This window comes from Urocitellus parryii, chromosome 5 (assembly GCF_045843805.1).
Source record: "Urocitellus parryii isolate mUroPar1 chromosome 5, mUroPar1.hap1, whole genome shotgun sequence".
Lineage (NCBI taxonomy): Eukaryota > Metazoa > Chordata > Mammalia > Rodentia > Sciuridae > Urocitellus > Urocitellus parryii.
The window spans coordinates 196,106,411-196,350,203 of NC_135535.1; the positions used below are offsets into that span (position 1 = coordinate 196,106,411).

The 243,793-nt window shown below is 43.6% G+C and overlaps 4 protein-coding genes across 10 annotated transcripts; 2 read left to right on the forward strand and 2 right to left on the reverse strand.

Annotated features, from left to right (window-relative positions):
• Positions 1-11,893: 11,893 nt before the first annotated feature.
• On the reverse strand, positions 11,894-56,842 carry Ccdc186 (coiled-coil domain containing 186). Of its 2 annotated transcripts, XM_026389162.2 has the most exons (17): positions 56,678-56,842; positions 50,160-50,278; positions 46,220-46,915; positions 40,938-41,064; positions 36,222-36,350; positions 34,729-34,941; positions 33,773-33,892; positions 28,273-28,377; positions 27,640-27,738; positions 27,394-27,480; positions 26,095-26,237; positions 21,856-22,111; positions 20,733-20,922; positions 19,382-19,462; positions 17,967-18,177; positions 16,602-16,821; positions 11,894-15,780 (listed from the first exon to the last, which is right to left on the reverse strand). In XM_026389162.2, exons 2-17 carry the CDS (start codon positions 50,192-50,194, stop codon positions 15,697-15,699), a joined length of 2,796 nt encoding a protein of 931 aa, XP_026244947.2. In that variant the 5' UTR covers positions 50,195-50,278; positions 56,678-56,842; the 3' UTR covers positions 11,894-15,696. The 2 variants fall into 2 exon arrangements, with proteins under 2 accessions (XP_026244947.2, XP_026244948.2); XM_026389163.2 differs by lacking the exon at positions 50,160-50,278.
• Positions 56,843-65,534: 8,692 nt separating this feature from the next.
• On the forward strand, positions 65,535-103,857 carry Tdrd1 (tudor domain containing 1). Of its 6 annotated transcripts, none has more exons than XM_077798977.1 (24): positions 65,535-65,856; positions 67,931-67,989; positions 73,962-74,106; positions 75,482-75,587; positions 76,263-76,326; positions 79,136-79,240; positions 79,455-79,637; positions 80,099-80,242; positions 80,755-80,926; positions 81,884-81,970; positions 85,898-86,065; positions 86,183-86,290; positions 87,181-87,351; positions 88,709-88,951; positions 89,393-89,527; positions 92,431-92,541; positions 93,380-93,550; positions 95,606-95,881; positions 96,791-96,910; positions 98,336-98,452; positions 101,615-101,782; positions 102,804-103,031; positions 103,639-103,685; positions 103,765-103,857. In XM_077798977.1, exons 1-24 carry the CDS (start codon positions 65,535-65,537, stop codon positions 103,855-103,857), a joined length of 3,543 nt encoding a protein of 1,180 aa, XP_077655103.1. The 6 variants fall into 6 exon arrangements, with proteins under 6 accessions (XP_077655103.1, XP_077655104.1, XP_077655106.1 ...); XM_077798978.1 differs by having other exon boundaries at positions 96,803-96,910; XM_077798980.1 differs by lacking the exon at positions 102,804-103,031.
• An 18,059-nt stretch (positions 103,858-121,916) lies between these two features.
• Positions 121,917-149,438, forward strand: Vwa2 (von Willebrand factor A domain containing 2). The gene is made up of 13 exons (XM_026389199.2): positions 121,917-121,968; positions 125,176-125,250; positions 126,365-126,498; positions 131,447-131,556; positions 137,740-137,934; positions 139,297-139,430; positions 139,997-140,129; positions 141,625-141,680; positions 143,881-143,988; positions 144,910-145,482; positions 146,941-147,492; positions 148,278-148,403; positions 149,197-149,438. Exons 1-13 carry the CDS (start codon positions 121,917-121,919, stop codon positions 149,307-149,309), a joined length of 2,361 nt encoding a protein of 786 aa, XP_026244984.2. The 3' UTR covers positions 149,310-149,438.
• A 2,700-nt stretch (positions 149,439-152,138) lies between these two features.
• On the reverse strand, positions 152,139-242,198 carry Afap1l2 (actin filament associated protein 1 like 2). Its single transcript, XM_026389169.2, has 19 exons — positions 242,119-242,198; positions 187,741-187,869; positions 181,528-181,599; positions 180,157-180,251; positions 174,536-174,626; positions 168,862-169,064; positions 167,208-167,387; positions 164,185-164,274; positions 163,155-163,239; positions 162,569-162,673; positions 160,267-160,478; positions 158,373-158,518; positions 157,554-157,665; positions 156,759-156,998; positions 156,508-156,679; positions 156,070-156,225; positions 154,075-154,268; positions 153,836-153,964; positions 152,139-153,176 (listed from the first exon to the last, which is right to left on the reverse strand). Exons 1-19 carry the CDS (start codon positions 242,132-242,134, stop codon positions 153,150-153,152), a joined length of 2,454 nt encoding a protein of 817 aa, XP_026244954.2. The 5' UTR covers positions 242,135-242,198; the 3' UTR covers positions 152,139-153,149.
• Positions 242,199-243,793: the final 1,595 nt, after the last annotated feature.

Here is a 243,793-nt window from a genome sequence, read left to right on the forward strand (position 1 = left end):
CCTTCTGCTTCCAGAATATCACTCGTAACCATTTTGCCCCAGCTTCCTTCAGGTTGCTATGGTACCCTTACCAGTGGAATTTTTGATGATCTGAAACATCTCCTCTCTAATTTTTCAGGTGATCAAATTGCTTGATTAACAGTTTAAGCTGTTCACCACACATAAAAATACGTCAGGTCTCCCAGCATAGAACTCATAAGTGAACAAAGCCCCCCTGGCCTTCCAGGAAGCGGGGTGGCTGTCTTTTGCAGGCTGCATTGTTATACAGTGTCAAGGACTTCTCAGCAAAAAAGCAGAGGCCTGGAAGTGAGTGCCACCTGGGACCTGAAGCACATTTCAACTAGCAAAATCCTGGTTAAGATTTCCCAGAACTGTGCCAGAAAAAGAACTTGACAGCGGTAGATGGTATAAAAAGTGGAAATGAGCCCAGGTCCGGAGTCGGCGCTGAGCCCCTTGTAGGCAATCAAACCCATTAGGAAACAATTGAAAAATATTTTTTGACAACCCCTCCCAAATAGAAATAGACATGAAAACTTCAGATTTTTATCTTAAGCAAAGTGTGACAGCACAGAGAGAATGCTCCTATTTACACATTTCCAAGGGAGCAAAGAATGGTCTTTAAATGACTTGACACGAACGCAGTTTTGTGGCTTCTGTTTTTTTTTTTTTTTTTTGAAGACATTTGAGGTTTTTATGGTAAGTGTTGCTAACATATTCTGTCATCTGTCAATCCAGGGTGCTCCTTAAATCATTTGACATGAGTTTGCATTTAGAAAAAAAATACACTCTGCTAAGAAATGGACCACAAAAAGGTTCAAAATCAATAGTGTTAAGGGGATGATACTCCTGTAAACCTTATGTCACTTGAGGTTGTTTAAAGTTTTTTTTTTTTTTTCAATTTTTTTTTAAAAAATATTTTTTGGTTGTCAATGGACCTTTATTTTTATTTATTTATCTGTGGTGCTGAGAACCGAATCCAGGGCCTCATAAGTTCTAGTTCCTCCACTAACCTACAACTCCAGCCGTTCAATTTGTCTCTGTTTTTTAGTGGTTGCTGGACCTTATTTTATTCATTTATTTATATGTGGTGCTGAGAATTGAACCAGTGCCTCACCCTGTGAGACAAGTGCCACTGAGCCACAACCCCAGCCCTCAATTTGTTTTTAATGGTTACGTAAAAGGCAGTTATTGGTTAAACTCATAATGATTAATTCTACAGATCCCTACTTGAATATTTCTTTTTATCTTATGTAAATATGCCTCTTTCATAGGCATTTGATCCATGTCAGTAAGTCAATTGTACTTGGCCTTGAAATCTTGGGTCTATATGAGCAATATCTTTATTTTATAATGTGTAACGGGATTTTAAAATGTTAAACTATAATCCTTTCCCCCCAATAGACACTGAGGCTGGGGGAGCTATTCCACTGGCTCTCGGCTCATCAGTTGTCAACTACAAAAATCTCTTCCATGTCATTGGATTTTAAACAAAATTTCTGCCAAGGGAACTTGTTAGTTCAGGCCACAAAATTTCTAAAAATATAAAAATATGTTTGTAAATACATTTAAATATATAATTCGAAGCAGTCAGTGCAATGTTTAAGCTCTACTTCCTTTCAGTTCAAATGTGGCCCAGTATCAAAGGGCAGCCCACTGCCAGGAGAGTCTTTGTTTTGCTGAAGCTGAGGCCAATGTCTACTCCCTTATCCTGCTTGTTAAAAAGCTGGCAAAGAACAGAAAGCTTTTCCAGAGAAAAGCAAGAAACACACGACATTTTTGTACATTACAATAATCCAAACATGGAATTTTTTTTTCAGTGACCTGTAGAGTAAATTGTATCTTGGGCTGCAGAATTAATCTGAACTACCCAGGGAAAATGTGCTCAGTACAATCTATTGTGACACTGCCTATATGCATGTATTAAAATTTTTTTTGGCACTGTGAAATTTGGTCTCACAACTGCTTAGACACTTAGACAACTGCTTAGAGAACACTGAATAGTTTATAACTTAATAAATGATGACTGTCCATTCTCTTAATTATGCCTGGCACCGGGTTGGGATTGAAGTTCCTGGCGACTAAGAATTTGGTGATGTGGCTTAGAGTTTAAACCCTAGAGTCAGGTGGCCTGGGTTCAAATTCTAAAACTTCAACTAGTAAACTAGCTGTTTATTAGCTGGGTGACTGCTGGGGGACTTGCTTAGAGTGCTCATCTCTAAAATGAATCTTTGTTTGCAAGAATCAAGTGAGTTAACATGAGTCATCTAAAATAGTGCCCGACTTACAGTAGGCACCCGCCATTTTTATTGCTGTGGGTTAACACAGCTGAGCAAGGAGCATGACCTCTGCCCTTGTCAGTCATGAAAGGAGAAAGGTAAGTATGGAATCGCTCCTCATAGTCCTCTGTCAGTGGTGGGCTGTGGGGGTGATTGTTTGCTAGGGTTTTCATACTTTCTGATTTTTAGAAAATTTCCTTTTTCAGGGCCATGATCAATACCACTGAAATCCTGATCCACATGAGCCTCTGAGTGCAGCCCACGGCCCTGTTGTAGGGTACTCCTTGTATTGGCCATCTTTTGATTGCTGATAAATGTTTACTAAAATTGGCCAAAGGTGCCCTTGTTCTGACACCCCCTTCTGCCACCCTTTGAGACACTGCAGTTGCCGACCCCTACCATTTATCTCACCGGGTCTCCATTTAGCTCACTTGCTGTCTGTAATTAGGGACCTTTCATCATTCTCCTCATGGTCCTGGAGGACACTGTGAGACTAAAGGACGCTTCACGGCAGATGGTCAGAGGAGTCAAGATGTCCTAACCAGCTCTCCTGAGTCTCTCACACTAGGTAGGTCCTGGGAGCTGAGGCCTGGGTTACTTTGTGGTTACCTTGTCTGCTACCTTACTTACATTTTGTGCTCATTTTTTTCTCATTCCCACTCCCAGCTATGTGCCACTTACTTTATGTAATACACGGGGCATTTAGAGCTCAGCATTTCTCTGTATATTTGGTAGCAACTGAAGGTAACTCCCAGGAGCACTCATCTTGACCTGGATGACAATTAGTTTGTCAACTCAATCCAGAAACACATTCCTCTCTTTGGGGAAAGTCATTTCAAAATGACTTCTCAAGCCATTTTGAAGTTTTGCTTAACTTCAAGTTAATCATTGATATAATGACTGGATTGTCAATTCACTGGTGTAGACGAGACCCTCATCTATGGCTTCTATTGAAACAGCTTTTCTGGAAAATCCAGCTCAGTTTATTGTATGCAACATTCAAGGCTATTCAAAGCCAGTTGGTTGATTTTTTTTTTTTTAATTATGGGTACTGGGGATTGAACCCAGGGCCTCATACATGCTGGGCAAGCACTCTACCATTGAGCTACACCTCTGGCCCTAATTAGTTAACTTCTGAAGTTCCCTCCATTCATACATGTCTTACTGCTTCTTCCTGAAGATGATCAAGGTTGGCAATGGAAGAAGAGACATGTCTTTTTGTGGCAAGTACGTGACCCAGGTGAAGTTCTAGCCAAACAGAGTCACTACTATAGTTTCATGTTACCAGCTCGGTAACTATCTTAGCATGTAGTTCTCGTCCCACCTTCTTCCAAGTTATGGATTACCTCCCATGGTGCCTTGCTCATAATGATGCTGGATGAACTTGTTAAATAATAGAATGTGGGGCTGGGGTTGTGGCTCAGTGGTAACCTAGCACATGTGAGGACCTGGGTTCTATCCTCAGCACCACATAAAAATAAATAAATAAAGGTACTGTGTCCAACTACAACTAGAAAATAAATATTAAAAAAAAGAACGTGAAGAAATGATCTCTACAATTTTTAAACACTAAGCTTTTGAGTGTCTAACAGTAACCTCTTTTCAGAAGGCTGCAAAATGCTCTTTACACGGAACTCCAGCAGCAAGCAGTTTGGGTCCAGTGGGGAGAAAAAAACCACCCAGGAGGTTGAAGAGAAGTTTAATATGAAGGATTGTGAACTGTGATAAGGGAGTGTCTATCAGATGCCAGGATGTTCTATACAGTTCCCAAGGAGGCACTACTTGGAAAGAGTCCAGCGCACTGGACAAGTAGAGGTGCTGAGTTGGATTGAGTTGCTAAATAAGCACAGGCCATCGTCCAGAGCAGGGCAGCCATCATCAGTGTGGACATGGGAGGGAGTCTGGACACTATTGGGCAGAGGCTTTCGGAGCATGTGGGCTACTGGGGAACTTGCAGAGAGTAGTGACCCTCTGGAGCAGGTAGCTGTGTGTTGGGGGCTTTGGTTTGCATGATTATTGCCAAGTAGAGGCTGAGAGGTCTGCGAGGTTGCGTAGGGTGAGTGTTCTGGGTCATGGCTGGGCCGGCTCCACTGGATGTCCTCACACGTACAAGGCTGACATTTAGTCCCTACAGAAATTTTGGAAGCCTCTTCAACCTGTCATGTGCCTCCATTGCCTTCTGCTGAGAAAGCTGAACATCAAGCTCAATTTAATGGAGAAATGCTCATAGGAGCCCTCTTATCCCAGGGCAGATCCTGAAGAGTGCATTTGGAGCTGGGAGGCAATAAATCCATAACCAACACGTCTTCCATCTTCAGAGTCTGTAATCCACTTAGTTCCAAGGAAGAGTATTATATTACAGATACTATCAGGGTCATCGGTGTCTACAGAGCCAGGAAAAGACTGGCTAGGTGTGACCTCAGGCAGATAGCTTCTTCCTATAGGTTTTTTGCCTCCTCTTCTAAGGGCTGGACAAGGTCAATGGTTTTCAATTATCAGGTCACAGTGAAGTGAGAAAAATAGAGTATTTCCTAGAGCTAAACTCAATTTAAAAATTAATCTCTCAACCTTTTTCCTCCATAGTGTTAAAACATCCTGTCTTTTATGAGGTTATGGTGATAAGTGGGAATTCATTTCTTAAAGCTTGAAAAATAAAAGCAAGATCAGAATTTTGTTTTCTGAATTTTCTTAGTCTGTGGAACCTGAAAGTCTGGTCACTGCAACTGTGTACTCCCTCTAGAGGGCTCATCCAGTTTTTGCTTCTTGTAATCCAGCAAGAAAATCTAGAATGAAGTAAATTTGGGTCTGTCACAGACTAGCATGGCCCTTTCCTGTGTTGGCTCATAATGCATGAAGCAGTTCATATTTTGAAGACATTTTGTAAACTCTAGGACAATCACTAAAGCATATTCAAAAGAGGCACAGCTCATGAGCCATAGTGGAAATAAAATCCAATTATATGAAATAATCCAAACACACAAAAATCTAGAAAAAAAAAGTTGGAAAAATTATCTTACCTATGCATCTTGCTTAGCATTATGATTGAGTTTTAGTGGCAGCAATGACTCTAAATTCTATCAAAACAAAAATTGAGGTAGAAGCAGAGCTTGTCTGTCTATATTGCTTTGAAAGCAATGTAGCCTATGCAAAAAAAAATATTGATGTTGAAGCTTTATTAAATGTAGCAGAAGCCAGTATACACAGCAGAGACACCAGCTCGTGTATGCCCTTTTATATTTATTTATTAGTTTGTTTGACATAGGTGGTCCCAATATTTTATTTTTATGTGGTGCTAAGGATTGAACCCAGTGTCTCACGCATGCTAGGCAAGTGCTCTACCTCTGAGCCACAGGCTCAGCACCATCATTTATGCCTTTCTCTCACCAGCACAGTGTGCTGAAAGTGGGGGCTGGAGAGTCAACACCCAGACCTCCTTGCCAAGGGCACTGGTAGGATGCAACTCATGCCAATGCTGCACTTTTACTAGAATTGGTAAGAATCCTAATTCCTACAGTGCCTTTTCTCCGCTTTCTGCTCCATTCCTACAACGGGGTAAACCACCCCCAGTCTATCTTCAAGTGACCCAGGCCCTGAAGACACAGCTGTGTGAGAACATAGAACATTATTAATGAAAGAGCTCCAGCCATCTGAACATGTGTCTTCCTGACACTCACGGCTGTGCAGAGGATGGGGTGGGGTTGGGAATGAGTGGTTAGTGCATGCAGGGTGCTTTCATTCTTCTAGAACATTCTCAGGAACCAACTGATGTCCCCACCAATCCACTGCAGAAATGGGATTAGGCTGCAGATGTCTTTAGATTGGAAAATGAAATAGCTAGAATTGGACTCTAATCTTTTCCGGGGATGCTGTTTAAAGGAGTGCTGCTCCCTTTCAGCAAGGTGCAGCAGCATCTTCTACTTTCCAGACTCCATCTATTCCAAGGGAATCAGATAATTGAATGGGATCTTTTCAGAGGACAAATGTAATCACAATACATCCTCTCCTCTCCCCCTTCCTTTTATTATGCACTCCTATAGTGCCGGGCACAGGACATGATTCTTAGAATAAAACTTCCAAAGTTAACTACAACAAAAATACCTACTCACTGAAGAACATAAAGTGTGAAAGTCCAGTACTCTCCGGGGGAAAGCACTGTTGTATCTGGCATGTAACCATTCAGAACTTTATATATTTACAAAGAGCTGGGCAAGGCGGCACACACCTGTCTGTAATCCTTCTGTTGAGGCAGGAGGATTGCAAGTTAGAGGCCAGCCTCAGCAATTTATTGAGACCCTGTTTCAAAATATGAAATAAGAAGGACTGGGGATGTATGTAGCTCAGTGGTAATGTGTCTCTGGGTTAAATCCTTAATATCCCACCCCTCAAAATGTAGACACACACACACACACACAAACACACACACACACACAAATGGTATTTTTCACTTTGTCATAAAGTCCATGCTATTAAAGCAACAATTTTTACAGTGCACATACATGTGCACCCTACATTTTGAATAATCTTTTGTTTTTATTTGCAATACTGGGGATTGAATCCAGGACCTTGCACATGCTAGATACTCCACCAGTAAGCTACGTAAATACCTAGTTGTATTTACAGAAATAAATTATCCCTTTATTTCTGGAGATTTAGCTTAATAATCCAGAGTTTTGCAGTTTCAAAGTTCTTGCCCATGCGTTATCCCATGTGGTACACAGAAGTGCTCTGCAAGGTAGGTTCTATCATGCATCTATAGAGCAGAAAACTAAAGCTCAAAGAAGTGACTGTGTCAGGTGTCACAATAGTGGCAAGGCAGTTCCAAGTCCAGAACACTTCAGAGTCCTCTGTGTTCTCTGGCTGCCTTGGATGGAGCGGGCAGGACCAGGAGTCTCTAGGAGTCATCAACAGAGTGGAGCATGGCAAGTGTAGCCACATGTACTCCAGAAGCTAAAGCAACACCAATTCATTACCCAGACTCTCAAGAAAATTATAATGTGGACTGTTAACTGATTCCCCTCCAAACATTTACTGGTTGGTTTTATTTCTCTTCTCTGAAGTCAGTTAGAGGAAGAAGGAAGTCAGGCAGTCAGGAGGAAGAGAGGTACCAAGCCTCCTGTCAAGAGATCATTCATATCACACACTCATGGGTGCACATCTTCTTTAAATGGATGTATTATTTGGGCTTTTTCTTAAAACTATATTACTGCAAAGAAATCTAACTATGTTTTTAACCCACTTACTGAGATATTAGAACTTTTGATTTTGGGACATTGGAAACTAAAACCAAGTTCAAATTCCAGCTCAACAAATCCCTAGCTATAAGATCTGGGAGAACAACTGAGCTTTATCAGTTTTAGACATGGGATGGTCTGAGCCTCAAAGCAGTTAATTAGGAGTTCCCCCTCCCTCTTAATAGGTTTATCTTTTTAATTTACTTGTGCTCTTTAGCATCTCAAAAGGAAATGAACATTTTTAAAATACCAAGCAATAGCCTGCTATTTTTAATTTTTGACCAGAATAGCTCCTAAACCCTACTTTGCTTTCTAAATAAATATAGCATTGAGCAAATTTATAAAACACATAACAGCATCTCCAAGCACATAGATGACCACAGATGTAGCTATTTTATTTATGCTGAGAGCAAGTACTCAGAATTACTCAAGCGCTTTTGAACTTCATTGGGGGATAGAATCAGGTAGACAGCTTTATTAGAAGTGAGGATCATGGCTCTCCAGACCTCCCCTGCATTTGAACTTTGCCCTTAGCCTACCTACCCCCAGAACAAAACCAAAACAGGTAAGGTCTCTGCTTCCCATTTCCAGAAACTATGATACTCTGATATGTATTATCTGTTAACGAGTATCTGACAACTGAGGTTTATCTGAAAAAAAAAATCTCAGTATACTCTTCAGTAATGGGTTCCTAAAATGGATTGGCTTTTTTTTTTAAACTTTCAAAAGTCAACTTTAAATTACATAATATGTGAATATACTAAAAAAATTACAGCAGCCATTCCATAAAAAGCCCTGTCCCCCTACCCCTTCTACCCAACAGTCCTCCACCACACACCAAGTTGACCACTGTAAGGACTTCAGCACAGCAACCCTCTCTTTTTAAAAAGCTTTTATATATGTAAGTATCAAACTGCCATTTCTCTAGTTTAACTATATGAAGGTACAGAAGGAAACTGGAGTCACCATGGATCCTCTATGGAGCACTCCCGGCTCTGTCAGCTGCCAGCCCTGCCTCAGGTGGCAAGCAGCATGAGTTAGTTAGTCAGCATGAGTTAGTTAGTCAGGCAGTCAGGAGGAAGAGAGGTACCATTACATGTCACCATCTAACCTGGAATTTGACAAATGTGAACTTGATCAATGAGGATTTTGGTCAAGTTTTGTCCCTTTTCTATTTCATCTCTTCCTCAATTGTCTGACCTGGTAAAAGCCCATCCAAATGGGATGAGGAAGGAAGGGACCATTACAGCCACACCTGCTCTGGACAGTTGAAATGTTCCTTTGGGCATTAAGTCTATTGCAGGGGCGCGGTTAGGTGGGTCAAAAGGAAATCATTTCTTCCTATTCCATACCTCGCGCATTGAGAACCACCAGCACACTTGTGCTTTGCAGCCATACAAGTTCCTGGTACTCACCACTTAAATCTGAGGAACAGCTTTGACAGTGGATCATTCAGTTTTGTGAAAGGCACCTGGAACTTCTGTTTCAACTTTTAAAAAATATTTTAGTTGTAGATGGTCATAATACCTTTTATTTTTATGTGGTGCTGAGGATCAAACCCAGTACCTCACATGTGCTAGGCAAGCACTTTACTACTGAGCTACAGCCCCAGCCCTTCAACTTTTGTGTTTGAAAGTTGGTGCCCTGCGTGGAGCTTAGAAGTCATGTAATTATATAAAAAGAAAAAAAGGTAATACATGTTTTCAAGCAAGCACACAAAGCTTCGTGTGTGTGTGTGTGTGTGTGTGTGTGGGTGGGTGGGTGTGTGGGTGTGCATTCTGCGGTGCTAGAAATCAAACTCAGGGCCTCATGCATGCCAAAAAAGCCCTCCACCATTAAGCAGTATCTCCAATCCCTGGCAAAGCTGCTTTCATCCACAAACTGCAACTAATTCTCAAGAAAGCAGCCACTATATATAATGCTATTTCTGTGAGCTCTGAATTTCAACTAGAGACACTAGGAACGGACCTTTCCAACAGCTTGTTCCACCCACAAGCTCTCCCTACAATTCTCTGCACCCTCACCGGAATTAACACAAAGCACAAAATCCAGGAACAAAGTAATTGAGACCCAGAGACGCACCCTCCTTGGGCATGGACCCTGGAGACTTGGCTTCTGGGGAAGAGAAGGGATTTACCTCTAGGGTTCCACTGGGAACCCTATTTGGAACATCCCAAATAGATGCTGACCAGGCTCTCCACTGGAGGTAGCCAACAGTACAGTTCCGGGACAGCATCAAGGGCAGCAGGGGGCATTTGGTGGTGTTCATACCAAGAACAGGAAACAACACTAAGTAGCATGGCAGGTTTAAAGAATATTTATTTCTTGGGATAAGCACACAGCCCACTTTTTGCCCTTGAACTTTTTACTAAAGACAAAAACTACAGTGAAATAAATATGGAAAGCCAGCCTAATATTTAATATACTGAGTTACTCTGCCTAGAAATTAACATCCTAGCAAATGACTATCAACAAGTAAATTTGTTATTTCAGTGGATCCTAGACTGCCAATAGAGCTACTTTTGCACCTTTAGATAGTAGAGATTCTGTCTCTTGAATATAGCATCCCGTAGTTTATTGGAGTATAACTAGGGGGCAGTAGCCTTGCAAAAAACATGGCCCTAAGGCAATGAGGAAAAAGAAAAAGCCCTGAAATTGTTCAGAAATAGAATAAATATGAATCTAGTTTCTCAAATAAGCAATTAATAGAGCACCTCTGTAGGGACAGAAACATCATGTATGGGGGAATTGTTCTCAGAATCACTAAAACTCAACCATGAGCAGTCAGCCAGAGCAGTCCTCCTGAGCTGCCTGCCCTAAAGCAGCAGGTTTCATTCTGTATTAATGTAAGGTGACTCCATTAAGAAAAACCCGACTTGGATATAAGAAGTTCATCCGAGTGAGCTTCCAATTGCCTGACTTTAGCTTCTGCAGTCTAATTAATGGGACTCAAATAGTTAGCAGAAAGGAGAGGCATTGATAAAGCCTGTGGGAGACCAACCTTGCACATGACTGAGTCACATTCCCGGGCTGGGTGCTGAGGTGTCAGGCAGCATTCTGCTAGACTTTCCCCACCCTTCTTGGGTTCCAGGGGCAGTGTTTGTGCATGGATGTGTCTTGCTACAGCCCTATGGGTGGAGCTATGCTCACCTGTTCCTTTGTGATATCACCCCTTGCCCTGTTTGGGATAGAATGTTCCATGGAAACACCTTTTGTGTGTCCCCTTCTCTTACCGTGCCCTTGAGTGTGGCCTACCTAGATGTCAGTCAACCTGCTGACAGTGGACATCATGAAGATAGACTCAGCCTCCTGAAACCTGACCCCTTGCCTCATTTGAATAGCTTTTCCTCAATAAAGGGGGTCAGCACGTGCTCACTCTCTCTTTCTGCGGACCCTTAAGGTCAGAGGAGCCATCACAGCGACCCCAAAGAAAAAGGTATTTTTGTCTCTTGTGTGGTTATTTCCCACAGCCCAATTAGACCAGTTCCCCTGGAGTGACTCCTGAGTGTTTTAGTCTCGAACAGAAACCTGGCAATTGGCGCCCAATGTGGGGGCAAAAGGTCTGAGTCTTTAAGCCTCTGGGACAAAAGCGACAAAAGCCTCCTTCCTTCACTATACCTCCAATTCAAGTTTCCTCCTGCTCTGTGGCTTAAATTAAGAACCACAGGCCAATAGCGCTTTTCTCGACTGATGCTCCTTGCCTGGGTATTCCTTTCTCTTGCAACCACAGGCTCCAGAACCAGAATGTCAGGAAAGCCTTCTCCACTCCATTAACTGCCCATATTCTACAGATTCTGACTTCAGGGGACTCTTTCTAAGAATGACCTCATTAGCATAATTAAAGTGTACCTGAGTTGTTAGAGATAGAATCTAACACCATGTGATGTGAAAAATATATCACACACCATCACACATATTAACTTGATTAAATTAATGCCATTTTAGCACATAATTAGTTCTTTATTATTAAAATCAGACATCGTGGGCAAGTAAGTTCCAGTTTGTGGAAAATCTGAATATATCAAGTAATTAGGTTCAATAAGAAAAGTTCACATGCCTGCAGGCCCAGAATCGTTTAAAATGCTGAATTTTGTTATGAACAAAAATTTAAACTACAATCTGGCATTCAACTTAATCCCTTTACTAGTGTTGTTCACCCACTCTAATCATGACCTAATCCTATTGGAAGGATCAAGTTTTTATAGAAAGTGAAAATTCCCAGTCTAGTTTAAAAAAGAAAATTCAAGCAATCTGAATCAACTTTGCCAAATAGTCTGGAGAATCAGTCTGTTTAGTGAGTGATGCATGAAAACAAAGATGCCATTAAAATACAACTTGGTAACCAGGCATTACCTATTTAATTGGTATAATATATATACAGAGTAATCTTAAAAAGCTTCATTTTATACAGAAACATTTACAAAATGAACAGTGTAATTAAATTAACGATTATCTATACAATGCACACACATATGTCTTCTGGAAGATAAAGGATTTTCATCATCACAGTCAAAATGGACAGCCATATGCATTTAAAAAAAGAATTCCATTTCAGAAGAAAAATACATTTTTTATATTCAATTATATTTTTGTTTTTCTGAAAATTCATGTTTGGATACTTTTTTCAATTGTTTCTCTTGTTCAGCCTTGAAAAATTTCAGGTTTCTAGTGCCACCAACTGGTGTTAGTTTAAAATTAATAATCTCAGTGTTAAAAAATAACATTTTGTTTAAAAAAAATCTTAACTGAAAAATAGGCTCCTAGAGTCAAAATTCATGAAATATGAATGACAACATGATTTATAAAAATATTTTCACCAGGGTAGCATATATAACATTTATAAAATTAATGGTTGCTAATCATCTTGTTTCCCTGCCCTCTTCTTCTTTCACTGGTAGGTAAATCTTGGTCTAAGTTTGTATGTAGAAAGTAAAAAAAATCCTTAGAAAAAAATAGTATACCACAAAACAAAGCTTGGAAAAATGCATGACAGCAATTAGATTCATCTTTGAACATCAAATAGGCATTAATAATTTAGTACAATCGTAAAAACCTAATGTCATTTTATGGTGCTCAGATTTTTTTCCTTTTTCTTAGAGACTAATTAAACATTAAACTGTGACAAAAGTCAGGAAATGTGTAGAACCACCATGAAAACAGCAATTTGCTCTCAGTATACCTTCGCAAGGTTTCAGTTTCCCAAGTTGCATGGCAGAGTGAAATTTCTCAGCCACCTACACGCCCAAGTAGAGTAAGCCTCTTCTCAGCCAAGTAGGGCTGGCATAAGCTAAGAGGCCCAAAGGCCAGTTCCTACTGCCTCCCAGCTATTTTTTTTTTTTAGACCATAAGTTCTCTATGATGATGTTTAATCGCAACATAATACCTATAAGGTAGGTTTACAATGTGTTTATTAAGTGAATCAATAACATGTTTGTATCCTGAATCACTTTAAATGATAATTAAAAACAAAACCAAAAAACACAAAAACCACCAAAGTTCAAATTAATTCTTCTGTCCAAACCCACCATTTTTGATCCTTATAACAGACTAAAGTGTGTATGGGATGAGAGACTGGGAGTCACAGCAAGTATTCACTTTCAAATCAAACCTATGAGGTGTACATACACACACTAAAAATTTCCTGCTCAACCATACCAAAATATTGCTAACAAAGAGCTATTGATGTGTACAATATCAAACATAAAACAAATTCCCTGTAGGTCTCAGGTTCATTATTCTCCAGACACCCCATTCTTCTCTTTCTCTATTCAATATAGTAACTGGTGGAAGGCCCTCCAAATCCTTACATCAGGAGCTGTTCGTAAATCAGGACAGAAATGGGTATCGCTAATACATGCATATTTTTATACAGTACTTTGCTCAGTCCTGATCCATGTATAAAAGGAAGCAGTAGATAATGAAGAACAAAAAGAAAACAAATTATTTCCTTCAAAAATTTTCCATAGTTTCTTAAGTTTATCAGGAAAAATGGCAACAATACTGCCAAAATATGGCTTTTAATAATTTTCCTCTAAAATGGCAGCAAATGGTGGCACAAATATTAATACTGAATGCTTCATTTTTGTCTAATGTATGTATGTGTATATATATATTTGAAATATGTGTAACTATATCAAATATATATGTATATATATTTGAAAGTGTATAGGCATAGAATACGATGAATCTGATCACTATTTGGCCTCCATTATACATTTTGTACCCTAGAGGGAAAAAACTTTAATCTTATAGTTTATGAATCTATAGCATATGAGAAACCAGGAAAAAATTAGATATGTTGCCTATTGTAAGTAGACTTTTGGAGTGTCAACCATATGTCTAGAAACAAATGGGAAAATAATTGATTTTATTGCACTTACCCTCTTATTTTTTTAATTTGATAAATTATTATTGATAAAAAGCAAGACATTAAAACTAATACTTTTTATAACTATTTTAAAAATAAAACATCTTTGTGCATTTTCATTCTGAAATAAAAAGGATATTTGCTTTTGGATGACAATGTATAATTTGACATGCACAAAAATTAAGACACTACAATAAATGACCTGATCTTTACTAAATTACCTTTTAAACAATGTTAAGTTGATTAAAAAAAAAAAGTTAAAACCCATTAAAAGGACATTGCCACAAGTCCAACTTCAAAAGCCCATACAGTTCTTTGAAGGCTTTTAATCTGTCACCCCCAAGGCTCACTTTCTTTTCGGTGCACAGGGATGGGGGTGAGTGGGGTGGGAAGGATGCCAAAATCTAAAACAAAAATGAGGTTTGTGGAACAAACCTGCAGATGAGCTAAGGTGTCTATTATACAAAGAATCCAAACATAATGCAAAGTCAAAGAAATTATAGTAGGTGAGAAATAAAAGGAGGTAAGAAAAAATCTGATGACAAATATTGATATGACTACAACATTTAAATCTACATCTAAAATAAATATTGTAAAAATCCAACAAAATATCGAAAAATATCAAAATCCAACAAAATACAATAATTTGGCTTAAAAATTCCTTTGGTTTTAGATATATAATTATTTTGTGTTTTAAATAAATATACTAAAACATCACATTTGGGGGAACTTCATGATCACTCCAATTTGATATATATTTAATTGTATCAGTAGTGAAGAATGGTGCTCAAATGGTTAACAAAGACATATGCTGCTTTCTCTTGGGAAACTGGCTCTTAGTAAGTACCTTAAAATACTAGTACATTTTATCTTTATATAATGTTAGTAAAATTAAAGTATTTCCATGTCTAAGAATTATTCATTTCGCTGTTCTAATGATTGGATCCACTTCACATTTTAAAATATAACTGAAGTCCACAGAAAATTTTTCAATAAACATGTTATTTTAAACCGTATTTAAAGTAACTAAAGATTTTAAGAATTCAACTATTAATCCAAATATGAAAAAAAATGGACCTACGATAGACAACGAAACCTGACAGAGACATTCAATGTCCAACTATTGCCATTCACCAACAGCTGGCTTTTCTATTAAGTTCAGTTTTCATTAAAACAAAAATTTAAGTACTCAAATGCATCCTTAAAAGACAACCAAATATTATACTGGAGTGTCAAAACATTTTTTTTAAATGTATTTTGAGATGGGGTTTTGCTATGTTGTACAGGTTGGCCTCAAACTCCTGGTTTCAAGTGGTCCTCCCCCTGGCCTCCTAAGTAGCTGGGACTATAGGTACACACCACTGTGTCTAGCTTGAAACAGGTATTTTTATGATGTCTTTACTTTTCTTGGTGTTGTGGAAATTGTAAATCAATGAATAAGTAACACTTCTTTGTCTTTTCATGAATCATTTTTAAAGTTGAATAATTTTTGACATATTTTAAAGGGAAAAAATATGAAGAAGGGTTTTTTTTTAAAGCCCTTTTAGTAATGTTCACCACTTAAGACTATGAGCAAATTAAGCTGTTCAGACTCAATGATAGGCTGTTGTATTGCACCATATAAAACAAATTTCTCAAAGCCTACACTCTTACAGTATGCACAGCAATGCATCCATTTTTAAAAGGACACTTTTTTATACAGATGAAGCAAAACAAATTTTGACTGGCTTATACACAAAGTAGGGAAAAGTTTCCAACAACACTGGTCAGTGGCACCTGCTCCTGGGTGGCTTTTATCTGTTTACTGGGCAAGAACTTTGTATTAGGTTTTCTTTGTCCTCTGCTCTAGTTCATGCTGGTGTTTAATAAGACGTTCTATTTCTGTTCCAAGTGTTTGTAGATTTTCCTTTAATAGTTAGGGGAAAAGAGAGAAAACAAAACTACTAAGTATAATAAATAAAAAGATTCAATTTGAACTATTTTTGCCTAAATTTTGAAACTGAAGGAGTGGTGGTTAGTCCAAAAATGCTAAGTGAATTAGTGAATTGAATTAGATACACAGATTTTTTAGTAAAGTAGACCTGTCCTTTTCAAAGTTATGATATTGGGGATTAAACCCAGGGCCTTGCACATGCTAGGCAAGTGCTCTATCCCTGAGCTACATCCCCTAGCCCACTTTTCTAAAATTTTATTTTGAGACAGAGTATCATTAAGTTGCCCAGGCTGGCCTTGAACTTATGACACCCTCCTCTCTCAACTTCCCAAGGAGCTGGAATTATAGGTGGTTTCATTATGCCCAGCTCATATTTAACCTTTTTATCATAGCTATAGCAATTCAATACATAAAATGATTAATTATTAGATTTAAAAATTATTTTTAAAACCCATTACTAATTATCAAGGCCCATGTTCAACAAATAGATAAAGCTGCAGAAAATAAAAGAAAGCTGGAAAATATATTAGAAACTCCATAGTCTAAAGTGTTTCGACAATGACCTGTAATAGCAATGTATGTCAAAGGTCATCCATTGCAAAATATATAATTCATCCTACTACCCATAACTAAACTGACTTAGTTTGAAAATTATACTTTCAAAATAGAAAAACATTAAATTTTTATCTCTTGAGTAACAGAAACCTATCAGAATTAGCCCATCTAAGTGCCAGATGAGACTAAGAAAGAGGCACCATTTTACTTATTGGTAAGTGAATGAGAAACACAAATACCTTCAAAGTAATATTTTTTAGTAATGTATCCTCCAAAACAGCCTGCAATTTTCGGTTGATTTCCAAAGACAGTTCCAGTGTTAATCCACTATCAGCAGGATGAGATGTATATAAAGATGCCATGATGCCACCTCGTCTACTTAAATGGACTTTGTTAAAATCAGAAGCCTCTGAAGAAAGTGTGCCTGATTCTTCTCGTAAAATGTAACTCTGAATTATTCTGCAAAACAAAATGACACTATCAATTGTGTACCTGAAGAATTAAAAATACTGGAATTTGTAAGAATCAGCTAAGCAGAAGCATAAAGAGGCCTAGCATAAAATAAGTACCTATTAAACTAATAACCTAATACATTAGAAAAGAATTTTCCTTATTCAGATGGTTTCTTCAGCTATTTTACTTTTATTCTATCATGATTAATGATATATACACTGCTTTTTAAGTTCCTTTCCTTATTTACATAAAATATTTAAGCAACTATTTTATTGCTCATATTTCTATTAATATTGTTTTCCTATTTTTAAACTTTTAAAAAAAAGTAATAGGCAAACTTTTAGTTACATATGTAAAATTAAAATGGCTTAGGAAAAGACCTGCAATATCAGAGCAACATCTCTTATTTAAATGAGTACAGTATCAGTGAGAGGAATATGGCATAGGACAGGCTCTGGAGTCAGTCAGAGCTGGGTCTGAATCTCTAGCTCAATGTCTGTCCCTCACAAGAGGATAATCCTGACAGATAAGAGTGACTTTACCTAGGCCCCAGTTAACTTATCTGCAAAATCAGAGAACTCACTCTCACTCAGTGGCTGTAAGTAATCGGTAAGATAAGTGCTAATAGGCATAGTACAAGGAATTACCTAATTATATTTTGCTCAACAGGAAAAAAAATATCCAAAACTTCATATGTCTCTTAGAGTCATAAACATGAAAATAAAAAGCCAAGTAACACACTACTGAACTCTATGTCTTCTTCAAGGGTCTTATGCATGCTAGGCAAGTACTCTACCACTGAGCAATACTCCCAGCCCTAGATCTATGTTTTCTTTCATTTCTGTATTCCCCAAACCTAGAATACAGTAGGTGATCATAAAATATTTGGAACCGAATGATTATAAGAATTATTAAGCTGGATATGGTGGCACACACCTGTAGTACCAACTATTTGAGAGGCTGAGAAGCAGGGATGCTTGAGCCCAGGAGTTTGAGACCAGCCTGAGCAAGATGTGAGACCCTTTCTCAAATTAAATAAATAAATATTTTTTGAAAGACAGAATTCTTGATATGATTGATTTTTGAAAAGAGTGCTTTTACCATGAGAAGTATAGACTTGGAACAGATAGTGCTACCATAATAATACATACTTTGTTTTTTTCCTAATTTCTTCCACCAATTGTTTGATGTGGTCTTCCATAAATTCTATCTTTTCATTTTTCCGGGCATGTGCTTTCTGTAACCTAACTATCCTCTCAATCAGCATGGCCTTGTCCAATTCTGGAAAGTTATCCACAGCTGCTGATGACCCAGTGTTTTCTGGAGATCGATCTTCTGCACTGCTCCGAGCATTAAGGGACCCTAAATGATATGCACACATACAAAAATTATGATATTATTAAGATATTATTTGTAGTCTAGCATGCTAGACTCTCATCTCATGTATCATTTATTTTGGTATCATTTTCAAATATTCACCCTAACATAGCTGGATATAGAACATATCATAGGTCATTGGCTAACCAATTTCTTGTGTCTGAGTATACTGGCAATAAAATAGCAAAGCATCCGTCTATTATGTCTCTCAAGAACAGGATGTGAAAGTAGCAACAGAGAAACAAAAGATCTAAGAGAAAGAATAACAATTACAAATCAGACCAAAATTAAAGTAAAAGAAAACAGAAAACAAAAAACAAAAAACAGAGGGGGGCAGAATGTAGGATATAGGAGAAGAGAAGGAAGACAGAATATAGTGGATTATGTTCCAGAGCCAATCTATCCAGGTTCAAATCCTACTTTTCCAATTATTAGTTGTGTGACTTTGGACAAATTATTTAAAACTCTCAGTGCCTTGGCTACTTCATGTCAAAATGGCATTAGTAATATTATTTACCTTTCATAAGATTATTAATATATTTATCTCATTTAGATGAGTTAATATATGTGAAGCACTCAGAACAGCGCATTATAGTAAGCAATTAGCTCTTAATTTTTACCAATACCAGTGAAATGAATTTTTGGTCCTCTTTACCCTATAAAAATCTGTTTCTCAACCCCACTGTATAGATTTAAGATAAGTAATGTATCTTATCTAAAATTATATAATACATTGCAGAAACTGGGTGTGATGGCACATGCCTATAATATAAACATCTCAGGAAGCTGAGACAGGAGAATTGCAAGTTTGAGGTCAACCTCAGCAACTTAGTGAGAGAATAGAACAGAATATAAATAAAATATAAATAAAAAATGGCAGAGGTGGGATATAAACATGCAACAATAATTTCAAATTCACATTCTTTCTACTACACATTTTTTCCACTATTGTAATAGCTGATAATATTTTGCCCCTCTAATGTGCAATTCCTAGGAGACAGTATAATGTAGAAGTTATAATAGACAGAGAATCCCAAATTTTATTACAAAATAATTATATAAAACTTCAATATTTTATGTTTCAAAAGGAAACAAAGCATATCAATATTTTTAAGACCCCAAATGCTATTTATTTTTATATTCAATTACTAAATAACAACTAAAACCATTGTTTTTTTTTTTTTTTTACCTGATGAACTAGAACGACTCCCCATGCTGCTAACTTCTTTATCGTAGCTTCCATTCTCAACCTGATCTAATTTTCTTCGTGCTATAGGAAAAATAAGTGGATTACTTACAATAATCATCATGACCATCCCCCCCATCCATCCCTGATTTTAGTTGCTAAATTCACTTAGTAAAAAATGGCATAGACTATAATAATAATAAGACAAAGTTCTTGAATACCTACCTTAGAAAGCTGTAGATGTCATTCATATAAAATGACATTTGGAATTGTACAGGTCAAATACAAAATATACAAAAATGACATTATGATAACTGACACTGGCATCATTCAGTTGTACTGAACTTAATTTTTCATAGTCCTGACAAAAGCTAGGATTATAGTTCAGAGCACTTTCCTAGCATGTGTGAGGCACTGGGTTAGAGCCTCAGCACCACATTAAAAATAAATAAATAAAAGAAAGGTATTGTGTCCATCTACAACTTTAAATAGATAGATAGATAGATAGATAGATAGATAGATAGATAGGAGTCCTGACAGATTTAGAGGATCCTACCAGAAATTTCCCTTCAATTATAAGTACAAAAACAACTGAATTCTTATAGTAAATAACTGAACATATTCATGTTAAGTAATACATTTCACCCTATTTGAAAATAAATAAAGTTGTGGAAAATGGTAAGAGAATAGCTAGTTGGAATACTTGTCTTATTCATCTTTGTCCAAGCACATAGTACAGATACCCAATAACCTCTATGCATTTTAAATTAAAGAAATCTGGGTTTTAATTCTAGTTGACCATTGTTGTGTTCAGGTAATTTATAACCTTTCCAGGTCTGTTTCCTGAGACCCAGATGCAGAGCTAGGTCTCAACCATCTCTAAGTTAGAGACAAGATGTAGATCCAGGTACCCTAAATGCAGTACAGATCAATTCATAGGCATATGTAGGTAGAAAATATTACAATTTTTATTTACGCTTAAAGATAAATCTTTTCAAATTTCTATTTTTATCTAACACATCTAAAATGCATAAACAAACACATAAATTGGAGAAAACCAAATATTTTTTACTGATAAAAAAGTATGTAATCAAAAAAGTTTAGACACTCTTGCCCTAAGGTAATACCTACCACAATTCTTACATTCTGTGGCTCTGTGAATAAATATCCTTTAGTATAGCAGGCAGTTCATAGAACTGCAAGGTTAGCAATTTATCTATGAAAATTACTATGTAAAAAGGAATAAATGGCTCCAGTAAATGTGGTAGAACCTGAAATATATTTTTTCTATAAAATCTTTAATGATTAAAAGAAATAAATATATTCAAGGTCTAAATGAGGAAGAATTTTATACCTTGCTGAAGTTGCTTGGTAAGATCCTTGACATTAGAGGCATGTTTACGTCTTTGAGTTACTAACTCATCTTTCAATTCTTCTACCTGGGTACTCAATGCTTTAACTTCCGTTTGTTTACACATAAGGTCAGCTTGAAGAGTCTGGACTTCCTCTTTTTGAAGTTCTTCCTCTTTTAACAGTCTACTTTCCTGAATATTAAGTAAGATAAATGAAAAAAAATTTTAAATCATATATTTATTTCTATTATTGCTCAATTGACAACCTTAAAAATATATGGTCCCTGAGAGACAGTCTTCTATCACTCCTCCTTACAAGGTTTTATTTATTGAGCTCCTCCAAATTCTCATATAGTGAGGCAAAGGGATACACTAAATGAGTGTGTTGTTCTGCACATGCAAAACTACCTGTGACACAGTACTTCGAATTTTTGCAATTTCAAAAACTCAAACTATTTTTTTTATATTTATTTTTTAGTTTTTTTTAGGTGGACACAATATCTTTATTTTTTATTTTTTTTATGTGGTGTTGAGGATCGAACCCAGGGCCTCGTGCATGTTAGGCAAGCGCTTTACTGCTGAGCCACAATCCCAGCACAAACTCAAACTATTTTTATGAATATTTGAAGACATTCTAATAACTTGGAAATATTAAACCACTTTGAAACTATTTTTAAAAACAAATTTAAAGTATTACCTTTAAAAAAATATATAATGATTCTAGTTAAGAATGACAGAAACCATGGCTTTCTTATTTTCAAAAGTGAAACATTCTTCTTTATTATTTTAGGGAGAAAATTTATTACAAATCACATCAGTTGAAAGGAAAAAACCAACATTTTTAAAAATACATATTTTTTTAGTTGTAGATGGACACAATACCTTTATTTTATGTGGTGCTGAAGATCAAAGCCAGTGCCTCACAGATGCTAGGCAAGTGCTCTGTCACTGAGCTATAGCTACAGCCCGCACATTTTTTTTTAAAGCATTCGAAATTACCAGAAAGTCAGTGCCAATAGAAAAGTGCTTAAATTAACTACTACTACATTTTTATGCCATGAGGAAATTTTAATCTGTGTTTCTTGTTAGTTGTTTCAAGAGTTAAATATATATATTTATACTTACCAAATTAGTATTTGTTTGTCTCATTTGTTCACATTGGTTTTGCAACTGACTTTCACTACAGGAAAGTTTATCATATTGTGACTGCAAAGAATTGCACTCAGATTGAAGCTGTGCATTCTTACTAGTGAGCTTTTCTGTGAACAGCAGTAGCTCAGATTCTCTTTTCCTACTTCCTTCGATGTCTTTTTGTAGGTCATTAATCAAAGAATTAAGACTTTCCATTTCTTCCTTCAAATTTTCAATTTCTTGCTTACCTCTAAAAAACAAAGTTTATATTTCAGAAAATATGAGACTATTAAGAGACATTAAATTAATGGTTTTGGGAATTTTAAAATTTCATTAAAATTTTCAATTTAAATGCAATGCTTTATAAAGGTACTTTTATTCATTCATCCAAATATTTATGAACGAATAAAATGACAGGAACTAAGGGCTGAGAGTATAAGTGAGCAGGGCCTACATGCTCCTGCTTTCAAAGAACTTTTAATCAAGAAGGGAAATTACACGAGTGTGATAACTGTTTCTGATGAAAACACGGCAAGTTGCCTAACTTCATATAAGTGATGCTCAAACTAATACTTAAAGTAGCATTTACTGTCTGCAAAGGTCCGGTCAGTAGATAAGCTGGGCATCTTAGCATATGGATTTTGTTGCAATCGTTCCACTTTGCCACTGTAGATGAAAACAGCCAGAGACAATATGTACAAAAATGAGTGTGGCTAGATGCCCAGAAAACTGCACTTACAAAAAGAGGTGGTGGGCTAGATTTGGCTTATGGGCCATAATTTGTTATCCCTCAAAAAGAAAAAAAAAAAAAAGGAAAAAAGAAAAGCAGAAGTTTGTGGGAAAAATTCAAAATGAGTTCCAGGAAGAGGAATGAGTATGTGCTAAAGCTGGAAAGGGAAAAGGAGAAGGGTTTCTGGTTGGTACCAATAGGTGTTCAGAATTGATGATAATCAGGACTTCACTACATCCTTAGCACTTGTCAAGGGCTTGACTGGCCTTAAAAATCCGTTAACAAACTATAGCTGAAATATAAGAGTGAAAAAGAGGAAGGCACGAAGAAGCAAGGAACAGGTCACTAATCTCAGAAGCCATGCTAAGGCATTTGAACTTCCTAGGCAATCTTTGAGGCAATGGGAAATCACTGAAAGGTTTTGATAAAACGTTCTTTTTAAAAAGTTTATGCTAATAATAGTATAGGAAATGTCCTGGAGAAAAAGTAAACAGAAAAATCAGTTTATGAGCTATGGCAGTTTTCCAGATGGGAGCTGACAATGGCTTGGATGATGGTGGTAGGAGAGGGAATATAAAAAAGTAAACAGAGGGCTGGGGATGTGGCTCAAGCCGTAGCGTGCTCGCCTGGCATGCGTGCAGCCCGGGTTCGATCCTCAGCATCACATACAGACAAAGATGTTGTGTCTGCCAAGAACTAAAATAAATAAATATTTAAAAATTCTCTCTCTCTCTCTCTCTCTCTCTCTCTCTCTCTCTCTCTCTCTCTCTCATCTCTCTCTAAAAAACAAAAACAAAAAAAGTAAACAGACTTGAATGATATTAAACACAGGACACATCACTAATACTTTGGGACTGGCTAGGTATGTGAGAGGAGGGAAGGAAGAGCCAAGCATGACCCCTAGGTTTCTGGGTTAGACAGTCATTTCGGTGCTAAACTCATCACTTATCCCAGAACATGAAAGAAGAAGCATATTCGTGGACAGAAGAAAGGACTCAATTTTGGATATATTAAAGTTTAAGGTGTTTTTGGTACTTATGCGCCTAAAGCTAAGCAAAAAGGGCTGACAATAATGATTCAAAGAATCTGATGCACATTAGAGGAACAATTAGGATCACTCAGGGAATGACAAAATTTGAACACAAGAGGGTTTTCTGACAGAAAGAAAAGCCTGATAAAGAGACTAAGAAAGTGTGGCCCAGAAGGCAGGAACACCCAAAAGGCATGATAAAAACAGAGCCAAAGGAACTGAGCATTTCAAGAAAGGTAAGTTTAACACTGTTAAAAGATCCTAAAAATTTAAGCAAAGCTGGGTCTGAGCTATATCCACCATAGTTAAGGGGATATTAAATTTTATGGAATGCTGAGATCAAAGTTAGAATAGAAAGAAACTCAACAAAGGAAGTAAAGAATTGGGGAATGAGTACAGCTAATTTAAAAAAAAATTAATTACTTTATTTTTTATTCTAATTTGTTATATATGATAGCATAATGCATTACAATTCATATTGTACATATAGAACACAATTTTTCAAATCTCTGGTTGTACATAGAGTCACACCATTCGTGTCTTCATACATGTACTTAAGTATTGATGTCCATCTCATTCCACCATCTTTCCTACCCCCATGCCCCCTCCCTTCCCCTCCTACCCCTCTGTCCTATCTATTGTTTATCTAATCCTCCCATGCTCCCTCTCCAACCCAACTATGAATCAGCCTCCTTATATCATCTCGGGAGCAAATTTTTACCACTTGCACATAAGATAGAGCACTAATCTGTAGGGTATATAAAGAACTCAAAAAGCTAAACACCATGAGGGCAGGCTGGGTTGTGGCTCAGCAGTAGAGCGCTCGCCTAGCATGCATCAGGCACTAGGTTTGATCCTCAGCACCACATAACAATAAAATAAAGGTACTGTGTCTAACTACAACTAAAATATTTTTTTTAAGAAAAGCTAAACACCAAAAAAAAAAAAAAATAACCCAATCAATAAATGGGCTAAGGAACTGAACAGACACTTCTCAGAAGATGATATACAATCAATCAACAAATATATGAAAAAATGTTCAATATTTCTAGCAATTAGAGAACTGCAAATCTAAACTACATCAAGATTTCATCTCACTTCTGTCAGAATGGCAGCTATTAATAATACAAACAACAATAAGTGTTAGTGAGGATGTGGGGTAAAAGGCACACTCGTACATTGCTGGTGGGACTGCAAATTAGTCCAGCCAGTATGGAAAGCAGTATGGAGATTCCTTGGAAAACTGGGAATGGAACCACCATTTGACCTAGCTATTCCACTCCTCAGTCTATACCCAAAGGACTTAAAAACAGCATACTACAGGGACACAGCCACATCAATGTTTATAGCAGCACAGTTCACAATAGTTAAACTATTGTTTGGAAGCAACCTAGATGTCCTTCAGCTGATGAAAACAGCAAATTCTATCAAAAGTTTGTGAAAAGGAGAAAAATACATTGGTAGAGGAAGATCCAAAGAGTTTTGATTTTTTAAAAGTATGATCATACAGAAAGAAAAGGAAAGTCAGCAGAGATATATAAGAGATATGGGTGGGATAAAAAAGGAATAATCAAGAAAGGCCTTGTGAAGGCAGAAGAGCATGGATCCACAACAGAAATAGAAAGAAAAATTAGGTCAGAGAGGAGCAGGAATATTTCTTCCATAACAGAAGCAAAGGAAAGAAAGAATGCAGATATGGGCAGTTCAAAGGACTAATAGCAAGATGATGAGAATATTGTCATCTGACAACTTCTATTTTATTTTTTATAAAGAAGCAATCATTTGCCAGGAGTAGAGGGGTAAAGGGGAAACCTGAAAAGTGAGGAAAGTGATCAAGTTTAGAAGAGATGCTAAGAGAATGGGGTAGAAGGCTCAGATCAAAGACATGTAGTAGGAACAGAAATGCATGAATATTCCTGATTGAGGTCAGTGATCATGAACTTCTGCGGTGTCAATGATGGTTGAAATTACTTCAGCACCTTGGGTGTGTGTGAGGTGCAAAAAAGAAGGCACTGTTTGAATTCAACCTCAACCTAGGCTCTGCAAGGTAATGCCAGAAATGGAGCTTAGTTACACAGTTTTATAAGAAGACAAGGAATAATGTCAACTCATCATATTAAAAGCAATATACATTCAAAAATCTAGATCTTGATACTCTTCAAGATTTACCTTTTAGAAGGAAAAAAGTATTCTACATAGTTAATGGAATTTCAAAGTTGAAGAAACTAAATAAAACCAATTTGTCTTATAAATTGTTATTGCAAATTATATTAGGGAATATAAACTTTGATTTTTATAATCCATGGTGGGAGCTCAAATATAGTCCAAAAAAGTTCAAGAGAGAAAAATTTTGAATTGTAGCTAGTAAAACTGTAAAAATTGTTCTTCACGCAATAATTCCATTTAAAAATATAATCTTGAAATAGAAGTAAAAAGCTTGTTTATCAACACAGAGATGTTGTTAATTTTGTACCTTTGAAGCTGATCCTGTATCTGATCTGCAATTTTCACTTTATCCAATAAATTCTGAATTTCAGCTTTTTGGCGATTAATAATTTCCTTGTATTTCGACAATTCATCTTCTGTTCTTAATCGTTCATCTTCTAGACATTTTGCCTATTAAATTATCATAACCAAGTTAAACTACAAACAATATTTTCTTATTCCTTATAAACTATTTCAGATAGTGGTTACATATTAGAAATCAAGGCTTACTTCTAACACAGTATTAGTTCATATGAAGAAAATACAATAGGAAGTTAATGTCCTAGATTTCAATTGCAGATTTCTGGTGATTCAGTCATGAGAGTTTAAGCATGTCATTTTATTTTTTACTAATTTTCATTTATTCATCTGAAAAAAAAGGATCTATCTTCCCCAACTACTTCAAATAACTGACATGGAGAACAAATAGGAAGGTATATGAAAAACTCTTTGAAAATTATTAGGTGATCCCACATTCAAAGTGGTAACTGAAAGGCCTATTATGATACCTGTGATAATATATAATATTCATAATCATATTAAAAGGTACAGGGACATTACCATGACAATTAAAGACTTCAGACAGTGGAAGAGATTTAACAGGCTGTTAGAAATGCAATCTTTACCCATCTAAGACAATTAAATATACCCAAGGAGAAACAGATAGTTTTCTTACTATTTTCTGGCACTCATAGTTCTTAGATTCAACTATCTTTCCAAATGATTTGCTAAAACAACTATCTTTAGATCAAAGGCCCAAGGTAAGTTATAATCACAGCAAATATGGGATGGAATAGAAATGTTTGGCAAATACTTCAAAGAAACTAACATGGGATATACTTTCATTTCAATGAAAGTCAATTATATTACCAGAGAATTGCTATTGTGCGCTTCTGAGTTTTTTTATTTTGTAAAATTTCTTTTATCTCCCTTTCTCTTTCTCTCCTTCCTACTTCTCCTTCCCCACTCCCTTCCTTCATTTCTTCCTTGCAATACTGGGAATTGAAACGAAGAGTGATCTATCTACCACTGAGCTCCATCCCTAGCCCTTTTTATTTTTTATTTTGAGACAGGGTCTCACTAAGTTGCCCAGACTAGCCTTGAACTTGCAATCTTCTTGCCTAGTCTTTCAAGTAGTTAGAATTATAGGTGTGGGCCACTGCACTCAGCTATTTTGAAAAATTTCTATGTAACTACCTTTTCCCCACCCCTTCAAAAATCAGAGTAAATCCAAAGTTAAAGATATTTACCCTTCTTCCTCTGGAGTCATAACTAAAGATTTGATTACCTTTGTCCTCAGTGTTCGCAGTTCATCCATACCCTCTTTAAAGGTCCTCTTCAGATCTTCCAGTTCCTTTATTTTGGCATGATGCATCTTTAAAAGAAACCACAAATCATAATGCACTAAACTACATCTAAAAACTTATCGCCTACTTGTTCCAAAAGGCTTTAAAAGTAGATGACAACACCTACTCTGTCTCTCTTTCTGTATTTACTACATAGTCTAAGATATTCAAAGAGCAAAAGTATTCACCTCTAGCTGGTCAGATTTTTCTTGCATTTGTTTTTCAAGTTCTCCTTTTGTGACTCTAAGTTTTGCATCAAGCTCATTTGATTTAATTTCTTCAGACTCCTAATGGAAGGAAAACAGGAAAAAAATTATGATTTTTAAAGCTTTATATTTTGAAAAGCTAAGAAAGTTTTGCAGCTGAGTTTACTAATTGTGAAACATACAGCTATATACCTAAAATTGAACAATGCATTGAAAGATTTTAAACGTCAATTTTGCATGAATAAGAATAGCATATTATATAACATAATAGAAAGTAGTTTCTTCTTTAAAGTTTTAAATTTCCTTGCATTTTTGTCCTTCTGACATTCTCTACGAATTTCACTTGGTTAAAACTGCTCTAATAAGATCCAAAGCAGCAGGTAGTTTAACAGAGGAATTAACCTGCAACTTATTTAACTGTTTTATCAAATCCATTCTATACTTCAGATATTGCCAATACAGAAATTTAATGAAACCGGAATACTGACATTTCGTATAATTTATTACACACAGTGTGTCTAAGCGCCTCACACCCAGCCAGGGAGGTAACTCAAATCACGTGCGAGAATGACTTCCCACAATTTATTACCAATCTACTTGAAAAGCTAAACATACCTGATATGTTTTTATCATATCCTGACAGTTTTGTCGTATCTGATCTGCTTCTTCCTTTGCTTGTGTTAACTTTGTTGTTGTGTCTTTGAGTTTATCTTTGGTTTCCTGCATTGAAAAAGAAAGACAAAGTTGGCCACAATGACACAAAGAATGGTAAAAAGTAACCATGGAGTAGGGCAAGTTCTTGTCCCTAGAACTGTACCAAGAGGTGGTATACTATTCTTGCAATAATATTTTATGTTTCTAATAGAAAGTTAAATGGCCTATACAGTGAACTGATAGCCATTAAATAGAGTTAGTTTTCAGCAAATTACCAGAAGTTATTAACCTGATAAGAAAAGCAAAGCGTCAAATAGTTCTTTGCATACCCTTATATAAAAGACAGTATTTTGGTTTATGGCCATGATATCTATTCAAAACTGCATTTTTAAAAAAATATTTTATTTTTTAGTTATAGTTGTACACAATATCTTTATTTTGTTTACTTATTTTTATGTGGTGCTGAGGATCAAACCCAGGGCCTTGCAAGTGCTAGGAGAGCGCTCTACCACTGAGCCACAACCTCAGATTTCAAAACTGCATTTTAATTAATAGATGCTGCAATATGGTTTTGTTCCTTGCCGTTCTCCTAAAATGGCGATTATAAAGATTTTTCTGGACTATTCTCATCAAATTCAAGTACTTTTTCTCATTTTTATCCTTTTCTTACCTGCTCCTTGACCACCCCTGACTCTTTAAATATCCTTATTTTGTGGCCATTATAAGACAATATTCTCCTCCTTTTCTTCTTTCTTCACTTTTCCTTTCTACTCTTGGGATTTTCAAATATACAACCCTTGCTCTGCAGCTTTTTGTAATCTCCTGCACAGACCTGATTTAGTGCCATAGTTTGGGCTACAGTGAAAATTTTAAATGAGAGTTTAGGTATCTTCGTCTAGTAGCTTCAGTTCACAAAGTTGTAGATGTGCTACTCTGCCTTCGCACAAATGGAACCCAGGGATGGCTTGGATTCTAATAACTGATATGCTGTATTGAAGCTTATTCGTTTACCCAATTGAGTATAAAACTTCTGGACAGCAACTAACTCAGTACTTATCATGCATTAATTGTTCAATTGATGTTTATAGAACTAATGGAAGGAACTCCTAATGTGGATCTTTTGTTCTACTCAGTTTGGTTTTCCCTACAGCAATACTCACTTTTCTTTTTTCCTTTTTTCCTGCTATTCTAGTTGGAATACCTTTCCCATCATTTCTTGAATCTTTCAACTTGCTTTTCTGCTTCACACACTGCTTTTTATATGTCATTTTAAAGAAACACATCTACCATACGATTAAGTACTCAGTTATATACTTCTGAGTTGCTGGTCTTTAATTCAACAACTAAAGGAGCATTGACACGTGGTAGATACTTGCTTCATCTACTTGAAAAATAGCAATTAAGATATTCCTATGTGCCAAACAAATTAATAAATATTTGAACAAAGGAGAAGAATCACAGTGAATGTGTTTAGGCTAAGGTATCAACTGTGTTTCATTTGTTCACTTATTATTAACTGAGTGAGCACCTATTATGTACTAGTTACTGTTCTATGCACTGAGGAAATAGTTGTGCAAGAAAATGAAAAAAATCCCTACTCTCTTTTTTTATTTTAAGAGTTACAAAAACTTTTTATTTAAGAGTTAAATAAAAAATAAAATACATACGTAAATGATATATTAGGTATAAGTGCTAAGAAATAAAAATAAAGCCAGGACATGAGAAATTTTGGGGGAGGTACTGAAAGTTTAAATAGGGTAGTTAGGGGCTTACTGAGAAGCTGACAGGTAAAGACTTGAAAGACATGGATTGAGGGGATTTGCTGAGGAATTGGATATGGTAACTGTGAGAAATCAAGGATAAATTCAAGGTTTTTGGACTGAGCAACTGCAAGGATGAATTGCAATTTACTGAGATAGGCAAGCAATGGAGGGAAGGGCACATTATCAGTTCAGGTTTAGAAGTGTTAAATTTAAGATGCCTCTAAGTTATTGAAGGTGTCAGATGTCAAGTAGTCAGTTGAATATGTGAATCTGGTAGTCACCAGCATGCAGCTCTCTATTGCTCTTTTCAGATACACTAATCTTGTCTTCTGCAGTGCTAATCTGTTGTGAAGTCTATCCAATGTATTTTTCAATGTATTATGTGAATTTGGTCTTTTTTCTATCTTCCATCTCTCTCCTTATCATAGTCATGCTTTTATTTATCTTCTTGAACATATGGGAGTATATTTATAATAGCTGTTTTAACATCCTTGTGTATTGTCCTACATTTCGTATCATTTCTGGATCTGTTTCTATTGATTGATTCTTGCTTTATTCTCATTATGGGCTATATTTTCTTGCTTTCTTGCATGCTGGTAGTTTTCCTTTGGCTAAACAGTGAATTTTGTGCTCTTAGGTCAAGATTTTTATTAAATATTTTTGGACTTTGTTTTAAGGCATAGCTAATATACCTGAAATGAGATTGCTTTTAAAGCTTTATAAGGTGGGTCCATAACAAACATAGTGTAAGGCCACTGGTCCCCACAACTAAAACAATATCCGTTTGGGGCCTGCCTACTTGCTGCCCTGTGTGTAAAGAGATCTTATCTCTTTGGCTGGAGGAAACAAATAGTTCTTAGCCCTGAGTAACTCTAGGAATTACTGGCCATATTCCTTTCTGATCTCTGGAACTCTGTCCTCCCTGTTCTCCACACTTTCAACTCTATTTCTTCTCTTCAGGGGGACTGCTGGCCTCTATTTAGGTTCCTCTCATTGTAACGCAGTCTGGAAACCTCCTGGCACTGTACGTCATTTGTTTCCCTTCATTCAAGGATCACTGTCTCATGCTGCCTATTGTCTCAAGTCTAAAAACATTCACTCCATATATTGTTTCAATTTTTTTTTTTTAGTTTTAGAAGATGGAAGGATAAATCTAAACGTTCTTATTCCCTATTGTAATAGAATATAGTCAACAAAATAAGGTTATAGTGTAGAAAAATTACAGAACAGAACATAGAATACAGCTTAGTAGGTGACATGAAATGGCAAAGCTAATTTAAAATGAGCTCTAGCTTCCATTAGTGGGCCTTATGAGAAAACAAACCATTTAGGAATGAGACTATCACAGACAACACAACCACCTTGGGAGAAGAGCACATTAAATGGGAAAGTCTTGCTTTAGGTGACCTAGTGGAAGGAACATGTCATAAAATATATCAATCCTGGTAATATATTAGATCTCCTGCATCCTGTTGGTCTGGGTACTGCCTCCATACCAGACTCCATTATTCTAGCTTTCTCTGAAGCATAATTGTCTGGCAAGTACCCAGAACTGCCAAATCATGTTGCCAAAGAACGACTGCCACATTTATTGCCAGCCACACTATACTTTGGTGAAAACATATTATCCTGAGACCAGGCTGGTGAAAAGGTAGCCACCAGGTAGATGATCAAATACATCAGATACATTGGGGGAAGTCTTCCTACTTTATTCATTACACTCAAAATAAAAGGCTTTGTTCTAAGAGGTAGGGCATTAAAAATGATTTTAGCTAAACCCCAAAGAAGTCTTAAGGGAAGGGAACAAAATAGTTTCTATTTGATCTGATGATCTGGGTGTCTAGACTACCTAGGCTACACTTCAGTTCTGGTAGTATGTCCTAGAGATCTGTATGCTTTGACCCAGAGATTCCCTCTCACATCTATTAGGTAACACATAAAATATGTAAGCAGGGGCCTATCCCAGACCCTCTCTGAAAGCAATGACTGTGTTCAGAACTAAATGCTTGCTGGGAAGAAAAGCCTTACTTTAAAAGAACAGGTAAATATTGATTTTCACATACCAGGCTAGTATGGTTGTTATTTTCACTTTCTAGCATCCACACCATGTTACCTTACAGACGTCAGCCTTAACCCACTTTTCTAATGCACTTACAGAGTATTTGGTTCCATCTAATCTCAAGGCTATCATTAAGAATCAGATATCGGGCTGGGGATGTGGCTCAAATGGTAGCAGGCTCGCCTGGCATTCGTGCAGCCTGGGTTCGATCCTCAGCACCACATACAAACAAAGATGTGTGTCCGCCGAAAACTAAAAAATAAATATTAAGGAATTCCCTCTCTCTCTCTTCTCTCTCTTAAAAAAAAAAAAAAAAGAATCAGATAGCACCCATTCTCTGAATATACAGAGCTCATATATTTGTAAAGTTTTTCACTCCTCAATGCTAGTGTTCCAGTAAGTTTAAGGATCCTGTCTCTTTTGACAATAGATGAAAATAAGGAAAGTACCCTAAATATTAGATATTAGTCCAAGTATTATGTTCATATCTTAAAGCAATTCAGGCAGCTAAAAAATATTATTGTCCATGTGGATTTGGAATTCTGATTCCTTATTCTGAAAACCAAAAGGAAGGGAAATAATAAATGGCTTAGCCCTGGAGACCTCTAGGGATTGCTACCCTGTTCCTTTCTGGCATTTCTTTCTTAGCCTTGGTAGCTTCCTCATATACCTGTGCAGACTTAAGGGGAGTCTACTGTTCTGCAACCTATCTTTGACCATTGTAGACTACTCTCCCTACAGTCTTCTCTGATGATACTAACATATGAATACCCAAAGGCTATTAAAAATACTGATTTGGAATTATTTAATATAGTAATCCAGGATTATAGTTTTAAAGGATATCATTAGGCTTATTTTTGAAAGCCTCAAAGTTGATATATTTCTATATTACTCTTCTATTCAAGTCACATTTCAGAGTTGCTCTTTTACTTAATATCAACTACAGACTTTTATTACTTTGAGTATCAGCTCATTTAGTGCTTAAAATTATGGCATCTGGTACCAACTTTTATAATTATTTTTAATTATATTTTTTTTATTAAAATGATATTTGCAGCTTGGCATTGTGGCATATGCCTGTAATCCTAGAGAAATCGGGATGCAGAGGCAGGAGGATCTCAAGTTCAAGGGCAGTCTGAATAATTTAGCAAGACCTTGTCTCAAAATAAAATTTAAAAAGGATGGGGTACGTAGCTCAGTGAAAGAGCACTTGACTAGCATGCACAAAGCCCTAGGTTTAATCCCCAGTAACAGCAAAAAAGAAAACAAAAATAAAAACAAAAAAAGTTAAGAGAACTTATGTTTATTATTTTATTTAAATAGCATCACTGATATTTCTAAAAATTTCCAGAGTTTATTTTTGATTTTGATAACTTATACATACTTGTACCCGGCCCCTGACTTTGCATACAAAATAAAAATGCAATAAGGCAAATTTTGGTGTTGTAAACTACAAATAATAAAATTTAATATTTCAACCCATAAGTAAATCATGCAAGAAAACCTCTTTTTCATAATCACCAAATATTCAGGTCCAAACTATCCTGTAGGAGTCACTAAAGCAAGTTCCATGTCTCCTTAACTGCTATTACATTCACTCCTAATTCTAATTTCTATTTCATGGTGTTACAGTACTCACCTTGTGTGAATCCATTTCAGCTTTCAATTTATTTTGGGCCCACTTTACTTTAATGATTTGAGAGTTGATATCTTCCTTTAATTTTTCTATTTCTCTGATGAGTCTAGTTGTTTCACCTTCCTAAAATAATATCACTAGGTTATATTTTTCACTTAAACAATCAATCATTTGTTTATCATTTATATCCCTTCAAAGTAATCCGTTCAACATCACTATAGTTTAAGGGCTAATACACTATGGTCCTTAGGCCATAAAACTGATTAGAAGGCAGTAAAATTCTAAATTTAATTAATAGACATGAAGATGATTAATACCTATATTTTAACTAATTGGATGTGTTGTGAGCACAAGCACATGTATATGATTCTTCTTAACTGGTTGACATTAAATATTAAATTGGTTTTGTAAGAATTTCTGAGAATTGATAATAATATTTCTGAATTAAAAGACATTAATTTAATTACTTAGTTAACTCAGTAAGTAAATAACCTAGGATAGCATCTAGGAAGCATATGTTTTTCTATAAGAAAAGCATAAGTTCTACTCTATAGTGAATAAGTGCTACATTTAGAGTCTGTCTGAATAGATATGTTTCTGGCTCTAAAACTATTCACATGTAACACAACTATGTACATATTTTACCAAAACAGTTTTCTTTGAGGCACAAGTTAATTTTTCCAATATATGGATTTTAAAAAGAAGATCTATTAAAAAAAAGTTATCTAAAATTTATTTTAAAATTTCAAAAAAAATATCCAATAAACATGTACCAATCAATACCTCATCTTTTCCCAGCAAACCTTTTTGCAGGCAAGTAATGAGATATTATAATTTCTAAACATTCATGTTCTTAGAAGGTTAATAACAATAACTTTGAGTGTTTAAACCATGCTATCATCATTTGACTGGAAAAGCAAAGAATAAATTTCAAGTAAGATACAATGGCACAATCATACCTTTGCTTCATATAGCTGCTGCAACCGGCCTTTCTCCTGAGAAAGCTGCTTAATTTTGTTAGTGTTTTTCTCAAACTCCTTATTGGCATCTCTAAGTTTCCTCTCAAGGATCTCTTTTTCCTTTCGAAGGTCTAAAGATTCCTTCTCACCTCTTACATACTTCATTACCATTGCTTCTTTCTCTTGGCGTGCCTCTTCACATTTCTTGTTGGCCTTTGAAAAAAAATATTATCTAGCATTAATAAAAAGATTTTAAAATAAAAATATATTAAAATAAATAATGTTTTCCTATATCACCAATGTATTTTTTTATTCTTGCATTACATTCTAAGCCCTTGTGTCATAAAATTTTGAGATAAAAAGAAAAATTCAAAATTATAGAAAACAATATGATACTAATATTTGCTATTATTCTTTCCAATTCCTTTTACTTTGGCTGATATTTTTCATGTATGCTCCCAGACCTGCTATCCTACCCTTTTCTGTCCCATCCTGTGGCCCAGGAAAATGACTGTCATAGACCACATCAACAAGTTCCCTTACCCTCAAACTTCCATTTGGGTTCTGCCAGCAGGAGACATTAAACAAACATTCAGCAATGAAGGCAGAGTGAGGTCTGACTTCTCTAGAATCACCAGAGGTAGCCTGAAGACACTAACTCCTGTCAGGTGGCCTCTCTATACAACTATTCTCTCTGGATTGCCCTGATTTTGGAGCTCTAGAAGTGTAAGTTAAATAAGCTTCTTTTCTTTATGGAGTACCCAGATTCGGGTATTTTTTTAATAGCAACACAAAACAGACTATACATAATATGTGTGACTTGTGCATGCACAGGAGGTACGAAAACTAAACAAAATATCAATAATTAGCTATTTGTTTATATAAACAAATTGAAGGCAGGGGAAAAAATTATAGATAAAGGAGGACTTTCATTTTTTATTCTGTATACTTCCTTGACTTATTTTTGAATAATTAGTAGGCATTTATGTATTGCTTTCGTATCTTTGTTTATTTATTTATTTTTTTGAGATGCTAGGGATTGAACATAGGGCCTTATGCATTCTAGACAAGCATTCCACCACTGAGCTACAGCCCAGCTCTGCTTTTTTTTTTTTTTTTTTTTTTTCGGTGCCATGGATTGAACCCCAAGGTGCGTAGCCACATCACCAGCACTTTTTATTTTTTATTTAGAGACAGGGTCTCAGTTACTTAGGGCCTTGCTAAATTGCTGAGGCTGGCTTTGAATTTACAATTCTCCTGCCTCAGCCTCCTGAGCCACTAGGATTATAGTCATGTGCCATTGTGCATGGCTCTGCTTTAGTATTTTTTTTTATAATTCTGCTTTAGTATTTTTGAAAGGCTGATTTTATATAAATAAAATTAATATTCTTAACACACCATTGATGTCAAAAAGCCTAAAAGAGTTAGTTTATTTTAATAAATAATAGAGTCACCAGACTATAAAGTTAATAATTTAGGAACATGAAAAATACCTGGTCCATCCGTTGGGCCATCTCTTTGTGTAATTGCTGAATTGCATTTTTAGCTGCAATGTCTTGAGCTACTACTTTATCTTTGGAAACTTTAACTTCTTTATTAAGTTCTTCTATTCTTGATTCTAACTGTAAAGAAAATTATTCCCAGATCATTTTCATTGCTATAACAAACAGACCACTAATACTTCAATAAATAGTATGTATATAGTACAAAGTGTGTAATGAATATATTTTAATCATTGGAATCAATAGCAATATTTCTATATCTCATTGGAATTGTTAGCATAAATCTGAAGATAGTGATACATTAAAGTATACATATGGTACCCTGGAGCATCCACTCAGGAATAACTCAAAGAAGTATAGTTAAATATTATGAAAGAAATTTAAATATTACATTAGAAAATATTCAATTAGTTGAAAAGAAAGTAGAGGAGAAGAAGAGGGGAGAAATAAGACATAGAAAATGAAAAGCAAAATGGTAGACGTGAATCAATGTAAAATATCATATTAAATGAAAATGGATTATATAATCATATCAAAAGGTAGAAACTGACAGACTGAAATAAAAAAACAGGATTCAACTATATGTTGACTCCAGGAGACAATTTAGGTCCAAAGATAAACTGAAAAGAAAAGAATGCAAACAGTAATCATAAGTAGTAGCGATTATATGAATATCAGACGAAATTAAATAAAATTTAAAAAGTGTTACAAGAGATCCAGAAGGACATTTTATAATGATAAAAGGATCAACCCATTGAGAAAAATCCAAAAAATCTAACACATATCTAATAACATAGCACCAAAAAACTTGAAGTAACAACTGAACAGAAATGAAGGGAGAAACAGACAAATCAATAAGTCAGAACTTCAATATGCTACTTCAAAAGATAGACTCAACTAGGCAGAAGATTAATGAGGAAACAAGAGAGTTCAACTAACTAAAAAACAACTGGATGTAATACAACACTCTACCCAGCAACAGCAGAATATACATCTACTCAAGTACACATGGAATGTTCCCCAAGATAGAATGTGTGCTGGCTTTACAAATAAACCTCAATAAATTTAAAAGATGGAAATCATATAAAATATGTTCTCTAACCCTAACGAACTAAAATTAGAACTCAAAACAGAAAGAAATTTGGGAAATTCACAAGTTTGTGAAAATTAAACAACATAATCATAAATAACCAATGGGAAAAATCACAAAGGAAATTGATACTAGTTAGTGAATAAAAATGAACACATAACATACCAAAACTTATTTGGTGCATTTAAAGAAATGTTTAGAAGAAAATTTGTAACTATAGTGACCTTTATTAAAAAATAAAAAAGATTCCAATTTAATAACCTAAATTTCTAGTATAAGGCAATGGAAGAACTAATTAAACAAAAAACTGAAGGAAGAAATAATATAATATATAGAGTGGAACTTAATAAAACAAAGAATTAAAAAACAGAAACAAAACTAGAAGTTGATTCTTTGAAAAGGTTGACAAAATTGACAAACTTTTAGCTAAATTGAGAGAAGACTCAAATTACTAGAATTTAAAGATGGACATTACTACTGACCTTAGAGAAATTTAAAAAATTGTGAATGAATACTACAAACATTTAACTTAGAAAAAATGGAAAATTCCCAGAAAAAAAAAATCAACTATCTAACTAGCTCAAGAAGAAACATAAAGTTTCAATAGACCTGTACAAGTGATTTCTTATCCAGAACAGCAACCAAAAAAAAAAAAAAAACTATCCATACCAAAAAAATTCAGGTACAGATGGCTAACAGGTAAATTCTACCAAACACTTAAAGAATACCAATTCTTCTAAAATTCTTGCCTTTAAAAAAAAAAGAAAAGAAACTCCTTTCAACTCATTCTATTTACTCCTAGGTATATACCCAAGAAAGATGAAAATATGTCCACATAAAAACTTCTGTACGAATGCACACAGAGCATCAATTGATGAAAGGATGAATAAAATATTTATTCATGCAATGGAATATTATTCAATCATTTAAAACAACAAAGTATTGATGCATACCTCAACTTGAAAGACACTCTGAAAACACTATTACTTAATATATGATTCCATTTATATTAAGTATCCAGAAAAGGCCAATATATAAAGGCATGTTGTTCTCTAAGTCTAGGGATGAGGGTGGTATTGGAGGCAAATGAGTGACAACTAATAGTGGTGGGGTTTCTAAACCCATGGTGAAGGTCACACAAATTAATAACCATTGAATCATACACTTGAAATGAGTGGATTGTGAGGTATATAAATTTTATCCCAAAAAACTATTTTAAAAGACCTAAACATTACATGTGTGCTGATTTTTCTTATAAAAAACTATCTAGAGACACTACCAACAGAAATACAAACCACAGATGGATGTGATGGTACATGCCAATAATCTCAGCTACTTAGGAGGGTGAGGCAGGAGAATCACAAGTTCAAGGTCAGAACACGCAACTTAACAAGACTCTGTTTCAAAATAAAATAAAAGGGCTAAGGATATAGCTCAGTGGTAGAGTGCTTGTCCAACATGCTCAAGGCCCTGGGCTCAATCCTCCATGCAGCAATGCTCAGGGGAAGATAAATGATAACGAGGACTTTGATTTCATTAGTGGATTAATCTACTGATAGTTGAATGGACAAATGCAAGTGGTGGAAACTGCAGGTGGTGTGGCAAGGTTGGAGGAAGTAGGTCACTGGAGGTGTGTTTCTTGTCCCAGGTTCCTTCCTCTTTCTTTGCTTCCTGGCTGCCATGAGATGAGAAGCTTTCCTCCATCTTGCTCTTCCACTATGATGTTCTGCCTCATCTTAGGCACAAAGAAATAGAGACAACTGACCATGAACTGAAACCTCTGAAACTCTGAGTCAAAATAGACTCTTTCTCCTTTAAGTTGTTTATGCCAGGTATTTTGGTACAGAGACAGAAGCTGATTGTCAAAACAATATGGGCAACTTAAATTTTTTAACTTATTTTTTTGGTATAGGGAATTGAATCCAGAGATGCTTTTCCACTGAACTACATCCCTACCTCATTTTTATTTTTTTTTAGACAGGGTCTTCCTAAGTTGTTGAGGATGGCCTTGAACTTGTACTCTCTTGCCTCAGCCTCCCAAGTCACTAGTATTACAGGTGTGTGCCACCATACTTGGCTATAACTTAAATTTTCTAGTAGTCACACTTTAAAGAGCAAAATGAAACAGGTGTAATAGTTTAAACTCAATATACCTAAAATATTTTCTTTTTAATGTACAGAAACATGAAAAAATGAGCTATTTTATAATTTTTTGTACTAAGTCTTTTAAATTAGCTGTGTATATTATGCTTATAGCACCTCTCAATTTGGACTAATCACCTTTCATGTGTTCAATAGCCAAACGTGGCTACCATACTGGACAGTGCAGATCTAGAGATAAAATTAAGAAAGAATACTGTACTAGACTTGTTTTCTATTTAAAAGTATGAAGTTCTTTAAATGCTAGCAAAAGAAAGATGAATCCAACATTCTTTTTTTCTTTTAAAGGTACAACCTTTAATATACTTGGGAAAGGAAGCTCTGGTTTTGTCCCATCTGTTCAGTCTGAAGATTCTGGTCATCAGCAGTTACCTAACTATTGGACCCAGACTATTATTATTAAATCTCCTTTATACTTTAACCTTCTTAAGTTTGGTTTACATATGGTAGTCCTACAGTACATAAAAATCAGTATTAAATATCATACATAAAATCTTACAAATGTATTCACCTTCAACTGTGAAAAGATGCATTAATTGAATACCAAAGCATAAACAAGTGAAACCTGTATAATTTTTAATTATATTGTCACCAAATATTTTCTGCTATTTTCATTATACAGCTTTCTGTAAAAGATGAAACGAAAGGAAATAACAGTCATGTGCTACATAATGTTTCTGTCAATGATGAATAACAAATGATTCAACATGGTTATATCACCTAGTGATGTTGTAGCCATCTTAGTTTAAGTAGATCCTATGGATGGTCACACAGTGACAAAATTGCCTAATTATGTATTTTCTCAGAACCGTCCTCATTGCTAAGTTACTATACTTTAAAGACTAGAATGCTTCTCATCCTGCCCACAGAAGAAAATGCAGCTCAGAAAGATAAAGAGCAGCTCAGTTTTGTTATCAAGTCTAAGTGGTTACTTTGTTGATTAGAGGAGTTCATTAAAAAAGAAGAAAGGAAAGAACAGGCTAAGAGAGCCAGTTAGCTCTGTGATTATACACAATCACAAGTAATAAGAACAAATCTTCACAGCATAGTTTACAAAAATACTGAAAATAGAACCATACTAGATTTTTAAGTATAAAAGTATCCTAATGCCAGATATAAACTTTTAAGTATGTATAGTATAGCTTCTTACCTTGATTGATAAAAATCGTCTAGTGACTGTCAAATCAAATTGTCTTTATTATTTTGAACATAATGTAATATATTCTATTTAGCAGAATAATCACACATATCGTAAAATATTTACATAAAATAATTCAAGCTATGATTCCTACACTTCATAAGAGAATGCTTTAAATATGAGCAATTATCTGCATTTAAAACATGATTTAATTTACAGAATTTCAATTTATATATAAATTTTCAGGAATGTGTTTATTTTATAAATTATCAATTAAAATTTTATAAATATGGTATTTAAAATTTTTTATCTTTTTTACCTGTTTAATTGTGTTCACATGCTGCTTCTCTGTTTCTGTTCTTTTTTTTAACTCTTCTCTTAAATTGTCTTTTTCTGAACAAATGTCTAAGATGAGCTCCTGATGCTTCTTATTTTCTTTAATTAACCTAAATATAAAAGGGTAGTATAGATAAAACATAATTAAAAATGGATACATAATGAAATGTGGGGTGTTTGCAGATTAGGTTGTAGATATCTATGATTATATTGGGTTAACATTCCAAAGTAATCTTTTATCGTAAAGTATCATGTTTATATATTCCTTAATGATACATTTCTCAGAACTGTCTTTTTTTTTTTTTCAATGCTGGGGATTGAACCCAGGGCATCATGCCTGCCAAGCAAGCACTCTACCATTGAGCCACATCCCTAGCCCTTTTAAGGCTCAAATGCTTCTAATCCTGTCCACATAAGAAAAAGCAGCTCAGAAAAATAAAAATCAACTCAGCTTTGTTATCAAATATTCACACTGTTGATCTATGCACCAGATATTCTGCAAAACGTTCTTTTAGCCAATCAGGTGGTTAATTTTTTCCTAGATATTCCAAATCAAGTTACATATAATCAAAAAAAGAAGATCATGTCCTATTATAAACAGGCCTTTGGCCATCTCAACTATGAACAACTTTCCTTCAGCATAGAAACCCCTGGGATAAGTGGTTTATAATCAAGAGCAATTTTATCCCTTCAAGCATCTGGATACATTCTGGATTATCACAATAAGGGCAGGGGTTGCTACTGGTTGTTGAATGGGTGGAAGTCAGAAAGGCTGCTAAGCACTCTAAAATTCTAAGACATCTCTACCTGTAACAAAGAATTATCTGGGCCAAAATGGCAATAGGGCCGAGATTGAGGTATCTTGCTTTACATTTTAGAAATATTTTAATGATATACTAATAGATATATAAGTGTAGTCAATGTAAAACAAATTTAAGCAGAAATTTCATCTTAAGTCCCCCTACAAAGACAGAAATAAAATCTTAAAAACTGCCCACAAAGGAATCTGAACTATAGGATACCTAAGAAAATAAACAACTATGATTATAGGATTGTTAATGTTACTAACTATAAGTTTACTGCACACTATTTGCTAAGTTAAAATTTAAAAAAAAGAAAAAAGATATTATTTCCTGAGGGATAGTGGCATACTCTTGTAATCCCAGCTATTTAGGAGGCTGAGGCAGAAGGATCTCAAGTTTGAGGCCAGCATGGGCAACTTAATGAGTCCCTGTTTCAAAATAAAAATAAAAAGGGCTGGGGATATACCACAGTGATAGAGCACCCCTGAGATCAATCCCTAGAAGAGTGGGATAAAAGAGTTATTATTTCATTTAATATTCAAAATAAAACTGTAAAATTATCATCACTTCTATTTTATGAAGTTAAAATAAGACACAATGGAAACCCAGGACTTATTCCTGGGTTTCCATTGTGTCTTATTATAGCTAGTAAGTGGCTGAACTGAGTTTTAAATACTGGTCTCATTGCAAAGCCCAGGCCTTTCTACCTACTACTCTGAAGATCACTCATTTATTTAACTGATGCTTACTGGGCACCTACTATGTTTCTTACCCTATCATCAAGGGAGAAAATAAAAATAGACATATTTTTTAAAGAGATAAGTATATATAACAAAATTTCAGATAGTGATTTAGTCCTATTAAGAAACATTAACTAAAGCAAGAGGACAGAGAGAACTTGAGCTGTGATAAGGCTGACCGTTCTGAGAAGTAACAGTTGAGCGCAGGAATGCAGTGAGGAAGCAAGCATGCAACTGTTTTGGAAAGAGGCAAATGCAGCACGTAGGTTTATTCAAGCCTTTGATGGCACAGTAGTTTAACTTGGATTACATAATACACACACACACACACACACACACACACACACACACACTCATTTGTAACAGAAAACTACTTAAGAGACAATTCTAAATATACTTCACAAGTAAACAGAGGAGGAGTTGGGGAGTGAAGAACAACAAACATTATAATTCTCCTCCTTCTCCTTTTGTGGTATTGAAGATGGAACCTCAGACCTTGTATGTGCTTGGCAAAGGCTTTACCACTGAGCTATAAAGCAGTTCCAAAATTGTTATTCTTATTTGCCAAGTACTCATACAAATAGATAACTGTTCTTAATTAATTAAGAATTTTGTTGGGACCTTGGACAACAACAATGATACATTAGAAAACAGAAGAATAAAAAATAGTGAAATGGTGGTTGCCAGGGGTCAGGAGGTAGAGGAAATGGGGAGATGTTAGTCAAACGTTACAAACTTTGGGTTATAAGATGAATAAGTTCTGGGGATCTAATGTACACCATAGAAACAATAATTAACAATACCATATAATATACTTGAAATTTGCTGAGAATAGATCTTAAGGGTCCACACCACATACACATACCCCCAAAAGTATATTTGTAAGGTGATGGATATGTTATCTAACTTCATTACAGAAATCATTTAACAATGCATATCAAATCATCATGTGGTACACCTGAAATATATACAATTTTGTCAATCACACTTCAATAAAGCTAGGGAGAAAAAGAAAACAGGATTGGATATATAAACAAAGACATCTGAAAACAAATGCATTTATGAACATTTCAATCAAAGGAACTGAAAAGTAGTTTTCTTCATGAAAAATTAAAATGAAGGCAAAAGAAAAGAAATTTTAGTTGTTTTAGAGCTGACCTGAATGAACAAAGCTTTTACTTGGAATTAAAAATATTATGTGTATGATCAACCTCACTTTAAAGTAACATATGACATTTGTACAATGCCTAATGCCCACAAAAGTCCCATCTGGTAAGTACCCCTCATAGAGATAAAAAATATTTGACTCAAAAGAGGTTTATATAGTTAAGGTAACACTTGCAAACAGCAATGGGAATCTTCCAACACCAGGTTTCTGATCAGAATTGTGCTCACCCCACTGCTCTGACAGGATGAAGCAAAAAAGACTCAACTTTTTACTTTTTATTTTTAGATAAGTTCAACAATTTGTAATTAGTTAATTTCTATAACCACATTTATAAAACCTCTGCAGCCAAACTAACAAGGCTTAGATTTTAACCTTGCGTTGATTGCATGTGACCCTGAACAAGTTACTTACTGTTTCAGGTACCTCATCTGTAAAATTGGGATAGTAACAGTATATACCAGAGTTGTTAGGAAGATCCCATGAGTTTATATATGTGTGTGTGTGTGTGTGTGTGTGTGTGTGTGTATATACATATATATATACACATATATATACATATATATATATACACATATATATACATATATATATACACATATATATACATATAGAGTGCACATTATTAAGAGCATGTTTTTTTGTAATTATCATTAAATGCACATGTCTTACAATTTATAAGAGATGTACAAAAGTAATGAGTCCACATCTAAGAAAAGTGAAAAGAGGCAAAAATGGAAAGGTCTAAAAGGTAGGTGCAGAGAGCAAAGTAATGAGGAAGTTACCCTGAAAAAAATTAAAAGTGGCAGAAGCTCCAATGATTCAAATACATAGAGAATACAGTTTATTCACAAAAATAGCACTATTAAGGATATAAATAGGAGTAATGCAATAGTTGTAAGGTAGCACTAAGAACAGTGTTGGAATCTTAAAGATATTTGTAAGTTCAAAGAAACTATTCACAACAGTCAAAATGGAGAAAAGAACTCAAATGTCCATGAAGGAATAAACAAAATGTGGTATACACATAGAATGGAAAATATCAGCCTTAAAAAGTATGGAAATTCTGACACACGTTATAATATGGATAAACCTTGAGGACCTTATATGAAGTGAAATAAGCTAATCACAAAGAGACAATACTGAATGATTTTACTTACATGAAGTATTAAGAGTAATCATACTTATAAAAAGAGAAAGTAGAATGGTGGCTTCCAACAGGGACTGGAGAGAGGTGGCAATAGGGATTTGTTATTTAATGAATATAGAGTTTCAGATTTGCAAAATAAAAAATTCTACAGGTTGGTTGTACAAAGATGGTAAGTTTTATGTTTTGTGCATTTTATCACAAATAAACTCAAAAATAGAAAAATACAAAAGGGACAAGCCTAGATAATAAGAGACTAAAGCTCATTGGGTAAACCAATGAAGGATTAGTGACTTGGGCAAGACTGATCCACTGAATAGGATATTCTGAAAGACTGAAAACCAGAAGGAGGAGATCATAAAAAGGCAAATTGATATCAAATAACATTTGAATTATGGTATATTTTCTTCTGTTATCCTCCTCTGTCAAGTAGACTACTTCTCTTTCTCTATACACACATTCTCTTGATTAAAAAAAAAAACCAAAAAACTTTGAGTATCCTATTTAAAAGAAATCACTATATATTTTAATGAAGGCTAGCTAATATACTTTATTTAACTTTCTTATATGTTACAAAAGAGTACCTAAAATAATGCATCACTTAGCTATATAAATCAAGAATAAAAATATAAGGTAATATATTAGGAAAAAAGACTAAATGAAATTATTATTAAAATTTTATGTTCTTGGATGGGCACGGTGGCGCATGCCTATAATCCCAGTGGCTGGGGAGGTGGAGGAAGGAGGATCATGAGTTCAAAGCCAGCCTCAACAAAAGCAAGGCACTAAACAACTCAGTGAGACCCTGTCTCTAAATAAATCACAAAATAGGGCTGGGGATGTCACTTAGTGGTTGAGTGCCCCAGAGTTTAATACCTGGTACCCACCCCCATGAAAAAAGTTTATGTTCTTATTTATTGAAGGAAAATCAACTAATTCTATGTCCTTTAGATTTTAATTTTCAAACTAATGTATTTACATTGGGGATTTTATAAAAAATGTTGAATTTTATGACTTTTAATTTCCTTTTAAATTTTTCTTATTTTTAACATATTTCTACATTCTTTCAACAATGAAAAACTTAGGTGGAGAAATATAGCTGAGTTGTAGAGTGCTTGCAAGTATTAGCACCCTACTGAAGGCCCCAAGTTCAATACCTAACCCAGCAGAAAATTTTTTAAAAAAGCTTTGTCTTTATAAAAAATTCAGTTTTTCAATGAACTTACACTATTTACTATAATATTTAGTACTTTAGAGTATTAAATAATTAGAAAAACTTGGCACTCAGTAAATACACCTTTATTTATCATGGCTGTACTATGAAATTATTAGTAAACAAGATGATAACTTAAAGGAATTATATCTGTAGTCCTAGAGAAAAAAATTACTTAAAGGAATTTTAAAACTTACTTTTTTATAGTATGTTCCTGCTGCAAATATTTATCTTGCACACACTTTTCAAACAGAACTAATGCATGTTCTCCTTTATTCATGCCATTTGGTACTTGGTGTTCTTCTGCAAACTCTGTAGACAACAGCTCAGATTCTATTTCTTCCAACAAATCCTCTGATGCTGAAACATTTTTTATTTTTGAAATAAGTTTCTTGGTGCAGTCTGTATCATAGAGACTTTCTGAGTAAGTCTTTTGAGGAGCTGCTTCTGTAAATGTAGATGATCTTAATTCTGCCAGTATTTGTGTTACTGTCTGTTCTGTTTCACTTGTTTTAGACACTTGCTTTGCAAAATCTCCACTAGGTAAGTTAGTTATTTGTTCAGAATCTTCTGGGCATATGTCTTTTTTGGCAGAAGAATCCTCACATCCATCATTATTTGGGACATAATTTTTGTGTGCTTCAGCATGACTATTGTGTTCATTAGGCTGACATAAAAGTTTGTCACAATTTAATGACAATAGTTTGGATTCATTTTCTAATCTGCTACTTTCATCACCAGAAAATGAGCTGCATGAATCTTCCTTTAATTCAGATATTTTCCCAATATTTTTATCAGAGGAAATGAAGGCTTCATTCTCTGTCTCTGACATGTTGACAAGCACCAATTCACTTTGCATTTCTTCAAATTTGCTTCTGATCTTTGTTTTACATCTAAGAAATTAAAACATCAAAATTAAAAAAAAGAATTTAAACCAAGACCTCATATCTCTCCATGATATGCAATAACCAAAGACCACAGATTTTTCCCAAAAATAATTTCTTTAATAAAAATCTCTCTTTGAGAAAAAAGAATAGTATAGCCAATCCAAATTATCTACAATCAGCAGAGCCACTGCAAAGTCTCATTGTCTTTCCTCCTTCCGTTCAGTCACCTAACATCCCTAATTACTTTGTTGCTGTTTAGCATTTTCCAATCAATCTTGGAAGATGTTAGGTAGGGAATAATACTTATAAATGGAGGATTAGTGCCAAAGATGTTTACACTTCTTTCAGCTCTGAGGGGAAGAGACTACAAGATCTATAAGAAAATACTGGAGAGGGAAGACAATAATGAAAACACTGGAAGAGAAATCACAAACCAAGATAATAATATAATGCATATTAATAATGATAAAAAAATTTTCTGAGAGGGGCTCAGGAGGCTGAGGCAGGAGGATCACGAATTCAAAGCCAGACTCAGCAAAAGTGAGGCACTGAGCATCTCAGTGAGATCCTGTCTCTAAATAAAGTACAAAACAGGGCTGGATATGTGGCTCAGTGTCCAGTGCCCCTGAGTTCAATCCTGGTTACTCCTGCTCCCCTTCCAAAAATTTACCTAGAAGGAAACCAAATAATAACAAGTCACTGTGACCTATAGCCTATAGACCTAGCTCTGAAATAAAAGAAGTTAAGGCATAAAGGATTCCCTGATAGAAATTAATTTTTTACTGAGGCAGTGATCCAGGAAGTACCATGATGATTTTTAAACATTTTCATCAAAAATAAAACAATTTTCAAACAAACCAAGTGGAGCCCACATGCAGTACCTAGGTGAATAGAGGCAATATCTAAAAATTAATTTGACATGGTTGGAATACGTTTTGCTATTATTTAAAAAGATTACTATCCTGGCTTCTTTATGAAAATCCCTCAGCTTCAAAGATTGCCTTAGATGGATAAATATAAAATCTCTCCGTGATCTTATTGAAAAAGAATTGTCAACTTCTTTTGTCAGGTATCAAGAAAGCATATATAGAGCAGATGAGCTACCAAATCATTAGATTAAAAAGTAGGCAGGTGATGTTCTCACAGAGATGAGTGCTATACTCATCTGAAAACAGATGAAGACAAAATAAAAGTTAATTTTTTTAATAACAAAATGAGGTATAATGGAGGGGGTGCACAGAGGATGATTAAATAGGATAAGAGAAGACTAGTAAGATAGAATCCTCAGAAAACTAAGCAGGAGTGAATTTTGTTAATAAAGACAAATCTGGAGCCAGGCATGGTGGCACACACCTATAATCCTGGCCCATCAGGAGGCTGAGGCAAAAGGATAGCAATTCAAGGCCAGACTCAGCAACTCAGCAAGACTCTGTCTCAAAGTTAAAAATAAAATAAAATAAGAAAGAACTGGGGATATAGCATAGCACCCCTAGGTTCAATCCCTAGTAGAGAGGGGAGGGGGAGAAGGAGAAATTGTAATAAATCACAAGACTTATTTACAAGACTCCTAGTAGGTTCAAGTATTTGTTGAATTAAAGTCTATAAGCACAAAAATGATGTTCTAAAACTAGTAAGACTAGTATTTGGTGAACCTCATTTTAGGAATACATAAAATTGGAGGAACAATTAAAAGGAAAGAGAAGATCATCAGCTTCTTTTGTTAAATAAATGTTGCCTTTTTGTTTACACTTTGCTCTTTGGGGCAGCAACTAATATAGCCATTGACTTTGGCACTCTAAGCTATCTATCTGTATAATATTTACTTTCAAACAACCAAACAGAAATCATCATTATCTTGCTGTATATATTAGATAACAAGCCAAAGCCCACACTGATGTTAAACACTTGGTTTAGAAAATGCAAATAGTGAAGTATGTAAATGGAAAGCCTCATTAAGTATTTTATATTCCAAAATCTAGAAAAAAGTGAAATTATTTTCCAACAGGGGCACTTGCCACTTATATTACCTCACTCAAGGTAACTCACCTTAAGAATAACTTATGAATGTGTTGCTGTTTAATTTAAAATCTTAACAATTTAGAAGTCAATTTAAAAGTGAACTTTTTAAAGTATCATGAATCTAACAGAAATTGAACCCAAAGCCAACTAAGACATAATATAAGTAGCAGATAAAAAATGCTATGCTCCTCAGCATACAGCAAGTGAGAAGCAATTTATCAACAACTTTATGGCTCTTCTCCATGTGCCCTGATTTGTCAACAGAAAAACACTAAACAAAAATTGGTTTATTATCCTTTTACCAGCTTTTTTTTTTTTTTTTTAAAGAGAGAGGGGAGAGAGAGAGAGAGAGAGAGAGAGAGAATTTTCAATATTTATTTTCTAGTTCTCGGCAGACAAAACATTCTTGTTGGTATGTGGTGCTGAGGATCGAACCCAGGCCGCACGCATGCCAGGTGAGCGTGCTACCGCTTGAGCCACATCCCCAGCCCCCTTTTACCAGCTTTTGTAGTTCTCAAGAATTTAGTCTCCAAGTCTTCTCTGCCAGAATTCATTTACTTAGATAACTTGAAGCCACAACTCATAGCTGATGCCTACATAATTTTTCAATCCTGTACTTGAGTTACAGATATCATATCATCTATCTCCTCTTCCTCACTGCCTCTGTCTCTGTATTAAATACTCTACCTGAATATAGGCATTTCCACTGGAAGTTCCTCTACCACCTCAAACTCAAAATGACCAAATTCAAAATCATAATTATAGTTTCTATAATTGAGTACCCTCTGCTAATCTTTTCTGTCAATGATATTATTTTTACTAGTCATCTGACTTCTTCCTCTCCTTTGCCCTCATATTCTTTTTAACAATTTTAGGTCTCCTATATTTCGATTGTCGTTGTCCGCTACCTGCAACCCAGCTAGGCCTCTGGAACACTTAACTGTTGGTTTCTCAAACTTACTCCATTCTCCCCTCCAGCTCCTCTTCCTAAAACTCCCAAATGAAGGAGCAAGGTTAACAGAAAGGCAAGGTGCTTGGGACAACCCGGGGATGGCACAGGATCAAAGCAAGAGACAGGTCATCCAATCCCAGAGAAACGGCTGAAGTGTAGTACACTGGCTTGGAAAACAGGAATAGGAGCCATTCTCTGAAGTGGGTCTTAGTGGCAAAAGGGGCCAGGGATCTACAACACTGCCCCTATAACATCCACATGCATCACCTCCTCAGATACCTCGGTCCAATGCAGCCAGATGGACCAGAGTGCATCCAGGGCTACCTCTTCTCTCTTCGGAGGTTCAGGTAATGAAAACTGCTTCTACTGGCTGGTTTCTTCACCCAACTCCAAAGGTGCTAAGGTAAAGAAAGAAGAGGAAGTCTGTCTTGGATTCAGATTATACCTCTTCTTCTTCAATCTCAGCACCTGGGAACTAAACAGCTTCAACTTTTCTTCAGGGAGAATAAGTTTGTGATTTCATTTTAATGTTGTAATTGTTTTTTAAATGACTGGGGTCTGTCTTAATTTCTGGAATAACCAAAATTGACAATAATGTCAGACCAAGACCTTACTAAGGGACTGCCCTTCAGAGGAAAGTTGCAGGGCTGAGTGTTTTACACAGTATAAATAGGGACCCGTTTAAAAAAACAAAAAAAAAGGGCTGAGGAGACAGCTCAGTGATAGGGTGTTTGCTAGTATGTGTGATCATGGCCTTGAATCCGAGTCCCAATACTGTAAAATAAACAAACTTTTAAATACTTATTCCCATAGTTGAGATTCCACACTAAACCAGTAACATTACTTTTCCAATCTTCTCTCTCAACATATTCCTAAAATAAATGCTTCACTATACTGTCTCATCAGTCTACTAGGATTCCCACAACACACACATTAACATTTCCATGGTTTTGTTCTCATCCATATTGTTCTTTCCTTCAGTCTATCTAGAGACTAAAAATATGTTTAAAGGACTGATTCTAATATTAAATCTTCCTCCAAATTTTCCCTCATCACAAGTACAAAATAATCTCTATGTAAAGTAAAACACACTGCATTTATGCTCATTAAGCAGTTCAAGCCTTTCTTTCTTATGACATTTTTGAGCAGGCATCCTTCCACCTTTTAAATGAGCTTTGTTTCTGCAAGAAGGAACCTCATTCTGAACTCAAGTCAAAGTTCTTAAGTCTCAAGCAGTATAATAATAAATAGGTAAATCTATTTTCTACGTTAATTGCTCATTTTTGCAAATGCTGTGCAGCAGTTCTCGACAATGGTGGAACCCACGGGGTTTACACAATGATCTGGCATCCACACATCATTTAGTGGGTGGGTAACAAGCTGTAAGACAGCGCAGAACAACAAAAATTTTCCTTACATCCTGCTGCATATTCATCTAGGAGGCAAAATAATCAACTGTTTTTATAATTTCCTAAGCTTAGGATCAGTTTTACATATTGTATAAATTAAGGAAGACTGAATTTAATCTCAAAAAACAGTATTTTCTATACATTCTCCCAGTAATATGCCTATAGCCTCTGAAAAAGTCATCATGTAAGCTGACATCTGGTAATCACTTAGAACTTGGAAACTTAGTGTTCTAATGATCAAATAATTATTGACTGAATAACAAAGAAAAAAGAGAGGATTAAAAGAAAGGAGAGGGTTAATCAAGATCTATGTGATCTACTACCAAAGCCATTACCAAAGATTAAGTAACTGCAAAAGAATGGTAATAGACAAAAACAAACAAAAAATATAATAAGCTTTGATTTTCTCCACAATAAACTATGGGGAAAAAACTAGTCAGCTGAGTCCTCCAACAGGCCTTTCCAGTTGGCAATGCTGATGCAGACCAATTTGGATGCTCTTCAAGTTTTTGTTTTGGGAGGGGAGTTATCACCAAAGCTACTAAGGATAGAATAGCCTAGTACTAGATTAAATGGAAAGGATGCAAAACTAAACATTGACAAGATTATTTTAGAATAATAAGAAGAATTTAAGAAGAATCTGTACAAATCAAATTCACATGCTTAAATAAATGCAGTAATTACAATTATAGATTACAATATAGGTTGCTTTTTCAATGTTAAAAGTAATACAAGATATTTCAACTCTTTATTAACTTTCACTTATTAGGGGAAATACCATATTTAAAACATTATAGTAACAAAACTCCTTTTAATTCAAACATTTATTTTTCCCAGAGTTGTTTGTGTTTCTGACACAGTACTACAGGACCAATTCACACTTCAAAACTGTTTCAGTAGGTGAGAACTGGTTTCGCTCTTGCTGGAGCTCATCAGCTGTAGGCAACTGGTCAAGAAGCAGTTTTTATGTGCCTTAAAGCAAAGCATGATCTACCTTGAATTTTATTTCTTTATGAAGGAATGAGTGTTTAAAAATTATTTACAAAGTTATATAAATAAAAACACTTTTAACAGTTTTGGGTTCTCTTTCCTGTTTTTTCCACTAATTAGTATTATAAACAACAAAAACTTAGGCTTACTCAAGAAACTGCAAATACAAATTCATCCAATCTATAGATGTTTGGTTAACAGGTTATCAAATAAATGTGCCTCATACAAAGGTACCAAGTTGAAAATAACTTCCAGAGTAGATATTAACCCATTTGTTAAAAACATATTGAAAATCTACATGTTCTAGGTGTTGGGAACACTACAGGGAATAAAACAGACATTCCTCATCCCTCAAGGTGCATGCCTGAGGTGAGATGTAGTGGACCAATACATAAAGACTATGCTGTCTTTTATTCTTGTGTTTTGTTGCTAAAAAACCACAAAAGCATTACAGACCATACAGCCTTTATTTTAACATTACAGCATTTTAATGTCTGCCAGTGTTCCATCAGAATATACACATATATATATAAATTCATAGGTATTTTAAATCCAGAAGAACCTTAGTTCAACCTAAATACTTTATAACTACAAACTTTGAAAGTATAAATTGTACCATTCAAGCCCCAAATAATATCATTAAATAATATACATTAAGATAAGCAAACTGAGCCTTGAGATAACTCCTTTCAACATAAGCTTTACTGTTCTTTATAGTAAAAGTTTAAGTATAGCAAGACGGTTTTGGTTTCTTTCTTTCTTTCTTTTAACATATTCCCTCAAATACATTTGAAAGAAGTATAAACAAAACTTACCTTTCTATCAGTTTTAGCAAGATTCTGAAACGGCAATTAAATTCAGAAGCAAAAATCAATGAAAAAAGCATTCACATAGTTCAATATCATCTGCTCACACCATCAAACAATTGATTTTCACATATATTAACTTGAAAAGACATACTTTCCTGGATAAAGTTTTTAAAAGTAACAGTAAAAAATTGAACATAAGAAACATAAATACCTTGTTTTCCAGAATGAAACTGTCTAATGCTTAAGTTTTATTTAAGATGAATTTACACAGATCCAATTCTACTCTTAAAACATAAAAACTGAGGTGCTGTTTCAAAGAACTCTAGATGCATTATGCAAAAAGGAAGACAAAAATTTTTTTTCTGTACTGGGCATTGAGTCCTCTGCCTCATAGTACATGCTGCACACTACCACTGAGCTATGCCCCCAGCCCTTTTATTTTTTATTTTGAGACAGGGTCTCACTAAGTTGCCCAGGCTAGTCTTGAACTTGCAATCCTCTTGCCTCAGCCTCCCAAGTCATAGGGATTACAGGTATGCACTACCACACACAACCAGAAAGATACAGTTTTTAAAGTGCAATAGTTAAGATCTTAATTAAGCTTTTGGGTAAAATTGAATACATTGGGTTTTCTTAAAAATAAACACAGTTGTAGAATTTAAAAGTTTCTTTTAGCTCACCAGTTTAAAAATTTGTATTATGAAGCCAAAGTCATTTATTGCCATGGAGGTCTTTCAGCTTTGTACCCAAGACTTGGGGCAGGGGGAATTTTTATGCTATATGAGTTATTATCACCTGCGTGTTCATGTACAAACACACACACAAAGATGTTTTTAAAAGGGATTAAGATAAGACACCCCAAATAGTACCAAATCCTATGACAAGATAACAAGAGAAAGAAAAATTATGACCCATCATGATTCCAGAAAAAAAAGGGTCAGTGACCACATCATATATCACAGAAGTTATATATGTTAAATTATCAGTTTGGTATATTAGAGTCATGCAATTTTAGATACCTCTAATAATTTTTTTTAAATATTAAAACAGAGAGTTTATTAATACAGAAATTTTAATTTGCAGCTATTTATATTGATATCACTACTTGCACTTCAATTAGTCTAAGAAAATATGAAAAGTTTTTTCAATTAATTTCTATTCCAAATCCAAAAACTAAAAGGACAAAAGAGAAAGCTAATAGTTAAAAAAATAATAACTGCAAGTTGTAAGTCTGCTTTATGTTAAAGAGTTTGGGCTAATATTTAAATTTTGAATCCACCTTTGGTCTAGATTTGGTTAATATGGTATGGTATAGTTTATAAAACTAATTATTTGTTTGCCCTTAGTACATAATCCCACAGAAGACGATGAGCTCATTTGTGTTTTAATGACAGAAAAATGTTAATAAATAGATCCACTCAATACTCTGCTGGACCTAATTACCCCCAATGTTTCTCTTTATTTACTAGCCAAAATAAAAATTTTAAATCTCAGTAACTAGTAAAATTCAAAGGATTATTTGAAACAATTTAAGATTAAAGGATCAATTGTTTATGATCCCACTGCTGCCTCTAAAATGATTAGTAAGTATAACACTCACAACATTGTAAACCCAGTAACATGTTTATAAGAAATTCAAGAACTGGTTCTAGTATTTAAAAGTAGAGATAAGAAACAAATGAGAAACCTAAGTTTTACTAAAAGAAAAAAAAAACTTCAGGTTAAGGATTCTTACTTTAATTGACACTGTTTGAGGGCTTGGGAAACTAGGGAAGATTTATTAATAGTACATGTTTTTAAAATGAATATACTAGACAATTATCATTAGCTATGTTGTTACTATACCAAACTCTTTGGTTTATGGATCAGAGAACTAAAAGGTTAGAGTGGTGACTGTATTGCACATTAGACACTCCTCTCAGCAACAAATAAGATTCTAAAATGTCAATTACTTTCTATGGAATCCCTAAAATTTAAAGAAACTTTTAAGTTTATACACAACTACTCTGAATTAGATAAGGCCCCCAAAATTAAACATAATCCATGCATCTTCTGGGGGACTCCTCAATAATCATTTTCCCTACTACCCTGCAAGATTTATGAACTACCCAATATCTTATCTGAATATGTTTAATTTAAAAAACACAAAAAGACCAAAAAGGAAAAAAAGAACTAGGCTTATTTATCATGTTTTTCATTTCAGAAAGAACTGAAAAGTAATGCACACAGAACAGTGTACTTTATACACAAAGATACTTCAGTTTCACTCTCAATGACTCTAGAACCTTAATCTTTTCTGAAAGATCACTGCCAAATAGGAAGGTGCAATTAATAGTTGAGATGGCCACACCCACAACCTACATACTAAACATTGATTTTTCTTTTAATGACTACTAGTACCCATCTTGAAACATTGTTCCACTAATTTTCTGCACATTTTCCTTAGAAAAAAATACCCTATTTATTGTTTTGGAATAAATAAAAAAGCTGGGCATCAAAGGAACATGATACATATGCAGAGAAAATTGCCGGGTACCAAGCACAGTACAGCATATTTTTCCTATACTCTTCTGATTCCCACAGGTTGCAAGACTATTAAGAGAAGGAAGCTGGATTCTAATACAGATTTTCTGACTATATAACCGGGCCTCTTAAGTCTGGACAAAATCAAAATATAAATATTTGCTGAAGTTGCTAAATTGTTAACGGCTGAGCAATAACTACACCTGCAAGGCACTGCTACCCAGTATTGCTATTTGGGAGACATATGCAAGAGATTTTTTGTTTTGTTTTGCTACTTTACATGTATGATGGAGACATAAATTTGGAATTCCTTCCTAAGCAAGTAAGGTTTAAGAAATGCCTGATGTCCTTGTTTAAAAAGCAACATAATCCCGGTGCCCTGTAAGACGCCTGTCATCCCAGCTACAGGGGAGGGTGAGGCAAGAGGATCGCAAATTGAAAGCCAACCTGGGCAATTTAGCGAGTCGTGAATTAAAATTAGAAAACAAAAAATAAAATAAAATAGCCGGGGACGTAGCTCAGTGGTGCCGCGCCCCTGAGTTCAGTCCCCACATAGGGGGCAACATAAAAACAAAGAACCGCATCTCTCAAAGATACCAAAGAATCATTTCTAAGTAACTTAAAATCATGGTCATGGAAGTGTTTGGAAAGGGGTGAAAAGTCGCCACAACAGTAAAGGCGAAACTTGGAGCCCAACAGTGAGATGGGTGAATGACTGTGAAAGATCTCCGAGCAGGTGGAGCTCAGCCGCAGTTTCCACTTGCAGCCCAGGCAATCCGCCCAAATTCGGCAGCTCTCGAGGCACAGCTCTCGAGGCACAGCCCGAGGCCCCGCTGCCCCGTCCCCGCCGCCCGCTCCCCGGGCCCCCGCTCCCCAAGGGAGGCGGCGAGGAGAAGGGGCTCCGAATCCCGGCGCCCAGCGCTCGCCTCTGTCCTCCCGCAGGAGAGAAGCCGGATCCGGAGGCGGGCAGCCGGCCTACCCCCGCCCCGGGCCCGCCGGACCGTCCGGGAGGTTGGCAGCCCCGCCGCGCCGCCCCAGTCGGTCCCGGACGCCCCTCGGCACTCACCCCACTTCTCCAAGCCTCAGGCCGCACCCTAACGAGGCCGCTGGAGCTCCGGCTCAGGGGCCAACCTCTCCATGGCGGGATCCGCCGGACTAGAAGTGGGCGGGGGAGACAGCTGCGGGGATCGCGGCCCACCCCTCACTTTCTCCACAGCCGCTTCCCCAAACCCCCGCGGAGCTGACACATCAACAAAGATGGCGGCGACACTGAAGCCGGACCGGCTACAGCTGAGGGGGCGGGGCTTCCCGAAGGAGCCAATCAGCACGGCGCAGGCGGCGTGACGCCACTCACCTTGAGGTGCGAGGTAACCTGTCTGCAGTGGGCGGGGCCGGCACCGCGCCGCCTCCTGCCTGGCGACCCCGGGAGGTCACACCCGGCTTTGAGCCTCGCCGGGCTTCCACGCCCCGGCCAACCCCGCAAGCCGGCTCTCTAGTCCTTAGACCTGTCCGACCGCTCACACCCCTCCCCGGCACGACGGGGTGGCTTCTTTCGGTAGGAAGCGCTCGATGGGGTATTATGTCTCCTCCTTTGGCCTGTGCTCGTGTGAGTCAGAGGCATAAAACAATAAAAGAATTCGAAATAGTGGTTTCCCCGGCTCTGACGCTCAAACTTTGCACCTCACATGGGTGGGCGGAGACCACAGTAGCAGCCTACCTGCCCATTTGACAATTTGTCCCTGGGAGAGACCTCCGGGAGGTTTCCATAACACCAGAATTCGGATTTTCAGAGTGGCAACTACTGCCATTGTTTAATAATAAAATGTTGGCGCGTTCGGCTCCTGAAAAGGACTAAACGCCTTTAGGGCTGGAAGTAGCTTTTCCGGCATGCTGCAGGGCCACAAAAAGGGTATGGAACATTGTTGCTAGGCAAGGTCCACACAAGTTAAGTGAATGGTTTTAGTCTGCGGAAGTTTGCAAACCTCCTCTCTCCAGTGAAGCTGTGTTCTTTGGTTTAGGACCTCTTAAGCACAACTCATGAGTGACCGTAATTAATTCAGACGAATTTACTACAGGGATTTGGTGAAGACAAACTTACTACCGTTCTGTTAAACTTTTTTTTTCATACTACCTGAAAAATTATCCCGATGCCTAACTTCTGTCCTTTTCAAAAACAAATGGCACCTCCCTCCTCAAAGGAATCGTATTAAAACACACTTTGCAGATAGCATGTTTGTGATGAAGAAATTATTTGAATTTAAAATAATAAATCAGGCAAACCTTTTAGTGTTGGGGCAGGGGGGAAATCAAAGAACCTAAGTTGTTTCGGTACTCTTCTTGTCAGTAATGACATTGGCATTTGTTATTCCTGAAATTTATTTCTGAACTTATAAGTAGTATAAAGCATATATGATGTGTCTTTCAGAACCACGTTTTTCACTATAAAAGAAATAGAAATACGAAATAAAATGAAACAATGAAATTATGCTTATATTTGAATATTTAGAAAAATGAGAATGAACTCAATGCATTTTATTTTTTCATTAAGAAGTTTGGGGCTGGGGATGTAACTCAGTGGTGAAACACTTGCCTAACATGCCAAGCCCTGGCTTCAAACCCTAGCACTGAAGAAAAAGAAAATTAAAAATCTGCTCACAGAAAAGGCCTAACACAATAACCAACCTAATGCATACCCCTACTCTGCAGACTATGATCTCTAAATATCATTTCCCACTAAAATGTACCTGGACTGAAAAAGTTACAAGGTCTGATTCCAAATTTGAGGCAAAAATGTACAAAATAGACTTAGGGATTGATGGTTATGCTACTTAGATGTGGGCTTCACATAATGGCTTCCTTCATAAGTATTTAGTGTGTGTGTGGTGGGTCCGCAGAGTAGAAAAATCTAATATATCTCAGCAAGATAATCAAGTCCAACGTCAAATGTCCTAATTCATGTTCAGGGCAGACTTGGTGGCACAGGTCTGTAATCCCAGTAATTTGGGAGGCTGAGGCAGGAGGATTGAAACTGTGAGGTCAGCCTCAGCAATTTAGCAAGACCCCGCCTCAAAATAAAAAAGAGCTGGGGATGTAGCTCAGTTATAGAGAGCCTCTGAGTTCAATCCATACTGCCAGGGAAAAAAAGTAATACTAAGATAGAAATAATGTTTGTAGGATATACAATTGATATGATCAATGAAAATAGCACTTTATTTCAATAACCTACAACTCCATTTCTATCATGAGAAGGATATCAATAGTGGGGCCAGCATCCTGCAAAAAGCCTGACTCCTGGTCATCAAAGAAAAATTTGAGAAACAGCCACAGACAAAGAGAGCCTAAGGAGACATAACTAAATTAATGTAGTATCCTGGTTGAGATCCTGATTCCAAAAAGGGATAAGTAGCTTAGGTAGGGGGAGAACATAAGGAAATCTGAACAGACCATTGACTTTAGTTAACAATATATCAAGATTGATTCCTTAAGTGTAAGAAATGTATCATACTAATTCAACACTTTAATAATAAGGGGAACTCTGTACTTTCTTACTTATAATACACGTCTCCACATTTTCTTTAAAAAAAAGTACAATATATTTTTTTAAAAATACAAGTCTGGTTTTTGTATCAAAACGTTGTAGGAAGAGTGACTGGAATGCAGATGTCGCCAAAAGTGACCGTGAATCGATAATGTTGAAATTAGGTGAAAAGTGCATTGGGAGACTACCATTCCTTTGAATATGTCATAAAAGCTTTATACCAAAAAAAAAAAAAAAGAGATAAAAATGTTTGAGCAACACCAACAGATAGAATCACAGGCCCTTAATTAGACTCAAACACCCACAACAGGTGAATTCACTCTCCATGACCAGGCAGAAGTGGCCCTTCAAAAGACTTTCAAGTGGCCGAAGGGATCCGAATGATTTTCACAAACAAACCGGAACAATAACTTTGCCACGTTTGGGCAGAAGACCCTCGGCACCCGCAGCCCCAGACCACCCTTGATGCTCAAGGCCACAGAACGCGCCCAAGGCCCAGAGCGCGGCTTCCAGGCCCAGGGAGGGCGCACGTGGGGCGTGGCGGGCGCACGTGGGCGCGGACTGCGCAGGCGCCGCGCTGGAACCGCGAGGGCCGGCTGGACTTTAGGGGCGAGGGGAGCGCGGGGAGAGCACCTGGGCCGCGGGGCTCCCGGCACTGGCAGCCTCCACCACGGCCAGGCTTCAGAGACAGGTTGGGGTCAGCGGCCCTTTCGCCTCCTTCCAGGTCAGGGTTCCCAGGCGCCAGGGTGAGGGAGAAGGGCTGTGTGAGGGTGACGGGGCTTCCAGTCGTTGGAGGCCGGACGTTGGACGCTGGACGTTGAGGTTGGGCGTTGAAGTTGGGCGTTGAGCGGGTGGGTACCAGGCCTGGAAGTGGAAAGAGGATGGAAGGGTAGAGGAGACCTTGGAACTTTGGCTGAGAAGGGCAGGTCTAGGAGGTTTGGGTGTGGGCGGATTCCGTGCTGGTTGGAAGGACCCAGGACTTGGGGTGCCAGCCGGCAGGGGCCCTGCCACTGTTTTGGAAATAGTACTTGCAGACATGAATCCCCACGATGTCAACATTCCCCTTTGCTACAAAAGAAACTTGTGATTTCATTGCTTGAATTCAAAGCTGGAGTGCAAACATTATTAATTACTTAACTCTTCCCCTAACACCTTCTATAGGAGAGGAAGTTGCACCACCACATTCACCGAGATGTGAGTGAGCCGGCGCTGGTTTGCCTAACAGGTGTTTGTAGTGCCTGCTGTGTGCCAATCGCTTTTCCGAGGCCCCTGCTATAAATAACGTTTTCTGTCGGACCTCCGGAGTTAGAGCAGGTGCTTTTAGTTCCCTAGACGAGACACCACGGTACTGCATGCAAATTTGCACAGCTATGGGTGTCACCTGGGTAAGGTGCTGGACCGGGGACGGTGGGATGAGGATGGGGAGGTGACAAGTTACTCAACTTCCCGTTACTCGTTTTTGAGGAACAAATAGACGTTAATCTTCAGATTTTCATCTTAAAAATGCAAACTCGTTCCTCATGGGAAGATACTGGTTTGTGGGAGTGGGATATCAGAGCAGAGGGCTGGGGTTGTCGCTCAGTTGTAGAACTCTTGCTTAGCCTGTGCAGGCTCTGTGTTCCCACCCCCAGCGTGAGGAGGAAGTTCTTGAGCAGCAGGCCCCCCCCCCCACCGCAGGGGCAAGTTTCGGTACAGTATCCTTTAATCTTCGTGATTTGGATTTATGAGGAAGTTACTACTGCTGTCCTCACTTTACAGTCTCTGAATGAATAGTAGACAAATGAAGTGATTTGTCCAAGACAGCAAAGTTAAATGAGGACGCTAGGACTCGGATCTGACTTCAAAACTCTTTATCTGCTACACCCACTGAGCTTTGTAATTTTAAGACAATGCTTCCTTTGAGTAGAATGGCTCTCCTTGAAAGTTTGGGATTACCAGGAAGATAAAAGCCAACTTTAGAAAGGAAAACCATTACATCTAAGTATCTCTGCATGCACTTTTATTATTAAAAGAAACAATAAGGGTTGACTTGAGCCCTGGGCACTGTCAGGAATCTGCCAGGAGAAGTCGGAAGTCACAGTTTATACAATAGGGTTTCAAGATTAAAACATACCCGGTGGTTGACTCTGGATTAAGCTAAATAGGTATAAATGCAAAGTCTTATGGGTGTTTTTTAAATGTAAACTCAACCTTAAAAGCCTGATGAGTCCCAGTTGTGGTAGTTAAACAAAAATCTATGTGTTAAAATTCATAGAACTGTAAATCAAAAAGAAAAAATCAACTTAATGGTATGATAAATACATGTTTTTTAAAAATCCAAAAGTTTTTAGGTGATGGAGGGTTATATTTGGATTCAAAGCAGTCCTGGCTATTTGTTCCAAATGCTAATGCATGAATGGAAGTAAAAGTGTTCAAAGACAGGGATGTCAGGACTTACCACCAGTTTACCTGCAGTCTTGTGCTCAGCTGTGAGAGTCAGCTGTATGAGGGTATGAGCAAGTGAAGGACCTGGGAGAAAGGAAAATTCATGGCTGACTCAGATGTTTGAAAGTTGGGTCAGAGGCAGCAGAGTAAGTTGAGAAGAGAACCATTTTATTAAAAAAGGAATATAGTACCCTTGGCTGTGCCCAAATATAGTATGAAGCTTCTGATCCTGAAATGCACTGTGTGCTTGTCCTGGAAAGTTCCTGAATGTGGTGAAGTAGTGAGGTACCCTTCAAACCTGCATATTCCACGACAGGTGGATCTACTTTTGAGTTTAAATCCTCTACTTGCTGCCGCAAGTTTACAGTGAGTGTAAGACTGGTACTATTCTTAAAGTCAAATATATTTACAGAACTTAGATTTGGAAGTGTGAGGCATGAAGTTCTGCTATTAAATTTCAGTAAACCTCATAGTATCTAATTCTCTATTTAAATCATTTCATCAGTGAATTTCATTCTTGTCCAGGTTGTCATGAAAATTGTAGTACACATAAAATAGTTTTTATCATAGAAATAGCTTCGGAATGCCTTATTGTACAAAGTACCTTGCTGGGGCGAAATCAAAGATTTTTTTATTTTTAATAAGACATGGTCCCTCTACTCACTCAACTTAAAATAACTTAAAAGACTTACCTGTCTGTGATTCACTGGCAACCTTAATAAATAAGGGCAAGTTATGAAAGGCTGTCTCGGGAGCGCTGTGCAGTGTACTGAAGTGGTTCCACTGGGCAAGATGATGCCTTTATCGCAACTATATGGTTTAAATATTACTGTAGCCATTCTATGCAGAAAATAACAGTTACATCAATTTGAAATATTTAAAAATGTACAGATGAGGTTGAATGTTTCCCCCTTATGTCCATCAACTAATAATCCTTTTTGTATGACATTGGTGCCTTTGGTGCATTATTTTATTGGCATGTATATTGATGAACTGCAAATAACAGAAAACCTGTAGGCTTATTTGTGTGCTAAGTATGGTGACTTGGATGCCACTGGGGACTTGGGCTCTTCACATTTTATGCTCTCCTCTCCTGAGTGTGTGCTTATTGTTTTTTCATTGCAAGACAAGTGGTTTATGTTCAGTCCACAGGTCCATGTTATAGGAAGAAAGGGGTAAAAGACTCTGCTAGCCATATCCATCCCTTTCCAATAAAAAAGGGCAGAGCTTCCTCAGAAACTCCACTTGAGAACTTTGACTACCGATAGTGTCACTAACTGTAGCTGGCAGGTCAGAGACTGACAATGGTATTTGGATCAGACTCTGCATACAGTATCTGGATTTTTTTTTTTTAATACCAGGAATTGAACCCAGAGATGCTTAAACACTGAGCCACATCCCCAGCCCTTTGTTTGTTTGTTTTTTATTTTGAGATAGGGTCTCATGAAGTTGCTGAGACTGGCTTTGAACTTGAGATCCTCCTGCCTCAGCCTTTGATGCAGCTGGGATTACAGGCATGGGCCACCATGCTGGGCAGTATCTGGATTTTTAAAACTTATCAATACTTTTGAAAAAGTATCAAACTTACTGTTTCTGTGGTGTTACTTATTTCCTGGCCTATTTAACTATTTTTTAAGTTTTTAATTATTCACATAGTCATATTTGCTATCATTTTGTTTGTGATATTTTACCACTTTTAAACAGCAGCAAAGGCAAAAGCCTTTCATCCAGGTTTGTGTACACCATGAAGAGTGGAAATGGCTGGTATGATAGTGGGTTTTTGGAGTTCATATGATCTCTGTAGCCCAGAATTTGCACAGTGTTGGAAAGGTGGATATTGTTGGTTGTATTGGTCCCTATTTGATCAAGTTTATTATGTTACTAAAATATTCATTATCATTGTTTGTTTTCTGTTTGAATAATAATTGTATAAGGAAAGTGTATCCTTACCATTATGGATTGATTTTCTCCTTCAGTCTTTTTTTTTTTTTTTCTTTTTAAATTTACTGGGAGTTGAACCCAGGGCTTCTCTACCCCTAAGCTATATCCCCAGCCCTTTTCATTTTTATTTTTTAGGGAATCTTGCCAGGTTGCCCAGGCTGGCCTCAAACTTGCAATCCTTCTGCCTCAGACTCCCTAGTACCTGGGATTACAGTCGCCATGCCCAGCTTCCAGTCAGTTTTTGCCTGATTCATCTCATAGCGAGATTATTGTGACTCAGTGATTCCTGGCTACTCTGTTTCTTCAGTGTGTTTCTTTTACTAAAATATCTTTCATTGTCTAAATGATTTCTATGTTGAATTCTGTTTTATCTGCTATTAATATTAACATTCCACTTTTATTTTGGTTATTTGCATAACACATTTTTAATCCTTTTATTCTCAGCCTTGCTGTAGGATTTCTATTTCTGTGCGCCTTTTGTTAATAATGTCTGGCTGGATGTTTTTCTCCCTGAAACTCTTTTCTCTTCTAATTGAAACTAACCCTTTGATACTTGCATTACTTGAATATGGTTCTGTCTTATTATTTGGTATTTTCTATTTACCATGCTTGAATTATTTTCCTGTTTGATTAAACATGTTTTTCTTTGATTTTTAAACTTAAGCCTTCTATTTCATACTGGTTTTTACTCTATAATGCACATCTTTATATTTCTTGTATAGCTTAAGTTGCCTAAGCTTTCATATCCCCACCACCATCCAGTTTCCTCTGGAGATTATTTTCCTTTTATAATTTGACATATTGCTCTCTTATTGTATCCAATATTTTGTCTTTTCCTTTGGTGTAAGAAGTTTTTTGGTATAGGTGTACTTTTCCTGGCATCTGCAGTATCTCCCACCATAGCTGCCCACCTTGAATCCTTCTTTTGAGAATCTTCTAGGATCTGGGCCACCTTTGAATGCACCTGTTATTTCTTTCATAAATTTCACTATTATGTGTTGTCTTTGGGTTGGGATAGACCTAATTTATAAAACATGAGGTGGAAGTTTTAGAACACCAAGAGGGAGTATTTACCTTCTCATTTATTTTTTGTTCAAAACCATGTCAGACAGCATTTGAGGTATTAGTCATTGGTTTCAGTCATCTGTAACTTTTTTTTTTAATCTGAAAAGTTTTAGGAGAATAGACAAAAATTTGCCTACAGTTAAAGTAAAAACTGATTACTACTTCAAAAAGAAGAGTTGCTTTTCTACTTTAGGTGCTTCCCCTGGACAGGACACTTGGCATCTTTAAGAGTAATAGGAAAATGACACACCAACATCATTTCTTTGAGGCACTTTGTGACAAATGAAATGGAAATTTTGCAATGTTTCTACCCATCTTTAGAGAAGGGTACAGTTTACAATGTATGAAAGTTCAGCTGGAGATTATCAAAGCAGGGTGCTTGGGAAAACTAGAAGGAACAGGGTTCAGCTGAGACAGGTTGTGGTGGATGGCCAGGATGGTAGGAAGGTGAGTGAGCAAGGGCATTCTGGGTAGCAGTCAGCTCATTTGAGGTCTTGGTGCAGTGTAATGTAGGAGAGGGTAGAGGGGTTCTGAGAAGGTAGAAAGGTAGGTAATGACCAGATTTAAATAAGAGTATCTATGGTATTATACCAGTAAGGTGTAGGCTTTATATTGGAAATATTTCTCTAAAAGCATGAAAGACCTTTTCCATTCCCCATATTTCAAAAGCTTTTAAAAGTAAGGAATGGTGTGGAACTCTGAGGTTACTCTTTTTAATGTCTTGAGTTGATCTTTTGTTGGTCTGTTATTGAATTCTGTTGAACTTGGAGTTTGTATTCATCCATAGGGAACTATTCTTATACCATGTAGGTTTCGATGTAAAGGTGAAATCTGCTTTTGAATTATTTATGGGGATTATCTGTTAAATATTTGAAAAAATCATCTGGGCCTACAATTCTACTTTTGCAATTAAAAGTTACCTCTTAAATATATTTATTTCACTCCTTAGACTTCTATGAATGTTAAGTTATCACCTAATATGATGTCAAGAAATAATTTGGAAGCATCGACTTGTAAAATGACCGAATCATTTAGTTTTGAAAAAAATGAAAGCAAGCTTCCACCACACGATTCCTTAAGAAGTCCTGGAGCACATCATAACCATCCTAATTTCAGGTTGAAAAGCCCAGAGAATGGAAATAAAAAGAACAATTTTTTGCTTTGTGAGCAAACCAAACAGTATTTAGTGAGTCAGGAAGACAGTTCAGTATCTTCAAACCCTAATGGCATCAATGGAGAAGTTGGATCCAAAGGAGACCGGAAGACGTTGCCGGCAGGTGAGTAAAAACCATGGGCTGCACGATGATGAGATGGTTTCTCTGAGTTTCCACAGGTATGCTTAGCTCCACCCGAGGGGTAGGAACAGGACCGCCAAATGACTGTAGAGTTTGCATGTAATTGTCAGTTTCAAAGAGACAAGTGCCAAGTGGCTACCTTTGGCTTGATTAATCACAGAAAAAATTACTCAAGAGAAAATGGCTTCAGAGGACCACCCCCACCCTACAATCAGAGAACTGTACTAGGAATGTAGAAAGGAAGCACATTGGATTTTTTTATGGATGTTTTAAAGATTGGCCATACTTTTAAAATAGCATGCAATTTTTATGCAGATAATAGCAGACAAATAATAGTAACCGGTTTCATGTGATTTGTTTTATCATTCCTTTGCTCCTAATTCTGAAAACCTGCTTTTGAAGGAGAGTAGGCCATAGCAAAATGAAACCTCTTTGAATGTGAGATATGAGTTTTTAACATTATGTTGATGTAATTCTCCGAACCAAGGTGACCCTTGGCCCCTAGGGTTCCTCAGGAGGTCAAAATGATCTTCCTGAAGGTGCTTAAACATTTTGCTAAGCTGATTTTACGCTGACAGTGCAAAAGCAAGAATGGATGAATTGCTCTACATAACCTCTAGCCCCACCCTGGGCTAGTGGTCATTGAATTTTTCATTGTCATGTTCTTGCAGTTAAACAAAAATGCCAGCATCACTAAAAAATATCCTTCATGGAGCAGAAAAAATTATTTTATTAAATAATTAAAAATATATATATTAATTTTATTAAATCTCGACCATTGTGTACAGGTATTTTTAGCATTTTGTGTAATGAAATAATAATTACTCGTAGCTTCTAAAGTATGAAAAAGTATGCATGTAACTAAGCTGTGAGCTGAAAAGGAGATTTTTTTTTCCTTTGAACATCCTTTCTACTTGAAGGACAAACTTTGTTTGGACTTAAATATTTGTTAAGCATTTTCTCAAAAATTAACAAAGTGAACTTGTCACTTCAAGGACAACAGCTGGTGATATTCTGTTGTCAAGAGATAAAATTCTAACTTCCAAACAAATTAGGATTTCAGGATTTTTGTGTCTGCTACTCTGATTTAAGAGCTTCTCTGTACTTTAAAGATTTCTGGTGAGATGCATGGTGATATTTACACATTTTGCCGGGATGGGGACAGGGTCACTTTGTTGCTGGGCTCAAACTCCCGGTCCTCCCTGGCAGGTGGAATTTCAGGTGTGTGCCACTATGCCCAATTTACACATAATTTTTTGACATTGTGTAATGGAATGTTTTGACATTTGACAGCTGGGAATAACTCGGCAGCATTTTCCATCGGTAAAGACTGCAAAGTGCAGGCTAAATTAGTGGTGGCATGACAAGTTCACTGATGTGGTTTTAGAATCCATGTTGCAGCTGACATTTAGACCACCACTTGAGCTTTGGTGTGATGTTAAAGGAAAACATTCACAATTATTTGAGAAGGCCATTAAATGCTCTTCCTGCTTGCGACTACCTCTATATGTGAGGCCAAATAACTGGCAAAACAGCATATCGTGATAGACTGAATGCCAAAGCATATACATGAATCCATCAATGTTCTGTAAGCCAAACATTAAAGAGAAATGGAGAATGTTTTTCTGTTCTGAAAAGTTTTTTTAAACAAATTAAGTTACCATGTAATACATTTATTTTTAAATGAATATTTCAAAATTTAGTTTTAATTTTTAATATAGTATGTATTAATAGACATAAGCCATGTAAACAAAAGTTCTTTAGGGTTGTCAGTAATTTTTATGAGGGTAAAAGGGTTCTGAGTTCTAAAAGTTTGAGAATGGCTGCCTTATTGAATAGGGGGAAATCTACAGTGACAAGAGGAATAGGCAAGAAAATTTGAGACAAGTCCTTTTTTCCATTAGGAAAATTGGGATGTTGCTTATTTATGGTGTAACTATAAGGCCATTATGCAGTTGCCCGATTATTTGAATATCACCTAATTATTCTATTTTACATTATCAGAAATAAAAGATAATATTTGGCTTTTATTAGGAATTGTGTTTTTCCTCCTCAGGAAACTCAGTGTCACCATTAAGTGCTGGAAATAATTCACCACCCAAAGAAATAAAAACTGTAAGTTTTTTCCCCTATTTTGCATATTTAGATAAAAGATTCTAGCATTTTTGTATTGCATTAATGAAGAAGTATTCAATTTGTATGTATTGTTTGAGGTCAAATTTACTTTTCTTTAATCTAGTACCTTAAAAATACTCTTTTCTTTATGGGTAATTGTGTAGATTGTACAATTAAAAGTATAGAGAGTTCCTGGTTACCCTCTGCCCCAGTCTCTTGGTGGTGACATGCTACAGGACTATAGCACATGTATCACCCCTGGGGTATTATCCTTTATGGTCAAGACAGAACATTTCATCACTACTTGTGTGCCCTTTTATTGGCTACATCTATCTATCATCCTGCTCCTACCCTTTCCTTAATCCCTAATCCCTGGAACCACTAATATAATTCATATTTCCATAGTTTGATTACTTCAAGGATGTTGTGTGAGTGGAATTAGTATGTAACCTTTAGGGAATGGCTGTTTTCACTCTGAGTAGTTCTCTGGAGACTGAGCTAGGTGGTTGCATGTACCAGTAGTTTTGAGTCTTTTTATTGCGGAATAGTCTTCTGTGGCATGGATAACTTGTTTAACCATTCACACACTGAATACACCTGGCTTCATTCTAGTTTTTGGCTTTTAAAACCAAAACTGCTGTATCCAAGCTTTTCCTGCTCTAAGATAAATGCCTAGCAGTACAATTTTGAGGTCATGTAGTAGTGGCATATTTTGCTTAAGAAACAGCGAAACTGTTTTCTGGAATGACTGTACCACATTGTGTTCTCACCCAGAATGTGTGAGTTGTTCCAGTCTCCTCCATTACCAGCATTTAGTGTGGAGTTCATGTTTTATTTCACCCATTCTCACAGGTGTAGAACATGCATCATTGAAATATGTTTTTATTTCTATATGACATCAGAATGCATTACAATTCTTATTACACATATAGAGCACAATTTTTCATATCTCTGGTTGTATACAAAGTATATTCATATCAATTCATGTCTTCATACATGTACTTCAGATAATAATGACCATCACATTCCACCATTATTTCTAACCCCATTGCCCCCTCCCTTCCCACCCTCTGCCCTATCTAGAGTTCTCTGTTCCTCCCATGCTCCCACCCTCTATCCCACTATGAATCAGCCTTCTTATGTCAGAAAACATTAGGCATTTGGTTTTTTGGGATTGGCTAATTTCACTTAGCATTATTCTTCTCTAACTCCATCCATTTACCTGCAAATGCCATGATTTTATTCTTTTATTGCTGAGTGATATTACATTATGTATGTATGCCACATTTTTTATCCATCTATTGAAGGACATCTAGGTTGGTTCCACAGTTTAGCTATTGTGAATTGTGCTGCTATAAACATTGATGTGACTGTGTCCCTGTAGTATGCTATTTTTAAGTCCTTTGGGTCAAATGGTGGTTGCATTCCCAGTTTTCCAAGAAATCTCCATACTGCTTTCCATATTGGCTGCACCAATTTGCAGTCCCACTTGCAGTATATGAATTTACTTTTTTTCCCACATCCTCGCCAACACTTACTGTTGTTTGTCTTCATAATAGCTGCCATTCTGACTGGAATGATGAGGACATCTTACAATGGTTTTAATTTGCATTTCCCTGATGGCTAATGATGTTAAGTATCTTTTCATCCATTTGTTTGCCATCTGTATCCTCTTTGGTGAAATATTTCTTTGTGTCTTTTGTTCATTTTCTAGCTGGAGGGTTTGGTTTTTTACTGTTGAGTTTTAAAAACTTCTTCATGTGTTTCCGATACCAGTCCTTTGTTAAGTTGTGATGTGCTGGTATTTTCTTCTAGTCTGTAGCTTATCTTTTCAGTCTCCTAATAAGGTCTTTATCAGGAGAAAAGTTGTTCATTTTAATGAAGTCTGGCTTGACAGTTTTGCCTTGAGTGGCTCATACTTTTAGGTGTCAACAAATCTTAAGGACCCTTTGCTATTCTAGATCCAAAAATGTTTTTTTAAAAGTTTCATAGTTTTACTTTTTTTTTGGCAGTGCTGAGGATTGAACTAGGCAGTTGTGCTATTGAGCCACAGAGCTACATCCCCTACCCGTTTTTTTTTTTTTTTTTTAAATCCATTTTGAGTTAAGTTTAAGAAACTTGGGCTGAGGTTTTTTTTGTTGTTGTTTTGTTTTTGCCTGTGGAGGTTCAGTTGCTAAGTGTCATTTGTTGAAAATGCTAGCTTCCTCTTCTGAATTGCTTTTGCACTTTTATATATATATATAAAAAATTGGGTATATTTGTGTAGCTCTGGGTTTTGCCATTCTATTCTGGACTTTCTGTTGTTTCCCATCTGTGCCTACCCCTTCACCAGTACCGCACAGTCTTGATTATTAGAGTATATAATATGTCTTGAAATTAGGTAGAGTGGTTCATCCTCCTGTATATTTCTTTTTCAAAATTGTTTTAGGTATTGTAGTTCCTTTCCTTTCTCATATACTGTTTATGATAATCTCATCCATATCCACAAAATTATCTTGCTGGAATTTTTGTATCAATTACATTAAACCTGTACCTCAATTTGAGAATTAACACAATTGCTATATTGAATCTTTCAAACCATGGACACAAGTCTTTTATGTAGATCTTTGATTTTCTTCATTTTATAATTTTCAGTTTACAACTCCTGTACATGTTTTGTTAGATTTATACTTAATATTTCATTTTTTGTGTTCATAAATATTTTGTGTGTGCTTCCCCATGTTCATTGCTAATATATAGAAATATGATTGAGTTTTGGATATTACATTCTGTGACCTTGCTGAAGTCACTTATTCAAGGACTGGTTTTTAGATCCCCTATAGTTTTCTATCTAGGTAACCATATCCTCTACATAGAGGGATAGTTTTATTTTTTTCCCTTTCAATATGTATGTTTTTATTTCCGTTTCTTCCCTTATTGCACTGTGTGAAAAAAAGTGGGACAGGGCTGGGGTTGTGGCTCAGAGGTAGAGCACTCGCCTACCATGCATGAAGCACTGAGTTTGATCCTCAGCACCACATAAAAATAAAATAAAGATATTATTATAACTAAAAATAAATATTTTTTTTAAAGGTGGGACAGTAGATAGCCTTATTTCCAGATTTAGGGGGAAAACTTCAATTTTGTGCATTAAGTAGAATGTTAGCTATGTGTTTCTATAAATGCAATTTATTATGTTGATGAGGTTTCTCTATTCCTGATTTTTTGATAGTTTTTTTTTTATCATGAATAGGTGTTGAATTTTATCAAATATGTTTCTTGCATGGATCAAAAGTGGTGATGATTTTTACTTTGCCTATAAATTTAGTGGATTACATTGATATTTTGAGTAGTTAACCAGCCTTGTGTCTCTGGAATAAACCTCATTTGGTCATGGTGTACAACTATTTTTATATATTTTTGAATTCTGATAAAACTTTGCTAAAGATTTTTAAATTCATTTTCAAGGGAGGGCTTGTTTTGTAATTGTCTCTCTTTCACTTCTTTGTGTAGTTTGAATATCAATGTAATATTAGCTTTATAAGAAGCATTGGAAAGTTGTTTCTTTTCTATTTTCTGGAAGAGAGATGATGGAATAAATAAATATTTATTTGTTAGTTTTTGTTTAAATATTTGGTAGGATTCTCCAGTGAAAACAGTTTGGACTTGGATATTTCTCCTGGTGGAATTTCAAAACTGATATAATTTAAAATTATTTAAATTAGTTCATATTATGATAGTTTTAGTTTATTTTTTCAAATTAATTGGTATATTTTGTCTATATTACCAAATGATGTGTGCAGAGTTGTTTAGTATATTATTTTGATGTCACCACAGTGCTATCCATGTTTCATTTTGGAAATTGGTAATTTCTGTCTTCTCTGTTTTCTTTATTATCTGTTTTACAAGAGGTTTGTAAATCTTATTGATCTTTTCAAAGAACCAAGTCTTGTTTTCATTAATTTTTTGTTTATTTTTAATGTTATTTATTTCTGCTTTTATTTTTACTGAGTTTTTCCTTCTTTTGGGCATTTTTTGTCATTTTTTGTTTTGTTTTTGAGTTATGTGTTAGCTTTCTTCAGTATAATGATATACCTGAGATAATTATATAGAAAAGAGGTTAAATTTGGCTCACAGTTTGGGAGGTATTCCAGTTAATGATCAAATGGCCCCATTGCTTTGGGGCCTGTGGTGAGGCAGCATATCATGGTGAGACCATGTGATGGAATAAAACTGCTTATATTATGACCAGGAAGAAAAAGAGGAAGAGTTTGGGTTCCCCTTCAAGGGTGTCTCTGATGACCTAAGGACCTCTCATAGATCCTAAAGGTTCCACCACCTCCCAGTAGCACCACTCTGGAGACTAGCCTTTAACATAACGGACCTCTAGGGGACATTCAGGGTTCAAACTATGGCAAGATGAGAGATTATATTGTCGATTTGAAACTTTTCCTCTTTTCCAATATGTTCATTTAAGGCTTTAAATTTTCCTCTAATATTTTTAGATCTATTTAAATTAGTTCATATTGTGATAGTTTTGAATGAAAACAAGACTTGGTTCTTTGAAGAGATCAACACTGCTTTAACTATGTCCCACTTTTTTTTTTTTTTGCTACTGGGGATTGAACTCAGGGACACTTGACCACTGAGCCACATTCCCAGCCCTATTTTGTATTTTATTTAGACACAGGGTCTCAATGAATTGCTGAGCACCTTGCTGTTGCTGAGGCTGGCTTTGAACTTGCGATCCTCCTGCCTCAGCCTCCTGAGCTGCTGGGATCATAGGCGTGTGTCACCGTACCCAGCTTCCCACAAGTTTTGATATTTTATATTATCATCTTTCAGTTCAAGGGTCTTTTATTAACCTGGAGACTTTCTGTTTGGCACATGCATTATTTAGAAGTATGTATTTTAGTTTTCAAGTGTTTGGAGATTATCTGTTCCTGCTACTGATTTCAAGTTTGAATCTGTTGTAGTCAGAGAACAAACTCTGTATGATTTAAATTCTCCCTTCCTCTTCATGCATACTGAGCACATGCTCTACCATGGGGCCACATCCCCAACCTTGTTTTTTTTTATTTTTTGAGGTTCCCCTACACCCCTGCCAGGTAGTAGGGATCAAACCCAGAGACTCATACATGCTAGGCAAGCAGTCTATCACTGAGCCACATCCCTAGCCCTTGAGGATTGTTTTGTGGCTCTGGCTATGGACTTAGTAGATGTTCTGTTGGTGCTTGAAAAGAATGTGCATTCTGCAGTCTAAAATGTTGGCTCAAATCGTCTGTAAATTCCTGATAGGTCTTTTTGATTAATTGTGATGAGTTTTTCTATATTCTTGTCAATTGTCTAGTTATATCTATTATTGAGAAGAAGCATTAACATCTCTAACTATAATTATGGATTACCTATTCTTTTTTGAGTTTAATTTTTATTTACATTTGATAGCTCTATTTGCTACAAACACATTTAGGATTGGCACATTCTTTTTGGAATGACCCTTTTGTCATTGTCCCTCCCTGATTTTCTTTGCTCTGTAGTCTTTGATATTAGTACAACCATATCTGTTTTCTGTTAACATTGTTGAGGTACTTTTCCATCTTTTTAGTTACAACCTGTTTATATAATTATACTTGAAATGAGTTCCTTACAGGTAGCATATAGTTGGGTAACATCTTTTAATCCATTTGGTCAATCTATTATCTTTCAACTGGCATATTTATAATTGAGTTAATTATTGATATTTGAGGGCATTATAGATACAAAACTTACTGGCATCATCATTTTTCAATTTGAGTATAGTGTAGACACTACCTCTCTTTCCTTACAAGAATCCTCTTAATTTGTTTTATATGTAAGTTTGGGGGTTTTAGTTATACTTGGGAGGAATGAGGGAGAAGGCATCTCTTCTATCTTACCAAAGCAGTCAGTCATAAATCTAGTATTTAAAGAAATTATTACCAAGTTCTAATATTGCTCTTCTTTGTTCTTAATAGAAGCCCAGCAATAGTGTGTCTCCTGCACAGTCAAAAAAATCACACAAGTTGGTTGAAAATTCCTTGTCCATAAGTAATCCAGCGCTCTTCAACTCTTTAGGACCTCCCCTTCGGTCAACTACTTGCCATCGCTGTGGTCTGTTTGGTAAGCAGCTTGCTCTTAGATGTCCCTAGATAATTCTACACATTTGAAAAATATTTTTACTATGGCAGATAGTGTCTGTGTATCTTTGTATATATATTGTGTACCTGTCATTCATCTGCAGTAACTATTAACATCCTACCATTGATCTTTATCTAGATCTTTATGCTTTTTTTGATTCCTCAGTTGATTAGTATTTTTATGATTTTTTAATCATTTTTTTTTAGTTGATAGACCTTTATTTTTATTTATTTATATGTGGTGCTGAGACTCGAACCCAGTGCCTCACACATGCCAGGCAAGTGCGCTACCGCTGAGCCCCAGCCCTAGCCTCTTGTGATTTTTTTTTTTTTAAAAGAAAGCATACATGTACTGAAATTCACACACACCGATCAAGATACAGAATATTGTCTCCTCAGAAAGTTTTCTGTGGGGGCTGCAGTTGTAGCTCAGTGTTGGTAGAGTGCTTGCCTGGCAAGTGTGAGACACTGGGTTCGATCCTTAGCACCACATAAAATAAAATAAAGATGTTGTGTCCACCGAAAACTGAAAAATAAATATTAAAAAATTCTCTTCTCTCTCTTAAAAAATAAATAAAATAAAGGTATTATATTCATTTACAACTAAAAATTTAATTTAAAAAGTTATTTAAATCCCTTTCCCATCACTATACCCCCAAGAAAATGACCATTTTTTTCACTGTAAATTAATTTTGCCTGTCATAGAATTTCCCATGTATAAATTGATATAGTACAGGCTCATTTATATAAAGTTATCTAGAATAATATTTTTTAGATTAATCAATGCCATTGCATGTATCATTAATTACTTTTGTTATTGCTAAGTAGTATTCCATCACATGATTATATCACAATTTATTTTTTTAATTTATTTTAAATAGAATTGTATGTATTCACCATGAACATGATGTTTTGACATATTTATCTGTTTATATTGATGAACATTTTGGTTGTGTCAAGCTTTGGGTTATCGTGAGTTGTATCCCTAAATATTTTTGTCTAGTCTTTCTCCGCCCACCCAGTGCAGGGGTTTGAATCCTGGGGGTACTGTACCACTGAGCTACATCCCCAGCCAATTTTCTGTCTTGAAATTTATGTTTTACTTTTAGACAGGGTCTTGCTAAATTGCCTAGACTAACCCTGAACCTTGTGATTCTCCTGCCTCAGCCTCTTGAGTAACTGAGATTGCAGCTAAGTGCAATCTAAATACCTAACCATAAATTACACAGTTCCCTTCAAATGGTCTTCTTGAGGTGATTGATAGTGATGTTTGGTGGGTCTGGTCTCTGGGGACATCTTGATCTCAATAGCACACATCTGGCGTGCACCACCAGTGATGTCCTGGTTGTGTCCCTCAGGGTCGCTGAGGTGTTCTCAGTGCAAGCAGACATACTATTGCTCCACGGCCTGTCAGAGAAGAGACTGGTCTGCCCACAGCATTGTGTGCAAGCCTGTCCAGCAAAGGTAAGTGTTCATGAGCTTTGATTCATTAGGTAATATTGAAGAAGCTCTTCCTGATAGAATAAGTATCTCATCAGTTAAACAGAACTATTTAGAAGTTGTTCCATTCCGATATTTATTGAGATATAATGAAACATACAAACCTGAGGTGAATAGCTCTATGAGCTTAGTTTTATATATTTTAGACAGTACATATTATGATTTAGAACCTTAAATGAGTTTTTAAAAATGGTTATAATTTTAGAATGCCTTACTTTTAATCATGTTTGATTCCCTGAATTTTGGTAAGTTGAAACTTGCATAGTGCCTCTTGAGTAGTGATTTTTAAATGCATAAATCTTTGCATGTCATTTACCAGTTTACAGAAGTTTCACATATAACCACATTTTATCCTCAAGACTTTGTGTAAATGTAACTTAGGGATTATCTTCCTCAAACTAATAAGAAAACAGGCATAGAGACTGTGACTGCCTCCCTTTCATCCGGTGACACTTGGAAAGTAAGCTTTGCACACATGGGGTGGACTCTTGCATGGGCCCCTGCTGTGATCCTTCCTGGAGAAAGCTGCCTGGTTCTTTCTAGCTATTGTTCATTGAGACTTGAATGTAATTGCGATTTATGGTCTCCATTCTTAAATGCTCCATAGTATAAATATTGTAATCAGTTGCTTTATTTCAGTTTCCATAAACTTGAAGATAATAAGTCACCTTTTGAAACAAAGAACATGGAAGTGAAAAATGAGGTATGATATTCTTTGTCTTCATAGGAAATTTTAAATGACTCCCCTTTATTGAATAAGTACTTAAGCCAAATAAAATGTTTTAGGTCTGGGGATGTAGGATGTAGCTCAGTTGTAGAGCACTTGCCTAGTATGCATGAGGCCCTGAGTGTGATTCCCCATACTTCAAAAAACAATTCAGACTCATTTCTACATTTCTATTAATGTTTTTGTGTTGTTGTTGTTTTTTTTTGGGGGGGGGGGTTTACTAGTGATTGAACTCAGGGTCACTCGATCACTGAGCCACATCCCCTGCCCTGTTTTGTATTTCATTCATTCAGAGTTTCATTGAATTCCTTAGCGCCTTGCTTTTACTGAGGCTGGCTTTGAACTCAAAATCATTTTTCCTCAGTCTCCCAAGCTGCTGGGATTACAGGCTTGTACCACTGTGCCCAGTGTCCAATAATGTTTAAAAACAAAAATTTCCTATTAAATCCACTTGCTTTAATGATGGGATTTGATGAATTTGGTAGTGGAGGTATATGATAATTTTTTATTTACAGTCTTTCTCCCCACTGACTGTGTCAGTGCAAAATCACTTGGATTAGTTGAGGAGCCCTAATTAGTTGGCACCTGCGGGTGCTAGCTGTGAACAAACCCTGTAGGAATTCTATGTAAGGAGAATTTTCTTCCTCTTACTAGCTCTCTTCTTTTTAAATAACTATAGGAGCTGAATAATTTATAATTTGAAAACCTTGTATCCAACTATATTTATTTTTAATTTATTTATTCTAATTTGTTATATATGACAGCAGAATGCATTACAATTCTTAATACACATATAGAACACAATTTTTCATATCTCTAGTTGTATACAAAGTATGTTCACACCATTTGTGTCTTTATACATGTTCTTAGAGTAATGATGTCCATTTCATTCCACCATCTTTTCTACCTCCATTCCCCCATCTTTTCTACCTCCATTCCCCCTCCCTTCCCCTCCTTCTCCTCTGCCCTATCTAGAGTTCCTCTGTTTCTCCCATGCCCCCCCCCCAGCCCCACTGTGAATCAGCCTCCTTATGTCAGAGAAAACATTCAGCATTTGGTTTTTTGGGATTGGCTAACTTCGCTTAGCATTATCTCCTCTAACTCCATCCATTTACCTGCAAATGCCATGATTTTATTTTCTTTTATTGCCCAGTAATATTCCATTGTGTACATACACCACATTTTTTTATCCATTCATCTACTGAAGGGCATCTAAGTTGGTTCCACAGTTTAGCTATTGTGAATTGTGCTGCTATAAACATTGATTTGACTGTGTCCCTGTAGTATGCTGTTTTTAAGTCCTTTGGGTATATAGACCAAGGAGTGGGATAGCTGGGTCAAAAGGTGATTCCATTCCCAGTTTTCCAAGAAATGTCCATACTGCTTTCCAGATTGGCTGTACCATTTTGCAGTCTCACCAGCAACGTATGAGTGTACCTCATCCCCCACATCCTCGCCAACACTTATTGTTGTTTTTATGCATAATAGCTGCCATTCTGACTGGAGTAAGATGAAATCTTAGAGCAGTTTTGATTTGGATTTCTCTAATTGCTAGAGATGTTGAACATTTTTTCATATATTTGTTGATTGATTATATATCACCTGAGAAGTGTCTGTTCAGTTCCTTGGCCTATTTATTGATTGGGTTATTTGGGGTTTTTTTGGTGTTTAGCTTTTAGAGTTCTTTATACACCCTAGAGAGTAGTGCTCTATCTGATGTGCAAGTGGTAAAAATTTGCTCCCGAGCTGAAGGCTCTCTTCACCTCACTGATTGTTTCTTTTGCTGAGAAGGAGTAATTCTGGATTTTAATTCTTATGCTATAGGAGTCTTATTAAGGAAGTAGGGGCCTAATCTGATATGATGGAGATTTGGGCCTACTTTTTCTTCTATCTTCTATTAGACACAGGGTCTCTGATTTAATTCCTAGTTCCTTGATCTACTTTGAGTTGAGTTTTGTGCATAGTGAGAGACGGGTTTAATTTCATTTTGCTGCTTATGGATTTCCAGTTTTCCCAGCATCATTGTTGAAGAGGCTATCTTTTCTCCAGTGTATGTTTCCAACTCATATTTAAAGATAAGTTTTAAACTGGGCACGGTGGGACATGCCTGTAATCCCAGCGGCTCGAGAGGCTGAGACAGGAGGATCAAAAGTTCAGAACCACTTAACACCTCGCTGTTGCACCCTCAGCAACAACGAAATGTTAAGCAATTCAGTGAGACCCTGCCTCTAAATAAATACAAAATAGGGCTGGGGATGTGGCTCAGTGGTGCCCTGAGTTCAATCACCAGTACCAAAAAAAAAAAAAAAAAAAAAAAAAAAGGCTACGATTTAGGTTTCTGTAGCTCCTTCTAGCCTCTAGTTTGAAAAAAGAGTGTCTTGAGTTTTAAAGCTTTAAGAAATTCACATTTGCCTTTATTCCTGGTGAATTATTATCTTTTCTGACCTTCTCAAATATTTATTCTTACAAAAACATTAACAAGTACACATTTATAATTTAAAACTATAAATTTCATTTACAATTAAAAGTAGCACTTCTACCTTTTTATTTTATTTTTTAACGAATTCAACATTATCTTCCCTGTGATGCCCTCATTCTTGGGTGACCCCTGTGCTGTGTATGCTGTCTGTACAAAATGAATTTCAGCAGCTCTTAGAGGCCATCCCTATTTCTGTTCTCTGTTACTTAAGCCTAAGAGTTAGGTTTATATGAGTCCAGCTGTTAGTGGCGACAATGTCGTTAACAGCCGTGCTTGTAAGTAACTCCTTTGTGTTTTTCAAACCAGAGTGACTGTCCACTTGGGGTTACTAAAGAAATAGCCACTGATACTGAGAAAATAATGTTTTCTGACTTGAGAAGTCTACAACTCAAGAAAACCATGGAAATAAAGGTATTTTTTATTTAATTGCCATAGATCCAGGACTATAGATTTTTATTTCATTTCCTATTTTTAAATCGAGTGCATATAGTAGCTATAAAATATCCAATTAAATTATTAAAGACTACAAAAACTATGACACTTTTTGTGTCTGAGTTTTAAAGCTTTAAGAAATTCACATTTGTTTTTATTCCTGGTGAATTATTATCTTTTCTGTCTTTGAAAGGGTACAGTTACTGAATTCAGACACCCAAGTGACTTTTATGTCCAGTTATATTCTTCAGAAGTTTTAGAATACATGAACCAGCTCTCGGCAAGTTTAAAAGAAACATATGCAAATATGGTGCAAGATGAAGATTATATTCCGGTTAAGGGGGAAGTTTGTGTTGCCAAGTACACAGTTGATCAGGTAACCTGTGATGAAATGAATTATTCAGTAAAATGTCCTGACATTGGTTGTCCCACCTTGTCTACACCAGAGCTGGTGAAGGCTGGGATGGCTCACAGCTAGACTCTTCCTCTCTGTTCCCTGCTCTGTTCTCTACACTTCCTCCTGCCCTAACCTCTCCTCTGTTTATTGGTTCCTAAGTGGTTGCTGATCTTAGAGTTTGTGGTTATTTGTGTGGCTGAGACATCAGTGTAGAGTCTGCTGGACTGGAATAGCTTAGGAATACTTGTGAATATTAAAGTGTCCTAATTAGATGATTTTAGGAATTTCTTAGCAAGATTTGTAGACATTAAAGTTGAGTTTTTGAGTGCCTCTGAACAGAAGAGGAGCCTTTCATTTATGTGGTCTGTTGTTAATACAGAGGTTCTTTGAGAATGTGGAATGCTATTTGGAAGCAAAATTCCATTATATTTCCTTTCCAGACCTGGAACAGAGTGATAATACAAGATGTTGATGTGCTACAGAAGAAGGTACAAGTCTTGTATATTGATTATGGAAATGAAGAAATAATTCCAGTAAACAGAATTCACCAACTAAACAGAAACATTGACTTGTTTCCTCCTTGTGTGAGTCTTTTACTTTCTAAACTCCCATCAGTGTCCCCAGGGAGCTGTTTCTTAATGTTTAATGCTTGCTTCTGTTCTGCCAAGATTTCATACTTATTGGAATATCTTCTACTATGTGTATGAACACCCCTAGGCTCCACTTCAGTTATCCCTCATTTAGTTAAAAGTTCCTCAGGAAAAAAACTTTTAGGCACATCTTACCTATCTGGTGTTTACAAACTTTTTTTTCTATCTATTACTTGAAAGTAGCCAAAATTTTTTTTTATAATTGAAGTCTAATCATTATTCTTGAATGAATTTCTCAAGCTTCAGGTACCAAAAGTTAGCTTTAAGAACAGAAGTACCAAGAGAGACAAATACAGTTATGCCTAAAATTGTTTATCTGGTTAGTACTTAGACTTTTGCTAAGTTTTTAGCATGAAAACATCATTTTTATTAAAATACTTAAAAATTAATTAGAAATTTTATTTATAAAATTCATTCGTACTAATAACTTGCACAAAATTTTTTAGGCCATAAAGTGCTTTGTGGCTGGTGTTGTACCAGCAGAGGGGAATTGGAGCAATGATTGTATCAAAACTATTAAATCACTGTTCATGGAGCAGTTCTGCTCTATAAAGATTGTCGACATCTTGAATGAGGAAGTGGTTACCTATGCTGTAGATGTCATGCTACAAAATTCAGGTAAGATCTGAGTTTTCTTTTTTAAATTAAGGATTTAATATGTTATTCAGTCCCCACCTGTCACTTGGAGAAGAAATATAACCACAAAGGTGAAGCCAAGTAAACTCCTCTCTGGAGTCATTCAGATTGTGACTAAAAATGGGGGGTTGGATTGGCAGTTTATCAAAGACATGGCACAAATTCATAGAATTAGGTGATTTAAAAGGCCAGATTGGACAACATGGAAATAGGGATGATGTCATTCTCCTGTTAGTATAGCCGTTATGATGTACGCTCTTGGTTTCTCCTTCATTGCTGAAATTCCTGAATTTCTCACTGAATCCACTCATCCTCATCTGCCCCCCAGTCCTGCGTTCACTAGTGTGCAGTGTGTGAACTGTGGCAAGGAGGCACTGGGGATGGAGTTCCGTAGCAGTTTGGGAAGTGGCTTCTGTCAGTCTACATGCAGTTGCCTGTTGGTTTTCCCTCTGCTTTTATGGACTATGACATGGGTGACTTGGCAGAAAACGCAGTTAATCTGTTGAACTTAAGTATAAAGTCTTTTGTTGCTTGTTATGTATATTTCATGTTATGATTTCAGCTCTTGGTTGTTATTTCAGGGAACTGAGCTTCATGTCAGGGCTGACGAGCCCTTGTTTCAGCCAGACTGTCAGTCTGAGGAAAAAGTAGTCTTATGTCTTATTTTTTTCTCATAAATAGTGGTTATTCTAAGCATTCTTGTGGGGTAGTAACTGAGAAATCTTTTCATTCAGTTTACCATTGTGCTACTATGGGAATTTTATCTCGATTTTTAAAACTGGACATTACTAAACTGTCTTGCCCATAGCAAGTGACCTGGTAAAACATACCAGTGTGTTAATAGTTGTAATCTCTGCATCATGTTATTAACTTGTTTGTTTATTTTTAATGCTTTGTACAGTGTCTCAATAGAGATATATGTTCTTAATCACTTTTTAGGAAAACTTTTAGACCATGTACTTGTAGAAATGGGATATGGTTTGAAACCCAAAGGACAAAATTCTAAGAAGCAAAGCACAGATCAAAGTGAGTATTCAGATGAATATAAATATGTAGTGGCTTCAGTTATCGAAGAGCTTCTTCTCTTCTAAATCAAAAAGGCAGGACTGTAGCACTGCCCACACTAGTAATGGTGACAGTCCTTCTGTAAACTATAAGAAGGATGGTGTTTTTCATTTAGTAATATTTTCAATCTCAGTCTTCCCTGCCAGTCTCCTTCTCTGTGTCTAGATTAATCCTTAACATGGTAATTATCATTAGTATAAAGTATTAAGTATGACACTTTAGGCTGAGAACTTTTTAGCTCACATTTCCTTAGTTTAATTTGGTACTTTTCTTTATTTGAGTATTCCTATCAATAATATGTAGGTCTTTAAAATTCTGTGTTTATTTTTTACTTCTTGTTTACGTGTGTGTGGTTTTTCATTTAGTTTAAACAGATCAAGAAATTTTATCCTCAGAATTTTATTTTCTCATTGCCTAGGCATATGTTTCTTTTTTAAAATATTTTTTATAGTTGGACACAATATCTTTATTTTTATGTGGTACTGAGGATCGAACGCAGTGCCTCACAATGCAAGGTGGGCGCTCTACCACTGAGTCACAACCCCAGCCCTATGTGTCTCTTTATAGCCTGTTTTTCCTTTACTTTATTCCTTTACTAGTTACTTTGAGTGTAGACATGATTCATTGCCTCTTGCTGATGCATCCAGAGGTGATGCCAGATTCATGATTGGACACATCCTGCCACATAGACAAACCTGACTCATCGTGAAGTCTGCCTTCCCCCTTAGTCTTCCATCCCTTGCCCTGTCTTTGTTGATTCTTCTGTCCAAATGTCTTTTTTCCCCCTTTCTGTTCTAGCTACCATTTCCTTAGTTCAGGAATCCTCCTCATTCATGGTTAGTTGAAGCAGCCTTCTAATAACGTCTTTTATTCTCCTGTCCATTCTCTTGGTACTTGCCCATGTGGTATCCCTAAGTCACAAATCTCAGGGCAACAGCTCTGCTGAAAAGCTCTCAGTAGTTCTTTGTCATCTAGAGGAGAAAACCAAACATATAGTGGTAGTAATGGTTGAAACTAAGTGTTGGTGGTGCAGAGTGAGGAAAAACAATGAGGAAGGTAAATCTGGAGTCTATAATATAGTGAGAAGGTGTGGTGGAAAAGGTGAGAAGAGAATGGGGGAAAGTTGGCCAGAGGTACTGAAGGGTAAATGCTTCTGGGGGAGGGGCGTCATCTGCTTTATAAGATGCTTGGAAGGAACAAAGAAATCCAGTGACAGGTATTTGCTTCACTATGGTATCATGGAGGTGCCTTCAAGAAGTATGTTGTGTGGTTGGTACAGACAGACTCGGAGGAGCCCCTAGGAAGGGTACCTGACCAAGACTTGGAGAGAAACCTTCAAGTGCTGCCACACTGAGCAGGAAGTATCAGGTTCTAGTGGTGAAGCATGTGCTCCTAGAAGAAAGCACACATATGTAAAGTCCTCAAGACATAAGAGTATGTTGGCCTGAAAAAAAGGAAAAATAGGTATGGCTGGAGTCTACCGTTGAGGAGTTGACCATAGGATAAGGGAGCAGAAGTTGGGAGGTTAGCTAGAGTAGACAGGTCTAGGGAACAGTGATCAGGTGATGGGGAATGGAAGGGTCAGGATCTGGAGTCCTGACCCCTGTTACTCCAGTGGTTTTTGTGGGTATGGGGGAAAGACTAATTAGAAATTAGAGAAGATAAGCAGAGCTGGGTGCCACTGCAGCTTGGGAGACTGAGGCAGGAGGTTCACAAGTTCAAATCAAAGCCAGCCTAAGGAACTTAGCAAGACCTTGGGTTTAATACTCAGAACCAGAAAAAAATAATATTAAAATAGGAAGAGGGGCTGGGGGGCTCAGTTGTAGAGCGCTTGCCTAGCATGCGTGAGGCACTGGGTCTGATCCTCAGCATCACATAAAAATAAAATAAAAGTATTGTGTCCACCTACAACTAAAAAATACTTTTTTTAAAAAAAAAGAGGAAGAGAGGAAATGTTGTCAAACTTTCTTAAGAATTTGAGCTTTCTTAAGAATATAGCTTTGATCCTAGCACAGAATCCAGCCTCTACTTCTGTCTTGCCACTTCGTGCCTGGCCCAGTTGAGAAGCTTTCAACCTCCGCTTTCCCCATCACCGCAGAGTCAAGAGGAGCCAGGTCTGAGGACTCCTCGTACATTGGCCTCTCTTCTGCTGAAGTGCTCTTGTGCCTGGCTCCACTTAGGGTGTCTGTGTTGGTGATTGAGCAGCCCCTGGATAGCCTGCCTTCCCTTGTGGTATTGATCACCTTGTCACTCCTGATGTGAACATCAACTGTATCCTCCAAGACCTGGATCTTCCAAGGAGCATGGACCACAGCCTTTTACTTATTTAATGGCCTCTCTCAATTATTTAGCATGGCATCCTTCATGTTGAATATATAACTTAAAAACCCACCAAATACCCTGAGAAGACCTTCTGATGGACTCGCACAGCTGAACGAGGCCATCAAGAGGATTCCTCCCCTCCCCCTGTCTAAATATGAGGACGCAGGGCTAGAGTTGTGGCTCAGTGGCAGATAGAGCGCTTACCTAGCATGTGTGAGGCCCTGGGCTCAATTCTGAGCACCACATTAAAAAAATCAATAAAATAAAGATATTGTCCAAATAAATAAATGTGAGGACACAGACACAGCAGGTTACCCTAAAGCAGGAGGATATGGCCCAAACGTAGGCCCCTCACCCCAGGGCAGTGCTCTTCCCCTCACACCATTCGTCTTTTACTGTGAATCCACAGGGCAGTGGTTCATTCTTCCTGTTGCTGAGTTTTGCTCTTGCCTCCTCCCTATGTTTTGATTTTTTTTTTTTCTGAAAAATGTTTCTCTCTTACCTGTTGCTGAGTTTTGCTCTTGCCTCCTCCCTATGTTTTGATTGTTTTTCTGAAAAATGTTTGTTTCTCTCTTGAATTTATCTTGGCTAATGTTTGGCGCCAATTATCTATTTCAAAGGGATTTCTGACATAACTTCAGGTATCCTTATAACGCACTAGGAGCTCATTCCTAGGCACTAGGCACCATGTTCCCTCCACTTCTGTGGTCAGTCATTTCCCCTTGGTCTTCAGAGTCGGGCTGCCTAGGTGCCTGGCGACACTTGTTTTCCTTGGCGGATCTGCAGTACTCTAGATGCCTGTTTTCTCATATTTCTGAGTCAAAACAATGAGCCTGACCATAGTTCCGTCTGAATAGTGTCTTCTTAGCTCCTTAAAGCAGTATTTTGTCTTTCAGGAGTCTGGTATGTTGGTGGTATCATGAGATTTCTGAGTCTTGATCCTGAAGACACATTCCTTGAGAACTTGGAATTTTATAGGCCGTGTGCTTTTGTCATTCCTGATAATTTTCTTATATTCTAAGTTATTTTTCTGGTGCTCAACATCTTTTCTCCTTCAAACTCTTCAGTCAGTTCTGATTTATTTCTCTTGACTTGACACATATGTTACTTGTTCATTTTTTTTAACTGTTTAGTGCATTTTAAACATTTTTATTTCAAAATTTATTTTGTTATAATAATAATTGTTTCCTATGGTATTTATCATTTAATTATAGAATGGGTCCTATGCAGGCGTGTTTCTACTTCATCATGTGAGCCTATTTCAGTTATATATTCTTGGACTCTAAGATTATGTAAAGATTCTATTTATAGAACATTTCAACTAAATCTGAATTTTCTTTTTATGCCACTAATTTTCTTGGTCCTAGTCTAACTTTGAGTGATGTAGGAAACTGGCTTCACACATCCATCTTCAAAGGGAGAAATACTGTGGGTTCTCATACTACCATCTTGAGGAACCTTGCCCAGTCATACTCATATTCTCTTTTTAAAAATGATTGAAGTGTGCATATTTTTTCTAAACTTTTAATGAAACCAAAATGACTTATTTTTGTATTTTCTGATAAGGCGATCCTGAAGATATTGGAAAAATGACAGCTGAAAATAAAATTGTTGTAGACAGAAGTGACCTAATCCCCAAGGTGCTAACTGTAAATGTGGGTGATGAGTTCTGTGGTGTGGTTGCCCACATTCAAACACCAGAAGACTTCTTTTGTCAACAATTACAAAGTGGCCGTAAGTAAATTGTCTTGATTGGTTGTATCATAACAACAAACTTCATGAGACTCAACATGCAAAAATAAATTTAAACTATACCTTATCTGTTGTTGAAGATGTGATCTGTATCTGCAGATAAGCTTGCTGAACTTCAGGCGGCACTCAGTGAGTACTGTGGTCAAGCATCTCCACGCTCTGATTTTTATCCGACCATTGGTGATATATGTTGTGCTCGGTTCTCAGGTAAGGAAAGAGCATCATTGAAAGTTTTACTTATAGTTGAGTAAAACTATTGAAACATAAACATTGGTTCACACTGAATAGCTACATTTGAAGCTTAAGTATTAAAGTGTGTCAGTTACATTTTTAAATACGTCCATTTAAACTGGATCAAAAGAGTGTGGATCAATAGGTATGAGGGCAGAGAGCCCGTGAGCATCAAAGGGGTGGATAGAAAGGATGTTCTTATTATTATTTAGTCTTTGGAGATTGGTTTAGATAGTTCCATTTACATAAATATGGGACGTAGGGACCCACCTTCCCCCGACACACACATTCATGTCTTTGCCAGTTTTATTTGGGATAGCACGAGGTCTGGAAGCCTAGAGCTGTTGTGTGCAGCCTCTGCAGCTGCAGCAGTCTTGCCTTGTGATAGTCTATTTCTGTTGCTGTCATTGAGGGGGAGGCCCTGCTGCCTCATGGAAGGAGAGGGGCAAGAACAGGGCAGCCCCCAGAACATGAGTTGTTTGGCTGGTGGAGTCCAGTTGACTCATACTGTCGGTGTTCTAGAAATAGCCCTGCTGAATGCCTTAGCAAATGGTATTGATCAAGACCTGGGAATTCATGTGATCAGGACTTGCACTCCATCCTACTGAGCTGTCCACTGAAGACATAATGCACATAAGTAAATAATGATAACATATGATTAATTAGCAAGCTATTAATAAAGGTTACGTTTTAGGAACTGAAGACTTCAGGTAGCAAAACGGACAATGTTTAGTAAGCAGACATTTTTCAGTAAAGCTTGTTATTCTGTTAAAGTAAAACTTAAAAATGATCATCTCTAATGTGAGGAGTTTTTATTTTTATCTTCATTAGAAAATTATTTGAGACTGAGTCTCTCTTTGTTTCAGAGGATGACCAGTGGTACCGTGCCTCCGTTCTGGCCTATGCTTCTGAAGAATCTGTACTTGTTGGCTATGTTGATTATGGAAACTTTGAAATCCTTAGTTTAACAAGACTTTGTCCCATAATTCCAAAGTTGTTGGAATTGCCAATGCAAGCTATAAAGTGTGTGCTGGCAGGTATGACATTTTTATTCTGTCCCTTAAAACATTAAACCCTAAAGATGAAAATTGAAACAAGAGGCAGGGAAAACATGCTTATCAAAACAATAAGAACGTTATGATCACATGCTTAAGAATTGTTACTATACATGTTATTTTTCTCATTGAGATTAGGAGTCTCTTTCCAGATCAGTAAATTGGCTCCAGCAACTTAAGTATACCATATTTTAACTAGTATACAGTATTAGGTGTTTCCAAGCTTTTGTTGTTAGTAGTGTTCTTTTGGTTACATTTTGCATTATATCTAAGATTATTTCCTTAGGGTATGTTGCACAATGTAATTATATTGCAAATGCTTCTTTTAGGACAAGCTCCCCCAGGTGGATTGGGGGTGTTAGTGAGTGTGCTGCTTTTCACATGTACATCTTCCTCCAGGAAGAGTGGAAGTAGTTTATGCAGCCTCCAGAAAAGCACAAGAGTTAATTTCTTTACTCATTCATGCACCACAGAGATAGAATTGGCTAAGGTGATATAATATAAATCTGATAAGTTAAAAGCTAAACTATTTCAGCCTTCTTCAATACCAGAAGTTGAACTCTTTTTGTAAATGACTTGGCTCTTGTGTTTTATGAATTGACTTAGGCAGAACCTCACCAGTATTGATTTGTAAGCAACCTTTCAGTACTGACTTGTGCTATAGATGTTTCATGTGTTAATATGAGATCAGTGTTTCTTCTTGGAATTTTTTTATAAATTTGTTTATGATTTTCTTAATAACTGTATTTAGTTATGATTTATACACTATCAAATTTAGTTAAATAATTTTAAATTTTAGTAACTTGACCAAGTTGTGCAGCCACCACCATGCTCCATGCTCCACTTTTAGAACATTTCCATAACCCCAGTGAGATCTCTGTGCCTGTTTTACTGCTAAGCCTTGCTTCCCAGACAATAGCTACTGTATTTTGTCTTTGTAGAATCTGCTTTTCTAGACTTTTCTAATTGTGCTGCAGTTTATACAATGAATCAAAATCCATTCTGCTGTCATATATACACAATTAAAATAAATATATATGACTGCAGAATGGATTTGGATTCATTGTATACAATTGCAGCACAACTTTTCATTTCTTTGGTTGTACATTCTGGACATTTTGTATCAATGGGAATCATGATTTTTTAAAATATAGAAGCATAGAAGCTTTTGGGTATTTTTCTTAATTCTATAATTTTCATATTTAGAAAATCCTTTTGCTCAGTACTGTACTATTTAGTCCCAGTGCTTGCCATAGATTTAAATTAAAATTGTGGAAATGAGGAATGTCAAAATATTGGTTTCAGGAATCATTCTAACATTTAAAAAATTCTTTGTTAGGAGTAAAGCCATCATTAGGAATTTGGACTCCAGAAGCTATTTGTCTCATGAAAAAAATTGTACAGAACAAAATGGTCACTGTGAAAGTGGTAGACAGGTTGGAAAATAGCTCCCTGGTGGAACTCGAAGACAAGTCTCTGACACCCAGTGTCAGTGTCACCAGAGCGCTCATAGACGCAGGCTTTGCTGTGGAGGAAAAGGAGATGGCGACAGATAAACCCAGTGGCGTGAAAAAAGCCAGTGGCAGTGGTAAGTGAAGTGCCTGTGAGGTTTGGCGTCTGTGCTGGAGTTCAGGTGGTTCTGCTGGTGGGTTCTTGTGCTTAAGAGTGGGTGTTGAATGCCTGTCTTCCCCCTTATTTATTTATTTGGTACTGGGAATTAAACTCAAGGGCATCTACCACTGAGCTACTTCCCCAGTCCTTTATTTTTTATTTTCAGACAGGGTTTTGCCCAAGTTGATTTTGAACTTGCAGTCCTCCTGCCTCGTCCTCTCAAGTCTCTAGGATCACAAGCATGTGCCATTGGCCCAGCTATGAAACTGGCTTTTTAAGGTTAACTTTCCATTAAAGTCACTCATAATATCAGTGGAAATTTACTTCTTCAACAGATTTCTGAGCAACCCACTTCCTGCCACAGCCTCCCCCAACTCTATTTCTTGTGCAAAATCTTTGATTACTTTTACAGTTCCCTTGGGTATAGAAGAAGTAAATCCATTGAAGTGGACGTGGGTTGAGCTTGCTATTGACCAAACAGTAGATGTTGTGGTCTGCGTGATGTATAATCCTGGAGAATTTTATTGCCATGTCCTTAGAGAGAATGGTAAGTTGACTGCTCTTGTTTGTTTCTTTTTACAAATACATTGACATATATGATAATTTATGAGTTTGTTAATGATAAAAGTATTCTCTGAGAAGGTCCAAATGAGAATTGGTATTTCTAAGAGAGATTTGGTTATACTTAGTGGGCTTTTATTTGTCTTAATCTATTGTTTCTACTTTTACTAACCTTTTTTTATATTTAAACCAATATAGATTGCATAGAATGTCTCCTAAATTCATTTTTTGAATTAAATATAATTATTGATTTTATTGACATATTACACTCATGTGGATAATTACCCACATAGGAGAATAGCATAATGATTATGACAAGGTCAACACACTTTAGTGTGTGCATTTCTATGGATGGGATCCAGGGGCTCACACATGCTAACCAAGTGTTCTACCACTGAGCTACATCTTATTTTGAGGCAGGCTAGTCTCAAACTTGTACTACCCTCCTGCCTCAGCCTCCCAAGTACCTGGGATTACAGGTATGTACCTCTGGGCCAGCTAAGGTCAGCACACCTCTATAGCTGGTCTCTAAGTCAAGATATAGAACATTACCAGTATCCCAGAAGTTTCCTTTATGTCACCTTTTATCATTGCCCCTTCTCTTTTTTCAAAAGGAAACCCTATTCCACCTTCTAATAGCATCAATTAGTTTTTCCTTGTTTTGTACTATATGTAAATAGAATCATACAATACATGCTTTTTTTTTTGTTTGGTTTTAATGCTGTGAGAGTGGTGTTGCCTGTAGCTGTGCCTATGCCACACTCTGTTGTACTGCAGCCTGGTATTCCTTTCTACCATTGGATATCTGTCTGGCTTTCAGTTGGGGCTATAAAATGATATTGCAGTGAACATTCTAGTACAATTTGGTAATCATGCATTTCTGTTGAGTCTATACCCAGGAATGAAATTCCTGGGTCATAAGGAGGATGCATGTTTTCAAAGCAGTGAATGCCAGTTTCCAAGTGATTTTGAAAATTGTTAGAGATTTCTGATTGTTCTGGATTTGTACAGACTACTTTGTATTTTCATTTTTTGTTTAATTCACTCTGATGGGCAGCATTGATTTTTAACTTTTCTAAAATCCTCTGTCAGATTCAGACATTAAACTAGATAACTTACATTCCATTCTGAGGTTTCTGAGTTTTGTAATTCTTTCATTCAAAATCACCTGGTTGATGGGACCACTATTTCCTATAGTGAAAAACTAATTTTTTTCCTTTTAATTTATTTTCACAGGTGATTTTATAAGCATGTTGGTACAAAACTCAAAAGTTAGTAAAGAGTATAGAGTGGAAAGTGAATTTACCACTTCCTTTCCTCAGTTTTCTAAATGTCTTTTCAGAAATATTTTATTCATGGTTACATGATTTCTTTATTCCTAACTGATAAAACAGTGTAAATCACTTTCATACTTTACTTTTCTCCCACTGTATCTGGTAAATAAGTTCACATAGTGATTTCTCCATTGATTTTCTTTTTGATGCATTTTTAATTTGGGAATTATTTACAGAGAATTGGGCAGAGTGGTATGGTCCTGCACACTTCTCATACTTAAGTGTGACTTAAACACTTTAGTAGTTAACACAGGGCATGATTGTGGTGCATTTGTTACAACTGAGAGACCAGCAGTTTGTCACTAGCAACTGAATGCCAGACTTGGCTTGTGTCTTGCAGGGTTTCCTCTCATCCTTGCTGTATTCCAGGTCCAGCCCAGGACACCTCATTGCTGTTTAGTCTGCATTCCACTCTTTGTCAGGGTCACATGTCTTCCATCACATGGATTTATGCTAGTTTAATTAATCTAGATGTGGATGAAGAATTAGTTTCCAGGCTTTTATTACTAAAATGCTCCTTGTACTCTGTGATTTTACTCTAATAGTATGTCCTTGGGACAGATTCTGAAAATTGTCATCCTTGGGTCAAAGGATATGTGGCTGGCCAGGAGCCCTGGAACAGCAACAGTGTGCCCTGTTCTAAACCCTTTCCAATGTAGAGTCCTCACACTTTTTAATTTTAACTAACCTGAAAGGTGAAAACTCTAAACTCGTTATGATTAAATTTCCATTTCTTTGAGCCACTTGGCTGGCCCTTCACTGCTGCTTTACCTTACATCTAATGCGCTGCATGGTCTGTGTCTTCAAGCTGCTGCTGTTCTGCGGTGGCTCCCCTTTCTATTTCTCTGATCTGCCAGGCTTCTCCTCATCGGATGGTTTTTGGTTGCCTAATTCTGTAGCTCTGTACTGTGTCTCAGAGCCGCTTCTGCTTTTGGAGCACCCTTTGCTTTCCAGCAAATGCTCTGTACTTCTCTGTAAAGCCTCTAGCAGGAAGAGCTCATGAGCTCTCTGAATTCCCTCAGCTCTATTAACTTTGCTGTCAATTTAATAACTATGTTTACTCTTTCCAGGACAGCTTTTATATAGCTTTATTTAGGGTTTATGTCATGTTTCCTGTCACCTGCAGAGCTCATGTTGGTATACTGATGATAATGCTGTAGGATTGTGTCTCTGCCCAGTAAGTCCTTGATATTGGATTGAGAGTATTAACAATGACTTTTTGCTTAATAATTTTTTGGTAAGAAAAAAGATTTGGTGCACTTAATGGTTGTTTGAAAAAGGTTTTTGTGATCAAAACATTTTTTGACTTTAAAGGAAAATTTGTGTTGGTATTTATTTTTTAAAGAGAGAGGGGGGGGTGGAGAGAGAGAGAGAGAGAGAATTTTAATATTTATTTTTTAGTTCTCGGCGGACACAACATCTTTGTTTTGCATGTGGTACTGAGGATCGAACCCGGGCCGCACGCATGCCAGGCAATCTCGCTACTGCCTGAGCCACATCCCCAGCCTGGTATTTATTTTTAATATTAAATGCTATACATGTGTTTTATTTTTAGCTTTAAAGAAGCTCAATGATTTGAATAAATCATTAGCAGAATATTGCCAGCAGAAGTTGCCGAATGGTTTCAAGGCAGAAATAGGGCAACCTTGTTGTGCTTTTTTTACAGGTAAGCTGTCATTTTGACTATTAGAATCTTTTGTTTCTTGAATTTCAGCTTTCATTTTTAGTGTGTATTTTATTTCTAGTTTTTAAGCACGTTTCTCATAACCAAAATTAAATGAGTGCTTCAGATATCAAGTGTTTTTCCTTTTAGTAACTCCAAGTGACACGTTCTTGCTAAAACCTTGGTAAACATTATTTCAATGCTTTTCTTTCCAGAATTTCTGATATTAAATTAAGTTAGTAAAAGAGCTGTTTACAGAATAGAATAGACAATATGATTGATGTATGTACATTCCATGTATGTATTATATATCAAAATGCATTCTACTGTCATGTATGACTAAAAAAATAAATAAATAAAATTTTTAAAAAAGAGCTGTTTAATACAAGGTGGTTGTTTGTTCTGGTCCACCAGTTGATGTTAATTTTGAAAAGAATGCATTGGAACACATTTGCCAGAGTTTCAGTGCAAGAATCTCTCTATTCCTTTTATTATTTAGCCAAGTAACAGGTAAAACAATCTAAGCCATTAGTAGTATTATAAGCCTTTACCATTAACAAGAATGTTCAAGTTTTACCTCCACTTTCACAGTTCTGCTTTTTTGGCTAGCTTATGAATGAAATCTTTATATCAGATATAAAATTGTGGTACTGCAAAAGTTTTAAAGATAATTCTAAAAATGGATTTTGAAAAGTCTGAGTCTAGGGATTTTTAGTGAAAATCTGGGGAAAAGAGCAGACTTATTAGCACTTTATGTAAAGGTATTTTCCCCCCAAGATAAAACCTTCAGACATTAACAGAAGGGAAGTGTTCCACATCACCAACTTTGTGTTAAATCCAGGCGATGGTAACTGGTATCGTGCTTTGGTCAAGGACATTTTACCAAGTGGAAACGTCAAAGTGCACTTTGTAGATTATGGAAACGCCGAGGAAGTTACTACAGATGAACTCCAAATGATACCATCAAAATTTTTACAACTTCCATTTCAAGGGATACAGTGCTGGTTAGCAGGTTTGTATAGAATAAAATTTTTTTAAAAAATTGTTTTTGAGAGAGAGAGAGAGAGAGAGAGAGAGAGAGAGAGAATTTTTTATTTTTTAGTTTTCAGCAGATACAACATCTTTGTTATGTGGTGCTGAGGATCGAACCTGGGCCGCACGCATGGCAGGCGAGCACGCTATTGCTTGAGCCATATCCCCAGCCCCTGTATAGGATAAAATTTTTATCAGCTGTTTTCTACTATCAGGATATATAGCATTCTAACTAGTTACAGCTATAATTGTAACATTTTATGTGACGGATGTCTGGAGTTGATGTCAGACAAGGGGGTGGTGGCTGCTGCTTTCTAGTGACAGGAGTGAAAACACAAGAGCCTCCTGAAGGCATTTTGCAGAATTCCTTAAGAGCCTCAAATGTTCCGAATTTTGATTTAGCAACTTTATTTCTAGTAATTTATCCCAAAGCACTTTGGGAGTGGCACAAAGTTCAGCTTTAAGGAAATACATTACACTGCTGCTTTACTGATAGCAAAACAACATCAGTTGGCTAAATGATAATCTGTATAGTGGCTAGTGATCGTACTTGTTTTATAGGGTTGTTGTGAGGATAGATTAGTGTTTAGACATTCAAAGTTCCACTTATGTGTTTGCATTCTGTCATAAAAATGAAACAAAATTGTTAAAAGGAAGATTGTGATGTAAGTGAAGAAAGCAAGTTTAAAAAGAGATGCAGGACAGCAATGTGATGCAGAGAACAGACTCTAGAGTCGTCTCTGCCACTTAATGACTGTGACATTTATGCAAATTATTTAAACTTTCTGTGCTTTCATTTCCTTGTCCAGAAAAGAATATTGCCTTCCTCAGAATTGTTCAGAATAAATGAGATAAAAATATAAAGCTCTTAACTGTACTTGGCATCATACCTATATTCACTGTTACTATTTTTCAGTGCTGGGGATTGATCCCTGACCTTGCAAGAGCTAGTTGACAAGCACTCTACCACCAAACTACATGCCCAGCCCTTTTTGTTTTGAAAAAGAATCTCACTAAATTGGCCAGACTTGCCTAGAATTTTCAGTCCTCCTGATTCAGCCTCCCAAGTAGCTGGGATTACAGATGTGAACCATCATATGTCTGATTTATAAACATTTCCTAGAGATATGTGTGTCTATGTGTGTGTGAATATACACATGTTTTTCCATCTGCACATAAAAACTGGAAGCAGCCAGGCACAGTGTTGCACACCTAAAGTCCCAGTTAACTTTTTGGAAGTTTGGATTTCAAAATGTTAATAGTATATGTTAGAAACCATAGATAATCATCATCTTATCTTTTGTCTGTTTTCCTTCTATACATAAGTATATTTCTTTTTTAAAAAATATTTTTTAGTTGTCAATGAACCTTTATTATATGTTATTATATTTATTTTATTATATATTATATGTGGTGCTAAAAATTGAACCCAGTGCCTCACACATGCTAGGCAAGCACTCTACCATCCCTTCCAATAAGTATGTTTCAGATTATTGTTCTTAATTATCATGTTTTTATGTCAGTGCTTTTTAAAATTTGGCCCCAAAATCTAGCAGCATATTAAATGAGAAATTCTGGGGCAAGACCCAGAAATCTCTCTCTCGCTCTTTTTTTTTTTTTTTTTTTTTTGGTACCAGGGGTGCTTAATCACAGAGTCACATCCCAGACCTCGTTTATGTTTTACTTTGAGTCAGGTCTGGCTAAGTTACTGAGGCCAACTTTGAACTTTCAGTCCTCCTGCTTTACCCTCCCTAGCCACTGGGATTACAGCATGAGCCCTCTTGGCTGGACGGAAATCTGTTTTTAACAAGCCCTCTAAACTGAATCTATAATTCAGCTCCATGGCTGAATTTCAGATAGATAGATAGATAGATAATTGAACAGCAGATAGATGGATAGATAGATAATTGAACAGGGTAAGCAGTTACTCAGAATTGCTGAATGGAATGGCAAGGACCCATCCCTGGCTACTACTATGGAAGCAAAAATGCAGCTTATGCATTGGATTCTTTTTATTGCTCTTCTTATTTTCCAGATATACAGCCTAGAAACAAACACTGGACTAAAGAAACCATAGCAAGATTTCAGATGTGTGTTGCAGGGATAAAACTCCAAGCCAGAGTGGTTGAAATCACTGAAAACGGGGTGGGAGTTGAACTCACCGATCTTTCCACTTCCTATCCCAGAATAATCAGTGATGTTCTTATTAATGAACATCTGGTTTTAAAAGCTGGTTCCCCACACAAGGACGTGCCAAATAATAGACCTGTTAATAAACGGAATCATCAAATTGACACCCAGGGGCTTCAAGGTAATACTTCTTTCTCTTTTTAAAAATTATAATTCTATATAATAGTGGAGATTATTGTGATGTATCCATATGTTCATACAACATGATTTGTTCCATTTCATTTCTTTTTTTAAATTTTTTTTTTAGTTGGACACAATACCTTTATTTGTTTTTATGTGGTGCCGAGGATTAACCCAGGGCCTCACACGTTCTAGGCGAGTGCTCTACCGCTGACCCACAACCCCAGCCCCTGTTCCATTTCATTTCTTACTTCACCTGCCCTCCCTTCCTTTCTTCTCTGATCTATTTATTATTTATTTTAACTGGTACATTATATTTATACATAAAGTGAAATTCATTATGATCTATTCTTACATGCACTTAAATTGGTTGATTATCATTTCTCCGTTTCTCCTTTTAAATCATGTGTTATTTAAATTTGTTAGCCTTTGTTTTTATAGGCTATGAAAATTCTTCTATCTTAAATTACACAATTTTCCTGTAGAGATTTTCTTTGTGAGTATAGATTAATAATTGGTTATTAAGCTCCATATTTATTGAAATATTTTTAATTGATCAAACATTGTACTCATTTTTTTGGTTATCAGGTAAATGTATATCATATGGGTATGTATCTCTTAAAGTTTGAGAAAATTTGAAGAATTATATTAAATATACTACATAAATGTCCTTTGGGAGTGTAATAGTTCAAGGATTCTCATTATAGACTGAACTTTTTTTTTTGAATAGTATCCATATAATCCCTTAAATTGAACAGATTGTTTTGTGAAATACAGATTTTTCTTTTTGGGAATTTGGGAATGCTGATAATCAGCAGTTGATGAACAAATTGATTTGAACTAATAAATCACTGGGAAAGAAGAGTAAATTTTATCCATTTAATGCAAAACCTGTGTTTTATGACTTCAGCCACCTCTTCAGCAGAGAATTGGAAGACTATAGAATTGCCAGTAAATAAAACTGTGCAAGCAAGCATACTAGAAATCATAAACCCAAACCTGTTTTATGCCATCCCAGATGAGATGCCAGGTAAGGAACCAAATGGATCAACACATGTTTATTCTCCTCTTTTAAGCTGTGCAAAGAAAGTGATCATCGTGAACTCCTCAGGAAGTGAAGGGAAGAAGAGGTGGGTGATGATTTTTAAGGAAGAATTGATCATAATGACTTAGGGCAAGTTTAGTTCCCAAAGCACAGATGTGAACAGAAAGGGAGCATCCTGCATCTATCACCCTCTGAGTGGCCTGGCCCTGAAAACCTACAGCTTTTTGTACTAAAACCAGTGCCCTTAATTATCATATAATTTTTTATTTAATATCATGTTATCTATACTGAATTGTATTCACTGAGCCTTACTTCCTACAATCTTTTGAGTTTGAACCAAAACCACTTCAAATTTATTGAAAGACTTAGTAATAAATTCCTAATCATATTTTGTCATATCTTAGAAACTTGAAATATACTGGAGATAATCATGAAGAAAATGCATGTTGAAGTGATTTTTAATTTTCCTTTTCTTCGTTTCATGGAAGTTTACAATTGAGAATCTCTTAAGTGTATGTGAAATTATTCTTAGTATCTGAAGGTGAATTTGGTTCAAATTGGTGGTGTCCATTGAAATAATTTGTAGCTGAAATAATTAAAAGCTGAAAAAAATGAACCTTTCTTTCATATTGGCAGACCTAGAATTGTAGTAATACCAATAAAAGAATTGTAGTAATACCAATAAATTCTTAAATTTATCTCCAGTATTACAAAAACCATCTTTAATCCATATTGTAAAAAGCAGGGATTCAGGGTTATTTGATCCTGACCACATATGGCATGATGAATTGGAAATAACATTCAGGATGATTTTATTAAGTATAGGACACATACACCTAACTGTCATAAAGCACAGTTTAATAAGATTCATGGAGTGAACACATGAATGTAACCACCTGATCAAGAAATGGGCCCTTCATAGGTTTCTTTCACGCCTCCTCCCAGTTTTGCATTCCTTCTGCAAAAGGCAACCAATAGTGGATATATTTATTTTGAAAATATAATGTAACCAGGCATAGTGCCACACACCTGCAATACCAGCTGCTCAGAAGGCAGAGGCAGGGGCATTGTAAGTTCAAGGCCAGCCTGGGCAATTTAGCAAGAACTTGTCTCAAAATAAAAAGGGGTGGAGGATTTAGCCCAATTGTAGAGAACTTCTGGGTTCAATCCCTGGTACAAGCTCTACACACACACACACACACACACACACACACACACACACACTCTCTCTCTCTCTCTCTCTCTCTCATATATATATATATATATATAGTTTGTGTAATATTTGTTATATATTTGTATATAGTGTGTATTTTAAATATGCAAAGGATTTTTATTAGACTTTGTATTTTATATACTATTAGTAATAGCATTGGAAAGTTTTTCACAAGAGATTGCTTCTATTTCTTTTAGAAAATCAAGAAAAACTGTGTATATTGACAGCTGAATTGTTAGAATATTGCAATGCTCAGAAAAGCCGTCTGTCCTACAGACCAAGAATTGGAGATGCATGCTGTGCCAAATACACAAGTAAGTTTCTTAGGTAAAATATTAAAGGAAAAATGTTTAGTGTGCTCCCTTTTTTTGTGAGATTTTGTAGATTTTGATATATTAGATGCATGTTTCATTTGGTTAGAGAAGAAATACAGAGTTGTGAATTTAATTCTTATATTGGTCATTCAGCATTTCTGTGCTTTGTAGATTATTTTTAGGCAAACTACACAAATATGTCAGTACTTACAGGTAACCATACTCTACTATGGTGGATTGCCACAGTCCAGCTGCAGCAAAATAACCGGGGGGTGACAAATAACTTGTGTACGTTGATACAGCAGGAATAGGAGCCCTTTATTGTAGGACAACAGAGCTATTTATACATATTGCACAGCTTATCTTAATTAGCATAAACTAGATACATCAGTCAACCAATAAGGAATCTCCACACTTAATGGCTCACTTTTGTTACTTCTCAAACCATTCCCTCTGGCATTTTGCCAGGCACCATCCAAACTTGTTTACGAACTCCAACATTCCTCTGGCAAAATACCAGGTGTTATTTTTGACTTATTTACAGACCTTAACAGTGGATCAGTAACATTAAGGATGTACAGTCTATATATATGTATATGTGTGTGTGTATGTATATATATATATATATATATATATATATATATATAATGAATGTGAATTTACAATATATGAATTTACTGGAAGAAGAATGAATGGCCTCAGGAAGTCAAGACTGATTATAGTCTACTTTAACCACTCATGTTTAGTATTTCATGTTAACAGATTGCCATTGCTAGCAAATAACACTATTCTGGCTTGTTTCTAGGATTGAGGTGAAGTGGAACTGCAGCCAGTTTACCAGACCTTTTAGGGTCCGTGTAGGGTCTGTTACTAGGGCCTGGGTGGGCATTGCTCCTGCCATTTTTCAGGCAGATGGGGCTGGTGGCAAGAAGGTAGCCCAGCAGTGCTAGAGCTGAGTTCACAGGGGAACAGGGCTGCTCTTGATCAGTAGCAGGACTGGGGCTCAGGTCAGCCTTCCCAGAACAACCCTCCTCAGACTTGGGCTCCTGGGGTCTTAAAACCACCTGCCTGAGTCCCAAGGGAACTTCTGTTCTTAGATAGCACCATATTGTTGCTTTGGTGGGGAAGGGCACGAACCTGCTACACTTTTCACCTTGCTGAAGTCACTCCCTAGTTTTGGTTTTCTTTTGTATGACAACTGGATTTGCACCGCCCCTCTTCCCCTCTTCTTCCCCTTTTGCTTCCCAATAGAAGTTGTGATTTTTAGTTAAATAAGTATTTGTGATGACTTGATAAAGAGCTGAGCCATGCTGTAGTCCATGATTCTGGTTCTCATTTGCAACTTCTGTTGTTAATGTGTTATACTTTCCCTATCTCCAGTTCTCTGTATTAGCATAAATTCCCTCCAAGAACTCTGTGTATTTGATCAACTTTTATTCTACACAAGACATCTTCAGCCCTGCTCCTATCCAGGCTGCTTGTCCTCCAGCCTGTGGCTGTCCTCTTGGGATTTCCTTTCCCCACTGAGCTTTGAAGATTGTTTCAGCACTCCCCCTCTGTTAACTGGATTTCTCCTTCTCTCAGCTCAACTTGATTGCTTTCACCTTATTTCCCTTTTGATTTTACTCCAATATTAAGGTGGATCTTATCTTTCAGAATCTGAGAAGGGGTGTGAGTAAGATAAATTTCTTATCTCCTATGTTTGAAAAAGTCTTTAACAGTTGATCAATAGCTTGTCTGGGTGTATGATTCTAGATTAGAAGTCATTTTCCCCTGGAAATTTTGAAGGCATTGCTTTTATTGTGTTTTAGCTTTGGTGTTTTTTATCAAAAGGTAGACATTATCCCAGACTTTCCCAACTTTGTACATATTTTTAATCCTCTCTGGAACCTTCAGTATCCTCCTCTTATATTTGAAATGTGCAGTACAGCTTGGTGTGGTACTTTCTTTGTACCTTTGCACTGGGCACTCAGTGGAACCTTAAGTCCAGAAATTTATGGGCTTCAGTTTTTCTGAATTTTCCTGAATCAGTGCTTTCATTCCCTTCTTTTGTTTTCTAATGTTGGACTCAAAATCTTCTGCTCAATTTTGGTTTTCTTTCATTCTTTTCTCTTTTTTCAAGAGACCTCCTCAATTTCAACTTCCAGCTTTTCTCATTGAAGTTTTCATTTCAGATACCACATTTCTAGTTCCAGTGTCTCTTGATTTTTTTAGGTGTGTGTGTGCATATGTTTAATACTGTTCTGTTCTTATTTCAAGAAACGAGTGTCATTTCTCCAAGGATATTACTTTTGTTCTTTCAATTTTCATTGTTTCTCCAAAGTCCTGTTTTGTTTCTTTTGCGCTCCTGTGGCACATTAGAGGCTTTCTTCAACTCTATGGTGATCCCTTGTTATTCACATGTCTAAGATGGAACTGTGCAGTTCTTTGGGGATTTCTTTGAGTAGCTGGTCCACTATTGGTCTTGAGCAGGTTGATCTGGCTCTGCCGTTGTACTGGGCACTGCCAGGGTTGGCAGCTGGACGTGCTCTCACCTGGGCTGGTTGTCTGCCGCCCGGAGTGCTCCAGTTCTTAGCAAACTCTTCCTCCTCTGCTCAGTCTCACGTTCCCCACCACATGGTCTCTCTGGAAGAGGAATCTCTAGTCTTTTATAGTTGTAGGAGCAGTTGTCTGGAATCATTTCAGAAAGGTATGTGAAGCTGTATTAAAACATGTGAGCATAAAGCTTTTTAGTAACTTTAAAAATAAATATTATCATGTCCTCATTCCCAGCTCCATCTTTACTCCTGCTTTTGAATGAGTAGCACCAGTTATTAAGCCTTGGGGTCTGAGGATTTGAGGTACAAACTGGGCTACTGCCTGACCCCCAGCTTTGGCTAAGCTACCATGAATCTGATAAAATCATTTCCATTCATACGTCTGTTTTCCAGACTTCTGGTATTATATGAGTTTCTCTTTTGGTCATTGTCCTTATGATTAAAAACAAAAATCCCATTGTCTTTTTAGTAGGATTTGGAAGGAATAGAGGTAAAGCTGGACTGTAACCATAAACCTTGGCGTGAATTTTTAAGTGATATGAATGTAATTTATGAAAAGGCATCTGAGGTAGGAGGAATTGTTGACTGAACTTCTCAGCTAAGCAAGCGTCTGTTCTGTTTTCAGGTGATGATTTCTGGTACCGTGCGGTTGTTCTGGGGATATCAGACTCTGATGTGAAAGTGCTCTATGCAGACTATGGGAACATCGAAACCCTGCCTCTTTCCAGAGTGCAGCCGATTGCTGCCAGCCACCTGGAGGTCCCTTTCCAAATCATTAAATGTTCACTTGAAGGTAGATAAATCAGTTTCCACTTTGTGTGTCTTGTGAGATTGTTTTTCTCTTTGTTTCACATCTCTGAGTCTGAATCAGTTGTGTATTTTAAGTAATTGCTCAAATTTCTAAATGTCAAGAGTTTTCAAAGAAATTTCACATTCTTTTTTTTTTTTAACTCTCACAAAAACTATACTCAGATGATCTGTCTTTGTTATGTGGCTTATTTTCAGAGCGTTGAGTTTCAGAGATTGTTTTGCCCCCTCTGGAAAAGCTCTAGAAGTGTCTGGGGCAATGGTCTGACCCCTCTTCCAGGGTCTTGCTGCCTTGTCACAGCTCTCCTTAGAGACCAGAGACATTGCAAATGACACCATTCCTGACTGTCTTACTATGGTTACTACATTCCAGCTTCAGTTGGAATTTGAATAAAGTGAACTGAAATGTTTAAAGTAGCTTTTTACTCTTATTCCTGGTCTCTTTACTCAGCAACCTCATGGATAATATCACACTGATGACTTAGAGTCTGATTTAATTTTGCTCAAGAATTGGGAAATTCTTTATCACTGGATAAAGATGTTCCCCATTGGAACATTCAGAGCAAACATTGTTCCTGTTTTGTGCCCCCTAAGGCTAGATTAGTGCTCGGGGTCATCCATAAATATTTGTTGAGTAAATTTGAATTTTCTAATGCAATAGCAGTATTACATCAAAAAATACCTAAACCAGCCAAAGTCAGAAAGCCTTTTGTTTATTATCCTTAGCTAATTTATCTAACTATAGTCTTTAAAAAGGGACTTGAAAATTATCTGGTGCAGTGGCACATACCTGTAATCCCAGTGGCTGGGGAGTCTGAGACAGGAGGATCACAAGTTCAAGGCCAGCCTCAGCAACTTAATGAAGCCCTAAGTAACTTAGTGAGTCCCTGTCTCAAATAAAAAGGCTGGGATGTGGCTCAGTGGTTAAGCACTCCTAGGTTTAATCCCTGGTACCTACATATATATATATATATATATATATATAGATATCTTCAATTTTTTTCCAGGACTGATGGAGTTGAATGGAAGCTGTTCTCAATTAATGATAGAGCTACTAAAAAATTTCATGTTGAATCAGAATGTAATGCTTTCCGTGAAAGGAATTATTAAGAATGTTCATACAGTGTCGGTGGAGAAGTGTTCTGAGAATGGTACTGTCAATGTGGCTGATAAGCTGGTGATGTATGGGCTGGCAAAAGACATCACATCTAAAAAGCAAAGTGCTTTAAATAAAGGTATTTCTTCAGGTGTGATTAATACCAGATGAAAGTGTAACAAGGAGCAGAGATGGTCACTTTAGTTGACCTGATCTTCCTCATTCTGTGTGGCCATAGTTGCTACCACCACCTCCTCCATAAATCCCTTGGAAGGGCTCCGTTGCCACCTCAGGGGCCACCTTGGTGGGAGCAGTCCTGTTCCAGGGAGTCCATAGGGCAGCTCAGCAGCATTGTTCTGGGAGTTAAGCTTTGAAGTGTCTCACGTTCTGCCCTGGCCTTCCTTCAGGTTCACTTTTGATCCTACTCAACATGAGTTCTCAAGTTTGGGATTGGCGTATCCTGGTATTTCTACAGTGTTTGGCAGACCTGTCCTTGCCCAACAGAGGTCCCCTGTAGGTGATGATAGGATCTGACCCTTGCAGTGTGGGTGTTAATTTGTATTAAACAAACAAACAGAAAAACACCTGGTCACAAGAAGTAGATAAAACATTGAAGCCCAGATGGGTGGATTGTGTTCTCTGTATTTGGAACCCAGCCATAGGGGCAGATAGATATCTGTTGAGATCTAGGTTTTTCTTGTTGTTCATGTTGGATATTACCTAATGGCTTTCTTTTTTTCTTTTAGAAAAGATGCACAGGATGAATTGCTGCTGTACACAGTTGCAGAAACAAGTAGGTAAAATTTCCTTTAAGTAGATGTATGTTCTTAACAGTTTTAGAAATGAACTACTGTTTTCTTTCTCATCCATAGGTTGAAAAACATGAGCAGATTCTTCTCTTCCTTTTAAACAATCCAACTAATCAAAATAAATTTATTGAAATGAAAAAACTGCTAAAAAGTTAAGTAAGTGAAGTTTGATGTTTTTGCCACTCCTGTTATTGCCAGTCAGCTGCTGTGCTGTTGGGGGTGGGGGTTGGGGTAGGGGGGCAGATGGAGTGACTCTTGGGACAGCTGTGCTTGACTACTTTTTAAAAAATTTTTTTTTAGTTATCAGTGGACCTTTGTTTTATTCATTTATTTTTATGTGGTGCTGAGGATTGAATCCAGTATCTCACACATGTAAGGCAAGGGCTCTACCACAGAGCCACAACCCCAGCCCCATGCCTTACTTTAGATGCGGTGATCTGAGTTTGGCTGGGATGCTCTTGCTGTATCCCGAGGTCTGATCTGATGTTTTCCCTATGATGCTCCTCGTGGGTCTGAGCCCAGAATTGTGGGTTCTCCTGCCCTTTCCCTGTTACTGATATGTGGGAGGATTGTCATGAGGTGAGGTTTAGCCTCAAAATCCTCATGGCCCAAATTGAATCATCTCAGATCCTCACAGTGCACACCACTACCATTAAGATGGGCACCTTTTGTGAAGAGGACCTGAAGGGTGTGGAATGGAATGCTGATGCACAGAAACAGATTCCCTGTTAAAATGAAACGTTGCCTCCTCTTGGGGCTGTGGGTGACTCCAGTGTTTAAAGAAAACATTGCTGACTCTAAACTGGTAGTTCCCCCACTTTTTGACTGTCTGGGACCCTTTGTCCTAAGATTGCTCTCAGAAATTACTCTATGATAAATGGTAATTAAAACTTATGATCAAAATGGAATTGTCCTCCTTATAATTGATGTAATTGGGTTGATGTAACAAAAGCAAAGGAGCTTTGCTCACTTCGTGCCTGGGCTTTGATTAGTTCAAGTGTGATTTTTGTTGGGCCATTTGGAGATCGCCCAAGAGGCTGCTCTTTGTGATTGTCTTGTGGGTGTGGTTGCTCTCAGGTAGGAACCAACAGTGTTCAAACATTTCCCATGTGCTAATGTACTTATTATGTATGTTTTTAAGAAAGTACAGCTGCATTGTAAGCTCAGTGTCATTAATGCAGGAACAATGGTTTTGATTCTCAAAATTTATTTCCTTTGCAAATTTTGGGTTGTTTCTAGTAAGTGATGACTTAACAGTTGCAATTATAACTTTCAATTCTTTCTAATACATTAAGCTTTAGTATCGGCTACTTTTTTTGTGTACACAAAGTCACATGCTTGATCTCCACAGTACCCTTCAAATAAAAGTAGACCTTATTTTAAGGATGAGGAAGCTGGGGTTCCCAGATGCACAAGATCATGTACACAGCCTGAAGACTAGCATTTATGCCTGAAAGCTGAGTTCTCTCTATTGCCCTTGACTGCAGTCTGCATGTTGTGCTACAGCATCTTTATAGATTATATCACTTCTATAGGACATAAAATTAGGGGGTTATACTAGAAAAAATGCATACACGGTTGCTTAAGCAAACGCAGTTGAATATTTACTCTTATATTAGTCTTCCTCGGGGAAGAGAGAATATTTTAAAAAGGTAAGTATTATATCATCTTTGGAGGAATTTATTAATTGATAATTGTAAATTGTCAAAATAGGGGTGCTGTGGTGGGTGATCAGAACACAACATTTTGAAATATATTGCTCAAAAGTGATAAATTCTTTAACATACAAGTTAATATCAAATACTTTTTATGTTTGAAGGAGAGTGCCAGCAGCTGTTTTTATTTGTGAAGGGTAGTATGAACAGCTCTACTCACTGGTGGTGAGCTTTTTTAACTGACAGATTTGATTTAAATGTGCAGTTTCAGTTGAAGGTGAATGTTTGGTTTGCTTGTGCTTAAAATGGAAATTAAGAACCATAGTGATTGAGCTTTTATATAAAGTATAACTGTGGTTGATTTTTCTCTTTCAGGAACAGTGTCTTTTGGAAATAAACATGAGAAAGGAAACAATGAAAACTAGACTTGAGAAAAAGCTTTGCATCTTGTGTGTGTTTTAATGGAACCTTTTCTTTTTCTTTAATGACCTTTTTTGCCTCCATTTTTGCTTGCTTACCATTGTTCTCTTAGGTTGCTAGCCCCCCACCCTTTCTTCCCACCAAATAAGTCTTGGAAAGAAGAGTCATAGCAAATTCATGGGAATGCCTGGAAAGGATATGTAGGGCTTTCCACTGTGTATATATAACTTTTTTTTTTTTCATTTTACGTGCTTGGGATTGAACCCAGGGCCTCACGCATGCTAGGCAAGTGCTCTACCACTGAGCCATATCCCCAACCCTGTAACTTTTTATTACTTAGAAGAACTAAAGGAAAAAATATGGTTCTGTGTTAATTTGGATAAATCTAATGGGTAGATATAGGAGCTTTCTCATTTTCTGTGTTTGAGATGTTTCCTAATATTCCCTGTGCTCCCTGTCATCATCTGCCTCTTCCACATAATAAATGTTCTTTGGTTCCTTGCACCTTTAGCGTCTGCTCTTTTCCTGTCCATCCTGTGAGGGCTCCAGCTTCTTCTAACCATCTTCCATCAGATTGCTTTTCTTTTAGCCTTTAGGCATGGAGTCTGTCCCAGAGCTGTGGACCACTCCACTGGGAAGGGACTTTTTCTTTTCCTCTTTCTGTATTCTTCCAAATCTGTACCCAGTTAGATTTTTACTATAGAAAGAATTTACTGTTTTCTGAAGCACAAATATAGTTATCAATTCAAGTTTAAAAACTGAGAGTGTGTATTTTTCTTGAAACACATGATGTTAAATTCTCCTAAATTTACATTGCATAATTATGGGCAAGCTGACTTGGGAATTTCCCCATGATGTAAGTACCAGACTATGACAACTTTGTGTGTTGTCACCAATACAAAGGTCTGGTTTTTGTTGTTTTTGCATTTACTGATAATGTGTGTCAGTTGTTCTGTTATATTTAAATGGAATTTCCTCACATAAAAAGTTGTTCAGACGTTGATGTGCTTCTATTTTGATAAAAGTTTGTGCTGCTTTGCCCAATAAAGTCCTCCGCTTGTCAACCAGCCTCCTCGTTCCTGTTGCTGGCATCTGCTCACTTCCCTTTCTTTTGCGCACCCCAGAGCACTGAACCCTCGGCTTGCTCACCCTGTGCGCTCACTCCAACCAGGGTGGAAAGGCACCTGGCCCTGTGCAGTCCCCAAATTGGCTGTTTAATTATAGAAAACTAGGGGAGCTACTGGAAGAACATAGTAAAATGTGAGCCAAAGTTCTGTTCTTCGGATCCCAATGTTGTATGATATGGACTAGACATTTGAATAGAAGTTATTTTATTTAAAGGGAATTTTTGACTTTGTTTTGTTTTGGTACTGGAATTAAACCTAGTGGTACTTTATCACTGAGCCACATCCCTAGCCCTTTTTAAAAGATATATATTTATTTTTTAGTTGTAGATGGACATAATACATTTATTTATTTTCATATGGTGCTGAGGATCGAACCCAGGGCCTCGCACATGCTAGGTGAGTGCTCTACCACTGAGCCACAACCCAGCCCCACTTTTTTGTTTTTTGAGATAGGATCTCACTAAAGTTCTGAGGCTTGCCTTGAACTTGCCATTCTCCTGCCTCAGTCTCCTGAATTGCGGGGATTACAGGCATATGCCATCACACCCAGCTTAAAGGGCATTTTATATTATTTGGTGGTTGAGCCATATACCTTTTTCCAGAAAAGACAAATATCACCTGTAGCAGTAGCTTTATAGAGGTGGGGACTGAACGTCTGACTCTGGATTCATTTGAGATACTTAGTAGGTATTTCTTATTTTAATATGCCAGCTATGTGTTTCATTCAACAAATCCTTATTGAGATCCATTTATGTACCTGACATTGTGGGAGGTGCTGGATTCATTGTTTCATAGGCCTCATTTAGGGCCCTGCTAACCATATGCACCAATTCTGGTCTTTGGTTCCCTGAAGACTATCTGGTTTTGTCATGAGTATAATAGAACTGAGACCATATGTCCAAATAAAGTTTATTCCTGGGTAGAGGCCTTATAAATATTGACATAAATCATATCTAGCTTGCTCAGGAAGAGTTTTTGTCATATAGATTAAACTGAACTCCCAGGAAGTAATGGGGAAAGGCCCTATTCCCGTATATCTTATGTTTTGCTAGAATTGTTTTGCTGTAGTAGCTAGAAATATAAAAAAAAACTGTGAATAAGGATAATTAACATTTTGAAATTGAACTCTTCCAATAAAATAAATGTTCTAGAAACCAACACGTGAGATTCCTTACCAGCAGGACCCTATGCTGCCAGATTCCCAGAGAGAGTTTAAATCTTTATTAGAGGGCCAGCTGATATTAGTGGGGTGGCTGAGTGGCACGTGGAGTTCTGGGAGTAGCCAAAGAGGACATCCAGGCTCCTCAGCAGTCTGTGTGGTTCTGTAGCCCATACTACACCAAGCAGTTCTCACCAAACACATAAGGAAGGTTCTTGAAGGTGGTTTTTGTTTTTCTAGATGAAGGAACTGGAAGGCGGTCTGTAGTTGTAAACTTGTAGATGGAGGGAGTGGGGGAATGATTTTGCATGCTGGGATTAAAGTGGTGTTGGATTGGCACTGAGATAGATCACTGCCCACCTTCCAGAATTAGTTCAGTGAGTACTTAAAGCATACATGTGTGGAAACTAAACCGATTTGGAAAAGAAATGGTAACAGCAGGAGAGAATTGACAGTATGATATAGAGCACATAGCATTTTGGAATGTTGGTTGAGTGACTGTTACCCAAGACTTTGCCTTTATAGAAACTTTGTATTTGCTTGATTCAGAAAGAATCCCATTAGGGACTACAAATTGGTGCAGCCACTATGGAAAGCAGTATGGAGTTTCCTCAGAAAACCTGGAATAGAATGCCACTCCTAGATTTATGCCCAAAGGACTTGATGCAGCCACATCAATGTTTATAGCAGCTCAATTCACAATAGCAAAACTATGGAATCAACTTAGGTGTCCTTCAACATATGAATGGATAAAGAAACTGTGGTATATATACACAATGGAATATTACTCGGCCTTAAAGAAGAATGAAATTATGCCATCTTCTAGTAAATGGATGGTACTAGAGAATATCATTCTAAGTAATAAGCCAATCCCAGAGAACCAATGGCTGAATATTTTCTCTGATATATGGATGCTAATTCACAATGGGGGATGGCTAGGGAAGAATAAAGTTGAATGAAGGGAGGGGAGGAGATGTGGAGGATAGGAACAATAATAGAATGAATTTGACATTATTACCCTATACATATACATAATTACATGACCTGTGTAACTCTACATCACATACAACCAGAAGAATGAGAAGTTATACTCCATTTATATATGATGTGTCAAAATGCATTCTTTCATGTATTATTAATCAGAGCAAATTTTAAAAGTTAACAAATAAAATATATTATCTCTTAAAAATTGTTTCTGGAAGGAGTATTTATTAAACCTTATTTGTATAACCAAAGTTCTAATGGTTTTAAAAGTACTAGTGCTGGATGGGAAGGCATTTCTTTAGTTTGGAAAGACGGGTCATGAAGCATCCTAGTGGGGAAAAGAAGCCTATTTTCTTAGTGTAAATTGCTGTATCTGGATGGTGTTTAGGATGGGGATTGTGACTACTGTGTGTATGAGTTACCACTTTGTAATTTACCATTTCTGCTGCGGCATTACATCAGTCCTGTGCTACAGGTTGCCCCTTAGCAGGCTAAAAATGTCTGCACAGACAGCCTTAAAGTTGTTCTGCTTATTTATGTATCTCTTAGAGACAAAGCGTTTAATAGTGTTTTAAAATTATTTCCTTTACAAAAAAATAGTTTTAAATGTTATTATATCTCTGATGTTTGCAAAGCATTTTGTATTATAATTTAAGTTGGATTCAACTACAATAAAGAAAATGAAAAAAAAAAGCATCACATTCCTCAAAAGCAAATCCAGCATCACTTTATGCATAATTCTCCTGTTTTATGGAGGAACTGGGAAGTGCGTTATCACTTTTAGAACAATCTGTGTCTCTTCCAAGCCCAGGGGCCTTAGCTCTGAGATGGCATCATCTCTCCTCCTGTCTCCACCACAATTTAGTTCTTAGCTCCACAGCTGGTGGTGTAGTTAGTCTGCTGCCTGCAGAGTCCTTGGGGATCAGGCCTTTTGTTTCCTCCAGGATGGCCCCTTTTCCATTTATTGGGCATTGTTTCCTGTTCTTTGACTTCTCAACAAGGCTCTGATTAGTGGCTGCTCTGGTTCCGGGGAGTGCAGAACTTTGCAGGTGTGTACAGCATCCTTTGCAACTGTTCTGTTTATGTGTCCTTTCCTCATTTTGGGGACTGGATGCAAGGAATTTGGTTGGGGTTCTACAGGGTTCAGAATCACCATATCCATTGTACTTTATAGGTCAGGAAACTGAGAAATCAAAAGCATTTTTTTTTTTCTGTGTTACAGGGCCAACAGGGGAACTGGTTGGGGAACCCCAGACCACTTCATCTCCAAAGCTGTGGTCATTCTATTACACTGGGCGCCTGCTGATGCCTGTCACCAAGTGCTGAAGTCCTCATTTATCTTTTCATAGATCTTAAAATCATCTCTATGCCTTGAAACATCGTGAACAAGGGAACAAGGCATTGACATAATTCACATTTTAAAAGGACATTTACATATAAATTACCAGGCACTGGGTTTGAGGAGGTGAATAAGGCAAAAGTTCTCAGAAGCAAGGAGCTCATGATTCCACCCTCCAGGATGGTGGCCCTTCATGACTTAATTTTTAAATTTCCATAAGTCTTTACAAAGGAAGGATTGTTGTGGATGACAAAAGTAGCCACACAGCGTCTCTGTATAAAAAGCCCTCACCCCTGCAAGTGGCCCACTCCCTACTCTGCTTTTTCTCTTCCCACATGAAATCTGAAAGGCATGGGGGCAGACTAGGCTCTGCTGATGCTTTGATGAGAAATTCACAGCAACTGTTATCTCTACCCGTATTTATACTTCTAGCTCTTCATCAGGGAATGCAGATGTGAAATACCCCCAATTTAAGGCAGATCAAAAATGTTAGGAATGCCCAGGATTGAAATACAGATTCTCTAAACTCATTAGGCAAAAGTTTAGAGAAATGTTAACCAGCATGGATGGGGGAGAGGGGTTGTCAGTGGTGGACTGTCCACTTTTTATTAGGACCCCATTCTGCCCCTCTCACACCTATCTGGAGTGACACAGGTCACTCACCACAAGTGGCTGTTGAGCACTCAATGTGGCTAGTCCAAACAGACGTGCTATATGTGGAAATATATACAATAGAATTTTATTAAAGATAGTATAAAATATCTCTATTACATGTTTGTATAGTGTTTTTCATCTATGAATTTATCTTACCAAAATGTATTTTACCTGTTTCACTTTTTAATGTGGCCACTAAAGTATTTAAAATTCCACATGTGTCTTGCATTGCATTTCTTGTAAACAACACAGATTTTTAGAGGCAGAGACCATTCTTCCCTGGTGTTTAGACCCATGTTCTCTTACAGAGTGACATACTGGCATATTGTGTATGCTGTCTGAAGTGGCCCTGTTTCTTTATTTTTGTTTTTTGGTATTGTTGCCCCCCACCACCACCACCACCAATGCTCAGTAGATGTTATCGGGAAGAGTGAATTATGTGAAAATGTCATTTTTCCTCCTCTTCGGTAAGGTTTATCAGGAGCCAGTTTCACTGAGGCCTGTCAATGTCTGGGGGGTTGAAAACCAACTGAGAACTGTAGACTGAAATGCAATGCTTTTCTAATTTTTAAAAAGGAAATGTGTAAAAATAAGAAAATTGCGATTCGCCTGATACAGGAATAATGGGGGAGGCCTTGGAAAAGTGGAAGCAAGTCAACTTCCTAGAAGGCAATTTGACAAGATGCATATAATTTCCCAAATTGCATATACCCTGTTTACTTTTTTGCAGTTTATTCCAAGGAAACAAGTGGGCTAAAGCACAAAGATATCTAATTACATGATTAAAATTGAAAGTTGAGAGTTTAACAATAGTAGATGGGCTGAGCAAGGTGGCATACACCAATAATCCCTACCATTCAGGAGGCTGAGGCAGGATCTCAAGTTCAAGGCCAGCCTGAGTAATTTAGCAAGACCCTGTCTCTCTCTGTCTTAAAAAAACCTGATATAGTACATTTAGAACATCATGTAGTGGCTAAAAAGATGTTCAAAAAAGGAAGTGGGCAATATAATGTATAGTATGGTACAGTAAGGAATGAATAAAATAAGCAGATTTTATATAGGTAGAATAACATTAGAAGAGCACTATAATGTTAACATGATCTCAGTCTGCAGTATAATTCTCGGTGGTTTTATAAATTTGCTTACTGATTTTTTTTTTTTGCAACGAGTATGCATTATGCAAGGACACTTTTTTTGATGAAATATTAAAATGATAGATTATACAATAATAGCCAACATTCATTAAAGCTTACTTAATACAAAGCATCTGCCGGGCATTGTGCTGTTTTGTCCAATGGTGGTTAATTTTTTAAAACCAGGCACCCTTTAGACTGAAACAAGGATGCTGGCTGGCCGAAAGATGGACTAATTATCACCCAACTGCAATAATGGGGCAGGCAAGTTAACAAGAGGCAATTGCCTTACAGAAACGATGCCGCTGCGCTCAGAGGCTGGAGGCCCGCACAGAAGTATGCACTTTGCTCATTTGCCCACCTGGGTCAACACCTCGTTAAAAAACGCGAGGGGCGAGGCCAGCGCGGATCCCAGAAGCTCCCGACGCACCACCCTTACTTAGGGGAGCGCCTCCTACTTAGCTGGGTCCCGCTGCGCAGCCCTCCCCGCCTCTCCAGGGAGAGACCAACAGGTGTCCCACGTGGCTGCCACCCCCCTGGGCGTCCCTCCGTGGGTCCGCAGCGCCCCCTGGCCCGAGCCAAGCCCGTGCCTGTCAGCAGAGGGGCCTGGGCGGCATGCGCTCCTTGCCGCGCTCCGCCCGGTGAGTCACCGCCCGAGTTGGCTCCGCGCTGCTGCTGCCCGAGAGCCCCGCTAGCAGCCTGGCAGGGCGGCGGCCGACGGTTGGCGTCCCTGCGAGGGGGTCCCGGTGCGACCCAGCTGCCCCGACCAGGAGCGCGGAGGCTGCGCCGGCCCGCGCGGGCGTTGCGGGCTTTGTTCGGCTTTGTCTGCGCCCACCTGAGCGCGGCCTTGCCGGGAAGTCGGCGTCCCGGGCAGGAGCGCACCTGGCGCGCGCCTGCCTCGTGTTCCTCGCGGTCCCCCAGGGCCAGCCGCGGAGGTCGTGGGCAGGGGCACGCGCGCCGAGCCGAGGGGTGCGGTACGCAGGTAAGTGTAGGGGCTCGGTGTCGTGGGGAGGAGAGTGTCGGGTGAAACCCGAGCTGCCTGGCACGGTCGCGGCGCTCCCTTCACTGGTGGCTGCAGAAGGGGACTCGCCTTTTGCCAGAAGGCCCCGGGAACATGCCCTCCCCCCATTACAGAATATATACAGGTGTTCTGGTGACTTTGAGCGGTTTTCCCTGGCAGCCTAGTGACCTCAGAAAAGTCTGCAAGCAGAACCGGAGAGGAGCCCCCTGCCCGAGAGACTCGCCTTGGGTCTTGGGAAGTTCAGGGAATTTGACTTTACGGGAGGGGAGAAATTTGTCTTCGGTTCCCCCACTTCCATGCCGCCGTGCCTGCGCGTTCACGCCCCTTCCTGTACACACACACACACACACACACACACACACACACACACACACACATCTGGGGAGGAAACTTATCTCCGTCACCAGCTCCCCCACCACCCCGACACACACACCCCAACATCCTACACGCTGACTCCTACTCCCTTCCCTCCTCTGGCTCAGTCTTGCTTTGTGTGCTTCTCTGGGCTGGCTCTTGGCCACACCTGTCTTGTGGGACAGAAAATGGGAGGGCCTCAAAACTGCACCGTGGAAACTTGAAGAACATTGTGGGCACCAGGCAGAAGAGGAAAGGGCAACTCACTGCCTTTGATTGTGGCAAGAGGAGCCTTTGATTGTGGACAGTAAGCAACATGTTGGAATGCTGGATGCCTTGGAGATCTGAATAATTTAAACCTGGATTTTTCAAATAATAAACACCTTTAATTTGTGAACTGGTTTCTCCAGAGAGACCACATTTGTACTTGAGATCTACCAGGTTGTTTGAATTTCACTGATTGTAGACTTTGGAAAGACACAGTGGTGTAGGCTGGAAAGTGGGAGTGGTATTGGGTGGTTTGGGACTGCTTTGATAGTCAAGAGTCATCAGCCTCTGTGTTGACACGCATTTGTGTGACCCTGGATGAATGAATGAAGGCTAAACTGGACCAGCCTCTGGCCTCTATTAAATCTCAACCCTGGGGGTGAGATGGCACCTGAATCCTGAGGAAACTTCCCTGCCTTATTGAAAACAGCATCTTGTGGATGTTTTTCCCCACCCCTTTGCAGCTCCCTACCGATGACCTGGGCTATGTTGATAATTTGAGTTTGTGTTCTATAGATGTTGCTCAGGTTGGCTTGAAATAAAATCCGTTTTTATGTTTTGGAATTATTTTTCTGTTGACAAATTAAACAGACCAACTGTAGGACCTCCAGGTGTTTTATAGATTAAGGCCTAAAAATTCAAGGTCTGTTTTGCTCCCAGTGTGACATTAAGAAAGGTAAATTGAGAAAAGGCAAGAGACACATCAGAAGAAAACTCAGAGGTATCACTGTATTTGGCAAAGACCCCAGGAGTGTCACTTCCTTTCAGCAACCTGAAGCCACTCTCTTCTGTAACTTCCTCTGTCAACATCCAGCTCAGAGCCACCTCCTGGGAGTATAAGAATCTCACAGACTAGCTTCCCAGGCAAACCCCGGGGAAGTATTACTTCCTTCATCATCCTGTGTCTAAAAACTATCAGCGAGGTATTTTTGATTAAAGCTGGTTTTTGGCCCACCATCCCTCCCTTAAGGAGACTGGGGACCCTTGGCATGCATCGCAGTCAGAGGCCCATTTTTATGGATAAGGAAACTCGATCCCAATTTTAGGTTCATATCAAAATTAAGCATAAGAGAGTTCCCATATCTCCTGTCCCCCTTATACACATCCCCCACCAGACTGGTACATATTTTATAATACAGTGACACATTATCACTCTGATATCATACAGAAGTTTTTCACTGCCTCAAACAACATATGCCTACTCATTTCTCCTCCCCCAGCCACAACAATAACTGAGCTTTTTATTATCTCCATAGTTTTTCTTTTCCCAGAATGTCATACAGCTGGAATCATATTTTGTTTTTCAGATTGTTTTCTTTCACCTAGTGATACACATTTATGCTCAAATTTCTACTTCTGGCTTTTTTGGGGGTTTTTTTGTGGGGGGAGGAGGGGAAACTCAGTGCTGGAGATCAAATGCCAGGGGTTTTTATATAGGGATTGAACCCAGGGGTGCTTAAACACTGAGCCACGCCCCCAGCCTTTTCTTTTCTTCTCCTCTCTTCTCTCTTTTCTCTCTTCTCTCTTCTCTCTTCTTTTCTCTTGTCTCTTCTTTTCTTGCCTCTTTTCTTTTCCCGAGTTGCGAGTTGCTTTGGTCCTTGCTATGTTGCTGAGGCTGGCTTTGAACTCATGATCCTCCATCTTCAGGCTCTTGAGCCACTGAGATTACAGGCGTGTGCCACCATGCCTGTCCACAATCATTAGTTGGCAGTGGTGACACTGGGGGATAAGCTCCTGATGAAAGTACCTTTGGTTAATAATGCCCCTGCCTCGTGTGCATCTTGCAGTTACAAAGTATTTTCATTGCACTCCAGTACCTGGAAGTGTGCTGGGCACTGGGTGGATGCTCAATAATTTTCAATGGATAAATGAAGTTTCTTATAACTGTATCAATTCTATCCGCAATACTATGAGGCATTTAGAACAGTGATCATCAAATATTTGCATTTCACACATCAGTGGATTTAAAAATTAAAATCATTAAAATCATTTTAATGGGGGGGCTATAATACAATTGCTAATTTTAATTTTCTCCAATTAAGGCTATTTTTTTTTAAAATCCCTCCCATCATCTACAAGGCTATTGGAGGCTCTGCATGTTCTTTCCCTGCAACCTCCTGTTTCAGCATGGCCCAAAGCAGCCCCTTGGGACAGCTAAAAGTGCTTGAAGTCTCTCCCCTCCCTTTGCCTTCATCCTCTAAGCAGCTCTGGTCTCTGCTTTTTCTCTTCTACCACAGAATTATCTGCCGATTTTCCCTGGGTGTGATTATTATCACTAATCTTCTGCTTCCTGTTCTAAGACCTGCTCTCTCTGACTTTTTATTTTTGTTTTGTTTTTCACATTTTTAAAATTGATGCATTATAGTAGTACACAGTGGTGGGGTTTATTGTTGCATATTTGTACATGCACACAATATAACAATATTATTCCCCAATAGTTCCCCTTTCCCTCTCCAAGATCCCTTTTCTCTGATCTCCCTTTGATTTTCATGAGACCCACCCTTCTTTCCCTATTTCCTCTCTAGCTTCCACATGAGAGATAACACAGGACCCTTGACCTGGTTGAGCTTATTTTGCTTAACATAATGTTGTCAAGTTCCATCCATTTTCCTGCATATGACATAATTTCATTCTTCTTTATAGCTGAATAAGACTTCATTGTGTATACATGCCACATTTGCTTTATCCCTTCATCCAGCAATGGCCACCTTGGCTGGTTCCGTAGTTTGGCTATTGTGAATTGTGCTGCCATAAGCATGCCAAGCCCTGCTCTTGACCTGGATTTCTGAGAGTTCAAATTAGGTAACCTGGTTCTTGTTCCAGGGGCCTTTAGTTTGGGGTGTCATGGAATTCTGGCAATAACCTTTTCAGGTAAAGAAGTGGGTGGTGTCACTGCATTGTACAGAAGGAAATTGAGAGACTGAAGTGATGGAATTAACCAGAAAAGTTCATGTGCAGTTATGATGTCTGAGCACTGCTCCTTCCACTCCACTAGGGTCCTGTGCCCTTCTCATGGCTGAGATCTGGGCTGGACTCCAAGTATGTGGTTTGCTAGCTCTGTGGCCTTGAGCCCCACCTTCTCCAAGATTGTTTTCCTCTTCTATAAAAATGGAGACGATAACATCTACCTTACAGGGTTACGGATTTTGTTCAGTGAAACATGTTAAATGTAATAACCTTTTGACATCATTGATTTAGAAAAGGAGCGTCTACCATTTAGCAAGGACTTTCCCACACTGCCTCACTGGGTCCTTTACAACGAGTCTGTGAAACCCAGATGCTCCCCATCCGACAGATGGAAATGGGGCAGGGGAGGTTGTTGCTTGCCGAGTCACCCAGCTGCTAGAAAGAGCTGGGCTGGAATTCTCTTTCGGTACTTCCAGTCCTGTGTGTGTGTATTCCCCCACAAACTCAGAATTCTCCAGAGTTCCACTACAGGGAATTTGGGTCCTCGGCAACGTAAAGCATTTCAAATATCAGCCAAACAAACATGAAGATCTGTTGTCTAAAACTGTCTCTTAGCAGGCGCAGGGAAAGTGAGAGACCCTGGATCGATTCCCAAGGAATCCAAAATGGCACAACGTTCACCCCTTGGTGCTGGCTTTTGGTTGACAGTATGTTGCGTTCTGGAAACTTGCTGATTCTTTTAGGGAGACCGTGACACTTCCTGGGTAGCTTTTTAAATGCTCTAACTGGGCATGGTGGTGCATGCCTGTAGCCCCAACTATTTGGAAAGCTGAGGCAGGGGGATCACGGGAGCCCAGGAATTCAGGGCCATCCTGGGCAATGTAGTGAGACCCTGTCTCCAAAAACAACAGCAGCAAAAACCACACAAAAAACACGGTCCCTGTCATATCAAACCAGAAATGCGTCCTCCATTTCCCGGGACTTTCAGAGTCGAATATTCTACCAGTGGATAAGGAAGGTGATTGTTATTGCAAAAGACAGAAAGGACCTCTTGGCTGGAGACTCTTGCCTCCAATTTTAGTCTTGCTGTTCAGGTGTGGACTGCTCTTGTACAGGGCTCAGATTTCCATCCTGATTTGGAGAAGGCTGCCAAGGGCTAATCTAATATATAGTTGCATTTTCCAAGGGAGCGGAAATGGCTTTTTTATTTTTTATTTTTTTCATCCTACGCTCACCGGGTTGCCTGTCATTGAGGAGAAAGTGGATATTATCCTGGACGCTGCTGCCTTCAGCTATCACCGATCCAACCCTTCTTTTAAAAGCGGCCTTGTTGGGGCCTTTGCTTCTTGCAGCGGCATGGGGGAGGTGATTCCTGCCCAGTACGAGGTGGAGGAGCGGGTGTGCGTGTGTGGGGGGGCATCCTGCAGCAAACCACTCCTCCGCTGTTCCAGATGCTGCCGGGGGCCTGTGTGGAACCAGGGCCCCACAGCAACTCTCTGATGAGAAGATCAGGAGCCAGGCACTCCTAAGTCCATCTGTGAAAGCCTGGCCACGGGGGATAATAACATGAGGGGTCAGCATGAGTCATGGAACGGAAAGGTGTCTTGTAATGGAAAAGGCTTGACACCGTGCACCTGGGAACCAAGGTCTGTTCCCGTCCCTGGCAGGCAGATCACTCTCCACGACTTTGCACAAGAATGTGGAGGGCCACCCTGGAAAGCGCCCGCTCCTGCCCGTTGTGGAAGTTGCTGGCAGGTATTAGCTGGTGGAAAACTGCCAGAGGGCAGGATTCAGGGTAGCAGATGTCTACTTCTGTTCCCCATTGCTGCCCATAGCCTTTTATCTGGAGCCTTCGCTTCTGCCACAGTGTCCTCTCTTGCCCCCTTTTCTCCAACAATTCTCCTTCTTTGAATATTCAAGAGAGTCTTTCCTCAGATTCTGTAAGGTGGAAGGTGATGGATTGAACAGACCACTGGGAGTCCAGCTTGGAATCTGATCCACTGATTAATTGTCACATGGGACCAAAAAAAAAAAAAAAACAAAAAAAAAAAAACAAAAAACTTCTTCTCTAGGCCTCAATTTTCTCATCTGTAAAATGAGAATAATATACCCTCATTGGCTGGTTAGGAGAAAATATGAAGAATTTGCTGGCAGGCATGCAGTAAGTGCTCACTAGATGGTGGTCATGGTTGATTTTTGCTGTGGAATACATCCTTGTTTAAAACATTTTTTCTAGGATGGGTATGGTGGCACCTGCCTGTGGTCCCAGCTACTTGGGAGGCTGAGGCAGGAGGACCACTTGAGCTTAGGAGTTCAAGGCCAGCCTGGGCAACATAGTGAAATCCTCTCTCAAAAAAACAGACAACAAAAAGAGTTAATTGGATGGGAAGAGTCAGAGAGCTCACATTGAAATAGCATTTGTTTGTTTCTTATTATTAAAAAGCTGGGGCACATGCCTGTTATCCCAGTGACTCTGGAGGCTGAGGTGGGAGGATCACAAAGTTAAGGCCAGCCTCAGCAACTTAGTGAGACTCTGTCTCAAAAAATAAAACAGACTGACTAGGGGTGTAACTCATGGTAAAGTGGCCCTGTGCTCAATCTCCAACATCCCACTCCCACAAAACATAAATGCACTGAGCACGAAGATGCACCTGCAAGTGCCCTCAGGCCCTCTGCGGTGGACCTTGCAGGGCTTCGTGGACCCAGCAAGTCTGTGCCTCACCTTCTGTGCACCAGGCACATACGGGTCACCAGGCTGCAGCACAGACTATGATGCAATCCTTACTCTTCAGCATTTGCCACCTGACAGTCAAAACAAGTGCATCATGAGGCAGCTTTAGTGCATGACCATAGGGGTTGTGTTAGAGGGGACAAAAGAGGGCTGCCAGGCCAGTGCCGTCTGATGTCGATATTTGCAAGGGAGCATTTGATGTGTGGCATTCGTTCGAAGATTGCCAACATCAACAAGTTACTGTTTTAATGAGCAATAACTTGGGAGACTCAAAAATCATCCGTCTGGGTAAGCAGAGGCACATGATAGGGTGAGATGAAGTCACCTGGGCTTGTGTCATGGCACGGAGGGCGTGGGCCTGCTCCCTGGGCCCCTCACCATGCAGCAGGAACCTCCTCTGCTCCCGTCCTCCTCATCCTGGAAGTAAGCTGGGAAGGTGGTGCTGGAACCCTCGTTCTTATAAACTATCCGCAGGTCTGAGCCTCACTCTCCTGCGTGTGCCCAAGTTGGAAGCTGTAAGGGCAGAAAACTGCCCCTAACCTAAGGCCAGGACAGCTCTGAGAAACCCTTTCCCTCTGCCCCTCATCCCGCTGCCTGACTCCTTGGTGGCAGGAGGGAAAACCCGTGCTTGGGAGAAAGTCCCAAGTTACCTTGCTGGTGTGCACCTGGGCTGGAAGCTGACAGGAGGCACATGAGCCCCACGACAGGCCCACAGCCTTTCTGGTCACATGTGTCCCTCCCATTGCGACCAGACAGTGCCCAAGTCCTCAGTCTTGCAACATTGGATACAGGTTTTACTTAGATTAAGACTGGAACCTCTTAGTCATTTGAAGCAGAAAGATCCTGAACACAGACCCAGCTGGTCTGGACAGCTGGTTTAATTTGTTTAGGTAACGTGAAATCCCAGGAGTGGATGGAGTAAGGTCTCGCCATCTGGGCCCACAGTGGAGGGGGAATGGGATTTGTAAAGCCAGAAGACACTTCGCAGCATCTGGTCCAACCCCCTCATTTTGCAAGTGAGGAACCACAACCTGTATCGGGGTCACGGCATCAGGGTGAGAACGAGGGACCCGGGATTCGTGTTGCAGACTCTCTGCCACCCTGGGGCAGGTGTGGCCCCTACCTGAGTGAAGAAGCCACACTATCTGCCCTGTAGTGGGTGGAGCTCTGAGGTACAAGGAGGTTCAAGTTCCCCTGAGCTGACGTGGCTCCATGGTGAGAAGGAAGCCTGTGGTTTGGGAGCTGGAGACCTCACTGTGTGACCTCCTGGGTCCCCTCCCGTTTGGGTTCTCAACCACCTCTTTCATCTGTCTGTATATGCCTTGCTCAGTCTCCTTTTCCATTATACAGTGACCTGGCATCTCCTCCTTTGCCCCGCCTAGGTGGGGGATGTTGCCCAAGGGTGAGCAGTGACCAAGGAAAACACCCCTGCCCCCGCCATGCACTGCATATTCAGATTCCCTGCAATTCCAAGAAAGGCCCAGGACAGCACCTTCATGAACATGACTTGGGTTGTTTTAGGCTTTCCTGAGAATCAGAAGCAGCAACATTTCCTGGGTGATTTTGATTTTTAGGGCAGCTCTTAACCTGCCCTGCCAATCCTCTGAATGTCGAATCTGAGAAGTGTGCTGTTCTTGCAGCTGGGGACTCACATTATGCCCCAGCAGAAGTGGCGGAGCGTGTCAGACAAGGAGAGAAGTCATCTGGGTTTGGTGCAGGTTGAGGGAGCTCTGTGAGCGGCTTGAGATGACCTCACAGCTAAAATTAGAAATAAATCTCAGGTGTGTGCTCTTACGGAATCAGTTGCCGTATTGGTCTATTGTTTCCTACGAAAAGCATTCACTTTATACCACCCTCAAGGCCTCATGGCATTGAATATTACCCAGACGAGGAGAATTCTTCAACCATAAAAACTTAAAAAAAAAAAAAAAACAACTTTTATCCCTTCAGCTAGATTACTGTTTCCATATAATGTAGAAAATGCAGACTTTCTTTAACTGTCTCAGCTAGGGAAAGTTTGGGTGACTTGCTAGGTTTCAGAAAATGAGGACCTTGAGCTCAAATCTTCAACTTGTCAGCTTCTAACTCCTCATGAAGAAATGCAGACCCCCAAAAGGGGAGTCATTTTACCCAGGCACCAGTGGCCGGCTGGGCTGAGCGCCAGGACTCTGAACTCTGCAGAGCCCTCTCAGGGGCTGTAGAGGAGCCGGAGTGGGTGGGGGGCAGGTGTGGTATTCTGGGGAAGATGGCTGCGGAAAGTCCAAGTTGTTGGAGTAAAGTGGCTTTTTGGGAATCGGTGTCTTCTCCAGGTGACTGTCTGATGGCAAAGAGCGGCCTCCAAGGGTCCTATTTGTGGCCTCAAAAAGCTAAGTAGTTGTCATCTCCTTCAATGGCATGACTTGAACTGTTCACAGGACTCATTACTAATGCCGCTTTTCTTTTCCTGGCCTGTAGTTGCGTCAACATGCCCACTTTCCTGTTGCTGGAAGCCATCTGTATTTTCCTGTTTTCCAGAGGTAAGAATTTTTTTTTTTTTTTTTTTTTTTTTTTTGCAGAGGGGGTAAGACATTGGATATCTGATTTGCTTCAGACACTGTTGGTGTTAACTTTTAGATCCATTTATGTCTCCACTTTACATTCACCTCCCTAGTTGAAGCCCCATCATCTTGTGCTTGGACCACTGCAATAGCCTCCTGACTGGACAGCTGGGTTCCCTAGATCCTCCTCCAAACCATTTTCTACACAGCAGCCATTTCAAAAATGCAAATCGGATCATATCTGGACCCTTATCAACCCCACCTAAGACTTTTAAGTGATTTTCCATTGCTCTTGACAGGTCCTGTGTGATCCCGTCTTGTCTCGGGTCCCCCGTGGCACCCCTTCTCCTGCACACTTTGTACTGCAGCACCACCCTCCTTCCTGCCCTGCCTGGCACCCTTGCTTCCTCCCTCCAAATAGTTTACCCCCTCAGCCTGGGTTACCCCCTTACCCAAACATTTGCTGGCCTGGCCAACTCCTACCTCTCCTTCAGTGCCCTGCACAGTTCCTCTTGGACCCTCAGCTCAGGTCAGACTCCCACAGCCTCTGTTCTCCAACACCTAACACAAGACTGGCTCAGGATGCTCTTCTATAAAACCACCGTGGTGGCTACAGCACTGAGAGTCATTTCTTTTGCTGTCCTGTGTTTTGGTGACAGGTATTTTCTGTCGTCTTAGTTGGCTGCTCTCTCTACCGGCCTATCCTCCAGAACCTGGGCAGACCCAAGGGGCTGGGAGTAGGAGGCTCCAGTCTGGCTGCTCAGCCTGCCGGTCCCCCGAGTCACGGGGTGCACATGAGGAGACTTAGACTTGGTTAGCAGAAGCAGTGGCAACTGTGCGTTAAATAGCTCTCCCTTCCAGGGGAGACTCTGCAGTGTTCCTAGATTATTTCACAGAGAGCATGAGATGTCACCCAGGCTCACAATGGGCTCATCCAAAGAATGCCACCTGCCTTAACTCCTGAGCACATGGTGCAGAGGGGCCCATTTAGTTCATGGAGCTTCTCTGACCTTCTGTCCTGATATGGTTGGCTGGTCTCCTGCTGAGACATTTAAAAGAACACTGTGTTTCTTCTGTTATTTGCAGGACCCTGGGGATTCCTCAGCTACTGCACCCTTTGCCAATCATTCCTGGACCCACGTCTGGGAACCTCAGTGCTTGCATGTTGCATGTAGAGAGCTGGGTTAGGCTGTGAGGGTGGAGGAGGGAAAATGTACCTGAAGGGCCTCTGGGAACCACAGGGGGCTGTATTCTGACCGGCCCTACAGGATCTGGGAATGTCCTGAGGCAGCAAACCCCGAGTGTTGAAGGACTGCCCCTGCCTCTCTGGAAGACGTTATCCCTTTAAGTCTGGTCTTCCCCTGTACTTTGTCCTGTGTCTGCCCTGGGAGCAGAGCAGCTGTGCAGACTGTCTTAGATCTCATGTCCCACTGCTTTCGACTGTGAGGTTCATTGCTGGTTCAGCATAGTGACCTAGGTGACCTAGTCTCCGTGAATAGAGACAGGAGGCCACATCAGAGGGCAAGGACTATCTGCTCAAATGTATGGTGGGGACACCACAGACTGGTTTAGTTTGCACTGAGGCCCAGAGAGGGGAAAGGAGCTGGGGAAGGTAGGACCAGCCGGGGTTCGGGGGTGTTGAGGAGACAGGTGGAGCAGGGCACTGGTTGCTGGTATTCCGCCCCCACCCTACCCCCACCCAGCGTGCTCTTCTGGTGCTCCCCTGGATCTCCTTCCTGGCAGTTGCAAACCCTTGAGCCCAGGACCCTGTGTTGTGTGATCCTCCTTCCCTCCACTGCCTCCCCTCTCCTCCTTTCCTCGCCACCCTCGTGCTGCCCCATCTGCCCCCTGCCCTGGCTTGCTCCTGGGCTCGCACCCGGCCTTTGTCCTCTGTGCTTTCCCACAGACATTGGTATCCATCAAGCAGCTACCTGGATACTCCTGCAGCTGGACGTCTCTGTGTGGTGGCACAGCCTTTTCCAAATCCCCACACATCCAAACCCCAGGTGGCCCCTCGGTGTCTTCAGGACATTCATCATTTGGCTTTCCTGGGGATTCCTTGGCATGATTTCCCTGTCTTCAAAGTTTGTTTTTAAAATTTATTGAATTTTTTGGTGCTGGGGACTCAACCCAGGCCTGTGCATGCCAGGCAAGTGCTTTACTGCTGAGCTGCACCCCAGCCCCAGGGTTTATTTTTAAAATTATTACCGATTGCTCATCTGCCACAATTATTATTTGACTGTATATCAAAAAGAATAAAAGAAATCATCCATGAACTTCTTACCCAGAAACTTTCAGCCCTTGTTTATATTAATTGTATTGACCAAGTATTGTCAACGTTTGTCCATTGACTTCTCTGCTTGGGTTTTTGTTTTCTCTGGCACAAATGACACTGAAGGGGACGGTCTTAATGCACCTTTTCTCATGTCTAAATTATTTTCCCCTTGAATCAATTTCTAGTTGCAATATACTATAGAATCAAAGGGTCTGTCTTTTTATGATTCTTAATTCATCTAGCCAAACTTTTTCAGAAGGCTTGTGCCAGCTTACACACATGATCACCATCAGAAAATTTTCTCCCAAATATTTAAATTTAGAATTTTATTTAGGTTTTCACATTTAAAATTGTCAAATTAGAGCATTGTGTCACTTGTTTGCGATTTTTTCATAGTGTTTTTCTGTGAATCTGCTTCTATAAATTCTGTTCACTCCAAGGTTAATTTTTATGGAGGGGAGACGCTTTGTCTGAGGGCCTGGCAGTGGGTTAGGGTCTTCCAAGGATATTCCTAGATACAGCGAAAGGTGCTGTACCCGCGGGGGACAAAGGTAGGACACCTAACCAGCGACAGAAGTCTTCAGAATCACAGGCCTTCCCTATCCCCTCTACAGGTATTTTAAACTTTTCAAATTCCCAATTTAAATATAAACATACCTCACAGGAGTGGGGCATTTTGTTAATGTTCTCTATGTGGTGATGACGTACCTCTGCTGGGGACTGAACCTGGGCCTCACACACACAGCTGCCAGCCCAACCCTCCCCGTGGGACCTTGTGCAATGCAGGTCTCATCAGGCCTCCCGATGGTCTGTTTCCTGCCCTGTTACCTGTTTGTCCTGGTCCTACGTGGAGGTGAAGACTCCTCTCTGTCCTATCTGCGCATGACGGCCCCCGGTGTCTTCTCTCCTAGTGTTGCCCTCGCTCCCTCTCCAAGAAGTCCATGCGAGCAGAGAGACCATCGGGAAGATTGCAGCCGCCAGCAAAAGTAAGTCAGTTATACACCCAAACCCCCGTCCAGATGTCCCCGAGACAGGCCTAGGGAGGCCCTCTTCCTCCTGGGTTGCCACCCGTTCCTGGCTTCCTTTCACTCTGTGACCAGAGTCATTTTCCCCAAACAGGGGCCTGACCACGTCACTCTGCTTGGTTAAAAAACAAACCCAAAACAACAGCCAATACAGCCTCAGTAAATCCATGTTGCTGAACTTCTTGGTCTGTACCTCAAGGCCTCTGTCACCTGACCACCATCTACCCAAACACTCTTCCATCCCTCCATGATCCTCCTCCTCCTCCTCCTACTCCATCAACATCCTTCCATGTGCTCAAGCCACACCAGGATGTACCCAGGGGTACTGCCTGTCCCCTATCCTCCCTTGTGAAACCCCTCTTCTGCTTGCAGCCCCAGCGCTGCCCTCTGGGGGGCGCCATCTTTGTGGTACTCCTCTGACTTGGGTTCCCTTGTACCCTCTGGTGAGGTCAGGGGAGCCAGACAGCCCAGGATTAATCCTGGCTCCACCACTTCCTGGTCCTTTGGCCCTAGGACAGTTACTAATTTATCCTGTACTCTGCTTTCCTCATCTCCATAGAGTGGTGGGCTGGGGATTTGGGGTGGGGGATAGCTAAAAGATATAGGATTTCTTTTTGAGGTGATAGGAAATGTTCTAAAGTTGACTGGTGATGATAGAATACATCTGTGAATATTATAGAAATGTATGTTGAGTTGTACACTTCAGCTGGGTGAATTTTGAACTACAGTAATGATTCCTCAATAAAACTTTCAAAGATATAAAATAGTCATCCGTCTCAGGGTGGTCATGAGAATGAACTGAATTGGGTTTCTAAAGCATCTCAAGAAGAGCCGGCATAGAGAGAGGCGTAACCAGCGCTGTCACTATTGCCACTTGAACTCTTGAGCAACGTGGCCTCACCTATGAGCTATCAGGGTGCCTGACCGTGTTCTGGTCTAGGCTGTGGCACCAGGGCTGGTCCAGGAGCTGTTCCTCACAGAGCTCAAACTAGCGTTCATAAGTAGGGACTTGATGAAAGTCTTTGTGATATGGAAAATCTAGTTCAGTTATTCCTGTCTGTCCCACTCTCCCCAGTGATGTGGTGCTCGGCTGCGATGGACATCCTGTTTTTGTTAGATGGCTCTCACAGCATCGGGAAAGGGAGTTTTGAAAGGTCCAAGCACTTTGCCATCACCGTATGTGACGCTCTGGACGTCAGCCCTGGGAGGGTGAGTATAAGTCTTGTTGATCTTCATATTAGGGTGTCTTTGGTTGCAAGCGACAGAAGTCCAAACTTAACCCATTTTGTCCCGTTGTCCCACACCTGTAAAAACCTAATATGATATATGTAATTGCATAATTTAGAATATAGTAATTTAATATTCTAATTATAATATTACTGTAAAAATGTATATAAGCTCTAGATCATGTTTTCCAACCTATTTTAAGGTCCCTGTGTCAATTTCATGGAAATATTAACAGAATTGAACACTTGGCATCTAACAGGTTAAATAGAAGAGGCAATTTACTGGATTTTGGAACTGGAAAGACCAAAAGGGTCAGTCCCAGTTATGGCTCCAGCACAGTGGAGGCTAGGGCTCAGTCGAGCTGTGAAGCACCCTCTCTCCTTCCCCTCACTCTTACTTCTTTGGTTGACCTCCTTCCAGGAAGGTTTTCCACAGCAGAGTTGCCCTGTGTTATCCTTCAAGCTAGTGGCCCCAGGAAAACAGAAAGTGGACTTTCCTCATAGGTCGGGCAAAATCCCCAGGAGGGCTCCAACTGGACAGGTGTAGGTCACATGGTAATCCCTTGGCCAATCTCGGTGGTCATGGAAGAGAGTCTGTCTGGACCCGAGTCAGTTGTTCTTCCACGTTTTGAGGCAGAGAGGGACCATGTGGATTGTTTCCCACTAGAAAAAGAAGTGGTATTTGCAGAACAATGAGAAGGAGGGCACGCTGAGCAGACCAGAGTCTCGACACTGGGGCAGCTCCTACCCTCTCTATTGGCTTGGAAAGATCTCCTGTGAGTTAGTCCAGATAGTTATTTTCATTTCTTATTCTTCCTGGCTTCAAGTAGTAGGTCTTAAACATCAGCAGAGTGTGGTAGCCATGGCTCTTGTCTCTAAAAGGGGCAATTTTTTTTTAAACAACCCGATAGAAAAATTGGCAATAAACAGAATTTTGAGAAAACAAAACACCAATGGCCCTTAGGCATGTGAAAAGATGCCCAGCTGAACTCAATGCTGTAACGTGTCTCTGACTGATGTGTCACTTTTTGTTTACTGGATTAGGAAAAATTCCAAAGTTTGGTGGCATGCTGCATTAGCACATCTTCAAGCAACTGCTGGGGGGAGTGTCAACTGTGTGACCTACATAGGGCAATCTAACAGCATCCATCACAATGACCAAGGCTTGGAACCTTTGGCCTAGCAATTCCACTGGGGTATTCTGTGGCCACTTGCACCCATGCAGAATAATGCTCTTACGGTTTACTTGTGGATACTTGTAAAAGATTCTAGCAATCCAAATGTCCATTGATGGGGGACAGATAAATCCACTGTGGTGCATTCACATAATAAAACCCCAGGCAGTCGCAGGAAGAGTGAGGGAGCTCTCCCATATGGAAAGACGCAGAATAAATTAAGATAGAAAGTAAGGGTGCAAATGGCGTGTAGGATACCATTTTTATGTAAAATGAAGATGAAAGAATATAATTCATTCTGTCTTTGCTGGTGTGTGCCTAAAGAACCGAGGGCTTTGTAACAGGCTAAGGGCAGTGATTCCTGCTGGGGGAGGGGCTGGGAACTGAGCAGTTGGGTTATAAGCGGAGGGCAGACCCAGCCACAGACTTTTGATTTTATACTTTTTGGATTTTGAGTCATGTGAACCTACTCAAAACTCAAATAGAAATTCAGAAGGACATTTCGGTCTGGGAAGCCATAATTATTTGAATTCCATAGTCACCTACAAGTTGAGGAAGGAAGTGATTTTTTCCAGGCTGACATTCCTGAGCTAATCTTAGTAAAATCTCTAGAATTTAGGATCAAGCATGGCTTTTAATGAGGGCCAGATTTTCCCTTGAATGGCCTGTCATTTGGGAGTGTGAGCAGTCTCACTGGGTCATCGGCAGACACCAGAGCGGGCTTCATTCCACCCAGGAATGAGCAGTCGGGAAGTTCTACCTGGAGTGTCAGCCCAGGCAGAGGACTGCTGAATCTCTATCCTACCCCAGGTAGGGTGCTTCTTTGCAAATGATTCCCTCTGAAGTTTCACTAGTTCTTCCTGGAAGAAGTGACATAAAGATAACATGCTGTTGTTGACTTTGGGATGGATGTGGTGTGTTCTGACATGAGTGGCTTCGAGACCCCAAAAGATGGAAAGCCGGGAGAGTTTGGATTATTGGTGCATGTTTTGCAGATAAAGAAACAAGTTCAGGGAGGCAAAGTTACTTCCTGGGGTCACACAGCAATCTCAAGAGAGCTAAGTGTGGAGGAGCTGGGGCTCTTGACTCTCAGCCCAGAATTAGCTCCATGGGCCATCTGTCTCTCTCGTGGGTAGCCGCTGGGATGGGATGGGTGGTGACACTCAGTTCACACCCTGCTTTCACACGGCAGATGGACAGCCAGATGTGGCAGTTTGGAGAGAAGGGTATGGGGAAAGGGTAAGAAAACCACAACAAAAATACTTTATGATAGGACCAGATCCTGAGTTTGGGGAGCACTCTAGCTCAGTGTTGCTAGACCACGTTGAGAACGTGGCATGAAGTTCTAGGGTTGACTTCAGGTTTCATATTGGCAAAACACACAGAGCCCAAGATGGCCTGGTTAGTGAGAGGAAACATCCGTATTTGGGGGACCCTGATTATCATTTTCACATGGGAGTCCAGAATGGCTGTTTTGTTTTGTTTGTGGTACTGGGGACTGAACCCAGAGTTACTTTACCAATGAGCTACATCCGTAACCCTTTTAATTTTTTATTTCAAAATGGAGTCTAAGTTGCCGAGACTGGCCTCGAACTTCTAATCCTCCTGCCTTGACCTCCTGAGCCACTAGGATTCGGGCATGGACCACTGCATCTGGCTATGACTCTGTTTTTTATTTTTAAGAGAACAGAATCTGAGTGTTTAGATCTGGACTGGACTTGAAAAGCTATTCTTGTAGCAAGACCTGGGAAGTCAAAGAATTGGTGTCTATCTGGGTGAGCATGTGTCTTGACCTTCAAGGTGCATGAACAGACCTTCACGCTGTGGAAGGGGTTTAAGATGGAGTCATGTGTTCTGTGGCTTCAGGTTTTGGTTGTGTTGTTGGCTTTTTGTGTCTCCTCTTGCCTCCGGGTCCAACGCATTTGATTCGCACCTTATTTTGCTTTCTCAGGTTTTTAGGAAGAGCTTCTCAAGTAGCTTTAAATCAGGGCCTTTTACGAAGGCTGTGTTGTTGGGGTGGATTTCAGGTGATTGAAGCCTTCCTCTCAACGCTTAAACGCTAGGAAGCTGACTTCCTGGCTCTAATGGTGTCATGGTGGCAGAACAACTGTTGTGTGGTGAGAAATCTGGGCGGGTTCGCTTCTGAGTTCAGTAAACTGGAGATAAAAGGCAGCTATTTTGCTCCCAAACCACCAATTAAATTAAATACCTTAACTACTAACTCAGGCTGTTTTCCGGCATGTTTTGTTTTGAAGTTGGATCCTTCCTGTTTTAACCCCGAGTCAACAGGCCCAGCTGTTGTTCCCAAGGGAGGTTTTTTTTCCCCCCCTACCTTTTAAAACTAATCCATTCATCTGTTTCAATAAAAAGACGTTCAGAGCGAAGTCTTCTGCCCACACGTTTTCCATTTACCAGGTGCCCTGCCTGTTTTCTTGAGCCTTCCAGAATCGCTTCCTGCAAATCCAAGCAACTATGAATAGTGTCCTTATTTCCCCCCTTTTACACAAAGGGTATCTTAGTCCTCTCCGCATTCTGTCTCTTGTCTTAGTATCGTCACATCATCTTGGAAATCTTTCCACCTCTGTATACAGATTTATATTATTTTTTAATGAATATCCTTTTTTATTGGGCCTTTTCCCAATTACAAATGAAATTTCCTTTTACATCTGTAATTAGAAACAACACTTACTATGGGACTCTACAAATTTAGGTCAAAATAAAAATATGTGAGATTTATATTGTTTTTTTTTTTTTTACAGCCAACTTCCTAGCTTAAGGGTTTCCCACAGTCTAATTAGCCAACCCCCATTAATAATCCTCATTTCATGTATGTGGAAGAGAATCTGTAGGATAAATTCCCCACAGCCCTTTGCATTTTCAATTTTCCATTAATAATAATAAATCGCCCTCATGGTGAAGGACACCGGGTAACTTGACTGTTTCCCTTCTTTGGTTTTTTTCCTCCTGTGGCCTCAATTGGCACACAGAGCCTTCACCAGTGCTGTCACTCTCTCAGTGCAGAGGAAGTTCAGCTCCTCTGTTGCTCATCTCGGTTTGGGGGGCTGATTGTCCCCCTGTCTGACTCTGGCCTAGTTTGGCAGGAGCAGGTCTAGAGGGGCTGCCTGACTGACAAAAGACGTGCACTCTCACGGTAGTAGCCATGTCCACCCTTGATGGGGGCTGGGGTTAGTTTCCCCAGACCCCTGGGTTGGGTCAGCAGGCACTGGCTGCTGAGAAGCACGTGGTGTAATGGAGCCAGAGGGAAGACCAGAGAGCTAAGGTCAGGGGCCTGGCTCCCACCCTTGCTAGCCGTGGGCAAGTGGGCCTTTGCCTTGGGCCACATCTTTATTCCCTGCAGAGTTTACTCTCCCCAACAATCATGTGGGCGTTCACCAGTCGTGCCTCTGTGGCTAGATGGGACGGAGCAGGACTGGACAGCAGTGTCGGCCCCGGAGGCCGTCGGCCAGTGTGAGCAGAGCTCTGTCCTAGGGCTGCTCACAGCTCAGCTAGGAAAGCTGCCAGGGTGTCCCGCTGCGTTGGGGGACGTGGGTCAGGACCCACGCAGACAGATTAATGGGGACTGCAGACAGATTTGACCACACTCTCCAGCTGGTCTTGGAGCCTTCTTTCAGGGACAGTGGTGAGAGCTCTGGCTCTGGGATTCATTGAGTGGCCAGGAGGCAAGGTTGCTGGCCTCTCTCGTCCCTTCTCTCCTCTCTGGAATATTTGTAATTGGGCCCCTGTCTCCCGCTGCAGGTCAGAGTGGGAGCCTTCCAGTTCAGTTCCACTCCTCACCTGGAATTCCCCTTGGATCCATTTTCAACTCAACAGGAAGTGAAGGCAAAAATCAAGAGGATGGTTTTCAAGTATGTATGATCAGATGCTGCCCTGGTTGGGATGAAGCTGGCTGCTCTTAAGTCCTTCCCTTGAAGGGCTCGGCCCTGCTCTTGGCCTCACTGAGAGCCCGGGGGTGGGGTGGGGGTGGGGGTGGGGGGGTGGATTACCCCAGCTGCGCGTAGCGTGTAATGAAAATTCCCTCCTCAAAATTCCCTTTAATTACATAAAAAGTGTCCCAGGTGGTGATTTAAATACCAGTTTAAAAAATATTTGCTGCTATTATGTGTAATTGTCTGCTGCATGGAAAAGGGCTTTTGAAGTTGCAGACTGGGAATTGCCATGTCATACCTACAAGGATGGCTAAAATAGAACAGATAATAACAAGGGTTGACAAGGATGTGGACAGAGAGAACCCTCCTACCTTGGTGATAGGATTTTAAAGCCAGGTTGTCACTTTAAAAACAGTTTGGCAGTCCCTCAGAATGTTAAATATAGAGTTATCATAAGACCTAGCAATGCCACTTCAAGAGGATTGAAAAATATATGCCTCCACAAAAACATGCACACTAATGTTCAGAGCAACAGGGTAATCGCTCATGTGCAGTTAACATCTGGATAAGCAAACTATGGTACATCCGCACAATTAATCTTATTCAGCCATAAAAATGAATAAAATACTGACTCATGCTACATCATGGATAAATCTTAAAAGTGTGTTAGTGAAAGAAGCCAGACACAGAAGGTCACACATTGTATGATTCCTATTTTTTCCCCCAGTGCTGCAGATAGAACTCAGCACCTTGCATGTGCTAGGCAAGCATTTTACCACTGAGCTACACCACCAAGCCCTAGATTCCATTTTTATGAAATGTCTAGAACTGGCAAATAGAGGTAGAAAGTAGATTTGTTTTCTGCCAGAGCTGGAGGATTGAGGAATGACTACTAATGGGTATAGGGCTTCTTTTTAGGCTGAAGAAAATATTTTGGACTTTGTGATGATGCTAGAACAACTCTGTGAACACACTAAAAAGTCACTGATGTGTGTATTGTAAAAGGATGAATTTTATGGTCAGTGCAGTATGTTAATAAGCTTGTCATAAAGACACTTTGTACCTATTATACGCACACTACATGTAATGTGCATTTGCAAGGGGAAAAAAAAAGCCTAAATGTTTAAATTTAGGACTGAAAGTCAAAGACCATTTGGATGACTTTGTTTCAAATGATTCATCTGAAAAACCAAGTGAATTTCAAAGAATTGCTACAAAAGGTGCACTAGAGATCATCTAGAATGTCTTTCAACTCCCTGTTTTACACAGGTGGATGCTGGCCCCACCCAGCTGTCCTCCCCAACTCCAAATTAGTTGAGCCTCATTTCAGTTGTATTGAGAGTCGTAACTTAGGGCTGAGAGTATTATTCATGCCATGAGACCTGGAGTCACACTAAGAATGTGCCAGATGAAGGTGCTTGGGAGGAGGACGAAGCCTCTTCTGTATCTGAGCAAAAGCGGCTCTTTTTCTGGGAATGTGCACATCAGCGCTGAAGTAGCCTAACACAACTGTAAGAGGCCACAAACAGGGAGGGAGGCAGTGACTCATTTTTGGCCATGGTTGTGGGGTCACTGAGGACATGGAAAAGGAAGATGTTCAGGAACGCTGGCTGCTGAGGGCTGGCCTCCCCACAGCTCCGCACCCTTTATCTGCTGGGGAATTTTAAATGTTGGGCTCATCAAATGGCTCTACCTAACCCCAAGACCCACTTGTCTTTCCAGACCAAGGCAAGACCCTAAAAGTGTGTTTTGACAGCTACCTTATTACTGTTAGCAAGAAGTTAGTAGTCAAGCCTCCCAATATGGCGCCCTATGATGACCCCATCAGATAAAACGCTGCGATTGGTTCTTGAGAGTCAGAATTCCTGGCCGCTTGGCCAGTGCAGGCTGCTCTGCTCATTTCACTATTCTCAAGAACACAACCTGGGTTTTCTGTGACCCAGCGGCTTCTACGCCCTCTATAGCTTTGTCAGGACTCTGTGACAACCACCACTTTACCTTAGCATGAAATCTCTTAGAGCTTTCTTGAGGCATTTAACATTTAAACATAGCTTTTAGAATAGTTACAATTACGGCGCATTTGTACTTAATATTACTTGATGTGTACTTCTGCTTGACACTGTATTATTTTTCATGTCGATCCTTTTTAATGATTATCTAATAATCCAAAGAATTCAGCTACCACAGTGTAATTAATCATTTCTTCTTCCTCAAAAGGAAATATTTAGGTTGGTTCTAGGATTTTTGTTTACTTAAAAACCAAAGATGTAACCAACTTCCCTGTACTGACTGAGTTTTCTTCTGGAGTTGTTTCTCTGTCTATTCCACGGCTGGCTCGATTGTGTCAGAATCACTTGGGACTGAGCAGAATTGGTTGAAATATAGATTCTGGGGCCTGGTGATACTCCTACCAATTTGAACTCCCTGGGAAGAGCATGCAAGAATCTGTGGTGTTAAATCTCCTGGGGGATTTTATGCAGGCTAGAATTGGAGACTAAACTCCAAAGATAAGCTGCTTATGGTGGGCTGCTGGTGGTTCATGAAGATATTTGCTACTGACGGAGCACTCGAGAGCCTAGGAGGTGCCGACACAGCATTTGATTCTCAGGCAGCACCATGCCTTTCCCTACCCTAAGATGGAGAGAAACTGAAGACTTTTCCAAGTTGACCTGGCTAAGCTATCACAGTAGTGATCTTTCAACCCCTGGACCCATGAGCCCCTGTTCCTAATCACTTGGTTATGCTGATAAAATTCAGATTCCATTGCCCCCCCTTCAGTAAAACCCCCCAAAAGTCCATGCATGACAAACACATAGCCCCCCCCACCCTCGTGAGTCTCCAGCTTACCACCCATGTTGGTCCCATTTGAGAGAAATTAGGCACATCTTGGTGCACTGGCCTCAGACCTCCCTATCTGGAACCAGCTCTTGAACTCCATTTGGAGATAGAAATGCTTCATGGAGTCGGAAGTGGGATCTTCTGGTTTCCCAGAGGTCAGAGCCATTGGGACTCTCACCTGACCTTGGCTGGAAGCCAGCAGACAGTGCTCCCGAGGGACAGGCCCAGTGGGGTGAGAAGAGGAGAAGGTGCAGAGCATGAAGGGTGGGCACCATCAAGCCATGCAGCAGGTGACCTGGGCTCTTGTCCTCGGAATTTAACTTTTCTCTAATCATGGGCTAGTCTCTGTGAACAGGGAGGCCCAGTCCCACTCAAAAAATTTGGACAGCAATATAGTCCCATGCCTGAGGGATGCAGTGAATTTCATGTGTGCCTTTCCCTCTTAAAAAAAAAAAATCTGGGTTTAATCCAATGCTTCCCCTGCCAGTGGTGAACGAACAGGAAAACAGTCTGACTCTGACTGAAGGGGTCAAGGGCAGGTCTGTATGAAACACAAGAACAGGATCATAGAGAACAAGTGCTTTTTCTTTTTTTTTTTTTGGTTCTAAACTTTTGAACTTAAAAAGAGCAGTGATGATCAGAGGGGGTCCAGGGGACAGGAGATATCCTGGGGTGGAGTCCTGCAGGGTCCCAGGCCACCCACCTCAGCTCCTGGGGAGACGAGAGTTTTGTGAACATATAAACAGAAGAGGATAGAACAGGAATAGGTAAATCTTTTCAGAAAAGGCTCATATAGTAAGCAATTTTAAACATTCGCAGGCCACATCGTTTCTGCACAGATATACATAAATGATTGGAGTGGCTGTTTTCTAATAAAACTATCTACAGAATGGGCAGTCTACTAGATTTGGCTTTTAAACTCTAATTTGCGGACCTCTGGAGAGGAAAGGGCATTGGCTTCAGAATCAGCCCAGCTGGGTTTAAACTTGAATTCTGACCTCCACTGGCTGGGTAAGAGGCAGGCAGCTTGATGAGCCAAGTAACCGGTTGGTTAAGAACTGGGGTCTTGGAAGCAGAGAGGGCCCAGGATCTAAGTCCTGTCTGCAGCAGTCATGAGCTGCATGGTCATCACCATCTGTGTGGTGATGTGGGAGGTGCTCAGTAAATATCAGCAGTTATTACTGGTTTTCTCTGAGCAGGGTTCCTTCTCTGTCACAAGAGCATATTGGCACATTTTGCCATACTTGCAAGGGTTATATTCAGGAACAGGTGTGTGCAGTCCCTGGCACACAGTGGAAGCTCAATGCTAATATCTCTTGAACATGGGAGGCAATCTGCCCTCCCAGGAGTTCCAGAGGAAGATTCTACAGATACAGAGCTTTGGCAAAGGAGAAGTATCATGAGAATCAGAATCCACTTGGCCATTTGGTGTCTAATGTGTGATCTAGCACAGGGTGAGTTGTTGGTGGCGTTTAGGATCCACCAACATTAGTGTTCTAGTTCTAGTCCTCTGTGACAAGCCTGACGCCAAAACCCTGCTGTATTCACTAACTCCCAAACACGGTTGGTGTTGCTCAGCCCTGTCTTTGCTTACGCCCCTTCCCCTGATTGGAAAGGCCACCTCCCCTCCCCTCCTGGTTTACCAAGGCCCCATTTGGACCATCCTTCCCCTCTGAAGCCTATTTCTGCTGCACCCCACAGTGATTCCCTTTGTGACTGTGGTTCAGGGTTGCATGCTCGCGTCGGTATCTCCTCACCTGGATACTGGGAGCTCACTGAGCGGTGGGACCAGGTTATGCACTGCTTGGTTTCCATTTCGCTGTCTTCCCTCTAGCAGTTCACCGTAAATGCGAGTGGCTGAGAAGAGGAGTTTTGTAAATTGATGGGAGTTGCTGCTACATATTGTCAGTTGAAGTGTTAATTCTAGGAGCTGTCCATTCTTCTTGACATTTATTAACTTAGAGCTCCACAAAGAGCATTGCCTTTTAAGAGCTGGCAGAAGATAGAAAGCGATAAAAGTAGAGAATATTCTGGGCGTGCTCCGTAAATCCTTCCCAGACACCACTTTGATTCTCTTTCCACATCTCTCTGCTGAGTAGAGGACTTTGAGGACTGAGAGGAAGGTGGAACCACAACATGAAAGGAGCCTGGATTCCTGTGTAGCTGCTTGGAGGGGAGCCAGCCAGGAGAGATACCTGGGCAGAGAGGCCTGCAGCAGGTTTGCATGGGCAATAGCCACTTTTAGTGTTAAGTTGGAGCAGCTCAGCACACGGACACATAATTCCGGGCCTGCGTCTCATGTCAATTGGACGTCTTCACATTGGGAGAATGACTCTAGGCTCTGAAGAGGGCTGAGTTAAGACAGGCGTTGTCTGTGCCAATGGAGCACAATCCGAGTAGAAAGTGTGTGTGCCCCACCCCCCTCTGAGTCAGCATTTGAGTGATATCCAGCTGGTGTTTTCCTCTTAATCACGGTAGTGACGCTTGTGCTCATGTTTGGACATGCAACCACCCATTAAAAGATTTGGCTACGGTGGGACAAATCAGTGACCTAAAATCTGCTTGAGTGAGTTACTGTTTTCTGACCAGCTGACTCTCAAAACCGGCAGTCATCTTTCCAAAGGGGCACCTTCAAGAGCCTCCTGGCTCAAGATTCAGCAGAAATCCTGCTGAGGTTCCAAGACCAGTCCACAGTCCCCACAATGGGGCTGTGAGAAGGAGACAAATCCTGCAAACCTTGCCAAATGGAGGAGCGCTGGCCCTGTCCCACTGCGGCCTGATCTTCAGGTGTTCAGCCAGCTCTGCCTTCTTGCCACCAACCCCACACCCGGACAGGGCCCACAAAGTCCCGAATCATGGAAAAAAAATCTCACCAGAGTCTTGCGCCAAGCCCCGTCCATCACTCCTACAGATTCTTAATTCAACTTGCCCCAGCTAAGTTATTTTCCTGGTCCCAGAAGATGCTGAGCCATGTCAAGAAGGGGCTGATGTGGAGAGGGAGTTGTGGGGTACATTACAGACTAAAGATGAGAATCGGTAGCCTGGAGTCATTGCTGGGGGTGGGGAGAAAACAAAATCCCTGCACTTACAAGGGAGGGCATCGGAACCTAGCATAATGGGAGTACAGGGTGACTCCTAAGTCCACGGAAAAAGTCAGCCTCCACCATCGTTATGGTTTTGAGGGTGGCACTGTCACTTGGAGCCTCTGCTAGAAGTCGGCGGCCGTTCCCTGATGACAGGAGCCATCCATCGCCTGCTGTCTCTCCCACTCACCTCCTGTCCTGCTGACTTTTCTTCTCTCTCTTTCCTTCTCGGTGCCCTCAGAGGGGGACGCACAGAGACGGGCCTTGCTCTGAAGTACCTTCTGGACAGAGGGTTCCCTGGGGGTAGAAATGGCTCTGTGCCCCAGCTCCTCGTTGTCATCACTGATGGGAAGTCCCAGGGGCACGTGGCACTGCCCGCCAAGCAGCTGAAGGAGAGGGGCATCACTGTGTTTGCCGTGGGGGTCCGGTTTCCCAGGTAAGGGCCTCAGGGGTCCTGGCTCTGTCCTCAGTGGTCAGCCAGGGGACCACAACGAGGCCAAAAGCCTTCCTAGTTGTGGCAGGAGAGCTGGGAAAACCGTGTTCCTCGCTGGGTTTTGTCTTTTCCTCTCTCAGCTGTTTTGGGCTCCAGGGTACAGGGTGTCCCAACCTTTGGAAGCCTGAGAAGGCGCATTATCTCCAGTTTCATCTAAACAAAACTGGTTGCATAGGACAGAAACTCAACTTAAGCTTATTTGGGCAGAAATGGAAATTTGTGGTGTCATCTCGCTTCTCTGGGTAGGTAGGCGGGAGCCAGGGGCTTCAGTGTCATTAAGACTCTCTCTGTCCCTCGAGAGTCTCTGCTCTCCTCTCTGCCTGGTGGGCTCTCCTCTCTGCCTGGTTCTCAGGAAGCTGGCACTGGGGCTGTGGGTAGTGCTGCAGCTCATGCCTTAACAGGCAGGCCCACCCTGGAGAGGGGCCCCTGGGCCAGTTTCAGATCATCCAATTCCGGTTGGCCTGAGTCACAGCATACTCCTGGTACCAGGGGAGTGGGGGGGCTGTGGCTGGCTGCCCCCTCCACAGTCGCATTTGTTCAAATGCTGGACCAACCCTTCTGTGTGCCAGGCGCTGAGCTGGGCATTGAGAGAAAGGTCTGCTTCACATGAATTCAGACAGGAGGGGGAGTTCCACATTAGTGATTCCGGAGATAAATGAAGTTTTTGCCCTAATGCCAAAGCCTGGTGCACTTTGATGGATTTGCAATGGTAGGGTTCTTCTCTCTGCACTGCTCACCTGTCATCCCATAAAGAGGCTTCTCAGTGTCATGTGATCCTTTCTTCAGGTCCAGGTATCATCGTTCCACTTGTCTTTTTTGTCATGGGCTCTGATGATGATGCCGTGGAACATTGGGGCTGCTTCCCCTGGACGGCCCCGCATTGCCGGGGTTCCCGTGTCCACCAGTTAGAATACGTCAGTGCTTCCCGTCACTAGCTGTGCTGGTTTGCTTTTCCCATGCCGTGACTTCAAACCGCTTTCCTCCGTGTGCTTTCTGGTTGCTTTTCTTCTAGCTATGGGTTTTGCAAATCAGACAACTGAACCTGTCAGGACCGTGCCTCAAATAAGAGCCGATGGTTCTGAGGGAGAGGAGATCCCTGGATTTTAACAGTGCACAGGGTGACCCCTGGCTGGGCTTCCCGTGGCTCACTTCTCAGTCCTCGCCCATATCCGAGATGGATGAGGTTGCTGCAGAGAGGCCTCTGGGTAGTGGGGTGCTGTCCACAAAGAGCCCGAGGTCAGGGACATGGGTGGGCAGTAGGAGGGTGGGCGTGGGATCACGTGCTGCCGGGACTTCTGGGCACAGGTGGGAAGAGCTGCACGCTCTGGCCAGCGAGCCCACGGAGCAGCATGTGCTGTTGGCTGAGCAAGTGGAGGACGCCACCAACGGCCTCCTCAGCACCCTCAGCAGCTTGGCGCTCTGCAGCCCTGCTGATCCAGGTAGGACAGCCCAGCCTGCGGTGAGTGGCATTGCCCGTGTGGAGCGGGGTGTGGGGTGGGGTGGTGTTCCTGAGGGCAAGGAAAACAGCCCACTCTGCCCTGGACTCTGACCCCTGTCTGGGTTTCTCAGCTGGAGCTCTGAGCTGGGCTCTGGGGGTGGGGGTAGGGGTGGGGGGTGAGGGGCCCAGAGTTTGGCGTCCAGACCTGGTAGGGCTCCTGCTGCTCTGTGAAGGAGCCACATCTGCTCCCCTGCCATGGTCAGCACAGAGGAGCTCTGGAAGCTTGGGGCTGGGCATCCTCATCAGAGTCTATTCCTGAGCCAGAGTGACTCTCATTAGGTGGAAGGTACACAGCTGCACAGTCTGGAACAGCCAGGTGGGGCAGGCCATGCACAGGAGATGCTCAGAGACTGGCCCCTGGCCCTGGTTCTCTGCCCTGAGAGAGGCCAGAAGTGCCAGGTCCAGAGGCAGGGTGGGACCCTGGGGACAACCCTCTGGGGAGCGGGGGTGAGGTGGGGACATCACCCTGTCTCACTGTGTCTTCTCTGCCATGTGCCGTGGACACAGACTGCAGAGTGGAGGCTCATCCCTGTGAGCGCAAGACACTGGAGACCGTCCAGGAGCTCACTGATGGTGCCCTGTGCTGGAGAGGGTCGCGGCAGGCTGACGCTGTGCTGGCCGTGCGGTGTCCCTTCTACAGGTTTGTCCATGTGGTCTGGGGGCAGAGACATGGCAGGACCTGGGTGGGAGTGGAGGCCCCCAGTGCTGAGGCCTCCTGAGCTGCAGGGAGAGCTGCGCTTGGAGATACAGAGCATGTGACCGGGGGACAAAGGGAGCCAGGAGGAGCACTGGGGAACAAGGAGGGCCCAGCTCCCAGCGTCCGTCTGTCAGTCTCATGAACACAGCCCAGGCTGCCTCAGGTGGTGGGGGGTAGGGTTGCAATTAGAAATAGAGTCACCTGGGAGGGCCTTGCAGGGCACGTGGCATTGCATCCAGACCTAAGGGAGGTGGGGACAAGCCTTGTACTGATGGCTGTCCACAGCCAAGTCCCTGTCAGCAGTTTCTGCCCCAACAAAAGCTGGGGGAGGGGTGGGGCCCACAGAATTTTCTGGGCTGGGATTTGCGTGTTGTGGTCACCAGGAGGAGACCTGGAGGGAGGAAGGTTTCTCTTTCATGAGCTCGCAGCTCGGCACATGTTTTATTCGAGCCACTCCCGAGCTCTTACTGGACATTTGGCTTTTATCCCACTTGACCTCAGGATAGGCCCTGCCCACGGGGTCAGCCCTCTCAGCCTGCCTCTGGATGGGCAGCCCTGGACAGGATCCTATGGGACGAAGCCCTGTTGGAGAACTTTACATAACTTTTTGCCAAGTCCCAAGAGCCTCCTTAGGTGAGGCTGGAGCTGGTGCTGCCTCCAACACAGAGGGAGGCTGAGGCACTGCTCTTGCTGCAGCAGGGTCCATGGCCACAGAGACTTGGGAGGGCTGGGGCAAGTCCCAGTGGGCAGCGTGTGGGCTTTGGAGTCAGATGGTCCCAGTTAGGGTTTCAGCCCTGGTGTGGCCAGTTCAGCCCTCTCCACCCATTTCCCCACCTACGAGATGGAGATCCCCATCGCTTCAGGTAGCTGTGGATTCAGAGTAGCCATGGGGACACCTGACTTGTGGAAGCCACCTCAGCACCGTGGCTTTTGTGTGATCCCAGGAGGCTGGTACTCGAGCATCCTCATGTCAAGGAGCCAGGTGGTCTGCAAATCCTTCTGAACTCTGGGGGCTTCCTGGGGACAGTGTGTTCAGATCAGATACAAGGAAGGGCTGGGGCACTCAGGGGAGGCCTGGCATCTTGGCTACTCAGTCCCCTTCCCTCCTCATCAAAACTCCAAGGAAAGCAACTGAAAACTACAGATAGTCTTACTGTCCAGCAGAGGGCACTGAACCAGAGAAGGATACTAACACCCCTGGGTCACACAGCCTGACTGTGGTGGCCCAGGTCTCAGTACTCCCCTCACTCCCTGCATTGTGGGTAGTTTGAAATCTTCCCTCCTCTCTGTGATGGTAAAGTGAGGGGAGAGTCCAGAAAGAAAATAAGGAAGTCCTCCCTGACCCACTTCTGCCTTGGAATCTCATATCAGCTTTCATGTTATAAATAGTCATCTTTAAAACCTTTGATCTCTCTATCTCTGTTTCCTTGGGTTGTAGCTGGAAGAAAGTGCTCCTCACGCACCCTGCCACCTGCTATAGGACAACCTGCCCAGGTAGGGTCTGCCCCCTGGATTCTCTGGCTCCTTCTGGGCCTTGGGTCCAGATTGGTTTGAAAAAGGGGCGTTGACAGTGCTGGGGCAGAGGGTGGAGTTGGAAAGGGCCCTGGGGCAGAGGACAGGGCTGCAGCAGGGCAAGAGCCTCCTCCCGAGGTGGAGGCCCGTACCTGTTGTGGTCTTTCTTCATCTGCTCCTGGTGATTTTGCACTGATAATGGAATGACGACTTTGGAATTAGACCCCCTTATCCTTGGCTCCTTGGTGAGAGACACAGGCAGGCTTCTCTGGGGCACCAGCTTTCTAGACTGTTCACACCCAGTGCCAAACTCAGGGCAAGATACCCAGTCGATTCCCTCCTCGATAAAAATGGCGTACTGTTTGCCCAGCATCTGAGTTCCCTGTTCCCTCTCCACACAGTAGGTGGTCCCATACCCAGGGACCCTGTGAAGGTTCAGCAGATAATCCCCGTGAATGTTCTTCCTCCCCTACGAAATCCCACACCAACATGAGGAATTGGCAACGCCTTTGTGCACCATCGAGCATGGTTCCTGGTCCACCCTGACTGCTCCTCCCCTGGGGTCCCTGACCTGGGAGCTGACATCACCCCCACGTGTGTGGTTGCCCATCCCTGTGTGAGCTTGCTCGTCCTGATGGGGCAGGAGCCCGACTCTGGAGACACAGCCAGTGGTTCACGCACAGAAGGGCGGCCTTCCAGGAATTGGGTGATCCTGGGCCTCCCTTTCAGATCACTGGCCTCTGGGGACAAGCGGGGCACTGAGAATGCTGCTGCTCGGAAGTTAGAGTTGGAGGATTTATGGTTTGGGAACCAGGGCGACTGGGTCTGAGTCCCCACTCTGCCCCTTGCCAGCCATCTGACCTTCCACCCGTGACTGCCACTCACTGAGCTGTAGCTTCTGCATCTGTAAAGTGGCAGGTTTTGCAGTTCCTACCTCGAAGGGCTGTAACAGTGAGATGGGGCCCTGTGTGTGGCAGTTGGCATGGTACCGGGCCCACAGCGGATGCTCAACTGGAGGCCTCTGTTGCTGCAGTTCGTGAGCCCCCAGGAATTTCCCCGATGCTCCCGCTGCCAGGACAGCAGGCCCAGCAGAACTCCCAGAGTCAGCCTCAGTACTTTCTGGCTTTGGAAAGTCTGCGCTTTTATTTCCAGTGACATGGCCACCAAGTAAAATATCAATATTTTCAAGCAAAAAGGACACAGCTCCCCAATCCCACTCACAACACACTAGCTGCTCACCAAGCCTTCTGAGTACATGAGCACAGGAATCTCCTGCTTGTTCTCATGGGGCTTTACTGCAGCTGGCAATTATTGGTGAGCACATTAACCAGGGGCTGAGGTGGTGATCCCAGGTACCAGCAGTGAGACCCTTCAGAATGGGCCTGATTTTGACTTGGGCATGCTCGCCTGTGTAAAATATCAACTCTGAGGCGTTATTCATAATTGGCACTTTGCAGCCCAAAGCAAATGCTGCGTCACCTCTCAGGGGAGTGTTGGCTTTGGGCTAAGACTTTCTACAGATTCATTCATCTCGTGCATGTAGTAACCCTGTGGCGTAGGGTGCAGTCATCAACACCCTTTCTGGATGAAGATACAGAAGTGAGAAGAGCTGAATCTAGGTGCCAGAGGAAGGGGCTGTGGCCACGTTGATCACCGAGCTGCCTGACTGCAGGATGTGAGGGCTCACTGTTGCCGTGCCAGGCTGTAGGGACCCTTAAGAACAACCACAGGCAGAACTTGAGGGCCCTTAAGCTCCCAGCATTCCCTGAGTCTTAGGACACCCCCGCTGTCCCCTGGATGTTACTGAGCTCGTCACCCTTGGCAAGCTGCGTGCAGTGCGACTCATGGCTGCCCCTGGCTCCTCGAGGCCTTCTCAGCAGCTGTAGTAATTGTGGCCTGTGTTCCTGGTATCAGAGCCCATGAGCATGACCCTGGGTGGGCCTGTAATTCACGCAGGGCCCTACCAATCCCCCACTGTGTGTCCTTTATTAGCCCCACCCAGGCCCTCCTCCAGGTACTTGTTGGTTTGTCCCCTCTCTGCCCCAGGTGGTGTGGTTGGTTTCCTACTGGGCCCTGGGGAGGAAAGGGGCTCCCGGGCCCTGCAGAACTCAGCCCCCGGCTGACCAGCACTCTTCACTTCTGTGCCAGTGTGCATGGCTCTTATCTGGTATCTCTCCGACAGGCCCTTGTGACTCCCAGCCCTGCCAGAATGGTGGTACATGCATTCCAGAAGGACTGGACAGATACCACTGCCTCTGCCCACTGGCCTTTGGAGGGGAGGCCAACTGCGGTATGTATGTGTGGGACTCGCAGGACTGACCACTGGGGAGCCGGTGGAGCCTGGGCTCCCCCTTCTCACCTCCCATCATTCTAGCTATTGAAAAGACTCAGCCCTTGAACTTTCAAGCCACCTACTTTCCCAGTACTCCGCCCATCTAACACCTCATGTGGTGTCTGAATAAATAAGTGCTTCATGAGTAAATCCTCCTGGTGGCAGAGCTCTGGCAGGACAGTGGCTCCTGGCTGATATTGGAGCATCACTGAGCCAGCCCAACTCTGTGGCCTGGTTCTGGGCAGAATCTTTTCTTCTTTTTCTGCAAAAAGAGAAACGAGGAGCCCTCAACCCCTCCTTTTTTTTTAAATATATTTTTAGTTGTAGATGGACATGATACCTTTGTTTTTTTTTAATTTTTTTTATGTGGTGCTGAGGATCAAACCCAGTGTCACACATTCTAGGCAAGCACTCTTCCATGGAGCCACAACCCCAGCCTCCCTTTTAAAGATGAAGACTATATAAGCTTCAGCTACAGGTGGTTGAGTTACAAGTTGATGGGATTTGCTTACCACTGTGCTTGACACATAGTAAGGGCTTGTTAAATGTGACTTTTTAAAGTGACTTTTTAAGTGTAGTGTTGGGTTCACTGGAGACTCATATGGAAACAAATAAATGTTGACCCCATACCTCACAACCCACTGCCAGAAGGGTTATAGGCCTAAGTGTGAAGAGGCAAAAGAGAAGCTCCTAGGAGAAAACACAGGAGCCTATCTTCATGAGCTCAAGGCCATGGTTTTCTACAGCTGTGTCTAACTCTGCAGGCACTGGTCACCTGGTGTCTCTGGCCCCTGGCAGTGTGGGGGTGTTTTGGGTGGGGCTGATCCACACCCTGCACCGACCACAGTGTGGCAGTGGGTGTCGCTGTGATTCCAGCAGCCCCCAAGCTGAGCCTGGAGTGCAGAATCGATGTCCTCTTCCTGCTGGACCGCTCTGCAGGCGCCACCCTGGAGGGCTTCCTGCGGGCCAAGGCCTTTGTGAAGCGGTTCTCGCAGGCCGCGCTGGGCGAGGACTCCCGGGCCCGCGTGGGAGTGGCTGGGTACAGCAGGGAGCTGGTGGTGGCGGTGCCCATCGGGGAGTACCAGAACATTCCAGACCTGGTCAGGAGCATCGACGGCGTTCCGTTCAGCGGTGGCCCCACCCTGACTGGCAGTGCCTTGCAGCAGGTGGCAGAGCGTGGCTTTGGGAGCGCCACCAGGACAGGCCAGGACCGGCCGCGCAGAGTGGTGGTCCTGCTCACCGAGTCCCACTCCCAGGACGAGGTGGCTGGCCCAGCGCATCGTGCAAGGGCCCGGGAACTGCTGCTGCTGGGTGTGGGCAGCGAGGCTGTGCGGGCAGAGCTGGAGGAGATCACTGGCAGCCCGAAGCTCGTGATGGTCTATGCAGACCCCCAGGGCCTCTTCAACCAGATCCCCGAGCTGCAGGGGAAGCTGTGCAGCCGGCCCCTGCCAGGTAAGGTCAGGTGCCTGACTGGGGCCAGCTGGTCAGTGGGCAGGTCCTTCCTTCCTTCTGTTGGGCACCACTTAACCATTATCCTCTCTCCCTACTGAGGCTGGATCCCCAGCACTGATCATGGGGCTGGTATGTAAAGATCAGCGCTGTGGTTCCACCTTGGACAGGGCCCCCTGCTGCTTCCCTGGGAGATGGGCGGTGGGAAGCTGCAGCTGGGACCTGGATTCTCAGTCCTTGTCACTCTCCCCAGTGGCTGGGGACCCCCCCCCCCCGCTTCCTATAGAGGGAGGACAAGGATTGGCCTGCCTACTCCCACCTCTCTCCTCTCCTAAGGCAGCCAGGTTTTTTTGTTTTGTTTTCTTTAAGAATGGTTGTAGATTTACAGAAAACAAACCATGACCATAGTGGAGAGTTCCCACATGGCCCGTCCCCAGTTTCCTCTTTTGTTAACACCTTACGTTAGTGTGGAACATCATCATCATTAATGAGCTGATGTCAACACGATTATTTATTACCATCCACACTGTAGTCAGAGCTCCTTTTTTTTTTTTTTTAACCTGATGTCCATCTATTTCAGAACACCAGCCAGGTCCCCAGAGGACATTCAGCAGGTCTCTTTACACTCTTCCACTGGTTCTGGGAGCTCCTGGGTCTGGTCCCTGCAGGATAGGAGAGGCTTTCTCCCGGCTAAGAGGCACCCTGTCCCACCAGCTCACCCTGACTTCTCCTGAAGTTCTAGCTGAAGTGTCACCTCCCCCGAGAAGCCCTGACCTCTCTCCTAGGCTCATCATGTTGTCCCCACTGGCCTCCCTTAGTTCCCTGCTCTTGTCCTCACTGCTCAATCCATTTGTAATTCTGTGTTTATTTCCTGTCCGTACCCCATAGACAGCTCCCCAAAGCAGGCTTCGGTCCATTTGTACGTGTGGTATGATAGTGCCCTGGGTACAGTGCATGCAGTAATGGGAGGTGCAGACGCTGTCACAGGGGTCCCAAAAGTTCAACAACTAACACGTGATAGAAGCTTTTCCCTTTTACAAACCTTTAGAGCTGAGTGGCCTGGGCCGGTAGAGTGACATAGCCATCTGTGGCTGCCATATTGAGGTCCAAGGTCACTATTTCTCTGCCAGCAAGAAGGGGGAAAGGGGAGGGAGAAGGCCAGCAGCTTTCATTTGCATAAGTCTGAGTTTGCAAATTTCAAACTTGGAATTGCTTGATGACTTGGGATCACACCTAGACACGTGGCCACACCTGGCTGCCAGGGAGGCTGGGAGCGTGGTCTAGTTGGGCATTCACATACCTGCCTGTGTGCTGGGGCTGCGTGTTCTGTGGCCACGAGGAGGAGGGCGGGTACTGTGTGGGCAGACAACAGACTGGCTGACCTGGACTCCATGTAGCCCAGACAGTCCCCACTGTGCTGGCCAGGTCCAGACAAGGGGCCTGCTCTGCTTGTCCCTGCAGGCTGCCAGGCGCAGTCCCTGGACTTGGTCTTCCTGTTGGACGCCTCGGCCTCAGTGGGACCAGAGAACTTTGCTCAGATGCAGAGTTTCGTGAGGAGCTGTGCCCTCCAGTTTGACGTGAACCCTGACGTGACACAGGTTGGCCTGGTGGTGTATGGTAGCCAGGTGCAGACAGCCTTCGGGCTAGATGCCCACCTCACCCGTGCTGCCGTGCTGCGGGCCGTGAGCCAGGCCCCCTACCTGGGGGGAGTGGGCTCGGCCGGCACAGCCTTGCTACACATCCACGACAAGGTGATGACTGTCCAGAGGGGCGCCCGGCCTGGTGTCCCCAAGGCTGTAGTGATGCTCACAGGTGGGAGAGGAGCAGAAGACGCAGCTGTCCCTGTCCAGAAGCTGAGAAATAATGGCATCTCCGTCTTGGTGGTGGGTGTGGGGCCTGTCCTGAGGGAGGCACTGAGGAGGCTCGCTGGTCCTCGTGACTCCCTGATGCACATAGCAGCTTACACCAACCTGCGGTACCACCGGGACATGCTTATCGAGTGGATATGTGGAGGTGAGTGGGGAATCCATGCCCTGCAGGGCTGCACCCAGGATGGGACCTCCACCTGGGCCTTCACCTGCATCATTACAAGGAAAGCAGCTCCTCCCAGCTCCTGAGGGCTCGCTTTCTGTGTGCCAGCCTATGTGGGAAATCCCACACTCACGGAACCAAACTTGAGATTTTTAGTGCATTCCATTTAAACAAATGACATGTCAAGGAAACTCTCAGTGCCATAAGAACCCTCTGTTGACACTAGCCTAGGTAGTAAATGACAGGCTAGCTGCCAACAGGGCCAGGCCAGCCTAATGCCAAGCCTTCATTTTGTCAGTGACCTTCTTTCCACCTTTTAAAAAGTAGGTGCCTTGGTGGGCGTGGTGGTGCACACCTGCAACCCCAGCAGCTCAGGAGGCTGAGACAGGAGGATTATGAGTTCAAAGCCAACCTCAGCAACAGTGAAGTGCTAAGCAACTCACTGAGACCCTATCTTTAAATAAAATACAGATATACAAATTAGGGCTGGGGATGTGGCTCAGTGGTGGAGTGCCCTTGATTTCATTCCCCACTAACCACCCCCCCAAAAAAAAGTATGTGGCAATGATAATACAGTAAAACTGTAGGAAGGCAGGGTGCAAGGTAGGGTGAAGTGCCAGCCCTGTGCCAAGTTGTTGCTTTAGGGACAATGGAGACGCTGAGGTGAGAGATACTACTGTAGTGACCTTGTGTCTGAACTGGGCTTATGAGTAGGGATCTTTGCTTCTGACCCAGGATGGACCTAGTGGGCATGTTCTCTCTTGCAGAAGCCAAACAGCCAGTTAACCTCTGCAAACCCAACCCATGCATGAATGACGGCTCCTGTGTCCTGCGGAACGGGAGCTACCGCTGCGAGTGCCGGAGTGGCTGGGAGGGCCCCCACTGTGAGAACCGTGAGTGGGCTCTTGCTCTGCATGCTGCACTGGGGGTGGTATTCTGAATCCTGCCAAGTCCTACAAACTCAAAGACAAGTTCTATCATTCAGTCGTTTATTCATTCACCCATGAGACATGAGGAGGAGCGCCTGCATTCCAGACATTGTTCTGGGGGTCAGGAAGACAACCGTATGTAGAATAAAACTCTGCCCTCATGGAGCTTCCATTCTCGGGTGGAGACAGACAGTAAACCAGACAAATATGACATGTATGCTCGATGCAGCTACACACTGGGGGAAAATGAAAACTAGAAGGGAGACCTCAGTTAGGAGGATGGTAATGGGGGTGGAGATGGGGGCTTGGGCCCAGAGGCAGGCAGGTGAGTAGATGTGCTGGGACCTACTGGGAATTCTTTTCTGAGTGCTGTTTGCTCAGTGATGTGGGAAGAAGAGCCATCTGCTGAGAGTAAGGACAGAGAGGTGGGGTTGGGGAGAAAGGTAGCAGGTTGGAGACATACAGGAGGCTTGTCGGCATTCCAGGCCCACCTGGGGCTCCTCTCCCTGAGCTTAAAGTTAGATCCGCTGGAAATCAGAAGGCAACTCGAGTTGGAGCTGGGGGCTTTCAGCCACAGACACAGGATGACTTCCAGTGGCTGGGGAATGGTATGCAGGGAGTCGGATGGGGTCTAGAATCTGGCATCTTCTACTTGGACAGTTGGGTTGTGGTGTAAAAGCAAGACGTGAAGGGGCTGCTGGCTGGTTGGAGAGAGGACTCAGAAGCTGATGTCCTCAGAATTTACTTCCTTCCCCAGGGGTCTTGAGAGGAGATGCCCCCAAGACACGCGGCTCCCATCAAGAGCCTGCAAGAGGACAGCAGCTGCACCCCACCCAGCGGCTACAGAGACCTGGGCGTCCTGGGAGCTGAGAGGGTGCGCCTTTGGAGTGTGTCTTCTGGGGTCCTTTGAATGTCTGCCTCTAGCTCCATGCAGTGCCCACTAGCCTCTGCCAGGGCAAAGGGTACCCTGGCCACCAACGCCACTGTTTGGAGCACTAGTCGAGCTTGACATCACTAAGGGTGATACTGCAGACTTTAGGTATGTCGGTAAATATTTACTTCTGTACCCAGTTGTACTTTGTTGAGGTATGTCATCTGCCACTTTTCCCCTGAGGAGAAATGCGTGATCCTGGAGACTACGGGAAATCTGATAGCTGTCTGGGACCACAAATGCTAGACAGGAAGTGGTGAGACGGTAATGCCCAGCAGAAGGTATTTACTAGCATATCATTTGGACCATGGAGCAACGGCACTTCCAAATGGGAAAAGTGTAGACTTTTTCACTTCCTGAAAGATCTCTTGTGTGCATTTGCTTTTAGTTTGGGGACTTATTGGTGTTTGTGACTTCTGTGTCAAGGAGACACTAGGAAAAGTCCCAGACCGGAATTTGACCAATTAATGAACTTGGCTGGCTACAGGGGAGGGGTCAACTGTGCAAATGGCCCAGGTCTGGAGGGGCCTTGTGTGGTTGGTCTGGCTCTGGGTGACAGCTTCTTGGTGGGGCTTCCTTTTAAAAGAGTTTACGACCGAGAAGTTAATTATGGAGTGTTTATTGAAAACTTCCTTTCCTCTTTTAGTGGGGCAGAGTAGAATTCTTAAAATAAATAAAGGTTAAAGAAACTTACAGGGACTTTTGCTTTTTTACATTTTTTATACCTATTTCAAGAGGTGGTGTTATTTATTTAAAAGGAATATTTGCAATTTTTTTCTGGCAAACTGAGTATTTACTCCTGCAGTACTTAGGAATCAATTCTTCCCCTTGGTCATGTTGTTTAGAGTTGAGGATTTTAATAGAAAAATCCAGAAACTTTTATCATAGTGTTTCCTTCTTTTCTTTGTGGTGCTGGGGATGGTTTTTGTCTTTTCAATATAAATATTTTGTTTTACATGTAAAAGTACAAATTTAATTTAAATACCAATTTAAGAAATTCAGGATTTCTGATGATTGAAAAGTGTTTAAAAGAGTTATCACCATGGTATTATTAGACATTAAAAATTAAGTCTGGTGTCCCAAGCACTGGGTCATTTGTGTTCTAGGGACATTTTTATTGATAATCAATTTTATGTTATTACTGTTCTTCTCAGAAGGCAATACTCGGACAGGGCCACATGCTCATCCAGGAGATGCTGATCAATTATATTAATTCATTATCTTTAATAACATAATCATTTTGTCATGTAGGTTCTTTTCCTTGTTCAAGGCTATTTGGCTCCTCATCTGGATTACTTGGACTTAAATAATACACTGGACTTATACATTGAAGGTCTTTACCATTTCTTTTTTTTAAAGAGAATTTTTAATATTTATTTTTTAGTTTTCAGTGGACACAACATCTTTATTTTTATGTGGTGCTGAGGATCAAACCTGGCGAGTGTGCCTTTAAGTTTTTGAGAGAGAGGATCTTGCCGTATTGCCCAGGCTGGTTTCAAATTTTCGATCTACCTGCCTTGGCCTCCTGAGTACCTAGGACTATGGGTGTGTACCACCATACCTGGCTTGAATTTTCTAGTGAATGGGCCACTGGCCAGATGGACCTTTTTGATTGTCCCAATAGAACTGGCATTGCCTAACCAGTCAAGCTCTTTTCTTTCATTTCAAATTTACTTCTAGCTTTAATTATATGAATGTGTTTTATTTACATTAACTAAAGCATTGAAGATGGATCATATCTTTTTATTTTCCTGAATGATCCTGGTGCCAGCTACTCTCTGACCACTCTAGTGTCCAGGGAAATACCATCTATAAATGATAGTTTTGTCTCTTCCTTTTGAAGTTGAGTACTACTTTTTCTCGTCATTTCCCTTCTCCAGGCTCTCCAGAATGTTTTTAAAAGTAGCAGTAATAACACTTACTCATAACTGGTTCTTAACAAAAAGGACGGTCACTCTTGTGCTAATTTCTGCGTGTTTCCTGTAGGTCATTTTATCAGATGCTTGTTCCTAGCTCTTGATGAATGAGAATGTTTATTATGAGCATTGAGATTTATGGTATGCTTTTCCCACATGTAGTCTGTTAATGTGATAAATTATACATCTGTATACTTTCATCATTGTTCAAAAAACATTGCTGAATTTCAATGATTTTTTTTTTCCATCAACATCCAAAAGTGAGATTTGGTTTTTCTTTTGGATATGTATAGCATTTTTGATGATTGTCGTGGAAAACCTGTTTCTCAGACTTTTACATGTCCATAGCACTTTCTTGTATCTGTACTTTGGCCTCTGTCAAGTCTGCTATTCTATACAGCCTTAGGGTTTTTTGTTGTTTTGCATTAGTCTTTTTAATGATAGAGAATTTAGTTTTGTCCTTTTGTAAATAAACATTTATGCCATGAACTTCTTTCATTACTATTTAGGAGTCTAACTTATAGGCATATTGATTTTTCAATTGCCTATAAAACAGTTTCTGTAGATGTTTCCAGAGAATTTGTTACATTGCTAATTATACTATTTCTACTATTACAATCCTCTTTTAGCCTTAGCTGGTGAATTGTGTAAGAGGACTTTGAAATCTCTTGCTGGGATTGTACCTTATGGTTCTATCAGTTTGTATATATTTTTAAGGTTAAATGTTTGGCCCTGCCCCAAGTTATTCCATGAAATACAAGGAAAACCTGAAATACAATGACCATTTTATTAAAAAACAAAAAGAACTAACTCACTTGGTTCAGGTCACCAAGTGTTTATGACATGGGAAATAAATGCCCTGGGATTAGAAAGACAATACATTTTTTAAAAAAAGACTTTTAGCTCTCAGGAACCATGGTTAGAGAACTAAGGCGGGGTATAGATGAAATGTTTCAACCTGTGTTAACAATGCGATCACAGCACAAGGAAGAGTGACACTATACTAACCAAAATTCACCACTTTTTTTTTCTTGCAAGGTAACTAGAAATTTAAACAGAAACTTCAACACAGGAACTAACAGAGCATCATATTAAATAATTCTCCTGTTCAAAATGGCCTGACTATAGGACTGAATCTGTAAACATAGGATAATTTTTTTCTATAGTCATGTAAAAAGTCAGATCTCAAAAAACACTTTTCACTGTTCTAAACTATGGGATTTTAAACATTTCTATACAATACAGTATCACAATTTTATTTAAAGGCAGTTGATTCAGGGCTGCCTTGGACCGGAACGAAGACCCTTGGTGGGATCAGTGCCTCAGCTGGATCCCAAATATTTCTCTCAGCTACTGTTTCTTAAAATTCATGCTGCAGGTGGTATTGATGCTGTTTAAAATCACTAGAGACAGCTGGGCCCACAATCACACTGGAGATCAAACTTGAAGGCAAGGGCGGTTTAACCCCCAACTCTGTTGGCATTGGAAAGGGCGTTCAGGTCTTCTCAGTCACCAAAGCCAGGGGGACAGGGTCCTGATACCTCAATTTTTCTTCTACCCCAAAGTTTAATCACCAGAAACTTTTCACTAAAAACACTGATTAAAAACCAGAAACAGAACATCCCTAATACAATGTCTTGATTACAGCCAATAGACTCCAGTCTCCAAAGAAGCCTTATTTTGGATTTGCTCCCCTGGGCTCAAAAAGGGACAGAGCCAGCTCTTAACCAAGCTTTCCATTCACAGTACCCGAGTCCTGGCTTTTTCTTCTAAACAGAGTCGCTGTTTCAGTGAAGACTTTACCAAAGCAGGATTGTCACCAAGGTCCCAATGACACAAAAGTCTTTAGATGATGTTCGTTTCCTAACTTGCTCCTTTCTTCTCCCATTCCTGGAGCACCAAATACCAGCACACACCCCCCCAAAAAAGAAAGTTATTATCTGTAGCAACCTTTATATACTCAGAAAAATGTAAAAATTTAAAGCACAGAAGCAGTTACAAATAGGACGAGTATGTTTCAAACCTGTGTGCTCCTTCCTGCAAGGAGCACCTATTAAGAGATGGCCTGGCTCTGGCAGAGTGCTGTTGACCATAACAGGGAGGGAGGGGAGGTCACCTACTCTAATGGATTGAACACCCAGTGGGTGGGTGCCTCTAGCGGGACAGAAAGAGCAGTGTCCAAAGGCAACTCCAGGCATGTTCTCTATTGTACAATTGAGGTAAAGACTAATGTTACTTTGTCTAGCCCTCAGGGAGAGACCCGATCATGGGATCGATCCATCCATTGTTGGGTGACTTGTTTATTTAATTTTAATGGTATAAGGCCTTTTGGAGGCACTGATTTGTGGTCTGAGCTGCAGCTGGCCCATATATTCCACTCAAAGCCAAGGACAGAAGTGTCCTTGGGGCTTACTGATAAGAACACTTGAATCAAGTGTAAGAGCCTTCTGGCTAATCAATGGTACAGTGAAGCCAGAGTCACTGACTTTCTGTTGAGAGCTGAGCCCTCATGGTTCTGCTGGCCCTTGAGGCTGGCAGTGACTGCTTACCTTGGCTTTCTGGAGGACGGTGCCCTTGCCTGTGACCATGACAGAAAGAGGCCTGTTCTTGAGGGCGGTTGCAGAGTTGACTGGGGTGCAGTCTGGGGGAGAGGTGGAGGCGGTGGTGGCGGCTTTGGGCTGTGGTTACAGGAGGAGAGCAAGAGTTGAGTTGGGCAGGAAGACATGACCCACTTCCCCTAGCCCATGTCCAGGAGGCCCAGCAAGAGCTCAGAGGAGCTGGCACTCACACGAGGGCTCATGTTGTCCAGGTGGGTAGTGTCTACAGTGGTGCCCAGTGTCACGGGCCCAGCCTCAGCCTTCTTCAGGTTGTCCTTCACCTCCATGATGTTGAGCTCTAGGTCCACACGCCTGCTCTCCTCTATCCGACACTCCTCATCAATTTCCTTCAGCTTCTGTTCCAAGCTGGCCAGGACTCCCTTGTCTGGAGACAGAATTAAGCCGCTACAGAGAACATTTCAGCTGAGGCCAGGGAACCACACTGAGTAGAAGGAGTTTACACACACCCCTGCTGGAGGAGGACCCAGGTGGACATAGACCACAGGTCCAGCTTTTCCACTCAGAGGTGGGATGGCCTGTGTGTGCAGGGAACAGCCTCTAGGTCCAGATCTTGTGTGAGCATTCTACAAAGCCTGGGAAATCTTCCTTGGAAGGGTGAGTCTCTTCTGGTGGGCTTGCAGGGGTTCTGAGATCTTGCTATTCTTGCAGCTAAAGCATGAGAGAGGCTGGGTTCTCTGGCTACCCCCACAGTTCCCTCTATGCCCTGGGTCTTATGCTTCCCGAGGCCTGACCTTAGCCCCTAGGGATAAAATACATAAAAGTGGGCTAAGAAACTACCTGCAGGAGCCCATTGCTGGAGGAAAGGATGGCACCACATGGGTCAGTATAGTCCCAAGCATGAGTCAACAGCCACCAGGTTGTTTGCAGGCTTTGTGGTAATTGATCACCTGCGGGCCTCAGTCAGAGACAAGCAGTAAGAGGGGCCACTGTTTAGGGAAAATTCATAGAAAAAAGTTGAGAATACCTAAAGTGATATTTTTGGTGCTGACATTTAAAGATAATATAGTTGTTATTTGCTGTTCAGTATGAATACTTGGAGAATCACTTATCCTCTGGATCTCAAGGGCTTATTTGCAAGGAGAATAAACCATAGTGAAAATTCTCTTCTCCCACTTGGACTATCCATTAAGGAGAAAGGGTGGGGAGCCCCTGCCTCACACCGTAGCTGGGGGCTTTCAGGGCTTTCTAAGTACCGTCACAGATGACCCTGGGTCACCCACATCAGCTCATGTCCCAGCCCTCCAGTCTCAGCTGAGTCAAAAGTAAGCCCAGCCAGGAACACCTCAGCATCAGAGGGTGGCTGTTTAGAGTGACAGATGGTAGATTGGGATAAGAAAGTGGGAGAATGACCAATACAGGCTCTGGGGTCCAAAACTTGATTGTGGTGATGGCTACAAAACTGTGAATATACTAAAAAGTCATTGACTTGGTCACTTTAAATGGGTCAACTACATGACAACTGTCTCAGCAAAGCCAATATTTAAAAACTGGGTGACTGCAACCTCAAGACCTTCCTTCAGCAATCGAAAGCTTCCCAGAAAGCAGCTACATTTGTCCCCATACCTACTATGCCTATTGGGCTTGTTCATGCAACTCTGAAATTTAAATGTTAAGTGAACACAAAGCTACTGTCAGAAATTCAAGGTTAGAGGAGGTTCTACAAGAGGGAAGTTGCTAGAAAACAGTTGTCCAGCGATAGGAGAGTGATTTGGAAGACAATCTGGAAGGCCTCAGATTTGCTTTACAAGTATCTTAAACTTTGATTCACTTCAAAGGAGTGAGTCTGGAGGTCGATGCTTTACCAGTGTGGCACAGGGCAGTCGGCTCGGCCACGGGATACCACTCTGCTGACCCACATCTCAAAACAAGGCCTTGGCAGGGCATCGAAAGATGGGCCCAGGAATGGTACATTCGTTTTTTTTAAGATTTCTACCTTAAGCTAGCCAGCTACCTGCTGGTCTGCTTGGGCTGGGTCGGGGTCCCTCTGCGGGATGGCAGCCTTTCAGACAGTGCTAGAGAGGTGACAAGGATATGCCACAGGTGAAGGGGCTCAGGCCCAGAGATCTGGAAGCCAGTGACAGATCCAGGTCCCACCACCACAAAGCCCTTATGTCCCCTAAGCTGAGAGTCCAGCGCTGGGCCCTCCCCACCTGGAGGCCCCTTACCCGCACACTTTAGCAGGGTCTCTTTCAGCTCCCGTCTCTCTTTCCGGAGCTGAGCCAGGTGCCCCCGGATCTCTTCCTTCTGCTTCTCGAGTCTGTCTTTCTCCTCTGTGTACCGCTTCACCTCAGCCTCTGTCCGATTCTTGCCAAGTTTGATTTCTGTAGACCCAGATGTTCCAAGTCAGCTGAGCTCGATTGTTAGGGCTGCCCCAACTACTCCCCAGACTCAGAACCCAAGGCTGGGGCAGAAGATCAGAGCTGGACACCAGGTCAGCCCATCAGGGACAGGAAAGGAAACTGGGTGCACATTTTCTTTGCTGTGCCGCTTTGGGCAAGTTACTTCACCTCTTGGAACCTATTTCCTCATCGGAAAGGGAGGGAATAGGGCTAATTTCTCTGAGCCAAGTACAAAACGCTAAGCGCTGATCTTGCAATAGGTACCTGCACTGGTCACTCGTAACCTGTCCTTCACAGGTGGGCTGGCGCTAGCTGGGGTGACAGCCACAGTATCGGGGCAGTTTGGTGGGAAGGAGATTCTCTGCTGCTCGGGCTGGAATTTGACTGTGGGGATTCTCAGGGAAGGCTCCTCGGGCTCCCGGCCCTCCAGCTGCCGCTGTGTGGGGAGAAAACACAGTTCATCTGGAGGATGGGCACAGGAAGGTGGTCAGCCCTCTGCAGGGACCGGCCTGTACCTGCTGCTCTAGGTTCTCTGCAGACTTGGTGCAGGGCTCATCTGGGGCCAGGCCTGGGTCAGCAGGGAGGGCCTCGGCGGGATCATCAAAGGGTGGAGACGAGGGGAAGAAGGCCTGAGCCTGGGCTCCCCCGGAGCTGTACAGGAAGGACTTGACTGGCGTGAGGTCCAGGTACACTCGGTCAAGCTCTCTCTCAGAGGGGGCATCTACGGCAGGGGGGGCTTCCTCCGCGGGTTCCACCTGCAAAAGAGCCAGATGCCATCCAGCATGACTCCGTTCCCGAGTTGTGACAGGGCACCAGCCCTGCCTCAGAGCGCCTGTCTCCTCCAGGGGTTCCCAGACATGCCCTCCCTCCCCAGGGAGCCTCCTGTTGAGAACTGGTAGTGCCACTCCAGAGACTGGTTGAAGTCCCAGGCCCAGCGTTCACCTTCCCTGACCCTCACCTCCTCGTCTGTACAGAGGGAACAGGCAGCGCTTCCTGTAGTGGGTGGGATTCAGTGAGATCACCCGCAGAGCCCCAGCAGAGCAAGGCTCCATGCCAGGAACTGCTGGGTAGTGACCCCACCTGAGCCCTGTGTGGGCCTTGATGGCTAATGGTGCCACCCTTCCCCTAGCACTGCCGCAGGCCAAGCCAGGCCATGCATAGAACTGAGCCAGCTGCACCTGGGGTCTACACTGATGGCCTTCAGGTGACTTAGAAACCACTCATCTTGGAGACAACCTGACCACCTCCAGCATGGGGGTGCACAGGGCAGGCAGGAGGAGGACTGGAGCTGCTGCCCTCCAAGCCCTTACCGCGGCCGTCAGCTCTGACATCTCCACATCGTCATACAGCTCCTCCTGGCGGTCCTGGCTGGGCAGCCCGTCGATGTAAGTGTTGGGCTCTGAGAACTTTCTCTGCATCAGTCTGGAAGACACGGGCCAGACACAGCATGCGCTAGGCACCCAGGACAGGGGGTGGACTCGCCAGGATGCAAGGCTTTGGCTGCGTGGAGATATGGGGGTGAAGGCCTGCCTCCATGTGTTTGGGGGCATCTCTCTCTTCCCAGAGCCTTTGCCCTAGAACTCTTGGGTCCAGATCCGCCCCTCCCCCCCAAAAAAAACACATTTCCCTGCCCCATGCCCCTCCTCTTAGCATCCTGTGGTCACCTCCTCCTGACACCTCTCTTTCAAGAGCCTCCCCTGGCTCTGCACAATACCCCTGGGGCAGGGTACACCACACACTAGTCCTGTTTTATGCATAAGAAAATGGATTCTGCTTCAGTGGCCTGGTTGGCTTTCACCAGTCCCAGTTCTGCCTCCCTGTGAGGCATCAAGTGCTGAATTGGTGTAAAGACAAAGGACAGAATCCCACTCTGCCTAGGGAGCTGGGGAGTGTCCAGCCAGAGCCCACGGCCATCCAGAGCCCAGCTCAGCTTGCAGATCTTAGCAGGGCCTCCCTGAGGGCTGCCCCTTGGCCTAGGACTTCACATCTTCTTGCCAATAGACAGGACAGGGCTGAGCCCCGTGCTGTCAGTGGCTGCTCTGTTCCAGCTCTGCACCAGAGCCTGGCCCAGGGTCTGGAAGCAGGGTTGAGTGGGGGAGAGGGCATAACGGGAGGCCCTTCCGACTCACAGGAGAGAGGTTTTGGCCGCGCTCACGATACAGGAGACTCTCTCGGCGTCCACGTAGTCGTAGGTGAAGTCTTCCGGGTCTGTCTTGGAGCCTGACTCGGACAGCAGGAGGCCTAGCCAATGGCCCATCTCCTCGGAAGACTTGGCCTGGAGGGAGGCCGAGAGACATGAGCCAGGCCTCCCCCCCAGGCCACCACACTGCCATTGCCTGATCCCGGTCCTGCCTGTCAAGTCCCTGAAACAGCCTGGCTTGGGCGTGATCTTTAACAGCATATCCCACCCCCAGGGACCCCATTTCCATCTGTGACCACCTCTGTGATGCCCTGGATATTAGTCCAAAATATCACAGGTCATTTATATGCCTGTGCTTCTATAAATAACTGTTAACAGTTATTACAATGAAGAATTGTACTGTAGGTTGACACCTCTGTGTCATGATGCTCATGTCATTGTCACTCTAATCCATACATACCAGACTGCCTGGACCTTGCTAAGGAATACTATTCAAATTTACTTTTGCTTATGACTTCAAATCAAGGCATCTTAAAGACCTAACAGCAGATCAAGTAGCTCTACTAATTATCACCGAAATTCCAGTGAATTTGGTGTTTCCCCTCTGGGGTATAATGCGTTCTAATCCAACACACACTTTGGGCACTTCTATTAAAATGCCAACATCGTTTCTTGCCTTTAGAATGAGAAAAATCTAGAAATTCTATAAAAGCTTCAGGTTTATCTCCATGAGGAAAACCAGCATTTGGGCATTATACCACACACATTGAGTTTTTCTTAAATGGAGAGGCAGCTGTAAGCCCAATTGGATGGTTAGTTGGTTTCCTTCTCCCACGTATTTTCAACTGAATTTCTCAATACTGCTTTTCATGGGGGTCCCCAAGTGTAGGCTACTACCATCTTTGCCTGGGGCAACTATAGCAGCTTCCTGATAGGTCTCTTTTTGTCCATCCCCCACCTAATAGCTGGATGAAGCATCTTAAAATCTACATCTGGACCTGCCACCTCTTTTGAGGGCCAGGGATCCCACTGCTCCTAGGATCAAGCCCTGCCCACTCCCAGCCTCATCTCCAGCCAGTCCCCATCCAACCTGCCTGGTACTTGCCTCACTTGCTTGCAGCAACTGTAACTAAGCAATTAATTGGGTAATTAGCCAAATATCCTCACATTCACAAACTAGAATATAAGTTCCATCAGGGGGCATCTGTCTCTTTTGTCTGCCACGTTATGGTTATGGTTCTGAGCAGATATTTGCCGATTGTCAAATGGGTCGACCAAGCTCATCTTTAGGAAGCTATTATGATGTGGATGTTTTAGCCACTAGAGGGCAGTGTTAGAGCAAAATTTGGAGGAAGACCTGGGATAAAGGACTAAGCCAACAGGAGTTAATGGACAAGTGTGTGCCATCAGCTCCACCTGCGGGGCTCCCAGCAAGGCATTATGTCACCTTGTGATTGTTATAAATGTAACACCACATCAGAGGGTGGGGAATGGGAGAAATGTATCACAGAGCAAATCCTGTCCCCCAGATAAGAATGAGGACTGACAGAGCTTAAGTACCAGCCCTCCTGGTTGGTGACACAAACCAGCACCCATTTGAATCCTAGAGCCTTTCTGGCAGCTCTGGGAGTTATAAATACTCTGCCTGCTCTAAGTGCAGGAAGTAGCTCATTGCCCCACTCCTGTAACACAACCACCCTGAGGTTGGAACAGGAGTGGACTTTTTTTTTTTTTTTTTTTAATGCAAACAATCACAGACAAGGGAACTAAAAATGGCCTGAGGCTAGGTGGATCCTGCCTCAGCAGGATCACAGCCCTGGAGACCTGCAGCCACCAGCCCTGGCTGTCCCTGCTGCCCACATCCTCCTAGGGGCCAGTGGTACCTCGAGCTTGGCCAGCTCCTCCCCTCCGTGGAGGATGCGGAAGGAGTAGAGATGGTCGGGGCTGGGATCTGGGACCACCTCACAGCCCACCAGGCTGAGGGGCTGCTGGGCCACCTTGCTGCGGTTCCGGTCCTGGTAGAAGTGCAGGTGGCTGTCCCTGACGGAGCACCAGCATGACTTCCACTGGCTGTTCACCAGAACATTCAGGTAACCTGTAGGAGACATGCAGTGGGGTGAGGCTGAGAAGGAGCTGGGGCCACACACCTGCAGGAGGGGACATGGCTGAAGGAGGGCCTCTGGGCCTCACAAGACTGTCCTCTGGCATCAATTTCAGAACTGTCCGTGCCTTTCATATTGCATGGAAGCTTGTGGATCTCAAGTCCCTAGTTTTCTTTCTGTATGTAAGTAGCCAGGCCCTCAGCAGCACTCCCTCCTAACCACAGGTCACCCAGGTCACTGTGGCAGGAAGCTTGCCCACCCCATCTCCCAGCTGCTGGCTCAACCCTGCTGCCTCTGCAGCTGCAGCTTTCTTGGTTCCCGACAGCCTTTGCATCCCCCAGCTGTTCAGACTCAGCCTGTGCAGCATTCAGCTCCTCCTCCCCTGAGTCTGTCTTCCGTCAGACCTGGAACCTGGTCCAGTGAAACTCTCTGCCTCCATGTCCGCCTCCCCACCTGGACACACCTGCTTCCCAAAGGCAGGAACTGCATCGTGGCCTCTTTAAGGCCTAAGGTCTGTCTTATCCACCAGGGACCCCATTTCCTCTATGCACACAGGCTGCTAGCACCAGCACCCATCATGCCATTCTTTAGTTCTCAGAGGGTTGCTGTGTTCAGCTTCCCAAGGAGAGGACAAGGCTTTTCCCACATCAGATAAGTGTTTACTGAGTTGATACTATCCACCACACGCAGCCTTGTCCCTGCAGTGACAAGGATGCATAAAATGCAGCCTCAGGACCCTCCTTCCACCTGTGCAGTGAGTCGATAGCTCTTTGCTCCTCACCTTCTCAGATACACTGACTTACAAAGTGCCGTTTGGTCTGGAAAGGCGGGAGCAGGCGGGAGCTCAGATCTTAAGCACCCGAGTCTTGGGGAGGACAGCCACTGTGTTCTCTCTGGCCTGCCCCCAAGGGACAGGAGCATAGTTGGCTGAGAGAGCAGACTTCCAGCAATGACCCAACCATCTCCCAGACAGTGACGCACAGGGATCAGGTTCCCAGGCTGCAGGGGCAGACAGACCCAGGCACTACCCATTGTCCTGGCCAGAGAAGCAGGAGACCACTCCATTTTTCTTTTTTCGGTACCAGAGATTGAGCCCAGGGTGCTTAACCACTGAGCCACAACCCCAAAGACAGGATCTCGCTAAGTTGCTTTAGGGCCTAAGATGCTGAGGCTGGATTTGAACTTGTGATCCTCCTGCCTCATTTTTCCTAGCTGCTGGGATTACAGGCGTGCACCACCGCTCCTCCACTCCTTTCCTATTCCACCACCATCCTGCCAGCCTCAAACCAGAAGAGAACCTAATTGGGCTTCAGAAAAGAGTCTGGGGACAGGACATCATTCCACAAGGATGTAATGGCCAAAGGCAGACAGTAATGGCCTTCAGGCCCCAAGGAGGGCTGCAGTTGAGAACCCCAGCTTGGGGATCAAGATCCCTCACATCAGTGTCTTTGCCTTCTCACCTTGATTTCCGGATCGAGGGCAGTGACAATGACATCTAAGAACCTACCAGCCCCTGTAATGTCCTCCGGTCCAGCCACGTGGGCTTCTCACTTTCCCTTCCTCGGCCCGCCTGTTCTGAGTCTTTGCTGCTGCCCCAGGTGGTTCTAGCCTCCTCAGCTCCACCTGCTTTTAAGGCTCAAGTCCACATGCCATGTCTGACCACAGGGCAGAAGAGGTTCTCCATGTCCCCAAGTCCTGACTGCCACAAGGAAGGCCAAGTGCATGCTTAGGCGGGAAAGCCAGCCTCTCTCTTGGGCTGAAGGTCTTAAGACTGTGCCTTCCACCCACCTTCCCCGGTCCTGACACTGTGTCTGCCATGCCTCCCTCCCACAGACACTGATCAACTAAGCATCAGTCTTTAAAGAACACTTGGGGGACACTGATTAGTTCCCCTTTCACAAAGGATCCAACACTGCAATAAGACCGACTCCGGCTCAGCACCAGGACTACCTACAACAAAGACAAACTAAAACCAGGGGCTGTGTGCTTGCCATCCCTAGAGGTGCTTAAACCGGCCCTGGAACCCCCTGCCTTCGTGGTCTGGGCTCCAGCCCTAGGTCCTAGAGGCAGCTATGGTTCTTACTAGATGTCTCCAGGGACCTCTCTGGGGGCTCCAGCGAGGTGGATTTCTTCCTGCCCAGGTTCATTAGGTTGCTCAGTTTGAGGCCAGCAGAAGATTTCTTTTTGACTGTCGAGAGGAGAGAGAAAGCAATCAGTGTTGTACGCAGCCCACCCACATGCAAACTCATCCCCTCCAGAACCCTCTTGCTCCCTGCCTGCATGTGCGCACGCGCACACACATGTCTGCTCCCCAGAATTGGCTGTCTCCAAAGTCACACCGTCAAGGGGGTACTCAGCCTTCTCATAAGAACAGATAAGCACTTGAGACTCTTTACAGACTCTATGGCTCAAAGGGATTTGAAGTAGGGTTGGCAAACAAGAAGAGACGGAATACTCCATCCTCAGCCTTTCATGAGACTTAACTTCAATTTGGCCACCTCTTCAGTTTCCCAGGATCTATCAGATGCAGGATTTCCAATGGTTTATAAGTCGGAGGGTATGTTAGAATCAGCTGTGGAAACCCTTTAGGGTTGAGTCAGATGGCCAAGTCTCATCCTGGAATAATGTCACCCTCCCCACCACGAGGCCGCCAGCCACAGCGGTGTTACCGTCTTTGGTCTCTGGGACCTCAGGGTGGCTGTCTGTGGAGCTTCCGTACTCTGGAGCAGACAGGTACTTTTCAGCTATATCTGGCTACAGGAAAGAAAAAGGGGGGGGTGTAGAGAGAGAGAGAGATGAATGGGAACCACTGGCTGGGAATGGTTACATTGAGAACTTCAATTTAAGAGAGATTAGATGCATCTTGGGTGCAGACAGGGATAATCTCCATCTCTGTTGACTAGGCGCGTGGGGACTAGCTGTAGCTGGTTGAATGTGACTCGGGAACATTCCAGCCAACCACCTATTCTAGGAAGCAAGCTGATGGCTCCAACCAACCGGCCTGGCCTGAGGCAGGACCCAGGAAGAGTGGCACCTGGCCATGGAAACACCACAGAGAGATCCTCAGTTCCCACCGCAACAGGAAGGACACACAAATGAACCCTGCCACAGAATGAGGGAGACCACCACTGCCCGGCCCCTCTCAAGTCCCTGGGGCCATGCTGCAGCACGTCTCCAGGGGCCTGAGAGACGCGTGGGCCCTCTGGCTTCCATTCCCTGGCAGGGACCCTCTGCACTGCCAGGCTTCAGGGTACCCACCTGCAGATACTCAGGGACCAAAGGGGTGACCCTGCAGGTGACAGCCCTCCACCCGATTTCCTTGATCTCAAGCCCAGGCTCCAGGCAAAGGCACCCTGAGCCCTCTGGAGGTAGGGGACACGTCAAGACTGTCCCACCCGGAGGCTCCGCAGGGGAACAAGCAGGAAGGAAGAGCCTCATAGAATGAATCTCCCAGCTGAAGCATGCAGGGCCAAGTGACTTTTGCTCTCATAATACTGCCCCCGCCCTAGCAAGAAAATATTTTAGCCCTGTATCCATTTCATCCTTCTTCCTGCCAAACTAAGGTCACTGCCCTTGTCCAAGCATTGTATGTTTCTTTTAATGGAGTTGAAATGCAAAAACAAAGCTCCCCATTTTACACTTGAAATTCGTGTGGAAGAAGGGCAGATGGCACTCACTTCCAGGCGGGCAGAGCCTTACCCGCTGATAGCACAGGCGCTGGGCATCTGGGATGTACTGGTTTCCCTCAGAGGCTCCTTCAGAAGGCAGGCCGCTCACCTCCTGGATGACCTGAGGCAAGAACACCCTCAATGAGGCCAGGGTCCGTGCCAGCCCCTTCCACCTGCACACACACAGCCAGACCAAGGCAGGGGCCCTCGGGGCAGGGAGAGTGGGGATAGAGAAGACCCATAGCTGAAAGGAACAGAGAAGCACTGCCCCTGCCCGGGCCCCATGGGACTCAGTTGTGGAGGCTGCAGTGGTTGAACCTGGTGGCACAGGCCCATGGCTACAGGTCCCCCATGTCCTGGGTGTCGGTGAGGGGCCTTTGCAGCAGAGCCCCAAGATGGCCAGAGCAGCCAGCCTTCAGCTCCCTGAGCCCCTTCCTGCCAGCTGCTCTGCTTTGGGTGACATGAACAGTCCCATTTGCTAGACAGTCCTCTGGCGGTGGGGGCCATGGGCTGGCTCTGGACTCTCCACGCCACTCGGGAGCAGGCCAGCCGACTGCGTTGAGCTGACCACCATTACCATCTCTCCAAACTTGCCTGCTACCATCCCTCCCAGCCTCCCCTGGGAAAAAGCCTTTTCACTGCCACCCAGGGCCTGGGCTGGGGACACACAAAGGTCAGAGGTGGCTCTGACTTCACTAAACAGCAATGCACCCACCCCCCTTCTGAGCCAGGGGCCACCTTGGGGATTCCCAGAGGGGCACAGCCCAGGCTGGCAGGCCAGCCACACACACACACACATATACACAATTGCAAAGCCCTTGGAGGTACAGAATTAGTAAGAGCAATTTCAAGTCCCCTTCCTTTTCAATCTTTGCCTAGAGCAATTTGTGGAATGGGCTTAACATCACAAAAGCCAAAGAATACAAGGAAGAACAGTTATGGGGGAGGGAAACAAGACAATTCTCACTTTCAACACTGACTCCAGTTAGGCTTTGTTCCACAAAGAATATATGACACAGTTTCATAGGAAGAGGGTTGGTGCTGGGGTTGGCAGACTAGCCACATGACCTTGGGCCCAAGCCCCAGCTCTGGCATCTGTAAGATGGGGCACCTCTACAGAGTGGCTTTGGGGACATGAGTGTCCAGTACCCAGCACAGGGCAGGCACATACATTCCTGTCTTTAATATGTCAAGTGTGATTCTGAAGAATCGGGAGGCCCAGGGACGGTGGGCGGGTTCTGCAAGTCCCAGGCAGCTTGATGGGGAGCCCTGAGGCAGGCTGAGCAGCCACTGTAGGAGGCAGGGACTTCTGGAGCCAGGCCCTGACAGCCAGGTCACCTCTGCACTCATCTGACCTGGGAGAGAGGCCCCTCTGTGAAGGCTGGACACAGATGGGCTGTGCCTTCTGAAAGCGCTCTTGTCTTTAAAGCCACCAGCAGGGACTGGGGGGCCGGGGTCTTAGGAGAGGGCGTGAGAGTCTGGAGCAGGAGGCTGGGGTCAGGGAAGGGAGAGATGGGTCTGGGCAGGCAGGGAACAGCACTGGGAACTGGGGGCAAGGGAAATGTGTGCTCACATGCGTGTCCACACTGTACGTGTGGGTGCACACATGTGTATGCATGTGTGTATAAATGTGTATGCGCACGTGTGCGTGCACACACCCATGCTCCTGTGCACATAGTGGGTGAGGGTGAGGATATGGAGAGCTGGCAAAAGCCATAGGGGAGACCTGGTGAGACGAGGAAGTTCAAAGGCAAACCAGCAGCTCCAAGCCCAGGCCCTAGTCAGCTCTGCAGCCCAAGATCAGCCCCTAGCACTCTCCGGGCCTCGGTGGTCACCTCTGTGCTGGTCCAGTTTCACGTACTCTGCCCAGATGCAGCACAGTAGCACTTCATATGCATTAAGGAACCAACCCAAGATCACTCAGCTCAAAAGGGAGGAAGCCAGGATTCGAGGCCAGAGCCCATGCTCTCGAATGCCAGCCTTGGCCTTTCTGAAGGGCTAACCATCTCTTAGGAACCCCACAATCTACAAGCCTGTCCATCTGGTGGCCCTTCTTATCCTGTATGACGGCCTTTAATCACCTGGACATTTTGCAATAAGGGTTGAGATAGCTGCCAGCTCCTCCTAGAACTTGGTCTGGCCAGAATTCTCAAAACAGTTAGTGGTTTCTCAAAACACTTAGTGGTTTCACAAAAACAGCTCACCTGCTCCAAAACTGGGGTACTCAGCACTTGGGGTAGCCAGTGCCTGGGGCAGGTACCATTGTCAGCCACACTTTAATCAGGGGGTCAGATCTGCTGCTGACAGGCTCCTCATGGTGGTTATGTTTAGCCAGGTGGCAGGGGACAGCAGGGGAATGACGCTGGAAATGTGTCAATGTGGCCGCGACAGCAAACTGGGCAGCAAAAAGGAGGGAGAGAGTGGCCCTGGGCAGGGTCCCTTCTTGGTACAGACCTTCTAGAACCATCAAGCTCATCTTTAACATGGGGCGGCCAGTCCCTCTCCAGGGACTTCATCAGCATCACACCCTGGAAGGAGTGACAGCAGAGGGCCAGGTGCATTTGTGGTGGCGGGAAACCCAGTGCTGCGGTAAGACAGTCCTAGGTGCTGCCACTCACTTGCCAAGTGACCTTGGATAGTCACCTCTGCCCTCTGCACCTTAATCTCTATTCCTGTAAGATGGGAGCATGACCGTGTCCACGTCACCGTGGGGTTCAGCTGGCTGAAAGTCCTCAGCCTGTGGTAAACACTTCAGGGATGCAGCGGAAGACACCCCTTTAATAAGAAGCCTGGGGTTGCCTCACAGGGGGCAAAAAGGCAAGTGGATTCCAACCACTGGCCCAGTCCCAGCTCCCAAGAAGGATTCAGAAGGAGCAGCAGCAGAGCCCAGCGTTCGTTCCCCTGACACTGACCTGGAGCACGGAAAGCCCTGGGCCCGTGAAGGATCTCGGGCCCTCTACCCTGGATGGCATCGCCATCCCTTTAGGAAAAGCTGGGAGCAGAACTGCAGGAGCCGCTAGAGGAAGGCCTGAAGGAAGCCTGCGCCTTGCTCACCCGGAGCCACTGCTCGGCCTGGTCCTTGCTCTGCAGGCCCAGCACAATCACGTCGGCGTTCATGGGCATGATCTTCAGCTTGTGCTCCTTCTTCCGCACTTGCTTCTCCTTGTGAATGACGCTGCTGCCCAGCAAGTTCACGTCTAGCTGAGGGCTGTGGTCCTTGGAGGATTTGTAGCACTGGAAGAGAAAAGATGCTCATTGCCAGGGGCACTGGCCTCACTGGATTCTGCAAAGCAGGGGCCCCTGAATGCTGAAGACCCCCCAAGAGCCTGATTTTACCCCCAAAACTAGAAGGCTGGACCCCCTATGGCAGGCCCAGAGCCTCCACTACAAATACCAGCCATCCCATTCCCAGCATCCGACTTCTCCCCAGCCTCAAGTAGGGATGCTCCAGGATCTTGCTCATCCAAATGGCTCAAGGCTGCTCTGAGTCGGGGGTAGGGGGTTCCCAAAATACAATCATGCCCCAACTTGAGATGTTTCGGTCAGCAATGGATTGTCATGATGCACAGTGGCCCTATCGTGAGATAAATTGCCTAATAATGTGACTGCCTCGGTTTGTATACGTACACACTGTGATGCTCACACAGCAATTGCATTGCCGGATGACATGTTTCTCAGACGTGTGCCATCATTAAGCAGCTCATGAGCTTATGTCCCCTGCAGACAACTTAGTTCTCCAAGGTGGAACGGACTTTTCTCACTTCCCTGTATTTGTATTTCTTGCTTGGCTTTCCCAGAAAAGGATCCGTCAGGTGCAAAAAACTAAGCTTATTTCCTGCCTCACCAGGAAGAGGTGTTAGCCAAGAAAGGAAGGTACCTTCTTCCTCTCCCAGATAAAGGCTTTGCCCTGAGTGAAGGTTTTGCCCTCAATGTAAAATGGGGACCTCATGGGGTTGTTTGACAGGATCACCTCGATAACATTTATACAAAGCAGGGTACATTGTGACCACAGGAGAATAATAATTCCATGTAACTTTAAGTCAGGACCTAAAACTGATTTCTTTCTTTTTTTTTTTGAGATGAAGTCTATGCTTCCCACGCCAACCTTGAACTTCTGGGCTCAGGGGATCCTCTTGCCCCAGCTTCCCTAATAGTTGGGACTACAGATGCACAGCCAACACAGCCAGCTCAGAACTGTGAATTTTAATTTAATGTAACAGGAAACAAGACTGTCATCAGAGTCCTATGTCTGGCTCCTTTATGGGTCTTGACTTAGAATTAGTAGCTCAAAGTGTTATGGTTTCTGAGAAGATAGCTATGATTCTCATGCTGCTCAGACCACAGCAGTAGCTAGAACTGGGGCTAGTGGTTGGCCTCAGGAAGCCACTGGGCTCCATTGGCTAAAAGGTGATTAAGGACCAGAAGACAGAACGATGTGTCTTTCAAACACGGGTGCATGAGATGGGAAGGATGGGGAAGGTAGTGATAATCACAGCCCCCTTTCGGAGCCTGATGAAAACTACTAGATCTGTCTAGTCTAGAAAAAACACATTCTTCCGCACTCTCAAAATCCTGCGTGTGATTTCAGGTTGGGAAGCAGTGACAGTCTCCTGACATCAACAGGCTCTGAGCCCCTGGGAGCACACCAGGGAGCACCTCTCTCCTCCCTGACCCTCCCTCCCCCCAAGCAGAGAAGACGGGAACTGACCAGGAGCCTGGTGTCCCTTATCACGCAGAGCTGCTTGGCCCACTGGCCCAGCCACTTCTTGCGCCACAGGAAGGCGCAGATGCGGGCGTCCCGCATCAGCTCGATGCTGGCCTCTGGGGAGGGCCACTGGTAGAGTGCGGCCTTGCCCTTGGTCTCCTCTTCATCGTAGGACTCGTAGGAGCTGCTCACGGCCTCGCCGTCCTCTGCAAGGAAGATGCGCTTGGTCAGGGCCCTGCAGGAAGGTCGTCTCCCTAAACAGGTGACTTTGGGGAGGGCAGCAGGCCTCAGCAGGCCTCAGCAGCCCGAGCCCGTGACCACCACCCTCCTGCCCCTCATGCAGCCCCACAGCCACCAAGCAAGACCATGGCTGACTTTCTGTCCCTAATTCCCTTTGAGAGGCTTCTCACATGCTGCCTTGGGCCACAAAACCCAAATAACCTAAAACCTGGTCTCTGCCTTTCTGTCTTCTCTGGATTCCCCTGAGGACACACTGCCCCACAGACCAACTGTGTGCTCCCGGAAGCCAGGCGTCCCCTGCAGCCTGTTTTTCCAAGGAAGGATGAAGCCACAGGCTCCTCTGGGCCTGGCACTCTGTCATCCTTAGGATTTGGCAGGAAGAAAAGGCCCCCAGAGCCCTAGCGATGTGCTTTGTAGGTCTCTATCCTGGACCTGGATCTGTCCCAGGTCAGGGAAAAGGCCACGTAAACCACAGCAGGAAACAGCTTTCTGGGAAGATGGTACTTCCGCCCCGAGTATGCTGTCCTGGTCACAGCCCTTCTCAGCAAACCCATTCCGACCCTCCCGACTCTGTTCCCTCCCTCCCTGCAGAACGTCCCTTTACCTGGTTCCTAATTCAAGGCAGTCCTAAGCCCTCCTCACACTGTGAAAGAATCCCCCATCTCAATGCGGCATGAACCAGGCACAGTTCTACGCACACTCCACCTGCCCCGGATTCTAGTTCCTGCTCCCGCTGCCTCTCCAGGCCTCACCGCTGCATTCAAGGCCACCCCAAACCAGGCGAAGAAAATCCACCGACCAATCCATCGCTCGACCCATCAATCCTTGAACAGCAGCACCTGGGGAAAAGGGACCAGGATTCCCGGCCCAACCCCGGGCTCAGCGCAGAACTTGTTTGTCATAACCTTGATGCTCAGCCTGAAGTCCCCACGGACAGGGAACTGGCTCCCTCCTGATCACTGGACACAGTCCCATTCAGAAAGAGGACCCAAGGTCTAGTTCCTAGTAACCTCCACATAGCAGTCCTTATTCTGCCTCCCCCAACTCAGGTGAGTGACACCTCTCTTCTGTCCCATGACACTCTGATTCAGAAGAGGGAGAGCCCATGGGGCACCTAATTCTTCCCAGAAGACTCTAGCAGCTCTTGTCCTGATAGCTGGGTTCTTGCATACTAAGGTACAGACCATATTGGAGTTAGAATATAGGAAAAGGGAACAATGTCATTGCAACAGCTATTCTAGGTGTGCTGCCAATGAAAATATATTTTGTTTTAACATTTCTAAAAACAACGCTTTATTTTAATGTCTTTTTTAAAAGTAGTGTGGTACTACTCCTCTTTCTGACTTAATAAAAAAACCCTGCCTACTTTATAATTTGATACCTATTAAATAAGATGGAAAATCAGCACTACCCAGCAAGGGGACCCTGTGCTGGTAGTAACATAAATTCACACAAGTCTCTCGGGCAGCTTGTTTTTTCAAGAGCCATAAAAATACCTATGTTCTTTGATCTAATAATCCTAATCCTCAGAGATTATCCTAGGAAACTAGTTTTTCCAAAAAAGAAGAGGGGCTGGAGGTTAGGGTCCCTGGTTGGATCATCCCCAGCAGCATGATAAATAAATAAAGATAAAAAAGAAGAGAGAGGAACGTTACCTGAATGAATCTATGTATTCAAGTGCTATTTAGCTGTCAGCAAAGGAGCCCCTTTGGATAAGGGGCCTGATTTCATCCACTCAGTGCACCAATGTACCCAGAATCCATCAAATGTCTGAACACTAGTCGGCAACTCAATAAACTCCCCGAGATGTGGCAATGGGGAGAAAGCACAATTGGAAGTCTCTATGCAAATAGGTCAGGACTGAAATGTAGCTCAGAGGACGCAAAACAGTCGATCTGATAGGGAAGTGGGAGCAGGGGGAAAATCTCATTGTCAGTATGACATCATCTGTACAAAAGGTGAAATTTAAAAAATGACACAATGTCATTGGGATTCTTCCTCCAGAAACAAAAAATTAAGGGAGGGAAGCTCCAGAGGGCAGCGTGAAGGTGGATAAAGCCCCAGTTTGGGCTCCTCAGGTGGTCCTGTGTGTTCTGTGGAGAATTCTGACACCTGCTAGTCCTCCTCCCTGCAGTAAGAGGAAGCTAACTGAGAAGTAACGGCCCGTCGTAGTACCTGTGGCAGCTAGGAGAAAATTTAGGGCAAATGTACTAACAATTGTATTTATCCCTACGAGGGCTCACGGCACACCATAAATGTAGGATTCTCTTAAAACAGATTCTTGGCTTCCAGGGGATGCAGGGTGAGCAGGAAGGAAAGGCGGGATGTTCAGGTGATCCCATCAGGACTGCACCCACTGTGTCCTGCGGAAGGTCCTCAGGAACCAAGGGCAGAACAACCATGCAGGCTCCCTTGGAATCACTCATCCCTATTTCTGGCGGGGGTCTGTGGAAAGCAGAGCAAACCATGCCCCTGGCAAGACAGCACGTGGCGTGCACATGCAGGACCCATGCATGAGGACGGGAAGAGGACAGTGCCGTCCTCGGGACATGCACCCATCTCTCCAAGCCAGGCATCAGGCACCGCATCACTGGCATTCCAGTTCTGGGGACAAGCAGTACCCAAGGTGATCGTGGCGTAAATGACTCCTTCAGGCACCTGCACCCATCTGGGGACTCCAGGAGGGAGAGATCTGCCAGAATGGCCTGCATGGTGTCCAGAAGCACAGAGGCAAGGAGAGAGAGACAAGATGAAGAGAGGGACGTACCCAAGTACAGAGACCCCCATGTGGCAACATGGCTGCCTGTCCACAGAGGTTAGCACTTGCTCCTCTGAGGGGTTGGCTGGTGCTTTAAGGGAACACTTAGGGGTTCTCTGCTCTCCCTGCAGAGGATTCAGTGGCCCAGAGAAAGGATGGCCAAACATGGAAGGAGCCTGGGTTCCTAAACTATATGGAACCAGAAATACCTAGTGAACTGCTCTGTGACTGAGAAGCAGATTTGGGTCCTGTCACTATAAACGGACACTGTGGAGCTATTTGTTACAGCAGCTGCTATGCCCCTAGCAGGAGACATCATGAATGAAGAACCCAATGTCCTGGGCACGAAAAGACCCCCATGTCAAGCCATCAGGTTGCACACTACACATTTGCTTGGAGAGAGGACCCCATCCCAGCAGCACATGTAGGGACACTGCTGATAAAGCAGGACAAGAATCCAAGAGACTGACCCTGTGGCAGGAAGTCAGCAAAATAGTAATTGGCCAAACAACTAGAGGAAGGGGCTGGAGCCCAGTGCTCCTTCCTCCTGCTGCAACCTGCACATCCCGCTGCCCAAGCAGGTGTGGGGACAGCAGGCAGGAAGTGAGGACAGACCGGCTTGTCCTGCAGGAAAGTCCTCCTCTGTAACAAGTGTGGCCACCTCTCCCCAGGTCATCCTCAGACCTTGTCCCGACAGGAGGCCCTCTTCCTGGCCACCTTACTATGGGTCTCCACAGCTGGGTTTCCTCCACCCCAGGGCTTCCCTGACCCACTCCCCAGGGTAAGCTGAAGCTGTCCTTGTGATAACCTTTAGTCCCGGTTACAAACAACAGGGGGACTCAGGCTGAGACAAATACCAAGAACCAGGTCTTCCCAACCACTTGTTTGTGTCAAAATAAAGCTTCTGCCTTACAAACAGGCCTGGGGCATGTCTGGGAGGCAGGCCCTGACTGGCACAGGCCACACCCTAGAGAGCCAGGCTTAAGACACACAAAGGTGCTCACTGCAGTGAGTCACCGTCTCTACCTTCACGATGGGCCCCGACAGCAGCCCCGCACCCTCAGCTGCAGTCTGAAATCACAGCTGGGCAGGTGACTTGGCAACGTCACACGCGCTCAGTGGGTGAAGCTAAGAGGGGTCTACCCACAAGGCCAGCCTCTCAGACTATCCTCAGGGTGGACAGGCCCTCGCCTCCCACGGTTCCTGGGACTAGAGGCGGCAGGTCCAGCGTGGAGGAAGAGGAGAAGCTGACGTGGCTCCAAGTCACTGGTGCTGTCTCCTCCTGGGTCCTGCTGTTCATGGAACCACACGCCCCCTTCTGCCAAGTTTATTCCCACCAGCAGGGACTGTCACTGTGCGTATCTGCACATCACACTGTGCTTTCAAAACCCTTTCACTTACAAAGGAAGGAAAGAGAGAAAGAGAAGAAGGTGCTAAAGTTTGGATGTTGACTCTCCTGCCAAGGTCCATGCTCAAGATGTGGTCCCAGGGTGGAGCTGTTGGGAGGCACTGAGAACCTTGAGAAGTCAGGGTCCTGTGGCTGTAGGGCTATAGGCCTTGGGGGTGTGCTCACAGCGGGGAGGGTGGGATCCCAGCCCCTTCCCCTTTGTTCTATTGCTTCTTGGCCATGAGGTATAGCTTGCACTGCCATTCAGCTGCCCACCAGAGACTCCGAGCAATGGGTCTGTCCAGTCTTGGACTGGAACCTCCAAAGCTATGAGCCAAAATAACCCTTTTCTCTTTATAAGTTAGTTATCTCAGCTATTTCACTATAGTAAGGGAAAGCTAAGCTCTGATCCAGCTTCCTCAGGCTGAGAACACTGGCCAAGAATGGATGGTTCCAGCATGGAGCCATCCTGTGTAGCCATTCATACAGGGTGCAGGAGTTAAGTGAGGTCAGTCACTAAGGGACCCCCTCCAAAGGCTTGCAGTTTCATTTAAAGTTCCAAAGCCCTTACCATGGCCTGCAACCCTCCACTCCTCATCTTCCCCTACTTCACCTGTTCTTGCCATGCTGGCCTCTGCCCCAGGGCCTTCGCATATACTGACTCTGTCTAGAAAGTTCTTCCCTCGGGTATCTGCCTGATCCATTCGGCACAACATTCAGGGATCTGCCCATCAGAGAAAAGCACTCCTCTCCTGCCAAAGTCTAGCCTCGGTTCTGTTTTCCTTCCTCACGCTTGGCTTACCACTACACAATGTATTCTGGGTTTATTTGTATCTATTTTCTTTCCAGTGAAGCTGAGTGCTCTTGTCCTGGTCACACAGTGGGAGTACAACAACTCTGAGTCACAGAAGAACATGGAGGCTGAGCTCAGACTGTGTCTGGCCTCCATTTCCATTGCTTCCCAGGGACATGCACCCCTTGGCCAACAGCTCCTCCTCCACCCTCTTTCTGGGATGAATGGAGGAGATCCAGGTGGGAGCACAGTCCACACCAGCACCGTGAGCCTGCTCGCTGCGGGCCATCCTCACTCCTCCTGGCAGGCTGGCTGGGTGGCTGTGGGTCTTGGCACCACATTGAAGACCAAAGGCCAAATGCCCTGACCATTTTCTCTGGGAATGGCAGCCCCTCTGCCTTCCAGCCAGGGATGAGTGAGTTGGTGGCCACCAGGTGAGTGGGCCCGACCTCTGGGTTAAAGCAGTGAGTCCCCTCCAGCCCCAGCCGCTGGGACCTACCATTGACAGACGTGTCGTATGGCTCGGCCTCTTCATAGTAACCCTCTGGAGACTCGATCTTGGGGACAGCAGGCTGTTTCCGTTCTGGAATCTGTGGCATGATCAGACAGAACAGACACCTTCAGAAAAGGCACGCTGGGAGCAACCTGGATCCACCCTATGGGGGGGAGGAGGAAGGGGTCTAGAGGGAAGGGAAGCCTGCCCAGAGTTGTACCAGGGAGGAGGGGTGGCATGGAAACCCAGGGATCCCACACAGGGACACAGGCTCTCCAAGCCGCTTCCCTTCTCTGCCAAAGAATCATCCCAGGGCCATTCTGAGCATTCACTGAGACTCAACACTTCCCCACGGGGCCTGGCCACACTAACTACAAGGACACAGTGGTCGGCATTGTGGGGGCCATCCACAACCCAGGGGTCTGTAGGTTGGGCAGAGAGGGCAGTTGATGTGACAGGAGCCTAATCACTGGACTACTGTCCTGCCGCTGAGACAGGTCTCCATGAAGAGGGTCGGCAGAGGCCAGGCAGCTGCACCTCCAAGCTCCTCCTGGCCTCAGACAGCAGAGCTGGGCAAGCCCAGAGGTGGCTCCAAGGTCTCCAGCCCCAGCAGGAGTCACTCCCTCCCTGAGGGTGCACCTCCCCACACAGGAAGCAACAGGATCACCTGGGCATCTCCTAATCCACCGGGTACTAAGTGGGGCCGAGGATGTGGCTGCCGGGCCTCGAACATGCAGCAGGCCACACTGAGACCTGCGAGCAGAGGACCTTCAGCTTCCTGTGTTAGTCTTAGGAGAAGTGTCTGCTGCTCAGCTGTCCCCAGCCACCAGCCTGAGAAAGGGCAGCCCCGGGAGGCCCAGGCAGCTTCCCAGAGTCCAAGGGGGGAAGCTTCCCCTGCCCTCAGCAGCCAGAGGGTCTTCTCAGACAGCCCTGGGCTCTGCATCGGGCTGGCCAGAGCTCCCGGTGCAGCCTCTGGAAGCCCCCTTTCAGCAGGTGGTGTGAGCGCCCCTAAGGGGGTGTGAGGAGATGGCATCTATGGAGACAAGCTCAAGGAACCCAAGATCTGACTCTGGATCAGGATCCCACAGCTAGAAGAGGACAGAGCAGAAAATGATCCCTCTGCACCAAGCAACATTTCATGAGTCTCCCAAAAGCCTCCCTGAAATATCTAAATGGATCTGTCCAGAGGGGAACTGTAGGACAGTGGTGAGGAATCCAACTTCCTGTGTCAGGCTCAAATCCTGATATTCCAGCTGTGTGACTCTCAACAACCTGGGCTTTAGTGCAAAATGGAGTAGAAATACCTGTGTCACATGGGGTTGTTGTAAGGATAAAACTGGGCTCAGCAATATTAAGCACTCAATAAATATTAATTTTTATTAACCTAAGAAAATAAAATGTAAGAATAGCAAATGGAGAAGTTTTATGTATATGTATTTGGCAGAGGACAAATCAATGTATTCTGGAAGGATACAAAGGGGACTGTTTGGGCCTGACCCAGTGTATGCCAAGCTCTACCTCACCTTGCTACAGAGGAACAAGTCAGAGCCCCAGGTCCCCAGGCTCCTGAGGCAAAAAACACTAAGGTCAAGTTAAAAGAGAAAATGATTTTCCTAAGAACTCAGGAGAGAGTCCTCTAAACACAGACACATGAAAGACCTGTTAACGGACTCAAAGGAGAGGGTCCTAATCTCCCCAGGGATCCGAGAAAGGGCTAAATCATGACATCTTTGAATCATGACATCTTTATGATGGGGAAGACAGTGAATGTTGAATGAAGATGCAGAAGAGATTTGACTTCAATCCCGGAAATAACTTTCTGACTGTTCAGAGGAAGAGACGGAAAGAAAGTCACCCTGCTCAGGATTTACCAGAGGTCCACAGATTTTTTTTTTTTTTTCTCATAAAGGGCCAAGTAGCAAATATCTGGGGGATTTGAGGGCTTGGAGTCTCTTATCTCAGATGTCCAACTCTCCTGTTGCAGCACAGAACAGGAACTCACGGACAATGCCTACTAAAGCAGCACGGCTGTGTTGCAAAAAATCTTCACTTCACTAAAGCAGAGGCAGGGAGACTTGGCCAGAGGGACAGTGCCAACCCCGACTACAATGAGACAGAGAGCTAAAGAAGAGGGGTGGCCCAGATGACATGAGGCACCCTTGCAGCTCCACACGGCCTGCTCCGAGTGCATGCCCTGTGAAAAGCTCTTGGTGGGGGGTCCCCCAGGGTGCCCACACTGACTGTGGCAATGCCCCTCTATGGGGTCAGCTGCTTCTCCCACAGGGCAGCTCACAAGCACCGGTGCACGTTCAGGCCTCCAGAGGAGGTGGGTGGAGATGACTGTGCTGGCCAGAGGTAAACAGTGGCCAGCAACATCTGCTTCTCCTGCAGTGACCACAGCACCTGGCTGCGCAGCCAGCAGCCCGGGGAGGCCACAGCTGCCTGAGTCACTGTCCACACCCACGAGGTTGCTCCAGACCTCTGGCTGCCCTTCTGTTGTTGGGAAGGCCCGCTCTCCACCGGGGGGGGGGGTTGGAGTGAGGGCCCACACCATTGTGGAGAAAGTCCCAGCTTATGGGTAACAAGTCCTGAGCCTGGGACAGGCCACAATCCTGGCCTGGCCAGTGGCACTGAGGACTCCAGGCAGACATCTGATCTCTCTGTAGCACCCATGGGTGGCAGTGGTGAGGAGCCCAGCACTCAGGTGGATGAGCCCAGGGGCACCCAGATGCTGCAGGGTCAGGTTAGGAAGGAAGGGTCTCCTGAAGAGGGCAGGTCACAGGGTCACTCCAAGCTCAGGCCTTGGGGTGGAGCTGCCACGTCCCTCTGATGAGGCAACTACGGCTCTGGTTCTCATCCTCTCTCTGGCGGCTCCTCACCCCACTCCTCTGCAGCCCTTGGACTTCGACCTACAGCTGCTTTGGCCAGGCTTGACGGAAGAGGCCCGAGGGAGCTCAGACGCGTGCACACTCGTGTGGGCCAGGAGGGGAGAATCCCAGCTCCATGCTACCCTTCCACACACCACGCCTGGAACCCCTGAGGGGGGCGGTGGGTGCCTAGGACAGAACGAGGAGGGATCTGGATAAGGGCTGCTGTCCACACGCCTGGCCCATCTGGCACAGGAAGTCCTCATGGGAGGCTGGGAGACCACCTCTGGCACCAGGTTTCTCCCAGATGGCCGTAAGCCTCTCTGGTCAAGCAGTCCCCAGACAAAGATGCCACAGGAAGTCTCCTGGAGGGGGCCACTTGCCTCCCTGCCCCTTACCTCATTCACAGCCCTTTATGCCACACAGTTGGTACATGAGACTCCAACAGAGTAGTAAAAACCGTGCCAGCGCCCAGGGCTGCCACCCTCACCAGGACCAATTGGTTCAAACCTGTATGCTGGTCCCATTTGTAAAACACATATGTCAATTGGGCCCAGGGACACAGGCCTGTTGTCACAGTGACTCAGGAAGCTGAGGTAGGAGGGTCACAAGTTTGAAGCCAGCCTGGGCAATTGAGTGAGACCCTGTCTCAAACAATAAAAAGGGCTGGGGATGTAGCTCAGGGGTGGTGCTGGGGATTTCAAACCACAGATTTCTAGAAGGCCTGGCCCTCAGCCCCAGGGAGCCTGCAGGTGAACACCCCCACCCCCACCCACCAGGTGCGTACCCTGTGGCCCATGGCGTGTGGATGGGGCACTTCCACTTGGCAGATGTCCAAGGTGCCCGGGGCCCAATCAGATGCTGGATTCAGGACAGGAAAGTGTGGCCCTGGCCCTGAGCCACTCCCTCTCCAGCCTACCACCCAGCGAGAGTGCGAGCCTGGGACACACCAGAAAGCCTTCTATCAGACAGAGAACCACAGCTTCTCTCACTGGTCAAAGCCCTCGGCAAGTGGGTGAGAGAGCAGAAGGGAGGTGCTTCTCCCCAGAGCACGGGGGGCCAGATGAGGGAAGCCACGCTGACTCTGCCACACAGAAGTGGCAACAGACCAGATTCGAATCCCCCCACCACGGGGCCCGCTAAGCTTCTTCCTTCACATGGAGCACCACAATGAGAACAGCCAGCCCTGGATGGGTGGGGGGCATGGTGCCTGTGCTCAGGAAGTGGGTAGAGCTCAGGGTGGGGCAGTCCCTGGTGACGTCAGCACCATGGGGACACCCAAAGACTAAGAGCAGTCCATCAAGGCTCACCTAGCCCAAGACAGAGAGTCCCACCTGCCGTCCCCAGCCTGAGGGCCCCCAGGCCATGGGGAACGGTCCCAGGCACTGCAGAAGGGCCCTGTGTCTGTGTGGCAGAGTCACGCTCCAGTTGGAGGAGCCTGCTGCCTCAGCAAAGCATGAGGGCAGGGGGCGTCCAGAGCCATTCTGGGGTTAGGAGCCCTTCAATGGTGACATGAGCTTGAAGATCAGCAATGGGTCATTTGGCTGGAGCTCAGATGGACCATGGATTCAGTTTCCTGCTGAGGTGGGCCCCAAGGCCCCCTGCCTCCTGCAGAAATCCCCCCAGCTGTGGCCCTCTACCTTCTCTAAGAAACCAGCCCAACCACGCTCCGTGGGGCAAATGCCCGGGTTTGAATCCTGATGCTGCTACTGTGAGATGTTAGGCTCCTCACCCACAAAACAAGGATGCCGCCACCCACCTCACTGAAGGCCAGAAGAATGCCACACAGCGCTGCGTGGCCTACACCCTCAGCCCAGTGACCACCACCAAGAGTGAGACGCGCACCAACGTCACTTAACATCAGGAGGCACAGAGCTACAGACCTTAAACAACCTTCTCCGGGTGCAAGGGCTAGTGCCTCGAAGCCCTGGCACCTGAACCCATGTCTTCAGAGTTCCATAATCCAACTCACCCCTCCATCCACCTACCCACTCACCCAATAAACGACTATGTGTGTGTGGCCTACTGTGTGCCCCACTGGACATGAAGTAGTAAGTGGGAGACACAGTTCCTGTCCTGGGGAGGAGACAAATAAGAAGAGGATCTTGTCAAGAGTGGCAGGTCCCATGGAGGGGCCAAGGGGTGGTACTAACAGGCAGAGCAGGAGTGGGATGCCCCATGCAGCTCGGCTAGGAACATCTGGGAGATAAGGCAGCGACAGTCACAGAAGACCCAGTGGCAGAGGAAGGAGAGTCCCTACAGCAGGTCCCACAGCAGTGGTAGAACCCAGGGGCAGGAGTGAGGCCAGTGGAGAGGGAGCTGGCTGGACGTGCAGGCCCGGAGCAACGTCAAGGAACGTCTTTCTCTAAGTTAATGAGAACCCTGGGGAGGTTTCAAGCAGGAAATGAACAGTGGTAAGATTGACAGTTTCAAAAGGTCACAGTGGCCTGAGCTGGACACCACAGCTGTACGTGGACCCTCTCATGTGACTCTGGGGAAAGGGACCGGCATGGTGTTAGACACACGGGGACACTTGATAGAATCTCCCCTTTCCCATCACCTTTAGCATGGGGAATACGGTGGCCCTGGGCCAACGACAAGTCACCCGTGGAGCTTCCTCGGCTCAGTCTCCTTTGCCTCATGCTCTACACACAGAGAATGCTCAGAAAATGCCAGAAACTTGGTACAACACTTCTGAGGACAAGTAGCAATTCCCGGGGCCTGAGTCAGGAAAACGGGGGACCCTGGATGAACACTTACTGTCTTGGGTGGCGGGAGGTCTGGAAGGCTCTTCTGAGGGGCCAAGGTGTGCTGGCCAGGTCCCCCATTGCTCAGTGGGCCCTGCTCCTCAGGCACTGTAGGGAGCAAGAGAGGCGTTGGTGAGGTATGCCCGGCCTCATGGCTGGGTCTCATTACCCAGGAATGTCTGGTCGCTCCTCCTGCCCGTCACATGCCTTCTATTTGAACAGGTGATAATTACCCAGGCAGGCTGCCCTGAAGCCAAAGTTGTTTCACCTCCAAGAATAGGGTGCACCAGTGCCCGGTCATGGGCAGATTCCTCAGAAGGAACCATCTTGGGGTTTCTGGCAGGCTCTGCGGCCCCCACCCACCTACCCCAGGTCAAAAATGGCCCAGCCACAGAGCTGCAGCAACCAGAGCACTGCCTGGCAGGCACTATATGGAGCCGCTCCTAGCACCGACCCTGTGATTATGGCCATCTCCTCCCACGGTTGACCCCAAAGGTGAATGACCCTGGGCAGAGTGGGAGTGGCATCAATAGGTCTGCAGTCCCCAGCTTGGAGGTAGGGGAAGAAGGAGGGGCTGCCACACAAGGCAGTTAGGCCATTACCCCTCTGGGCCCTTGCAAGGGAGTTGGAAGGCCCTTCTGGGCCCGCCGTTCTGGCCCATCCAGCCAGCTCCAGCCAGACAGCTCGCGCAGTTCTGACCTTGGAGCTCAGGTGGCTGCCGTCTCCAAGCCTTCCAGGGCTCAGTGCTCTGAAGCCATGTTCCCACCGCTCTCTAAACCTTCCATCTGAGTGGCAGGCTTGGGAGTTGGGAGGCAGAGCTTCTTATGCCTCCTCCTTTGCCACTGGGAAGCTGGGCAAACCTCTGGGCTCCCTGGGGTCCCATCAGACGGGAGATTGAAAGGGAAATAGCAGTGAGCAGAAGATCTAGAGGACAAGGACCAGATGCCACATGTCCTTCCAGTAAAAGAGAAAATGTTCCGCTCACGAGACCCCTGGGTGCATCTTCTTTGAATATGAAAATAGTTGCTCATGGCATTTCTCCTCCCTCCTCCCCTATCAAAAGACACAAAGCTGGAATCGTGGGATCAGCACCACACACAGCTGTGCTCCCAGCACATCTGAATTATGACTTCCTGTTCTTGGGATGATGCTAGGAAAAGGAGATTGCAGGGACAGATTCCTTCCTCAATGGGCAAGAAGGTGGCGGCCCGCTGAAACACCGAAAATACATCAACCCAAAATACCACCAACCAAAATGCGTCTTCCAAAAATAACTCCTCCAGGCCTGTCTGCATGCTGGCTGGAAGGAAGGGGGAGCGAGGGAGCTGAGCCTTGTACTTCCCTCCATCTCCTGTGAGCCAGCCGTCCCAGTCCAGCCCTGTACCTTTGTCCTGAGGCTCAGCATTCTGCCTGTTGACTGTCACTTTGTTCATGTAAATGTACTCCTCATCAGAACCTGCAGGAGGAGAATAAAGACTTTGTGTGACTTCACGTGTGACTTCCAGAGAAAAACAGTACCCCCAAGATGCTTTCCTCTGCTTGGGTTCCAGTAAAAGCACTCAGCACTTTAAGTTGGTTCAGATCCATCATAGAGAGCTGAGAGGTTTCCAAACAAGAAACTGCAAACTGCTGACGGGTAATTTACTTGCCTGGGGTGGTAGGGGATGAGGGGAAGGGCAGGACAGGAAGGACAGCTTTGGGAATGACAATCGGACGTCGAAGACACTCATACCTCAAAGATCTTCCGCATGTTCCGCCAGGACCTGTCGTCTCTAGGTTTCCTACCATTTCATTTACATTTACATTTAAAATATTTCCTATCATTCTCATCCTAATCTGAATTACTTGTATGAATTTATTAGAGAGATGACTAGATTAGATAGGTCACTCTAAGGACCAGGAAGTTTCTTTGTCTCCTAGACCCCTAAGTGGGTGCATTTGGCTCCTAGTGGGTGGGTGGGATGCTGAGAGCCAAGTCATGAGTTCTAAGTGACAGGGTGAGAAGACTGGTAAGGAGAATGGGGAAGCCACCAGCCACCCCATCTACCCCAAAGACGGTGCCACTGGTGCAGTGGCACAACCCATCCCCTCCTTTAGAATGCCTGTGTGCAGGCGTGTCACCTTGCAGTGCCTCTGGGGGAGGAGAGCTAGCCTCTGTCCAGCTGCTCAATTTCTAATCCCAGGTATGTTCTTCAGATTCAGTGGAAGGGTTCATCCTAACACCTTTCCTCTTCTAAACCCTCCTGAAGTTCTTTTGAAGCCCTCAATTTGCATTTCCTAGAAACTTGTGGCTGATAAATTCCAGTGGTTTGAGAGTGATCCTGAGCCAAGAGACCCAATTCAAACCCCTGGCGAAGGAGGCAGTTGAGGGTTGGTCTGTTCCCCGGCCACAAACCTTCTAGACTCCAGCCAAAGGCCTACAAAACAGCACGGAGAACCAAGAGATGCAGGAAGAGGCTGGAAGGGTGGTCAGCCCACAGGACTGACACCTCAGTGCCCAGCCCTGCCAGGACAATTCGGTGGCGTCACCCTGTGTCAAGAATGGCAGGCGTTTATGGGAGGAAGCTGTGAGGTGTAACTGTGCTCTTCCACCAGCTGAGATACAGAGGAGCCAGGGGCACCTTCTGCAGAGCACAGCTCAGGGGACAAGTGCTCAGCAGCGGGGGCAGGAGGCAGCATTCTCTGCTTTTAACAGCATATTTCTGGGCAATTACACCTATCCCTTACACCTCAGTTTCTTTATAGTGTGAAAAATAATCATGATGTTTCTATTTAACTGTGACTTTTTCAAGCACATAAAAAGTCAAATATTAGAGGATCTGAAAAAGTAAGCTAGGCTTAGGGCTGACCAATATTACAAATGACAGCCTAAAACATGGCAAATCACACAAAGGCTCAACAATAGGAAAATGGTAAAATAAACCACAGTGCATCAGCCTATAGAATAGCTGGGCACCTTTGAAAAATAAATGAATTAGTGGAGAGTGTGTTAATTGACATAATATCTTTTTAAGAGAGAGAGAGAGAGAATTTTTTAATATTTATTTTTCAGTTTTCGGTGGACACAACATCTTTATTTTTATTTTATGTGGTGCTGAAGATCGAACCCAGCGCCCCACGCATGCCAGGTGAGCACACTACCGCTTGAGCCATATCCCCAGCCCGACATAATAGTTTTTAAGGTGATTTTGGAGGATATTTTACATGTTCGTATTCTTTTATTTTATTTTTTAGTTGTAGTTGGACACAATACCTTTATTTTATTTATCTATTTTTATGCGGTGCTGAGGATCGAACCCAAGGGCCTTGCATGTGCTAGGCAAGCTCTCTACCACTGAGCTACAACCCCAGTCCACATGTTCATATTCTTTGTCCCAGCATTTCCACTGCCAAAAATTTATCCTACAGATGAACTCCAGCACATGAATAAAATTTTGAGGATGCTCATTGCAATATTGTATGAGAAATGCTTTCAGAAAATACGAGTTAAGTGTCCACCAAAATTGGGCTAGTTGAACATTCCATGGACACTCTGCCCCTTAAAAAATAACAAGTTTGTTCTGTTATTTGCAAAGACGGTCATGACTCAAGAGCTAAACTATCAAGTTTCAGAGTAGCAAAAAAAAAAAAAGAAAGAAAGAAAGAAAAAGTATGTGAACTGCTGACACATGGAAATGTGTACATCTAGCAATTCTAAATATAAAAATAATGTAAAGCAGAAACAGAGGCAAACCACAACTATATAAAAATACTCAGATGACATTGATAAAAATCAGAAAAAGGAACTGGAAGTCCATAAATAGTATCGTTTTATGTTCATTTCTTTTTTTATATCATTGACCAAGTTCACACTTCTGTGTGAAAAAAATAAAAGGCAAGACGTTGTTGTGGCTGTTTAACTGTTAGATTCTGAGCAGATGCTTTCTCCCTGAGATGATTCGTACATTACAAAGAAAACTCACCACCCCTGGAGTCTGCATGCTCCCACACTGAGCACTCTGCAGGCCTGTGATTGACATGGTTTTGATTCCCAAAGGCTGACTAATCTAGACTACCCAGGCTGGTTATGGAAGGCTCCCCAAAATCTTTGTAATTGTGCAAAAAAAAATACAGTAAACTTGGCCCTAAGCAGTCCTAGGCAGCAGCCTTGGTCTGGAGAACCTTCTAACATTCACTCATTTGCTTTTTAGAAGCATGTTGAGCATCAGCAATGTGCCAGGAGCTGGGGATACAGCAGAGAACCACAAAGATGTCATCTCCAGGTTCATGAACCCACTGATCTGGTGGGAGGGAGACCCTGACTGAAGAGTTACATAGCAGACAGAAGTGAGGGCAGCCATAGGAGGTGTTGGGAAAATGAGCCAGTAAAGCTTAGAGCAAGTGTGGCATTCTTGGGGTGGGGGGTGGTCTGTCCTTATCCGCAAAGGGAGGTTTTTCTCATGGAACTAGGGTCGGGAGAGGAAGGACATGATGCTCTTTTTGACATTTGGGTAGACAAGGGCATTTGAAGTGCTCAACAGAGGGGACAACCACTGAAACTCAGGAGCTGCTGAGCAGGGGGTTGACAGTATGGCTCTTACTGACAAAGGAACAAACAGGCATAGGTGGCCAAGGCCATGACAAACAGACCTCAATGTGTGCCTTGACCTCATCGCCCAGACAAAAAGTGGAGAGGGTAGAGAATTTGTGTTTTGCTAAGAAAATAAAAACTCAGAAACTCAAATGAACAATTCCACTTCAAAGCACTTGATACACTCACTCACACCCTGTGGCGCACATGCAAATAGCAGTGCCGCCCATGTGGACCACAGGCTATCTTGAAATGACCAGCCAGCCCCCATCTGCAAGACCCCCAGAATGAGCCAAGATTTTAGTAGATACACAGTGAGGCAGGCCTGGACAGCCCTGAGGAAGACGGATGCTTTAACTTCAGGGTGGGTGGAAGGTGTTTAGGATTGGGTCCTGGGCAGCACAACAGGTAATGGGGTGCCACTGAGCCCGGGGAGGTGGGGAATACAAGGGTCAGGTCTGCCCGCCCTGGCTCCCCCACTCACAGCCCTGAGGCCCTGGGCAAGTGACTTTCTGAGCCCTTGTTCCCTTGTTGGCAAGATGGAGATATTGACTCCCACACAGATTTGGGATGAGGATTAAATGACATTGTTTATATCACTAAAGACATTAAGTGCTGGGCCAGGACACAGTAAATGCAGAGTCAATATCATCTGCTGTTCTACCTTCTCTGCAGTTGAAGGGATATAAATAGGACCAGAAGAGAAGTTCTCTGTTGGACAGTGACTACCAGCAAGTGGGCAGCACCTCTGAGAATATAAGCCATGGCAGAGCTCTCAGAATGGCCGGGCACATTTATCAGCAATCTGGGGTCACTCCAGATGATACGCACTGGGGAGCCCACCCTGACCAGTTCTCAGCAGCCTTCCACCGTCACAAGCTGCAGCATGTTAAACCGAAAAGGGACCCAATACAGGAAGCACTGCCAGTGCGTTCACACCAAGAACTATGCGATAGACCCATAATAAAGAGGTGTGTTCCGACTCCTGGCAGAGGCGGTCTTTCTAATTGATGTTCTCAAGTCCGAGCACATCTTGAAAGGTCTGGGGAGTGTGCTTTAAAGGATTCCACAGATGAATCCTGCTGCAGAGTGAATCAGCCCTCACTGGCTTTCCTGCTTTGTTCTGAGATTTCCCCTCTGCCGTTCTCACGGAGCGCGTCTTTGATGTGCAGGCGGACGCTGCTACAAAGCCAGGAGGAGCCTGGGAACTGCGGGGTGGCCTGGGGAACAGTGACGGTAAGGCAGGGCTCCGGGAGAGCACCCCTGAGCAGAGCTCCCCCAAGAGAGAAGCGGATGGGCACCCAGCAACAAGCATCAGCCCTACCTGTCTCTGTCACTCAAAGAACAGAAACACATGTCCCTGGGAACAAAGAAGGGTGAAGGAGCCTTTGAGTGCTGCCTGGCAGACTCAGGTTGGCTGCAGGGAGCATTTCCAGCCTGGAGCAGGTGGAGACTTCCCTCCCCTGGCACAGACTTGAGCTGCTCCTACCAAGAGGCAGATGGAGAAGATGCCCTTACTGTCCCCACATAGCACTTCCCATTGTCCAACACCTGACATCAATTCAACTCAATCCTTATGGCTTCACAAGGTTTTTCTTTAAAAAAAAAAATCCTCGTTTGCTAGAAATGAAACCAAATGTCCCTCAAGAAGACTGGAACAGAACCTTCATAGTAGCCTTAAAGCAGAAATCTGAGGGCAATTCAAATGTCCATCAGCAAATAGATAGATAAGCAGATTGTGGTGTGTTCCCAGAATGAAACAGTCTGCAACAATAAAACAACATATAAGTGGCATGCCTAACAGCATAGACAAAGCCAGACGGGGACTCACATAGGATTCCATTTGTACAAAGCTCCAGGATGCCCTTCTATGGCGAGAGAAATTAGAGCAAGGGTTCCCTTGGGTGGGGGTGGAAAGGGAATTAACTGAGATGGGACAAGATAGAACCTTCTGGATAACAGAGATATTCTATGTCTTGCTTTGTGTGGTGGTTACACAGGTCCAGATCATTATCAAAATTTGTGGACTCGCGTACTTAAGATCAGCGCACTTTATTATATGTAGACTACCACAATAAAGAAGATGGGAAAAGATAAATTTAAGATTCTTTGAGTTACAAAGTCTTAAGGACATTTTCCTCTTTTCCCTTTAGATTGTATAATACTGGAAAAGTGATTTAAACTCTTTGGGCCTCCGTTTCCCTCTCTGTAATAGCAAGACCAACCCCAGAGGGGCATCTTAAAAATGAAACAAGTTCATATGTGTGCAGGGCACTCACTCAGTTCAGTCTTGGGTGTTATTATAATGGGTTCATTACCTCTTCTCTACTTTTAATCGGTAAGGAAGAGGGTTTTGAAAATACTTTGTTTAGGGGCTGAGGTTGTGGCTCAGCGGTAGAGCGCTTGCCTAGCACGCGCAAGGCTCTGGGTTCGATCCTCAGCATCACACGAAAATAAATAAATAAATAGACAAAGGTATTGTGTCCAATGACAACTAAAAAATTTAAAAAATATATTTTGTTGAAAACTTCACTCAGGCTGAGTGCTCAGATATCTCAGGGGCTCCCACTTAAGTCACGTCACCCCTGCAGCCATTGTTACGGCTGAATCGTGCCCCTGTACACTAAACCATAGGTTGAATCCTAGCCCTCAAGACCTCAGACGATGGTTATATTTGAACACAGGTCTATAAAGGGGTAACTTAGAATGAAGTCACAAGGTTGGGCCCTAATTCAATAAGACTGATGTCCCTATAAGAAGAGGAGATTAGGACAGACCCATGCGGAGGGAGGATCTTGCAGGGGCACTGGAAGAGAAGATGCTCACTGGCAAGCCAAGGAGACAGGAATCAGAAGGGGCCCGCCCTGCCGACTCCTTGATCCCAGATTTTTGGCCTCCAGAAGTGTGAGAATAAATGTCTGTCGTGAAGCCACCTGTCTTTGGCATCTGGCTAGGGCAGCCTGAGATGACAAGCAAGCCCTCTTTCTGTCTCCGTGGGGCCTCTCCTTGCCCTGGGCCCCCACTCACTGCTGCTCTTGGTGTAAAGCCGGAGGAGCTCTGCCAGGCCGCTCTTCTTCACCACGGCAGTGCTGCTCAGGTTCTCCTGGTCCAGAATCTTGAGGAAGAGGTCCAGCTCTGCCAGGAGCTGCTCCAGGGCTACAGACCAAAAACAGGAGAGATCTTTCAGTGGCTCCTTCTCCCCCAAGGCCCAGCTCGGATACACTTCCGGATCCCGCAGCATCCACCCACCACCCCTCTGGGTCCCAGGAGGAAGGGTTGGATGCGAGGCCTGGTAGCACTCAGGGTGCCCAGCCAGGAGGTGGCATTCTCAGTTCTAGGGTCACAGTGGGAGAGAAACAGGCCCTTGACTGGGAGATGGCTAACCTCAGCCCAAGTCACAGGTCTCCCATTTTCTGGAGGAGCAACAGTGGCCAGGTTGGCCCAACACCCCGAGTATAAACCTTCCATTGTAAACATCAGCCCTCACGAGGTTCTGTGGGAAAACAAAACACAGCCTCCAGATGTTCTGCCAGCCATGCGCTCTGCTCTCACGGGTGTGGTTATAATCAGGGTCATTTTCATCTTGGTTCTCTCTAGGAGACTTTGAAACTGTTATTTAAGCCTCTCAGGTCCTTTAATAAATACTTCACAAAGTTCCTTCCAGCTCTGAAATCCTATGGCTCCAAGCCTGATCTTGGTTTGGCTATACATGGCTTTCTAAAGCACAAATCGCATCACAGATACCCACCATTAAAAGCTGCTTCTGTTCCCCTGATGCCCTTCTGGCCTTCTCCAGACTCTACAGTGTCAGCCTCACATTCATCACCTCACTTTGCAGCCCAGCCACTGTGCTCCTCTGGCATTCCCATGCCATGGTCTCCTCCTCTGGCAGATCCTACTCATCCCTCTGGTCTTGGTCTAGATACCATTCCTCCTGGGATACGTTCTCTGGGCCTCTGAAACAATGAGGGCTCCTTTGGCAGATGATCCCTTTGATACTGGCCCCTCTGGAAGGCCCTAGAAGGAACAGAGCCAGTGGGTGCTTAAATCTCTTCTTTAGTACTAAAAGTTAATTATCTTATGTTGCTTTGAGACACTAAGCTTGTTTTGTTACAGCAGCAACAAGAAACACATACCCTCTCCCAGCTCTGATGGTGCTATCATGTAACTTCCTATGTCACTATTGAACTATAAGCTCCAAGGACAAGCTCTGTGTCTAGTTTACATTTCCAGGGTCTGGCATAATGTCCAATAAATATTTACTGACAGATTGAATGAATGAAAGCAAAGCCAACCCATTCACTTACTGTGTACCAAAGTCACTCCATGGCAGTGTACAAGAAAAATAAATTTCTGGCCTGGATTAGAACTGAAAGGAAATCCCCTGAAAATCCAGGATCTTGCATTAGGGAGAGAACATTAGAAAGGAAAGGTGATTTGAAAAAGATCTCAGCTTACATTTCTAGTTTCACAGGACAGGAACAACACTGAGAACCCAAATAATCATTCCCCTTAATTGGCCTAAATGAAACCAACCCCTAACCTTCCCACATGGGCTAGCTATTCTAAAGTAGGCCCCCAGCAACTTGTCACCATCTGGAAGCTCTGGTGGCCCTGTTTCATCACAGGCCCTGCTTCAAACCAGACCAGGTGCTCCTTCTCCATCTGAACAGTCCTGTAGCAGTCTCACTCTGGGAGCCAATCAATGTTGGAGAGAAAAAAGGCCCACTGAGGCAAGTCCACCCTACTTTGTTCACCCCCTGCCCTGTCTTCCTGACACTGCTGGTCAGACCTGTAACCACAATGAGCAGATTTATAAATAGCCAGAGGGAAGGAGGCAGGCAGCATAGGGCACATGAGAGAACATGGCAGAAAGGTCAAATGCTTGACCAAGGAGGATGAGCCACAGGCCTTCATAAGAAGACAGAGACGTATCAGGGAAGACTGGGCACCATGGGTATTGCAAGAGGAGGTACCCAGCTCCTGTCATCTTCATGGGAAAGGGTTTCCACCATCTGAGCCAGCAGTGCGTCTCAGCTGGAGCCCCCGCCTCAGCCCAGGCCCTGCTATAACCACATCGGCTCCCCAAGGACCAGGAGCCACACTGCCAGTCGCCCTGCCCTGGTCCAAGCTGATAGTGCTGCTGTGTCTGGACAACTGAGCCAAAGCGGAGAGTCCTAGAGGTGGCACAGAGCTGAAGAGCGGAATTAAACAAGGGAACAGAGGGAGAGAGATGACGGCAAAGTTAGGATTCTTTCCTGAAATAAAGTCAGGAGGATCCCTCACCCAGCTTTGTAAGTCTGACTTCTGTGAACAAATCTCTACTGCTATTAAGTCAACAAGAGTTTATTCAGGGTCCCCCTAAGCTGGCCCCAGAGAAGATTTTTAAAAAAATAATAAAATGGAGAGGCCTTAGGTCGGGTCTTGCTTTGTTTTTAATAGCTATTCATGGGTTTCCTGTGGGCTGCAGGATCTCCACAGGCTTTAGCAGTGAGTTTAAAGACGTTAAAAAGGAAAACAAAGAAAGAATACGAGGAACACGACTTGGAGCTGTGGACTGCGCTCCAACAGACCAGGAAGAGCAAAAGGGCCCTGCAAGACAGTGGGGTCTCCACCATGGTTCTCTGACCCGGTGAACTTCTCTGGGCTCTGCCTCTGTGGCTACTTCGCACTGACTGAGTGGAGGGAAAAGCATGAAAAGCGAAAGCCTCATATCACTTCCACATCCTCAGCTTTTCCCCAAAGCTGCCCAATTCCTGGAAAACAGCCTTTGTTTACATTTCATGTGAGCAAAAGGATAGGAAATATGTGCCCGGCTCTTAAGAGACAAAAGTGACCCAGAGAGATCCTCGACCTTTCCGGAGGCCTCATATCTGTGGACAGGGCATCCTGTGGACACACAGGGTGAGAATAAGATGAATTCACGAGTGTCTGCAAGACCAGGAATGCACCGAGGAAGGAGAAGCAAACTCTGAAGTTCTCGGAGAGAGGAATTTCTAAGTTGGTCATTGAGGCACGCCTGGGAGCTCACCAGGAAGTGGCAGTGCTCTGCCATCAAGGCCCAGGAAGCATGAGGGCAGGTGGGGCTGGACTGAATGGGGAGAAGGTGGGCTCTGAGGCCAGAAGGGTGGATTGGGTAGTGGAGCAGAAGGTGACAGCTTTATCTGAATTCCTTAGGAGTCGCAGCAGAATCCTGCAGGACCTGGGACAATGCCGTGGGCAGTGCCGGCTGGAGATGGAAAAACTCTGAAGACAGCTGGAAGGGGAGGCAGGGAGGCCAACTAGATGACCGCATTGGTGCAGATGAAAATAATGAGGCTATGACCTCATCAGGGCAGCTGGGCACCATGCCATCAGCTGTACCCCCACCGTCTCCTGGTCTCACCACCACCCTGCAGGAGCACAGCTGTGGTATGAGCTACTAAGGCTGACTTACAACCTAACTTGGTCACATCCCCAGAGAATAGCAGCTCCGGGGTTCAAACCCAAGTATGTCCAAGTTCAAAGGACTTGCTCTCTGCAGTGTGCTGGCTTTAGTCATTCCCAGGGAGCTGGAGAGGACTGCCTGAGTCATGGCCTCTGCTTCCTGGTCCACCATATACCCCAAGGCCAGGGTTGGGTGGGGGAGACAAAGAGAGGAGGGCTTGGAGGAAATATGTGACAGGTACAGCCAACAGGACGTGGTGATCATTCAGCGAGATGTAGGGACTACAAGGGAAGATGCCCAGGTGGCTGAGCGATGCAGAAAGTCATCAGAGGCACAGGCCTGGGGATGCCACGGTGAACCTGGCAGCCATGGTTGCTGCCGTTAGGGAACTGATGGGCAAGGAAGATGGGTGGGGAAAATGGTACCAGGGTGCTCTATGTCAGGACGGTGCCCATACTTTCCTTTTCTTCTAGGATAGTTGTTATAGATTAAAGGTAAGCACCCAGATTAAAGGGACCCTGGAGAAGTGACCAGAGTGAGATTCCAGGAACCAGAGGAGTCATTTCCCTTTCTCTTTGGATCCACATGGTTCTTCAAGGTCTACGCAGGGTCCCTCTCTGTGCAGCTGCCCGTGACCAGCAGCCCTCAGGTCCCTGGCCAGCTCTGCCTCCCCATATTCTGTTCTGTCAAAGCCAACTGCTCCCAGTCATCTCAGGGCTTATCAAGTCTAGATGGTAGTCCTTTCTGGTCAAGGTCAGTCTTGGTCGATTTCAGCATCTAACAGGGTGCCCGTCTGTCATAGGCTGTCAGTGATCTCCCTGCACAGATGTGTCCCATCGGGGTTCAGCTACAGACTCTTGGAAATAACAACCAACAGGGGCAAGGCTCCAATTTGCGCCAACCCCAGTGACATTTTTCAACCCTCAGGGCTCAGGGGAGTGGGCCACCCCTCGGAGGAATGTGGCTGTTCCATTGAGGCTCCGGAACGTGCTCATCGCATCTCCTGTTCCCCCACTGTCCCCCACGCTTTTCATTTCGTCTCTTCCCTGTCCTCCGTGGAGGGAGGGGAAAATAAGCCTGTTGTTCATTCTGGAAACTGTAGGCCCTTGTGCAGGCTTTCCATCCTGGCTCTGTTAAAGTTCAGGGTTGTCTGCTCAGGGTCTGACAAATCATCAATAAGATTCTTGTTCAGGGCTTCCAAGGCCCACGCAGAGCTGGACGGTTCAACTGCTCGATTCATTGCCTGGGCCTGGCGAAGCCCCGCCTCCAGATGACCTCCTCCCCCGGCTTTCCTCATCTTGGGACAGTCTCCCTCTTTGGTCACTAGGTTCCCAACCGTAAACGTCCTCCCAACCCTCGGAGAAAGCTGCACTTCACGGTTCCCCTGCTGCCTGGTGCACACATTTTTATTTTTTCAGCTGTGTCTGCTGATGGCCCATGATCGAGCAGGATTTTCCTCCCTGACAGCAAACTGAGCAGACCCATCCTTATGAGCAAGGCACATGCCCCCTCCCCGTTTCCCCAACATGACCAAGATCAAGCCGCTGGGCACATTAACCTCCAAAATCCCACTGCGGGGACCCGCCAGTCACAAGGCTTGTGAAAGCTCCTGGGAGAAGCGGCAGCATCAAGTGGATGCAGCAGAGGACCAGGAAGGGCTGGACTGTTGCTCCTGACCCGAGGAGCCTCACACTCTCAAGAAACAAGCCCCTTCACTCCATCCGAGAAGGGAGACCACAGACAATGACACCCTGTCTTCCACCGTGCCCCAAACTGAGTCAGCCTCTCCCAAGCACCTCCTGTGTGACCTGCATGATAGTAGGAAGTGGGACTTTTTTTATCCTTATTATCATTTATTTTTGTGGCAAAACACATGTAACACCTACCAAATTAATCCCTTTACAGCTCTGTAGCATTAAGTACATCCACAATGCTAGGCAGCCATCACTGCTAGCTAGTGGTAGAACCTTTGTTACTACAACAAAACCCTTTAAACAGTCACTCCCCACCCCCTCCTCCCCCAACCCCTGGTAACCACGAATCTGCTTTCTGTCTCCATGGATTTGTCTATTCTGGAAATGTCATATAAATAGAATCATACACTGTGTGAACTTGTGTCTGGCTTCTTTCACTTAGCATTCTGGTTAAGGTTCATGCATGTTGTAGCATGTACCAATACTTCAGTCCTCCTTACAGCAAATAAAATTTTATTATGTGGAGACACTACATTCTGTTCATTTATTATTGGTGTTGGAATTTTTTTTTTTAAACAAAAAATGTTTTTTCTATTGGGACATAATTTACAGACCTTAAAATCTTGTTTTTACTCGGTGGCTCTGTTTCAGTTGTGGTAGTTACCACACCACAATCAAGAACATGTCCATCACCCAAAAAAGTGTCTTTGTGCCCTTCTGTAGGCAGCTGCTTCCCCACTACATGGTATGGCAACCACAGCCCATGGAGTCCGACTCCACCAACTTCTTCTAAGGTAGAGATCCAGCTGCATGACATGGACGAGAAGGCTATCCCTTTCCCTTGCTAAGATCACCCCGTTCCACAGATGGAGGGCGTGTTCACACAGCTTCTCTACTGGGCACCTAAACAGAAACTCCATAGGTCCCTAGTCCCCACACCAGTGTGTCGTGGTGCTCTGGTAGCATCTCGCTGCTGACTTTCAAGGCCATGGTCTATGTGAAGTCCACTTAGCACCTGGCCACTCAGGGACATGCACACAAAAGGTGAAAAGGGTGCAGAGAAGCTTTAACAAATTCCATGGTTGGGTCCAACCCCCGTTGCTCTGAGTGTGACCTGGGACTTCAAGGGAGTTAAAGACTTCCCAGGTGATTCTAATGTAGCACCAAGGCAAAAGGCTACTGAGCTAGACATGGGTTTCATGGATTGCTTTATGAAGTCTTTGGACTTGATAAAAATATTTATATCATTCCTTCAAACTCCCCATAGTGCATCTTTGGGACTCAAATCTGATTTATATGTAGAACTTTCCAGGTTTGTGCCTGTTTCGTGAAGTCCGATGCACTTGGAAAATAGTTTTCCTTTCCTTTCTGGACGGTAAGAGAGTATAGAAAGCCAGGACCAGGATATCCACATGTTTGCATGTTGCTGAGCTCAGTTCTTTGTCCTGCTTAAGCAAGTGGAAACTCTTAGCTCTGCTGACCAGCACCCAAAAGATTCATAGACTCCCCCATCAGCCGACTCAGACCCCAGGAGACTGAGCCAGAAATGTAAATAACTTTCTCCAGTATAAATGCTCCAGGAATTGTTCTTTATCTCCGAGAAACGGTGAAGGGGGGAAGGGCTCCGCTTCATTTATTAGCAAGGCGCATGGCCTGCTCCCTGCCGCGCCTGGCCTTCAAGGGTCATCTGGCCATCATTTTTGCAAGATCTGCTTTTTCTCACCTATCTTTGAGTCTCATCACTTAAAACACTTTCTCCAACAACAGCCCGCCCTCTGCATTCCCAGATCAGCTATGTGAAACGAGGAGATGGGACAGATGCTTTTCTGCGGCCTGCACTACTGGAAAAACAACTCGACCTGCTCACCGCTGAGCTCTCAAATGGAACAAACCTCCCCAAGAGCAGAATTCCAACCCTGGCTAAGAAGCCAGCTGGAACCAGAGCCCTCAGATAGGGCCCTTCGGAAATTTACACAGTAACAGCAGAAGACATCCCAGCCCAGCGAGGCAGAAAAGACTCCAGGCCTGCACAGGACACCTGCACCGTGCCCCATCGCCCGGAAGCCTGTCCACACAGCCTGACAGTGTGTGGCTGCTACTCGGTGATTCAGGTTGTTTTCTATTTGCCCCAGGAATGGAAGTTCTTTGTTCCCAATGAAACTAAAAGCTCTGGTTTGGTTTCCCCCACTATGCTTAGACAGTGCTCAGGAAATACTTGCTGAAACATGGTTGGGGTTGAAAGGGCACAAGGGATCACACTCCTGGATGGACCTCCTGGGGGAGAACTTTCCCAAGGGTCTAAGTAGAGAGGGTGCAGAGAAGACTGCTCTCCTAGGAACCCAGAGAGAGCAGTTCAGGAGTCATCAGAGAGCAGACCTGAGACACTTCAGGTTCCTGTGGCCACCACGGTCCAGGCCAGACAAAGAGACTCTGGGGATCAGGGGGCCTTTGTTCCCCAGCCCAGTTGGGACATTCCTTACATGCAATCTGCCAGAAGAGTGGCTTCATTTGGAGTCAGCGGGGGCCAGTTATGCGGGTGGGAGGCACAGAGGTTTAGCTGGTTATCCCCCCGTGTGGCAAATCACTCAAAGGACATGAACCTCCTCAGTCTCAGAACAAGAGGCTCTCGGGGAGGGGTCATCCAAGTCCACATTGGAACTTGGGAAATACCATGTCTAGACTGAGTATGGATTCTACTGTGTATAGGAAAAAAGAGGGTTGGAAAATGACAAGAGCGGTTATCTCTTGGAGGGAGAATCATGAGAAAGCTGTCATTTCTTGCTTACATTGTCCCCTACTCCTTCCGGCAGACAGCATGGGGTTACTACATGGAGAAGGAACTGCCACAGTGGCCACTGAACTTTCAGTTTGGGCTGTAAATTTAGACTTTTCCCTGTTCATCTGAACTTGCATTAGAGAAAAGGATACACACTAAAGATGTATGGGGAGAAAAAAAAATCATTATATGGTTTGGATCTCCTGCTTCTTTCTAGAATTTGGCCAAAGTCATGAAATGCCACTGAACCCATGTGCTGGTGGGGGACCCACCAGCTTCTTGTTAGGGATGCCTAATTAACCTTTCTGTGCCTTAGTTCTCCTCATTTGTAAAACAGGGTTAATGATAATACCTACTTCAGCAGATTGATGTGAAGGTGGAAAAATAACCCCACAAAATGCTTATACAGTAAGGTAAATTTCTGATGCAAAATAAAATCCTAAATACTTCTATAAGACAAATATAAAAACTCCCTATGTTACTCCTAAAATATGCAAATCCATATTATAATTTTAACTGGACAACTTCAAAAAAGAGATTGGAGATGTCCCTGCTTGATTTTGTGGGGTGGCTAAGCTGTGTCCCTGCAGAGGGCAACAGGGGAAGTAGATGTAAAACTTGGGCTAAGCCGCACCCCCCCACACACCCCCAGGGAACTGCCTTCTCAGAGACATGGGGCAGAGGACAGACAAGGGGAGATTTTCAAGGCTTCCTGCAGCTCAGCCGAGGTCTCAACCAGAAACAGGAAGAACAACAGTCAGTGCCAGGCTGTGACTGGAGAGGGGCTACCAGGTCCCCTGGTACCTTTGCCCCGCTGCACACGTCGGCCTTGATGGATGCCACTGGCAAAGTTTCTTTGAGCGAGGAGCACGAGGCTATGAGCACCACCACTCTAGAAGGAACCACTCACGAGCATGTACAGTGGGCCCTTGCTCTCCCCTCTTCCCAGCGTCCATTCAGGCATATTTGCAGCAAATTTTCCTTTGGGAAACCCCCCATTTACCCACTGTCCATCAGTACTTATGGTTTGGGTGGAACTACCCTCAATGCCTCAGGCAGTGGGCATGACCTTGGACCTAACCAATCAGAGCATTTTATTCCAGCAGCCACAGTGATTGGCTTAGGGAAGGACATGTGACCAGAACCAAGCGAATGAGCCATGGGACGCTTCCTGGAACCACTAGGAAGCCGGCATCTTTTTCTTCAGGTGTTGAGCTGCTAACATGTCAGCCTGAGGTGGCTGTGGCCATCTTCAGGAACAGCCTACCTGAGAAGGAAGCACACCCTGCAGGTTCCTGACAGCTCTCCTCACAATTGGCCTCCACTCTGTTAGTGTGGCCAGGCATCCCATTTTTTCTTTAAGCCAAATTGGGTTGGGTTTCCTTCAGTAGTGGACGACCACAGCACATTTTGGACCCTGGAATCTGGGCCAGGCAATTTATACACACAATTCCAGTTCATCCTGTGAGACAGGTACTCTCATTCCCAGATCTGAAACCAAAAGAAGCTACAAGGTTCCATCAGGACCACAGACTAAGTATCAGAGCGAAGCACCCACAGGCCCTTCTTGACCCAAGCTGAGAGTTTATTCCATTGGTCTGAGCCTTACTTACACAGGGAAAGACTTGCTTCTTAAAACAGACTATGTGGGGGCTGAGGGTAGAGCTCAGTGGTGAAGCACAGGCTTAGCATGCATGAGGCCCTGGGTTCGATCCTTAGCACCCCACCACCACCAATTAAAGCACCTGAGAAGCCTGGGCCATAATGCCACCAAGATCTGGGCCTAGGGGACTGGAACAAGTGAGCAAAGAACAGTGAAGACAAATCCCACTGGCCCTAGGAGTAGAGAGTGGAAACTGAAGAGGAAATTCCACAGCCTAGCAAGGAGAAGCTGAGCAGGAGGCCTCTCGGGAAAGGGAAGGATGTGAAGGAAGGCCTTCACTCATCCAGGGAGTCAGCTCTGGGAGGCGGCCAGATGGAAGAAGGTGGGTGAGGCTACGATTCCTGGCTCCTGGAGCCCAGGAGCAATGGAAAGACAGCCAGCTCCAAACCTCCATGCCTGACCTTCAGTGTCAGGCACCAGAACCTCGGGACCCAACAGCTGAGAGACTAGGGTGGATCATGACCATTAAGTTATGGAAGAGATGAGAAAGGGGTCAGCCCGCAGGGATCCTTCATACGAGGAAGAGTAGAGGAGAAAAAGCCCTGAGCAGTCTTGAAGAGGCTAGGAATCAAGAACAGGTAGAAATGAATCCTCTGGGTCTTCTTAGCATTCTTTCCCCTCCTTTGGGAGAAGGACCTACTCCACCAGGTGGCCATGGGGCTGACCCCACCTCCACCATGAGGCAGGATGAAACCAAGGTCTGGCCATCTTTCTCACCACGATGATGGGCTCCAGCAACCCACATGGATTTGCCATGTGGCTTTGGGAGAAAGACCACCTTCTCCTTGGACTTCAAGCCATCTATTGGAGCTACAATAGAGCCCTCGCCTTCTGACCTGGGGCTGAAACCCGTGCTCAGAGAAGAGCAGAGTAGGTTACTGGAGGGAGAGACCTCAAACAAGAAACTCCCCTTGTTCACAGAAGCAAACGGTGAAAAAAGGGTGGTCCCATGTCAACCACTCCCTTGAGAAGGCTTAGCTCAATTGTACAGAGCCACAAAATGGTCCAAGAGCAGCTTTAACTTCCCGCCTCCTTGTCTAAACACAAACACCAAAGGCCAGGTAGTTACTCTGGAGGAGCCACATGATAAACTGCTGACAATGGCCAACACAATGAGGGGTGTGGCTGTCATCAGAGCTGCTTACCAGGGCAGAGAGGAGCAGGCCTAGGGACAGGGTGCCGCCCCTGCAGGAGCCCATCTTCTTCCTCTTTTCCTGACCGGTGCCCATGACCCTGTGCTACTCTCTATGGAAACTGTGGACATGACCCGTTAGTGAGCCATGCTGACAGCTTTAAAAGAAAAATGTAGTTAGTTCTGCTCAATTTTGCTGTGAATCTACTTTTGTTCTAAACAATAAAGCATATTTTAAAGTGCAATAGAAAATATTAGAAAGCATCTGGGAAAGGAGCACATTATTTCATAAAACCTTTGTTTCAAGCTGTGGCTGTGTGTGTGCCCTCATGGGTGTGTGTCCCGAGATACAATGTAAAACACATCCGCACCATGGTTACAATCAAAAAGTTTGAAAAACACCACCACAAGTCCAAGATCTCCTTCCTAAAATCCCCCCAAGCCAGAGGGGATTTTTTTTTTTTTTTGAGATTTAGTAGAATTCAGATTTTAGAAATGTTATGTAGTACACAATCCTTTAGCAGAATCTGGGAAACACTCAAGAATAAAACACATTAAGATTTCTATAACAAAATATACAAATACTTATACCAGCTAGGATACACAAGTTATAAATTGCCTCGCATCATTTCAGGGCAAGTTTTGTCTCCAAATTAGTTTGTGCCAGATCTCCAAAGAACTTCTGCTTTTTCCAGTTTGGGGATTCTGGAATTAAGGAGATGGATGTAGCCCTATGGAGGGATTACACACAGGTTTTCTCTTTTTCTTTTTGGTACCAGGTGTTGAACTCAGAGGTGCCTAACCACTGAGCAACATCATCAATGACCACCCACCTTTTATTTATTTAGCTTATTTATTTTGAGGCAGGGCCTCGCTAAGTTGCTGATTTGAACTTGCCATAGTCCTGTTCAGTCTCCGGAGCCACTGGGATTACAGCCATGTGCCCCTACGCCTGACTCATAGTAGGTTTTTGATGGATTAACACAAAGTGGCGAGACTTAAGAAATTCATAGGGCTGTGGGAAGGTAGACCTTTTAAAGACCCTTCTCAATTGAACTTTGTTTCTAAAAGGGACTCCGTGACTGATGGTCTAATAAGGAACTGTCTTATTATCTGGCCACTGGCCACCTGTGGTGATCGAGAGTGTAAAATATGGCAACTCTGATTAAGATGTGATGTAAGTGTAAAATAAAGACAGTTTTGAAGTCTCAGTGTCAAACAATTTAAAACCATGTAAAATCAACAATTATTATGCCGATCACATGTGGAAATGATGGTATTTTGGAAGTAGTGCCTTGAAGACAATATAGCTTTTAAAATTAATTGTTCCTATTTAATAAGTTCAAATTTTTAGATGTTATTTGAAATTATACATGTTTCGAATTATGTTTTTATTGGACAGCACTGGTCTAAAGCATCCATTATAGACAGAGCATTTTGTTTTGGTTTTTGGTGCTGGGGGTGGAATGGAGGGCCTCGTGTGCTAAGCTCATGCCCCATCCCTGAACTGCACCCCCAGCCCCTAGGAAGAGAGCATTTAAACACATGGTGGGAAAAGTCATCTTTCTGATTAAAACAAAACAATGATCAGAGAGGGAAGGGGACTTTGCCCAAGTCACACAGCGAGTTTGTAGAAAATCCAAGCTTCCTAACCCTAGCCCATGGCGTTCTCAAACCAATTTCAAGGGGCCGCAAGTCCTAGGGAGTAAATAAAGGAACACGGGGCTTTCTTTAAATGGCAGCTCACAGGAGCAGCGAAGAGGGCTTGGGGAGGGCCCTTCTACGTGTCGGTCGTGAGTGGCTGAAGGAGGACGGCTTCTCCTCAGGAAAAGAGCCAGGGCCTGGATGAAGAAGATCTGGTTGCTCAGTGCCGGCTGTACCTTGTTTACATGAACAAGTGCCAGCTATTCATCCCAGAAAATATTCTCAATTAAACCCCCGAAGCCCTGCTATCTAAACAACTTAAAGGTATCCGTTTGGGGTCGGATCATTGTTTTTGTTTAATGTTTCAGCCAAAAGTTGTCAAAAGAAATTGCTGATGTACAAGTTCAGTCCCTTCCAGTACATTTCATTTTGGGGGAACATTTGAAGTTTCCATTTGGCTCTTTATTCAAATCTCCCTTTCCTCCTCTGGCCACTCTCAAAGGGACGTTGGTGCTCCTCGTCTCCCCACCCTGCCTCCTCTCTCTGCTCCAGTTCCTCCAACACTGCAGCCTCCAACCTCAAACACCCCAAAACTGTCTTTAGCCACTTTTTCTCTGGTGTAACCATACTTTCTGATGCACTCCCCGCTCCACACACACACACACACACTCTGGGAACTATGGTCCCCTGGACCATGAAAGCCGATTTTGCCATTATCACCCCAAGGAATTGTCATAGTTTTACTAACCCACAGTCCCAGCCTCAACCTCACCAAGTCTCACTGCAGCCCTGCCTACCCGCCACACTTGTTCAACACACTTCCTAACAACTGCTTAGCAAGTGTTCCCCAGGTGGCAACTGCACACCCGTGGTCTGCTCAGAGACAAATTGAGCACCTACTCTCTGCCAGGACCATGCTAAGCAATGCTGTGGGAAAGACAAACAGGCCAACCCCCATTGCTCTGCTTCTTGACTCACAAAAGAATGCATGCTGCAATTCTGTTTACATGAAACACAGCAATCCTCCCTGGGTCCCCTCCTCTCAAAGACAGTGCCACTAAATGGAGGCTACTTCTTATAACCAGTGATAGCTTAGAACCCAGCCTGCTTCATAGCTCTCCTCTCCACCACAGTTACTTTCCATTCTCTCAGGAGGGGCGATGGGCAATATGCTACGTTTCTTTCGATTGTAGGCTACTTGTTTTTAAGTCCCTCAAATGCTAATGCTGTGTTTGTCTCAAGCCTCAAGCCAGATTTCTACAAGATAAGTATCCAGTTTCGGAGTTCAGCATCTCCAGGACAATCTTAGCTCTGAATCCCAAACTTCATTGAGAAGTTGCTTACTTAGAAATGAAGCTGGGTTTTTAAAAACCCTAGGAATAAAGAAGCTTCCTTTCGACTTCTAATGCTGTGCATGTAGTCTAGCATAGAGTAAAGGAGAAATAATAGTGAACTCTAAATTCAGCAACAACATTAACAGTAGGCAATTTTCTGCTGAAACAAACTATGAAGAAAGAATTATATAGTTAAATAAAAAACACAAAAATGCTATTGAAAATAAGTATAAAAGAAAATGAACACAACTCAAAAGAGGACAACTACTTTTATTAATAATAAAGTCAACAAAATGATAGCAAAGCTGATCTCACAGTGCTCAGCCTTATAATAAACCTACATGGAATAGAGAATCATCCCTTAAAGAAACAGACTCAGTAAAGTCAACTTCCCCAAAGTCACATGGCTCATAAATCCAGACCTGAAGTCAAATCACTTTGATTTCTCCCACCATACCCTTAGATGGCCTCCCTTATAATTTCTTCTTTCACATATGAATAATAAAATAAAATAATCCACAATCATTTGAAGGTGAGCCTAGAGCAGGTATCTAAGGAACATTCTTTGCTTAGATCTGTGCATAAATACGGAAGAATTCTGCAAGTTCACTTCAATCCTGTTTATCAATACAAGTTGCCAGTAACCAAATTATATCCTCTGAGAACAGTAAAATAATAAAAGAAAATGGAAAAAGGTCCAGGAAGCACATTATGACAGGTGCTGAGAGCAAGGTTGTTAAGGTTTCTGGTGTGTGCTATTGAGTTATTCAAACACTTGACAAGTTTATCAGCAAATCTTGCATGGTAATTATTTTGCTCTTGGGATATTTGTTAAGCTTGGGTAGCCAAACTGCAAAGCACATCCACTTTATTACGGGGTTTAGAATGACATTTTGGTATTAAAAAAGACTAAATGACTTCTAACCAAGTTACCTAATTAAAATCCGCCACTCGAATGTATTTTGTGAGCCCCGCATGCCAAAATGCCCTGTAATTCTCATCAAAGCAGCTGGGAAGGGCAAATGGCAGGAAGGAGGCTCCGTGAGGCCCACAGACCTGTAATCCTGGTGGGAATCAGTGGGTCATCTGGAAGTGCACCCACTTTTCCTTGTGTCCTGTGCAGCAGGTCTGCTCTGTTCAGTGGTTTCATGGCTACCTGTGCCTGTAGATGGAGAGGTAAAGACTGGCTGCACATGACGTTTGAAGGCAAGCCCACCTCTGGCTACTAGGAACAGGTTTCAGATATGTGATCTCTTGGCTTAGTGTAGACCTGGTCAAAGAAACCTGGGTAGCTGCTCTCTCTGCCCCATAATTATGTGTCACATCCATTTTTTTTTTTTTAAGAGCACTAAATGGTCAGTACAAGAGGAAAAGGAGGCCAGAAAACATCCCACCTCACCCAATCCAATTCTCTTTTAGATTTCTGTCATGGCTTCTCCAATCCTGTTTCAACCCAGTGTAGGACATTGCCACCTTACTAGAGCTCAGGATGAACAATTCACACACACACACACACACACACACACACAGAGAGAGAGAGAGAGAGAGAGAGAGAGAGAGAGAGAGAGAGTGTGTGAGTGATGGTAACTATAATTCATCAACTTGCCTGGACCACAGGGTGCCCAGGTGTCCGAAATGAGCATGGGCAGAAAGTACTGGTAAGTTTCTGTGCAGAAAGGTGTGGGGTTTTGTAGCATTCCTGTAATGTTGTGACCAATGCTGGCCCAGAAATAACAAGGCAACCTGCAGATGACTCCCCAACTCCTAGCACTTGACTTTTAATACAGGTGTATACCTCACAGGAAATCGACCAGGCATTGAACTGAAGGTCTAGGGACAGCATCCACCCAAGACTGCACTCCTACCTGATGTGTGGAATCAGAACAGAGAGGATGGGACAACTCGGGAGCTAAGTTTGTGAAGCCACAGGACCTCCCTGACTCCTCGTGGGCGATTTAGGGACCACATTCCACTGCGGGGCACTTTCACAAGCCAACGGTGTCACCGTGCTTCTCACAGATTCATTTCTTCATTCACTCCTGTCTTCACCAAATACTTGTGGAACATTTCACATGTGTTAGGTCCTTAGGTTCAGCCACTAAATTATAAGGGTGTGACCTTTTAGAGGTCACATCTACATAGCCTCAAAGTTCTCTTGCTATAGTTACGTTGGCTATTCTGTACCATTTTGATGAACATTAATACAAATTCCCCCCAATTTTTAAAATTAATTTTCTTTTGGTGCATAATTATACATCAAAGTGGGATTTGATGTGACATATTTGTACATGTATAGAACAACGTGGTCTATTTCAAATTTCTTACCATCCCAGTAACTATGATTTTCCAAGCATGAATGGGCAGCAAAAAAAACAAAACTGATTCTCTTTTCCTACAGCTATTTTACCATGACAACTATACTCAAGAACAAGGATCCTTATAAGACAAAGGAGAGGGAGACAGGAGAACAGGCCATGGGAGCCCACACAGAGCTGGAAGGCCACTGCCAGAGCCGGGAAACTCCCGGAAAGGGACAGTGTTCCCCGAGGAAAGCTGGAAGAGGTGGGAAGGATCCTCCCGGGGAGTCCTTAGCGAGTGTGGCCCTGCGGAGACCTTGTCAGGCCTCCAGAATTAAGTCAGAGTAAGTTCGGGTTGTGTTAAACCGCCATAGGCAGTCGCAGTCATCGGCTACGGCCAGCCTAGGAGGCCAGCCACCCTCCCTCCCCGAGTCACAGAGGGCAAACGATTTGTAACCAGAAAGCACAGGGCCCCTGTGAAGAACAGCCTTCCGCCACGTTAACCTGGCTGGGAAAGGTCTGCTTCTCCATCCGATTAGGAGGTCCTGATGAGGTTTAAAATCAGCACCAAGAACACTGCAATTTAAAAATATTCATTCTGGTGAAAAAAAAAAAAAAAAGCCTCCATTTTTGCCACAGATCATCGTGTGGTGAGCCGGGACTTCTGCACAGGAGCCCAGCAGGTGCTGCAGAACAGCTGCAGGGAGCCTGGTGGAGAGGAGGGTGCACGGGCCATCCTCAGCCAAACTCGGCCCCCAGCCCCCAGGGACCAAGCCTCTCACCCCCTCCAACCAACTTGTAGGAGTAGCGTGGACACATGAGCAGCAAATTGGGGAAATGGTTCTGGAAGTTGGGGAGAGGCAGCTCCTGGAATGACCCTGACTCAGAAATTCCAAGTTGTCTTTTTTAAGGTCCTTGAGCCCACGGGCCTCTCTCAGCCCACCAGCCCACCACACGTGCCACTGTCCTACAAATTACATGTCAACAGGCCACATTCCCTCTGAAGTATCTGGCAGTGCTTCGCTGGTCCAGAATCAGGCGGGTTACCCACTGTGCCACTCTAGAGGGCCAGTCTGCTGGCCCTGGAAGGTCCCAGAAGGGAGAACAAGGTTGGACCCTGGCTCTCTGCTGCTGACCTCTATCTGCTCCTTCTTGTCCTACTATCGCTCCAACTAGTAGTACTCTCTGAATTTTGTTAAATTCATTTAATATAATTTTGTTAAATTTCATTTAATCACCCCAAAAATTTAAACGAATTTTATTAACAAATCTTATAGGACAAGAGTTCAGTAACTTTCTTGAGATTATAAAGATAAAAAAAAAATGGCAGAGCTAAACTCAAGGACTGGATCTTTGGCCTGCGTCCACTACTCATTCCCCACTTCCCAGAGGCCTTCCCTGACCAGTCCACTTGGTATTTGTGCCCCAGCATTTAGCTGTTGTGTTCATTCATACCATGTGAGGGACAGCAGTATCATGAGAGGCCTGCTGTGCCCAGGGATCCTCCTCTGATGTTATTATTTTCAATCCCACAATGACCTAAAGCCCTGTCCCTATTTTACAGATGGGGAAACTGAGGTCTTTGAAAGGGCCTTGCCTACAGCCATAGGACTTTGTGGCACAGAGCAGGATTTAAACCAGGGTTCCAGGGCTCATGTCCTTTCCCCACAGCCCCTGGGGGTGCCATACTGGATCACAAAGACACCTCTGAGCAGCAGCTGTTGCCATGGCCAATTCTGCTAAGGGGCCGGGAGCCAAGCTGCCTTTACATTTGCTCTTTGAGCTCCTTTTCCAAAGCTCACATTCTCCAGTGCAGGTTGCTGCTCCACTAAAACCCCAGTAAAGTAAAGTCACAGCTGTGACAGCTGCAGAGGGATTGCCCCGGGCTCCTTCTATCGGCCTGGTCAGGAGAGGGGTCTGGCAATCACCCTTCATGTGACTAAGACCCTGGGGACCAGCATGGATGTCCCTGGGCTGGCAGCTTAAGATAACAGAGACTTACTCTCCCACAGTTCTGCGGGCTGGAAGTAGAGATTACATGACAACAGGGCCACATTCATTCCCTCTGAAGTCTCGGGCGAGAACCTTCCTTGCCTCTTCTTTTCCAGCAACCTCAACATGCCTTGGCTTGCAGCCACGTCACTCCAGCCTCTGCCTGTCTTCATGTGGTCCTCTCCCTGTGTGCCTGCGTGTCCAGACCTCCCTCTTCTTGTACAAACACAGGTCATCTGATAAGGGCCCACCCTGAGCCAGGATGACTCAGGTCATCTTAACTTGATTGTATCTCTAAGACCCTATTTCCAAATGAAGTCACATTCCAGGGTTGAAGACTTGAATATATCATTTGGAGGACACAATTCAACCCACAACAGGGGACAAGGGAGCCCAAACAAATCTCCTGGTTCCCTGGCATTAAGCCAGGCCGAGCTGAGGTACCAGGCTGGCTACAGAAGGGCAAGACGGGCACCTCACTGGGTCCAGCTGCTCCTCAACGGGCCATGAAGTTTGTTTTAATATCTAGGCCCCAGATCAAATGAATGAGGTCCATCTTGGGGAGTCCAAGCACCCAGAGGCTCCCCCCGATGACAAGACAGGATTAAGAACCAGAGTTCTAGAGCCGAAGAGCACCAAGCCATTGGTTCAAGAGAGGGGGTAAGTCACAGGCAGCCGCTGCTCCCCCACACGTGCGCCAGGGTTTCCCCGACTCCATCGGCTGTGACCCTCCCGAGCAGTCAGGGCCTGTGGTGAGAAGGCCTCACCCCTCCTACTCCCCACCCCACAGCTCAGGTATCCACGTTCCATCCACACGGTGGCTACTCGACGGTGGGTGTGGGGAGGAGAATGGCAACTGCCTGGGTGATCAGGGACAGCAGAAGGGTGTCTGGGCTGAGTGGATCGGGATCAACGGAGATGGGCAAAGAGCGTTCAGAAGACGGTAAGAGGAGAGCTGACGGGGAAGGGTGGCTGGAGCACAGACTGCGGGTCCCCAAGCAGTGAACCCACTCCAACAACAGTGGCCCTGCAGATGGGACGGCCTTCAGCTCCCTCACTGGGTGAAGCCCTCTGGGTGGCCATGAGAAGTCAGGGATGGCGTGGAGCAGAAGTCACAATGGAAATGGACATGTATTAGAGTTAGCTGGCTGTGGAGCACAGGTGACAAAACAGAAGGGAGACGGCAATCTAAAGCCCATCTTGCTTTGGTCCAGCCACAAATTCAAGTTACTTCACTGACAAAGGCCACCCGTCGGGGCTGTCTGGTGAGCCCTGCATACTGTCCAGAAACCCGAGAAAGACCTATTTTACAAGGACAACATTCTGAAATCCCTGAGATTTTCCGTAAGAAGGACTCCCCTCCTGCCTTTCTCAGCATACATACTTGTTAAATCACTGAGATCACCTTGGCAAAGAAAGTGGCTAAGTTCTCCAAGCCTTGCTTGACTCTCAGTAACACGACGATACAGTGTTATACAAACAAAATGTGCACAAGTGTCCAGAAATGCATCATGGTCTCTTCATTCCCAAGCCAACATATAACCCAGGAATGCCCCCAACACTGTGGGCCATCCAATTAGTGTGGTTATTTTTGGTGTTTCCAAGCACCAAGCTAACAGTAAATGTAAATTAGGCACCAAACTCTCAGTCACAGGTGGCCATCCTGATGATCCAGAACACATCTGAAATGATTTTTTAAATTTTTACTCATAGGAAAATATAAAATTTTAAACCCTCATAGAGAACTCATACAGAAACAAATATCATTTAGGACTCAGTTTGAGAAACAATCTTTATCCTACCTAGGAAATCATCTGCAGAAGCCTCCAACAAACTGATCTCCATCTTCATGTGGTCACCGTAGGGCTCATGATCCTCACAAATGCCTTTCCAACCCAAGTCCATCCATATCCCATTTCCACAATCTGTCTAAGGAACCGTCTGTCTTTGACCACTCTTGCTCTTCTAGATTTTCCTCATGTATTTGTAGCTACATCTTTGGGGCTGTAGCAGAGTTTTCTGCATAGGAACAGTGTTTAGGGAGCAAATTCATTCATTACAGGAAAGTGTCTCATGTCTTAATTCACAGTAAGGAACATGGCCCCAAAATGTTCGGGGGTTCCTAGGTTTACTGTGGGCTGTACAGAGGCAGCCCTGGTGGGGATTCTATAGGTGGATGCCCAGCACGCAGGGCTGCGCAGAATCCTCAAAACCAGAGGCTGCAGAAGATCATGGAGGGTGGGAGGGGATGTGCACTATCCACTACCTTTGATCAGGTCATTGATTTGTGCCCTGAAAAATTCCTAAAGGATTTCTGAAAATGGAAACAAAAAACCAAAACCCAAGACACAGGAAGGGTGAAGAATAAGAAACAGAGCTCCACCTTTCAAGGTCATCAAAGCAGGAAGGTCAAGGAGGCGGGAGGTATTAGTCTTACCTTCTTATCTGATAGACAGAAACCTGCCCCTTCCTTCGGAGTGACCAGCTTTTCCCCGACTCGGGGTTGTAAGAGGAATCCCTCTCATTTGACAGGTCAGCCCCCACCCCACCCCCATGCTTTTCCATAAGAGCACCAAGCTGGTCAGCTAAGATGGCCAGGCCATGCCACACCCATGAGCAAGGCCCCAAACGTGTGGGAAGTGACAGCCCACACATCACTTACTGGCCAAGCGAAAAGGAAAACAGAGCTTTGGGCGACTCCCCATCTCTTCTCTGTAACAGGAGCCTTCTTGACAAAGAGCCATCTGGGAACACCCTGTCTGTGCCAGGGCAAAGCACCATCAGCTGTGGGTAGACACACGTGGGGATTTAGATTTGCAGCAGGCCAGCCTCACATTCTCAGAGCAAAATTTTGGGGTGCCTAACATTCCAGGGGGCTCACTGCCCAGTGATCTGGTGCACTGTTATCTTCAGGGCACCCCCTCCCCCAGCTCAACACAGAGCAGCCCAACGCCATGCAAAGCCGAAGGGACAGGATGTGGTTGTGGGCAAGAGCTAAACGTGAAAAGGGTTGTTTGCAGAGCAGCAAGAAACTGGCCAATCATGAGGCCAGTCCCCAAAGCAGCTGATAAGAGGAGGACAGAGGCCAGGTTTGAAAGCAGCCCCCAGTAAATCACTGTTAATTGCAAGTGAGAGAGGAATGAAGGCTGTGCTTGAACTTGTAAGTTTATTTCAGGTTATTCCAAAGTCTTCCTGGGCTTCTTGGCCAGGAGGCGGAGGAGCGCAGAGCGGGTGGGAGAAAGACTGCTCTCCGGCCCTTTCTGACTGTGGGATAGTGTTTTGCAACATGGACAGCAGCAGCTGAGGGCTATGGAAATGCGCACAGATCTCATACAAACAGAACGTTTGCTTATCCTTCCTGGCCTTGCATGTGGGATAATCTACTGCATCAACACACTAATGAGCACCATGCACAGACAGGGAGCAGAGATAAGCAGCATGAGTCACCAGGAGCGAGACTCCACAAATGACTGCCAACAACAAGCTGGTACAACAATGTCCTACTTGGCAGAGGAGAAAGGAGAACACAGAAGGCAAATGAGTGGATAAAGGAGACATGTCATATATACACAGTGGAATATTAGTTGGCCATAAAAAAGGAAACCTGCTATCTGTGACAACATGGATAGACCTGGAGGATATTATGGTCAATGAAATAAGCCAGACCCAGATAAACAAATACCATATGACCTCGCTGATACAGGGAAACTAAAAAAGTTAAGGCAGAGTGTAGAGTGACAGTGGCCAAAGGCTGGTAGGAAGGGAAACAGGGAGATGTTAGCCACGAGTACAAACTTTGTGTCATTAGATGGATGTGTTCTGGGGATCTCACGCACCTTGTGGTGGTGGGAGTTAATGATAACATACTGTATATGTGAAGTTTACTACAACATAGGTCTTGAGTACACTCACCACGCGGTCTTTGTCTTACACATCACTCAATGGTAACTCATGAGAGATGGTGGCTATGCTAATTAGCTCGACTGTGTCAGCTGCCTCACAGTAAACACATACGTCAAATCCTCATGTGTGCCTAAGTATGGACAAGGTTTTGTCGATAACGCTTGGGGCAGGGAACCTGCACCTCCTCAAGGAGGTGGCCACGCCATCACTGCCGATTAATAACTCTATCACAAGTAGAGCAGAAATAAGATCTTGTCTTTCATGACTGATTTCATGATGGGGAGCTCAACTCCAAGTGCACCTTGGGAAAACAGTTTCCTTGCCTGTGTATGAAAAAAAAAAATCACTGCTGATTTTTAAAAACTTTTTGTTATGGAAACTTTCACAGACCAAGTAGAGAAGGGTGAAATGAAGTCCCATGCAGCCAGGTGAAGCTATCACTGAGCTTCATTCGCTACAATCATTTTGCAATTCTGATTTCATCTCTGTCCCCCCACCCCTGCCTATATCACATAAATATTTCAATGCACCTTGATCAGATAAAACCTTTGTACATTAATTTGAAGTTAACGATCACAAAATCAATATGACCAAATTATGTTTTTCACTTTTAGGGGGCACCTCCTGTCCATATACAGGATAAGGAGGACAGTGATGGGAAGAGGCCTCCCTTGGAGTTGACATACCCAGTCGTCTTTTGCCAGCACCAAGCAGGGTGACCCCAGGTCAGCTGGCCAACCTTCCAGACCCTCAGTTTCTTCACCACTAACAGAAAATCAGAGAGGCTAGTATTTCAAGTTTTATTCAAACTCCAGCCACTCCAAGTACTGCCTATAACAACTCACATTAATATGCCCTCTTTGAAAAGGGTGATATACATGTGCATATAGGTTAATTTAAATCCACACCCCAGGGACAGAGAGCTACTGCTTAAAGTATCCTAATCAAATTGCACACACCAGAGACTACTGGTTAGTTGGAAAACACTGATCAGAAGTCCACAGCCCAGAAGCAGCTACTCTACGTCTTTGGCTATTTTTGTGGATTCTAAAAATGTTTCTTTACTGAAATGAGTGGTATTCAGGAAAGACAGAGTGGCTGGAAATATTGTCCCAGCACCTCCACCCTTGCATGACCAGGATATAAGAATATGGATAAAGCCAGCTATTTATACCATCCCAGTTGCATCCTAGGCCCAAAGCCAAACACGGTGCAGTGTTCACCCAATATGCAGAGATTCCATTGCCTGATCTGCCTGAGTAGCTAAATGCTACCACTAGAATTTTCTTGCACTTGCCTTAAGACAGGTGTTAGTTGGTCAGCACCTAAATGCTAGAGAGCTAGTGCTTCATCAGGCCCACAGATCAAACTATAAATTATTGTTTTGGGGGCCTGCCTGCCAACAGATGTTTGGGTGCAATTGAGTTTGGTTTGAGAACTGTTTTCAGTTTAACATCAACTGGGAGTGGAATTGTGGGGAGGGGATCTGCAGACCTGTGTACATCTTACCACTGGAGGGAACCCATGTTTTCCAAAGCACCCCAGTATGGTTATTTCCCTACTTCTAAAATGTACTTGAATTATTTCTCGCCATCTGGAATTCCCTTTTCTTTCCCTCTTCTGCTAAATCTTGTACATTTGTGATAGCCCAGCTCAAGACTTGCTTCCTCCAAAAGCCACCTTTAGTCACTGGGACCTTGGCAACTGTAAGGCAATTATGGAGCTGACCTTGAGGTTTTCATGAGCATGAAACACACACATCGACCACAGGAATGCTGCCGTGGTCTCACGTTGACAGGTTAGTACTGGCCAGGACTCTTGCTTGGCCGGTGGATAGAGCCTGGCCATTGGCTGGTGGGGGCACAAACTGAGATGGTGCTTTTCTCCTTATCTCTCCCATTGGTTCCTGGACAGAGCAGCTGAACAACACTGCAAACTTTAGTCTGGCTGCTGACAGGTGCAGTTCTCAAAGGAGAGAGCCATGTAGGTTTGTGCTAAGGAAGTGAATGGGGATGAGACAGGCAAGGGTTTGGCCACCATCTTGGAGAGAAGAAATACAGTCTGGCTGGAAATAGCCAATTGGCAGAAAATAAGGCTTCTGGTGTGGGTGGCTGTAAATGCTGAGTCTGAAGAAAGCAGACAGGAAGGGCAAAGCCCCTCATCAGAACAACAACAGTGAAAAGATGATTTACCAAGGTCAGAATTGGGGCCATGGAAAATTTTCTGTTTACATCTTTTTTTTTTTTTTTAACAGCACAAAAGCAGAGGGAAAATTATTGTTGTGTGTGTGTGTGTGTGTGTGTGTGTGTGTGTGTGTGTGTGTGTATCAGGGGGAAGGCACTTTATAGCTCATAAACCTGGTGAATTAAATAGGATTCCAGTGTGTGGGTAATATGGTGAATCCTCCCATGTTCAGAAAAAATAAAACAGTATGCCTCTCCCCACGGGAACCACGACATTAGCTTCTCCCTGGCAAGTCCCAGCCTGGAGAGACGGCAGCAACCAAGAGATTTCTTTCCCTTAACTTGGATCAAACAGCAAAATTCTTGACTAATTTGTTCCACACTGAAGTCTCTCTCTGGCTGGAGGGCTGATGCTGTGAGACTTGTTCTGTGGACTCTCAGGATAGCTGGAGAGTTTAACCCCAGAGTGGCAACTGGTCTTGTCCCTTGGTCCCTGGACAGTCACCTGGGCAGACCTTGGTGCCATCTTGGAGTGCCCCTCTTCACCCAGGAGCTCCAGGCGCCATCCTGCATTCCAGGGGGCTCCCAGATTTTCCTTCTGTCAACACCAAGTCCAGCCCTGGGCTGACTTGTCATTGTTTGTCCCAGAATTTATGGTTCAGATAAGGGAAGCTGCATGGGGCTGGGTGGAGTGGGAGGGGCAGGGGTGGCCCTGAGTGAAATAACCCAGTATTTTCTTTTGCTTTATTCTCCATATCTCAATGTCCAGAATAGGCGGAGGGTGGCCAGCTCCGGAAGCTTTCATGATGCCAAATACTTTCTCAATGATTTCTTTTGTTTTCTTTTTTTTTTAATTAATTTAAACTTTTATTGGGAAAATGGAAGGTGTGGATACGATGGCAGGTGTGTGTGTGTGTGTGAGTATGAGTGTGCAAAAGTAGGTAATAAACTTTCCCATCCATCTTAGAATCCCCAGCCTCAGCCCCCTTCCTGACAATTATTATCAATAGGCTGTGGATCCTTGTAGGAATTTCCAATGCTATCTTGGAAATAATATAACATTATATATTTATTACTTATTATATAATAAATAATATTCTGTGTATATAATATTCTGTATATAAAATATTCATTAAAAAGTACAGATAAAGCTCTTTGATTCATGTAAGTACACACCATATACAGCAATCTGTACCTTGCCCTTGAAGGCAACCTATAGAATTTGCCTTAGTCTTTTTAACAGCTACATGGTATTTCATTCAATGGATCCAATGTACGTTTTAAAGTGTCTTGTTTATAAAATACTAAATGATTCTCATTCACAAAATTTGTATTCCAGGAAATGCATGTTAATGAGGAAAAGCCCTTCCTCTCTCTCTCAAACTTTAAATCTCAGCGCCTCATTTAGTCCTTTAAATAATGATACCAGGACATTCACTTGGCCAGCAGCAGAGAGAAGATAAAGACTGAGGCCCCAGAGCTCTGCCTCTACCCTGTGGTCCCCCTCTGGAGTCTCCAAGCCTCTGTTACCATGGTTACCTGTCCCCCCATATCCTGTCCCCCATCAACTCCAGGTGGTAAGATCCTGCCTCTTCTGTGCCAGTAAAACCGACAAGCCCTGTTCTGAGTGGACAGAACACGCTAACTAGGACTGAAGTCAAGTCCCCCCTACACCTGCCTAGTGGTGGCAGAGAACCAAAGAAGTAGGGGCCCCTGCCTTCATGGCGCTTACATGCAGTGTCAAAGAGTCACCCAACACGGTCCCATCAGCCCAAACCCTCTCACATAAGCCCCACCAAACCTCTTGCTCCTCCTTTGCTGTTCCAGAGTCCTGGGCTTGGGCAGGACATTTTTCAGTTATTTCATGGCCCTCAATAAGCTCACCCCTTCAGTCTCCCAGGCAATATGACCCCAAACATCCCGGCTGAGGCTACAGAATTTGAAACGCCTGCACATTATCATTGGATTTTTCTGAAACTTGGTCATTCAAGCATAAAGGGAAAAAGTGTTTTTGGAAATGTTCTCCATGAGACAAACAGCACAGCTGGCTAAGCCTCTGGCACAGAACCATCCTGCCAGGGGCAATGGGCCGTCATATAGGGAGGTGCAGATGCCATTCTTCCCTGGAGGGTCTTCTCAGATACCCGGCAGAGCAAGGGGGAGCCCCACCAGCCACCCAGAGACCCTCAGTCCTGGCCTTAGAACCAAAGCAGACGCCTCAGGCCCTGGCAGGGAGGGAGCCGTCCTCACTGGCTGGGGAGCGGCAGTGTGTGCTCCAGATTTCTTCCCCGACTTTGCTTAGTTTTACACGGGAGCTGCCAGAGTCCTGAACTCACCCCCTCACTGGATGATTCTAGAAGAAAAAAAAAATACAGCTGTTTCAGCTTCTCTGTCCTTGGAAAGCACGTCCAACTAGAAGCTGGAAGGGGTCCAGGCTGATGTTGCATCCTGAACAAGCTCTTTCCTAGACAGATGTTAGAGAACCAGGCCTGCAGGGTGGAGAGGGGCTGTGAGGCTGGAGGGTAGGGAGAGCTGGGTGTCATCCCTTGGAGCCAAGGAAGAGGATCATGGCTAGGTGACAAGGGAGTCTGTCACTAGCCCAGACAGTACCTCCTGTGCTTTACTCCAGGTTCCCTAGAGTGTCTGAGCCCATCTAGTCCTGTAAGGCGTCCTGGGGCCTTCGACAGGGGTCAGTGGACTAAAGCCCCTGCTCCAAATGAAGCCCCTCACCTGTTTTTATATGGCCCTCAAGCCACACCAATGTTTTACAACTTTAAATGGGGAAAGAAAATCAAGAGAATGATATTTAGTGGTACGTGACACGTACATGAAATTCACCAGTGGGGTGGTACACACCTGCCATCCCAGCTACTTTGAAGGCTGAAGTAGAAAGATCCCAAGTTTGAGGTCATCCTGGGTCACCTAGTGAAACCCCGTCTCAAAAAAAAAAAAAAGGGCTGAGGATGTAGTTCAATGTGTTCAATTCCCAGTATTATTACAAATGTGTGTGTGTGTGTGTGTGTGTGTGTATCTCAAATTTCCATGCCCATAAATAAAGTTTTATTGAAACACAGCCACACATTGGTTTTCTTCTATGGTTGCTTACACAATATAATGCCAGAGTGGAATTACTGCCACACAGACCATATGGCCACAAATCCCAAAACGTTTACTGTCTGCCCCTTTGCAGAAACGTTTGCTTGTCCCTGTTCCAGAAGAAACAGGCAAAATCAAGAATATTATGTAGGTGCTACTATAGCAAGAGAAAACACAAATGTTTATTGACAAATTAAACATATAATCATGAATTAAATTTATTATGCACATAATCCTAATTAAAAATTCTTTGTATTTAGGTCTACTAATGAGCACAGAAATCTTCCTTTAGTTGGGCTAACACTTTGCTTAATAGGAGATCTAAGTTGGTGTCCCTATCATCAAATCGACTGGGCTATAGTCTGCAAACTCCTGCTCTAAGACAAAAAGGAAGGTGACTTTGATTTTAAATTTTTCATAGTTCAGTCCCCCAAGAGTCTAATCGAGAATAAATATAAAAATTTTAAATCCAATTTGGGACAACAAAGTATTATACAGAAAGTTGTATAGTCTCCCCACCAACATCACCCCCTTAAAGAAATGACATTCACTAAACCTTGTTCAACAGACTGAGATCTTCTCCGGGAAGGGTCATGTTGATTCATTGTTGCACAAATATTCTGACTTGTGAAATAAACCAGCATATATGGAGCCTCAGCTGGGAGCCAAACCTTGTGTTTGGAGCTGGTGGAGCTGGGATGGGCTTGCAAGTACAATACACAGAAGTGTGAAATTTTATCGATACTTAGGGCTTTCCGTTTAGAGCAGAAGAGAAGGAACACATGGTCGTTAAAGAACAAAACCAAACTCTGATACGGATGACAGGAGCACTGAGATAGCATCAAAGCGGCCCTCAGTCTGCACTGGATCTCGTAAGTACAAATTTCTAAACTTGGGGCACAGGGTGCTCCACTTCTGTTCCTCAGCACTGAGGAACCTCCACAGTCCTCGCTTCCCTTGGCAGAGGATCATAGCACTGACCCACCTCAAAAACCACAAAGTAGGGCATTTTGAAATGATCACGGGGGCTGAAAGGACTCTGCAATTCAGACCCTGATAATACAGTTGCTGAATTTGTCATATCCAGAACTGTCAACACTCCATTAAAAACACACACAACAACATTAGCACTATCCAAGGGATAGAAATACTGAAGACTTAAGAATAGAAATACTGAAGACTTAAGAATAGGGAAACATGGGAAGAAAAATAGACCACCCAAGCAGAAAGAGCCAGAGACCAAGAAATCGTTGGAGTTTTCAGGCCTCCCTAGAAGTCACCACCCACAGAGCCATGATCTAGGAGGGATGGGAGCGAGATGGTGCAGCAATCCCAGGGGACTGGGCTGGGCACATCCTTCCCCTGCCTGCCCAGGGCAGCCAAGGAGGGCACTCGACTTGGAGTTTGTTTTCAAATATCACTAGGGGGCATGACACAAGTCAAGGTCGTACTACACACACAAAATATCTCCTTCAGTCCACAGTCCACTGATTCACACTTACCCTCCCTCCCACTCCCAGGCTCCCCAAGTCAAAGAATTCCCCTGAACAACCAAAAGGGAGAAGGTACAAACCTCATCTCAACTAGCAGGTGAAGAGTTATCGAGTTAGCAGAAGAAACATTTTACTTGTCCCCTGAAAAGCCCAAGACTTTCCTCTGAGACACTTTGGAAAAGCCATTCCCCGGGCAAGGATCCAATGTGACAATGAGCACGATTCATAAACCAGATGGTTCTGGGTCAAGTCCAACCAAAGGCAACGATGGGCTTTTGGGCAAGAAGTGATCACTGTGTCCCCGGGGTGTGGTAAGGTGGTAGGCAGACAGGACACAAACATTGGCTGCTATCGGCCGTGTCATAGCGCACCACGTGCCACATGGATTTCACCAAGGGAGTGTAAGTTACCCATCAGTGGACAATGTTGCTTTATGAAACCAAAGTCTTGTCAAAGTAGCAGTCAATGGGATAGAAAGGTGAACGGTTTTCTCCAGTGTGATGGAAAGATTATTCAGTGATCATTCATTGAGCTCCCTACTTTTCCAGATTAAAAAAAAAAAAAAAAGGAGGATCAAGATGCATTTCTGCCCTCAGTGCCCTTATTTCAATTCAGCAAGAGAGCTATGAACCATGCCTGGGGAAACACAGAGGAAGCAGGGCCTACTGGCCTGAGATGCTTCAAGAGAGAGCATGACGTAGGTATCTCCACGTCACAGGGACGCTGGCGTCCACTGTGTGTCTGAGGGCCTCTGTAGAGGACTCACATGTGTTTCCTGCCAACATTTCTCAGCACTGCTTCCCAAGAAACTGAATCATGGATTTTCCTAGGTCTGCACTAACATCACACCTTCAGTAGGCTTTGTCCCCATTTGCCAGGAAGCCTCTCAGGCAAAGAGGTTGCCACAGCAAAAACAGCCCAGCCAAGAAAAAGGGCCTTCCGAGGGAAACTGCAAACCATCAGGTGTTCCGCCACCAGCAAATGGCTCACTCTGCTTGCACGAGTCCAGAAGATGCATCCATCCATCTTTACATTATTCATGGAATTCACAAGATGAATGCTTTCAGTTCTTTACTGCTTCAATGCTAAGCATGTTTCTAAAATAAACATTAGCTTTGCATTGACACAGGAAATTGGCTGGGGCGATTTTCGGTCTCAAGCTATTGAAGCCTATAGCTATTACTCTCTTATTCTTTTTCAGTGAATATCTTTTGGAGTTTTGAATGGAATTCAGAAAAGGCAGAACACTTACCAAAGTCAGAGCCTTCTCTAGGACAAACTGAGAAGCTCTCTATGAACAAATGATTAAAATGTGGCCATTGTCTTCATTATATCCCCTCAGAAGTGAGATTTAGAATGTAAATAAGTATCTTCTAATACAATGGACTACAAATTGGACATCAGAACTTCCACCTATGAAGTATTGTTGTTTCTCCTGAAAACGTAATCTTCCAGATTGTCGGAAACCTGTACATCTAAGATGCTGCCTGAAATTAAATTATCTGGCCCCCAAAAGACCTGAACTTATCCAGGTCAGAGCCTGGAGAAGAAATGCAATGTTCCTATCTTCTAGCAGCCCAAGACAGTTCAAGAAGTCCCCAGAGACACCCATGGAGAAAGGAACTTGGACTCCAGGAATGTCCTGATCAGCCAAGGCACGGTAATGAACACCTGTAATCCCTCCAACTTGGGAGTTTGAGGCAGGAGGGTTGCAAGTTCAAAGCCAGCCGCAGCAACTTAGCAAGGTCCTGTCTCAAAAAATAAATTTAAAAGGCTGGGGATATAGCTCAAAAGTAGAATGCTCCCAGTTTCAACCCCCCCCCAGTAGGAAAGAAGAAAGGAAGAAAAGAAGGAAGGAAGGAAAAGGGAAAGGAAAGGAAAACCCTAGACCACTGAACTCAGACCTGCCAACCAAGAGAAGACCCAGCCCTGGCTCAGGCCACACATGAGAGAAGTGACTCTCTATAGAACATCCTCTGCAACAATGATGCCTGAGACAGTCAGCAAAAATGAGATCTCCAAAACCACTCCACAGTGACCAGGCCAAAACATCCCAACTATTTTCCCATGATGAGAAAATAAAGGACAAGTCACCCACCACACAGCCGAATAGTTACAACATAGGAAATATTTGTTCCCAGAAAGGAGTGGTTTTGGGGGATGGGAATGGAGAGGGAGGAAGAGATAGACAGGTAGACATCTTCCCCTTTAGAAAGATGAAATATTGAGGCAACTGGATTGCATTTTTAAAGCCATTTCCAGGAAAAATCCTTTTGAGGTTTCCTGTGCTGCCCGAGTTTATTACACATCAGCAGAAGTAAAGGCTTCCAGAGAGTCACATGATGTTATTAATAGGAAAATCCCAAACTCCAAGTGTTTGATGAAGTCTGAGATGTGAAGAAGATTCAGGAGAGCTCTTCCTTGAGCAAACCAGTTCCCTTGCCTTACAACTCCCTGGGGAGTGGAACGGAGCCAAGGTCAAAGACTGGGGAAGAGATGCCCAGGAAGAGATGATGATTTCATTGGCTGGAACTTTATGGAGCTTTGTATGTTTTACGTGGCAAATGCTTTTACTATCCCTTTGCAAAGGCAGTGGGGGCAGGGGAGTGGGGGGAGTGGAGGGAGGGGGGAGCCAAATTCTGTCCCTTCCAAGGATCCCTGAATCACATAATTGGTGAAGAGAATGGACCCTAAAGGTGGCCACACAACTTTCCCACTGTGTAGGTCCTCATGGCAACAGAGCTGAGTGAGAAACATATTCACATCCAGTGCTTTCCATTCTAAGGTGTGGGACTCTCCTCACAAGACCCATCCCAGCCAATCCACTAGTCAGGAGCAGACATCAGCTGTGGGGGAGGCTGCTAAGCAGAACTTCCCACCACTCTGCCCTGGACATCTGGCCATTGACAAGGCACCCAGGACACCTGGCCTTGTGCTTTTGGAAATACAATCCTGTAGGGTTTTTGTCTCTAAATCTGTCTCAAACCCTGGTTTTCCCATGTACAAACTAGGAATAAATCTCTACCTACCCTCAGAGACTTGCAAGTATTAAATAAGGTAATTTGTGTAATGCACTTATTAGAGGACATGGAAACAGAACTTACCACAAGCTTCTAGATAGCAGGAATAGTGTTGGATCTGGTTTGCACAGTCTGCAACTCTGCACGATATATAAAGGTCTATTGAATGATGCAATGAGTGGGTCTTTTAACAAAAAGACACTGGGAAAGAAAGGTAAGCCAAAAACATGGTTGGCACAATGTGGGTAGCTAACTGAAAAATATTAATTTGGATCCCACGTCACATCTTATGAAGAGTTTCAGATGGTTCAAATATTTAAAACATTAAAAAAAATTAAAAAGTACAAACAAACTATAGCTGGTGGGAATGTAAAATGATGTGGCCACTGATAACTGCCATCATTTGGCAGTTACTCAATGACATACCCTAGAGTTACCATGAGACCTAATGATTCTACACACACACACACACACACACACACACACACACACACACAGAGATGCCCAAGAGAAATGAGAATATGCGTCCACAAAACAAACTTGCATACAAATGGTTATAGCAGCAATATTCAATATATCCCACAGATGAATGGATTAACAGGATGTGTTCCATTCATGCGTATGTACCCGATAGAATATTATTTAGCCATAAAAATGAGAGAAGGACTGACATACTCTTCAACTTGGAATGAACCTTGAAAACCTGGGATGAAAACCTTGAAAACTTGAATGAACCTGGGCCAAGTGAAAGAAGGGGTTTACCTATTCTATAAATCCATTTATATGAAAGTCCAGAATAGGGACATCGACAGAGATGGAAAGTAGATGGACAACTGCCCAGGGCTGGGGAAAGCGATGGGGGTGGGGGGCAGTGATTGCCCAAAGGGAAGGGGTTTCTCTTTGAGGAAATGAAAATGTTCCAAAAGTGGCTGTGGAGATGGTTGTGAATGTCAGCAAAGTGTACACCCTGAATGTTGTATAGTATTAAAGGATATTTCAATAAAGCTAAAAAAGAAAATGGGAGATTCTTAGAGTAAAGTTTTAGGGGGAAACTAGAACCATGAAGGAGATAAATCTGACCAAAAAACATTTCAGGAAAAAAAAAATCCTACTTCAGAAAAATAAACATAAGAGCAAGACAAAGAAAGAGAGTGGGAGAAATATTTGCAGCTCATATTCAAAGGGTTAATTTTCTTAACACACAAAAAAAACCTCCTACAAAATCAATTTTTAAAAAAGGAATTCAATAGAAAAATGAGCAATGCATACAAACAGAATACACACACTCCCTACATACACGTGACCAATCCTAAATACAGGAAGATATTCAACTTCACTTTGAATAGTGACCTGCAAGTTAAATCTGGAAGGGGCACCATGAAGAGAGGTCTCTGCCCATTCTGAGGAACAGGGACGGCAAAGTCTGATAATACTGTATTGAAGAAATTAGGTGGGTGGAGACAGGCCCTCTTTGCTTAGGAGGTACTTTGCCTATGAGAGTCAAAAGGGGCCTGACGAATCTAGATGTGGTGGCACCACCTGTAGTTCCATCTACTCCAGGGGCTGAGCTCTGGAGTTCAAGACCAGCCTGAGCAACACAGTGAGACCCCATCTCAAAACAGAAAGAAAAAAATAGATATGAGCTCCCAAGAGAGCCACTTGGCAATCTCCACACAAATCCTAGCAACACATCCTTTGACCCAGCCTTTCTATCCTGGGATGGGATGGTCCAGATATCCTCCTGGTGTCTGAAGTGACCTATGGCAAGGGTATTCATGGTGACACTGTTTGTTACAGGGACACCTATGGAAAAACTGAAGTGTCCACCGAGTACAGAAAAGGCGTGGTCACTGCACAAAGGAAATGCTGAGCAGCAAAACAAGGAGCACCAAGAGTGAGCTCCACGTGGTGGAAAGAGGAAAGATCACCCGCTGCAGCTGATCCTGGGCGCGCAATGGCCTGAAGGATACATAATAGACTGGGCAGGGAAGGGGCCTGAACAGGGCTGGAGTTTGCTTTCTACTGAATTCTTTTGCTTTTTAAAAACTTTGTACCAGACAGAGAGTTTGGAAAGAGAGGGACAGGGACACGAGGAGAGGGAAAGAAAGAAGGAAGAGAGAGAGGAATGGAGAGAAGGAAGAAGTGAGGGGAGGAGGCAGTTAGGATCATGATAGAGAGGAGAGAAAACCCTGGATGACTAGATTCCCCGATGAGATCACTGATGGTAGGATTCTAGGGTTTTCACATTCCAGGTTACAAACGTCTGCTGTGCAAGCACAAGCTGTAATAAGCAGGTATGACTTCTGTTTTGAAATATAGGTGTAAAAGTTTATTGGCATAAAGATACAGTGTGAAATGACTACCCGGAACTCCTCACAGGATGAAACAGCCATTTGAATGTGTAACTGTTGTTCACACCTATTTTAAATTATTTAAGGGAACTCCATCTGAAGAAAACCAAAAATAACAGAAAGAAGAAAAAACTGAGTTCGCTTGGAAATCGCACCTTTCACACTTGCCTGGCTAATGGGGTTGGGGTGCAGAAGGTGAAGAAAGCAGAACTTTGTGCAGGGGGAGGTTGTGGGCACATGGACTGGGGGCTGCAGGGACCTAGGTACCACTCCCAGCTTCAGCCAAGTTCAAGGCTAGAGTCCTAGTTCCACGAGAATCCCCAGTTCATCTTTTCTCCCTCCTCAGTCCCTCCTGCTCTAACCTGGTTACAGGAAGAAGGAAGCAGATCAATTCTGGCTAGGAGCAGGGGCCCCCGAGGTGGGGTGCTGGTCCTCGCCCTGGCCCTCCATCTTTCTGAGCAGGTGTCCTCATTTACTCAATCACAGTGAATTCACAACATGCACTGCCCTCTGCTAGCCCCTTCATGACCAAGTAAGGACTGACATATTTGCAAATATGTCACCATCCTCCAAGTCAGCTTCTAGAAGACAGCATCTGAGAGGTAGAATCGTCCACTCTGATTACTCAGGGCATTTCTCAGCAGCCACGAGTCCCATCCCTGGCTGGTCTCTGTCCCCAGGCATGCTCTTTCCATGGCTGCTCGGGCCTTCCCTGCTGAATCAATGGCATCTTGTCTCTGGTCCTGCCCCCGCTCTGAGTGATGAACCAACTTCATTGGGAGCGTCTGCTGGGGGCACCCTGAGAAGGGCCATTGTTCCCCGACACTTGTCCAAAGCCTCCATTGAGGGCCGGCTGTGAGCGAGGACGGAGGACATTCATCACCAGGAACACTTGCCAACAAATGAGAGACAGCTGTTGGGCTCCAATGGCGTGTGGCCGAACGTTGCCTCTGGTGAGATTTATTTTCCGTGTGAGAACATCCTCACTTGTCTTCTCTTCTTAATTGTAGGAAACACGAAAACGTCCCCGTTCCCCTGACAAATCAGAGTCCACGTCCCTCCACTAGTCATGGAGCATAGGAGGTGCCCCAGGAACACACCAGCACCCATGACACACCTTGGTCCAGGGCTGAGAGGGGCACCCGGGTCACAGCCTCACTCAGAGCCACGCCCCTGTGGCCAGGCCTCTCTGGCCTCCCACGTGCCCACAGCAGGGCTGGGCCCCCTCACTTCCCAGGAAGCTGTTTGAAAGGGGCAGATGGGAACTCGACCAAAGCTCCCGGGAACCCTCAGAAGCAGCGAGAGCCCATCAGTGTGGAAACACTCTGCAGCTCATTTTAGGGGATATGAACCTGGCCATGGAGACAGGACAGGGACACGGGAATGGACCCACTCATGCCAGCACAATGAAGTGCTAATGGGGTTCCACGTGGAATAGGAGCAGCTGGGTCCAGATGTGCTAGAGGGAGGCTTCTGGAGGAGGGTGCAGCGGGTGAAGGGGGGAGGGGAGCATGTTCCCGGTCATAAGAACAGAACGAGCAAAGGCCTGGCTGGAACAGCTGCCGGCAGGACAGAGAGACAGGACACCTGGAAGCCAGGCGCACAGAGGAGCCTCCTGTTGTGGAGGGCTATTTCGTCAGGCGGGGGTTCTGTTCTGAGTCTGCCGCCAAGTCCCAGACTCAGCTGTGAACAACGCTAGGAAAGCCACTTCCCATCCCAAAGAGATACACCAAGATGGCTGGACGGCAGCTAGTGGACATGATGCCCCACTTAACAACAGACACAGACATGGCTGAAGCCCACGTTTGAAGCCTTCTCAGCATACAGATTACATGTAGCTTGATCAGAGACCAGTCAGCAGAATGTGCTCGAGGGGCAGATGGAGCTGGGTTAGGATCCTGCTGAGCTGGCTGTGAGCTTTAGCTTGGGCTGCCTCTGGCCTCTAGGTCTGGCCTCAATTTCCTCCAACCCCAGACGAAGGATAATAATATTTACTGTTGGATCCCTGCCCCCACCCCCACACCCAGGACTGATTCTGGCTGCTTGGAGTAAGATGAAAGTGTTTGATAGAAAAACGTTGGGAAGCTTTTTATTAACATTCTCAGCTCAGCCTAGCTCAGGCCAACAAGCCCCTGCATTCCGGGGGACTTCTTCCCTAGCAAGCAATGCCAAGAATGTGAATGAAAGCTTCCGAGTTGTCCCTATGTGGAGCCCTGTGAATATTCAGCCAACCCTGGAGGTGCAAGTACCTGGAGGAGGGTCGGGGAGTGCAGGCTCTTGCCCCCTAGGAATCCCTAGGGAAGAAATGAGAACAAAAGCAGAACATGCCAGGGAGGATGTGTGGTGATCATCCAGAACACGGTCAGCATCAGATGAGGGCAGCAAGGCTCAGATGCACCTTCTGGTAGCAATAGCTTCCTAGTCCGCAGCTATTTGATAGGTACGTTAAATCCACTGGCCTCAGTTATCCCCTGGAGAAAAGAGAGCCATCATGGGACTTCTGACTCATCTGCCTGGGATATTTGTGAAGGCGAGCAATGGAACATATTTTGAAGTAAAAAGCAAAAGGTATTGGTATTAGTTTTGATTTTTAATAATCACTCTTGACCTTGATCTCCATTTAGTATCAAGAAAGCAGCAGCAGAGTAGGGAGATGAAGAGTCAGAGCAGACAGGTAGGGGCTCTCCCCATGGCAGAGAGGGTGCTAGAAGGGGCAAGCAGTGAGATGACTGGGTCATCATGAATGCGAATTGTCCCTGCCCTGCCCAGGCAGCAGCTGGTGCTGTATCTGCCTCTTAGTAGCTTCCAGGGGACCCAGATGTTCCTTGGGCCCAGTAGGATCCCATGGCCAAGCCAAGGAAGCAGCACCCAGGGGGTCATTGAACAAAGCACCCCAGCAACAGGTGTCCCCAGGAAGAGGTCCTTCTGGGGCTGCGACAAGGGTTGAGGTCACATGGGCACCTTTCCTGTGGCCACATAGAGCTTTCCATCTTCTGTGCCTTGCAAAATGAGGGCACTGCAGACAGGCACATGGGCATGTGTTGCCAAGACAAAAATGCACTTCTCTGTCCGAACAGAATCTCTTATTGAGCCTTCTCTTCCCTTTCTACCATTATCCTTTATCTAGTTGCTCATCTAATCAGCTAATTTCAAAAGAGACTTCACTCTCCCCTAGGTCTCCATGACCAGGAGAATCTACCTTCCAGCCATAAATACTCCAGGGTTGAGCCTGAGTCAGGAGAGGATTAGCTTGGCTGCGGTGATACTAAAGACTCCTTTTTCCCTGGAATTGCAATTCCCAGCACAACGCAGAAATAATCCCCTTTATATTTGCCCAGTGCTTTTCAGTTTTTGAAACACTACTATGGATCTTCCCAACAGCCTGTGAAGGAAGGTGAGCACTAATTATTACAGATGGGGAAAACTGAGGCTCTGGTACACTTACATTCATCTGATGGGTTCAGAACCAGGAAACAGCTCTCCTTAATGAATCAGCCTCCTCCTCCCAACCCACAGTCCAGTGCAGCATTATGGAAAGCAAAGGTTGCTGGCATCAGAAATGATCAGATCCATGGCAAATTCAGCCCAAAGTCTTATCTCCCCAACAACTAGCATTCTGAGGCTCTGACCTTGTGCTAGACCTATCACCACCAAACTCTCTAAGCATAAAATATCATTCAGTCCTTATAAATCCTCAAGGAAGATGGTATTAGCCCCTTTCTGATGAAGAAATCGAGTCTCAGAAATAGTAATTGCCTAAGGCTGCAAGTTCTGAGATTGAACTAGTTCTGTAAGAAACCAAACCTTGCAACTTTGAACATCATTGTATTTTGTATTTCCTACAACTAAACACAGACCTTAGATAATCTGAGCGGCAGGGAATGAAGCATTCAGATCTGTTTTGTTTTGTACTGGGGATTGAACTCAGGGGCACTTTACCTCTGAGCTACATTCCCAATGTTTTTTTTTTTTTCTTTTTTAATTGGAGACAGGGTCTTGCTAAGTGGCTGAGGGCCTCACTTGCTGAGCCTAACCTTGAACTTGCTATCCTCTCACCTCAGACTCCCAAATTGCTGGGATTATTGGTGTGTGCCACCATACCTAGCTAAATGCTTCTTAAAGAGAGAGGCACTGGGAGATCCTAGATGGTTCTGAGGCTAAATCGCTGCTTTCCTTTCCTGGCTTTGCCTGTGGGAAGGGCATGGATCATCATTCAGGGATCTCAGGCAACTGTCCTACTCCTTCCACCAATTTTCTGGGGGCCAGAGGGCTTCTTCCATGTCCCTTTGCTCCCTTGGCCCCCTTTGGTAAATGTGAACTGTAATAGGTCTGTAGCACCTTCACCACTTTGCAAAGTGTTAAGGTCTGTAAACAAGTCAAAATAACACCTGGTATTTTGCCAGGGGAATGTTAGAGTTCGTAAACAAGTCTGGATGGTGCCTGGCAAAATGCCAGAGGGAGTGGTTTGAGAAGTAACAAAAGCGAGCCATTAAGTGTGGAGATTCCTTATTGGTTGACTGATGTATCTAGTTTATGCTAATTAAGATAAGCTGTGCAAAATGTATAAATACCTCTGTTGTCCTACAATAAATGGCTTCCACTCCTGTTGTATCAATCTACAGAGTTGTTCGTCACCACCCCCCCCCCCATTCTGCTGCAGCCGGACCCCGGCAGCAAAGGATGAAAGAAGATATTCTTTCAGGATGCACCTGGATTTTTTCCTGAAGAATAAAAAATGTTTTGAATCCAAGGTAGTGCACAGGTGGGATTCACTGTGTGCACAGTACTCGAACGATGCAGGCTCCTGGCCTGGTCCAGGTCTCTCCATGGCCCCTCACTGAGGAACCCTCCCCTGCACCTCCACCTCACACACGTGCACACCATTTTGGCATGTGGTGGCCTCAGAAGCTTAGTCTTTCCTCTCTGCCTGGAACTCACCACCTCAATTGTCCAGGTGGCAGGCTCTTTCTCTCCATTTAAGTCTCAACTCATATGTCTCCTCCTTACACAGGTTCTCCATGTTCTCCCTGCTGTTGCTGGAACCCCCCCCATCCCCCACCCCCCACCCAGTCACCATCAAATTGCTCTCAAAACATCCTATGTTCTCTCTTCATGTTAGTCACTGCTATCTGCAGTGATCCTTCTTTAGAGCTGTGCTTACTTGTTTCTGATCCATTTTCCTCCATGAGAACATAAGCTCCATCAGGACAGGGGCCTTGCCAACATCAGGCCAGGCTCCCTCAGCACCTGGACAATGCTTGGCACAGAGAAGGCTCCAAAATGCCCATTGTGTGAAAACCTGGAAATGCTCACATGGAAGGAGCTATTCAAGGACATCAGCAAGGTCATTACAACCCAACAAATCCTTTGAGCCAGAAAGGCCCGTGGGGCTGTCGTGAACTTGAGCAACAGTGATGATGACCTTCACCGCCCCATCACTTGAGCAGTCAGCACCCAGTGGACCTGGGAATAGGGCAGGTCCAGAGTGTGGGGCAGAAGGTGGACACCGCCAGCAGATGGATAGGTCCGAGGCAGAGCAGCTGGAAGAAAGAGGTGTGGACAGAGGACAACCACTGTCTAAGAACAAATGATGGGAAGACAATCAAGCCCCCAGAGCCAACCTCAGGGTTGTCTCCATTTCCTGAAAACTCTTTCAGTTCTTGGCTTTCAATGTAGTTGGATTTACCACCCCCACCTGCAGGGCCCACACCCAGAGAGTCACGCTCCAAGACCCCAGAGCTCCAGGTCCTGCCTCCTGAGCCCAGGTAGAGAACATCACTGGGCAAAGCAAATGGGGACACCACTTACCCTGGTCCAAACAGCTCTTTGAATCTCAATCACAACTTTGAATCTCAAAAAAAGGCTTAAAACAAACAAACAAAAACAAAACAAAAACAAAAAAAACACAACAACACAATTATCAAGTAGAATAAAGGCAATAGAATAAAAAAAAGATCAGAGGCCAACACAGCCCTGGGCTAGATAAGGAGCATTTGGATGCATTGATTTTGAGTGAATATGTTGGCTGACAGTAGTGGCACACACCTGTAATCCCAGTGACTCGGGAGGCTGAGGCAGGAGGATCACAAGTAGGCCAGCCTCAGCAAATGAGACACTGTCTCAAAAAAAAAAAAAAAAAAGGACTGGGGATGTAGCTCAGTGGTATTGGGTTCAATCCTCAGTAATCAAAACAAACAAAACTGGGGGCAAGGGGAGGGCACGAGAGAAACTGGGTGAATATTTCATTCTCCAGGTGGAAGGGGGCAAAGTGGGCTCCTTAATTATAGAGCCTAGTGACCTTGCATCCAATCAATCAGGTGTTGGAAAAATCCAATTCTACTGTTTTCTACTCATTTGACAAGCATCTGGACACTGGCTCTTGGCCATGACCTGTACTTGGCAATGCAGACCCACAGATGACTAAGTGACCAGGCACTCGGAGCGGTGGAGGGCAAATGAAAAATATGTAAGTATGTAAAGCCAGAACTACCCTCCCGGGCTTGAGGGGGCCTGGGCAGGAGCAACCTGTCCCCCCTGTGATAATGGCCGACTACTGCCCTCACTGCAGCGCTGATGGCCTAGTGTGAATTCTGGAGTCAAACGTGAGGGCAGTGTTCTCCTGCAGCCTCCTGCTTCAAGCCAGAATTATTTATAGGCTTCTGGTATCACGACTAAACCATTTCTTCACCGGATCCATTCTTCCCCTACTCCCCCAGTGGCTTTTCAAATAGGCACCTTTCTGTTTCTATGGGTTCTGCTTAATGTGTACAGCGTTATGCATTTTTAATGGCTGTCAATGCTATTGTCTAATGTCCTCCTCTGCCTCCGACTCCTCAGTCAGCACTAGGTCTAAGAGGCTGCACAGGTATCTGGCCCCTTGCTCCTCCTGCTGCAAAATTCCCTATGATATTCAGCCACCAGTTCCCTCATCCCCTCACCCAGATGACACCTAGACTGTGGACAGCACCTGGCACCTAGCCTGCTTCCCACTCTCCATCACAACAAATAATGCTGCAGAGATCATCCTCAAGCCTGGCCCCAGGGACCTGTTCAGACATTTCCTTGGGATCTGCTGGGTCATACGGAAAGTGAATATTCAGTATACCCAGAAGAAACCTGGCTGCTCTCCAGACGTGGCATTAGCCTGGCTCCCTCAGCGGGGCTGTTGATCCCAATATTCCTGAGAGTATTATTGGGCATCAGGTGGCCTTCACATTTCTGCCAGCCTAGCAGGTGCTTATTTCCGTTGGATGCTTCTCATGACTACAGGAACTCAAGATGCTTGTTAGCTTTTCACCATCTTCCTCACTTGTCAACCCCTGTTCCTATCCCCGCTTTTCTAGCAAGGTTTTTTTGTCTTTTACTGGCTGATGTGCAGGAATATCTTGTATATCTTACACTTGGAAGGTTTTACACATTGCCAGGCCCCGCCTTTCTGCCAGCTGCCTGTTACGGCTCAGAGTGTCCACAGGTGAACAGAGTCCTCAACTTTGTTGTAATCCAACTCTCAGAAGACCTGATCTTTCTCGATCATTCAACTCCTGTTTCTGGAGCCCACATATATCAGGGGTTAGGCTCTTGGCCACAAAGAAGAATACCTTTGACCCTTTGGGGCATATAGCCTACTGGAAATACAGTATAACTACAGCCTTGACAATGACCATGGCCACAAGGGCTGTATGAGGTGCGGGCAGGGTTAAGATCTGGGAGTAGGGGGGCGATTGTTCAAGGTCAATGTGACAAGGCTGAATGAGCCTTGATAAATAAGCTGGTCAGGCAGTCCTGAGGGAGGGCGTTTCAGGCCAATAGACTAGCACATGCAAAAGCCACAGTGGCCAACTCTAAGGGACTGAGCAAGGCTGGGGCCCAGAGTGAAGTGACGGGTTGGGCAAATAGGAATGAGCCACGTATTGAAGCCAAGTATCAGACTTTCTCCAGTACAGCACAGGACATGTACCTTCTTGCTCTCCCAATGACCACTGGTGAAATTACTCTAAACACCATCTATACCCAAGGAAGAAGGCCTGGTTTGGGATTTTTAAGAAATCTAGACCTATTTTAGCTATGGAAGCAATGTTTTATTGCCTCTGGACCCAAAGACAAAAAAAACTTAGACAGGAAACGGTTTATGTGCATCAAAGTTCAACTGTCAAGGGGGATAGGAGACCTCCCCTAGACAGGTCTGGATCATTTTGAAAGAAACGAAGAGCTTCCCTTCTTGGCCTCAGTTCTCAGCCATAAGATTCCCCAACTGCCAAGTGTAGTGGTGCCGGAAATATGCCGCATTAAGTCATTAGTGACACAGTGGAATTTTACCCAAGACCCCGAAGGATCCCTGCCAACCAGCTGTTTCCTCCTGAATCTAAACCATTTTCACACTCAATAATGGTACTTAGCAGGGGGGAAAAAGTCATTTGTAAATATTTTGCTCTAAGCTCTGTGACTGCCCTTATTTTTTTTCCTATCAGAGAAGAAATCTACTTGCACAGAGACATTACAGTCACGCATGGAGGCGGCTTCCTGAGGAACCCCAAGTCACTCCATCCCAAGAACAAGGTCTCTGAGCACTGTTACCTTCTCTCTTCCAACTCGTCCCAACCTTCCCTCAGCAGGAAAATCATCTTTTGGTAGAACAGTCTGTCCTTTTAGTACTTTAGGTAAATAAGTTTAAAAAAAATGGGGCTCTCATTTGACACCACTCCTTCAACACACACGTATGCACACACATGTGCTCCAACCATACCTGACATCTATAAATGCTCAGGGGTACAAGGACAGCAGGAGGGGGCCAGGCCCCCAAGACAGAGTCCATATCCCCCCAACCTAGCAAGAGTTTCCAACATAATTCCTTTACCACTTTTGCTCTGAGACGACTCCCAGCTTTAATGATAGGGACAGGGAGTCATTAAGTGTCCAAGGCCACCTCTATTCTCCTGCTTAGGACAGGGGCTCCCTCTTGCATACAGCCATGGTCCGCATCAGGCTAAAATGCATGGCGACCCTCTCTTGCCCTGCTTGGCGAGCTCCAGGGCCTCCTGCAGAGGATGCACACTGGCTGGCTCTCACCCCGCACAAACAGCGCCTTACCTCCCTGCTTACTTGAGAGCACACGGGGATCTGTGTCCTTACCTGGGGTCAGACAAACAAGACCCCCTCCCCTCAGAGGCTTGCTGAAAAGCTGAAGCCACTTTCTGTCATCAGTAGAGACCTGCAGGCGGGGCTGGGGACGAGTCATGCTTCTGGAGGATTTAATTTCAAAACCCACAGCCCAGACTTTCCCTCTGAGAACAAGAGGGCCACTCCGCTCTCCAGGGAACCGGTGCATGGGGGGGGGGGGGTGCCCAGGAGCGACACCTGGATCCCATAACTCTGGGAGATGGGCTCCCAGGCAGAAGTGTTTACTGTTACACACACCAAACCAGCATCAGATGACAGAGATGGGCGCCTGCCCGCTGGGAAGCCAGGAGGTCAATGGGAAAAAATTATTTTAGGCAGTGCTGCGCCTTCATGCTTGGAACTTTTATCCAAACAATGCGACGTTCTCAGGCTCCCCCTGTGTGGTGCCGCCCCTCCTCTGACACTCGTCTCCAGGGAACGTGGAAGGGCAGTGGGAGGAGCCATGCACAGGCTGGAACTGAGGGTCCCACCCTCAGTGGGCGCTGGCTCTACTTAAGGACCTACTGAAAGAGCAGCAGAGCTTCCTTTTCTAGTCACTCTGACCTGAGCAGCATGAGGCCAGGTGGGCTGGCAAGGTCTCAGGGCCAACGTGACCCCTGAGGGCTGCGGGAATGGGCATTCTCTCCAGAAGGCCACGTGCAACACCACCTTCAAGGCCTGACTAAGTAGCCAGGGCCACACAGAACAGATTTTCACCCAGGCCTCCTCTTCCAAGGGACACATACGGAGGACAAGCCCCAGTTTCCCTTCCCAGCCTCCGCAGCACCAGCCTTTCCCGGGGAAGCCTGGAATTCTAACCACGGCCACTCAAAATGAGAGCCTGAGGGTACCAGAGACATGGGGACGAGAGGATGCGGTGAGGTCCTAGCTCTTCTCTGGGTCTTGGTGGCCTCAGGTTCTCTTTTCTGGACTTAAGAGCTGTTCATGAATGGAACTGGCAGAAAAAAAAAATGAGGGGAGGAGTGGCAGGCAGTCAAGAGGGAAAATGAGGAAGCAAAAGGAAGGAGGAAGGGGAGGGAGAGGAGGGGAGAGCACAGGGCTGAGCCTGGGCGCCCTGAAGAGCCGTCCTGGCTTGCACATGAGGTTTTGTGGTCAACCCCACCAGCTATGCTCGGGGCCAGCTTTCACAGCATCTGAGATGTGAGACTTGAACCAGACGGGTTTCCAGACTCCACTGAGACAAGTACCTGTGAGGGCTCCCAGGAGATCCCCAGGGCTCCAGACACCAGGAACTGTCATAGTGTCACTGCACATAGACAGCCACACTTGAGGGTCTCCCACCCTATGATCCTCAGCCATGAGTCCAGTAACACCCAGTAGGGACCCCACCTCTAAAGCACGCCAAGACCAAGGTGTCAAGGCCAGGTGAGCCCTGACCAATGAGCTTGCCAGGAGGTCCCGAGGAGAGGGCATCTCAGGCCCATGGACCAGCACTTGCAAAATCCAAGGTGGGAACGGCGAGGACCTCAGAATTGCTGGGGGACAGGGTGAAGTGAAGAATGGCGACTCTATCATGCTTGTCCAGGACCAGCCATGCTGCATGAGCCGCTGGAGCAGGCGTGAGGCTAACGGCACTGAGTGTCTCTGCCCCACAACTGCCACTTTGTCATCCTTCATTTCTTCCCATTTGTGCAACAAACAACCAGGCAGAAGCCACAGGAGGTTTCTGTACCCTGTAGCACCTGCTGGTGGCGCATCTTTATTTCTTCAAAGAATGTGCTAGTAGAGGATACCATAGAAGTCCTGACAGTGCCAAGGACAGTAGGGTGGTGACCATCCCTAGGTCATAAGGAGCCCAGGATTGTAACCAAATATTTGCCCTCAGGGAGACCCAAGCCATAAAGATGAAGCTGAGATGCCCCAAGCAAACTTGCCACCAGACAGATGTCAGCTCTGGAAGCAGGGCCATCGAGCACCCTAGAGTCCCTCCCAAAAGGACTTTGAAATTCAGTAAATCAGCTCAATATGTTCTAGGACTGTGGGTATTAAATAAAAGAAGTCACTGAAACCTCTGAACAATAAGTTCATTCAACACAACCTTTTTTTTCTGCCCCCATCTGGGGACTTGAATACAGTGAACATGAATAAATTCTGTTGTGTAAAAACTAGGATCGGGGGAGGGGTGGAGGATGGAAGGAAATGGCAAGATTCCCACTTGTTGGTCGAACAGGAAGGCTAAGACAGTCATCAAAATCCAAAAGGATGTCAGTGTGCCTGGATAGCCCTGGGAGATGGTGGTCATGGTTTGCAGTCAGGTAAGGAAGTGTCCAGTTCCCTCGCCCGTCACTCCCAGCTGTTCCTTTGCATACAGCAGTCCCTCCATTCTTGCACTCAAATCAGAAGTGGGCTCTGGGGCCATCCTAACTTGGTGGTTCTTAAATGGACCAGCCACAGTCAGACCTGACCCCGTGTCAAGAAATTTTCACTACAAATATGCACAAAAATTATTTTCTGCTTCTCCAACCTCCACCCCAACAACATCAAGACAATTAGAACTAAGAAAAGTGTCAGCTATCACTCTAATTGAACACCAAGGATGGGTGGAACAGAACTGACTCGGTAGATGACTAGTGGCTTGGACATGTTTGTGATTAAAAAGTGCCACATGTCTGAAATCTCCTGTGTAATTCACAACTGAACATGTCCTGGGCCCAATACAGTCCTCACAGATGGACAGTCCACAGCCATCCAACACAGTGTTCTTAACGAAGCTGCAGAGATAGGGTCTAACTCCCCAGGGCACAGAACCAGGCAAAATTCACCTGAAGAACAGTCCAATGAGGATTTTGGGGGTTTTTTTTGTTTTTTTTCTTTTTCATGGAAGATACCAAGACGCTAAGATCCCACAAGGACTAACAGAGTGATGATCATCCTTTATTCTCAGAGGATTCTCATTCTCTGGCCTCGGGCCATGAGCACTAGTGATTCTGCCCTTGCATCATAGGCTTCCCCCTGAATGGTAACAAGGTACTGATGCCTCACCTCCCATGGGACTAGGTGCGTTATTTTAATACATCATGGTTCTTCTCTCTGAAAAAATCAATCCTAGTTAACATAGACAAGCAGGACTGCCAAAAAAAAAAAAAAAAAAAAAAAAGACAACCAGGAAATCATTATGGTGCAGACATGGGTATTCCATTCCAACTCAATAACTTTACTGGCAAAAAAAAAAAAAAAGACTGTGGAAAGACTGCCAAAGTCAATACATTAGATCCATGTGTGGATAGCAGCAGAGCTCCCACGGTGGGAGCCCAGAGCTGATGCTCCAATATTCCAGGGCCATCCTGGGCTCATCTCCTGCCTGGTCTTTAGAATTTTTCTTTCTAAATGGAGACAGAGCTTCCACCATCTCCGACTGTGCTAACTGGAATAGTCTCCGGCATTTAGGATACACTATCAAGATACCCTGGTCTTTTTGTTTTATACCTCAATTCTTTTTTTTTAATATTTATTTTTCAATTGTAGTTGGACACAATACCTTTATTTTGTTTATTTCTTTTTTATGTGGTGCTGAGGATCGGACCCAGGGCCTCGCACATGCTAGGTGAGCGCTCTACTGCTGAGCCACAACCCCAGCCCTGTACCTCAACTCTTCACCCTCTTCTACTGCATCTCCATCACAACCTCACCAAGACTTGGCTTCTGTTTTCAACCTGGAATAATCAACTTTACCCTTAGTGGATCCTTCCTCAGCATCTGCCACAGAATCACAATATGATAGGGTGTTTTTGAAAGGCAGCTTTACTGAGGTATGATTCATACACAGAAGAAAAAACAACTTCCCTCTTAACTACATAGTTTTGAGTTTTGACAAATACATGGAGCTATGTAACCACCACCAATCAATAAAGATACTGAACATTTCTATCATTCCAAAGATGTCTCTCCTGTCCCTTTGTAGTCCACCCCTCCCCAGCCCCGCCCTGCCCCAGCAACCACAGTTTAGGTCTGCTTTCTTTCCCTCTATGTAGTTTTGCCTTTTCCAGAAAGTCGTATAAATGGAATCACAGTGTGTAGACTCTTGAGTCTGGCCTCTTTTTCTTAGCTGAACATCCTGCTGTGTATCCCTAGCAGTTGGTTATGATTTTCTTCTTTTAAGCCTGAGACTTTCACTTTCTAATCAAGAGACTGAGTGACTGCTCTAGTTGGCCTTTGCTACAAAGAAAACAAATAATTGATTTAGAGGCATTTAATAAAGCCAGGGTTTTGGAATAGGGTGACCCTCATCTCAGTTGGCCCAGGAAAACCAGGACAGTTGGTCATGGAACTTGGGAAAGCTATCCCCAGAGCAGGCTTGCAGGTTTGCCCACAGTGAGTCCTTCTGGTGCACAGCAGGGCGCTCTCTCCAGCTCACAGCTGACTCTCTTTTCTTGGTTGAATCAGGATCAGAAGGCTAATTTGCCATCTGCTGGGCGGAGCCTCCATACCTGCCTACCACCCTCCACCAGGCCTCAAGTCCACGTGAGAGCTTCAGAGTGGGTAGAAGAGAATGAGGGGGTCTATTTAGAAGACAGTAAAGCAGGGCTTCTGTGGCCCAAGGTGCCCCTCTCTGTCTTCTGACCCTTAGCTCCCGTCAAGAGCTCTGACATCAGCGTGCCCTGCCCCATTCTGTGCTGGTTCCAGTGCACTCTAATGCATCCAGATGGACGCTGGCTCTCCCGTGCTTCTCTGCATTCTCCACACCCCTCATTCAGTGGAGGTTTTAGTTAGTTTTGAGATTAACTAGAGAGAAAGTGAGAACCAAGTAACAGAAAGTTAGCAAGGAGCTCAAAGCCATTGTTAGAATTGAAGGGTCTCACCTACATAAACTTACTGAGACATCAGCGGAGTCAGGCGAGACAAGGCTGCAGCTCCCCACATGAGGCTGAAAATCAGCAGTTCCTTGGGGTCTCCTTCCAGCTTTCACAGAAGGACCCCATGTGCTGTCTCTGGGAAGCAAGGATGCCTGGGAACTGGCTGAGAAGCCCCAACTCTGAGCTCCCAAAGGCTTTGTAAAGATGGTTGGTGCCTCAAGTAACTGTGGGGACTCCCACCTGGTGGGCAGAACCACATCACAGAAGGTATCTGCTCCCCTGAATTAACTTAACATTCCCCTTCTTCATGTATTTACCAAGAGCTTTTCCAAGTTATTCCTCCAAGCAGCCTGGGAGGCAGATTAGTAGCCGTTATCCTCACTCGTACAAAGAAGGAAACAAGACCTAGAAAGAGTGTCCCAAGGTCTCACAGCAAGTTAGTGGCAAAAGCCAGATTAGAAGCCCGAGTCCCTGGGTGCCCAGGCTGACTCCCCAGAGCACGGGCTGAGCCAGGGAGCCAGGTCTGTGCCCTTGGGAGCCTGGTGGCAGTCCCAAGAGCTGCTGCAGAGGGCATAGACAGCCTCATACTCACAAGTAGAAACCTGCAGGATCCTTCTCTGAACCACCAAACAGCAGCATCCCTGTGCTGGAACAGACAGAAAGAAGGCTCAAGTCGGGCAGCCCCAGGCAGCCACCTCAAGCTCCTCTCCACTTCCAAAACGTGGCTTTGAGATTTGTCTTCATTTTGCTTTGTGATCCAGTCTGCTCTTGGGGGTCAGGGCAAGGGTCAACACGGGCCCTGAGCCTGGAATTTATTCCCTCACCAATCATGTCCCAGACCCTACCTATGCCTGGTAACGTGCCAGAGGCTGGGGAGGGTCACAAAGACAAAGTCCCTGTCTCGAGAGAGCTCGGCCTTGCGGGGAAAACAGATATTCACATAATTACGAGACCACGTGACTAATTCAACAAGTATTTGTCGAATACCCACAAGGTGTGGGGCATTCATGAGGCTGTACCAAAAGTAGTGAGGGACACAGCTGAAACTAAGGGCAGAATTGTGGAAGAAACAGGTGGGCAGGTCCTGAAGCCGAGATGAGTTTAAATTAGTAGCTAGTCCTTTCCTGGCTGAAGAGACACTGATAAGGAATGATAGGACAGTGTTTTGAACACTTCTTTGTGAATAAATTCTTGAATAGCAATTCTCCCTTTAGAAATTCAGTTCTCAGGGGTAGTATATCTTGATTCTGACCCTCTGAACTGTTGCTTCATCTCTTCGGCTCAGTTGACCTGTCTCTCTAATGGGAGTAAATAAATCTATTTCAGACCATGGCTCCGGACTTAACAATCTTTGGAGACAGAGTCACACATGAGTCCTTAAGAAACGAATTCCTCACATAGTCTAGGGCATTCCCTTTCCCACTGAGCCTGCGACTCTCCAGCTCTCCACAGGAAATCCGTCTTATTTATAAGAATCGGGATCCTAAGCTGACCCTTGCTGGGTGACCCAGCTCCAGTCCCTCCCTCACTTGGCTCCCCTCCCCAAGACATGTCCTCCCTCCAAAGATTCCTCCGTGACCACAGAGCGACTAGCATGGAAGAGTGGTTGCAAAGTCACATGGGGGGACACTGGGGGCTGATTTCAGGATGGAGAAACCGAGGCCTGGAGAGCTCCGTGTCTCATCCTAGGAGCACATGGGTCTTGGGGTTCCTGAGCTGCTGCCCACCCCCCCGGTCGGTGACTGTGCCCCCTCCTATCTCTGCTACAGGTCTGGTTAGAACATGCCATCATCCTCCCCCTAGACTTGGGGAAGTCTTCCTCCCCTGAAAGACAGAAGTCTTGAGAGAAACATTTCCTGTCATTAAAAGGATTTGGAAGAGAACTGGCACCGCTCCCTCGGCTTTGAAGAGCCGTGGCCCCTCCTGGCCCTTTCACTGTGCTGGATCCAGCCCAGTTCCCAGAGCTCCCACCCTTTCAGGAGAGGGGAAGGGCCCAAGGCAGAATTCCCCCACGGCAGGGGCCTCTCAGCACCCACTGTGACCTCTCCGTCTTTCTGTCTCAGACCATTTCAGTGCCACACAAAGAGCTTCAAAGTCAGGAGAGTTCAGGGTCAAGTACCATGAGCAAACGGTGAGCTTAGGATTCCACACTGGAGACCGTTTTCAACGGCACTTTCACAGCGTCTTCAAGCCTATGATAGCTGAAGGTGACCGACACTAGATTTCTGTAGGTGTCACAAGATTCAGTCAAGGAACCTGTGATTAGGAGAAGATATCCCCTTCACTCCGCACCTGCTTTTCTTTCTTTTAGGTGAGGAAGGTGTTTATATAATTACAGTCAACCCTCATAGTCCAGGGTTCTGCATCCTCAGATTCAACCAAAAGGTATGTTGTTGCTAACAGGTACTGTGTAGCTTATGTCGTTAGGTACACCAGGGTTGCATCTCTATTAAACATATTCAGACTTTTTTCTTGTCCTTATTTCCTAAACAATACCGTATAATAACTATTTATATTGTATCTAATATGATAAACAATCCACAGATGCTTTAAAGTATATGAGACAACATGTACAGGTTATCTGCAACTTAGACCATTTCATGTAAGGGACTCAGTCATCCTTGGATTTTGATATCCCTGGGGGGGGGGGGGTCCCTGGAATCACTGCCTGATTCCAAAGGACCATGGCACTTTTTTCTATTTTGACATTTCACTTTTTAAAAGGAAGCATGACTCTCAATTTTAACTGCATATTAGAATCACCTGAAGACCTTTTAAAACTACAATGCCCAAGTCACCATCCTGGACAACTAAACCAGAATGTCAGGTGGAGCCTGTTCTTTTTTTTGTTTGTTTGTTTGTTCTTTTTTTAAGAGACAGGGCCTCGCTGAGTTGCTTAGTGCCTCTCTTTTGCTAACGCTGGCTTTGAACTTGCGATCCTCCTATCTCAGCTTCCCCAGCTGCTGGGATTACAGGAATGTGCCACTATGCCCTGCTGAGCCTGTACTTTCATATTGCTCCCCCACATTTATAATTTTTAAAGCCCCTAGATTATTCCACTGTCATAGGTGGAATGTCAATAGGCAAAAACTAGAGCTCCTAGGTGTGGGAAATAATTCCAAATGGCGAGTTAAATGTTATCAATCTGCTCATCACTCTTCATCCATTTTTCCTTTTCAACCTTCTCTGATCACAGATCTCAGAATTCCTAGACAAGTTTTCAAGTATTTGCCTGGCTTGACTCTTTGCCATTCCTTTCCATGTCCAGTGCCCTAGAGCTAAGTGGGGAAGCAGGGGATTAGACCCAGAAACCAAAGAACACAGGACAAGGATTTCAATTTCAACCAATTTCTCTGATCCAGAGTCTGAATATCTCAACCAGGCCCCTTTGGATCCAAATATGATGCAATTTCAGGAAGCTTCAGCGTGATGTTCCAAGTGCAATCCACAGATAGTAGGTCAGTCGCATTTGGCCCTGGATCCGCTCACCAGCTGGGAGAGCAATAGGAACCAGAATCCTTGACTACATGGGGTAAGTTCAGTCAATGGGCTCCTGCACAGTGATACAGGATGCTCTTAGGAGAGTCATAAATATGGAAACACCCATAGATGGGCACCTTTTCAAGGCACATTGTAGGACTTGGCACCACAGGCTGGACACTTATGTGGGTTTTACTGCTTATACAGATTCATTTTTGCTTAAAGTCATAGCTATCTAGCAGATGGGCTTGGAAAAGACTAGAAGAGAAGTCTGGAAGGTTTTTTGTTTGTTTGTTTGTTTGTTGTTGTTGTTGGTTTTGTTTTGTTTTGTTTGTTTTTGTATTAGGCATAGAGTGGTTCCACCATCCTTTAGTTCTGGACCTCTCTTTATGTCCTACATGACAATGGAAAATCAGCCCAGAGCCTAAAAATGATAGGCTATTTTGGGGGTGTGTGTAATGAGTAACATGCAGGCTGGGGAACATGGAAAAGCAATTTCTCCTATAAACAGTAGCTTTAGGAGATTTACAAATTAGAGAAAGTATTTTGAGAATGTGAAGACAGTGATGAGGTAGTCTACCTATGTGGGAGAGGGAGAGCTCAACCCTGAGAATGTAGAAAGACAGGAGGTATTTAAGGGGAAAAAATTAACAATTAAGAAAACATTTAGTAGCATTACACTTAAGAATTTTTCTTTATAATTTTTACATAGGTTCTGAGAATCCAAACAAACCTTGTAAGCCGCTATAATTACTCCACAAATGTTCAATTTGACATTTTTTTAAAGCCCTCAATCTCTGACCAGCAAGAGAATATTGATTCTATTAAAGGGGCACTTGCCAATCAGATCTGGAGCCCAGCATTATTCATTTTGCATAGACCAATGTTTCCATTCAATGAGTGTTCAAAGCACAACTCGTCTGCCTCTCAAGAGAACAAGAATTCTACTGGGGGAGAGGGGGAACAAAATTCCTTGGTGAAAGGTAAAACAAAAATATTAATAGCATGATGACACTGAGAACTGAAAGATTTTTTTCTCATGAGTCCAACATTGGAAGATGAGCTTAATTGATGAGTTAGATTACCCTCTGCAATCTTGAGAATTCTCAAGACTGTCCATTCATCACTGTGTCTGATTTACTGCAAAACGGTGAGGCAGATAACATGTGTTACCAGAAAATAAACAACTTCTTTAGTTGGCAAGAAGCCCCCAACTGATCCTCTTCTAGGGTGGGAGGATTTTCAACTCCCTCCAGAGAAAGATAAACTAAGAGGACTTTATCAGGTCAAGAGCCAAGTCAGAAACTATTAACACCGAACCCTGCTGACGATTAGTGGTGAGAAGTTGGGCACTTGGCAAGAAGGCACCTGTTACCTTGGTCCTTGGATTAATCTGTTGACTTGAGAAAGTAGCTCAGAACACAGACCCTAGATCTTGGGGCAGATACCCTCTCGGCTTCACAATTCAGAAAACTGAAAGGACTCTAGAGCCACCTTCAAGTCAGGAGGTGACCCAAATCCTGAATTCCCCCAAAGGGTGGAAGGAATACACAGAGAGGGGCTGTGACCTCCTCCAGTGTTTGAGACTGCATAAAGATGTATTCCACAACAAAACAGATGGTGATCCCAGCAGAATTGGAGATTAATGCCCTCCCTCCCCGATTAGAAACATGAGAGAGGCATCAGGGAGGCCGTCACAGAAAAATTCACAGTCAACAAATTTAACCCAGTTACACCTTTGCCCCACTAGCTTCCCTCTGCCAAAGAAAGACCCTACTGGTTCAGGTGAAGCACTGTCTGGGATTTGGTTCTTTTGCCTTCACCAGTAACCAAATGACTCAGATGAGAAAAGGCAAAAGAAAGTCAAAAGACAATACTGGTTTAGGGAACTAAAGCCCGTCCCAAATGTCCCTTTATGTCAGTTTCAGAAACCATCGAGGGTGAGATTCCTTGGGAAGCCGAGCATTCTCCTTTATTCCTCAATCCCAGGGGAAAACAAATATAGAAGCAGTATTTCCTCTGGCAGGTTTGGCCAAGACCAACCCAGCACGAGAGCAAAAGGCTTTTCCAAAGGGAGGGGGCGGCGGGGCCAGCGTTCTGCTCAAGGGGCAGCTCTCCGAGCTCCTTTTTCAAAAGCCCCGCAAACCAAGGCTTCTGGAGTCCAAGTCCCCAGGCCTGAAAACGTGAGCTAGCTGGGCACCTGGCACAACAGGATTTGGCCAAGATCCTCCCGGCCAGGGCCAAACCAAAAGCTCGCTCAGCTGTGCAACTCGGCGAAGCCCCTGGGCCGGGAAACCTCCAGGCGCTCCACCTGCTGGGCACCGCTTTCGGGCCCCCAACCTCCACACCCCACTCAGCTTAGGGTGGTGGGATCTGAGAAGGGCTCAGAGAGAAAACATTACCCAAGTTGCGTGACGAAAGGAGAGGCCCGATCTAGCCAGGACTTAACAGCGTGCCCACCCCGCCACCCCAGGCGCTTCCCGCACCCTCTTCCCGAGTTGGCTCTGTCCCAGGATCTGCAGGAAACCCCCCATCCGGCGCCCGTGCGAGAAAACCCAACAAACGACTCACCCCTTTGCCCCGGCACCGCGGCACGATTGCGACCTTACTTGGGGCCCCTCGACTCTAGGCATCTTTTTTTTCCCCCCCCGGGGCCAATGTAGGGGTGGAGAGGGGGACGCGGGGCGCACCCTCTCCTTCTACAGGTGGGAAGCGTAGCCACCACCCCAATGCCGACTGCCGCCTTCGGCTCCCACGACGGTCAAAGGGCCCAAGCGGAGGCCGCCACAGGAGCCCACCTCTGTCGCCCCCTCTTCGGTTCAGGTCGCCTGGGCGGGGGCAGTCGACTTTGCTCACCTGGATCCCGGCGGGATAAGCCCTAGCCCTTCTTCCCCGCACAGGACTAGGCGGAAGGGAGTGGGTGCGCTCTGCGCGGGACCCCGCGCCTCACCTTTGTACCGCTCCATCGGGTCCACGGCTTGCGCTCTCCCAGCTCCGCTCCGGCGCTGCGCTCTCTGCGCTCGGCTCGGCGCCCAGGCCGCCGCGCTGGCCCCTCCCAGTGAGGTCACGCTCACGGCCGGACCTCCTGGAGCTGCCGCCGCGCCCCGGGCCCTTGGACCGGGTCTCCACCCGGGCACGACGGTGCCGCCGCCCCCGCTGGGGAACTCCGCAGCCCGCCCGCGCGGACAGTCAGCGCTCAAGTCAGTGCGCACCCGGCCTCGGCTCCCTGCCCTGGCCGCCTAGTACTTCCTTCAAGTCCGGATCGGGAGGCGGCGGGAGGAACGGGGCTGAGACGTTCCCACACCCTGGGGGAGGTTGCAGGAGGAGCAAGCTCCAGTAGGTCTCCAAGATCTGTTTTCTCAACTGCGGGTCTGCAAACCCAATGCCAGGAGGAGGAGACTGAGGTCCTAGCCTGGAGATGGAGACGTGCCTAGAGCGCCTCCTGCTTGACCCTCGAGGCAGAGCGCTTTTGCCCTTGGCCTACCTCGAGGGGAGAGGTGGGGGTCGAGGTGGAGGCCACTCAGACCTTACTTGGGGGCTCCTTGACTCTGGGGGCCCCCAGTCAACGCCTGATCGGGGTTATTTGGGGGGCTTCTCCACCCTCCTGCAACCTCTCTGGGCAGCCATCTCTCATGGCACACATAGGGTGCCTGAAAACATTTACTTGCCGCCTCCTACTTATTCTTAGGGCGTCTGTGCCCCAGGTTCTCCTGAGAAGGGCTAGAATGTTTAGGGCCACTTCAACAAGTCCGGGAGAACCCGTTTTCCGCCGAGGCAGCCCAACACCTGTCCTGAAGCACCTGTCCGTGATGGCTCTGACTTTCTACCTGCACCTCCTCCACCAAGCAATACGCCTCCTCCTTTCCCTTTTGCCATTCTTCTATCCTGCCCTTTAACATTCCTATCCCCCGCAAAGAGATCCATGTTTTCCTTTAAACTTTGGGGGTTTCACTTTTGAAAACATGGTTTGTGCTGGGTGTCTGGTTTCTTAACAAAGTTCTCAACTTTCTTGAAGAACACTTAAGGTAGATTCATTGATTTCTAAAAGGCTCTTAATTCTTTTCAGGACTGCAGAGTTAGCTCTGATGTTTGGAAACCTTCTGCAGCAGGGGTCTGTAGAAATACTTTTCTTAGCTACCATTGCAGCTGACTCAGATGGAGCCGCCTCACCAGCCAGCCACAGTGCTAAGGGCTGCACATGCAACGTCCTTTCCTTTGCTCAATATCCCTATAATGTGGGTATTACTATTTCTATAGGACAGCTGAAGAAACTGAGGCTTAAAAAGGCAAAGGACTTGTTGAAGGGCACACAGCTAGCAAAGAGCAGAGCATGCTATCCAATGTGGTTTGCATTTACTTATACATTTTATTGGTGGTTATAAGAAGTGCCAGGCTATTTATTACCATCTTGTGATAAAAAATAGCAAGTGAACAATGACAACAAAGCCTGGTAGGTAGGTCCTCTGATATGAGGGACGTACAGGGATTGTGGAAGCCCAGGGAGGTTCTGAGCCAGCTGGAAGATGTCTGGTAAGTCTAGAAAGAGGTGGCTGAGCTGAGTTAGAGTTATTGAGATGACAACAAGGTGAGTGGGGGTGACCTTCCAGGTAGGAAGGACAGCAGGG

What these genes read in the sequence shown, in the direction of transcription:
- Ccdc186 (XM_026389162.2), bottom strand. Translation starts at nt 50,194, where the DNA reads ATGCACTCTGGTCCATCTGGCTGCATTGGACCGAG. An exon ending in CAGGAACATACTATAAAAAA is followed by an intron (nt 41,065 to 46,219) that starts GTAAGTTTTAAA and finishes TTTTATATTTAG; the next exon opens with GTTAATTAAAGAAAATAAGA. An exon ending in CTGAAATGGATTCACACAAG is followed by an intron (nt 28,378 to 33,772) that starts GTGAGTACTGTA and finishes TTTTCAATGCAG; the next exon opens with GAAACCAAAGATAAACTCAA.
- Tdrd1 (XM_077798977.1), top strand. Translation starts at nt 65,535, where the DNA reads ATGAATGTTAAGTTATCACCTAATATGATGTCAAGAAATAATTTGGAA. An exon ending in CCAAGTACACAGTTGATCAG is followed by an intron (nt 79,638 to 80,098) that starts GTAACCTGTGAT and finishes TTTCCTTTCCAG; the next exon opens with ACCTGGAACAGAGTGATAAT. An exon ending in TTGACTTGTTTCCTCCTTGT is followed by an intron (nt 80,243 to 80,754) that starts GTGAGTCTTTTA and finishes AAAATTTTTTAG; the next exon opens with GCCATAAAGTGCTTTGTGGC.
- Vwa2 (XM_026389199.2), top strand. Translation starts at nt 121,917, where the DNA reads ATGCCCACTTTCCTGTTGCTGGAAGCCATCTGTATTTTCCTGTTTTCC. An exon ending in TGGACGTCAGCCCTGGGAGG is followed by an intron (nt 126,499 to 131,446) that starts GTGAGTATAAGT and finishes CTCCCGCTGCAG; the next exon opens with GTCAGAGTGGGAGCCTTCCA. An exon ending in CTGCAGCCCTGCTGATCCAG is followed by an intron (nt 139,431 to 139,996) that starts GTAGGACAGCCC and finishes CCGTGGACACAG; the next exon opens with ACTGCAGAGTGGAGGCTCAT.
- Afap1l2 (XM_026389169.2), bottom strand. An exon ending in GTTACGAGTGACCAGTGCAG is followed by an intron (nt 156,226 to 156,507) that starts GTACCTATTGCA and finishes CTGGGTCTACAG; the next exon opens with AAATCAAACTTGGCAAGAAT. An exon ending in TGGACAACATGAGCCCTCGT is followed by an intron (nt 153,965 to 154,074) that starts GTGAGTGCCAGC and finishes CTGTAACCACAG; the next exon opens with CCCAAAGCCGCCACCACCGC.